We start from the raw sequence: 269,796 nt of genomic DNA, 5'->3' as shown, positions 1-269,796 counted from the left end.
ACAACGGAACCCTAATTTCCCAAGAGGAAAGAAAGAATTAAGAATGGAATCATGGAAAGCACATTGAAAGGAGTAGCTCAGTGAAAAAAGAAAAGAAAAGAAAATCGTGACTCCAGTAATAATGAAACTTCAAATAACCTGTAAGGGGAAAGAATCATCAAAATATGGCTCAATTTACTTAAAATGATACTTTCCTAGTATGACGAGACAAAATGTGACTGCATGATCTATAAAGTAAAGTGGTGAAGAGACCCTGACTTTTTACCACTAGTGGTGGACGAGCTAGTGATAGTACTAGTAGAATTATAATAATAATGCATATAACAAAGACGACAACTATAATGCAGCCTATCCAATTAAGGTCTCCAACTTGTAACCTGCAAAAAGCAGACCATACAGCCAATGGCAGAATCCAACCATAAGATGAGCAGTAGAGAATTATATAATTGGTATATAGAAGAACAGAAAGGGAAGAGAAAAGATTTACTGATCTAGCAATCTAGTAAACCAATGATGTTGCAAGCCATACAAAAGGCAACCACAAAAATAAGCAATGCAGTTTAAGAACCTTGACACAAAAGTAAAATAAGTCCAAAGAAGATGAACTTTTGAAAGTGAAATAAAATAGAAGGGGACAAAATACTTTGATTATTGAACATGAGAAATGATGAAATATATACTATACCAAGCCATTTCAGAATTGCCAAAACCAAGCTGCGGTTGAGCTACATAACCTGGAAGGGCCATACCAACAGCAGGAACACCATGATGCTGGCTACCAAACTGCATAACTATAACAGGGCAAAACAAGATAGTAAGTAGTGATTAAAACTAGGTAACCATATACATTTTTTTAACCCAAAAGAAGCATTAACAAGATAGACGACTCAGTTGGTAACAGATTAATTAAACACACCTGGCAATAGGGCTGGAGTGCCAGGAAAACCTTGATCACCATGTGCAGGGCCCACAGCTCCAGGAGCTCCACTGGAGAGAAAAGAGCCCCTTCCACTTCCTTGGTTACTAATTTTTCCCTTTCCAGCCAATGGAGTCTTCAATTTATTTGAGTCTAAAGGTGGATCGGTCTCTCCATCTTCAGCCAAACTTGTGGATGAAGGTTGAGGAGTAGATGATGTTTGATTTACACTAGCAAACTGATGACTCAATTGCTGGGAAGGAATAATTAATGCAGGTTGAGTGTTTGTTTGAACTGGTCTCTGCGGAACAACTGGGGTCTGAATTTGAGCAGGAATCCTGGAACCTTGACGAAATGACGATGGGGATTCACTATTTGGGGGCACACCAAAGTTCAAATCTCTCCCTTGAACCCTGGAATTAGAAGTAAATCCTGAAGGACGCAATGCAGAATTGGGCACATTTTTCACAGCTGATTGAATAGCATCACTATAATATCGATTGTCATGACCAATAGAATCAACATTTGCTTTCCCTCTCAGGGATGGACCAGGTTGTGCCATCAAAAAACTATCATCCATCTGCGTGGAAGATGAAAGGTTCTTATAGGTACTTCCATTTTGCAAATCCCTTCTTTGAGGCACAGAAAGGTCTTGGTTGGATGAACCGGAGGGATAAAATGGGGGAGAAGCAGAATTTAAGCTTGAAGCAAAAACATGCTTCCTAGGAATTACAGGTTCTTGCTGTACATTTGAAGTTTGAGAAGACTGCCTCCCTGTACTAGCATTTGATGTGTGTTCCTGAGGGGTTGTGGATCTAAACATAACCCAAGAAACAAAATATTAATATAGAATCTACAAAACTGAAATAGCAATTTCTTTTGAAGATCACAGGATAAAAGGTTCTTTACTAACTGCTTTGGTGGAGTTGCAGGAATCTCAGAGATTTTCTTTGCAAATTCATAACGTCTAGGTCCTCTCCCTCTCACAGACTTTGGCACAAGGCTTTGGTTGTTGCCATCATCATGATAAGTATGAGATCTGCTACCTCTCAGATAACCTCGGTCAGTGCCACGTCTTCTACCACCTCCTCGACCTCTAAAACGACCTCTTGACCTTCGCCTTTCCTGAACACACACATTGTTGATATCTTTCTCGAAGGTAATTAAGGAAAACTAAAATGAAAGAAAAAATTGCGCAAAAATGTAATAGATGAGCTCACTTCATCACGATGTGAATCTTGCAAATTCATCTCTTCAAATCTATCATGCACCCAGGCCTGTTCATCTTTAGGATCCCATATTTTTCTCTGGTCAAATGTCCTTCTGGATTAACAAATAAGGAAAAATTAGGTCATCACTGAATTGGGTGCAGAACTCTAGGTTAGTATCAAAATTGGAAACAATACAGGCATTCTGATACACTCACTCAGGAGTAGCAACAGGTAATTTAATTGCTAATAGGGATTCATTGCAGTAAATACATCCAATAGAGTACACTTATAATCTAAGAAGCAAATAAAGAAGTTGGTATATGATTGACCAATTGTCACATGTAACAAATTATCATGTGCCTTCATTATATAATTATAAACTTAGATGAAAATAAATAATCGTAAAGTTGAAAGCAATAGATGGAATAAAGATGGACACGTAAAAATGAGTATCTAGTTATATTAAGATAACTTCTTGATCATTTTACTAAAGAATATCTACAGTGCCCAAGTACCAAGGAAATTCAAACTTTTACAATACTATCAAAGTAGAGTGGGAAAGCCATCACCTTGCTGAAAAAAGAGCACACAATAAAACAAGATGCACTAAAATAAAAGAACTGCAAGAAGGCAATGATCAAATTAAAAGCTACAAAGAGAAAAGGATCTTACCTGTGGCGTCCTCTGCCATTCTCCTGAAACCGGTCATCGTGCATATAGAAAGCCCCAGCCGTCGGCACAGCATACGGCTCGTTCTCCTTCTTCTCCTCCTCCTGCACCTCATCCTTTTCCAGACCGTTCGCAGCCTCTCCGCCCGGTACCTCTTCTACGAAATCCGACCCTAACTTAACCGTGCTCTCAACCTTTCGTGCAGAAATTTGCATCCCTACTTCCACTTTTGCGTCTTCTTCCTCCAACTCTTCCTCCAAATCCTCGTCTTCCTCATCGTAATCCTCTTCGTCGTCGTACACCTCTGCTCCGCCTTGCCCGTCAGAGTCACCATCGGATCCAATCCCAGCTCTCTTATCCTTCACCGGCGCCTTCCCACCGTCCGATCCCTCCCCATCCTCGTCGTCGCTCGCCTCCCGCCGCCGCATAGCCGGAAGCAGCGAGTCCTCTGGGTCGCTCTCGTACTCCACCTCTTCTCTTGTTTCCGCCATGAATCGACTCCCAGAGCCCAAACCCTAGCCCTTCAAACCCCCAAAACACACCCAATTACTCGTATTCGTAGCCGGAACAAGAAATTTGGATCAAACAGTCCCTCGAGATGATCTAGGGTTTGCGGAGAAGGCGATCGAGGACTTCGAAAGAAGAGTGGATTAGGAGAGGACAGAAAGCGAGAGGTTTATATTGCGAAGAGAAGAAACTATATTAGGATGTTTTCGTATAACAATTTAAATCGGGATGCAATTGAACCAAAGAGACTCGAAGTTAAACTTAACCAATGAATAGAGGGCTAGCTTTGTATGACGCGGTCTAATATTCAGAAGGCAAGTCCTATAAGTTAACTTTCCGGTGCATATAGAAATACGCGCACTTAAGTACGTGTCATCATATGGTATTCGGGTTTATCAAGTCAAACACCAAACTGGTGAAGAGTTCGAAGCGAGGAGGGTACCGTCTTTCGAGTGATGAGTTGGCGAATCCCCATTGGAATTACAAATTCTTGGTGTTATATCGGAAATCTGGGATTCTATTATACGTTAGATTAGCTTTACGTGGTGTCGGAGGAGATCTATGTGGCTTGGGAGTTGAGTTACGTGTAAATTAGAAGTAAAATAGACTAGTAATTTGGTGCATTGTTTAATAAATATAAAGAAAAAAATGATAATAATATGAAGGAAAAAAAATCTGAACCTGGTAATTGTGAAAGCCCTAGGATCTTGATCAGACGGATGTGATTAAAAAGAAGTCATGTATACAAGAGCCTGTCCGCCACCGAGACGGCCGTGGGTTAAAAAGCCCCGTTCCCGTAGTGCAATGGGCTGCGAAATCTCGAGCCTCTAGTCCTCAGTCTCCTCCACGATGCTCATCTCCATCTCCATCGCTACAGCACCAGAAACCCATCTCCATTGTTATGTTAAGGTCTCTCCTCCATGCCTCCTCCACCTGCTTCGCCAGCCTATCCCTCTCCCAAACCCGAATCATCCGGTTTAGAACCATCACCTCCTTTAATCTCGCCAAACCCATCTATCGAAACAAAACTAGTTGCAGTAACGGTAGTATCGCCGACGTTTTAGAGATTTTGGGTCCCTTTCATCTCATCTTCCCGACTTCCGAGGTGCGGCTCTACGTGCGTCTTCTTCGGAAGTCCATCAGATCCAGGGATTCTTTCATGGGCAGTTTGGTTCATGCTCACGTGATCAAATCCGGTTTCGATTCGGACCTCCTGGTATCGAATGTTTTGCTGGATATGTATGCTAAAGCTGGGAATTTTGAGGGGTGTATCAAACTGTTTGATGAAATGCCTGACAGAGATTTGATATCTTGGTGCACTTTAATTTCCGGTTATGCTAGTCATGGGTTTGAAGTGGAAGCTTTCGGCTTGTTCAGAGGAATGCATAGGAGTGGTGTGAAGCCAAATCATTTCGTGATATCGGCAGTTCTGAAGGCTTGTGCGCTTTCAAGAATTTCCGAGCTGGGCCTCTTGGTTCATGGATTGGTAATTAAGTCTGGATTAGGGGTTGATAGATTTGTAGAGATTGGATTGGTTGATACGTACAGTAAATGTGGAAATGTGGATGATGCACTGAAGTTGTTCTATGAAATTCCGATGAAGAATGCAGTCTCGTGGAATGCTATGATATCGGGTTATGTTCATAATGGATTTTTCATTGAGTGCGTGGAACTTTGCCGGGATATGTGTCGTGTGGGATTCGTTATGGATGTAGTGACCTTGCGAGTAGTCGCTTATGTTGTCTCTGTTCTTGAGATGGTAGAACTTTGCAAGAATATTCATGTCTACTCTATTAAAATTGGATTAAACAGGGATAACTTTGTGGTATCTGAGATGGTCAGGTTGCTAGCGAAGCTAGGAGAGATAGAGTATGTGGGAAAGCTTTTTAGTGCCGTTAAAAGGCCCAATGCATCCTTATACTCATTAGTTATCTCAGGATATCATTTAAATGGCTACAGGGAAAGAGCTGTGAAACTTGTAGAAGAGCTTCTTGTTCGGGATTCGAATCCAAGGGAAGGAGATTTAGTTTCTGTACTTAATCTGTGTCTTTTCAAAGAGGAGGTTACACAAATCCATGCCCATGTCTTAAAAGCTGGACATATTTCTTATATCTCTGTTGGCAATGCTCTAATCTCTATGTATGCCAAACTTGGAGAAATGGTGGATGCTGATAAGATCTTTCAGAAGATGCCAAATTGTGACATTGTTTCATGGACGGCCATCATGGCAGGTTTCACTCAGAGCCTTCAATTCAAAAGAGCACTTGATACTTTTAAATCTTTCAGTAAAACTGGAATGCTGTTAGATCAATATTGTGCAGTCACATTTATGAATATATGCGCTGGACTTCAAGACATAAGCAAAGGTCAGCAGGTTCATTCGTTGATTCTTAAATCTGGGTTAATATTTTCTGATTTTACTGCTGCATCTTTGCTTCATATGTATGCAAAATGTGGGCACATCAAGGATGCTGCTAGGATATTCTCCTATTCAATGTTGCCACAAAATCTGGTATTGACCAATGTCATGCTTGCTGGATATTGCTGGAATTCTCAGCCAAAAAATGCTCTTTTTCTCTTTTCTAGGGAGTACCAGTCTGGGTTTATTCCCGATCAGTTCACCTATACCACTATACTCGGTGCTTGTACTGATTTACAGGCAGAAGAGACTGGTGTGCAGATTCACTGTTCTCTTACTAAGAGTGGTTTTGAATTTTATGATGTTATTATTGGAAATGCTATCATAAACCTTTATGTCAGATGTGGATGCATCACAAGTGCTTGTAAATATTTCTACAGCATGAAAACATGGAATACAAGTTCATATGCAATGTTAATGTTAGGTTACATGCAGAACAGATGTAGCAGCGAAGCGCTTCAACTTTTCTGTCAAATGCAACAAAGTGGTCTACATGCTAACCCAGTTACCTTTGCCAGAATCCTAAGGGGTTGTGCTGACCTATCAGCTGTCTGTCTGGGCAAACAAATACATGCTTCCATTATAAAAATGGGGTTGGTTTCAGATGTTTACATCGATAATGCACTAGTGGGTATGTATGCAAAATCAGGAGATAAGGATAGAGGAAGAGGAACTTTAGAAGATACGACAATAAGAGGTGATCTGTTGTCTGGTTCCATAAATCCTGCCTATTCACAAGATGAGAACAAGGAAAATAATCTCAAAGCTTTTGGGCTATATACACTGGAGGAAGTGAAACAAGATCACAATAATTATGCTGATGTCAAGAACTTATATGCAAGTGCTGCTTCTCAGATCTATGAGACATCTCTTCCTGTAGATGTAGTTCAAAATTCTCTCAAGTTTGGTTCCTCTGTCTTGAATTCAAGTGATGATTTGTATAAAGACTGTATGATTTTCCAGAGTTCTGTGTTTGACAGGATATTAGCTAGAGAAGTTGTTCTACGCAACTATATGAATTCTGAACATGAAGAGAATGGATGTATACCTATTGAAAATTTCGAGGTGGTGCAGGAATCCACTGTAATTCCTGATCAAGTTGTTTTAATAGTCTTCTTTGGTGATAGTTATTTGAAGATGCTGGATGAGAGTATTCAGAGCTTAAAGTTTGTCAAAACATCACCATACAGAGGTTATGGAGTAGAACTATCTATGCTTGCTTGACAGACAAGTTAGCACAGAAGACTAAAACATGCATGCATAACCAGATGCTAGGAAAGTAAATTCTGCTTTGCAATTGGAGTCTAGCCTGCTTTCCAAAATCTGTACATATAAAAGAAGGTGGCCTGATATGAAGATCAGCGTGCGGTACTGGGGCAGAAATAGATTGAGTTTGACTGTACTTCATCATGACTAAAAGTTGCCATGGTACACACTGCACATTCATGAAAGGAGAAGCAAAAGGCTGGGAGACTTTATTACTTATTCCCCTGAAATTGGCATTGTTGTACTATGGAGAAAAGATACCGTAAGATGCATCCACACGAAACTGGAAGTCTGCAGGTACATCAAGTATTGAACACTGTTGCACTCAAGTGTTCCACTACCCAATCTAAGATTCTTCAGGTCTGAATGCAATAGTAGAGCTGGAGTTTATTCATGGCTTTCCCCTAATAGTGGACCAAGCATTATTGAAAAGCAGTAGCAGCAATCAGATTTCTGCAAAGTCAAGTTATATTCAACTGAACAAACACAAATCAGGTCTATACTCAATAGCATTGTATGTTCAACATACAATTTATAGAGGGGTCACCTCTCATCTTGCATTTTCATTAAATGCAAAAATGAACTGGCCTTTTACTTGGGAGGTTCAACTGAAGCAATGTAGGAGCACCAAAAGAATCTAGAAAGGTACACTCATTAAGTATCTACCTTCTTTAGAAGTTCCTTATATTTTTATATTATAAATTCAACAAACTTGTCAATCTGCTGCTAAATTTAATAGCTCTTAGTTGGACTTGCCTATAATTGCTTTTTCACAAGCAGGATGTGCACTGCTGGCTTTCATGACGAACTATTGAGGAAAAGAAATTATATAAAGGATTGACATGGTCAAGAGGTATTATCTGGTTTCGCAGGGTGCTGGAATCATGCAGAAGTCAACATTTTAAGAGGTATTTTATTATTAATTAATTATTTCTAGCTCATGACTTAACTTGGCAGGACAAAGTATTGAAATAGATGCCTTGAAAAGATTAAAAAATTAGAATATTGCATATTTGTTGATCTTTCACATGTTCTATTTCTTAACTTATTTTGTCATCTCATGAGTTCTTTTGTCCATGTAACCAGATAGTGCAGTTAATAGCATGTAATATAATATAGGCTGTGGAGGCTCTGGTTTTTCCCTTTGTTATTGCTTCATTTGAAGTACATTTTTTATGAAACATTTTCTTTCTTGTGATGAGGACATACAGCAAACAATAAAATAACTTACAGTACATGTGGAAAAAAAAGAAGATAGGTTAAATTCACAAGTGGAATGCTGGTCCTTAAGAGCACTACTGCAAAACTAAAAACTTCTTGTTAGAATGTGAATCCGTCCAAAATACAAGTATTATTGATCGACATATCTGCTGCATCTCATGTATTTTTTAGAAAATAAATGGGTACCAAATAGGACATGTCAAGAAGAAGCTCTGACAGTGGCATCTTGAATTGATGGTTGCTCAGTATTTCTATTATCTGCTATCTAGTGCTTGTTGGGAAATAGCTTGGAAGATGTTGAGATTTAGAAATATTACATGGAATCTCAACAAATTATTCACCCATATAGTACTTTGTGTGGAAATGTTAAAATGCTGTTTCTCAATTCTCAAGTATTCTTTCAAGTAATCATGTCCAAATATGCATGATGTTTACAAACAAGAAATCCTTCTCGTGAACTCTTCCTTGCTCTCTAATCCCAGAATTTCGTAAGAAGCACATCTTGCCATTTGTTATCCCTGTGAACTCCTCTGTAAACAATTTTAGTGTAGCAGATTGAACCCACATCTACTAATACATCAGTTCATAAGATAGTAGGTTACAATTAGTAAGTTTTAATGGGCTGACCATTCTCTGAATTGCATCCCATGTGCATCCGATGTTCAGCATTAACTTATTGGAGCTACCATGAACACTGAAATAGATGGTTGGTGATGTTTGCTAGACCCACTAGTCTGTGATCACATCTCTTAAGATAACCTCGATGCCAATCTGAGACTACTATTCTTTTCTACATTTGGATGACCTGAGAACTATAACATCAGCCATGCGTTCAAGATCTGACTGTATCCAGAGAGAGAGGCTATCGTTAACTAAATTATGCCGCATGTCAACACAAACCCTTCACCAACTATAAAACAATGCTTACTGCATAGCCATTTCCCCTCTGATTAACCCCATATTTTCTTTGGTTTTAGGAAAAGAAGATGGAGACACTGCACGCAAGGGTTAGCATGCTGCTTATTTTAATACTTATTGCTCAAAGCTCTGCTATGTCCTCTCAGGAATGCTACAAAAAATGCTATCACCAATGCAAAGCTATCCCTAGTATTTGTCATTCCAAGTGCTTCCTGAAATGTAAGTTGCACCCACCACCGGTTATTGATCATGGTAGCAACATGGTAGATTTTAACCCACCAAGCAGTCATCTTAACCCTGGTGAGAACTAGTGTTTTCATGCGCCTAATTTCATTTGTTCATGCACCATGAATTATTTGCCTTTTAAGCGTCAAACAGTTCTTCTAGGGGGAAAAAATTAACTGTTTATAAACTAGTTTGCTATTATGAAAACTTGTTATTTTGCTGTGCCACAGAGGGAAATCATATCGAGGCTCAAAACCCTGCATCAAATTGAGGACATCTCCTTGAGTGCGGCCCTGCCTGAGGGAGATCCGAGCACTCCAGCTTTTTTAACCTGAAGGTCAACGATAATGACAGTACTCGTTTCCTTGTAATAAAAAGTTCTATACATTGGAGTAATAAAAAGTTCGATATATATATATATATATACAGAGAGAGTTGTTTATAATTCTTCTCTTGCGAAAAGAGTGCAAAGCCCCTGGATTGGGCTATGATTGGTTCTCTTCCATGGCCACATAGTATAGTCTGTTGTGTCTCCATAAAGGCCAACCTCAAGTAAACACATTCTCATTTGATTTCTAGCTTACATGCATGTTAAAGAGGAGACAAAGCCATGGTGGACTTAAGGGGTTCAAGACGAGCAAAAAAGCACCAGAATAAATATTATTGACAGTTTATAGTAGCACTGACAAATACACTGAGCCTTCAACATAAGAAGCAGCAGAGCACCACAAAAGGACATCTTAATTCATTCAACAGAACAAGGTTGCAATTTACTCATCTTGCTACAAGTAACAATTCCGAAACTTTCGGCTAAGATTGTCACAAAATTAGCAATAATGCTGCTCTTAAACCCAACAAAGCGGTACGCCCATCTCCTTAAATCTCTCAACATGTTAGAATAGCCATTCAGTGCGAGGTTTGAAGCTCTCAAAACGTGCCTCAACATATATGAATCTAATTTATCCCTCTTGGTGGCAACCGAAGAGAACATCATTTGGCGTCAGATGCTCCCTGCTTCACACCTTGAGTTACAGAGCTATAGTTGCTCTCCTATGTTCCTTGATTCTTGAAGTGCAAAGTGGCACGCAGTAACTGCATCCTTGATGGAGAGGAACACCCAATCCTCTCCAATTACTTGAATGTACCCAGATGCCACCAACTTGTTTGCAACATCTGTCCTGGGATTTGTCAAAGCTACCTGCATACTCACATTGAAAGTTCCTTAGCTCTAGAAGATATAATTCTAAAACTCTTTTTAGTTTCACTTGCATATATTTACCTTGATCCCTCTTCGTACAAGATTCCTGTGGACTTCGTGTAACATTCCAATGCCTGTATTGTCAATGGAGGTCACACCTATAACACCAAGTGGATAAATTTATTAATGTGTATTAAGTTACCTCCTGTAGGTGTAGATAAACTCAAAAATGAGCTAAAATCAACTTAAAACATACCACCAAAGTCAACAATTACATATTGCAAATCTTCTCCATTCTTCCTGGCAATGTTCTCTTCATCCTCTACCCATCTTGCTATCCTGGTAGTATGATATAAGGTAATCAGTCACAAAGTTTTGAGAGCAATGCAGACTATGGTGGATGAAAGATTCATTCTCATTCCATACCTTTCCCTCAAGTAGCCAGCATTCACAAAATAGATAGGGGAACCCAATTGTAAGATTAGGATGTTAGAGAAACTGGTTGCATCTGGATACTGCTCTATGTCACGGAAGACTTCAGTATTTTTCACGTTTCCAAGCTTACATGTAGTAGGTCTAGCCACATACAGCAATGCCCTGAGTATTGACAAACCTACCTGTGAAAAAAAATCAAAACATATTTACTCAAGAAGCACCACAACTTTCCAAAGTGCAACTCTTCAGATATAATCCAAAATGACAATCCCTTATCTTTTTAAGTCCACAATTCTCTATCAGCTAAAGTTCTTCTGGGAGCATGGTGAGTTCATCATTACACATAAAGCAAGTAGACAAGAAACGAAGAGTAGGCCATTACCGAGACACCGAGGCCAATAACCATGGTGAATAGCACGACACCGAGAAACGCAGCCATGCAGATGCAGAAGTCGAACTTATCCACTTTGAAGAGGTGGCGAAACTCCTTGATTTCAATAAGCCCGATCATGGCGACTATGATGATCGCAGAGAGAGCGACCAAGGGAGTGTACTTGAAGAGAGGAGCCAAGAACAGCAAAACCAGCATTATGCAAATTGACATCACCACATTAGACATTGCTGTCTTACATCCAGCATGGAAATTAACAGCCGATTTCGAGAAGGGACCTAAAGAACAATGCTATTCAGTTTATGTATATAAATTAAGACAACAAATAGGCTAGAGCAATCAGCTTGTAGAGAGAGACTAGTGATAGAAATACCTGTCGTGAGATAACATGAAGTAAAAGAACCAACTATGTTCATCACCCCAAAGGCTATCATCTCTTTATTCCCATCTATTTGTTCATTCTTCATCATAGCTAAGCTTCTACCTACTGCTATTCCTTCCTGAGAGTGGATGAACAAGATGGTATTACAAGAAGAGCTTCAACGTCTACAAGGAAATGGAAAAGGAATGAGGAGATCATCTTCTTACAGCTAGTGCTAGGAACCCAGAAAGTAGTCCAGCTTTCATGGCAGTGCTGATATATGGAGATTGGAATTTCAATTCTGAAATTGAGATTGGATTAAGCCCCTTCTTCAAATCACCAACCTGTCATGCACTTATACATTATGGCAATCACTACTAATGTAGAAAAAGTCACTTTAGAACACTGAACAGAATGACAGAATGTCCAATTGGGTCTGCCAACTTTATGGTTCAACAAGAAACAGGATAAATCGTTGTTGTAAACCAAAACGATTCAGTAACATTCTGGAGGTGTAATGTTCTCTAAGAAATTGTGCTGAATCATATAATTAAAAGACAACCTACCCAAAGTGCCTGATTGTGGTATGCATGAGGTCGAAGTTCAATATGTCTTAAGTAGCCAATCATTTTATAAGCCTACATATATACCACAATAAAAAGGAAGAGCTAGTAGCTCATCTTACTTAGGATATATTTGGTTGCTAAAAATTAAAATTATAATGAAATGCCTAATTTTACTAAAGTAACTCTTTTCTTTAAAAAAAAAAAGTCAAAGAAAAATATACCGGAGTTATTTTTGGTAGGTAAAATAGTCACTCTTTAATTTAATTTCTGCAACTAAAAATCAAAATCAGAAAAGTTCTTAAAAGTGAGTATTTTCTTTCTCTACTCTAACAAACAAACACTCTTTCAGAAAGAGATTAAAATTTAATTTCAGGAATAACATATCCTATGTTGTTCTATTGATAGAGAGACCTGCAAAATGTATTCATCCTTGACTTTCGCCTGGCCATTTAGCAATGGAGAGGCCAAAGTTAATATCAGATTCAGGAATAAAGCATTTAACTTTCACCAATCATAATCACCATATTCCATTTATTCTTAACCCCCACCATAGGCAAATAAAAAAAAAAGGAAAAGAAAACAGAGATGAGGACGCTTAACTATAGGAATGCCATGATCCTCTCCGTGTACAAGAAACGCAAAAGTACCTCCTATCACAACGACCAGAAGTGGAGAAATTGCTGACACCCAGAATAGCTTTGGCATTTTTGTTCTCTGTAATTATTCCCAACCATAAATATATTATGCAATTAAAAATCTTAAGCCACTTTATTTGCATGTTTAGATACTGCAAAAAAGAAAAAAAGAGATGCGTTATACTCGCTTCCCCACTTACCAGATGCTTGGTGAGAAGTAAGAATGAAAGGAAGCATATGCCTAGAATTGCACTCTCCCAACTCCACTGTAAATAAATAAAACAAAAAAAATTAGAGGTAACTATCTCCAATTTGAAGGAATGAAATCAAAAAAGGTTAAGTTAGTGACACCAAAGGCATCACTGTAGTAGTTGGATTTTTACCAAATCCATGATGTTTGACTCCCAATTGATATTAAATTTAATATTTAATAAAAAAATTTATCAGAGCATTATATGTACATAGTCTATGACATATTGTGTTTTGTCTTTTAGGAGGATTGCTCTAGTTGTCCAAATATATATATATATATATAAAAGATGATTACACTTAGTCTCTTTAAATGATCACTATTTTTTATATAAATCTTATGTTATTTATATAAAGAATTGTGATAGTTCATGAGGGTTAAAAGTATAATTATATCTTATATAGAGAAAAAGAAGTTATCGAGACTGTAAAAAAGTTATCTTCTGGCATTTTGTGAGACATTTAAAGAGGGTATACATACAGGGAGAAGGAAAAAGAATATATGGTAACTTTTTAAATTTTAATGTATCTTTCAAACGTGGGACTATACTTAATCAAGTTACAGAGAGAAAGAGATAAAGAACAGAGAAACTTGATGGTTAAACTCATCACCTCATCCCTATAATGGAAGATCGAACGAACAACCGATATGAGATCGGTCTTGGAGGTGAAATGCGTCAAACCAAGCATTCCCTTCAACTGCTGCAGAATTATAATGATCGCCGTCCCTCCCATGAATCCAGAGATCACCGACCTCGATAAGAAATCGACCAATATTCCTAACCTGCGATCGAACTCTTTCCAATTGATCCACCAGCACAAACAATGCAAGTTTAATCCGTAAAAATAAACGAGGAGCAAGACCTGAAGAACCCTAATGCGGTCTGAAACACTCCGGTGAAAAACGCCGCGGTGTAGAAGATCTGGAGATACAATTGCGCGTTCGCCGTGGCGTCGACTTCGCTCTGGACCACGGACGCCAGAAGCAACGACGCCGCCGCCACCGTCCCGACTGCCAAATTCTTCGAACTTCCCAACACCGCGTAGATCAGAGGCGGCACGAAGCTCGAATCTGCCGCAATATATTGAGAGAAGAGAGAGAGAGATATTAACATACATTGTTAATATGGCAATCATAATTATTCATATAATTAGTAGTCTCTCTTACATAGGCCGATGATGGGTGGAAGGTTGGCGAGGCGGGCGTAGCTGATGCCCTGCGGGATCGCGAGGCTGGCGATGGTGACGCCGGCGAGGATGTCGTACCGGAGGTCGGCGAGCGAGTACTTTGGGCCCCATTCGAGGATCGGGGCGAAGTACCTGAGCGTACTCCACGTCCTCGCCCCGGCGGATAGCTTCGCGAACCCGCGAAACGGGTCGTCGGGGAAGAATGTCTCCTTGAGTCTTGACTTGAAGGCCGAGACGAAGGTCTTATTCCCCGACAAGTTAACCTTATGGCGGTGCTCTCCCATCGTTCTCATGGCGAAGGAGAGAAGAAGAAGAGAGAGAGAGAGTAGTTCTGATTGGGTTGGTCGACAGTGCAGCGCGGAGACGTGGGTAGTTATATAGAGAGGGAAAGGCTTGGGATAAGCGTCGGGTGGACACGTGGCAGGAGGTGGCGGCCACCATATATAGACATCAACTACTTATTAGGTACGTTTTAAGTCACCCTTAGTATGAACTCTTTGAATAACTATAGATTAAGAGTTAACTTTTATATATTTTTTTTCATATTCTAACCTATAGATTAAACAACTGATTTAGAAATAAACTACATACATATATAATTTCCTGTGGTAAGATAAATTGCTCTCGTTTGAACTAGTAGCCCTTAGGAGGAATGGCCACAGAAATCTAAATGTCCTTGTCTTTTTAGTTGAATTGGCTTTCTTAACTAGTGTCATCAAAGACAAACTGAGTTGGCAGCTCTTGATAAAGATGGGGTCTGCATCAAGAAACAACATCAGGGTCTTTTGTTGTTTTGTTTTGTCTTGATCTTGATATATGAGCAGTACTAAAACTCCGACCAACGTGATGATAAACTACCAAAGTGAACGATTGAAGAAATGGTCATCTTGAGGTGTATCTGCACCTGGGGAAGAACTCTTCCAGGTGATGAGAACTGGACATCAGTTTCTGCACGGAAACTATATATATATATATATTGAGAGAAATATTACAATCTCTTCTAAGCTTCTTATTTATGTGCATACTCGTCTAAATATAAATGTGATGATATTTTATTAGGGAAGAAATAAGAGTTTTAAGGATCGCATCTATAGAAAAACCAAATCTTTTGATTGAAGTACATGCATATACAACGTAAGGTCAAAAAGACAATTGCCACTTGCAATAAAATGAAGTTTAGGTTTGCTTGATAGGAGCAAACAATTATATACGAGCAATTATATAGCTTAAATTTGTCACTTTTGTTCTTCTACGACGTACCAAATGAATGCATTTTATTATTACAAAGATCCTAGGATAGATAGTGGAATATGACAGGTCTGATTAGTTTTATACGTTAGCCAATTCGTGTTTATCGATAACGTTGAATTGATGATAACACCGCGTCTAAATTCTTCTGCAATCATTGACGATATGATACCATTGCTTCTAAACTTTTCTTCAATCATTGGTGATATGATATCATTGCTTCTAAAATCTGCTTCAAGAAAAGCACTAGTCAATGCATGCTTGTCTATTATTGTAACCTGCTTCGATCTATTGCTTTTATTACTTCAAACCTAACACAACGCTTCAGTTAGATAGTCAAGTACGCAAATTAAGAACAGGAGCTCAAATTAGACACTTAAGTTGACTACTTGCAACCCTTACTTTTATGGCAACGACTGGTGAATCTTTGCCCACCTTAGACACTCCTTTTTTACTTCAAAACAGTCGCTCTTTTTTGAGGTATGTCTCCCTTAGATTTCAATAGGAAAAAGAAGGCCAGATGTAGTCTAAATTTGTATATATAGATATATTTTTTTCTACTGTCCTACGTGTACTTTTTCTCAAGATCATGACCAGAAGACAGGAAAATGATCTAGTAGTGTTAAATTCATCAATATTCTTATTGCAAGTAGGATTAATGGCGATCTAGGTCTCTTAGCTACGGCACTATATATAGAGTTTGTATTATAATTGAGTAGTGTTTTTTTGAGTTGACAGGTGACTGCACTTGATGCTAACCACATCTACTTGTGAGAAATTTCGAATATTGGGTGTTATATATATATATATATATATATTTTTTTTTTTTTGTATCAGTTTATCATTATACTAGTACAATTGATGATTATCTTCATATATGTTTTCTTTTTTGAATTTAAGCACACCACCTCTTGTCTTTGTGATCTAGATCGATTTCTAATTCTTAACATTTTCATCCAAAACTAATAGGTTAATTGATGCTTAGCTAAATAACTAAACTATTCCTATCATTCTGGAATCATACTAATTTTTATTATAAGGGTAAGTAAATCTTTTCATGTTGCTTTAGTATAAAGTGGTAGTTAGAAATATTCCATTTGTCCTCTTGAATAAGGAACCGACAAGCATTAAATCCATGAGGTAGAAGATGAAGAGATGCAGAAAAAAAGTTATAATTTCTGTCAGAGATGAAAAGGAATCAATAGATTATAATAAAAGAAAAGGCCTTTTCTTTCCTTGCAGATTTTATTACTTGTTGAAAAGAGAAGCTATATATATATATAAAGAGGCTATCAAGAAGACAATATATCAAAGAATCCATTTCCTCTAATCATATTCCAAATTCCAATCCCTTCAGAATACAAAATATTAAGGTATCATGATGAATTACTTTAATTTCCTTTTGTAACTAATACTTTGTATTAAACAACATAGGTGTGTGAAAATGGAGAGTCAAGACATATCCATTTTCACCCAACTCCACTATAGAGAATTGAATCTAGCTAGCTGGAGGAAAAGTATGCCTAATGATCTATATTCTTCATCCTTTTATTATATATACTTTGAGACCTGCACAAAAAAAAAAAAAAAAAAACCTTTTCAAGATTGTTCGAGATTGTTCAATGTTGTCTTTTTTCTTTTTGACAAACATGACACATCCTCTACTTTATTGAAACTTCATTAGCGGCACAATCTACCCACCAAAGTTCCTCTAAAAAAGAAAATTTGTTTCAAGATTGTTTAACCGATACCGTTTGTCATCACCAAATACCACCTACATCAATAATTAAACCCCTTTAAACTCTTCTACAATTGCTGCTATGTGTAAGACTTCGACGTTAAATTATTGAAACTTAATTTTATATTTATTGAAAATTAATTAGGAGACCATATATGAAAGAAATATTTGTTTGGAGAGGTATATACATATACAAATATTAGCTTTAGAGAGATATATATACTTCGATAAAGAAATTTTTAGGGCTATCACTAAAGAACTCCTAATAAAAATATGGATACATAGAGAATTTCTATCGATCCCCTCTATTTTTATCGGAAGCGGTTATATTTATACTGAAACGGGGATAAATTATAATTATATGAAGTATTAATTTTGACCACAAAATTCTTCACACTGTCAACTTCTTTTGTACCTACCAAATTGGCCACAATGGCCATGACATGTATCCACATCATAAAGTCCAAGGTTTGGATTAAATTACATAAGCATGCCTGATTTTTTTTTGGTTTTAATATCAAAATCTACACTTTAAGTGCACTTCATGACTTAGATTACTTCATGGGATGATAGATTTAGGTGGATCTTATATGATGCAATGGGCTAATTTTTCTTTGCTCACTCTTTGGGAAGTCAATCAAGTTCTAGAAACACATGCCTTTGTTTAAAAGGAAGTGGATTAATATCCTAAGCAAACCCTACCTCATTGACTGCATTAGGTATTTTTGAGGATCGTTTGACTCTTAACTATATATTTAACAATTTATAATTGAGAGTAAAATAGTTATTAATTATTTCGTTTATGCCCTTCACCTAAAAGTTTTTTGTGGGCTTCTCAGTACCCGATATTGGGCCGGTCCGGCCCATTATTCCGGCCCTTATGCTCGTTCTTATCGGACCCGGATCCACCGGTGGTGCGCTACGTAGCTCCCGGCACGTATCGGTCGGGTAACAGGTCACCATCCCAACCGCCACCTGTCAAAAAACCGTGGCATTCGGACATCATTTGCCTTTTTGGAACTCTCTGGAAACTCCGGATAGTTTCGTCACCACCTTTTCATCCCCCCTCTTCCACTCTTTGTTTCTTGTCTCATCTCCTTGATTAGATAAATCCACTCTACGATCGAGCGAAGCGAAGGCGATTCCGATAACTCTCTTCGCTATAGGAGTTCTTCGACTTGTGTAGAAGTTCGTCTGTCTTGCAGTTTTTATCCGTCTTTTCTTAATCGATCTGAGTTATATTCTATCTTTTCTTACATCTAGCATAGGTAAACAACTTTGGGCAGTCTAGGCTTTGGTTCATCTTGTTTTGAAATGCTATATTGATGCTTGTTGAATGTACTGTGGCAGGATCGTCTGATTTTGATGGTTATTAGTTTGTGATTGGAAGCATTGAAGTGTTGATATGTGATGAAACTTGAACAGTTTGTAGTGGTTTATAGTCGTAATTATGAGTTGGGTTCTAGGATCTTGTTGTCTGTTTCTTCGTGAGTATAAATTTTGGTTTATTGTGTCTGTGAGTTTGTGTGATGAAATTTGAGTAGGATTATTTGTAGTTGGGCATGTTGTTGTTTTCTTTTCCTTGCAATTTAGTTATGCTCTGCAATTGTGCTTGTAGAATATTGCTGTTTGTCTCTTGTGGTAGAAATCTTTGATTCTCTTTTTGCATGTTGATATTTGTGCTTCTTTACTCTGGTGATGGAAGGAAAATTTATGCACATTACATGGTTGACTTGTGTGATCGTCGACTCTGTTTGATAACGTGACTTCACATCACATTGAGGCTATATGATTATGGAAGTAGTACGTCTGTGTTGTTGTATTCAGGATAATTGTTTGGAGATGTCTAAGCATGGTGCTTCCATTCAATGCCATGATAATAAGAGGTCATTTTGTGGAGATGATTAATTTTGTAACCAGAGATCGAAATGCCTATTGGGATTATCATTAGGGCCGTCTGAATTGCATTTTGTTTTAACGCTTCTTTTTCTCTAGAAAAAAAATTGTTTTAAGAAAAGCTTTTCTAGATATGGAATTGGGCCTTTGATTTTGTGATTACGTTGTCATTGCTTGAATACTCCCTGATACTTGCTAGTTTCTGAAAAGGTTGGAATGATTGCTGTTAGTATTGGAGTTGTTATTACCTAAATTTCTAAGATTTCTTTTATCACTGACACTAATACTGACTGTATTTTAACATGATTCAGAAATTTAGTTTTGAGAGTAGCTGTTGTCATCATTTCAATCCTCCGCTGTCAGCTTGAGTGTTTATTGCCCCTTTTCTTTCTTTCTAAAGCTTGCTACGTGATGACTGATTTTGCATTATATTGAGTCATTGACATTGTAGCACTTATTTTATATAGAATTATGATCAAAATAGATCCTGTATGCATGAAAAGAATCCCATTGTTGACTTCAAGCAGTGGGGACTAAAGGCTTAGTTAGTTACTGCATATGATATGTTGGGTTCTGAAGTAGTACTTACACATATTTTATTAGATGCAATTGGTCAATAAGGAAGCTAGTATAGTTTCCTTTTTTCCAAGTAGCAACTGTTAGATAGTGCACTCCTGCTGCGGTATTTCCTTGATATCTGATGTTATCTTCTATGTGTTGGGGAAGTTAGCAGCTCAGCGCATTGTTTGCCTAGTGGGATATGAGTTTGGAAATTTCTAGGACTAACAAAAATATGGGACCTAGCCGAACTGCAGGAATAAAGCAACTGATCCTTAACTCTAACCAAAATTATCTCATAATAGTTCACAAGCATCAGTTATGCAGAAATTATTGGTTGGAATGTGTTGCCTCGCTTAAATTTGGATTTTTTTTCTTATAAGAAATCTTTTAGTAAATTTCTATAAGTAGTACTAATTGGTCCTTTTTTTAATTTAGAGATCCTCTCGTATACTCTTTGCTTTCTTTATAAATATGTTTAGCATTCAAAGCTAAACCATTTTATAGGAAATTCAAATTTTATTAATGGAGGACCTTTAGATGTGTTTTCTCCTTTTTTTATACATAACATCCTTTTGAGATTACTATAACAAAAAAATATTTTGACAAGTACCAAGTCATTAGAAAAATTGCCTCCCAATCAAAATTCCTGGCTCCGTCTCTGCTTATGTGTGATGTATTGATCATCTTTTCTGGTGAGCAGCAAATTGAGGAAATCTGATGCAGGTTACTTTAGCAACCTTGTACATTTGTACTTGGTTGCGATCAGTTTGTTGATGGTGATCTGCGTATCTAGTAGGAAAAGATAGGTTGATCTTCAGGATTTTGTGTCAGTAATATGTTAGGTAGATTGGGTAACTGAAGAAACATGAAGCACCTATACATTTTGAACGAAACCAGAATGGAGAAGTGAATGAATGAACATTGTTAATGAAAGGTTTGTATGTAAAGTTCAACAGAAGTTTTGTTGAAGATGAAGCTGATGGCTACCAGAGGTAGGCTTGCTTGCACATTCTCAAACAATAAGGAATTCTTAAACTAACCATCTAAATCTCCACACCTTTTCGTCGCCCCCATATCACTGTTTTCTTTTCCTTCCCTTTTTCGCATTTGATGCTGTGCATGTTGCTGTTGCCAGAAACTGGGGCGATCTCTTGGTGATGCACGTTTTGTTCGATATGCTTTTGGACCACTTCAAGGGACAAAGTGATTGGTTAATTAATCATAAACTATTCTCAGCTCACAGCTCAAGTGCCCTTCGGTGCAGCTTATTACTGTAGCTGTGCTTGTTCTGATGACTCAGTCTATGGGAGTTGTGCTGATTGAAGCTGTTCAACATTGTTTGGGTTTTGTGCTTGATATGATTTGGTCTACACTCTACAGTACTCAAGAATCCAAGATTAGCAATCAGTGATTTCCTCGTTGATAGGATGTCTGACTGCACTCTGTACTAGGAACATATCTCTAAATGTCATCATATTTGCAGGTGTATTTGTTGTATTTCCGTTGCCATAAATACTTTTGTGGCTAAAAAGAAAATCAAGTCACATGGGACGTGTGGAAGATCAAACAGAGTCCCCTATTGGCCAGCATGTGCCGAACCTGCAGAACTCTACATCATCTGCTGGAAGATGCCCAACTGTGGAACTGACAGAAGACTTGAACTTGGTTTCTAAGGAAAAACTGGAAAAAGGGGTTATGCAGTATGGGTATGTTCTGTCTTTGGTTCATTAACTTGCTAAGCTTTTTCAGACCCCATTTTTCCTTTCTGTTATATTGTTTAACAACTTAGTTTGAACTATTTCCACCCTCAGATCTATCTGATAAGATTTTTGTGCTATATTTTTTATGTTTTAATCACCATTCCTGATTACTGCAGATGCATGCATTATCGACGAAGATGCCGGATACGGGCTCCCTGCTGCAACGAGATTTTTGATTGCAGACATTGCCACAATGAGGCAAAGGTTGGTCTAATTTTGGCTTATACCTTTCCTATATGCTATCTTGTCATTTACATTTGCATAAGAAAGTTGAGCCTCTATAGACCATGTTATCCTTTTAGGATCAAGATTATAGCCATTGTTTAAGTAACTTATTATGGACTTGAAGCTTTCACTTAAAGTAGAGGTTCATGTAAGATATAATTACTTTTCATGAAGAAAAATAAGAGGATAGAGTATAACCCACTCACGTTCTTTAAGTGTAATTACTTTTGCCACTAACGAGAGAACAAAATCGCATAGTTTCCTATTAATATAGATTGTCTATAGCAAACTACAAATCAATGGTGTTGTAGCTTCCATTTTACATGCAACAACATCAGCATTTGCCTCTTTCCTTTTCAAAAAAAGAAAGAAAAAGTGCCTGATGAACTTTTTCCTTTTTCTTTTTTGCTTTAATAGGAAAATTATTAGTGATTTAATTTCTTTACTTTTATGCTTTATTGCCTTTTTGGTTGGTGTTATCTTGGCTTATGGCTTATGAAGGAGATGTAAAATAGGTTCTGCACATATTTTTTTGGTTAATCTGCCTGAATATGAAAGTGTTTACTAACTGTTGGCATGTCTTGTAACTCTCAAAATGTTTGGCTTGTATGGAACTAGTTATAAATATATTCTTTTGGCAGAACTCAATTGATGTTGATTGGATGAAGCGACATGACCTCCCTCGTCATGATTTGCAGCAGGTGTGCTTATGTTTCATTGTATATCTTTTGTCTTTGAAAAATGTTACAAACTAAGCAGATTCACTGAATACTTTATCCTGTGTTATAACTTTTCTCAGGTCATATGCTCATTGTGTGGCACTGAACAGGAGGTAAAGATTTCAGTACTGTCTACATTTTATCTTCTCTTGGCATTATTTCTGTAGCATTTGGGATGAAAATCTTTTGAGATTCTTAAATACCTGAGGAAATATGAATTTATTTGGATATTTCCTTGCAACAAATATTTATTGAAAAGAAATTTGTGCCCGACAGTTTTTAGGTACTTGTGGAGAGAAATCTATCATCCCTCTAAAGTAATACCCTGACTTTAATTATGCGTAAGCTAAAAAATTCTTTTCAGAATCACAAACTATAACTGATGGCATGTACCCAACTTAGTTTTGTTGGTTTAACTTTCTGCAAATTGTGTGGACTATATAATCATGATATTTCATAGACATGCTCAGTCTCTACTTTCATGTAAACATGCCATATCAGTGGAAATTTTCTGACAGCTGATCAAGTTATTGGCTTGCGATAACTTGTGCTGGTAACAGGTACGGCAAGTTTGCATCAACTGTGGTGTATGCATGGGCAGATACTTTTGTGAAACTTGCAAGCTCTTTGATGATGATGTCAGTAAGAAGTTCAGATATTAGAGATCGTCCTTTCTTTTTTGTAAAATTAGGAGTATATTCATCTGTAGATAACATATCTTTTGTGTAATTGTTCAGATATTAAAACAACAGTACCACTGCAATTATTGTAAAATCTGCAGGTATGTTGTTAATGTCCTGTTAATGATTTATCCCTGAATTCTTACTTATTTTTAACATGTTGAATCAGTATTTAATCTAGTCTTTCCTTTTTGTTTTATTTGACAGAATTGGTGGGCGAGAGAACTTTTTTCATTGCTATAAATGTGGTAATGCCTTCTTCTTATGTGGTTATATTTAAGCCGAGGTTCTTTGCTTTATTATATACAATAATCTAGATAAATTATGTAGATGGGTCTGTGTTACGTCCTCTTCTGGACAATTGGAGAACCAAAGCTTTAATCGATTTTATTTGCTTTTTCTTTGCTTTCTTTTTTGGTTGAGGGTTAATATGGTTTACAGTAGCCCAGTACTATGTAATCTGACATTTGATTAATAGATATTAATTATACTTACTGTACTTTATCTTGTCAACTATCTGTATTCTTGATTCATTTCTAATGGAAGATCTAGCTGGCCGTTATTACTGCAACTTTTATAGATCATGGAATTGGGTTTTCCTTAATTCATATGTTTTTCTTTAACTTGGTCCTCTGGTACTTTTGTTTTACATTCCTTAAAATGCCTTTGATGTTTTTGCCAACTATTATGCAATCCACAAGTTTCTGTGCTATGAGTTGCTGACTATTTTTCTTAAAAACTGTAGGCTGCTGTTACTCTATTAAACTGAAAAACAGCCATGCATGTGTAGAAGGTGCAATGCATCATGATTGCCCTGTATGCTTTGAGGTGAGGTTTCGTCAGTCTTCCCTGTTCTCCATGCAACTGGGGCTAGTTTTCTGGTGTTTTTATAAAATTTTAGATGATCTTTATAAATGTATTCGAGATTGCCAACTTAAGTGCCTGACTATACCAATGGTTTGCAGTATCTTTTTGATTCCAGAACTGATGTGTCTGTCTTGCCATGCGGCCACACTATCCATGTGCACTGTTTGAAGGAAATGCAAAAACACTTGCAGTAAGTCCATAGCTCCTTGCTTCTTTTTCCCACTGTCTAGTATATAGAGCAACAAATCTTACTTTATAAGAAAAATCTTTCAGGTACGCTTGTCCTCTTTGCTCCAAGTCTGTGTGTGATATGTCAAAAGTATGGTGGAAGTTGGACATGGAGATAGCGGCCACACCTATGCCCGCATCTTCCCAAAATAAAATGGTAAGATTTTTACCCAGAGTGCAAAACTATTTCTGTTTGTTACTCTACCCTTACATCCTTTGGTTTATATGTTATTTTTGTGACTTGGGACTTCAATCTTTTCTTCTCAAGTGCCTCTCATTTGTTTCTCTAATAAGCGGGACAAGAAACTTGAATCTCTACTAGCTTGGTTTTGCTTCATAAACTTTGAAAAGCTTTGAGAATGAAGAGAGCAATTTATAGACTTGTTGCCCTGATGATCCCAGGTTCGCATCCTGTGCAACGACTGTGGAGCTAACTCGCAAGTCCAGTTTCATGTGGTTGCCCAGAAATGCAGATACTGCAAGTCATATAATACTCGTCAAATTTAAAACCTGGACGCTTGATATTTGTCGTGATGCTTGTCAAGAGCTTGTTACCTCGGGCTGAGCGAATGGGAGGATCGAATTGTTCCTTCAGCTAATATTTTGCTGTATGTCGGTGGAATCAGCATCTCACCTATTCTTGTTGTGCAATGCAATAAATTAATGCGTTTTTTCCTCGTTCTCCGCTGCTTTCCTTTTAAACCTTTCGAGGGATCACATTGCCGTGTACTTTACTTTGGCTACTGTCGCGTAGTCCGCTTCATCGAACTCGAAATTGTAAATCTTGGTGCTATTTATTTATGTCTCATTAAATCTGCAAATACACTTATCTTGTGACCGCATAGCGCAGTGGATTAGCGCGTTTGACTTCGGATCAAAAGGTCGTGGGTTCGACTCCCACTGTGGTCGATTCAGCTAACTATGCAATTGGCGAATTTATTTTACTGTTTTTGTTTTTCAATAAACAAATCATTAAATGTCTAAACAAATCGTTAATAAGTACCTAACCTAAAGCTTTCTCTAACTCGGTAGAAAATTCATATATTTGGCCCAAAGCTATGCATCTCTAGTAGTAAACTAGTAAGCCCGTGCCCAACGGCCCAAATTTCCCTGCACGAATCGTAAGGCAATCCATCACTCCCGAGCTAAAAACCTACCTAAAACCTCCTCCCTCCCTCCCTCCGTCGCCGTCTTCGCTCTTCTTCTGCCCTCCAAATGTTGCTCCGCCGCTCTCCCCAAGCCCTAAAAACCATTACCCTCCTCCTCCACCACCACCTCCGCCCTCTCTCCACCTCTGCCGCAGCCCTCCAATTAGAGGACCTCTCGCCTCCCCTCGACTACCTCGAGGGCTTCCCTCGACCCGATCCAAAACACGCGGAGACTATCCTCGCGATCCCGCGATCCGGATCGGGGAAGAACGTGTCGGCAAAGGAGAGGAAGGCGTGGCGAGTTCCGAGCATCGTGTTCGAGCAGGCCAACGGCCAGGAGGGCGGCAACAAGCGCCTCATCTCTGTCCAATCGAAGCAGATCAGAAAACTCGTCGACCACGTCGGGCGATCGTTCTTCCTCTCCCGGCTGTTCGAGCTCGAGGTGTGGTCAGAGGCCAGCGGGGAAGGGGAGCTCGTCGAGAAAGTCCGCGTCTTGCCCCGAAAGGTATGAAGTATTCCACTGCTACTTGACTTGATACTGATCGAAGCAAAATATGTACATTCCTTATGATTGTCTTTTAAGATGTGCTCTAAGTAACGTGATTTAAGATGGGAAGATTTGAACTTTTTGGCATCAAATTGTGGAGGAAGTGGAAAAGGGTTAGGATACTGATTAATAGAGATAACATTGCGCTTGCGCTTGTTCAATGTAAAGTCCAACCTTAATAACTGAATATTGATCTAATCAATAGTGAAAATTATAATGTCAATCCTTTCAAGTAAAAGTTTCACCATCCTGTTCAATTATCCATCCTCGAGAATCTCAACAGATTATTGGAAAATTGGAATAACCTCGCCTATATATGTAGGAATCAAAGTGTAAATTTGACCTGAGACAGGGTTTTTGATGCAAGTCTGTTATTAATGTTGAGTAGCTTATGCTGTTTTTAGGGTTTAATTCTGTCAATTTTCTAAAGCAGCATGAGCTACTTCAGTAAAATAGCTTCATCATTCGTCCTGCTTGACCCAGCTTAATCCTTGTTTATAGTGCAGAGCTCATTGCTAGAGTTTATTACTTTTACTATAGTGCAAATTGTGAACAATTACATCAGCTATCTTTGGTGTTCTTACCCCCCGTTCCAACTTAATTTCTATTAGCAATCTTAAAGATTATTTAGAAACAAGAAGCACAGAACAGTGACACTCTTTTGTTATTCTCTTTTGACTAGAGAACTTGTTCAGTTCATTTTACATTGCTTGATATAAACACACACTTAAATTCTGCCATTAATAGTATCTTCATTGCTATCTGACGTACACCCTCTTGAATGTGTTAGCTACATCTTGATGCGGGCACTGATGCTCCTCTCAATGTGACTTTTCTGAGAGCTCCATCCTCTGCATTGCTCAAAGTTGATGTTCCTCTTGTATACAGAGGAGAAGATGCATCCCCTGGACTTAGGAAAGGTATGTTGTACTAAGACTACATATTTGTCTGAATATAGTTGCATGCTGTGAGGTCTTTTTAGACCCTAACCAAATAATATGCAAAAGACTAATTGATCTGAATACTTGTGCACAGGCTTATCAGTAGCCTAGATAGTATGCTTTTCACATCAAGCTTATGTTTTGTTATAGTAGAGTAGTAGACAATGTAAAGTTGTAGACTACCAGTTTACCACTGAGAAATTTTAGATCTCTTACTTGTCTACCAGTAACTACAGACTAGTGATCCGTAGTCTTATTTAAATTTGCTTTCCCCCTTGTCAACACTCTTTGAATGTCTATAGGAACTTTGGAGGTTGCTTTGGATTGCATGAGCGTAAGTTGCATCCATTGATATAGATAACTCTACCTACTAGATTTTATTGGTCCCATAACGAGCACCTCCCTTGCCTGATTTTGCTGTGGACTGAAACCTTGCACCTACTTTAAAGGATTGCCATAAAATTGACAGCTGACTTAGAAGTTTCAACACTTTGTGGAGTCCTGTCAAGGTTAAGTTGAAATCTCACTGAACTCAACCCATATTGGTGGTAACTCACTGAACTCAACCCATATTGGTGGTAAGAGGCTCAGATGGGTACTTCTTTATAGTACAAGGCTATAAGCAAGGTTTTAGGATCATAGCACACCAATTCTCTCACTTACTCAACCTATGAGGAATTTAACCTGTCTGAAACAGAAGTTTTAAAAAAAAAAAGTTCTCAGCATCAACAAGAACTGCTTGCTCTTTCTTCAATTTTAGTTCTCCAAAGTTCGAGCCTCTTATTTTCATCATTGAATGTACCACTGCTGAGTCATGAATTTCTAGCATGCACAGAACAAAAAAGAAACTTTTGCTCTATTTACTCATTTATTTGTTTTGACACCTTATATTATTTGCCAAAGAAAAGCTCAACTTACAACATGCACTGCAGTACTATATATATATATATATATATATATATATATATATATATATATATACCTACATGTATATTTAGTAAATTCTCTCTTGCAGCAAATGCGATATATTCTGGAACGATTATTGGTTGTATTCCTATTTGGTTGTTCATATTATCTTATTTTTAACATTTCAATTGCCTTTCTGCCAATAATTTATTCTGTAATAAATTGACATTTGCAGGGGCTTACTTCAACACCATAAAAAGGACAGTCAAGTATCTTTGCCCTGCTGACATTGTCCCACCATACATAGATGTTGACATAAGCGAATTAGATGTTGGCCAGAAGTTGTTAATGCGTGACCTCAAAGTTCATCCTGCACTACGCTTGCTTCACTCACCAGATCAACCTGTTTGCAATATTATAGGATCGAGAGCACCAGATCAGAAGAAATCAAAATGATTCTCCTGATACACTAGTCAGATGAGTCATCATCAACATAATAAATCTTTCAATTCTCATGCTCGGAAAGAGTAGCATTATACAGGATATCCCAGTTGAAAAGAAATTCTCCTGTTGCACAAAATGCTGTCCATGGCCATCCACTATATTATTCCAAGCATGTACTCTTTAAATTGCAATTCGGTTGTACTACTTGCTGTATCATGTGGAGATACAACTGAGAAATGTAAAAGCGAAACCAAGGTGTGATGGAACAAGCTTGCCTTCCTCTGCTTGCACGTTTCTGTTCTGCTTTATATTTTATCACTTTATTTGCCTTGCTTGTTTACTCTTTGAAGAATATGGTCTATATGAGATTATAATGATATGTTACAAACTATACTTAACATGAAACTCACTGTGTGATAACTAGAAGATTAAGAGGCTGTTTATTAGTTTTAAGGCACGCAGTGAGATGTTCTGGATTTATGCTCGTCAGCCTTGATGTGTTGTCGAACCATGTCGCCTTTTCGCCCATTGTTTTCCTTGAAAGAAGCCAACTTTGGAATCTTTGGAGCATGTGTCAGGAGTTCAGGACTGCAAGGGGTCGGAGCTACAGGACAACACAAGAGTCCATCTTCACAGTTTCTTGGGTGGAAAAAGAATGGATTTCGAGGAGATTGCTATGGGTAAGCTTTTGGTACCATCCATATGTAGATATAGAGATCTGCAGAGTTTCTAAAGTTAAAAGGGTTTTGTTAGGATAGTTGAGAAAGAAATACTCTTCTTAGGTTTGAAATTTTTTAAATCACCAACATAGCCTACCAAGATCTGTAATCACAGCAAACTATTCCATTGATGTAGAAACATGAAGTTTTTGAGATGCAGAAGGTTTCTATTATGTGCACATGTACATTTGAATGTGTGGGCTTTGCTTCTAAGGGAGGTCTTGTTGTATGATAGCACAAGTTCAAGTAAAAACACACTTCACCAAACTACTCCAATTTGGAATAAAGCTGGAAATAAACAAGACATCACCAAACAAAAGGATGATATTATATTGGAGTTGTTCCATATTGAATGAGTTACATTCATTTGGTTCATCAACAACCATGAGATAAAAGGAAAATTAAGGCCATATAATGGCGATTGCCTCTTCATTCAGAATAATAAGTAGAACGAAAAGGTTTACACTAATTCATATTTTCTTCGGCCATATTAACCTAGGAAGGACTCTTAACAGACTCAATAATGGCACACACATTGCTACAAGCAAACAGCTGAATGTACACAGTGATCATTCACGGCTGCGAGAAATTAACATAAACAGCTCTTACGATATGAATGATCAAGCTGTTCACCTTGGCTTTTCTTTTTTGTGCTTAGTGATTGATAGGTTGGAAGAGACAATCTTCAGAAAAGAACGGATCAGGAGAACTAGCAGAGCCTATCATGCACTCCTCTTCCTCAGCTTCCTCAGCAATAAAATTCTCCCTGCATTCTGAGGTACAGAATGCTTTCTCACCCCTACAATGTATATGGAAGAAAGAATTTAAGAATGCCTGTCAATCGATTCAAGCATGTACTTAAAATGAGAGCCCATTAATAACCAGAAGAAAAAATAGAAACCTACAGTAATCACTTACATATAAATATAAATATCTTTTCCTTCTTTCAATTTTTTCCTGCAAGAGCAACAGAAGCTAAAAAGATCATTGCAGGGGTAGAATGGCAGATCCTCAGAGGACTTAACAACCCTAGGAAAGCTTTCCTTGCCTTCCCAATACTTGCCGCTACCTACAGTTAGTGACCTGCTTATGTGAGTCTCTAATATGAGATCTCCAAAAATATGAGTAGTTCTTGGGTTAGGACCATGAGAGATAATGCAAGTATAGTCCTCGGATTGTGGAATGCTACTCATGGACAAAGGGCTTATCAATCCATCAGAAATATAATTTGGCACTGACATTGCGACCGATGATTTCGGTACATCATTGCAGCTCTTAATTTGCATTTCAACTTTAGCAGAATCTAACTCCATCTGTTGTTGACCCAATTGAGAACAAGATCTAACAGGTGCTTGCAAGCAAGTATTATTGGCTTCAGATAAGAATTCAGGAGTTACTACTGAAGAATTACCTGGGATGACATCAAATTGGGGTTTGGAACCTGGGATATTAGCCTTCAATTCTGATCCCAAAAGCACTTTCTTATTATGAGAAGCCATGCCCTCCTCATTGAGAGTATCCACCAGGCCAAGCCCCACCCTGCTGGCATCCCAACTCTTTGGTTGCCCACCAGGGCCTGGTGATCTAGGAGATCTAACACTGCTGCTCCCAATGTTGCTGAAGAATTTGTAGTCTAGAGGAGAGGTAGGGCTCCAGACTGAATCAGAATCCAATAATCCTTTGGTGCTCAACCTCACAAGCAGAGCAGGGAACCTAAAAAGCCCACTTTTTTGTGCAAGAGATTCTGAAGAAGAGTTCAGAACTGAAGCCATTACATCATCTTTAGTTTGATCCTTCTCAAAAGCCTTTCCCATCTTCCTCAGCATTACCTCACAGTAACCCCTCCAGAAATAAAACAAAAGGTCCCTGAAAATAAACATTCAATTAGATTGTATCACAATGAAATATCTAGAAGTACTCTGACAAACAAACTTTAGGTTGTTTATTAAATTGTATCACAATGAAATATGGGGCAAAACAATAAAAAAAAACAACAACAATTAATCATATCTAGAAGTACTTTGACAAACAATCATGTTATCAGGATACAAGGCTACTTAAAAAAAAGACTAAGATAAAATTACTCCAAAGATGTTAAAAAGAAACAAAAATCAACGACAAGAGATGAAGGATACTGAGAGTGAGAGACGAAAAGGAAAACGAAAAGAAAAAGTTGTTACAAGAGCAAGGGAGCTTCATGTGGTATTGGGTCTATGAATGTAAACCGCAGACACCCCACCACCATTACATTCATGAAGATGGCATCAAAAGAGAAGACAAAAGTTAACACATTGATCAGAGTTGCAGACCATTAAATCGAAAACCTCATAGAGAAGATCCATCAAGAAAGAATCAAGAACACCATGAGTCAAAACTCGCAGAACTCAGTGAAACTCGAAGGATCAACATTTGTTTCAGCAGAACAAACCTCTAATCACAGCGCAGTAGAAAGAAAAAAAGAACATCACCTTGTCATTCACACCAAAGCCCAATACGATGTGACTCAAAGATTGCACCATAAAAGGCCTTAGTTTCAAACACATAAATAGCAACAACAAAAAATGAAGAAGATTTTATGGGGTTTCCAGTGAGAAAACAGGAAACCCAGATGACCAAAACCCACAAAATGCCCGATAAAAGATGAAATTTCTTTTTTTTTCTTTCACACAAGGATGTGGGTATGTGGAAGAATGGAAGAAACCAGACCTTGTCTTTTTCTCCTTACTTTACTACGACTTGTTAAGATGGGAACCTTTTGCACTTTGGAGGTAACCCTGCTGATACTACCACTAGAAATAGGCTTAAATTGGTGTGAAGCTTTCACTGGACTCCTCTCTCTCTCTCTCTCTCTCTCTCTCTCTCTCTCTCTCTCTCTGACAAGTTGTGAATGTCTTTGAAGCATCAATATGAGCGACATGTGTCACAAATGCAACAGCAACATTTCACACTATTTGCGAAAATATCCCTCGGTAATAATTACTTGGGTTGAATATATTTTCACTAAACTTACCTTAGCTCTCATATCATTTTTTTTTTATCTTGTAAACTATCTTCATTTGTTATCCCAGTTTGGTTTATGATATATTTTCTTCTATTCTCTAGATTAAAAAATAATACTCTAAATTATTATTTTAAAAATTATTTCTTCTGTCATTCATCTATTTTATTTCACAAACTAAAAATTCTCATTTAATTTTCCCTTCTTCTTCTTTCTCTTACCATACCCAACTATGTATTATATATCTATAAGAAATAAGAATACTTTAATTTAAATTTGTACATTAACTTAGTAAATAAAAAATTTAAGAGGTAAAGTACAAAAGTAGAATAAATTTAATCTTAATTATTTACATCATCTTATCGTTGTCGGATTGGAGCATATAGAAAGTTTGCCTAGAGAGAAGGAAGGAGTTAATTAAAAGTAGACTAAGTAGCAATTAGTGGTGGTTGTGACCCTGCATCCAGACTAATCGCCATTAATTTAACGAGACGAAATCCGTGATAACAGAGATCTCGTTGCATATCCTCCGTTCTTTTCAAAAGCGACGGCTGTGATGAGTCCGTCAGTCCATGATTGCTACCAAACAACGGTCGTCGTTCCCCACCGCTCGCTCTGTGGTGGCACGTAACGTATTAATTTTTACAAAGGAACAAAATTTAATTATGACCTAATCTTAGAATAAGATAGGGAATAATAATAATAATAATAATAATAATAATAATAATGCTTGCAATCGATGAAATTAATAAACTTTGGTCAAAACATTGAAAGCGATAGAAGAAGGTGGGTGGCCTGTCTGATAATAACGTGCAAGGGGGAGCAAGATTATAAATGTCCCATTTGTCAACAGTAAAGTTATTAATACCAGCAACTATTATCAATTACACCTCTTAAGAGATTAAATAGAGACACAAATTTATATATATATATATTAATTTATTTATATATTTAATTTTGTCGCTTTTGGGGGTGACTCAGCTTTTGATGAGCTCCGTGCTGCATAAAGCAGCGGCCATGTGGCACAAAGGAGGCTCGTATCGCAACGAAATCGGACGGCGGAGAGAGCGCGCGCTTGGTCGAGTTGTTGGGCTTTGGGCGGGCCGTATCTGCCATCACTGTGGGCTCCAAAAGCAACGCGAAGCACGTGCCAGAGGTATACACGTGTCGCCCCCGAGGTAGGTTACTTCCTTGTATATTTTTGACACTTTTTTAAAAGGCTCAAGCAATCAAGCATGTGTAGGATTTATATCTTAATTAGGATTTAGGAGGGCCAATAAGGAGACATTTACCATCTTAACTACTGGCTTCCAGCTTCCCCAGTTATTACCTCCTGTACCACTTAGAGCTAAAGCCTTAGATTAAGGAGAGAACTTAGTCTCTAAAACCGTGGGATTGGGCCCACCGTTTTAAGTTAATCCGAAAAAACAAAACATAAAAACTACCAAATGATGCAGGGTGTAAAATGCAAAGTTTTATTTTACAAATATGAACGAATTGTAAGTGGTGATTTGCAAAAATACCGAGTTAGTCCGATCCAACCCGTTCACCATGACGAGTCGGTGTGAAACGAGTCTCCTCACCAGCCCTCGCCTCCTCCTCTATCTCTTCCCACTTCCCAATCCCACCCACCGGACCGCCGATCTCCACCAATTAGAGATATACTTATACCTATTCCTCCCTCGGCTCCCCTTATCCGACCCTTTATCCGACCCCTTATCCTCTTACAGATGGACGACACCGACGACGACGCTCGATATCCTCCCAATCCCTATCCGCCCAAACACCGATATCTCCCCCAGCGAAACCCTAAGTTTCATCCTTCCCAATTCCTCCGCCCTTTCCACGATGAACACGACAACAACCCTATCGACCTCGATTCCGACGGCGAGGAAGAGGAAGAGGAGGAGGAGGAAGAGGAGGAGGAGGAGGAGGAGGAGGAGGTGGAGGAAGAAGAGGAGGAAATAGAACGCGGCGCCGATCGCAATCGCCGATACCACACAATCAACCGCGACCATGACGACGACGACGATGATGACGACGTGGAGGACGAGAACAACGGCGGTGATTCTGAGGAGAGCCGCGGGAAGAGGCGGCGGCTCGATAAGTTCGCGCTAGGGTTCGAATTCGCCCCTCGCGTGGTTCCCCCCGCCGCAACGGCAACGCCGGTGAATCTCCGTAGCTCCCCGGCCGCCGATTGGTCGGAGGAGTCGACCTTCGCGCTTCTAGAAGCGTGGGGGGACAGATTCGTCCAGAACGGGAGGAAGAATATCCGATCAGAGCAGTGGAGCGAGGTGGCACTTAGGGTTTGCCAGGGGTCGAAGGCTTCGCGATCTGAAGCCCAGTGCCGGAACCGACTCGATACGCTCAAGAAGAAGTACAAGAAGGAGAAGGCGAGGTTGATGGATCCGAATTCCATCTCGAGCGGGAGTGATTGGGTTTACTTCAAAAGGATGGATTCTTTGATGTCTTCACCATCTCGGTTGCCACAGGCCCAGGTGCAGCAGCAGATGCCGCGTCTTCCTTGTGGCGTCGATGCCGGGGAGTACGTTTTTGCCAGCTCAAACGCCTACTTTGATGGTAATGATGAGATGCGCGATAGTCCTGGGGACACCGCGTCAGATGAGGACGATGAGGAAGATGAGGATGGTGATCAGTCGGATGGGATGCCACCACCCCGAAGGGAGAAGGTGTTAGGCGGGTCGGGGTCATCCTTCGGGGTGCTGGCAGATTCGATTCGGAAATTTGGGGAGATATACGAGAAGATGGAGAGTAGTAAGAGGCAGCAGATGGCAGAGCTGGAGAGGATAAGGAAGGATTTGCAAAGGGACTTGGAGGTGCAGAAGAGGCAGATTTTGGAGAGGGCACAAGCAGAGATAGCAAAGATAAGGGAGGAGGAGGGGGAGGAAGAAGATGAGAGAACAGATGATGATGATGACGATGATGGTGATGATGGGATGGATGCTTCTGTAGAGAATTTGAGCGGGTAAGGTATGATCAGTTCAATCTTATTTGCTTTGATTTTGCACTCTTTTAGCATATAGTATCAGTGATCTTTCTGACATTTCTGTCTATTTAGGATTTTCTTGAGGTTATTGAGTAGGACTGCTGAAATAAGTTAATGTTTTCAACAGTAGTGCAAATATTGATTCTTATTGTGGCTGCTTTCCATCACCTATTTGTTACCAATAGGCAACATACATACAGGGATTAGCTTTCTGCACTATGCAATAGTTTTAATTATATTGTTGTTGTTTTTTACCACCTATGGCTTATGGGTTATCAACCTTGAGATTCACGTAGAAGGACCTAGACTTATGTACATACAATAACTTTATTTGTTATTAATAGCATAGTTTCATGATTGGCCATCTTGAAGAATTCTATTAGAAGGCTATATGTGAAGAAAGCCGTAGTACTTCTATTATAGAAATATAGACCAAAATGTCGGATATTAGAATGAATTACAATGTCATATTGGTTTATCTGTTGTGATTTTGGTCAGGGAGATCATTCTTACAACTAAGTTTAGCTTATGGAAAAAGAGTATATTTCTAAAGACTGACGATGCATTCATGGTGATTGCAGTTTCATGCTATGGGTCAGATATCTTAGTAATAGGTAGACTTGGCTTAGATCCTGGATTTCTAAAGCTGTTACAACTTACAAGTATGTGGAATGCTCCAAGGTTACTGAGATGTCATTTCATAGTTTGTATATAAAACAAAAGCTGTGATTATTGATTAGGATCTAGGATTGACTTCTTAGCTTTTCTTCCCTTAGAGTTCTATATAGCTTCAAGCTACTTGTTACAAACCTTCTATTTTTCCAGGGCTTGTGGAAAAATTATTCCTATAGATTTATGTGTATTTCATGCATATCTAATATGTTACAAATGATTTTTAAAGTCAATTGTCCATTGCTGAAATTACTCTTCCCCAGTAGGTTAAGGTGAAGTCTAGGGTCTCTCATAGAACATAGTGGATTATGCTTGGGGGTCATGTTACAGATACTCATAATGAGGGTATTCCTGACAAACATTTTTTAAATCTTGGTGCTATCCAAGTTCAACTTCCATTTTGTTTGGCCAAATGAGTAAGAAAGTTTTTAAAAAGTCAGCAATTTAAGGAAATAAAAACATGGAAAAGAAATTTTTTACAAACATTTGGTTATATTGTTTGAGGCTTTCCATACCAGTTTATCAGACTTAAATGTATTGAAACAATACAAATATGAACATCTGAAATAAAACATGTTTGCAGGCATTTTTGAGTTAAATATGTATACTACCATCAGAACTAAGGCTATGAAATTCTGCCTATTGTGGACTTCATTTATTATATGCTGTTTATGAAATTATGTCCAGTTGAAATGTTAAACTAAATTCTAATCCTCTAGGGGTTGGTTACTTGACCTATTATAAACTCAAAATAGAATTCTTTCAGGGAACTTGAGAACTTATGTGGCTCATTGGCAGTCAGTATGTTAAAGATGTTGATCTTATGGTTTACATGACCAAACCAAGTTAAATGCCTAATTCTACGATTGAGAGGAAAATCTTAAATTAATCTACATATGTCTTAGTCCTCTTGTGCATGCTTAGTGGTCCATCCTTCAGGATTGGTATGCATCCAAAAAGGAGGAGGATTGTTTGGGTTGGATCTTAACATCAGACATAAAGCTTTCTTTAACGTGAATTCTTACAGGAGAAAAAGTCTTGGGCCGAATCAGTTGATTGAGATACAAGATGATCAGTTAATTGAGATACAAGATGTTTCATCATTGTACAAATGCTTAATTACCCTTAAATTAAAAAGCTTTTAGGAAATTTAACCAAAAGTTGATACAGTAAATACACATGTTCCTTATTTATCTTATCTCATTAAGCTTTTCACCTAGGAATGACTGACTTGTTAAAGAATATTTAATCTTTGGAAGCTGTATAGCTCACCTGAGTTGGAATAACTGGATGATTTTCTACAGTATGTTTAGTAACCATTAATTAATACAATGCAATAAGTCCAATAATCTTTATCCAAAAATGTCTTCTTTACAAGGAAGGTTGCCAAGGAAGATCTCTTAGATATTACTACATCAATATTTTCTTTTCACTTCTTATATCCTTTAGTTATTTCTTGTGCTTGAGCTAGTTTATTACTATAACATTCCCATGTTCTTTACATCATTTTCCTTCGACATTTTGGAAGTAGCTTGCTATTTCGTCAAAATAGAATTGAAATTTCCTTAGGTGGCCATTGATCTTCAATGCAATCTTTTTTAAGAAAATTACGTTATATCTTAACTTAATTTTGAATAAGAATTATGTCTGAATATTCCAGAGAACTACTTTATTTTAGCCTTTTAATCAACCTCTTTCTTAAGTTTGAATCCTTTTATCTTGCTCAACATCATACTTGATGTTAGAACTTCGAATTGGTCACCCATAAATCCATAATCCACGATAATGGCTGATATTTACCATAGGAATCATACATATGATAGAGTATAGTACTTGCATATGTTTATCAATGAAAATCTAGGGTCATTGAACATTCCTGCTAGTTTAGCTTGTACTTGCATATATTTTGCAGTTATTCAGATCAGGACAAGAGTCTAAATTGAATCATATATATTTTAGCTCCAGCTTGTACTTACTTGTTCAGTATCACTTCTTGTATGATCATTGAACCAATTTTCTTCTTTTAAGTTTTACAAGCACATCTCAGAAGGCACCACACGGAGCTAGCATTTTAGCTTGATTGACAATTGCATTTGGAGCTTATCATAATCGTTCATGGCAACTCCGGTGGAAGTGTCACCATGCTCTGCATTGATATAATCTCTATGATCTGGAGTTGTTAAAAGATATTACTTATCTGCCCATTGATCTAACAGTAGAGATTATTTAGCTGTTTATTAATTTATTCCTTTTGAGAAGAGTTATTTGGCTGTTTAATTGATTTAGTGACATCATGCTCATATTCTGTCGACTAAATTCAGATTAGTAGGTGACTCTCGTTGAGGCATTGCTTTTATTCCAAATTTTGATCTGAGGATATTTGTATTGTAATGATTTTTGCAGGAACTTGATGGGGCTGACAGCTTTCACGATGATAATTGAGCCAATGTCAATTTGATTGTTGAGCCTCAACGATGCAGGCACAAATTGAACTCGACTTCTAGCACACTTGGAGATTGTAGAAGCCTTGTATTTGTCTTTAGTAGTAGGTAAACATATATAAAAACGATTTAACTTAATGTGATTTGCCTGACTTCTATGTCAATCTATGTTATTCTAAAATAGTGTTGTTTGTGGTTTTCTTTTTCTCCATGGTAGAGCTGTTTGGACTTGGAAACAGAAAGTTGACTAAAAACATCCTACAACATGAATAGCTTCTTTTATCCCCCGAAATGTGAAAATTAATGATGTATTACTTTAATCGGCACCGTTCGAATTTAAATTCAGAAAGTCTCATAGTACAACACGGACCTCTTTAACACCATCCTATATTGCTACAATACGGCTCTTGCTTCTTGCAGTTGGATCTGCGTATTTTTTTATGTTAGAACTTTGTTGCAGCCCATCCAACGCGGAAATGCTACTAGAGTTCTTGAAGGCATAGAACCTGATAGGAGGCTGCTAGCCCTAGCCTGTGCCTGTGCCTGTGCCTGTGCCTGTGCTTGTGGAGTCTGGCTTTGCAAATAAAAAATATGCTGAACTGTTCATCCAGAAAAGAGAAGAAGATAGCAACTTGTCATAATAATGACCGCATATCTAATAATATTTTTTTTTTTTTAAAAAACAAAGAATACTAGCCGAGACAGCACAAAATCCATGCACCTTGCTGGGCGGTGTTTGCCAGTCTTCGTGCAGAAAACTAACAGTAAAACTAGATGAATGAGCATTTTTATGTTTTCTTCTTTTCGTTATTCTTCTTTCTTTTAGCTTCCATCTGCAATTTCATGTTCCCAAAGAAATTTTAAACGGGTTCCAACCCACTTCCTCTCACCAAAAAAACAACGAAAATAGAGAGACAGGGAAAAGGAGAAGGATGGGTATTTGCAGCAGCAACAAGAATATTTACAAAGAACTATACATGCAAAATTTTGTTTACAATACCTCAGTTTTCCTCCTTTTCTTTCTAGAGGGAAAACTGCAAGCTACAAATAGCACCCTATAACCCACAAAACTGTAGTTCTTCAGAAAAAAGACAAGGGACTTACTAAACTGTTACCTCAGTTTACAAATGTAGATACAAATTTACATGTACTGAGCCAGCCATTGCTTGCACATGTCAAGGACAGGTAGCGCATTTGCATGTAATGCCTGCACAATTATCACAAGGATATAAGAATTACAGAGCATAAAATATAATCACTAACTTGGATGAAATAAAATCCACCATTCTATCTAGAATACTAGTGTTCAAGCTATGTATGATGATAATAACTTGCTTTTGCTTCTCATAGAAAGCAACACAACATGGAATCCCTGCAGTGTAAACTTCCTGTTTCTTCCACTCTCATGGAGAAAAGATTCTGCTTCCTGCCAGAGCAACTATAATAATTAATAAGTTCCTTTCTCCATTTCTTGGATTCCTCAAGTGGCAAGTGAATTCCTACTAATTTATTCTGGTGAAACTTCACAGTTTTGTTTAAAATGAAATGTTGGTATGGGTAGTCATCGATCAAATTCCAAATAGTAGTGGAATTGAAATATGAAGTACGCAATTAGGATGTATGTCTCAATAATGTTAACATAGTTGTAACAGAAATAACACAACCTGGTGGGCAACATATTGAACATCTGCTACACTTCCACTGCGAGATGCTATTTGAAAGGCACTTTTCAGACGACCACATACAACGCAAGCCAAAACTTTCCTTTAGACATAAAAGAATAAGAATTAGCAAGAAATGCCATCTAGAGAGAAATGTTAAATATAGCAAGCTATTACTAGCATTTACCATTCAACAGATTCTTTGGAATAACCATAGTAAATTAAAAAGCAATACTCGGTGCATCATCTTTGAACCAAACACATCCTTCTAGACAGATGTTACTTATTTCAGCAATCAAGACTAGCACTTTTGCAAGTCGACATGGGAAAAATGAGTAGTGTGGCATCTATTCTACAGTATAGGGCTAAGAGAGAAAAGGATATGCGAGTGTATGATAATAAGACCTACTATCTCACAAACTAGAACACTCATGCAATGCATAGGAGAGAAAAAAGTGAGTTCCAATTGGGATACAAGTGGCTCCAAGACAGGAGGTTTGCATGCTATAAGTCAGCTTCAAGCAACAGGAAATTTTAAAGAAGTCCAAAAAATGTGTGCAAGAAAGATAATGTCTGTGTGTGTGTTGAATTATTATGAGAAGCCTTTGCATTGAAATTCAAACTGATTAGAGCAAATTGCAGGGAGTAGATTAGTATTTACTGCGAGCAGTTATATATTAAGGTAAATAAATTCAAAAGTTAATTAAACTTTGGAGCATCTTAATGATGCTCCTTTTTGAGGTTCATATACAGTAAAAGGAAAATAAAAGCTACAAAGGAGAATAGACAAAGATCCACTTGCACTTGCTTGACAATGGCGCACCATTTTAGGCTTTACAGAACTTTTAATTGTCAATCGCGTAATCAATAAAAGGCAATATAGCAGGAGCCCAGCCAAAGAAGAAAGTGGTACACGTCTAAAGAGATAATTGGAAAATGCATATATGATGCAATTGAAATGAAACACAACAAGCATATATGCATATATGTATAAAGGAAGCTTGAGATAGTACATGCTTCAACTTAGTAGAGTATAAGAAAAGGTGCATATAAATTTGAGGGGAAGCGTATATCCTAGACAGTTAGTTAATATGCTGAGATGCAAGCTTACTAAGCAACTTTTCATTCTAAACATGTAAATAAATCTAAGTAATTGGGAGTACTGTGGCGATTCTTTTCATTCATATATGATAAAATATGTTGACTCCTTATTCACTTAAACTAACATAGACAAGAGCAATACACCATTGAACCAGATCTGTGAACTTCACTATAGATTAATCAGTATCAACAGAAAACACATTCAAAAAACCAATAATTGTTCATTAAAATATTCTAGGATTTTAATACCAGATCTACAACGTTGCTTATGCAAATGCAGTGCTGTGGTTTTATTTCACACATATCTTAGCATAACACAAATGTTCCATTAAATATCTCTATTATTCAGTAACTGCTTCATGTTAATTCTTGCAAGGAAAAGATGGAAATGCATTATGATATAAACAGCCTTGTCCATCCCGTGGTGTTGCATGCTAGTTCCTAATTGGTGTTAGTTCGGAAAGCAACAATAATTAGTACTCTCTGCAAGAAATTTATCACAGCATAACACTTAAATGTATCTCCTTTAAGAAAGCATAGTAAATTGATACCTGTGGCTGCTGATTAACATGTCTATCAGACGGTCAGGTCGTTCTTTGTGTCTATTAGCATATACATTAATTGCAGCGCCTAGCACCTATTTGAAAGTACCAATTTTAAATAATAAGCATTCATCGTATCAGATCATCATATAAGATATTATAAAAAATGAATAGCTGTATATAATTATGACAGCATCTATTTTCATTTTCATGTTGCAACAGATGAACACATTACTTACTAAAACATATTTTAGGATCTCAATTGCTGGTGCAATGAGACTCAAGGAAACAAGCTTACCAATTATTAAATGCTTAAGTTAGTGTCACTGAATTGAATTTCACAACAGCATAATCTCATCCAGAAAAAAAAATATACTAAGAAATAAGAGGCAAATTTGTGTTTCCTTTTCGATGTGAGACAATTATTACTAATTTAACGTCCAGTAATGATGATCAATGCTACTAAGAAAATTCCCATTACTATTGAGATGGGGAAAAAAGTATTGATGCAAGTACTTTCTGGTCCCAGTAGAAGTTCAATTACCATGAGAACTATCTAGTAGATGTTAGTTGAATACCAAAATTTTCCAAAATTATTATCCAATTTATTTTTTACTTTTTTGTCAGAGTCGATGTAATAACAAGAATATTTCTAGTACAACATATAAAAATCGCTGAAAAAAAAAATCTTTTACAGGCTTCTGTATCACTCCTGCAAGCACTGGTACCTAGATAACAGAAGGAGATAAATCTAAGTACCATCTGGGTCCTACAATAACCTTTCAAAGGAGAAATTTCGGAATGTTAAAAGAGAAAGAAAAGTTTAGTCATATGATTGTTATCTTTGCCATAACAAAAAGGCAAACTATAAGTGTAGGGAGAACCATATTATGGGTATCTGTATTGTTTTAATCTTTTAAGTTTTAACTTTTAAATTTCAACGGCCTTAACATCTATTCACGTTTAAGATCCAGATCCAGATTCTGTTTCTTATCTAACAGAGAAAAGCTGATTCAATATTTTGTAACAATATAGTGAATGCCTAGGTACAGTCACGAGTACCAACTTTAGAGACCAGAGGCATAGAATCAATTATGGTTTTCCACAACTCTAAATAATTGAAAACTAATAATCTCTACCTGATCCCAGTCATCAGCTTCTATTGTCCCTTTTATGTTCTTCAACAACTCTGTTAGCTGACCACCTTTTTTCCTTTCTGCAAGTGAAGCTGCTACAGCAGCATAGATATCAACAGCTGTAAAAAAATATAGAGATTTCATCCAATTAATGCCGGTACATACTGCCAGACATACTATAACTGGAAAAACATAACACAAACCATGTAGGAGCAAACATCAAAAACTAAGATTGCAATGATAGCAGATGAAGATGATGACAGCAAATACCTGGGAGGTTGAACTCATAAATAACTCGGAAAGCCAGGTCAAAATACTTTTCAGCAAGGGTTTCAGCGACCACACACCTTCTCCTGTAAATCAGTTGAAGGCATCTGTAGTTAGCAAGAAAGGAGAACAAGATTCTTGATCTTAGTTTCAAAACTATACATCCATCTAGCAGCACTGTATGCGCACTAATATGTAATAACAAAACTGAAGCATTCAGGGACTATCTGGAAGCTCTAGACAGAAAATTAATATGGAACTGTACATGCTCTAATATCTCTCAATATCACATCTGATATCTTATATAAGTATGAAAGTTTGCACCAAGGAAAAGGAAAAAAGATTCACTCCTATGAGTGACATATATTGTACCAATTATGTAATGCAAGGTAAATTTCATTATGAGCAAGTACATAGTCGATGAATCATAAGTCATAAGAGTGTTGGAAGTTGGAGCACTATTAGTGCTAAATTGCCACATCTGAATAAAAAGTAAAAGCCTTTCAGTAGAAGGAAGATCCTTGTTGATACAATAGACTACACAAAATATTAAGGGAACTTCTCTTTTACCTATACATACCTGAAAGTATCAGGATCACTTGGATTTCCAAAAAGGGAGTGTTTCCATTGAGGTCCATCTGTATTATTCAGGGATCGCACTACATCCACCTACAAAGTTTCAAATGGTTTAAGATTGATCACAAGGCCAAAGAATACAATTATCACTGTTAGTAGAGAAGACAAGATCAAAGCCATTTAGCTAAGATGTGGTAATAACACCACATATCAAATATCAATTAAAGAACATGAGTCTAGATGTCAACCATTTGTAAGGGCATCACATCTGTGATTTCCCACTAATAACATCACATGTATCAGAATCAACATATGCGATCAGTTCAGTCCTTCAGTTCAAGACTTCAAATAACCATGGCAAGCAATTGTTGTCAATTTATCTATTGAATCAGATCAATATTGTAGGTCTATTAACTAAGTTCTCTTTCTAATTTTATATTACTACAAGAGATAAAATGGTGGAGTATATAAAATCTAGATTCAATCAGATAATACTCTATTCCGCCCAACCACTTAACACAAATGGTTGAGATCCTACCTCCCCGACCAAGAGGATGGGGGTTCAAATGCAAGGACAAATTGTGCTGACTGCACTGGAGCTGGCCCTTTTCTATGAGAGTTGACCCAATTGTCCAAATTATTAGAGAATGGTGACCCCATTGTCAAAACCTATATGGCTATTCAATTATCAAAAAGAAAAAAAATAAAAGAGATAAGATATAAATAATATCTATTACTTATTACAAACTTCTTCTCTTTATAGTATAACATTAGTTGTCAAATAAAATAAATCACAGCATATATTAGTTGCTGACTTGCATATTACCTGAGGTTTATTGTTTCTCCAATAGATAAAAACTTATATATACTCCAAAATCGAAACAACCAGTTTTATAAATAAGTTTCCTGCTTCTAAATCTTTGTATAGGTAACAAATTTGTGTTCAATTAAAGAAATGTTTTGCCAAAATTGATAACAAAATAAAACAGGACAATAATAAGTAAAGCTATCAAATTTGCAAAACAGATCAGGCATAATGTGTTAGTGTAAACAAGTAAAAAAATCACTTAGAAATCCATAAGCTCCAAATGTTTTTGGGAGTTTTATGAAACTTGAAAAGAAATATTGCATTATTGTGACATGTCACCTATTGAAACACTGTCACCATTAATGATGACAGACACTCACCTGAATAGATACCCTTGCTGAGAACTTCACGATCATTTCTTCAGTTAACTTTTCCGAAGCACTTTTTCCACGAACTGTTTTTGACACCAACTTAGTGGCCTCAATTGTCTTGTGTCGTGCTGATAATGCTTCCTCAAAATGCATCTACGATGATCAAGCAGAATGGACAAAATAAAAAGCATGCATATTTGCAGGAATATACAGCATAAAACCATTAGCAAGTTGTAATGAAATTTACATAAAAATGTTTAACCTGACATAGACAATTGCTTATAAGATAATGAGATCACACAATTTAAAATTTAATTAATTTGCTGGGTGTATTACATTTTACATTATGTGTGTGCATACACTACCTCCTATACAATCACTTTTCTCATTAAAGGCAACCTGATATCTTCTTCATATTACTTACTTTTACTAATTACAATTATTACAAGATGGAAATTCAAGTTTTGTCCACAGCCTTTTTACACTGTTAACTCACGGACTGATCTACAAGCTTAAGTTGTTATAGAAAACTAATTTTTATATATTTTATATTCTAATACTCACTTTAACTTCTAGTAAACTTGACTTAAATGAGTCCAGGTCATATATTTCCAATGGCTCAAACTCAGGACTTCTGTTTTGATACTATGTTAACAATTATTAAAAGCTTCAATCCTTTTAAAAAAATATTTTTTATATTTTATATTCTAACATGCACTAAAGAATAAATTTTATATACAATTTACTGCTCCAACTATATACATAAATGTACTGACATGTATGTCATATCTGTAAGCATGGATTTATGAGCTCGGGCAGCACAGTCCTTTCTGAAAGGCACGCACTACGCCGGCACGGAAACAAGAGTCTGAACCAGATTTAATATAAAGCACACCAAGTTGTGTCAGCACCATATAGTGCCACGTAACACCAAGGTTTTAAACGATAGACGTACAAGGGATTATGTAGCCCCTAAGCACTAGGCGGATGCTTAGGCAAGTGCCCATAATTCAAGACAATAAAAAAAAAGAACAAGTAATAATTAGAAAATAAGATAAAATTAGTACGTACAATCTAAACAATATATTAATACATTCTTGTTTAGAACAATAGTTGGCTATTAAAATCCATTAGCTCATTGATATCACTGTTTTGAAAAGCGGAAAAGGCGGCCGTCATGGCGGGGCGATGCACCGGCCACCCCGCCATGTAGAAAGGTGTCGGCAAAAGGCGGCCAAGCGCCTTGGCAAGCTGCCTAGGCGCTATATAGCGCTAGGCGGGCCGCCTGGCCCGACTTGGCGGGCTAGCGCTTCAGCCCGCCAAGTCGAGATGCGGTTATTAGTGAGCGGGTCGGATTTTATAGCGGACCGGGTTTAATAAAACTAACCAATATAAAAAAACCAAACACTATGTTAATCTCTCATTCTCTCTCTCTCTCTCTTTCTCTCTCTCTCTCTCTCTCTCTCTCTCTCTCGCTGCACATCTCTCACCGACAAACCCTAGAACTAGCTCTTCCATAGCCGACGGTAGCGAAAGGCGGCGACCACAGCGAAGGCGGCAAGCGGTTGACGGCATCAGGCAACAACGTGCGATGCTCTCTCTTCCACTCTCTCTTAGTTAGTCTCTCCCACAAGGGTACTCATCTCTCCTCTCTCTCCCTCTTTCTCTCACTCTCTCAGTCTCTCTCAGTTTCTCTCACTCTCTCCCATTATGAATCAATGGGTTTACTGTTTTCTTTTCCCGAGCTTAAATATTCCCAATTTTTCCTAACTTATTTTTTCAATTACTCTTAATCTGCTATAATATATAGTTATAGGAATTAATTAGAAATTTAGAGGAGTTAATTGCTAATTGCTTTATGAATTATTGAATTAAGATTACAGAGAAGGAATTTTTTTTCAATGTCATGCATTATTAATTGGGGGAATTACTAATTGCCTGCTATTTAAGTATATAATTTCTGATTAGAGGATTTTGAAATGTGATTCATGTGAATAAACTAGAGTTAGTAAACAGATATCTCAGTTATTTAGTTATCACTAATAAGCAATTAGCCAATGTGAAAATGTTATTTAGTGTTTTGGTTTAGTGCACTATTAAAATTTCTGTATATACTATATTTATTTATTTATTTATATTAAAAATGCTAGACCGCCTTGTCATCCGCCTTGTCGCCCGCCTTCCACCTAGGCGCTAGGCGGTGGGGTGGCTGCCCGCCACCCACGGCCGCTTTTTAAAACATTGATTGATATATATGATAATTTTAATTTTTAGAGTCAATCTACATATTAAAATATAATAAAAGATGTTAAGATGGACACCTAGCAAGAACCTAAGCAGCGCCTAATTATATTCTATCTAAGCGGAAGTCTAGACGTTAAGGCGGAAGTTTTTTAAAACAATGCGCAACACATATCATGTTGACATGTTGTCCTCAGGGAATGTGCTGACAGCACATAAAACAGTCAGTAAGTTCATGTATCTTAAGCTTGTGCTTTCATATATATGGGAAAAGCCAACTACTCCCTAGAAGTAACTAGAGATATAACTAATATGATGCATAGAATAGACAGGAAACCTATTCGTAAGGAAAAAGAATTACACTTCATTGCTGTAATGGGATCATGGTGAGGAAGAACAAGAAAAGAAAGTACCAAAGCATCACTTAGATGTTCTATCAAATCAATCTGACAAAACTACAAGGATTTTGGTCTCATTTCTATAGCATAACATCAACAGTCCTAAGACATGAATCTCAAAATTACACTGATCAAGTTGGTTGTTCCTCTAGTAAGAAGATTATATTGTTGGATATCGAACTTCAGATCCACATTGTTCAAAATGCTTCGCATATCTCTAGTACTTGCATATTCAGACTCAAGTAAGTGAGAGTATCAATCATAATCAAAAGAGGTTTAAAAGTCTCTCATTTATCAATCGCTTGATAAAAGGTGGGACATCTTTGAAGTAGTTCAAAATTTTCTACTTGTCAACCTTTCATGTTTTATATGACAATGAGTGATGGGATTCTGGGATCGTCAATTCAAATGTCTAGAATAGTTTGTCCACTATGGTGGATCTCTATTCTATTCTCTCTCTGAATATGCTCCACAATAGAGGTGTAGCGATGCTCCAGTAAAAGAGATGAAATGTCAAGAAAATACTTGTCGAAAATCCAGAATGGACATAAGTACAAGATATCGCATATTTATTGACCATAATGTCCAAGAGCAGCATATATCTGCATGACGAAAAACTGAACACCACTACATTACCTCTGCAATCAAGTTCAAAACACAGGAAGCTTATGGGAAAGCAAAAGGATAAATAAATGAAGGAAGTTGACCGATGTAAAATATGAAGGTGAAAATACACCAGGTATACTAATAAACAATCAATACAACATGGATGGGTCTGCATGTGCAAAATAGGGTAAACCATTTGATGGTAAGAAGAGAAAAAGTCTTGCCATTATAGATTTAGAAGTTATACCTTTGCATGTTCCAAATGCTTTATAGCTTCCTCTTGTGAAGAAGAATTCATAAATAACTGTATACAACAAAGACCAGCAGCAACATGGTCTCCTTTGATAACCTGGACCATTGTGTTTCTATTAGACACTCGCAATTGATGCTAAAGCAGACAAGTCTCAGAACTGAATTCATGGCACTGTACAATAACTAAGAACGTTAATGTGGAAAAGATTAACTCATTCACAGGATAAACAAGGAGAGCTGAAGAAATGTTCTGATATGAGATGGTTTTAAAGGAGACAGATCATGGTCACAGAACAAAAAGAGATTCTAAATTTCCATTAACTTTTTCTCTTCATATTTGCAACATTCAAGAACATATTTAATTGAACATTTGGAAGTCCAGATTTGTTTGCCCATTTAAAAGTACTACTAAATAATATAAAGCAAATAAAAATATAAGAAGAAATGTATTATGGCTAATACCACGTATGGTGAAACTCTACATCACCCAAATCAACAGGATTTTCAGAAGAAAATAACTTGACATAAAATGTGCATTCTATTGATTACCATAAGTTGAAGCAATATAAAAAGAAATAACTCATTCCATGTGCCATGAGATGGATAAGTCCAAAAAATGAACTTTCATTTAATATTCTCTAGCGACATGAATCTCTAGTTCAAGTCAGGAGAAATCAGACAAAAGAAGGCAAAATGAAATGAGGATGAACAAAGAAAGATGCATATAAGGATTACAATAATTAAAAGATGGATACAAGGTTTGGAGAGATGATAAAGTACCAGAAATTTGTAGAGATAATTAAAATGGCGATGCGTTTCACAGTAGTTGCATATACGGGTAAGAGCAGCATTTATGAACTGGCTCACTGTCACATCTTGTGATGACAATGATGCAATTCTATTTGATATGATGTTCTCCAAAACAGCCATAGCCCCATAACCAACACACAGATCACATAAATCATCAATTGTCCCATAATCATTTGCCAAAGGATCAGACCGTTGAGGTGATGATGAAGGTGGTGCTGCCGATTCTGCAGATGGCTGAGGGGATGGGAAGAATAGTGAGCAAGCATCACCATAATGGCCATGCTTGAACATGAATACAAGCACTTGTGGACGAGCATACTGCAAATTATAAACATAGATAGTGTTAGACATTTGTTAAAAGAAAACCTAATGGCAAGTAAGATCGCATGCTAAATAACACTACCACAAACAGAAACACAAGTTATATAACAAAAACTAGAGAAGAGAAGCAAACATGTCATAGACTAGCAGAGCTCCACAAATACGTGCCAGTGGCACACAGGGGAATGCTATAAAGATGGTGTCAAAGCATGGTACGTGTCACTGGCATGGTCATCATTGCATAATAGAACTATGAGGAAAAAATTATAAGACATGCAACTATTTTATCTCTAATATTTTGGTTGTCATTCTATTCTTTTCATGTCTAAGTGACTTTAACTGCCTTAATGTGCTTGTTGTCATGTATCTGTGAATCACACTCCAAAGCAAGGGAACTTCCTCGATCCCAAGCAAAGAGGCAAAAGGATCACAAAAGCATATGGCACGATAAGCAGTGGGGTAGGATGCACTTTGGAACATTATCTCAGGATAGCAAAAGGGGGGAATTTGTAAATAAGATGATCTGAGAAAATGATTCATATAGCCAATTGCAAATAGTCGGGAGCCATGTGACAGCTTGGTTGTGGTTGTTGCCTTGCTGGCAAAGCTCAAGCAAGAAAGGGCTTGGCTTAAAATCTACAGTACTAGTTACTCAGTAGGAAGATTTGATTCATTGATGAGGCAAAAGTTGGACGCCCAATGAGGGCAACCTACCACAAGTCTAGACCACATCTTATGAATGTAAAGAAAAATCTAGAATATTTAATTATTCCCTTTCAAGAAACTAGAAATCTCGAACAATTCAATTTGCAACTTACTTCTTGTAAGTAGTGAATACATTCGGCATATCGAACATTGTCAAGGTTGCTGCAAGGACCATCTTCAAAGTCTGAACTAGATGATACGGAACGACTATCAGTAGATTCTCGAAACTGCCTGGATCTCTCAGAACGTGGGAACGTAGATGGCATATATAAAACATTAAGGTATGCATCCGCAGATAGAGAATCATCTAAAATTGTTGGTGCACTTCTTGCCAAGTGCTCATACCTGCACATGAAGTTTCAAATTGCATACGTAAATGACAAAATTTCACTTCGATAATGGAAAAGAAGGTTGAACTAGCAAATGCGGAAAGGCAATACCCTAGACATGCTTCCTCTGGAAATATCACAGTTACTTCTTCATGGGATAGACAATGTATCAAAGACGGACAGGAAAGATAATATATAATAATTATAAGTTGCTAAGAATTTAGACAGGATAATATTACTAGCTAAAGAATGGATGCAGAATTATGGATTAAACCTGCAGATATATAATAGGTTAGAGGTAAAATAGAACAATGAAAATACATATACAAATTAGTGCTGACGCTGATGATGTAACTTCCCCAAGAGTCATTATTGATCCTTGGAATGCTCGCTAGGATGTCATATCTTGTGAGAATTTCGAGCCTGAAGATTAAAATCCTAACCAGTCAATTTGAAGTTCATTTCTTTTTCCTTAGATTCAAATCCCTAAAATATCATAATGTAGTCTAATGGAAAGATACTATTTTCCATCAGCTCCAGTTGAATAATTTGGCTATCAAGATGACTTTCTTCCTCATCAGATCTAATGCTTTCGACCTTTCTGTAGATGTTTTATAATGGTGGGACGGTCTCATGATATCTAAGCTACGTTTGTTGTCAGAATCAGAAAGAAATTTTCTTGCATAGAAACAAAAGATAGTGAAAAATATCATGTGATTATTTGACAATACAGTTGTTAGATCAGAATTTATAGTTGTTTGACACATTAAATGCCAGTGGATGATGATCAACTAATCAGAACAAATCCCTGCTTCAACAGTCACAGTAGAATTTGTACAGAAAAACTGACGACCAAAATGTGATTATCCAGGACATTTTACCTTGTCTCTGAAATTCACAGTGCACTTGTTTCAGGACATAGGAAATTTCTCCCCAATTTGATTGCAGAATATATTAGCCTCAAAAGCTCAATTTCAAACAAATTAACCTACTGTTTCTTGTTATCATATTAGCATTCATACAGAAAAAAAAAATTGAAAGTAATTCACTTACAAGGAACGGACAGCTGAAACATCAACTGGGGGACCCCCTTCTACAGTATTAATAATATCGAGAATAACAGGTACAGTGTCGTCCTTAAATAACTGAAGAGCTTGCCTGCATACCATCAAAAGGCAGTTAATTTTCATTCTAAAAGTAAAAATAACCAACAGAATTTGGTTATACTGAGTTCCATTCACCTAGACTTTAACAGAAGTCATATCTAATCTACTTGGGATCAGCTTTAGCCACTACCTATCCATAGGGGTATAAATGAGCCGAGCCTGAGCAAGCCGGATCTAACTCAGGCTCGGCTCGAAATTAATTTCAAGCCTAGTTTATTGTTTAGGCTCAGCTCGACTCAAATCAAGCCAAGCCAGCCCGAGCCAGAGCTCGAGTCCAAACCTGATTAGAGGAGGAGGTTGGATGAGGAGGTCGAAGGAGTAGGAGGAAAGCAGTTGCTTTTAATAAATACTCCTTCAGTTGGTGAGATGTGCAATTGGAAAAGACAACTTATAGGGATCCAAGCATTAAATATACATTCTATTTCTACCCTCTAGCAAAAAAATAAATAAAAATCAATTGAAAGGATTGATGTGATAGCATCTGCCCCATAGTCTACTGCTGCCAGTCCCTGACACCTCTTTGAATCATTGCATCCCAAATTTAACCATGCGGCTACCAATATTAAGCCAAGAGGTCCGAGTCATCTTCCTCCTCAGTATAGTCGTTGGCTTCCAACTACCGCCAAGAGATGCAGTTTGTGATCATCAATGGCAATGAGGAGAGTCGCAAGCCCTTCTTCTCTGCCTCCGCCTCCATCGTCATGGTGCTGGTCGACGCTGTGGCGTCCCCATCGTGCCCTACCTCGTTCGCGATCCCACCGCCTAGTCCGTTGCATGGCACGCCCAGGATCCATTGAACTGGCCGTGGACCGGCCGTGCTGCGACCGGCGAGGTGTACGAGGATAGGTGGGTGGCACGTGTGTTTTGTGGGGTGGGGTTAGAGGTAGATGGGACACTAATGTAGACTTGTAGATGGAGAGAAGGGAGAGATGTTTAGACATTTTCATCTTTTTAGGAGTGTAAACGAACTTATCAAGCCAGCTTGGCTAGAAATTCAAATCGAGCCTCAATTATGTGCTCAGGCTCGGCTCAGCTTGAGCCAAGCCAAGTCGAGCCCGAGCCACTCGTTTATTTTGACACCCCTACCTATCCAAAGCCAAGGTTCACCCAAGTGTATCAAATTTGAAGGCAATCTCAAGAACCATTGAATGTCATAATCTAATTCCCGGCTCCTGTCAACATTATTTCTTCCAGAAGTTCCTAACCTGCAAGAATTTTGTGTACTTCCAATACCACCTCTATTCATCTCTGAAATCTCAATGTCAATCCTCTTTAGCCTAAGGCTCATATTTCTGACAATTCAAAACGGCATTCCCTAACTTCATCTACAAAAAGAATCTCAGTTTTCCTATGTATAAATGTTCTAATCCCGACCTCTCATTCTGTACATTAAATTAACATTGTAATCCTGGCTATTGTTATGCATTTCTTCTTTCTTTTAACCACCCAACCCAACAGTAAATTATACAAGATCAGGAATTGAATTAGACTGGAGCCGTATAAGTGTCTATGGCACAAACTTAACCTCTTTTAGGCCTTGTTTGAACGCTGATTAAGAGACTCTTATTTTCGATTAAGGAACATTACTCTAGATTTGTAACCAAACATCAAATTATCTCTACTCTAGATTAAAAATATTGTTCATACTAGTTTGAATTTTATTCCACATATAAGCCCAATGATTAGACTCAAGTTGTTTCACATGTCGTATAAAAGATTCTCTCTTCACTCCTCCCACTCACCTATCTCGTTTAAAACATATGATTAAAATTGAATGGGAACTTTTGATTTGAACAGGAAAATGGGCTAAAGTAGTTTTTCTCATCATTTAGAATGACTTAGGCCTAAAGTGACTTTACTTGTTTACACTTGACAAGACCAAACAGCAGAACCAATCATTTTGTACCTAAGAACCTGCATTAAATAATTACAGGCAAGCATTGCTTACCTATAAAGCTTACATAGAGGTAAGCATATGATCATATATACAGGCATTTTACATATACACCTTGCTGATATATATGCAAGCATTATGTACCTATAAGCAGGCATTGCATATGTATAAGTCCGCATTGTAAAACAAGGCTCATAAAATGGATATATCTTTTATGTGAAGATTAATTTTACTAATATTATTTCAGTGTACTAGATCCATCAACTCCAAAGGGTATTCTGGTTAATTTATATGAGATATCCTCAATTTTCACTCCTTAAACTAGAATAAGGAATACTTTAATTTGAATTTATATGTCAAATCAAATGTAATTCTCACTACCAAGAGTATTTGCATCAATTCAAAGACAAGCAGTTCCCACTTCTTATTTCTACTTTTATCTCAACTTTATGCCCTATCAAAAGTAATTATTAAACCACTATCTTAGTTTACAACCAAATACCATGTTTCCCTAGTCTAAATTTGAGGCACAATTTTAAGAGTGAGAAATGAGAATAACTAAACTATATTTCCGTTAACCAGCAACGAAATGCCACCTTAAGTGACAACATACTTCTACTTCTAAAGTAAAACATATTTGTTTCATTGTTGGAAGTACCTTTATTGAGTGTAAAGTAAAATATGCGGTTCACCTACTTGAATTTGACACGAGCTTGAGCGTAATGTTCCATCCGAATCAACGCATGACCCCATGCATTCCAAACAGGAAAAGCATCAATCTGAAAATTGAACATCACTAATCACATTAAATAATCGGCAAAAAGATTAAAAATCAATTTTGTGGATGCCAGGTTTTGTTCCCTGGGTATTTTTATGACTACCTTGCACTTTTTACAAGTGTAAACAGCCATGCTGTACCGTTCATCCAGAATTAGTCTGTCACGAAGACGGGCTGAAGATTCTTTATTAGCAATGTCATCAAGAGAAGCAGTAATTCCTGAACCCAGTAGACTCTGAAGAAGTTCTGCACGTCCTAGCCATACATCTACTTCTGCCAGAAGCTCAGACAGTTCATCCAAGTACTGACTACCAGTGCTACTGCCAGTGTCTGCAGATGTATCATCTGCATCTCTACTTCTCTCAGAATTGCTTAACAAGTCACTAGCACCAGCAAGTTTTCTTAACCGAGTTTTTGCATAAGTCAACGCCTGAAGATGCACATTACAATTATGTCAAGTCCCATTTAACCAAATAGTAGCAAATTTGTTGGGCATACCTGTACGTAAGTTTCTGTAGCATGATAGGCTCGGCCCATAGTTTCCATAGAAGCATCTAGAGGCAAGTGTTGAGAGCTTAGTACAATCTTCATTTGAGCAACACATAGTTCTAGAGCACCTTTGGATGCAACCAATTCATCAGAACACAATGAAAGCAGTGCCTACAGATGGATGAAAAGGTCTGAAAAGATTAGTTAAGGGAAAGTTGGAAAACAATGCAAAGTGCAAACTACTGAAATAACAAAATATATCTATTTATTTCTCCATTCATGTAGTGAACAAGAATAAAGGAACCAATACATGGGACGAAGAAAGCTAATTGTAAATGTACTTTTAGTCTTTTATAATCATTCTATGAAAGTTTATCATCATAAACATCATTGCTTCCAGCAAGTTCTTCCCAACAATATGAGGTTGGTTTGAGGCTTTGAGCGACATATAGAACTGAGGCCCCATTGAATAAATGAATATACTGGCTATGAATTGGACATCAACAAACTAGAATTGGTGATGAGTTACCAAAAACAAAATCAAACAAGAAAGGGGCTTGCCAAAAAAATATGATCAACTAACAAGTGGAATCATCCATAGTTTTACTAGCAACTTTGGCTAATGTAATCAAGGAGCTACCATCCATGAGCTACTCAATAAATTGATTTAGAGTTGTTTACTCTAATGGAAAATATGATAATCTCCTGTGTAGGCCATTGTCTTCCACCTATGAGGTATAGAGAAGCTACATAATCAAACTAGAAAATTTAGAGTTGTTTACTCTTCATGGTTGGTAAGACCCTAAAGGTACACTACAGAAACTTCCCTAAAAAGTTAAGAAATTCTAACTTGCTTTTCTCTCACTGATTATTTGGTGAAAGATGAAATTTTTTTGATCTTCCTCAAGCTAATGGCAGTTCAAAGAGGGATCCTTAGTTTGTTGGACAATAGGCAGCAAGGGTATAACAAAATGCTCCTTGACACTTTCAATTGTCCATTTCAGACCCAGTGTCATCACATGATTGGCATTTCTATGTAGAAGTTTTCAACCACTCCATTTTCCTTCTCTTATGCGGCTATGGAGTATCTGTATTATCAGTATATAATCAAGCATCTGATTAGGAGAGGAGAAACTACAACATAAAGCACATACCTTGAAGAGTGTGATATCAGGAGAAGTTTCATATCTATGAGATGAGCGAGTTGCATTATCTTTATTTGGGTCTCCAGTCAGTACCCATTCCTCAGAAACAGAGACAAAAGGAAGTCGTTCTTGCCCATCAGAAGGGAACACAGAAACATGCTCCTCCTGAATGCCAGCCATTGCTTCCAAAGAAACTCTCTCTGATGATGCCAAGCCGGAATTCTTTCTTTTACGATAAGCATCCTTGGTTGTGGTCTTGTTGCCAGTATCACGAGGAGCCCATGAGAATGCTCTTCGTGCTTCTCGCTGCAGGTTACCAATGCTCTGTGCAAAGTTTGATCTAGACGGCATTCCAGATCTAGCTTTCTGTTTTGCTCTGGACCCAGAAATTGATATCCGAGGTTCTCTTGGAGCAGAACTTACATTGACAACAATTGCTTTCTTAGCATATGATAAAACTAGATTGTCGTCTCTCAAGGAAGGAATTTCTTTTAGAATCTGCATGCAGCAATCAATTGTGGTAACAGTAAAATAAGCTATATTAGTGAGTGCAGAAAAGAGCACTAAAAGATAAATATAAACAGCATTACATTTTCATGATTTTGCACTTCATAACCTGCCTTTTCAATATTTACACATCAAGCCCTCTGTTTTAGACTTTATTCTAAAAAACGCAGTAGGCCAAGGGAAACATTCAAATGAAGAATGTTCTAACTAAAAAGGAAAACAGGAATAATTAACAAAACATGAATGAATGATATCTCATGAAAAAACAGAAAAACTAGAGGGACCGTATAGTACCAAAGATGCAGATTGCAGTTGCTTCATCATCAATAAAACCTCAAGGATCAAGTGAGGATGTTCATGCAGAGCAGAACAACGTTGCTGTGAGGGCAATGGCAACAAAGCTAGAACACGGAGACCCAAAGCCCATGAATTAAGCCGTGCAATCTCAGCATCTGAAAGATTTCCGACTGTACGTTTCAGAAAAAAATGCACCTATATGAAAAGACTAAGTAAATCAAGCAGGAAAATCAGAGATGTAAGCTCAACAAATTATTGTTAGTTGGCATTATTCCCATACAAGAAGCTGCTTTGAGCGCAAATCAGTTAACAGCTGCATTGCCCCTATTGCAACAGGAAGAGCATCATCTGAATCCCGTAATGAAGAAAGAAATCGTGAAGCCTCTGCTGGGCCCCCACCGCTAAGAGGGTCTGTTGTTAGCAACTTAACAAGCTGCCTCCCCTGAAGTTCTCTCCGCAAATCAATAGATAGAGGTGCACTTTCAGCAACTTTCAGAGCAGCAGAAACAGCCCCTTTGGCAGCAAGTTTAAGTGCCAAGCCTTCTGGGTCTGCCTTACAATGAGCTTCAACCTAAGAACCGAAATATTAGACAATGTGGAATAAAATGGCATATGTTGCAACACAGGTGTAAAATACTTTTTTTCACCTTGGAATCTGTTTCATTTCAGATGATATAAACAAACAAACAAACATATACAAATACAAATTACATATGGGGGTGGGGGAGGACCTGTTGCCAACTGCTGTAATCATCATCAGCACTTAAAATATGACTATATCTCTGCAAAGCTTGCCTCCTCTGAAAAACCTGGTTATGCCCCAAAAATTATCAGAGAAGAGCGAGAAGATAACTAGACAACTCAAAAAGAACAGGTTCAGGACGGACGAAAGATAGAGGCATCTACCCAACTACCCATTATTCACAAGTCATGATATAGTTAAACATGCCTCATTCAAAATCTATCTTTGACCAATCGTACTTATTTTATTTGTTTCAAGAAAGAGGTTTAAGGATAAAATTATATTATTAACTACTTGTCAAACACATTATACTCCGTGATTTCAGCTACCTCTTTCCGAAGTTGATCATTTTCTGGAAGGTGGCAACTACACATAGTGAGAACATCCATAGCAGCATTCAGATCCCATCGTTCCAGATACCTGAAATGATATATATTGAGTTAGTATTTCAAACATGAAAAAAGAATATAAGACAGTGAAGGGATGCTTCAGTGATTTCAAGCTAATATGCAATCTGTGCAACAAAAACAGGAAGAAAACATAATGCTGCTCATTTACTTGCGCTGTAGATGTATTATTTGTCTCCATCCCGACCTATATTAGATAGCATCTTCCATTCAAGATAGTCTGCTTTAACTTTTTTTCAGTGTTTCTAGCAAAGTCCTTTTAGGTCTTCCTCACCTCATTATTGCACAAGTTACCTGATTAAAATCATCTCCTTGTCAGTGAATACATAGTCTCCGCTGGACGTGTATTAACCATGTTAAATGGATTTCCCATATCTCACTGTCAACTGTCGACTAACACTACTCTCATCTTGTCAGGAATATAACTGTTTCTTATGCTGGCAACAAATATAACTGTTTCTTATGGTATGCTCTTGGCAACATCAATCCATCCGAGCTTCTCATGTCAGATAAACTCAAATAGTGAATATGTTGCTTTCTAAGTACTTACATCCCAACACTTGCATTGCTAAAATTTTAGGTCGCTTAAGAAAATTTCCTTTAGTTTAAAGGGTACGAAATTATGTCACAACATATTGAAGCCAGTTATCTAACAATGTATCAAGATAAGAAAAACAATTACCATTTAGTATCCCCTAATAATCAAGTTCAACTTCTTATTTATTTTGATGCAAATACCTTTACGTCTGCTGTTTACCGTAGTACATACTTAAAATTTGTCAAGTAGATAATAGCATCTAGTAATATAGACCATCAAACCACATCTTCGTTATCCCTAGCTGCTCATCCACAACCAGTGCTAAAACTAGCAAGATAGGAAACTCAAGATAGAGTATAGCTTTGCTAGGATTAAGATATAGAAAGTTGAAAAAAAAATCCCACATACTTAAGAGCAAGTCTGGCTGCAAGCTGTTTATCTCTCAGTCGTAAACAATACTGCCAACTGGTACTCCCAAAACTACAGGCTCCAAAGCCATGAAGTTGTCCACTGACTGGACTACTCTCCTCTCCGCGTTCGATTATTAACTGAAGTAATTGATCAGATGCTCCATTGCGCAAACAGCGATCAGATAGAGCAAGAGCATCCATTAGCTTTCCTTCATTGATTAACCTGCATTATAAATGCAATTCTACACATCAAATATGAAGCAACAGAACGATACTAGTATTGACTTACAATTATATGCTTGAACCTGCAGAGATATGAGCAGCAACTTTCACAAAATAGGCAATTTTAGATGGCTTTCTCCATTATTGGCCAAGGAATTATGCCAAGTTTCATATGAGCTTGAAAATAAGTTAATAAAGCTATATGATTTTCTTAATATGCTGATACCAGTCATGTCTAGGGCCATTTTGGATGCCTGCAGTCCTGCGGTGGGTAATGGAGTTATCTTTGAGAAAAGCTACCATGATCTATTAAAGAAAAATACAAGCTTCTAATTGATGCAAGTTAGCTGCAACATCACTCGAACAGAATTACTGTTTTAAGTTTAATAAATTCTTTGATGAAATAGATCCCATTTAATTTATTATGCCATAAATGGTATTGCACGATGCAGATGTCAAAGAGGACCTTTGTGCCCTACCAATTTTAAGTGAGATGACATATTTACTAACTTTCCTTACTAATTATGATAATAGTCTTTGCAGTGTTTGCCAGAGTAATATAATAATTATGATTTGCATAACAGATAAACCTAAGGCAGCTTGTAGCGCATCTTAATACAAGAATAGGGCAACCACAAGAAAAATGGAAAAGAAAAATCTCAGAATACTCTGTTCCTTGCAAGTTCCACATGAAAGATATAAATGTTTGATTATGAATAAATTAACATAATAAAACCTTTCCACGGCTTTTTGATATGGCCCTTCATTTTCCCAGTCAAATGAAACATAAACTGTAGGATCAACTTTGACATCCTCGAGTACTGACGAGTCTAGCCAGGAATCAGAAACTTGATAACCTTCCATTATAGTTTCAGACAAAGTTGAAGTAACATGTCCACTGGAATCATCAACTTCCGAATCAGCGTCACTTTCTGGTTCTCGAGTCCGTTTCACAGAAACTTTCCCTTCATGTTCAGATACAGCAATGTCATCAGCACTTTTAGCTGCTATTGCAGACTCAGATACTCTATGGAGATTAGATTGCATCTGGATCCAGCGGTTCAGTGTTGGAAACCTGGTATAAGCATTGGAGGTCAATAAAAAGTAAATCATTAAAAGCTGGAAAATCAACTTTAACATTGGCCATCATTACCTCTCTGATTGATCAAGAGCAAATTCGTAGAATAACCTTTCAGTATCAGGTGCTTGCACCAATGTCTCATTTAGGGAACTTGAAAGAGACTCACTATCAGTAGACAATATGCTACTTCCAAAAACACAAGCCAAAACTGCCCTCACTGGAGAGAGTTTAGCCAAATGTTTCACTATATTCAGCTGAAGAGGATAAAGTGAGTTTAGATGAGTTGTTTCTGATGAACAGGACAAATTGCTCTTTGCCAAAGGTACTTTGTTTTGTAAACTCATCCTAGAAAGAGAAGGTAAATCTGGAATGCAAGCCCAACCATGACCAGATTGTGGAGGAAAAACTGGTGGTACACAAGCTGATATAACTTCATGCACAAAATCTACGCCCATAACATCAGCTACCTTTCCAGCAGCATCAGAGCTTCCGCGCTCAAAGACTAGACGAGTCAGTAGCTACAAGTTTGAAAAATACGAACGTGTCAAGGAACATACAATTTACATAAGGAAATGTTGTAACACAATAGTTGTTAGGATGTGCTTTTCTACTGATTGCTTCAAAGAAAAACATTTGAATCTTCTAAGATGAAACTAAAGGTAACTTCTTGACAACTGTAGTATGGAACAAGAATGAATGAATGTAAAAGTTTCCTGTTTCAATGACTCCCTTGGAACTTTTTTCATCATTACATGACTTGGCTTTCATTTGCTTCTCCCCATGGAAATGGGGCAAGGAAGAAAGAAAGGATAAATCAGTGATGACATGCAATTCAAAATGAGTTATTTAAAGTTTTAAACATATTATATGAAGGCTAGAACACTATTAACAACATATTCTGCAATGAGAACACTCTCGGCTATTTCCTTGCTCAGAATATACAATATTTCTACATAAGCAGGTCGGTGGTTTAATAGTAGGAGGCCTCTAAAAGAAAATGTTGATGCCAAATTGCACATAATATATGAACTAAGACAGACAAGATTGAGACTAGCAGGAAAAATATCAAACATGTATATGTGGTCTTACATCTTTCGGCCATTCGTATACTAGTGAGAAAAAGTTGAAATCATGAGTAGTGTCGATTCCATCAACTATATCACCAATCGTCGCAATGTATATTACAAAGTTTGAAAGATATGTAGATGACTTGGCAGTAACAGGACTGAAAAACCTTCTCCCAGAATCTTTCATGTCGTATCCAGAAATAACAGCACTATTTTCAGAGGATGCAGGGTCAGTTGATGATGGTTTAGGTGCTCGTCTGCTTGCTGGTTTGACAACTCGAAGTCCAAGTCCCATAACTACTCCCTTCTCAGAACTCAAAGAAGATCTCTTGTCATAGTTGAACCCTTCTTTTGTATCTGCATCTTCATCAGCAACAGCTCTTGCAAGATTGTGAAGCTTACCTGAAATTATGAAAGATTTCAACTGGAGGCAAGTAACACCACAAATATTTGACAATATGACAGGTAACATTGGAGTCTAGGAAGGGCAAGCCATAGAAGAACCCCCTTTCTGGACAGGCGATATCTATGAAGGTAACACAATATCTAGATTGTGCAGACAGGTTTAACTCAATGTGTCCTATTTAGTTACCACTCAAGAACTGCCGTTTCCCTTTATGAGCATCATCAATCATCTGATGTAAAATCACAAGAGCACGTTGCCTTTGTCCTACTCTGATAGGTTCCTTTGATGTCGAAGCACCAACTCCTTGAACAAAAGCTTGCTGAAGGTATGGTGCTTTTTCCTAATTAGACATCCAGAAGCCATCAATAAAGCACAGATTGACAAGAAAGGGCACAGTAAATTATATAATATACTTCAGCAAAGAAGCTGGCAACAATTTTTTACTTCATAGTCATTCCAAAAATTTGTGAAAAGAAACGAAATGAATAATTAGAAGGACATCACATGATCAATTTTACTTATAGGATAGATAAATAATAGAGTCTGGAAAGAGGTGATTTGGATGAAATTTAGAGCTATGACATCAGTGTAAGAGGACATTCATGACTATTCATTCTCTCAGTTCCAAAATATGGAATTTCCTTTTAATAGATGAAGGATTTTCAAGACTCAATGAAATAGTATAATGGTTTATATAAGCAAACACCACGAAGATCACAACAAATATTTTTCTAGATTCATTATGGACAAATTGTAAAGACAGATGAAAACAGAAGAATAACCTATGAACAAGTAGGGTGCACAAAACAATCTTAACAGAGAAAATAATACAAAATAAACAAACAAAAAATACCACGAACATTACTTATCTACCAGATGATCAAGAAAGCTAACCTCTTCCAAGAGATCATGAAGGCATTGAAGGGTGCGCCTTGTTACAGATATTACAGCAACTTCTTGAATTTGATCCCAGTAGGTGGTACCCATCTTTGGTGAGCTTCCTGGAAATATCTCAGATAACATACTCCTTGCCTGAAAATGACAAATCAATTGTGTGTGATAAAAGATCTGCTTATATTAATGCCAGCATAAGGCCCATCGGGTTGCCTTGAATTTGTTGATTTCCATTTCCATGAGAAAAACAGAATCAGAACCCAAAATGTTTCTAGGGTAAAGAATTAACAGCATACAGCACTAATAAAAGTCGGTGTTTAAAAATTCTAAGTTCAAGATAGTATAAATTAGTCATCTCGAATGGACAGATAGTTAGCACATGAACGGACAAAAACATGCAATAAGTAGTGTCTTCTGTAATCTGTATTCATAAGCTGAAAAGAAAATCATTGCAAAAAATGGAAGATAAGACAAGAAAAGTTTAAGCCAGAAATTGAAAGCACAACAAAATGAACAAGCAAAGCTTAGTGAATAGTAAAATCCAGGCTCTAAAAGTTGCTGACCAGAGGGAATATCTCTTTTGAGAAATTACTAGGCTTGATTATCATTTAATCAACTTGATGAAAAGCAATCATTGATACTTGCCTGATCAAGAAGTAATCTGCACATATCCACAGATCTAGCAGAGGTGGCAGCAACATCAATGTAAAGAAGAATCTGCACAAACAATTCTATCAGCTGGGAATGAAATTATCGTGGGACTACTAGAAATAGATAGGAAAGGCCAAAAACTCACAGTAGCTAAAGGTCCAAGCTGAGCACGGAAGGATGAAATATCTAACTCCTGCAGAGCATTTGGAGTCCCTTCTGCAACATGGGAAACAGCATCCTCAACCTAAAAGGAAGCTGCTAGACAAGTCACTTGAAATAGTAATCAAAAAAATATTACTGTCACTCCATTGCAATATCAGGTAATCAACATGTCATGAAACAATTCAAGGACATGGGAAGAATGAAGAATAGAAGCTTAGACCTAAGAAGTGGGAATCTATTCAGTTCATGACAAAGATGATCTCTAGCCAAAAGGTACTTAAGAGCAGAGATGAACTTGCATAAATCCCAACTTATTGTCATGCAACCTGACCTTATATTGGGAAAAAAGAAACTCCAGAATTTTAACCTGACATACAAATTGTGAACGAATAAGGAAGAAAGTAAAGTTTACTGGCAGACTTCATAAGAGGTTCCAGATTTCTTCAACAAGGTGTATATATGTAATGTATGTGTTAAACTTATAATGAAACTATACAGATGATTTGTCATATACAAGTTTACTCGCACTGGATCTTCCAAAAGAGGCAACCAGGATCACAAGTAACACTTCTGAAGGAAAGTGTTATACTGTTAGCATGCGAAGAAGTATAAGATAGATATCCCCCAAAAGTCAAAATGATATTGCATAAGGTCTAGTCATAATCAAAAAACAAACAATTGGTGCTGTAGATATTGTTGCAACATTGAATGGTTGCAAATTTTGCTTCTTGTACAAATTGGACTAATATATTGCAGTCCAAAATATTGATCATAGATACTAACAAGAAAATGAAAATGCATTTGATGTAAGCCTTGACTAGAAACGGCACTCATTGACAAACATCAAATTAAAACTAGTTCAGAATTTAAGAAAATGTACCGATGCTCTTCTAAAAGCACCAGCTACCCATTCAGCAAGCTCAAGAGCTGCTTTATCTTCAGGAGGTAAAGAAAACCGCCGGACAGCTTCTTCTCCAATATCATACTTCGCCTTTTGCATGCACCTGTTCACAGCACAATATTGTTAAGATTATTGTAGGAAAAACAACGTGAACTATTTATCCTTGGTGTCCTCTCCAAAATGTATAGAGGGCCAAAATACCTCAGGACTTGAGAAGGTTGACAGTAAGTTAAACAAAAAAAAGGTGTGCATTTTGGGGCTCAGAATGGAAAGAAATCATTGAATGGCTCTCTTTGAGTGCTCAAATAAATGCTTACTTTTCAAATTTTCATATATCCATGTTAGTTGATTACTACTAAATATAAAACACCAAAATTAATCTATAGGATCTGGAAGACACTTTGGATGAGTGGAAGATTGATTTTAGGGACTTTGATGACACGGTCCCCATCCTCATCAAAGGATACTAAAATTTTACAACTGATTACGCAGGGTCCCAGTGGAAAAGAGAAAGCAGATTAAGGTACAAGTAGTTGCACACAAAATAAGATATATGCTACCAGACATGAGACAAATAAAGTCAAGGTCTGGTTTGTGATATCGAATGATGATACAATAGTGCCTCATCAGAAGAAGGTATTAAATTTGGTTTTTCTCTTCTTCATACATTCAGTAATGTTAGTTCAGTTAATCCCTGGTGTACCATTTTGCTCCTTTAAGCAATTTCGCTAACCTCTGTCAAGTGCCAACTGAATTCAACATTATTGGTGGTTTGGTGATCTGTACCCTCCTAAATATTTAAGGACCACTCAAGCATACGAAGAACAGTCCTGTTGAGTGTTAATCTCCTAATGATAGCATATTTTCCCCACCACAATAGTATGACTAATGACCTGGAAATTCTGATATTATAATTGCAAGGAATGAAAACTATAAAATAATCATATCAGCAACCAAGATAATAATGCCACAAGTTCAAACTGATATGAATATCAGTTCTCACTAATCAGGTTTTGACTACACAGAATTAAAGAGAATCTAGATGGTAGAGTTAGAAAGATGTAATTAAGTAATTAACAACATGAAAGTATGAAACTAAGCTGAGAATGCATGTTTAAGAAAAACTCACAAATTCAACAACTTGGAAGGAGCTGCACGTAAAATAACTAAAGCCTCCTTCCAACTCCATTGGCGTTCAGATAAGGGCCGAAGGCGTTGCAAAATGGATAAACGCCAATCCCAGTCCTCAATAAAATGTCTAGCATTTGAAAGTCTCCATTCTAAGGCCTGTCTTCCAGCATTTTCCAGACCAGTGTTTAACATGTGCTCTGTTTCAGGGCCTGTTGCTGGGAGATTATGACGCAGTATGTCAAGTAGAAGCCCAGCAAAAGAGATCACCATCTTATTACCCCCTTCAGAAGAACTAGTGTGATCTATCCGTATGGTCGCTTGATCCATAGTAACAGATATTTCATCCATATGTAACATTGACAATACAATACTCACCATGAACAACTGGAAAAAGGAGGTACACAATGAAATTAATATGTTAAAAAAAATTAAGTAAGATTGAAAGTCGATATGTTTCTAGCAAATCATGATACTACAACAACTTCCAAATTGTTGAAAAGATTAAATCATTAAAGCAGCAGAAGCATTATTGAAGCTTGAATATAAATAAAATGAAGTGGCATCTTAATTCTTAACAATGCATAACAAATTTTCAGCAAACTCCATCATTAGTGGACAGCATAATCTATGTAAGATTTTAAGGCCATGCCAATCTTAAATTTGGTTTAAATTATTATGCAGATATTCCATGACCAAGCAAGAAACAAAGAAATATTTCTCATTTTCATCCATCATCAATAAAATGGGACTAATTTGGATAAATCATCCATAAAAGGCTAGTGCAGAACTTCATCCAGAATACTGTTTCTTTTGCAAGCAAACACAACATGATAGGCATATTGTAAACAGAGGATCAAATTGTAAAAAGTAGAAAATAAGGACTACCAACCTTCCGTGAGGAATTTTTGATAGCCTCCATGTGATTTTGCATCTCTCTCAAATATGATACAGCAACACGAAATTGGTAATCATTTTCATCACCAAGACATTGTTCAATTGCTCCCAAGGCAAAAACAGCTGACTCGAGAACATATCGCATGTGCATTAGTTCAATGTCTTGCATCCTGTCATAGACATCTAAGAACATCAGTAACTGAAAAAAAAGGATAAATTTTCAGGACAGTGAAATTGTGAAGGATATCTTAAACAAGTAAATATTTGAATGACTTCACTTGCATATTTTATTGTTGGAAACATCTCCTATATATGATCATCATGTTAATAAGATCATAAAATATTTGTACTGCATGTTGAGGATACATGATGCAACTCATGCAACAAAGGATGACCAATGGTGATCCCAAGCTCATTCCATGGAGTACTTGCAAGTAGCAATAGGGAGCACAAAAAAGAAAGAGGTCATGTGTATTGTTGAACTCCAAAAGCCCAATGGTCCAATGCTCCAATTGCCTTAAGTTGGCACTCAAATGATCATACTCTTCCATTCCGGAAAGAGAACCAAGTTATTATTTTGCATAATTTACTAAACAAGGTCGAGTTCTATTGAAAACCTAATGGCAGGAGTTCTTTTGCCTGTTCTATGGGAAAGCAAGGGTCTTACTAAACTTCTTGGACCACCAAGAAATATTCGAATTTACTAGCTCTACTTACAAGACTTCAGTGCTAACTTGGACAACTAGAAGTCAACAACAAAGCCACCAGTGCTCGTAGATTTATGGAGCAACCAAATTCTGTTAGACTTCCCTAATTAGATACAGAAAATGTGAAACCCAAATATTGTTGTAGCTTCCTTGTAGTTTGTGGTACTGTGATGAACCATCATGCCCCATAAAAAATTTCTTTGTTCCTTACATGCAAGGTTTAGGCAAATACTGCCTTCAGTATACAACTACACTAAAAGTTGAATCTCCAAGTGTCCATGAAGTCATTCATCAATATTAACCTGAGAATCTTGCCAAGCAATGCTCACATATCTATTACAAGCTATAGATGCATAATAGATTAAAGTTTGAAATTTAATGCAGACATAGAAAAGTGGTGCTTCTTCCACTCGAAATTTATAATTCATAGGGGTGAACTACCCATATATAGGTACTGAACCCCACTGGTCTAAAACTTGGGTTCTTGGAGTTCAATCAACTTAAACAAGATTGAAAGCAAGCACTATACTAAGGATTGCAGGTCAATTCATTTCAGTAATTCCAACCTAAATTGCAGAAGGGATTCAAAGAGTTCTGTAAATGTCGAAACCAAGGTTTCCAACAACTTACAGTAATGAATACTGTTTCCACCAAATACATAGTCCAATCTTGGTGAAACAAAGATTTCCACCTCAATTAGGGTTCAATCTTTGCAGAGTAGAGATTCTTTCCTTTTCGAGGTAATATTTAGGGTGAATAGGAGTATAGGACTTCCTGCCAAATTTATAGTCAAGCCTGAGTATAACAGATGTTTCTGCCTGTCATATGGTTTCAAAATATAAGTCTTTTGACAACTTTCTGCCAATAATTCAATTGGGATGTAGGTTCCAGCACAGGGTCATTCCTGGATATTTAAATCCTTGCCTCAGTACAAGTACATCATGTGACCTTTCAAGCAAAAAGATTGTCCAATTCTTTGTTTTTGACACAGCAGATATCAATAATCAAAAAGTTGGCACCTCAGATGGGTGCTCTGTTGGTTGGGCCCAAGATATAGAGGTAGAATTCCGCCACAATAAGAAAAGAAGGAAAATAATTATAATTTAGCATCCATATTGATTTAATAAAAATGTAGAATAGCAAAGAACAGTATTATCAACATATCCAGATGCGCACCTCTTCCAAGCGGCTGATGTCGAAGCTATTGGTTGCATGCTAATAATCTCAATAGCATCTTGAAATTTAATTCCCGGAACTACATCAAACAAGACCTAGAAGAAGATTTCTCATGTCAAAATCAATTGGAATCCGCTATCTGTAAACCACTTCATGTTCTATATAATGGAAACAAGATGGCAGGTGAAGCTTGCTTTGATCTGGAAAGTAATCATCAGTTCCATAATGAAGAACAATTGAGCAATTAATAGAACTTCTTAAATTATATTGATGACCACAGAGTTATATTATAGGACTATAGCGTAGAACACAAACTCACCCTCATAGGAGTTTGAACAGCTAAACGTTCAAGTATAAAGTTTTCTACAAAAGGGTCAAGAAGACCAGCATCACTTTCATCCTCAATATGCGCTTTTCGGGAAAAAAGCAATGAACTTTTCGAATTCCATGGCCGCCCAGAATTCACACTGGCAACATAGTAGGCAAGATCCAGGTGAAAGCATAAGAGATCACAAAGATACTCCACGCATGATATCTGTCAAGGGACACTGTGAAATTTATTCATGTGATCTTGCCATGTAGAAATGGGAAGGTGATAAGAGTAAAATATAATATTGCCAAAATAGAAAAAGAATTACCTCATCTGTTTGCTTCCCATAATGAGAATATTCTTCTAGTTGCAAAACCTGTGATTTACTTGTCCATAAGAGACGCATTAATTTTCTTCGCAATGCTGTCTTACCAGATAACAGATCCCACCCTAAGACAGCTACCAGAGGATGAAGAAGGGGAAAGAGTGAAAGAACCTGCACAACCACATGCTTCCGGTTACCAGAAAATGGAAATATTTAACACATTAAAATCGTAGAATGCTAAAGAAAGATATAAGGACAAAAATGATAGCTTTCAAATGCACACAAGCAGTAAAATACACCACATACATCACTAGCCTCTTGAAGTTCTTCCCTCTGAATAGCAGACAGAGAAGAATCCATAATAGATTCGAGCACATGTGTTCCAGATGTTCGTGCATAATGGTAGAGATCTTTCATGCAAGATTTGATTGCCACACTTGAAGACATTTTTCCATCTGAGCTAGTGGCCTTTACCAAGGCTAATGTCTCCAGAAATCTTTTGAGTGGGAGAGGAATAGAGTTGATGTCAGAAATTCTTTGTTGTTCGATTTCCTCAACAAGCACTTCATCCTGAATGAGCTAGAGAAGAACAGAATCAAAGTATTAGATAGCACTAGAGCACTTCATGTACTGACTATCTCTAAATCTCAGCTGTCGAAAAGGCTATGTGAAGGAACAACATAAATCTTTGTAGTTAAGACTGTAAAATGAGTTTCTTTGTATAGACTGCTACTGTGCAATACCACCACCAACGAGAACAACTAAGCATTTAGTCCCAGCTATACAGGGTTGGTTATTTGATGCTTTCCCTCTATTCCACCACTAGTGTACATTATAATTTATGAGAAGCAAGGTTTTAAAAGACTGTAGGTGGTAGGTGGTAGCTGGTAGACGGGGTGGATACAAGAACATGTAATGCTTAGAAGCTAGGCGGGTGCTTAGGCGGGCGTCCAGAATTTAGGACGGTTAAAAAATAAATAAAAATAATAGTTAGAAAAGAGATTAAAATTAATACCTATAATCTAAATAATATACTAATGTATTCTTGTTAAGAAATATAGCAAGCTATTCGAACCCACTATTCATCAACATGTACAATAATTTTGAATTTTAAAATCAATCTGCATATTAAAATATGATATGAAATGCTAAGACGATCACCTAGACAAGACCTAAGCGGCGCCTAATTATATTCTATCTAAGGCGAAAGCCTAGGGATTAAGGTAAAAGTTTTAAAACAATGATGAGAAGCAACCAAAAATCAAGAAAAGCTTGTGAATCTAAATTTGTATCAGTGTAAAATAATCCTGAATACTGGTACTAGTAGTCCAGTAAAAGACATGCAGGTCATGTTTTGAGATAGCACAAGAGAATACCACTATACCAGGTGCGTCATAACAAAGAAAGAAGTAAAATGAAAAAAAGCAATAAGTACTTAGCACAATCTTCATACCTGAATCATCTGTGCAAGCTGCTTGCAGTTGGACATTAGCACTTGAGCATACATCAAAATCATTTTATTTTGTGCATCAGCCCATGCCTCTCCATAAAGAGAAGTTCCCGACCAAATTTTCTTGATGACTTTTCTCAGGACAGTCCTACAAGAAAAACTTTTTTCCTGAAGAAATACTTATTCAACTAAAATGCATTGTGCCTCAATAGAACCACCCATAGCCCAATTGCATTACTTTCTCAAAAATGATACTGTTACTTTGTTAATCATGATAATATACAGAAGAGGTTATTATTTTCATAAATATCTCCTAATGCAAATTGGGTGGGTGTTTGGTTGCTAGAAAGTGAGGGAAAAAAATAATCATCTACATAAACTTCTCTACTTGTGATGTTTGGTTTAAAAAATAAACTAAAGAAGTGATTTCTCTACTTACCAAAAGTAGCTAAGCTTCTTCATTGTGACTTCCTGCTCTGAAAGCAGAGAGTCACTTTGAAGTTAGTTAATTTATTGAATTCCACTTTCTAGCTACCAAATACACCCTAAGGATCATCATCTCTATTATCATTTTGTTATTAATATTATTCAATTTACTAATCTATCTATTAATTTGTTCATTTATTTATTTATTTATGGAACTGCAAGATAGACATTTGGAGGAACAGCTTAATCTAGACCACTTGAGGAACAGCTTATGTATGTCAATTTTCAAAGATATAGGTAAACCACCAGAAGAACAGCTTATGTATATGAAATAGGTAAGCAGACTAAATTGAGGGACAATTAGGTAATAATGGATCAAGAACCTTATGTTGCAAAAATCAAACAGCTACAACAAAATATTTTCAGTAAGTAAAGAAGAGGCAAAAGGCCTTTATTTGAACAACCTTTATACATGAAAATGGACTAAGGTTATCCCAGCTGATCTAGTGTCACTATTAGTTCTTATCAACCAAACCAAACAAAGTCCAGATTCTAGATTGTGAACTTCAGTGAAATCTTATCTGTATTAAGCGTTTATAGAACTGAAACTTTTTATCATGACCATGGACTTCAGGTACTCTAGGAAAATATTTTCTGGATACGGGTAATTATTCCTAAAAGACATACCTCTAAAAGACATTAACAGAAAAAATGAAATAGCGGCAAAAAGAAATACAAGTTGCACGAATGATACTTTCGCAAATAACTTACTTGTACTCGGTCTGTTCTACTCCATAATCAAGATGAAGATGCCGAAGATGAGAAAAAGCTCCCTCGAAATCATCATCCTCCAAACATTTCTTTATAGCATCCAAGTGTGCCAACTGAAAGCTCCTCTGTATTCGACCAAGAACCTTGACACCCTGATGAGACGAACGCAACCCCTCCTCCACTTCATTCCCCACACTGGCCGCGACATCGGAACCAAACGAATCCGACAACCGCACCTGCTTTTGAACATTCTCACACAACGCATCAAAAACCTCCGCGTGATCAAGAAAAATCCTCCGCAGATGCTTCAACTCCTCCTCGGACACCAAAGGAACGTCATCACCCTTTAATCTTCTCAAACCTAAATCTAAGATCCTATTCAAAACCTTAAAAGAATCGCTATCTACAGAAGTAATTTCCGACGATTTAGACAAGACGATCTGTATCAACAAAAGAAACTCGGCCTTCAAGCGAAGGATCTCCGAATCGGAGTTCCCGATCGAGGAGGTGGATTCGTAATCTGTGAGCTCGAGGGCGGAGAGCCATGCGAGATGGGAAGGAGAGGAGCAGGTGGGTGACCAGAGAACGCCGTCGATTCGACCGCCTTCGAGGACGATGGTTCGTAGGAACGCGAGGGCGAGGTCAGGGTTCCTCCTCCGGAGACTGAGGAGGGAAGCCCTTAGGCCTTCGAATTGGCCAAGGAAGAGGTGGTTCCCGGCGACTCTGGAGAGCAACGCAATCTCCTTCTCCATGGATGGGTGACACAGGATGGCTAGGATTAGGGCTCTTCAGGCGGGGGAGGAGGTCGGAGCCATGATTCGTGCAAGCTCTCTCTTGTTCTCGGTTCGTAGAAGCACGGGTTTGGACGTTACTCGTCAAGGAGAGGAGGGAGAAGCCAAGGACTCGGGAGAGATGGGAGGGAAGGAATCTCGAGGCACTCCCAGCTTTTGGATCGGACCCTTAACCCGGTTTCGTATTGGATCGGATACTGGATCCGGTAACCATTTGGGCCTCCACTCGAGTTTAGCGTTTAAGATGTAGGTTAGTTTTCAGATCATTTATTTGTCTCTTGCTGCAAAGAACCAGCAATGTCCTCTCTAGAAACGAAAAGCTGTCGAATTTGGTTAGAATTATGTTGTTTAAAGGACCTCTTATTCCATTAATCTTTGAATGGTCAACGGGTTAGTGTTTCGATGTCGATTGGTCAATCAGTTGAGCTCCTCGAAAGTCACCCTGCCGTTCGTTGGATCGCGTGCTTAAGCCGTTCTTTAAAAACTAGATCCATTTGCTACGTAGACTGACTCAATAATGGAGCATGCACAGAGCTACAATCTTTGTAAGAAATGCTCATAAATAATTAGAGTCGATCAAACCCATTTTATAGTAATAGATTTGAAGCATCTACGTCTACCAATTCAAAGGTAAAATTTTTGTTTAAAATAAAAATAAAAATTAATACATAATATTACTCGTATCGTATATTATATAATTACCATATCTACAACTGGAAAATAAGCTTGTGGGGCCTCCGGAACCACCAACCGACGCTTTCCACGTCAGTCTACGCCGGGAAATGACGTCAAGTTGAGACCGCCGCCACCTCCTCCTCTCCTTCTCTCTCCACCTTCTTCAGCTCCTTCTTCCGGCTCGGATTATTCTCTCTCCTCCCTTCAAAACTAACACTCAAATCCACGAACGCCCGCAGAATAAATTTATGCACGCGTTTGTCATTAAGCTCCAAGTAGCAGAACAGCAGCTCCTCCATGAAATCCCAATCCAATGGACAGTATTTATCAACGTGGCGCGCATCGACCATCTCCTGCATGGATCGCCGGAAATCCTCGTAGGGCTCCTTCGATAAGGTCATCACCGCCACCCCGTCCCCCGTCGACGACGACGAAGACGAGGACAGCGACAGAGATTCTTCGACGACGGAGCTCGACGCGCTTTTCGACACGAAGAAGCGATCGGAAGGCCGGATCGGGCGGTCGGTGTCGTACCGCGGGGGCGACGAGCTATCCGACGTGGCGTCGTCTGTCGGCGAGTTATAATCCCCGTCGTTGACGTAGAGCGAGCGGAAGTTGTCGAAGAGGAAGCGGTCGACGTCGGAGAGCGTGGCGGCGTGATCGCCGGCGGCGTCGCGGCTCTCGGCGAAGGATGGGGTTTTAGGGTACTTGCATGCGGAGAGGAACCAACTGGTGGTGGAAGTGGTGGTGGTTGGGTTATTCGGGAGGTGAATAGTTGGAATCTTCTTGAGTTTCTTGGAGAAGTAGAGTTGGAGTGATCTGTGGAGCTTCTTCTTCTTCTTCCCCATTTGAAGATCTCCTTCTTAATTCTCTTAGCCGAGAGAGATCTAGTAGGTGGATCTTTTGGCTTCTTATTTATGTGTAAGGATGACTTGTACTAAACGTTTTAGGTTTTGGTGGGGGTAATTAAATTCTAGTTTTCTTTAGTTTATGATACCAGAATGTTACATTAGTTAATTTTGAATGAGAGGTTTTCATAATTTTATGAGACTGGAAACGTTACATTTTGATTACTAATTAATCACTCTGTGGTCAATGATCTATATCTGACTTTGCTATCCTTTGGGCTTTGCATGTGGATGTAATATATTTTGGAGTAATAACAATAAAATGAAAAAGATTAGTTTTACTTATTTTTAATCTAGGAGGAAGCTTTGCTTGATTAATATGAGAGGACTTTAAAGAGTCAAAAACTAACAGGAGGAATCCTATGGGCTTTAGCTCATAACATGGAGCAAACTATGGAAATGGAGATTTAAATGACAGACTCCATGTGCCAAATCTTTAAATAACTCAACCAATTTTGACTCACAGAGCTGGCCTATTGAATCCTTGCATGTGCAATTAGCTCAAATCTAGAATAATTTTAACAATTCTTTTATTAAAAAAAGAAAAAAGAAAAAGTAACAAGTAATAACCCACATTTAACTGCTACTAATTACTACACAATTATGACAACCAATGGGAAGATTATATATGTACTTCTCTGTGGCATCCAAACCCACTCATCTTGTATCCCACCAAAAGGTGAGTCAGGATCAAAGGCATGCAAAGTAACAAGTGATCCAAATTGTTCCACTCTGTTAGCTATGTTCAAGTCCCTTGTCACAACCCCAGGATCAAAGGCTATGTTCAAGTCCTACATTTCCTGGTTGACTTCACACCCAAGTCAACGTCGTCTTTGTCCCCCTCAGCAACGTTGGCTAGCTATCACCTTTCGTCGATACCTCGTCTCAAACGTTCTCCCTGTAGATTAATTCCAACCATTGATTACTATAGCTTGGGTAATGCAACACTGGCATATTTCTATCTCAGTACAAGACTAACACAAGTGCGAACAGAGACATGCATATGAGATCTAGAAAGCGGATAAAGTTCAGGATAGGATGTCACCTGAGACGGGAATCCACGAATTGGTCATTGATGAATAGCTTAATGCGAACTTTATCTCCGGTATCTTGTAGATATTAAGTTTCTTCTTATTCTCAAAGATATCCCTTCTTCTGTGTTGTGGGAGAGAAGATTTGCCTCTTTATATAGTTTGTTTTGAAGTTGATAACTGTAAACTATGTCGTCAAAGGAGAAGGGTGATGCATCTAGATGAACAAACTGGCAGAATACAAGTTGGTGGTCTTTTAATAATTTGCCTAATGATTTTTCTCTTTCCAAGTTCGAACAAGATGGGGTATAAGAGAATGTCTCTTCTTGACAAAGTCGCGTCTTGTTCAAACGAACTACGGCACTTAACTGGGAACTACGAAGTGATGGGGAAAAGTATTAAGAAACGGACTTCAGATCATAAAATAGTCGATAATTGAATGTTACATGAAGTAGCCAAAGTAGCATAAAGTTCCATAAGTTCTCAGCAGAGTTTATAAGCCAACTTTATTCTCTGGAGGAATAAATTACAGCCATGGTGAATCATAAAGGGGAGTGACGACGGATTTAACGTGAAGATACTTGTTGAGTGCATCCAATCCCATGTCTCTCCCAAATCCACTCATCTTGAAACCGCCAAAGGGACAATCCGCGTCGAAGGCAAAGTAGCAGTTTATCCAAATTATCCCTGCACGAATAGATCTGGATACCCTGTTAGCTGTGTTCAAGTCCTTGGTCACTATTCCAGCAGCCAGCCCATACTTTGTATTGTTGGCTTTCTCTATTGCCTCCTCAATGGTCCTGCATAAAAGGCAAGTTAAAGAGAATAAGCTCTCAGAAACAAATGTTTGGCAATATAACTTCTTTAGAATTGGATAGATTCTTTGGCAATTTGTTCCTCCGCCAGAGATGTGGCGGAAATGTCTGTGATTGAGTAAATAGTTTTGTAAATAAATGTAACATAAGAATTTATCTTGTATCACTAGATCTTGACTTTTTGTTTTTGTTTTTCTTAGTGATAGTATTTCTTACTAGTTTCAGAACCAGTTCAAGTTGCCACCAGGAATTCGAGTTATACTTACTTGAACTTCATGAGAGACATTACAGGTCCAAAGATTTCATCTTGTGCTATCAGCATATGATCCTGGCAAGAAAAAGATGTATTTAATGTGTGTCAAAATCTTCTTGCATTTATCTAAGTGGAAATTTTTCAGCAATTCAATGTGATATTGTACCTTGACGTCAGTAAAGATTGTGGGTTCAATATAGTACCCTTGATCACCACAGGGCTTTCCTCCAGTAAGCAATGTGGCTCCCTCTCTCTTGCCATCCTCAATATACCGAAGAACTTTCTCAAATTGTGCCTTATCAACCTTCAACCAGAGGATAACAGAGTGTTTGAGATTGAATAACATGGCCACTTCATAAAAGCAGAGGCTGATTGAAACAAAACGTTCAAGGCAATCTCATTTAAGAGTTAATCGATTCAAATAGAAGAGTTAAGTAATTGTTTGTATTAGGCAGTATTCCAGGGAACATTCTTACATTTATAACACAAGGGAATATATCACAAGCAAGAATAAAGCAGAAAAGAGGTATCTCACAAGCATACTTGCATTGTCTACTTGGGGGTAGAAAAAATAATGCCGATCATTTTTCTATGGAGAAATAAATGTTTCCTATGCTTTGAATTTACCACTAGGTAATCATTTAGTTATACATAATTACATACCTGAGGACCTTGATTAACATGGGGATCAAATGGGTCTCCGACCACCCATGTTTTCGCACTTTCTGCTGCCTTCTTCACAAACTCATCGTAAATTCCTTCTTGAACATAGATACGAGATCCAGCAACGCAAACTTCTCCCTACAACATATCACCAAAATATTTTCTTTACGTGCCTTCTCCATTGATTATCTTTTTGTCTCTTGAGAGAAATTTATGAGTAAATTTTGAGAAGTGGATCAAAACCTTGTTCAAGAAGCTGGCAACGCGCGCTAGATTAACCGCCATATCCACATCAGCATCATCAAAGATAATGAGAGGGCACTTGCCACCCAATTCAAGTGAAACAGACTTCAAGTTGCTTCTTGCTGCTGCCTCCATCACTGCGCGCCCTACTTCAGTTGAGCCTGTGAAACTCACCTGAAAGGTATGACACTCAATTCTTGAGATCAATGAATAGTCTCCAAATTTAAGAAACAAAGAGATTAAAATAAAAGAACCACCTTGTCAATTTCCATATGAGAGGCAATGGCAGCACCTGCCGTCGGACCAAACCCCGTAACGACATTGAGCACCCCATCAGGGATGCCAGCCTGCAGTTAGTTAAGTCAAAAGTAATACCTAAAAATGGCATGAGTTGATTGCTATATAACATTTAGGAGTCTCATACTCTATATCAAGTATAGAATTCTCTCAGCATCATTCAATTCATCTTATTTAGCTCCTTGGAATGAAACTTCACACAAGAAAAGAAACAGTATACCTGCTTAGCCAGATGGGCATAATAGAGGGCAGAGAGTGGAGTTTGCTCAGCCGGCTTGACGACCATAGTGCAACCAGCAGCCAAGGCTGGACTAACCTTAAAGAAGAGTATAGTTGAAGGGTAATTCCACGGTACGATGTGCCCCACGACTCCGATCGGCTCTTTGAGCGTGTACCCCTGGCATTGCTGCAAACACTTAAGCGTCTCGCCGTGGATCTTATCGGCGGCGCCCGCGTAATACCGGAGCAAGCGCGAGACACCGGGAATGTCCATGAGCTTGCCATGGCTGAACAACTTTCCGGCGTCCAAGCTATCCAATGCTGCCAGTTCTTCTACGTTTTCGTCGATCAAGTCGGCGAATTTTGACATGATTCTTCCCCTCTCCTGATGAAATGTGCACGAGGAAGGGGAAAAAATAAATTAAAAAGAAGCAAAATTTAAACCAGAATGTGAACTCTCAGTGTTAGAGAGAGATGGGAGAAAGAGAGAGAGCGAGTCATACATAGCCCGACATGCGCGGCCAGACGCCATGGTCGAAAGCTTCTCTTGCCGCCTTCACGGCCAAGTCGACGTCTGCCTTATCGCCTTCAGCGATCCGAGCGGTCACCTCGCCCGTGCGAGGATCCCTCGACTCGAACGTCTTCCCTGCGGAGGCAAACCAAAAGTAGAAAACCACCGTTTGAAGTCGTCACCGTCTAAATACTCACCGCCGACATAGGCTGACCGATCGATTACAAATTATGAGAAATTTTTATAATCTACACCCTAAATTTGACCTTTATTATCAATTAACACATATCACTCCAACTCTCTATTCTACTTTAATTTAACTCATCTATACCGTAACTATTAGTTAAGCATACTAAATTACTAACGTCATCTTCTTTAGACAATACTGCGATTAACATATGGTGCCTTAAATTAGTTTACTTACTGCAATTAAGCTTGTCTAAATAAGATATAATAAATCTAGATACTGTAATTAGGTTGACAACTAGTGATTAGATATAAAAATTTAACACACAGTGATTAGCCCTCTGCAATCATGCAAGGCATGCGTCAACGTGGGGGCAATAAGATGCCGACCCGACTTTACCTAAGATACTCAATCTGACAAAAGAGATCTGTTCGAGTTATTAAATTAAATTGAATTAGACTCTCATTCCATTATTTACTTTAGTATATAAAAAGGCATGAGTTTTTTTATTATTATTTTCAATTTGTCTCTATTTTTTATATTTAGATTTTAAGAATTTTTATAGAATTATATCTATTTTATAATTTATACTTCAATTTTTTTTAATTTTATAATCTAACCGCTCATTTTTCACTATAATTCTTATTTAATAACTAACTAATATCATCAACTTATTAAAATACTCTTAACATTTTCTCTCAATTTTTTGTTCTTTATTATTATTATTAGTTTTTTCTTCCTTCCGAAGATAAAAGGAGGACTAAGAAGATAAGAATAATTTAAGTATTATATAAATTAGTTTATATATTATAACAAAACTTTTTTTCTAATATTATTTAAATTAATTTAAAATTTTAGAAAAAAAAGAGAGATAAATGAAATATAAGATGTGATTCATAGAAAATACTAAATTTTAAAATGCACTCGACAAAAAGAAAAGAATTGTCAGCCAAAAGAAAAGATGGTCAGCAAAGAGATGTCCTTCCCAATGAGAACCTCTCAGTACGGCAATAGTAATAGAGTAATCTACTTAGTGCTGTTGCTTACATCGACTCTTCTATTTAATTTTATAAAATTATCTTAGCCTCTCTCTACTATAGCTGTAAATTAGTATCAGAGGATCTAAAATTAATTGTACGAATAACTTTTAGTTAAAATAATCTAAGGGTAACTATTGGAATGAGACATTTCAAGAATATTGTATAATTAAAAGAGGCAATACATCACGAGAAATAAAAGAGAAAATTCATATAAAAATAAGCAATAATTTAGGAGGTCCCAGCTGGTGTAGTGATTGAAAAGAAAGGAATACAATACAAGATGCAGAATCTCTGTTTCAAGAAGAATGGCAGAGGATATGAACACTAAATTGAGAAGAAACGATAGCAACGAAGTAGAGGAAAGAGTGAGTACCAGAGATGGAGTCCACGAACTGTCCATTGATGAAGAGCTTTGTGAACTTTATCTTTATGTCCGGCATCTTGAAGCTCCCGTTAGAGTTTCCATTTGACTCACTCGACATAGCTCTGAAGCAGAGAGGGGGAAGAGAGAGAGAGAGAGGGATTTGGAGTGGGGCGATTAAGAGAAAGGTGAGAGAGAAAGAGAGGGATTTAGAGTGGGGCGATTAAGAGAAAGTGAGAGAGAGAGAGAGAGAGAGAGAGAGAGAGAGAGAGAGAGAGAGAGAGGACTTGGAGGGAGGGCGATTAAGAGAAGATAGGTGTTTGTTAAGAATTTGGTTGCAAATTCTAAAGTGGGTTTCCAAAGAAGTGGGTGGATTTTATTTTATTTGGTTTGGTTTTGTTTTGTTCTGTTTCTAATCCCGTGAAGAGGACGTGCAACATACGGACCTACTAAAGGAAAAGATGATAAAAATAGATTCAAAAGCAAGACAAGAACAGGAGAAGTATGCCAAACGAAGAGAGACGATAGCCAAGAATCATGATGTCCCTGCGAATTTTCTCCCCATTCAAATCAATTTTTATTAAAAAGAAAAGGAGCCAATTTTCTTGGCATTCATTATCTAAAAAATAAGTACAAATTAATAGATATCTCACAATGTCTCTGCAGTCTGCACCCACCCAAGAATGAGAAGGACCAGCTTCTCTCCAGTAGCAAAATGGATAGTAAGAGAGCTAGTGGAGAAGGGCCTGAAAGGGGAAGATCCAATCCTCCCTCTCATTGCCAGTTAAGCAGAGAGCAGTTTAAATTTTACTCTCAGGGCCACTAAAATGGTTCTATGTTCTACTAAGAGTTTGGTAGTCCCAGTTATCCTTCTTCCCCTAAACCCTAAACACTAGTTTAAGATAAATTGGTGTACAACCAAACACCATCTTTTCCTCAACCGGCTTAACAACCTTATTCAAGGTTAAGAAAATAAGAATAGCTAACCAAATTTAGGGAGTTAAACTACATCCAAACGCCACCTAAACTCTTATATGTCACACCTTTCACTGATGAAGCCAGAAAGGAGATGAGCTAACAAGAGAGAAAGAAGAGGTCACCTAGAATGAATGACCATCATGCTTCATGCACCACTCAGAGGAAACTGACTAGACAAATAAGCACAAGGCTTACATGCCTATATCCATGTCATGCATATCAACAATACTAGCATTCAAGTTAAGGCCAAATCAGGAATTCATTACATGCAGGTTCCAAATGCTCTGTCTAACCTCATTTGCACCATAAAAGATTTTCTGTAAGACGACAAGTGAACAAAGTTGAGTGTAAAGCCTTGATACTTAGAAAGATCAAGTGCAGACTAAAACTGAGAAACCGGCGACCTTGTCGCTTGTATTCAATCAAGATGGCAATTATATCATCCACAAGTAACCATCTATCTATAGGTAGAGTGCTGGTACAAATTCAAATGGTATGAATAGCCTTGAGAAGAATGACCTACTGAAAACATGACTTACACATCCTTCCAAGCAAGTATGAAACCCTAAAGGATGCAATGGAGCAGATAATCAGCATTTGATCACATAATTGGTAAACCAAACTTAACCGCAACGAGAAAAACTAAACAAAACCATTTCCATATTCTAGTCATTCATAATATCACTCGCTTCAGATTAATATGATTGGAGAAATACTTGATATAAAAGAGGGGAAAATCAAACTTTACATCCATATAAGATAAACATATTGAGTAACACAAAAGTACGACTTTGCAAGAGCCTCAGTAAACGAAGATTCTTTGTCAGTCAGGTTGATTGAACTGGAAGGGAAGCACATTGTATTTGACAACTAATGGGAATTTGATACTGGAGATATACAATCAATCCAAGTCCACAATTCCAAAATTGGATAGGAGGATTTTCACTTGTTGAACAAAATCTGACCCTGTTGCATATTCCGTAAGCAAACCAACTGCGAACCCGAACATTGCCCATCTGTTTGAATATCAAAGTCAAGTCAGTCTTCAGGTAATTCTTATCTCAACTTATCAACTTTACAAGCAAACAACAAGCTAATCTTTCAATGCCAGCCAAAAAGAAAGCTAATGATCTACTGAATCCAGTTTATGAAAAGCTCATAATTCTTTCAGTTATGATGCTATCATGCTATCCTTCTTATGGAGTCATAACTCATATAAGAGAACAATCAAATGGAAATTTCAGCAGACAGACAATTTAGATTTGTACATTCAGAACAGAAAAGATAACCACAGAATTGAAATCTGTAGATAATACGGAGATAGGAGTAATAATATTTGTAGAGAGAGATGAATAAAATTTGTAAACATTCATAAAGAGTACTAAATCAACTTAAGAATTCCATATTCATATTATCTTACTATGAAATTTTACTGTAAAACCAACTTAAGCTCCCAGAAAAGAAACAGAACATTCAATATATATAGATATATACAAATTTTAGTTCAATATATGAACAGAGGCTTGGAATTCAACAAAAAGGAACCTTTTTCTTTCTGGATACATAAAATCAAACTCTAGATTACCTGCCATTGGCTATCTCGTTCTTCCCCAAGAAGCCAAAGAAGGGCCCTTGGCTCGCCTCCTCAAGCTTCTTCTGCCTGAAGTACTCCTGCAGCTCCTTCGCCACCTTCCTCTGATACTCCAACGTCACTACTGCCTCCTTCATTGCCGCAGGCGCCAGCGCCTCCACCGGCTTCGGAGGCGAAGGAGAAAGGGATGGAGGAGGAGTCAGAGGAGGTGGAGAGAGAGAAGGGGCCGCGGGCCTCCTCAGAGGACCTTCCGCCTTCGAATTCCTAATAATTGTAAGTGGCTTGGAGTATAGCTTGAGTGGCGAACCAAAAGGAGTAATCTTGATTTTGATAGGATAAATTGATGGAGCTATAGACATTTCTTTGTTGGTCCTTTTCTAATTCTGCTATTGTTTTGGTTTAGGGTTTCTTTGGAATGGAAGAGAGGAGAAGATGTTGAGAAGAAGGACGAAGAGAGAGAGAGAGAGAGAGAGAGAGAGAGAGAGAGAGAGAGAAACAAAAAGGATTACATCTAGAAGGTGTGGAGGAGATATAGCCAAGTTTTTGATGGAGAGATCACTGAAACTCAGCTGTGGTGTTGTAGTAGAGACTACTCATTTTACTCATTCTTCTTTGTCGATTTTAAGCTCTAAGAGAGAATAGCATTAAATCAATTTTACAAATTCTATTTTGAAATTATTGTCATTTTTGTCATAAAGCTTGTATTTTAATGGTGTTTTATTAATTTAGTAGGAAGTAATTCTAAAAAGTGGTAGGAATAAAATTATATGAAATAATTCTATAAGGTTAATTATTTTTCTCTAACTTCAACTACTAGAAAGGATAAAAACTTTAATTCTATATCTGTCATCTGAGCATCGCCCATTATTTCTATTAAAAAAAAAAGAAAAAAAATGATTGGACGCCGCCAAATACACAAATTGGATAGTCTCTTCATTCAAAGCTTCATCCTGGAATAGCTCCATGGTGTAATAATCCAAAAGTAAAAAAGAAATTAGCTTGCAAGAGAAATAAGCTCGTAAATATTCCAGTATCCTTCATTGCACTGTATTTTGCCCTTCTCAGGTATTAAGTGGTGGTGAGAGTACTTCCATTTGCCCTTCTCAGATAAGTATTTCCACTCGGGGCTCACTATCTATTAAGTCAACCATTAAATTAAAAGTCCAAAACATATCCAGATTTCACTTTAAATGTAAGTGAATTAGAAGTAGGCAGCCAACAAGATCAGTATTCGCAGAAACAAAGATCGAATTTCTGAAAGCAAAAGAAGAGCACATGGCCAAAAAATAATGGATAAAGGCGTAGATTGATGAAAGTAATTTTTATAGCACAATGGAAGGTAATACACCAAAGGAACAAAAAAGAGAGCACAATAAAGTAAAAGAGCCAAGATCAACAAAATTGAAAATTATGGAAAAGATGCTATGGGGAACCAACAAAAGAGCAGACAAAATTTATCCTAATTGTAGCATGTTTATCTGTCGGAGCAATCAGCTTGAGGAATGTAGCTGCTCAACAATGTAGACAATTCAACTGGATGAAGTGATAGAGATTTGATTAATTCCAGTGCTTCTCAGAGCCATACCACGCTTTCCTAATGCATCCCATATCTATTCTACTGAATAACACACTCACATCTTCTGAAACCTTCGTGTTCAGATTCCTCATCGGATATGCCATCATTACTGTAAAGTACGAGTTATCCGTTAGTAATCAGATTTCAACAACAGTTTTATCAAAATCAGACGCACCCGATGTTACATGTATAATCAGTCAAGATTAAAGCATTTCTGAAAGCTAATAGAGAAGGAACAAATTTTGTCTACTTGGAAGTGATTTCAAGTAGACTTCAGCAAGTCAAATTTAAGGAGCCAAAACAAGCTTGTTCCCCTATATGGGGAGATACAAGTTGAGGCAACAAATTTCCACTTCTCAGGCTAATGGATACTAATTTTTTCCACATGCAATTGTTGCGGAATGAGCTGGAATTTGTGGCAAGGAAAGATCCAAGGAACGGATTTTCTAGGGAGAGTGGCCAAAGTAGACAGATTATGTGTCTTGCTGTTCATGATTACCATCATTCAAGGTATTGTAAATATGCTGTTCCCTGGTTCTTCTGCTACAAAACCTTGCTTCCTCCTACAAAACTTTGGACATTTGGTTAATGTAGTAACAGCAAGGATTCAATCTTTTGGCAGAATTATGGGAGGTAGGTGAGATGAATAGATACATGAAAGATACATGTAAAAGATGAAAACTTTAGGAAAATGATATAGTATACTTAACCTAATAAAAACATAATGTTTGAATAAGTTAGAGCTTTCAAATTAATCATCTTACAAATGAAATGCCATAAATATTTATGGAATGAAGTATTGAAGCTTTGTCAACTAAATAACATACTCTTCTCAATGACAAGAATATGAAGAAAAGGAGGCATCAGTGTTATTATAGAGGACATATAGCAAGTCAGCATGTATAATATGGTGAGACATGATAAAAGAGCTAGATAACTAGACTCATGTGCATCTCTGAACAATAAGAGACAGACATATAAAAGGAGAGCATGTAATCTAAAAGTTTTTAAGATTGCCCAAGTTAGATACCTGACTTCGAATTCCCTTATCTCAGCAAGCTCTTTCCCGCATGTATCAGTCCACTGAACTGTCCTCCTCTCAATACAACAAGCTATGCTACTTTGCACCTCTAATGATTCACGTGCATCCTCATCTTCACTAACTACCATAGAGCAGTCAGAAGAATGCCTTTTTCGGTTGCTCTTAAGACAACTCTTCCTCTCATTCGCAATGATAGCATCAGTAATTGATGCCTTGCTCCTGTTGGAAGTAGATGAGAAACCTGAATAACTCTCTGACTGGTGAGTGGAAACCACTTTACGAGGAGATGGTCCATCAAGTCCAGCAGGTGTGCACCCAAAGCAGATGAAGGAAGCACAACTACACGAGACATGGTCTTTTCTGGAAGCCAGCTGATATTCTGGCTCAACTTCTTGCTCAACTAGTCGGTATTGATTCCATGGTCGATTTCTAGTTGGCTTCTCTTCACTTCTCCGGCCAAGGAGCAGGAGAGCGAGACCATTGCTATACCCTGAAGCTGAAGAAGAAAAGAAGCCTCCTCCTTCCACAGACAGCAGCATTCCTTCTGTTCATCCAGTCAACATAACCTAAAATCTTCTAGCCAAGTAGTAGTATAAATGCGGACTGTTTGATAGTCGATACATCCACAGGAGCACCAGTCCCTTCTCTTCTTCTACATCATCTGCCTGCAAACTGTACACAGAAAAGGGTGGAAGAATGAAAAAGAATTAAAAAGGAGAAAAAGGAACAGCGTTCAGCTTGTTTGTTGATTGGATTCATCCATAAGGTTCTAATGTAAGTGTGACCTTTTATGCTATGATTTTGGTGTAGTCCAGTCATTCCTTACTTAGCAAGACTGGATTTCATTTTTCTTCCGGAAATCAAAGCATATCAGGATAAGGTTATAAAAGTTTGATTGACTGAAAAATGTCAGAAACTAAGATTTTTCTCATGTTTTTTCCATGATTAATACAGAAAACAGAAATCAGAAGATGACGTACTACAGTAAGATTTTAACACAGATTGCTACAATCATATGCACCTGTTTATATTCCCTTCAATAGTATCTCCTTACAAACACAAGGGTTCCTGAACCTTTATGATTGGTAACTCTAGTTCCTAGTCCACACTAACATCTGCTGCAAAGAAAAAAAAAATACAAAAGATGCAACCAATGAACTCGTACATTACTACTACTTGGAGTAAGCAGTTAAAAAAGATCCGACCAACATGTCTACAGAGCTATGGCCTTTATTTTCTTCATTTGCGGATTTTTATCCAAAAATAAAGCCTCCAAGACGCAAAGATTTTGCACAAAAATCACAAAAAGTACGGATAACAAAATTCAAATGGATTCTGCTGTACATTTACAAGAAATACAACTAAATACCTCCACAAAGCTGCAATTTTTTTTTCTCCAATAATATCTGAAGACGCAACATACCATCTAAAAGTATACACAACACGGAACTAATTGATAGATCTAAAAGATAGTAGACGAAGGCTTCGCCAAACGAGAGATCAATCGGATAAAAAGAGGCAAAACAAACATCTCATCACAAAAACCGAACTGCATTTGCTCTCAATCCAGCAGCAAGCTAGCTTTTCTCATTCCGAGACCTAGATAGCCTCGTATGCTGAACTAGTTACCTAAAAAGAACAAGGAAATGGATCGTTCGAACCTGAAAGGAGCTAGATCGATCAATCTACGCGAAGACGATGGTCGCACCGACTATTCGACTCATGGGTCGGAGATCTCAGAGTGTCTGGATCCTGGAAGCGAGCGAGGGCGGAGAGAAAAAGAAGGCAACTTGCAGAGGCCCGCTTTTTAAAGCGCCATTCCTGTAGTCGGCGAGGAATTGGGAATATGGTAATCCGCTTGCTTCCTAATTCGCCGATTAGTTGCTAATGACCCAAAAATAAATAATAAATAATAAATAATAAACCAATCTTATGTTGCCTCGTACTCGGGTGCAGGAAGTTTCTCCAGTCGCAGCTGCACAGCATCCGAACGAGTCTTCGCCACACTCTATCATTCTGTGTTGGTATTTATTCGGCTTTAGCGTCAGTATATCGGGTTGGGGATTGCCGAAGAGACTTCTCTCCCCCTTCTCTAGGGTTTCCTTCGATCGATCGGTCGGTCCATTCCCCTTCCTTCTTCGAAATCGTCGACGGATACATGGGGAGGAAGAGGAAGTCGGATGCGACACGTCTCGACGAGGTGGATCGGACGCTGTACTCCACGTTCTGTAGCGCAGCGAACTCGTTGTCGCAGCTCCACACTCATGCCATGAACCAGCAAAAGATCTCTTTTCAAGCTGGAGAACGTCACGCCTTAGTTCGTCTCCTTAACCTATCTATCCTTTTTCTAGGAATCTATGATCTCGCAGTAGTCGATTACTAGATAGATGGATGCTATGCTTCAGTTATATTAATGATGTTGTTGTTTGATGATCGATTCTGAGGTTTGCTGGATTCTTGAATCAATATGATTGGTCAAAGATTACATCTTTTGGTTGTTCGGATGGAATTTTGTTTCACCCCACTAGAAACAGGGGATTCAGTACAGTTGTGGTGAAATTATTATCTGTTATGAGTTTGGGGGCATTTAATAATCTATACTAGAAATTAAGCAAACTTTGATTACGTGATTGCTCTTTAAAGGCTGAATTTTACTTTTTAGAGAGACTATTTGCATATAAATTGCAGCGTGTAGAGACAGTTGTACTGTCTGAAGTATGTTTTCCTATTTGTCACTTTAGTCTTCTGCCAATTCAGTGAGATGTTTGGTTTGGTGGTTATCAAGTTACCTGCTGGTAATTGGTTTATGCAGGAGAAGCTTTACCAATGGATTTTGAGACAGCATGAAGAAGGTTCAAGGGTAGCCACAGCTGATGTAGTTGCTCATATTCAGGTTCTGTCATGCTTGATTTTCTTCCATTTTCTAGTATCTTCTTACTCTGGCTTTATGCTGTGGTATGCAATGTCAATGCCAATGTCAATGTGCCTCATTTCCTTGGTCAGCGACTTTATCCTTAATACAGTGTCCAGCTTTCCATGCTTCAATTGGTACATGTATTTTGCATAACTTATCTTGTCCTTAAATGTTAATGATAGAACTGTTTGTACTGATGTTATTATGTTTATCCATTCTTGAATGTTTCCTCTTGGTGAAAAGTGTATAATTCCTTATGGCATGATACCTTAAAACTTTTGAAAAGTAACACCCTTTTTAGGGTATGGTGCAAGTTTGCTTCCTCAACTTTATTGCAGGATAGCCCCTCTTGGCAACTGAACATTAAGATATGAGTGCCTGAGGAGAAACCGTTGCAATTAGTGAAAAAGTTCAGGTTACAATATATCTGCTTATAGCCATTGGTGTTCAGATATAGATGCAGGAAGCCCCTATTAACTGTAGCACCCCATGAATCAGGGCTAGATTAAGGGGGCATGTCCACCAGGAGTTTGGATTCCTCCACATGCCATGTTTGCTGCCCAGATCAGGACATGCTGCATCTTGGTGGGTGTACAAATGTAAAATGCAAAATAATGGAAGGATCTAGCTGATTATAGCATGCACTTCAACAGTTCAACCTAGCAGTTATTCATGTTTTTTCTTAACAAAACTTCTCTAGGTGATCTTAAACATTAAACACCGTTAACCTGGATTTATGATACTGCTGTATTCACACCAGCTTCTTTTCAATTTATTAATGCCCCTCTAAATGCCACATTAGCATCTGAATCCAATTTACGTTTTTCTTGTTCTGAATGTCAGAAGCATCACTACTTTCTCTGGAACAGTGAGCCTTACAGCTCTAGGAAATTTGAGTACTGACTGTCTAAGTCTAAAAGCATTTTGGACCTCTCTCTCTCTTCATTTTCCTCGTTTGATCCGTGTGGCAACTATTCTTGTATGCAGAATGAGATTGATTATGGAGGAGAGGATGCATCAATTTCCCCAAGATCGCCTTTTCCTACCCAGCATTCACAGAGCACAACACTCTTTACAAACTCGAGCATTCAACCCACATCTGGTTCATTTGTGCAGACTACTACGGGATTGGTGCCAAGAAGCAGTCTTCTTTCTGATCAGTCAAAAAATTCGGTTTTCTCAAATGCTCTATCTAGTCCTGTTCGGCGGAGCCTTCAACCTTATCATCTAGCACAGGGAGGTGGATATTGTGCAAATGGTGTTATGCACACTGGAAATGGTGGTAGGGACCATGAATTAAGCTCTCCAAGCAACAATAGGGAGACCAATTCTGCCAGCTCCAATGATTCATCTATGGATATGCATTCAGATAGCCCTACTCGTGGATCTTATTGATTGCACTACCAACGGACAAGCTTACTCCTGGTTGGTTCAGTATTGTATCTTTTATCCAGTCCAAGAGCCTCTCTAGTCCTGCTCCCTGTCGTGCAACCTGGAGTGAGATGTGAGGCAAGGGAAGGAGAGCTGTGAAATGTATCTTCATCTCAATCGGCCTCTCTAATTTGACCTTCTCTGCTGTTTTGTCTCATCCTATGGTGTTTCTTATCCTTCCTTCATCTTGGATAACTGCTTGTATTTACTTTTGTTGTGTTGGAAGCTAACTTATACAAGTGGTTGTGTTGGATATATTGCATTTGTTTACAGATAGCGAGCAGCATCTGGTGCAAGGAATATTTACTGAAAGTTGATAATACTACTTTTACAAAGAGAAATTGGAAGCCTGCATTTCTGATAGAACTTTGAACGCTCTATTCTGTCTTTTTTTTTCCTTTGGTTAATTTAACTATCTTGCTTTTATCTTCACTGAGGCACATGTGTGAATTGTTACTATTCTGCTACTGGATATATATATATATATATATATATAGCTAAGGGGAAATAATGCTGCCTAGTTCATAATTTTTCTCCCAAACTTTTGCTTTTAAAGAGCTAGGTGTTAGTCCTCTGAGTTCACAGGGATATCAGCCCATATGATCATATAGCCTGCGGCCTGTTAAATGACCTTCTTAAAGAGACGCACATCCACTATGATATTGGTGGTCAAATAACCCTCTCATTTTTGTAGCCAGTCCTAGCATTTAATTCTCAACTGCAGGTGCTCTTACTGATGCTTCCTCTTCTGAGCAAGCCTATAATCTCTTTACGATTTACAGAGGAAAGTGGACAAGGACACGGAATTTGATGATGGCCAAAACCCAAAGCTAAAGGGGTAAATACTTTGATTCAACAATCACTTCTTCCACATAGACAACTGTGTGTCCACAGTCTACACCAATACTAGTGTGTAGTGGGGGGACCTTCAATCGTTGGATAGTCACTTTCAGTTCCCATGCCGTGCCAGTCCTGAGTTCCTCCATTGCATTGGAGCCATCATTCCACAAAGGCAATGGAGAGCTGAGGAGAGAACCAAAAAAGAAAAAAAGAAAGTAATTATCCATAGTGTTTGATCGTAAAATAAGTTTAAAATCTAGTGTTAACTATACTAATTTCGTAATTAACATACATACACACGTATGCTCAGGGGTTGGTCCCTGTTACCTGTTACAGTTGGAATGAATGCTGGGCCATAATTACGTCCAGTACCTAGTAGATGCTTAAGTGGACCATCAATTAGATCATCAATAAGATCACAGGCCCAGCTTAAGCTTAATGGTTGGGAAATCGGAACCACCTCGAGTTCCTTCATTCCACGGTTTCCTTTTTGCATATCACCACCTACATTCTTGCCTTATTACGAAAAACACTTTTTCTAAGATTTTTTTTTTCTCTCTCTCTCATTCATTAATAATAATAATAATAATAATAATAATAATAATACAATGAATAGCAATCCATTCCCCTCCTCATAATTCTCTCTCTCTCTCTCTCTCTTTTCCACTTGTATCACTCAGCAGTGACCACCTTCACCTCAGTCTCAATAAAAGGGATGGGACCCAAGAAGGCCCCCACTTTGTCTTCTCCTCCCAATTATTGACTCCCAAGTCCTATCACCCTCGCACGTGCGGCACTACTACACCTCCCTCCCCGTCACCCTGTGATCCCAAAAGGAGGTACACCCAATCCAACGGCCAATAACAATCCTAAAGTTGTGTACTGTCTCGTCCAATCAGGTGCACCACATGAGTTGGATCACAGATACGTGGTCCCGCCCTTCCAATATTGACGTCCTCATCTCGCGCTGCGCCGTCCGATCCAAACATATCGACCGACTGAGATCACCCCAGAGGAAATCCACGGTTGCCACGTCCCTGTCAGAGGACAGTCCCACGTGGCAAGGTCGCAAATGTGGGCCCCCCCCTCCGTCTCTTCGCGGGTTTCAGTGCCGGAGTCTGGCTAATAATTATTATAACTCGCGCAAAATCTCTGGCCCACCCACATGCCCACAGCGTAGGCCTAATTTGGGTTCTGTTTCGGGGTCAAACAAATCCGGTGCGGATAAGGGAGAGGTTAGTGAGGGACACGTCGGCAGCTATTATTAAACGCACGGGTGTGTGTGTGTGTGATGCGTAACACCCCATGGTTACTTTTCTTTTTCTTTTTTCCTTCACCTTTTCCGAGCTATGGATAAAATTTCTTTTTAGATATTTTTATCCTCCCTCTGTTTGTCCTCTTCCTCTTTTCCCTTTGCCCTTTTAAGCCCCTACTAGATTCGGCGAATACCGCCCGTTGGATGCCTGACCGATGAGATGGACGGACGAGATACATTGTTTCTCGTCTAATCCTGAGAACTGCGACACGACGCCGACAACTCATTCGATGTCCCAAATGGCCTAACGTCTTGCCATAGATTCACGCGATCTCAGATTACGAAGAAGCCCTCGGATAACTTATCGAGGCTAGTGAATAGTAGTGTAGAACCTCGTCTTTTAATCAGAAAGGCAGGGGTACATCAGGAATTATGGAAAGTACTGTGAGGACGACCTCAACCGCACGCTTCAGATCGGATCTAAAGATTTTAAAGACAAAACCCTTCTCGAAGTAACGAAAGCCTCTGGATTCCGCACGCTTGGACCGTGACGCTATTTTTGTTCCCTACCTTTCTGACTAAACTACCCTTCACTATTCAGATAACCTATCCCGTTTTGCAAGGGCATTTTAGGGATATCAACCCCTATCACGTGATCCGGCCTTGATCGTAGCACTCATCAGCCCGTTCCGTAGACTGGGACGGGGCTGCTTCGGTAATTTAAACTAGGTTAAAATAATAATAATAATAAGAGCATCTTAATAATAAATTGTTACGTTGATTATAAAACGAAGTTAAATTAGCTGGTCACATGCCATGTCACTGAAACTAGATAAATAAATAACTCGTCCTCTTCCTCACACCCAAACTTTTTGACTCCCTTCTCCCTCCTTTTCCTCCCTTCTCCAACTCCTCCGAGGTCTCTAATGGCGGAAACTAAATCCTAAACCCGGAAAGCCCATGAGAAGAGATCGAAGGCAACTCGACCATTCTATGGCATTTCTCTTATTTCTACTCCTGCTCTTCCTTGGGGTTGAATCGAGCTTAGCTGGGGATTTGGAGCTACTTATCTCGTTCAAGAACTCTCTTCCGAACCCTGCAGTACTCCAAAGTTGGAACACTAACCAAGGGGCTTGCTCCTTCTCCGGTGTAGCCTGTAAAGCCGGCAGAGTCTCCTCCGTCGAGTTCCAAGACGTCCACCTCAGCGCCGACTTCCGGGCTGTAGTTGGTTCCCTCTTGGCACTCCCCAGCCTCGAGAATCTGTCGCTCCGCACCGGTAACATCACCGGGGCCCTAGCCTCCGCCGCCGGAGCTCGGTGTGCCCCCCAGCTCGTGCAGCTCGACCTCGCCGGAAACGGCCTCCGCGGCTCCGTAGCCGACGTCGCCTCCCTTGCCGGAGCTTGCCCTGGTCTCCGGTCGCTCAACCTCTCGGGCAACTCCGTCGGAGTCTCCCCCGTGGGAAAGGGGAGCTCCGGCTCTGGATTCGCCGTCGAAACCTTAGATCTCTCCTTCAATAAGATATCCTCCGAGGGGGACTTAACCTGGCTCTTCTCCAACCTCGGCGTCCTCCGGAGACTCGACCTCGACGAGAACCGGATCTCGGGCGGGGTCCCGGTGATCGCCAACTGCTCCTCGCTCCAGCACCTGGATCTCTCCTCGAACCTCCTCACTGGCGAGATCGGCGTCGGAGTCTTCGGCGGCTGCCAGAGTCTGCTCTACCTCAACCTTTCCGGCAACCACTTCGCCGGAGCCCCTCCCGCCGACCTCGCCACTTGCTCTTCCCTAACCACCCTCAGCCTTGCCAACAACAACTTCTCCGGCCCCATTGAAATCCTTACCGCTATGCCCAACCTCAAAACCCTCGAGCTCGCCTTCAATGACTTCAATGGCAGCCTCCCCGACTCCATCTCAGGGCTCTCTTCCTTGGAACTACTCGATCTCAGCTCGAATAGCTTATCCGGTTCTATTCCATCAACCCTTTGCACAAACCCCGGATTTGAGCTGCGAGAGCTTTACCTCCAGAATAACCTATTCACCGGTCCTATTCCCGAGTCTATCAGCAACTGTTCTGGCTTGGTATCCATCGATCTCAGCTTAAACTACCTCACCGGAGCAATCCCGGCCTCCATCGGGAAGTTGTCTTCCCTCCGAGATTTGATCATGTGGCAGAATCAGCTCCAAGGAGAGATCCCGGCCGATCTTTCCAACATCAAAACCCTAGAAAACCTCATCCTTGACTACAATGGGCTTACAGGAAACATCCCACCGGGACTCCTCAACTGTACCAGCTTGAACTGGATCTCCTTGGCCAGCAACCGGCTGAGCGGCCCGATACCCTCGTGGCTCGGGCAGCTCGGGAACCTCGTCATCCTCAAGCTCGGTAACAATTCATTCACCGGGCAAATCCCACCGGAGCTGGGCGACTGCAAGAGCTTGATTTGGCTTGATTTAAACAATAACCAGCTGAATGGGTCGATACCCCCGACCTTGGCGAAGCAATCGGGCGACATTGCTGTTGGATTGGTCACCGGGAAGCGGTATGTCTATCTCAGGAACGACGAAAGCAGCGAGTGCCGCGGGACCGGGAGTTTGCTGGAGTTTGGTGGGATCCGGCCGGAGGATTTGAACCGGCTGCCGAGCAAGCGGCTGTGCAACTTCACCCGTGTTTACATGGGCAGCACCCAGTACACCTTCAACAACAATGGCTCTATGATCTTTCTTGATCTCTCTTTCAATCAGCTGGAGGGGGAGATACCCAAGGAGATAGGCACCATGTACTACTTGATGATCTTGAACCTTGGGCACAATTTGCTATCTGGTTTGATCCCTCTGGATTTGGGAAATCTCCAACATGTTGCTGTCCTCAATCTGTCGCACAATGCTCTTGAGGGTCCGATCCCACCGTCGTTCTCGGCGCTCTCCTTGTCAGAGATCGATCTCTCAAACAACAAGCTGAATGGGTCAATCCCGGAGTTGGGTTCTCTGGCAACATTTCCGCCCTACCGGTACGAGAACAATTCGGGGCTTTGCGGCTTTCCTCTCCCTCCTTGTTCGGGGAACTCAGCTGGCAATGCAAACAGCGATCATCAAAAGTCCCACCGTCGGCAAGCTTCCCTTGCAGGGAGTGTGGCAATGGGGCTGCTGTTCTCCCTCTTCTGCATTGTTGGCCTGATCATCATTGCTGTGGAGAGCAGAAAGAGGCAGAAGAAGGATAATAGTAACAATTCGCGGGATATCTATATTGATAGCCGATCGCACTCCGGGACTGCCAACTCCATCTGGAAGCTCACCGGCACGAATGCCCTAAGTATAAACCTTGCCACTTTTGAAAAGCCTCTTCAGAAGCTAACCTTGGCTGACCTGCTTGAGGCCACCAATGGCTTCCACAATGACTACCTAATCGGTTCGGGCGGGTTTGGGGATGTCTACAGAGCCCAGCTCAAAGATGGCAGTGTCGTTGCTGTAAAGAAACTGATACATGTGAGCGGCCAAGGAGACCGGGAGTTCACCGCAGAGATGGAAACTATCGGAAAGATCAAGCAACGAAACCTGGTCTCTTTACTAGGATACTGCAAGGTTGGTGAGGAGCGACTTTTAGTCTATGAGTACATGAAGTATGGTAGCTTGGAGGACGTTTTGCATCGCCGGAAGAAGGGTGGGGTCAAGCTCAATTGGGCAGCACGGAGAAATATCGCTGTAGGGGCGGCCAAAGGTTTAGCATTCCTCCACCACAGTTGCATACCTCACATAATTCACAGAGATATGAAGTCCAGCAATGTTCTTCTTGATGAGAACTTGGAAGCAAGGGTCTCAGATTTTGGTATGGCGAGGATGATGAATGCAATGGATACACATTTGAGTGTGTCCACTCTTGCAGGCACACCTGGCTACGTCCCGCCAGAGTACTATCAGAGCTTTCGGTGCACCACTAAAGGCGATGTCTATAGCTACGGCGTAGTCTTGCTCGAGTTACTCACAGGGAGACCACCCACAGACTCATCGGACTTTGGGGATAACAATTTAGTTGGCTGGGTCAAGCAGCACTCGAAGCTTAAAATTATCGACGTATTTGATCCAGAGCTTTTGCGGGAGGATCCAACTCTAGAATTGGAGCTCTTAGAGCACCTTAAGATTGCATGTGCCTGCTTGGATGATAGACCATTGAGGCGACCGACGATAATGAAGGTGCTGGCAATGTTCAAGCAGATACAAGCGGGATCGACGGTGGATTCCTTCGCCTCTGCCCCTGCGGCCTCCGTTGATGGGTGTTATGGGATGGTGGAGATGAGCCTCAAGGAATGCAAAGAGGAGAAAGATTGATTAGCGGTCCTCCAAACCATTTGGCTTCCACACCTGACCATTTAAATGGTATGAGCAAATTTTCCCTGTAGTTTTATCAGTAAACCCTTTTATGTATCTACTGAAGCAGTATTTTCTTCTTAATTTTCTTCCTCCTCAGACATACGTTATTAGTAACAGTTGATATGTTGTACATATATAATGAATTTTCTTTAAAAATCGAAATCCATCTTCCAGTTGAATGTTTCTTTTGCATTGAAGTTTCCAAGCAAATCTCTTAGTTGACTAATATAGCTCTTCTTTGTTGATTGCCTGAGTTTGAATAATATCCAATTGAGGTGCTTGTACTTTGATTTAGTAGAAGAGAGATTTGATTGCTTTAATGATAAGAGCCTTCTTTTCTCTTCTTCCCAATATTGAAGTGTTCGATAGCTTTGATGATAGATCACCTGAGTCTACTTAGAACTTTATAATTTTAAAATGAGTGGTGTGCTGACCATCTCATGGCACATACTCTCTTTTAGGGTGCATATCCTGTATCAAGTTGTTCCTCTGTCCATTTTACTACCATCCATGTGCCTTCTCTTTACATAACAAGCTTCTAGCTTTTGTTTCAGCAATTTCTTTTTAGAGTGCATGCATGACTTTATGGATCATGTGGGTCCTCCTCCTCCTCAATGGTCATGCATAAAACTACATTTTCTCTTTCTCCTAGCTATCTAATTAGCCGGTCAAAGGTTATCTAAATCTTCCATCTTTCCATTTACATCCTTTCTTCATATCTTCCATGAAGCTCATCTCTCAGTTGGAAGTAGTTAGTCAGTCAGGTGGGTGGTTGTTGTTGTTGTTGTTGAAGCTGTAGGTCATAATGTGGAGAGAGCTACAAAAAGATGGTGTTCATGTGCAGTTGTGCCGCTGGTTTGAGGAAGGCATTTATTAGAAATGAAAGATGGGTAGCTTGAATATGCAAGAGATATGAATGAAATTAATATAAAAAAAAAAAAAAAGATCAGATGAACAGGAGTTATCAGGCAAAGGACTGGAGCCAGAATTTATCACCAGGGCCACTTAGGCTTTCAATTTTATAGCCTACCAATGACTTTAACTTTGCAGTCTCTCTGATGAACTCCCTGGGGGACCGTGGATCTATAACCTCTATTTGGCTCCCTTTTTTCAAACTTCCAACTTATTTTTCGACTCACAAAATCACTACCTTCTATAATATTGAAAGAGTTTATAAAAAATAAAAAATAAAAAATAAAAAAAATTCAGAGTGAGAGGTGATTGAGTGCATTATTATTCTTTTGGGAACAGTTGCATGAGTGGCATCTTATGAGCCATTATGTTGAATAACTTTGCTGTTCAAAAGGAATACCATCATGTGGTGGACCATGAAATGCATGTTGATACTCTGACCTCCATCCTTATCTATCTACTGGGAGGAAAGAAAAGACATGTAGGCCATTCAACTCCATAGTTTCTCATGCCCCCACTGAAATGGCTGAAAACAACTGCTCGCTCCCCTCCCCCCCAAAAATAATTCTCTATAATTACAATTTTAATTATCTCTAAGTTCTTCCTAATCTTTTTTCCTAAATCATTACGGGCAAGTACAATGGATCTACTGGGCAACAGTTGGAACGCACCCATCGATCATAGTTTTCTCCCTGCTGGTGATGGGAGGCACATGGATGCCTCGATAACTGTGCTTGCCCCCCCCCCCATGCTAACCCATGCAAACGTTTACTTCTTCCGCGTCGTCTTCTTCCTTCTTCCCTCTTTCTTAATCCTACTTAATTAATACCCCTAATAACCGGTTATCTAGTAATAAGGCCAGTGCTCTTTTAATGACCCACTGAGGGGTTTTGAAACGTGCGGGTCACGAGCGGCCACGTGTCAATCACGTTAACGTAACGGTGTCGCCATTTTAGTTATTTAATTTATTTTTTTGTTTTGTTTTGTTTATTATTCTCGTCACGTTGTCGTTGTTTGCCTCTTCATCTCACGTGGGCGCGGTCGTAATCCTAAAGGGCTGTTCCCACAGGAGACAAAAACACCCCTCTTTCTAAATTCAGGCGCACATACCTACACCGTTCTCCACTGTATTGCCTATTCGACGGCTCTGATCTCGCGTTGGCTGACCTCCACTCGATCGATTTCTTTGAACCAGTCGGGTGATTGAGATGTGACATTAATTTACTGGGGTCCACACTGTGGGCGATTTAATTATTTGCTTGGGTTTCTTTTGCGGGTCAAATTAGCTCTGCTCTAAATTTTTTTTACCAAAATAAGTACTCTTCGAACTTATTCTAATTTACTGTAGTTCTAAAATATATATTTATAAATTATATAGAAAATTTCAAGGCAGATAGAAAATGTGATAAAACTATACACGTTTTATAATACTTATTCACAGTTAATAAAATATGAGTAAAATTATAAATGTATCTAAAAGGGATATTATTAAGCTGTTATCAAATAGTTTAAATTTTTGAGTCAACTAATTTATGTGACATAATATCGGGTTATCTTGACAGGTAAAAAAGCATCTAAAGCTTTAATATAATGTACAAATTGTGTAACGTTAGCTAGGGTGGATCATATATTATGTTTTCTTGCTTACATCCTGAGCATAATTTAGGACCAGCAATTGTTTGTTGTCAGTCTGCTGAGTTGCATCTTTTCTCTTGGAGGCAACGTTGGAATGGGTGAAAAGGAAACAATGGGAATCCTCTAAATTGGGCATTTTGAGAATGAGAACAAATGCAATATGCTAAGCTCCGTGGGACTCAAAAGTATACTTGGAAAGTGATGTTCCTAAATCCTAATGCATGTGAATGACTTTACAAAACTTGACCAACTTAAAAGAACATTATAAATAAATATATACCCATTCTTTGGAATAGATCCTTTTATTTTTTTAAGCTATTATTTCTGGGAACTTTTTGGGCAGCATAAAGTAAGGTTTATGATGTATATACTTTTGGATTTATTATTAATGCCTGAAAGAAAAGAAAGTGACACAAGAACAACACTTGTGTGGTAACTTTTTTTGACTCACATAAGAGCATCTTTGCGTCGAGCCCAACGCCTGTTTCTATTCATTAGGTCTTAATTAGTTTGATTAATAAATATTAATCGATAGAGAGGAACATACCCATGAATAATAATAAGCTCTTCATATCTTTGAATAAGACCTCCCCTGAGTAGAGCCTTCTTGAGAAAAGGCTTGATGATAGAAATAAAAAATCATCATGGATGAATCTTATAATATATTCATATAAAAATACCTACATATATGACAAAGTAATGCCTAGATGTTAAGAGTTCCACATGGTGTGTTCCTTAGATACCAATTTCCAAACCTTCTTAGGTGGTTGGAGTATTCTTTTAATTTTCTCCCCCAAGTCCTCCTAGGGAAGTAGAATCTCAAACTTTGGGTATATTGGCATTCACATGAGAGACCCAACACCCTTTGTCACTTGCACCAACAATTATAATAGCTATATATATGTACTAAGAAAACAGAGTACCATTACTATAGCATTCTTTATTACTGCCATCTCAAGAATGAAGTGATTAAGACCTTATCGAGTGATTAAAATGCATCAAAAGAATATAGGACTTCAACTTCAATAACATCATCTACCAGCATTTCTTATCTTCATTCAGCTGAAGAAGTAGCAACCATATGTTATATCTACAGACAATGAGGAGAAAAAAGAAAAGAAAGAACAAGTCTATGGTGTCAAAAATTCTCTAAATTGATGAACTAATAGTATCAAACTAACATCTACACATCATAAGAGACACAGATGACAGATAACTACTAAATAAGATGTCAGGAAAATTGACACCTATGTTCACTGATCCATCATTTGCAAGCAAGACTGAGTTTCTTTTTTTTTTTCAAGGTGGCAGCCCGGTCCAACCATATATTCAATATGAATTAGAACACCTTAGACCAAACAAGCACGTCACGCGTGGTGCCATTACCAACCAGGAACAAACTTCTCATCTTCCCTTAGCTCCTCCATTCTAAGCCCAAGCACATGCTATTACATTGTCAAATCCAAGAAAAGAAAGCAGTCTCAAGATGGCAAAGCCAGTACACCATCAGAGCACCGATGACTTAATCATGGGAAGATGTCTCATATCCTTTTCTTATCAGACATTAAGTAGCATTGAAGTCCCTCTGTGTGCCTGTATCCGACTCATATATTCTTCATATCTCTTCAATGCATGCAGCTGCTTCCTAGAAGCCTCCCAGTCTGTTGACAGCTCCACAATGAACTGCATTAATTTAGCTTATATCTTACGCTTTGCATTAAAATCTAATGGCATCTTCTATTCTTTGAAGTAGCTTGCAAAATTTAAAGGATTAAACATGTTACTTGTGCGACATCTCGATCTCAGAATAAGCACCAACAACTCCATCAGCAAGTTGGTTGATATGTACTCCCACGTGCAACAAGCTTTGATCTTTGTGAATGCTTATCAGCAATGTACTTCAGTAAGTTGCATGCTGCTTGATATTTTTTTTTTATAGACAAAGCAGCATGATCTACATACCATTAGCTGGATGTTAGAAACTGTCAAAGTGTTGTACTAACAATAGCAAATACATTAATACCTTGGTACAGACCTCCACGGGCACTATTACTGTGTAAGCATGTGTGGTGAGTAATCTGGCTCCGTACATTCGTAATACTGCACGGAGTTAAACAATGTAAGTTATCAAGTACGTAGTTGACTGATTCAACTTAAGTTTCTTAAACATGATTCGGGATGTGCATCACTAAAGCCATTAGATATAAAATTAATAAGCAAGAAAGATACACTTCCAATTTCCAAAGAAAAACTTAATCTTTTGATTAAGGGAACAACAATACTTGGACATGACTAGCAGATTTGCCGACTAGCAAGATAGTTTCAATTATACTGCATTCTTGCAGAAACGGGCCATTGCACATGTTAGGACAATGACTTTTTTTTTCACCATCTAAAAACTCATTGTTTCATGATTTCTACGTAATATGTTCTTCCCAGAGAAGGAATAAATATCTTCTATAAGATCAAGCACAAGAAGCGATAAGTTTCGGTAGTTGCATTATTTAGCCAAGAGACCTATATAAAACAATAGCTTTTGCCTTTCGTAGCTTGATTCGACTGGCCTCGAAGATCCATGAGACATCAAAGAGAAGAAAGAGAAGAGAAAAATGGCTCATTTGTAAGAATCTAGTGAAAATGAAGAAAGGGCGTTGAAAAGCTGCACAGGTAAAGAAATACTGCAGTTTCATAGCAAATTCGTAGAATTGCTTGCATATTATTCCCATAAGGACATATCTGCATAATCTTCCATACTACAATTTTTTCTCAAAATTTGAACCAAACATATGAAACACATCATCTAATGAATACTGAGTAAAATGTGACCTCTAAAGTATCTCTATCAAAACTGAAAACTCTGATGACACTCATAACTCTTCCACTGATGGCCATGAACACCTCCACACTTCAAAGGATAACATAGTAAGAGAGAGAAAAGACGATAAATATAGAGAAACCTACAATACAGCAAATTTTGATTACAATTGCATTTTTAGCTTCCTTACTTTTGTTTATATAGAAGCCATCAGAATCATGGCCATGCATGCGGAGGAGTTAGAATAACACGGATAACTTTAATTGAACATCTGCATCATCAAGAATGTGTGGTTTGGATGATGTTCAATTTAACCTTAAAAGAGTAATGTTTTCTATGTTCAGTTTAACTAAAATTGATCGTTTGCCAACAGAATCTAGCTATAGCACCATAATGTAATAACATTTGACACATAATTTTAACTACTTGAAGTTGAAAGTAATGCCTAGACAGCACTTCTAGAAATGCTCTAACCATTTATAAATGATTAGGAATGGTGTTATTCACAGTAACACTATCTAAATTTTGACAGCGAATTCAATTGATCATAAGCGCAGCATGAAGGAAGCCCTATCTCTTGCCCTAGTCCAATTCAAGCTCAAATGGAACATAAACAACAAAAGAACAAACATCGAATCGAGATACCTACACCTACAAGCAAGAAATTAGAAATACCAGTAGTTATACAAATAAGTCTCACCGTTAGAGAAGATCAAAGAAGGGAATTTCGAGCGGCGAACTTTGGAAGACTGAATCGAACGAGAAGAGATCGAATCCCTTCGCTTTGAGGAGGGAGAGCTCGAGTCTCGAGAAAGCCCGAAGTCGGAATTGGAATGGGCCTAGAGGCTAGAGGCCCTGGACCCGGTTGGATTAATAGTTATAGATTACGCGATAAATCTAGTTGTTTTGGGCCTATTAAGCCCAAGTCCAGCACAATGGTGCGTATATAAATGTTTTCGTACGTTCACCGATGCTAAGAGAGAAGCCGAGGCGACGGAGTTCCAATTGCGCCACCAACTGCCGCTTCTTCGGAAGCTTTCTGCGCCAAATGCTACAAAGATTACTTCTTGAGCAAACCCGAGGCCTCCATCGAGGCGAAGGAAATCAACAGGGATGCCGCGGGAAGTGAGGAGTGTCAAAGTCGTCACCTTTGAAGCTTCTCCCTCCGAGGAATCGATGCAGCTTTTGCAACAAGAATGTGGGCTTGATGGCATTCAATTGCCGGTGTGGAGAGCTCTTCTGCTCGGTTCATCGCTTCTCCGATAAGCACGATTGCGCACGTTCGATTACAGGGGATCATGGCAAGATGCTGTCGGGAATGCGAACCCGATCGTGAAGAAGGATAAGATTGACAAGATCTGATGGAGTATTGGTATGGGTTTTCGAGAAATCAATATTCTATATAATGATTGTAAACATGGTGGTAAATCTAGAATATTGCATGAAATCATATGCAAAGTGATTACAAATCTTGTAGTGCTCCACAACAATACTGTGCCTGACGATATCTACCACGGCAGTCTTCTTCTTTCTTATTTATTCAATCATTACATATTATGGTAAGCATGAAGATGCTGCTGACTAATGCATCTATAGTAATGCATTTGCGTCTGACTTGTAAATCATATGGAGGCAATGCCGCTCTCTGAGACGAGAGCCGCCATCCTCTGCAGTAGCAATTCAAAGTCATCCTGTGTCTTGATGAGGCTTAGTCGCGAATATTGACTGCTGGCTTCGAAGACGGTACCGCCTCTCGATATGATCCTCCCTTTCTTAAGCACATCGGAGCAATCTTTGTCTTCCTCTAGCTCACACTTCAACCAAGCATAAGCTGTCCATTGATGAGATAAGAATCGAGTATGTCAAAGTAATAACATCACAGATACTTGTTTCACAGTAGAAGTTGATCACCTGGAGAAGGGTCTCTGATCCTTTTGAAGTAGGTGCAGTACTGAGGTGAGATTTTTTGCAGGGAGAAGCGATTGGACGAGGAGATTACATCGTTCAATTTGCGCCATCTTTCTGTGAGTGTTCTGAATCCAAATTTGAAGATATCTTCTCCTCCTTCCTTCTCAGCTAGTATTACTTTCATAAGCTTCAGGATTCTTAGCTGTGTGTCCCTGGAAACACCCATAGTGTTCATTTGCATGTATTCTCTGACTTTGTTGTACACTTTCTGGTCCCTTATCAATGCCCACCTTCACATTTACACATGTTGTGGTGTTATGATATTGTTTCATCTCCACTGTAAGTATCAACTAGACTACTAATCATTGCAGAAAACTAACCCGAATCTACTACTGGCATGGCCGGATGTTTTGGAACCAGAGAAGAGCATAATGTCTTCATCAGCTGGGGCAGGAATAGCTGTGAAATGAGGCCAGTAATAAGCATGATCATGGATCACAGATGAGCCTCCGAGAACCGATTCAAGCAGCATCCCGTCGGGATTATTCGGCGACGTTACAAACTCGATGAAGTCCTTTGTCGCCGTCGTCGTCGAATTCGACCATTTTGAGGTAGTTCCTAACCATTCGTAATCTCGAGCGTCGAAAAGTTCGGTTTGTAATTTGTACAACTACAAGGTATATACGAGTAACATAAACTATATAACAATTCGTTGCTCAATTAATTTGTATATATATATATATATGTCACTAACCGCGTAATACGGAGATGTGGCAACGACGGCGGCCGGCAAGGTGGCGTTATCCGGAGATAGGGCGTGGACCAACGCGTTGACCAGTTGCGTGGATCCAGATCCGAAGACGATAAACTTGTCGTCTGCGATGGCGTTTCCGACGGCCTTGTGCAGGCGGCGGATGTGCTTTTCGAGCTCGGCGGAGATGAAGATGTCGGTGGTCCGGTAGCTCATGCGATGCCATCCGGATATTAAGACCGCGCTGCTTGCTGCATGCCGCTGCCAGTATGGCTCCAAGAATAAGGGATCTCCACTGCAGGGATAAAGAAAACCAAGGCAAATAATTTCCAGATTAAGTGAAGGATACTAAATACGACGAGAAAAATTCAGTGGGCCCCTGTTCCTTTGGAATCAACGATGATATTTCTCAAGATTCTCCTAGCTATCTGACAATCTTGCATCTTGCCTTGCCGTAATGAAACGCTCTTCCTATTGGCTTCAGGAGGAATCTCCCTTGTGTGCTTATCTTTAATGACGTTAATTATCTTAACATATTAGGACAAAAAGAGTGATAATTAGCAGATATTCCATTTAGGTCTGTCTACCGAGCTCCGTGTTAGCTAACAACTCGTACGTACGTACGTCTTCCATCTTTATCTGGTTCATTTAATAAATTAGTCGACCATGAGGTAGGTTGGGTCTGAGCTTAAAATATAGACGAGGTGAATCATAGCACAAATATCCAAACAAAGAGAAAAGGGAATTGGAGATTTGAAATCTATTTCAATTTATATTAATCTTTTTTGGAGTTGTAATCTACTTTGTTTAGGAGGACAGAAAGAAAAAAAAAGGTGCCAATTATGGGAGGGCGAATTTAAGAGTTTGTTTTTGAATCCAGATGAAATCATTCACGTGACAAAACTTCTTCGCTTATAAGAAAAAGATACCCCACCGGGAAGCGGCCGGCTCACCTGTCGGCGTCGGCGTCGCAGTCGGCCACCAGCTCGGAGCAATCACTACCAGCATAGCACGTGTTGCACTCGCACGTGGGGAATCCATCAACTAGGACGCCGTCGAGGAAGGCTCGCCCGTGCCCGGAGCACGTGAGGGCGGCGACGGCCTCCGCCTCTTCCGCCGCGGTTCGGCTCCAGCCGAGCCGTGCCGGTGGCCCAACGGAGCGGAAGATGTTGGTGAGGGTGGAGGATAAGAAGAGGAAGAAGAAGAGAAATTTTGATCTCCGGAGCCTCCTCACCTCCTCCGTTTCCATTTCTTTTAAAAAATAATTTTGGGGTAAAGGAAAAGGCAGAGGAGAGGGAGAGAGAATAAAATTATAGCGTCCAATAATTCATGTACGGTCTGTGTGTTGCTAATCAGTAAAGGACCGATAAATTTCTTTGATAGCGATTTTATTATTTATTTATCTTATCGCTAGCTAAAATAATCGAGGCTTCAAATATTTTTGGGTAGTGATGAATATATTAAGAGTGCCAAATAGTTTACCTATCATTTCTCTGGTGAAACGTAGCCATCGTTAGAGACTAATAATCTACAAGTGCTATTGGTTTGATTAGAATCCATTCCGTATACGAAAGTATTTACTGAAGCCTTGACACAATCATATCAAAATCACATCAGACAGAAACAATCAAACTGTGTAAGGCTGCGTTACATAAATTGACTTTTTTTTTTTACCTCTTATAATAGTATTTAATTAATTATTTTCAATTTAGAGAAATCTCTTTTTATAAATTTATAATTTAAAGTAATGTTTATTTACAAAAGTAGGATAGAAATAAAGAAATTATTTCTTCTTTTTTTTAAAAAAAAAAAAGAGTATGGATTGCTCTGGTTGGCAGTAATTAGTGGCGATAGAGATATTACAACTGCGTAACTGTCACTAGTTTGTTTGCTTTGTAATTAAGCCTCCCACTAGCTTGGAACGAAAGTTCTAACCACCTTAGATTAAATATATATATATATATATATATAGGTAATTATTGCTCATTTTTTTTTTATTGTACCTTTAAATTATAAAAAGATCTCCTATCGATTGACAGCATTAATAAAAAAATTTAAATAAATAAGAGTAAAATGTTGGCCACACGTGACTTACCAACTTAACGTAAGCGATATTTTTCGTAGTTAAAATGATTAATTTATTAGGAAAAAAAAATAAAGGGTCTATGTTGGGCAATCTAAGTACAAGTATCCATTAAATATAATTCAAAATTAAAAGTTGGAATGATCAACTCCAGGATCGAGTCTCAGCCACTTGATTAATTTACAATGCCACGTGGATCAACAGATGACCGTCTGCTTCCCGCCGCCCTCAGAAACCCGAAACCAAAGTGCCTTCACGCGCCATTAATATCCTCGTCCTCTATTATGCATTTCATCGGACATCTTTGCTTCATTTCTCCGTCACTCTTTCCCTCTCTCTCTCTCCCCCACCCCCCTCTCCGGAAAAACCAATCTGAATCGAGAAGCATCAATGGCCGGAGTCCCGATGGCTCCGGCCCGGGTCCTGGCATGGACCACATTTGCTTTATTGGTCTCGGTGGACGTCAACGCAGACGGCGTCGGCATCAATTGGGGGACCATGATGTCCCACCCGATGCTGCCGACGACGGTGGTGGGGATGCTCAAGGCCAACGGAGTCACAAAGGTGAAGCTGTTCGACGCTGATCCATGGACGGTCGGTGCGTTGGCCGGGACGGGGATCGAGACCATGCTCGCCATTCCAAACGACCAGCTCGGCCGGATGAGTAGTAAATTCAAGCATGCGAAGAAGTGGGTCGAGAACAATGTCACGAAGTATGACAACAATGGCGGTGTAAACATCAAGTAAGATTCATTCTTCCCTCTTCAAGATAGATTTGTCTGCTAGTTCTTATATATTCATATGTGGATGTGCAATTAAGTTAGAATGATGAGTAGTCTTTTGCAGCACACGTTATGTTTGAGTCAATGGCTAGCTAGCTTTACTGCAAACGATGCCATCTTAGTAATAACTCTTCAACAAATTGATCAATTACTTTTCCATTAAACTATGTCTGTTCTATAATCTTGATTATTTGTCATGTTGATTCAGGTATGTTGCAGTTGGCAATGAACCCTTTCTCAAGAGCTACAATGGCAGCTTCATGAACACTACATTCCCTGCACTCAAGAATGTTCAGAGAGCTCTGAACAAGGCTGGTGTTGGCAATCGGATCAAGGCGGTCGTCCCCCTCAATGCCGATGTCTACAACTCCCCCGGTAACAACCCACTGCCATCTGGGGGGAGCTTTCGCAGTGACATCCGCACCCTCATGTTCGAAATAGTCCATTACCTAAACTCCAACGGTGCACCCTTTGTTGTTAACATCTACCCTTTCATCAGCCTGTACCAGAGTGCCAGCTTTCCGATAGATTACGCCTTCTTTGACGGCGGAAGCATGCCGGTCAATGACAAAGGAGTCAAATACACCAATGTGTTTGATGCGAACTATGACACGCTTGTGTGGTCCTTAAGGAAGGCCGGTGTGCCCAACATGAAAATCATTGTTGGGGAGGTGGGTTGGCCGACCGACGGTGATAAGAATGCCAATGTCACAAATGCTAAAAGATTTTACGACGGGCTCTTGAAGAAGGTGGCGAAGAAGGAGGGCACGCCGCTAAGGCCTGGTCCAACGGAGATGTATATATTTGGATTGATTGATGAGGATCAGAAGAGTGTGCAACCAGGGAATTTCGAGCGGCATTGGGGGATTTTTACCTATGATGGAAAACCCAAATTTCCAATGGATCTAACAGGGAGGGGGAAGGATAGGCACTTGGTTAGTGCAGTGGGGGTCAAGCACTTGCCATCCCAGTGGTGTGTACTCAATGAAGATGCAAAGGATAAATATAAGCAGCTACCGATTAGCGTTAATTATGCATGTTCAAATGCAGATTGCACTCCATTAGGATACGGATCATCATGCTACGGGCTGAACCAAAATGAGAATATATCATATTCATTTAACATCTACTTCCAAACAATGGACCAGGATGTTAGGGCCTGCGATTTCGGTGGCCTGGCTAAGATCACGATGAAGAATGCATCGCAAGGGAGTTGCCTGTTTCCTGTGCAGATTGTGAGCACAGGAGACAAGGCAGCAGTAGCACGAATTTTGGTTTTGGCTGTTTCTGTGCTGATGATTGGAGCAATGGTGTTTGTGTAGAAAGAGAGAGGAAGGAAGATAAGATGAAAATAACAGCGCCAAGAAGCTTGTTTTAAATCTGAAGCTGACCGGCGGAGACACATTGTTTTCGTTTGTTCATACAAAATGGACATGCATTTTTCAACAACCACTAGTTCTTGATATCTGATAGGAATTTGTTCACTCATTATTCATATTGAATTGTTGTGATCCTGAGAGGATTGTAAACTCTTTGAGAAGGGAAAATATCTGCTGTCAGAAGTATCAATAGATTCCACAATATCCTATTTGTTGTCTGTCAATGGTTTTCTGTATGTTTCCTATATGTAGCTCTACTGTTGGTATTCTGCATATTTGCTATATGGTAGACCGAGGAGGTTCTCAGGTGAATGTTCCTCTGTATTGCATCATTCCTAGTGTTATTTATGTTACAGCTATTCATCGAATTATTCATTGTTTGCTATAACTGCTTCTGCAACTTTGAATTTCTTCATGTCTTTCAAAGTTAAAAACGATGCCATACAACAATTGTGGAGAAAAAAAAGAAAAGAAAGTTATTCCTCAACTCCGGTTGTCATTAAGAGAAGCACATGTACAGGATGATTTACATGTCTGAAAGAACAATACCACCAGCATCAGCTCCACAACTTGCCTATCAAAGCATAACTTCCATCATATTGTTCTGATCTAGATATTCACTGCATGAATACAAGGTAAGGATGTAACGTCAATTAACACTTCTTTTTTAAGGAATATCCACATTGAAACCAATGTGAAGTTATATATGAAGTCAAGGACTGCTATTTGAATTGGATAGACACCTTATGGATAGATATGTGGCAAATCTCTTGCATGCAACACAACATTTTTTTTATTTATAAATGATGAATAGTAATTCCATATGTTGGGCTAATAATCCAACTGTCATGAATTAGTCAATTATCTGATTTTAACTAGTAGGTGAAGTTTCAAATGTCGATTGTTCATTATGTGTTTTTCCAGTCTAAAAGGAACTGACCTCTTCTAGCCTCAAATTGTCTGCCTCTAACATGAGTTCATCTTCTATCTCCGCATCAGTGAAAGTCAGTGCCCTCTGCAGCTTTCTAGGAGAAAAAACCTCAACCTCAGCCATGAAAACAGCAGTAACAGGACGGTGATCAGAAGTATTCAGCCCGACTCTTTTGTACGACATTAGCCTCAGGCCCTTGCCAAATGAAAGAATGCGGTCGCACCTAAAGAAACATACATAAGAAGAATGACTATAATATAATGGAAACTATGACCAGTTCTTTGTCAGGATGTGAATACTGGATACACTTGCAGAAAAGAATTAGAAAGAAAAAGAAGAAGAATTAGACAGAAATGACAGCAGTGGATCATTTGATACCATTTTGTTGTTGTTGTTGAAGTCAGTGGGTTTGAAAGTAATTTTATGTCATATAATGGAATGGGAATATGAATATCATATCCAAAATGGGTTTTGAAACTCATACCATGCAGGTGTTCTCCTTCCAGATTTTGAGTCTTCTCCTACATACTTCTCTGAGTTAATCTCGTATTTATATGTTGGAGGAAAACTGATAACTCCTTCTGTCCACCCATCAAAGGCTCGTCCTTTCTTTAATTCCAGTTTTAACTGTTACAGCATAAGGTACACTAGAAGATGTTGAATCACCATTAATTTTTGAGTTCAACTGAAAAAGTTTTCGTTGCAACTCAAATGTTATATTCCTATTAAAAGAAAGAAGAGAAGTGAACTTACCTGATCGTTTTCAATTAATTTATCCCATTCCTTGTTCGAGATGAGTTCGTGTGTTTTTTCATATGATAAGTTGATCCGGTAATTTAGATCCCCTAACCAGATAATCCTTCTGAAAAGTTGAGCATAAATAGGTCAAATATTAGATACTCTCAGGAAATTAAACAGGTGGTAGAATATACAGGAAAAGTAAAAGAAAAATGTTGACATGTAAGATACACTTCATGATTGTCATTTTTCATCAAATTGTAGAATCTTCACTAAAGCCTGGTTATGTTCAAAAATCAGTAAGTGCAGAAAGGTATATGCTTAAAACTGAGTTGATTTATTTAATGGTCACATCATCAAGGGACAGATTGTGCATGGCCTTATCTTAATTTCTCTCTTCAAAATCACACACAAACACACATGATTTTACTAAAATATGTTCTACAATTCTTACTTGGAGCATGAAAGAAAACCATTGCTTTCATACAGTGTATATGCTTAGTTATGCACGAAGGAAGTTGGTTTACTTACTCATGATCGTAGATGGTTCTAGGCATGCCAACACCAGGAACTGAATTAAATTGTGTTCTCCGATGAATTTCTTGCACATCAGCATTCCTTCGAAGTCGTTCTCCATCCCTCTCTCCCGATGTCAGATGACTACATATAAAGCAAAAAAGTGTCTGATATATAGACATGCTGACTGATATTGATCCCTGGAGCATATATGAGAAATCAAAGTTGGAATATCGTTGCACCCATGATATTTCTCACAGGCAAGTACATACTGATAATGTGTAATAAGAAGACAAATAAAGGCATAATGCCATCGGTTAGTTGTATTTAAAATTGAAGGCAACACCCTACGCATAGAGAAATTTATTTCCAGAATAAGCAATTAAAAGACTTGTTACTTCCGAAGATCATGTATTGAAGGAATGAAGTCTAATAATCAAATTCTTTTGGAACTATAGATAAGTTCAGAAGCAATGAGCAGTGGTTAAATTCAGACAGAAAACTTGCCTTGTTACCAATGTAGCCCATCACACCCACACCGACAGTTGATACTCTCAAATTTTGAATATGCTTCCGCAGGCTTCTTCGGACCCATATTGAAATATAAATTCCAACCATTTGCTTACTTATTATTCTTACAAAGGATGATCTGTTCTTTCGGGAAAACACACTGTCTAGCCTAAAATCAGGAATCAATCTGTCCTCTGGAGAATCCTTGAAATCCCCGTGTACTGACTTGAAAGACTCAGAACTCATCAAAGATTTGACCAAAGTGGATGGTTTTGAAGTGTCCTGACCATGTTGACCCAGCATATCTAATTGTTGTTCTGGCCAAATCATCCCAATCCTTTCTGAGTTACTAAGTGTTTTGGCTAATTTCCTTTGTGGATTATTTAAAACTTCTGAACATGGTTCATAGTTTTTGAAACTTAGATTATATGATCTTTCAAATTTCTTCACTGAATGCTGTCTCTGAAAATCCACATGTTGGTGTCTGCTCTCATTAGCATCAGAATAGGATGCCACATAGTTGTTTGTACCATGTCTATTACCATTAAGTCCATCTTCACTGGAATGAAAACTGAAATCCTTTTCATCCAATGGATGAACTTCCTCATCACTCTCACTATCAGACTCAAGAAGTATTTCATCTTCAATGGCAAGAGTATCATCTGATGGCCTGAACCTTGATGGGGAAGGAGGATCACTGTAACATTTGCACTTTGCTTTCACTGGATGAATCTTATTCAAGGTATCACGAATAAGAGACTCCCATCGTGGAACTGGACTGTTATCCTCAGCTCCAAAAATATTTCCAGCATTCAACGGCACAATTTCTTGAAAACTGAAAAGACATATCATAATCAAGATGATCATTAAAAACAAGAAAAGGCAAGGAAGAATGACAAGTATATCAGGTGAGAGGACATAGTATGCAACCGTTTGTCCTAATAGGCTGATACATATAAAATATGAAGGAGAGTTCATTGGCAGTTTACCCAAGCACATAGATATCAGCAAGCTCCTCCGTTTCCAGCCACTCCTGGATGTCTAGGTCATCAGTTGGACGTCTTCCTCCAACATTCCATGTGCCGACACACACCCTGCATGAAAGTAAAGTTGCAGATTAGGTGCAAGAGTAGAAGCATTCTAAACATTGCTAGTAGTTACCTGGCTCTCTTATTAGGAGTCTATATTATTTTCTTATATGATTTAGTTGGTTCTTCGCCTTCTACAATTACTTATGGGATAAGTGTTGAAGGGCATAAAGAATATATTTACCCAAGGTTTGGCATGTGCCTATCAACAAACACATAATTAAACATATGAAGAAAAGATAAAAGAGAGAGAATAGCTGTGCCTGAGTTCTTCAGTGTTTATGTATTGTGCACGGAGAGTCTCTGACTTTCGTCGTCTTCTTAGCCCGTATGGAATGCCTTCCATGCGGCTACCTACAATATTAAGCAGTTCTATCAAGTATGCAGAAAATAATCACCCATTAGGCTACACGGTTAATGAGAAACATACTCCAACATGTTCTAGGTAAAATGGTAGATAACCAAGGTACGGCAAATGACTTCAGACTCAGAGATATTGAAAGAAGGCCTACTAAACTCTAGCAAGTGTTCAAAGTAGACCTATTCTCTCATCAAATAGTTGTTCCTTTTTCTTCAACCGTAAATAGCCTCTCTAATCCATGGCCTATTCCCTTATAACTGGATACAAACCAAATATATACCTCGAGTAGAACAAAAATTCCAAGTTTCTGCTGAAATAAGAGAAAACTTCTTTTTCAACAAACATTCACCTTAAATTTCCTCAAGAACAGATAGGAGGAAACTCATTAAACAAACTATAGAATCAATATCACCAATTCAATAACCAAAAGAAAAAACCATTAAATACTCAGCAAATTACCATTTGATTCCGCCCCGAGTCCAGCCAACCTCCTTTCCTCGCCATGCAATTGACGCTCCCAACCACACATCTCTGCATGATTTCATTACAAACCCAAGAGCCAAAGGGTAAGGCGAGAATCAAAACCTAATTCCGTATCAATAAACAGCACAATTAAAGGGAAAAAATCGGGAAAAAAAACCCAAATTATCAATTAGAGAGGAAAAAAGAGGAAGAGACTTTCTTGCTTACCTTCGTACTCGCACTCGCTCTCGGTGGTGTCTGCTTCATCGGCACTGAAATCCGAGTCCTTGGAGCTAATATTTAGCCATTTCCGGAGAACAACCTTGGGCCAGAGCTGCAGGCAGGTGCAACCGAAACAATAGAGTTCAACCCAACTCCTCTGCAGTTTGCCCAACGCAATATAAACCAAGAATAATGAAAAAAAAAAAAAAAACCAAACCGATCACCGAGCCAGAGCACCCCAAATGGAGCTCTTATCCACAATCAAAGATTTGGTTCTTGGGAGTTAAAGCTTCAAGCTTCATACCTCTCTCTGCTTCCTTGTTCTTTGCTTCATTTTCCTCTCCTCTCTTCCTCCGCTTTGCCTTCTCCCTTTTGAGACGAAAGAAAAAGGGTGGGCTTTTATTGCAGCTGACATACATAGACCCTTTTAAGTATGAGACTTAGCCTAGGGTTGCTGGAAACTAACAACAAACTTTGAGGCATATGGGTCACCGCCACGTGGAAAGAGGATAATGGAAGCCGATGCAGACCAACTGCTTGATGTTTTGTCAGACTTTTTTGGACATAGTGGCAAAGGTGAGACCGTAAAAATGTAGCTTACGCTGGATTGGATTTGTGAGGGGGTGGCTGCGAAGGGATAGCGCTGCCTCCATCCATCTTGCTCCCCTTTTTCTCTTTTGTCGAGATCCAACACGTTAGTGCTAAAACCTCGGTAAGTGCAGAAGCACTCACTGCCTTTAAAGATGCCTTGTACTATATTCTGCTACTAAGCAGGTTCCAGAAATTATTTGCACCAGTGATTCTAAAATTAATGATCACAGTTATCAACAAATCATAAGATTCCTCTTCAGGTATTCAGAATATAGTGTTTTTTTCCTCCCGTGAACCGTTCTCTTTGTAAGTGTAATTACAAAATAGAGTAGAAAGTTGCCACCTTTGCGAAGAGGACAACTCTGGATTGCGAAATCTAAGAGTGGGAATGGAGGAGAGTCTATCGACTGCTAATCGATCATTGTCAATCTTTAATAATGTTTCATTTTGTCTGCATACAACTAAGCTTTCAGCTGCCCCTCTCATAAAAAATTCTTTATCAAATGACAAGGTATGGTATCCTCTCAATATATATATATTCTTTTCGAACAACTACAGGTGTTGGCTTAGGGAGACATCTTTGAATCATGATGACAAGGATTTGAACCTACCACATTTGTCTCATCTTCGGCCGATCTTGATAAGAAATCTATGCCAAGAGTACAAGCTAACAGAGTATATATAAGACTGTTAGCACCTAAGGAAAAACTCTTACTATGAACCTGTGCAAAGAGTACAGACTGTTTAGCACTTAACAATCAAAATCTTAGCCTCTAAGGAATAAAAAAGAGTGCCCAGCTTTGAAATTTGGTTGCAAGTGATGTCATGCCAGTGTGATATACAATGGAGCAACTTTTGCCCCATTCTGGACAACCACACTGGCTATGGCTTTGGAATCGAAGAAGCTCCACTCAAATACTCAATGCCATGGGTGGTGGGCTTCAATTGCTTGAAGACAAAGGGCACATGGCAGTGACCAACTTTCCCTTTTCTTTCTTAATTCTTTTTTGGGGGTCAAAAATCCATTGTGTACTTTAATGTGTATAGCTGTGTTAAGGACTCTCTGCTGCTCTGCACATGGAGTCAAGAGTATATACATGTATGACCCGTAAATACTGCTAAAATTATAGGTCTCGGATATACATTGGAAAATACTTTTAAAAGTGACACTTGTAAATATCTTAGCAATGCAATTGTTTTTGCTAAGTTACAAGTAGTGGTTTGTATGCTCAGTTGCTGCAATGGTGGGGTTCCCAGGAAATTAATGGTGGCCAGACATAGAGGTTGCATAGATAATATAATATATATTGTTCAAAAGGGTTTAGTGAATGGTCTCAGTGCATTGATGTTTGGGGATTTGTCATCTTGTTGATGGATGAAGTGTAGCTTTCAGAATTTGTTCCAAAAGAAGGCAAATGCTATATTGCTATGCAGTGTTAGTCTTGAAATCCATGGGGTTTTAAATTTAGCGAACTGCAGCATCACAGTCAACATCAAATCTATTACACAAGAAAGCATCTAAAGATGCTGATGTGGTGCCTGCCCAGGTCTTTTGGGCCTGAAGAGTAATGGGCCAAGTAGCAGAACTATGTTTGGATCGACTCAATTGGGCCTTCATTAATTTCTGAAGGCATAGTTTGGATAACATTTAGAGAGCAAGAACCTGAGGCATGCCAGGGTTTGATGTCAGCGATGTCGTCGTCTTTTTTGAATAAAGAATGCAACAACTAGTAGGAGAAGGGGCTTCGTCAATATCTTATAAGGGCATAGTTTGGACTTTGGATAACCTAGCACGGCAAGAAACCCGGGTTCATGAGAACCGGGAAGTCGCCAAAAGTAATAACAGTTAGCTCCGGAGTAGAGGGTTTTTGTCCTCTCCTCGAGCATAAAAGTATGAAGTTTAGCAAAACAAGTAGCTCAATCGGCTGCCCTATTATAAATTTTATAGTCATGGATAAAAGAAAAGAAAATCAAAGATCGACATGTCAACTTGTATTAATAGATGTTGTTATAAATGCGCTATGGAACATCTTCAGCACTGTTGATTGTTGTGACGACAACAGTAGAGTTTCCTTCAAAAATAATGTGTTTAAGGTTAGTGACGAGTAGCAGCAGCACCAGCTTTAAAGAGCGCTTCGATATCAATTTTAAGGACTAGGCCCATTTTAGCTGGTTGAACCGCTAGTAAATAATCTCTCTTCGGTGGTTTTGATCTATAAGACCCACCACCACCACCACTATTGTTGTAAGGGTCCTAGGATTCATCAAAGTTGATTTGATTAAACCATTTGCTGGGGGAGTCTAGCTCTCCAATCTTACCCTGGTAGTTAATATTTTGACCCCACTCTTGTCAATATATTCCATGGCCATGTAAAAATCCAACCATGCAAAATGGTTAGCCTTTGTTTTTACTGGGTCAAAGCAAAGTTTGTTCCTAACCTTTCAAATCATCTAGATAGTAGAGGCTATAATAGCCTTAAATTTTTCCTAGTCAAACTAGTCAAAATGCAACTAGTTGTAGGTCTAAGTTAAAAGAATTCGTTGAGATTATGGTCAATAACCTTCCAAACCTCAAGAGCATACTTATAACGATAAAACAAAGGTGATCCACACTCTCTTGCCATTGGCCATACACATATCGGTCTACCCCATGTGTAGACTATAGAAGAGAGTTTTAGTAGGAATTCTTTGATTTGGTCTTAGTTTATGTAGGGGTATCCATTCAGGCTCAAACTAATTAGTTTTGGTACAAAGGAAAGAGTAGATGGCCTTAGCTCTAGCTTTTTTCTTGTTGTTAAGCTACCAAATTCACTTATCCTCCAGCGAACTCACTCTTAGGTCTCAAATAGAGATGATCATTAGGTTCGACCAACCCAGCTTGAATCCACCCAATTTTAATTGGGCTAAGTTTGACCCAAGTCCGATTTGTGTCATGTTCAATCTGAGCTCAAGATGGTAGTGAACGATATGGGCTAAGCTTTTGCCCGCCAGACCCGGCTCGAAAGCCCGATGCATAGCCCAACTCATTATCCATGTCTATTTTTATTATTTTATAATTCTACATCAGTAAACTATATATCAATATATAGAAATGCTCATAAAAAATATAATTAAAATATCTCTCTAGTAACCTATTATGCTTGGCTTGATAAAAATATAATATTTTTAATTAGGCTCATTATGCTAGGCCCATTAGGCCTTACTCAAGTCCAATATTCAATAGGCTAATGGGCTAATGATAGAAGTGCATATATTGGTACCAAAATTTTCCGTGAGTTAGGTTTCATTCCACTCCACTGGGCCACTGGCGGCCTGCAAGAAAGCGAGGCATGCCAAAGAGGGTTTGGTGTCAGCGATGTCGTCATTATTCTCGAATAGAGAAATACAACAACTAGTACAAATATTAAGCGCAGGAGCTCTCAGACGAATGAATACGAACAGGAAGGAATACTAGGAAGGGGGGAAATAGGAATAGGATGGCCGGGCTATTCGTAAACCAGGCTGCAGTTTATGCCGACGCGAGGCCGACTTATCCAAAGGAATGGTTCGCCAAGCTCGCTTCGCTCACTGACCATCACGATCTGGCGTGGGACGTCGGCACCGGCAACGGCCAGTCCGCTATCGGCGTACGCCTCTCTAATCTCTTTTCTTTTCTTTTCTATTTTCCCCCAAGAACAAGTGCTCATAGTACAAAATAATTCTGGGTTAAATTGTTAATTAGAAAACCTAACCGATTGAACTCAATTTTTATAATGTTTAAAGAGATCTATAAATTTATCTCTCAGGTGGCGGAGCACTATGGGAAAGTAGTAGCCACGGACGTGAGCGAAGCGCAGCTGAGACTAGCAATCCCCAACCCCAAGGTTCAGTACGTCCACACTCCCCTCTCTATGCCGGACGAACAGCTCATCTCCGCCATGGGCGGTGAGAACTCTGTCGACCTCATTACTGTAGCTCAAGCCGTCCACTGGTTCGACCTCCCAACCTTCTACTCCCTCGCCAACCGACTCCTCCGTAAGCCGGGAGGCGTCATCGCAGTCTGGAGCTACAACTACAAGATCTCTCCCATAGAGCACTCCATGACGCGTTTCTTCGAGACCACCCTTCCTTACTGGGACCCTCGTACCCAGCACGCGTTCGACGGTTACCGCGCCCTCCCGTTCCCCTTCGAGGATGTCGGCCTGGGCACCGAGGGTGATCCGGCTACGTTGGAGATGGAGCAGGAGTTGTCATTTGATAGGCTTCTTGGAGTGCTGAGGTCGTGGTCGGCGGTGGCGACGGCGAAGGAGAGAGGAGTGGATTTACTGTCGGAGAGGGTGGTGAAGGAGTTGGAGGAGGAGTGGGGTGGTAAGGAGGTTGTCAGGACGGTGACTTATAAGACTTTCATGCTTGCAGGCAAGCCGAAGATGGAATAAAATTTTGTCCCTGCTGACTCTCTTATCACTATATCTATTTAAAGATGGAATAAAATTTTCTCTCTGTCGACTATCTTATCATTATATCTATCTAAAGATGGAATAGAATTTTATCTCTGTTGACTCTCTTATCACTATATCTATCTATCTCTAATCTCTAAATGTAACTATGAGTACTCTATTTTATACAAGAGGCTAATGCCATCTTAAACTAGATGATATGTAGATCCAGTGGGCAATTGAGAGCATAATTTAAGATTGAAACAAACAGCTCCGAGCTTAAACTAGATGGATCACTATTCATTGAGCCAAGGTAACAAACAAGATGGAGCTAAAAGAAAACAAGAGTAACTCCTACCATAACTTGTATGATAGAAGAGGACTGTTGAGATTGGACGCAAAAAAAGAGTTGCCAGATTATTTAATCATCCACCAGACTCCTACATGCAGGAAACCTTCTGTGAATGTCGCTAAATTAAGAATTACATCGTTTCATTTCAAAGTGGCTTGTGATTAACACTCTGAATCTCATCAATGTATCCATGCTTAGTAACCTGCACTGATTGGAACAATCATTCGGGAAGCAAACCTCAATCAAAAGCAATCTATATCTATTCAGATGCCTCAGCAGGTGCAGCAACTTCTACTTTTTTCAGATTTTCCAGCGCCGTGATTCGTCCATTCAGAGCTTCATAGCGTTCATCAAGAGTTACATTCAGACCCTTCACCTGAAAATAAGCATTCAAGCACTTTGCGGTTCAGTAGGCATACTATATATATGTGAGCATTGAAAAACTTCTATCAGCTTTAAAATGCAAACTAAAATGTAGACCTGTACTACAAGTGTTGTCGATTCGATCAAACTGAAATCCAGATAATAAAATGAAGGTACAATTATTTCCCTAGCTGTCAAACAATTCCATTCATTATGTCTTGCAAGTCTCTACACAAATTTTCATATCAAAGTTGGATTGACCGGGGTAAACCTGACAGCTGATGTTCACAAATAATCATTATTATATTATCTTCCTGCATTAAACTAGCTTGCACGACATTCCCATCTACAATATTTACCCAGCTCTCCTGCAAAAGTGGGCCGAAAATTTTTCAGTCAAGAGATACCCCATCACATACCATATTTAAGTTATTACTCCCCCAAGCCACATCATAGTAGACTCTTGAAGGAAACCCCACCATGCTAGGAACTCCCTTTAGTGTTAAAGAAGCAAATGTACCATAGAACCCATGTCAAAACACAATCAAGTGACCTTAGTTCTTGCACTAGAATGAATCTGACGATGAATTCACTTTCTGGGTAAAACAGTTGGTTCTGGCCATTTCAAAAGATGAGCAAAACTAAAATAATCGTGTGTCTTCTCCTGTTGTATCATGTGCCCATGATTATTGTTGGTGGATCTACTGGACCATAAGTATTATCAGCCAGAAAAGGATTGAAGAGAACTAGCTTGTGAAAACATGCATACGTTGAAAACATGTTTCCTCAATATAATCTTCATTAATACCAACAGTTAAAATAAAGGTTCCTCCTCTCTACCTAAGATCCATGAAGTGCTCCGAATCCTCCATATTAGACCAATTAGATGCTTTAACATCTCGAAGATGGTTTCATCAAGTCAACTGTCCTTGTGCTTTTGCAACTAACACTTATAATAAATCTATGGTTCGATTCTTCTGGTTGCTGCAACTTACTATGGTTGGTTTCATCTTCTCTTTCCAAAAGCCATCCTTTACTTTCTGAGATCTAAATCTCACCTTTTTTTTGTTCAGCAAATGTTTCTACACATTGCATAGAACCCATACATATGACATGTTGCTTACTAATAGAATGTCATAATACCAGAATTTTTTAAGAGCAATTGCCAATTAAGAATGGCACCAACATAGTGTAATCATTCTTTTCTTTCTTCCAAAGCTTATTATACTTTTTCAAAGTCCAAACCATCACGAACAAAGGTAATTTCAAGTCAAGCAAATTACTAAGCTTTATTAGAAACATAAGGAAATTAAGAGGAAACGTGATGAGAATTGTACCAACATAACCTGTAACAAATAAAACCAGGGAATAATTCTGAAATAGAGATACTTAAATCTATGTAAAAGGTTTCTAGAAAAACAAGAGAATAAAAGGTAGTATGAGTGAAGGTTCTTTCATAGTTTGGAAACATTGCTACAAATTACAATAGCAAGACTCTAATAACAGGTATTGGCCATAAAATGAAAATGAATAGTTAAAAAACTATGAAACCAACAATGTTGGGCAAAGGCTTGATTCTTGTAGTCATCACCCAAAGAATCTGACATTCTTCTAAGTCCTGTACTCCACCAAGTGTAACTAATTTGTTGAATTTACTCCCAGATCAACTGAATCATCATAGGTTTAGAAACTCTTATTTTATCATTCATATCCATTACTTCAGGAATCTGACTCTATATTCAGGTCACCACCCAGAATTTCAAGCATAATCCAAATTACTTTCTCTAAGGCAAAGAAGTGTTAGAAAAGGAGGTTGTATGGTGCGCACCATCCATAATATTTCATGGATTTTTGTGTATCACAAGAACATTGGCAAATTACTTTGATCCTGAGCCACAGTTCTATAAAATATATAAGAATTTTACACAAACAAGTAGTCTAATATAAACACTAAAGATACACAATTTATTCGTTTTCCTTTCCTTCTTTTTAAGACACCAAGCAAGGAATAAGAGAACTCCAGTTGGAGCAAATAATGTAGTGACAAAGACGACGAGTAAGAGGAACGGGAAGGAAGGAAGAAAGAACCTATTGGGAGATGACTTCATGAGGAATCATGCAATCCATCATCTATGTACAGGAGATAAAAGCACACAATTACTGTCATCACTGCCGCAATGAAGCAGGATGGTAATTTCAAAAATAACATATTTTTAATATGTTGCAATACCCAATAATTCCAGCATCCTACCGCTTGTCCAATCCATGGTTGGGCTCCCAATCTAATGATTCCCTACATTCCAGTCAATTCCTTAAACCATTCACGATAATCCATAAGAATGGGCTTAGCTTATTCTATTATCCATTGTAATTTTCCCCAAATAACGAAGAATCCAAAAGCTAGTTCGACCCTCCTGTTCTTTCTTCTAAGATCCCAGAGATACAGGAGGAAATTAAGAAAAGTAAAAGTGAGATTAGAGAAGATCGGCACCTGACGAGAGATGGCTTCTTGGGCGACCATGTAATCCTTGTAGAGGAGATAAAATCCCGCCACCGATGCTGCGGCCGCGCCGGCGAAGAAGGACGCCAGCCTCACCCGAAACATGAACCCCATCTCGCGACGCTTTCTCCTTCCTCCGAATCACCTCTCTTTGCCTTCGCCTTCGCTTCCTTCCGAGTGTTCGTTTCTTTTGCTACCGCCGCAAGGTGTTCGACCTTTTGTCTGGCGCTTATAGAGTCGCACCGCGAGGCACATGAACTTAGACCCGTCTCTGGGACTCAGGGTCTGGGTGCGCCAAGTAAAGTCCAGGTGGATTCTAGTGATCTTCTGCAGCCACGGGTGCAATTTGAGGTATTTCAGCTAGAGAAAATATTATCCATTTTTCAATTAGAAGATGCCAAGTACCTGTATGTCAAATTTCCTCCATTGAAGGATGTAGATAATCCTCTTACATAATACTTTGGTTAAAGATAAGCCACGAAATTGTACCATCTCGAGTCTCGATAGAGGGAGAAATGCGAGCTTATTCCCTCCCCCCTCTGTCCGGCCCAAATCTATCCTTCTCCGCCCTCCCATGGCTTCGAACCAAAGCCTTTCCAAGAACGAAGCCTTCTTCCAACTCCCATCTCTTCCTCTCGCCTAAAAGTCCAATTCTGAGACGAATCCATGTCGCCAAATCCTCTCCAGTCCATGATTCCGGTGGATCCGAGAACGCCCATGTCAAAGAAACTGAGCTCGAATTGCTCGAGAAGCCATCTCCGATACCAATCAACGAGGAGGAGGAAGAGGAGTCCTCCACTACTCGGAAACCACCGGAATTGGAAGAGGCATTAGCTCCATTCCTTAGATTCTTCAAGGTGAGGGACTCGGCGGATGAAGCTAAGGTTAACGAAGAGAGCGATGTGGAAGTCGAGGTTGAGGAGAAGGAAAAGATTGAGAGTAAAAAGGAAGTCCCTTTTGAGTACTACGACCCAAAGCCTGGCGATTTCGTGGTAGGTGTAGTCGTGTCGGGAAATGAGAACAAGTTCGATATTAACATTGGCGCGGATGAGTTGGGAATGATGTTGACAAAGGAAGTGCTTCCTTTGTATGATGAGGAGCTGCCTTACCTGCTATGTGATCTTGGAAAAGATACGGATGAGTTCATGGTTCCAGGGAAGGTTGGAGTTGTGAAAGATGAGGAGGGATTGAATAGAGGGAGGGTGCCCGGAGGAGCTGTCGTCGAGCCGGGAACGGTTCTCTTCGCAGAGGTGCTTGGCCGGACTTTGAGCGGGAGGCCACTTCTGTCTGCAAGAAGGATGTTTCGGCGCGTCGCCTGGCACAGAGTTAGGCAGGTTCTCTTCTCTTCTCTTCTCTCTTTCTGGCACTGCATATAGCCAGCCTTTTTTTAGATATACGTGCATTCTAATTTATTCTTTTTAACAACAATTAGATAGTAATGCTCTCCTAGATATTGTAGTACTTGTGCACGTTTGTTATATTAAATTGATATGAAACATTTGTGGTGAGTAGGAGTAGCATTGATATCTTAAAGATTATTGGTTTTGAGGATGTTTTAATGTACCACTCGTATATTATGCAGATAATGCAACTAAATGAGCCTATTGAGGTTAAAATCTTTGAATGGAATACTGGCGGCCTTCTTACTCGGATTGAGGTGTGAATTTGCCATGCTAACTGCTATCTCTCTTCTGATCTTGCATATATGCTGTTACATGTTTTGCTCGTTAGGTTTTCAGGGACTCCGAGCATTCCTTCCTAAAGCTGAGTTGATGAACAAAGTAAATAATTTCACAGACTTGAAGAGCAATGTGAGTGTTAGAACATATGAACTATTTCCTTTGCTTTCTTATTTCCCAGAATACTTCTTTGTGTCTCTCAATTTTCTTTGAATCTGACTTTTCACCATCAAAAATAAATTTTGGTTTCTAGGCATAGATACATGCTTATTACATATTGGTTGTTTCCTCTGCAGGTTGGTCGCCAGATACGTGTATGCATTACCAGGATAGATGAAGCAACTAATGACTTGATTATTAGTGAAAAAGAAGCCTGGGTTAGTTCAATTAATTGAGCATTATCAATTGGTTACACGAAGTAGATTCCAAATAGTTAAATACTCCTGAAAATTAGGGAGCAATAGCGATATATATGACTTTTTCTCAGACATCTATATGACTACTTAGTTCTATTTTTGGATGGTTTACTTTAATTTGTATATGATACACTGGTGTGTGTGGGTCTATGTATATGCGCATATAAGATGATCTGGGTTTCCCACCGGAACAAGATGAACTGAACTTATCATGAAATTCAGTTTTCGTGTTGTGATTGTTTGGCAACCAATCATATGATTCTTCTTCATAGTGAAGTCGATCAGAATTCAGCAATTAATATCCTATAAATCCATTGGGCAATCTGAGATGGAATTTGCTGGGAAACTGTTTTGGTGTATTAGTGTGCTTAAAGAAATTGGGTTCTTTTAGCACCTTCCTATGTGAAGAAACCTTTAAGTGGTAGTACTGCTTTCAAAATGTGATATTAGCGCCTAGAGATTATCGTATAATAGTCTTTTCTGAATCTGCGGCCTATCTGTTTACTCTTTACAGGATATGATGCACCTTAAAGAAGGAACACTTTTACAAGGGACAGTTCGCAAAATATTTCCATATGGTGCTCAAGTAAGGATTGGCGAGAGTAATAGAAGGTAAGTTTTTAAACCCTACTGTTGTATTTATTTACTCAATTTCTTGAGCTAGAAATTTGTAATTCCACTTGAAATTCCTCCTTAACTTTTTCTATATTTGCTGCCCTTACTTGTTTACATAGTTAACCCAAACGATGATGGCAATGCCTGAGTTTCTATTTTTATTTTTTATTGCAGTCAATTTCAAGAGTCAGTTACATAGATAGCAAAGCTCTCAAACTTTGGGAACTTATTCATAATAAATGAGTATATGAATTTGCAAATTTTATTAAACGAGAAGATCTTTTTTTGTAAATGTTAGTCCACAAGACAAATTTGACAGACTTATAATACTACAAAAATCCTTGTATTCATTTTTGTCCTGACTAGTGAATGTACATACTCCCACAGTCTGTTGTTGTGATGTTCTTTTTTTTTTCTTGCAGTGGTTTGCTGCATATCTCAAACATAACCAGTTCCCGTGTCACATCTGTAAATGACATACTAAAAGTGGGTGAAGAAGTGAAAGTTCTTGTGGTAAAGTCAATGTTTCCAGACAAAATTGCCCTTAGGTAAGAATTGAGGAAATTTGATATTTTTGGGGCTTTAATATATGAGTTATTATTTCAGTAGCATATAACTCACAAGATTGTGCTTATTCTTGTTCCTGTACTAGAAAGTGCACCTAATTTTCAAAAATAACACAAGTTTAGTTCGAATACCATTCTCAAAAAGTTTAATATCTTGTGAACTCTACTAGTCCACTCAAAGTGACCTAATTACTCGAACAGCATTGCAGACCTTGAAAGTGAGCCTGGATTATTTCTTTTGGACAAAGAGGTGAGAGTTCCTTTGTCCATTTCTAAAAATGGTACTCCATTGAGAAATTTTTGCAGTTCTAATTTTTTCTACATATACTTGTTCTTTGATATTATCTTTTCCCTCTAATTCATTCCAGAAAGTATTTACTGAGGCTGAGAAGATGGCAAAAATGTACAGGCAAAAGCTTCCAGTTATTTCTGCGACACGTAATTCAGATCCCCTTCTGAAGGATGCACTTCCCTTTGATGATGAAGCTAAATACTCAAATTGGAAATGGTTTAAATTTGAGCAGCTTAATGAGGTCGACAGTAAGGAAAATACTGGATCATGATTGTATAACAAGAAATTTTGTAGAGTTTTGTTATACATCTTAATAGAAGCTTACCAGTAAGTGGGGCTTGCGATCCTCAGCGAATGCAATACAAGATAATCTTTCGTCGTGCAACAACTATTTGTGTTTGCTAAGTGATTATGCAAACCCTTTGAAAATTCATGGCAGTGAGGAACTGGGTGTATGCCTAAAGTTTAATTTCAGTTCAAGAACATAAGTTGTACAAGGGTTTTGTTCTTTGTTCTAGGTATTGTTGTCTGGTTGGTTGGTATAGATCTATCTGCCTTTCTTCTGCTATAGCTTTGTTCTCTGTACATATGGCATATTAAACTAGAGCTGCAGTTATACATCAATTGGTACATTTATTGCATAGTTTGAAATTTTAACTTTTGGTAGTTCTATCTCCATCAAAGCTTCTTCATTGTCGAACTTTCTAGGTTAACATAAAGCTCTGGAACCAGTTGGATTTTGGCAAGGGAAAGAAGTTATAGCACATGGTTGGATGGATATGAGTTCCAGATGTCCCAGTACAGGTAATTAGCCACCAATAATATAGTCTTGACTCCAATAGTCCTATTCTAGTCAAACAAGTTTGACCCAATATTTAATAAGAAAAATCCTAAATAGACTTACTTCTAAATCAAATGGATACTATCTACGAGTTCCAAGAAAAATAAACATAAAAAATTCCTAATATCTTCCCAAGCCAATGATGACCTTCACGACTTCACTTATCTTGGGAAGCATCACCCCACCAGAATTAAATGCGACAAGACTCGTGCTTATACTCGCTATTCCACATGTGCAAACTTATTCACTTTTCTTAGGCTAAGTTGTCTGCGTCTTTATAAACTACAATCCGTTCTAGGAGTGATTTGTTAGTTAATTTCATATCAATTTCCTACGTAATATCTTCTATTTAATTTTTAGGATATGACGGACGTATACAAATCAATGCACTCGTGAGGATAATAAAATTGGAATTTGGAAGCGTCTCTCACTGTTTACCGTAAGGAAGCCATATCTTCTCATTAAATGCCAAATCCATCCGCTAATCCGAGCTTAAATATAGTCATTAATTTAGAGCAAATCGTATATAAGCCATCAGGGCCGTCGATTCGATGATCCCTCACCGTTAGATCGAGGAGCGTGAGGTCGCGTATCTCACTATATCTCTCCTGGTCATGGGCCCAGAACCCAAGGCACCAAAAGTAACGGGGCCCATCTAATTGTATCGTGCCTCCCCTCTATAAATAGAAGCCTATAGGAGCCCCTCAAGTGGTCCTCGAGCGCCATTGGAGAGCAGTGGGGAGCAATGGAGGGAGAGAAGGAGACGGGGTTTGCGGTGGAGGAGATCGAAGAGAGGAGTAGATCGAGGTTTCGGAGGATTTGCGTCTATTGCGGAAGCCAATCTGGGAGGAAGCCGGGCTATCGAGATGCTGCGGTGGAGTTGGGGAAGGAATTGGTATTACAAAGAACTAGTAGTTTTTTTCTCTCTCTCTCTCTTTGGTCTTTTATAAGTGATTGAATTTTCGTCTTGTTGGGCTTCCAGAAGATCCGCTAAAGTTATACGAGAGTAGAACAATGAGGAGATGTAGATTTAAGGATTTGTTATCATCTTCTCTCTTAATAACTCTCGAGGCCTTGGTCTTTTTGTTGGTTTGTAGTGTTATTTGCGACTATCAGATACTTATATTTAATCTGGAAGGAGAATCCGATTTTAGTTTCAATTAACCTTTTTTGTTTTGGTGGAGAAATTTATATGGAGTAAGAGAGGGAGAAGGAGAGGTTTGGTTGAGTGGGCTTCCTGTATGCTTAATGATTGTCTTAATCTAGAAAAGAATGGAAAAAAGTTAGGTGCTTGTTGATTTGGATGAATTGCTTATCTGTTGTTTGACACCTGTCCTTGATGCTTGTTGTGATGCAGGTGGAGAGGGGCATAGACTTGGTGTATGGAGGAGGAAGCATTGGATTGATGGGCCTTGTCTCCCATGCAGTTTATGATGGAGGGCGACATGTCATTGGGTACCTTGTCTCTCTCTCCCCCTCTCTCCCTCTCTCTCCCTCTCTCTCCCTCTCTCTCCCTCTCTCTCCTTTATCCTTCTCAGTTTTGTCTGGCTTGGTTCTATGATTCATACTTTTGTACTGTTATGGTACATGCCTCATGTTCAATATGGCAACTTCCAACTTTTGGTCTAGCCGTCGTCTGAATTGCTTTGTCACCATTTGCTTAACGAGGGAGGAGCATGTGAAATGCTGCAGTTGTTATCATGGCATTTCACTCGAGTGGAAATGCTTTTTGGTAGTCTCTCAAAGAGGGTGTAAAATTGGTTCCACCAAATGGGATTGCTCTAGCTTTTGCTTCATCTAGCAGTCATGCATTCATTCTTGTACATAGACGTTGGAGTACCAGTACTGTTGTTCTATATAGATATATATTTTTACTTGTCTTAACTTGTCAAAGTTAGGCTTTTGCTATTTACTTTTTTCATGTCTTTTGAGAGAAAGAGGTAGTCACTCTAGTCTGACTTATGGGTTTGTCCTGGAACTTGGTACTTATTTGTTTTATCTCATTGTCTTTTGCAGAGTTATTCCAAAGTCCTTGATGCCAAGGGAGGTGAGTCTCAAAAGTGGAAACTATCCTTGCTACCTATTTTTACCATATGCTTTTGTTGTTCTATCTCCTTTTCATGGATATTGGTAATTTTAAGAATACAAGAAATTCTATGCAACATATACGGAACTGGTAAGGCTATCATGATATTTGCCAATCAGCAACTCAGGGTTCAAATTATGATCTAGGGGATTTCTTTGAGAGTATACAGATTTAGGATTTGAAATAACAACCCATAAAGTGAATCAGGCGTCTGGATTTCAGGTGAATTTATATATGCTTATACAAAATGTTAAAAAAGGTCAATGCACAGTGGATTGTTGATAAAGCAAAAGATGAAATGATGCTTCTTTCTCTAAATAATATATGCCGAAGCCTGTTTACATGCAGGAATTAGTGATGGGTCAGAAAATCTTAACTGCTTTTAGGAGCCTAAAAATTATCACTTTTGCATGTATTAATTTTGGGAACTATTTCCTCTGAACTTTCGACAGTATTATCTGCTGTGCGATTCATTATTAGTTTATTTCACCAGGAAGTCTTATTTATACTGGTCATTTAACATTAAGATCTGTTATACTGAGATAACTATATAACATTGTCCACTAAATAATTTTTCACACTTCATGGTTTAGCAACCTATATTCTTATTAGCTTTTCTGGATTCTGTCTTATGGTCGTAACTTTTTGTCAGAAAAAAGAACCTTTTGATTTAAAGGTTTAGGATAGCTCAGCGTTGTTTGCAGCATGTGTTTATATGATGATTTTGCAGTTAACTGGAGATCCGGTAGGAGAAGTTAAAGCTGTATCTGGGATGCATGAGAGGAAGGCTGAGATGGCTCGCTACGCAGATGCTTTCATTGCTTTGCCTGGTATGACTTCGTAGATCTATATCTGGAGACATTTACTTCAAGGGAGTTGGCATGTCTGTAACATTTCATCTAATGCTAATTCACATGTCAGGTGGATATGGAACGCTCGAGGAATTGCTAGAGGTCATAACTTGGGTTCAGCTAGGAATCCATAAGAAACCGGTATCTCATCTAAGTTATCATAGTTCACTTACATCTATCTTCTGTATCTGCCTATAAATATTCGTTCTTAAGTCAATACACTTGTAGCTGCCAACTTATACTTCCATAAACAATCTTGTCAAAGACCTTTGTAAATATTCGTTCATAGTTCACTTACATCTATCTACGACGTTTTTGCTCCACCAATAGAACACAATTTTACTGACTGAAGTGAATGTCTATTATTAATATTTTAGCCTTAGTAATTTGTTATACTGCTAACCACGGTTATGCAGGTAGAACCAATAAATATTATCACTAGCTTATAAACAATGTAAATGATATTAGAACCATAAAAGACTAGAAATAGAATTATTTTTGAAGTATAATCCATGTCATCTATATTTAACCTGTGAATTATCGCATACTACAATTTACTTGCAGTCAAATGCCTGACCAGCTGACATTCTAGTCAGCTGAGATCTTTCATCACAAAGTTGGGTCTTCAAAATATGAAAGTACAGAACCCATAACTGCAAAGTGTCCAGAATAAAGAGCTCGTGTTTTCCTAAAGCAAAACATTTCATTATCTTTGCAGGTTGGTCTTTTGAATGTTGATGGATACTATGATTCACTATTGTCATTCATCGACATGGCAGTCGAGGAGGGGTTTATCAGCCAAGCGGCGCGACGAATTATCATTTCTGCCCGGACTGCTAAGGAATTAGTTCACAAGTTAGAGGTAACTTAGGCAAAACCTCACAACCTTATCACAAGAACAAACTACAACAAATTCTATTCTGTGGAATATCTTGTAGGAGTACGTGCCGGAGTACGAGACGGCACTAGTATGGGATTCAGAGCAGAAATCTCTCAATTTTGTGCCTGAACCAGAGTCTGGTGTTGCTTCTTAAATCTTCTCTCGGCTCTTAAAAAAACAAAAAAAGAAGTCAATAGTATGCTCCTTACAAGCAGCACCATGGTCTCAAATCAGAGCCTTTGCGGTCGACCATTTGTTCTTGCTGCAATATTTTTGTCTGTTAATTAGTATTTGATGTGCGATGCTTAAGTGTTGGTATATGCTTTGGATGTCCTTCGAATGCAATACAAAGTGTAGTACATCAATATATAGTGAAATGCAGTAATTGCTCAATATGGTTACCCCTTTATTTCTTTTGGTGATTTTTTTGTTCTTGCATAAAGATATTTATTCATAAATTATAATTTTTTAAAATATATTTTATAACTCACTTAACAAGTTATATACAAAATCTAATAAAATTATGCACGTTTTTTAAGTAAATTTTTTCTAATAATTATGTTTTATAATTAAATAATAAAATGCGAGTAAATTTATATATATATTTTTATTTATATGGAAGTGGTGGGCATAAAATTATATTTAAAACATTCTATATACAAATCAAACAAAGGCCTTTGTTTCTTGGGGAAAGGTACATATAAATTGTAGCATCGTAGTCTACTTACGAGACGTCCAATCTGTTTCATATCACTGGGCTTAGAAGCTTGCAATTGAGGCCCGAACAAGTTTTTACAACGCTGTCTCCGATTTGAATTCAAAACTTTCTAGAAACTTCGGGCCGCTATTTTCCTCCCGCTAAATGTTCACATAAAATGATCACTCCTTCGACCAATTCAAACAATCTCTCTCTCTCTCTCTCTCTCTCTATTCTGGAAATGTCTACGCTGTTCGTCGCTCTCCAGTGCTTCCAATGCTCCACCTTGCAGGTAATCTTCAAGAAAACTTCTCCTCGTGTCCCTCTCTGTTCTTTTGGAGGATAACGTTCTCCCCGGGGGAGCAGGTTAAGCAGCAGAGTAAGAAGAGCAGCAGCAAGTGGGTGTGCGCCGTGTGCAACCAAAGGCAGCCGGTGCGCAGGATACACGCACGCGGCCCCCTCGCCAGCGATCTCCGCCGCTACGTCCAGTCCTTCAACATGTCCCGCGGATCCGATGGCCCCGATCCGATCCCCCCGCCGTATGACGGATCTCGTGAATCCGGTGATGCTTGGGAGCGCGATCGCACCATCAGAGGTGAGGATCGCTTCAAGAAGAGGATGGATTGGTCGGAGTATTTGGATCCCAAAGAAGAGGACGGAGAAGACGGAGACGGGAAGGGGAACGAAGGTGCGTGTTTATTTTCCGAAAGACTCCCTTACTCTTTCTAAAATTACGAGAACGCTTCTACATTCTATACCTTCTCGTTCTAGTTGAAGTGCATGCGGTGACAGAATGGCCCCAAGAAATGTTCAAAATCTCGTCACAGGAATGCCCTGCTCGGGCCTCCAAGCCGGAATTGTCCAAGAGAAAGAGGGACGAGGAAAGCACCAGTTCTCAAGGCAATGATGCATTCTACATCACTCAAAATCACAGTTTACTCTCGGCCGTCGTAGATCAAAATCTGTTGATTTCTCTTGTGATTTTTCTAGCAGGTGGAATGGGATCAAACAAGACCGTCGTGGCAAAGGGACGGTCTAGATGGAGCGAGTACTTGGAAGATGGGGATGCAGAGGAAGGCTTAGGTGAGCAGGCAGACGCTAGATCCGACGGTCACGATCGATGGATTGGTATGGAGAAGCAGATGAGCGATCTGCCAGTGGAGGAGGAAGTTCACCCGGATTTCAGGTGACTCTTTTGCTATTTTCCTTATCTTGCGTAATTTTTGTATGACGAACTTGTTGGGTTGAAATAAAATGAAATTTTGTCTTCAAGAAGATACCAATAAATATGAATAAATAAATCGTAAGCCAATCTAACCTCTATCCAAATGGATATGGGCCTGGCCTATTGGCAATTCTAAAACAAAAACATGGACCCTATTTGAATAGTACTCTCCTGGTGAGTATTAATTAAAAGGATTAATTACACTTACGAATCTCACAAACTTTTTTATTATAATATTCCACGTAAACTTTAAATCTAAGTGGGACAACAATGACAAGGAATCTGTTTAATGACTATTATAATAAGTAATAAATATACCACCCATCAACTTAGCTATTAAAATAAAATGAAATTGTGTCAGACCGCAATTTGATCAATTTGCATATAAGATAACTTGATACGAGTGACACTTAAGTAAAATTTATCAATAAGGTAGATGAAAGATTGTGAAATAGGGCCATATATTATAACTAAAAAGGTATATAAAAGATTTTAACAAAAATTGAGTATAGTTTACAATATGTAAATATAATTAATCCTGATTAAAATCACGTTGTAAGTTACTACAAATAAAATTCATTTACAAAAGGTCTCAGAAAAGGCTTTTGTGCCCAGATTGCACCGGCTCAAATTCTCCAACAGTGCATCTAGATCTGGCCGATCTAGTATGATGAATTGCATTTAGAGTGCGTCATAGAAGACCTATGACTTATTTGAAGTGCTGCTACCTCTGAAACCTTCCACTACTGTAGTTTCTTCTTATCCATAATTTACAAGCTTAGCTTGGTTCAATTCGGGCCTGAGCTTTTGGTATATGAAGTGACCACGAACTAGTTAGTCCGTACGTTCGGGATTTGACACTTTATATAACTATCCATTAAGGCACATTTATTGCGTCCATAAGTGATCCATTTGACCACTCTTGCTGCTACTTTGCTGTACAATTATTTTTTAAATTGAATAATTACATATAAGATTCAGCATGGTATATGCAGCCTAGCATGAAACAGTACTTTATGGGAATCTCAAGCTTTGGCTCATTTAAACGGAATGAGATCAAACTCCTCTGTGTAATGTTTTAGGAAAACTGAAGACAGTAAGTTCGCAACTTAGTGGGACCCATCATTAAGAGGACTAATGTATTTCGAACATTTTGAGGTCCCAAATTTGCCGTTTTGCAGTAATACAAATTTTGGGGAGAAAATTGCCTTACAACTTTATGACTTGCTATAAACAGTGTAGATGTGATATATATAATTGTAAGTTGAATAGAGATTGATTGTAAGATGAAGAGAGATATTATTATCTCTTTATTTGTTTATAAAATATTATCTTTTAATGATTTCGAGACTAGACAAGAAAATTATTTTTATATGATATATCAGTTGGATAATTAATTTTTTTTTTCATATATATGGGTTAAAAATAGTCTAAATTCTATGCATATAATATTTTTAATAAAAATTAACTAAATATTAATTCTAATATTTATAAACAATTAAATTTATAATTTTCGTCGTAGGTTCGTATCACTTAATACATCATCGAACTATTTGCATAATAATCTTTAGTATTACTTTTCTTTTTCTTTTTCTTTTTAAACTATTACTTACTTTTGTCTTGTACCTACTCACCTGGCGGGATAGATGAGGCACAAATTATCTGGATCTTTAATGCGTTCGAAATTTACTGTTTGAAGATGGATTCGGTAGCAATAGCTTTCTTTTACATCATCTGCCATTAATATTGACCAGTCGATTGTACTAGTCTTCTTTTACCTTCCATTTTTCCGCCCGTAAATAGTGCCCAACGGGACATTATTAGCGCGTACTATAATGGACGCTAGCGGTTCTTTTTTTTTTTTCTTCATAATATCTTCTTTTTTCTTTCTGATAAGAAAACTTTAACCCCTTGGAAATTGCGATAATTCCTATCATAAATTGATACCTAGCATCATTTTTGGGCAGACTGGATCTTCTAGTTTTCTTTAAACTTGTTATCAATTTACTATAGCTTTGAAAATATCTATTATTAGCTTTTGTATTAGTTTAGGATAGCAATGCTTTGACAATTATATTTTGAGACGATAATATAACTTGATAACAGTAATTGCATTACTTTAATAAATAGTTTAAAAATTAAATAATAATAATAATTTTTTATTCAAGATAGTAGATTGGCAAAATCTCTTTTTATATACGATCCACGTGGAGATGCTGCAAGATTAGCTACACTTACTCTAATGTAGGGCCAATCCACTGGATCAACTAAGGCCCGTCGTATCTGCACCTCAATAAAGAAGCTTTAATCCGGTCTTTATATTCTCCTCGCAAGTGGAGGAAAATCCCTGCAAGTAGACACGCAGCACCTAAAATCTCTCTTCCATAAGGAGCTTCAGTAGGACATATGAGTATATGACGGATAAAATGTGTTAAATATTAATCATAATGTCTAAATGTGAGAAATTGGACCATCTCAGTTATGGTTTAGATGCCATTGATTTTTTATATTGTTGTTTTGGTATCTCAACTTGTGAAATAGATACTGTTTTGTAAAGATTAAAGAGCAGGAAAGACAGCTCACATTAGCCCGGCAATGTGGCACTAAACTGATCAAAATTTATATTACTCTTTTAGTTGTCAAATAAGCATAATTAATTCTGATATAATGACTTGTTTTAGAGTAGTAATCAAATAATAGCTTATGATAATTTGGATGAGAATATTTTTAGTATAATTAATTTAACTTAGATGTTTTATGATAAAACATATGTTTTGTTTAAAAGGCATGGTGTCGGGGTAGTAAACTCTATCACATTGGTCACCAAGTGGAATAGATAGAATAATTGGGCACAACCGTCAAATCAAAGCACATATATAAAAGAATGCATAAATGGTAAGCAACTATGCTGCTGGCTCAAACATTTCACGTGCACTCATTGATACCTATGCATGGCTTATTTTCTCTCCCACGGGCACAGGATGCCGAAACCCTAGTTAGCTAACTACACTGGATACCTATGGATGCATCCCTTCCATGGGTTATCTGAATCTATCATTGAATCCCTTGACGCCTTCCATACCACACTGCAAGCCTTAAACCCTGTCCCAAATGCCAGCATCCAAACCCTATCCCCTTTCTTTATCCTCCCTTTCGCCTCAAAGTAAGCTAACTCGTAAAACACCAAGCTGCTCGACGTATTGCCAAACCGATGCAGACACATTCTCGCCGGCTCCGTGACGTCTGCATCGAGCCGCATCAGCTTCCCTACGGCGTCGATCACCGCCTTCCCTCCCGCGTGGATGCACATGTGCTCGAATGCCTTCGTGAAGTTCGGCACATGCATCGCCTTCTTCTCGCCGGCCATAAACGACCTTGCCACGTTGTACGCAAAGCGTAGCATCTCGGAGATCGGAAGCACGGCCGGAGCCAGCTTGGTTATGTGACTGCGAAGCCCGGCGCCGGCCACACGGACTAGGTCTTTAGTTAGGGCGACGCCGACGTTGCCGTCGTCATCCTCCATCTGGATCGCCGCGTTGTAGGCGGCGTCATCGGCGCCGTGGTGGGTTCGCAGAGTTCTTACGAGCTCCATCTTTGCGGCACTGCGACGAGCCGGATCGCTGGTTACGAGCATGGCGGCGGTGCCGACGCGGAAGATACAGTTGGTGACGAGCATGTGACGGTTGTCACCGAAGTACCAATTGAGAGAGGTGCTCTCCGTGACGACGATCAGGGCGTTGCCGGGCTTGTGGCGGAGGATACTAGCAGCGAGGTCGGTGCTCAACATGCCTGCGCTGCACCCCATGCCTGAGAGGTTGTAGGTTTTGATCGAAGGCGGCAGCTTGAAATGGTTAACGATGAGAGACGCGTGGGAGGGGGAAGGTGAGAACATGCTGCACGCGACGATGAGGACGGAGATCTCGGATGGCAGGACTCCGGTTTTGGACAGGAGAGAGGAAACGGAGGTGAACAACCCTTCTTGGGCTTCTTGGATGGCGTACTTAAGCTTGGCCTCGTAGTCTTCTTGGAAGATGAACGGCGGCGCGTAGGTCTCGTCGCCGAGGCCGGACTTGCGGTAGATGGCGCGCATGAAGTCGGCGCTGGTGGGGGAGAAGCGGCGGCTGCGGTTGCCGAAGAACTCGCACAACTCGAGGCTGCACCGACGGTCGGCGTCCGGCAGGTGGCACGTGTAGTCGAGGAGGTAGACGGCGAGAGGCCGGGTCGAGAAGTAGGCGATTAGGGTTACTAAACCGCAACACAAGAAGGAGAAGAAGAGGAGCAGTTGGTGGTGGGAGAGGAAGGGGAGGAGGGAGGATGGTAGTGAGGGGACGAACGCATGGAGTAGGAGGAGGACTGATAGAAGTGATATAGAGGAAAACTTGAGGAGGGTGGTAGTAGGAGTTGCCATTTGTATCAAGTGTTGCAGTGCACTGTGCTCTAGCTAATGAGAGCTGTGCATATATTTATAGCAAGTGAGGAGGAGTGGGAAGTGGGAAGTAGGAAGTGGGAAGTGGGATTGGCATTGAAGTGGGGGAAGACAAGGTGGGGTTCCTCTTCTAGTGGTGAGTGAGCATTGAGAGGAATGAATGGTAGAACAGTGTGGTGAGACAAGTTGTAAGATGTTTGGTGGAGTTAGTTGGAATCTTAAATAGAACACTTCACTTCTGTTTCCACACAGACGATGCTAGCTAGGTCTAATTAAGCCACCAAAATTTATTTTCTGTTTAGCGTTATAATTCATAGATATAAACCTAAGTAATCTCACCATATTCATATACGAATATCTATGAATTATAACGCTAAACAGATAGGAATTCTCGGTGGCTATATAATTAGACCTACGAATTTAATTAAAATTGGCAGTGGAAATGGTACCAATTCTTGGCATAATGTGCCAAATATTGAGACACATTTTGAGGGACATCTCAAATTTTATTCCTCAATGCTAATGCGACGTTCAAAAATATATTATTAACAAAACGATGAGGAAAATTCTTTGTCTTTAATAATTTTTTCTCTCTACCTCAACAAATTAACATCATCATTTTCTTTTCTTAAATAGTATTATAAATAAAAGTTGGCGGCAGATGGTGGAGGTATTTGTACCAAAAATTAATAAAGAGTAAGATTGGGCTTTTGTACATTTACTATATAAATCATGGGCATGTTATGATAGCAAGTATGTATCTCATGCAGAAAATATACGTACGCATTGGTTTTCAAGATTCTAATCTTGTTATTGTAAACGTTATAATTTCTTTGGTATAAATTCCCCCGGGTGGAGGTGGTGTTGCTGTCTTACTGAAAATAAAATCTATCTTATTTAATTTATAAGCCATACTTTGATCTTTTCTTCTGGTAAACTAAGGGAAGTGGGTGGGGGCTTGCATTTGATTTCCTATTGACCACTAATTTCCAATACTCACTATTATTCACACAATCATTCACTACTTTTCTTATATTCTAATTTGGATAACTGATCAAATCTTGTTTTAAAAAAAATATCATAACCGGTTCAAATTATATTCATATGATCATCCTCTAGTAAAACCTTTAGCAAATATTAACCCTTTGAAGATCCTTATAATGAAGAAGATAGAAATCATCCATTGAACTATAGTGGCTTGCAAAACTAAATTTGCCGTTCAAATTTTTTGGATGAAAAATATGCATTCTAGGCATGTTGGCAACTAGTATTATTCGGTGAATTCGTTTATTAAGAATTCCTAGGCTTGTCCATTGCTACTCCTTTTTCTTTTTTTCTTTTGTTTTCCAGGGAAAATTTGTAGGCAAGAAATTTGATAATATTAAGCTTCACATATACAAAACGAAGAGAAATTTTGAACTGCATGAGTCTTACAACTTGGCAGAGATTAATAGCACGATAAAGAAAGAAAATATTATATTAACCTTAAACAGTGTGGCAAGATGTTAGAATAGCACAGCCTAGCAGCGAGACAGGCACTTGGACATAGCATGACTTGGTGGAGCTCCGAAGGCGGCTGGAGATATAGTGAGAACCAAGGACACGAGCAGTGATAGTCACCCTTGATAACTCGGAGAAGAAGAACACGACCAAGATGAGCAGCGAGTAGATATGCGTGTCGGAGAAAGACGATCAGAATAAGCCCTAAAGAGAACAAGAAACCTTCACTCTCTGGATCCAAAGGCGACCCAATGGCATAGAGAGGAAGGCACAAGAAAACCTTGATACCCTTGAACCATCCTGCGTTGCCTGTCGCCCCCTCTAGATCTCACCTCTTTTAGGCTGAAACTAACGAGAAAGATCGATGAGGGCGGTGTTCAAGTTTCTCTCCTTGGGCTCCAGAGATAAGGAGCAAGCAAGGAGGATGAATAAGGAGGAAAAGGGGAGAGGGAGTAGAAAGCCTTAGTAAGGGAGGAGGGTGGTGGTGAGAGAATCACATGGGTAAGGTTGCTTTATTATTATTATTTTTTGTTCTTTAATGTTTTGTTTCCTTGAAGCGCATGCAGCAGTAGATTATTAATAAAAGTAAGCAAATTAAGTATATATATGTATACGTTCCTATACAGTATCCCAAAGCTTGCAGGATGCCTCCTGCTGCGTTCCTCGCGCTTGAGCCCTCATTTGGGGACACCCCCCCCCCCCCAAAAAAAAAAAAAATTCCCCACAGCCAGAGGTCATAGATGATAGCAACCAAAAGGACCGGACATTCAAGTGAAATAGATAGGATAGTTAGAGGCAGGCACAAACCTTCACATCAAAATCAGCATAAATAGGAGGCAACTATGTTGCTGTCTCAAACGATAGGCATGCATTTCATTGGCAACCTATGGCTAGGCATGCATGGCTTATGTTCCCTCCCATAGCCCATAGGATGCCAAAACCCTAGATAGAAAGCTAGCTAGCTAACTACACGGGATACCTATGGATGCATCCCTTCCATGGGTTATCTGAATCTATCATTGAATCCCTTGACGCCTTCCAGACCACACTGCAAGCCTTAAACCCTGTCCCAAATGCCAGCATCCAAACCCTATCACCTTTCTTTATCCTCCCTTTCGCCTCAAAGTAAGCTAACTCGTAGAATACCAAACTGCTCGACGTATTGCCAAACCGATGCAGACACATTCTCGCCGGCTCCGTGACGTCCGCGTTGAGCCGCATCAGCTTCCCGACGGCGTCGATCACCGCCTTCCCTCCCGCATGGATGCACATGTGCTCGAATGCCTTCGTGAAGTCCGGCACATGCATCGCCTTCTTCTCGCCGGCCTTGAACGACCTTGCCACGTTGTACGCAAAGCGTAGCATCTCGGAGATCGGAAGCACGGTCGGAGCCAGCTTGGTGATGTGGCTGCGAAGCCCAGTGCCGGCCACACGGACTAGGTCTTTAGTTAGGGCGACGCCGACGTTGCCGTCGTCATCCTCCATCTGGATCGCCGCGTTGTAGGCGGCGTCATCGGCGCCGTGGTGGGTTCGCATAGTTCTTACGAGCTCCATCTTTGCCGCGCCGCGACGAGCCGGATCGCTGGTTAGGAGCATAGCGGCGGTGCCGACGCGGAAGATGCAGTTGGTGACGAGCATGTGACGGTTGTCACCGAAGTACCAGTTGAGAGAAGTGCTCTCCGTGACGACGATCAGGGCGTTCCCGGAGTTGCTGCCGAGGATCCTAGCGGCGAGGTCGATGCTCAACGCTCCCGCGCTGCACCCCATGCCGGACAGGTTGTAGGTTTTGATCGAAGGCGGGAGCTTGAAATGGTTAACGATGAGAGACGCGAGGGAGGGGGACGGTGAGTACATGCTGCACGCGAGGATGAGGACGGAGATCTCGGATGGCAGGACTCCGGTTTTGGATAAGAGAGAGGAAACGGAGGTGAACAACCCTTCTTGGGCTTCTTGGACCGCGCACTTGAGCTTGGCCTCGTAGTCTTCTTGGAAGATGAACGGCGGCGCGTAGGTCTCGTCGCCGAGGCCGGACTTGCGGTAGATGGCGCGCATAAAGTCGGCGCTGGTGGGTGAGAATCGTCGGCTGCGGTTGCCGAAGTACTCGCACACCTCGAGGCTGCATCGCCGGTCGGGGTCCGGAAGGTGGCACGTGTAGTCGAGGAGGTGAACGGCGAGCGGCCGGGTCGAGAAGTAGGCGATTAGGGTTACTAAACCGCAACACAAGAAGGAGAAGAAGAGGAGCAGCTGATGGTGGGAGTGGAATGGGAGGAGGGAGGATGGTAGTGAGGGGAGGAATGCATGGAGAAGGAGTAGCAGAGATAGAAGTAAGACAGAAGAGAACTTGAGGAGGAGAGTGGTAGGAATTGCCATTGTATCGATCCCCAGTGGTGCGCGCAGTGCAGTGCTCTCTTAACGAATGAGTGCTAGATGGGTATTTATAGCTAGTGAGGAGGAGGAGGAGAAGAAATTAAGTTGGATTTGCATTGAAGTGAAGGAAGACAAGTTGGGATTTCTCCTGTATGCATGCATGGGCATAGTGAGTGAACAGCGAGAGGAATGAATGCGAGAAGAGCATGAGACAAGCTGTAAGATGTTAGATGGAGTTAGTTGGGGACTTAATGGATAACTTCTGTTTCGACACAGACCCTATAATATTTTCTTTAGATTTGTTAGATTATATTTATGAATCATAACGCTAAACAGATAGAAACTTTTTGGTTGACTAATGCATGAGACCTACGAAATCCTAACCTTCGTTTTTCTTTTAGCTGCAAGAAATGGTTGGAATATTGAAGCTGGCTGCGATAATGGTGGTGGCGAGACAATGGAACTGGCCGTAGTTGCGTTTATAAGAATCAAATCGCCATAAAACCTTCGACATAAATTGATGAACGGAAATGGAGGGTTGCTTTGTTGGCTTTTGTTTTCAATTGGACTAATAATTCATTATAAAAAATTAAAGCTCATTTTATAGAAAAGCTCAATTAGTAATTTTTTCTTGATATCTATCTTATTATTTTATTTTTATATCAAATTAAAGAGTATTATTTATCATAATTTTATACATTTTCCTATTTTTTTTAATATCATATCAAAACTAATTATTACACACTTTTTTTTAAAATACTAATAGATATAATAATAATAAAGAATAAATTATTACTTCTATTTGAATCCTATTTTACATTATGAATAATTTCTCATTGATTCTCTCGCCCCCACAAGAAAATAGAGAATCTTAATAATTGAGACATAATTTTTAAGGACATTGCTAACTCTATTCCTCAATAGTACTGCTATGTTTTAAAAGCAACTATAAATCAAATGACATGTCAAGTTGTCAAGGTTTTAGTCTTTCATAATTTTTCTCTATTCGAGACATTAAAATATCATTATTTCCTTTTCTTAAATAGTATAATAAATAAAAGTTGGTGGCCGATGGAGGAGGTGGTGGCGGTGTCTTCCTGAAGTAGATTCCATCTTATTCATAAGCCATACTTTGATAAAATCTTTTTTAGTCAACTAAGGGAAGGGGATGGGGGCTTAGTGGCTTCCATATTGGTCATTAATTTCCAACACCCACCATTTCGTAGTGATTTAATACAAGATAATTATTTTTTAAAATTTTTTTTAAATAAAACTTCTTATTGTAAATATACATTCTATTTCTATTTTATTTAGATGATCTAATCGATATATGGATCAATGATTCCAATGTCTCATTTCTTGTTAAAATTTTGGGATATCACACCCTATATTTTGCCTATTTTGTGATTCGCACATCGTCTTTGAGGATTTTATAACACGACCACTCATTTTTTTTAATAATATTTATGTAACACCCCAAAAGAAAAAAAAAATAAAAATTTCCCCGACGCTCGCGTGCGTCACGGAAGCCTGCGCACCCCATCCTCCCTTCTCCTTCTTCTTCCCTTTCCCTTGCCGTGCACGCCACCTTCCCCATCTCCCTTATCTCTTCCCTCTCACCGCAGCCATCTAGCAGCCCCCTCCATTCTCTTCTCCACCTCACTACCCCCTCTTCCTCTTCTTCTTCTCTTTCTTGGGTTGTCGACGCCAGTGCTAACAGAGCCCAGATCGAGAGCCTTCAAGCTTGCCGACCCCCCTCTCTCCGGTAAGCCCTCCTCCCCTCTTTCCTTTCTCCCATTTTTCTTCCCCTCCTCGGCCTCGTGCTATGCCGCCGGCACCGTCTGCCTCATGCCGCGCCGCCAGCGTCGCAGCCCCTCGAGCTTTCCGCCCTCCGTTCTGTCTCCCTCCCCCGAAAGAAATAGGGGTAGGAGATGGGTGTTGGTGGGCTGCAAGCCGCAGCCCACCTGGACGTGGTCTCGAGTGAGCTGTAGGCCACAACCCACCTAGAGTGGTCTCAGGTGGGCTGCAGGCCGCAGCCCACCTAGTCTTGGACTCGGGTGGGCTGCAGGCTGCAGCCCACTAACCCAAATGTTGGGTGGGCTGCAGGCTGTAGCCCACTAATCCAACCTTGGTGGGCTGTGGTTGAGCCCCCAGCCCACCAAGGCTCTTTTGCTTTTTGGGTTGGGTTTGAGCCTACCCATTACCTCTAACCTAGCCCATTTGGGGCCATTTGAATCCTATAGCCTTGTTTATCCTTTTCACCTGATTTAATTAGCCTGATCCGTCGTAATGACAATTTAGTATAATGTGAATCTAGAATTTACCATACTGTGGAGACCCCTCAAGCGAGTAGAGTTATACAAATCTAGAATAATATAATTACAGTCATTATACTTGTAATGACACTGTAGAAAATGTCGGTATTAATGCATGTATTTAGTATACCATGTTATATCTTTACATATGCAGTTATTGATAACTTACTCATCATGATATTATGAGATTGTTAATGTAGTATAAGTATTAGCGTGATATGCTTTGCTTTTATCCTGTATGATATACCCTTGCATATGTATCCATTGTAAATATAGAATGTAACGATCAGGATGACTATGATATGCTTTATACACCCATAGACACTGCACCACTTCCACCTATCATTAGTAGTCGAATTCTGACTAGGCAGTACCCTTACTCACTCAGCCCAGGGTTAAGGATAGAGTGTATCTTATATGACTATACTATTAGCGGCCTATATCTGAGGTCGGGAAGTCTGTGTAGCATTCAGGTAGTTATACTGCATAGTTAGGACTAGATTATGATGATAGAAGAACATGATTGTGAGGCGGGGATATAACTAGCGGTACCCGACGACGCAGGGTTAGGACGTATGTGGATGAGCCGAGGGCTCCCGATTCTCCCGCCGAGGACGGTGATGATTTAGAGAGAGTGAGATATGGGCTTACGACTGGGGTCCTTAGTTTGATGGCCACAGACAACCGGTCACATGTAGTGTCGCCATACACGTGTAGGTGATATTACCGTTAGATGTATATATATCCCCCCTCGATGTATGAGATGATGGATGATTATTTTTTGAGAGTATTTACCATGTGCGGTGAATAGTTCGGTGAGTGATGATAAGTATGATTAATGCTTTGGTAGGCATGAGATGACTAAACTGCTATTTTATTGCTATGTATAACATGTAAAACCTATGATTGAGATGTGTACGAATAACATGTAAAACCTATGATTGAGATGTGTACGAATAAGAGATTGTATCATGCTTTATATCTGTGTGAACTTATCGTGATACGTTTAGGAACTAGCATGTTCCAGGATAGTAAGTGGTAATCTTTATCAATTGTATTGATTTAGTAATTTGTGGTAAGTCATTTCAACAAGCATATCGTTATTGTTAGCAAATATAAGTATACATTGGATATACACTTATGATTTTATTATTTTAGATTGTATGGATACTTAGTTGTATTAAGCTCCTGCGAGGGCGTTATGATGATGTCGTATTTTGGACTTTAGCATTGTATTTTGGATGTATATTTGGAAGGCTTGTTGTGGCTTGTGGAATTTGTACCCGGACTCTTATAGTGGAGTTTATTTATTTATGGTGAAATTGTGTGTCTTGTAAAATCCTTGTACTGAGATGCACCGTGTGGGGGATTTACTTACGCGGTTTATACGTGTATTTGGAGGTTTGGGTGTTTCAATTTATTTAACACTCTGATATTACTTTAGTTAACTGACATTAATCATGTTATATAGTTTATGTGACTCTAGTTTAAAGATTACTAAAATACCCTTAAAAATTTCTGACTTAACCTAAATCCCCACAAAATCCTTCTTCCCTAAACTAAACCCTAACCCCACAAAATCTAAATCATTTTATCTATAATTAAACCCTACCTTACAAAATTATATCAAAACCCACAACTCATAAGAATCCCCCAAAATCCCTATCACATACAAGCTTTAGAAGCTTCCCCTAACTTTACCTAATTTTCTCAATCTCTCCCGTTCAAATCCTTTTTTTCTCTATCTTTCTCCAAATTTTCTTCATCTCCTTCTCCCTCTTTGAGGTTGCAAGCAATAAAATCAGCTTGACGTTTGGGGAGCTCTAAGATCTCCATGGCTTGGATTTTGGAAACTCTAAGATTAACTTAGCATTTAGGTGATGTTCTCCATGGTTTGAGAAAAAACAAGCATGGAGGTTCAAGTTATGAATAAAATTAGAGATAAGTACAAGCGTAATTTAGGAATGTTATAAATTATATAGTGGATTATAATATAATATTCTCTTTCTGGTATCATTCAGTTAGATTATGGTTAGATTAAGTTAACTAAAGTGTTAAATGAACATTATAGGGAAAAGGAGGGGTCGGGTTATAAAATCTCCAAAGACGAAGTGCGAATTATAAAATAGGCAAAATGTAAGGTGTGATTTATAAAAATCCTTAAATTTTTTAACAACTTTAGCCGTTATATCTAATTCGGCTTCCATTGGTGCAGTTGGGCCAACTTTAGCCCATCTCGATTAAATTTAAAATTGCAATTTTGGGCCGTACTAGGTCCATGTTGTTAAGACCCAAGCCCAAAGTAATAAACCAAACCTACATAGATACATACATACATTGGGATCCTAGTAGTCATAATTCTCCGTGTGAAAGCCCGTATGGCACTCATGATGCATCCGCAGCAACATACAAGTGATCTACACCGTCGGATGATGATTGATGCCCATGCCACATCATTCGGCCACGCGGCTCATCATGACCCATCGTACTCTACAACATGATGTGGCCATCTATATCCGTTATATCTTGTCGATTAACGTATGTAATCAACGATTAATCCAATGTGGGCCGTCCGATGGGTGTCCTACCCATAGAATTCTAATCGAACGTAAATTACACTTTCGGCCCTAATTTTCCTTGGATAGAGAGGGTTAGTTCTGGAAAATCCACATGGCATTTCCAAATGTGGGACAACGAGAGTGCCTGATCCGGAGTTTGAAAAGGAGTCAAAATATATGTTGTATTTAAGTATTAAGAACCACGAAAGGCCATAATATTGGGCTAAGAATAGTGCCAGCTGGGATGGGTTATTTTCTGAGCTTATATTTATCGGGTCCATCAGAGGGCTCACTCATCGAAATTGGTATCGGTTGGGGGATGGGCCCCACACTGTCTCGCTCTACATAGCTTCGTTTGCTTTCTTCAGCTCGCCGTCTCCTCTGCTCTTCTCTCTCTCTCTCTCTCTCTCCACCTACTTAAGCTTTTCTCTTTCTTATCTTTATTCTATTCTTTTGCCACTTTTGTACCGCGGACGGAGGAGTAGAACGCTAGGGTTTCGACGCCGGCGTGTTTCTTTAATCGGGTAGGTGATTGCAGATCTACGAGGTTTCGATGTTTCAATGGTCGAAATCTACCTTCCCGGCTGCTGCATTCGGTTTCCGTTCGACTGTTAAGTTGTTCGGTTTTTTTTTTTTGTTTCTAGTGCGATTTCGTTGCTTTTTCTTGGTCGGATCTGCGGTTTTACATGGGTGTCGGATGTGGATTTTTTTTAATGTTTCACCGGATCGATCCCGAGCTTTTTGTTTTTCTTTTATTTTTTTTTATTTTTTGTTACTCTAAGGCCATTTGGTTTGGACTTGATAATGCCGTGATGTTCAGATAATTATTCTAATTCTGTACCATGGGATTCTAGCTTAGGGATTTGATGAATGTTATGGGGATTTTTGGATGCAATGTGAGAATAGCGGATGTCTTCAATATATGTTCCTGCCGAGGAAATTCACTTGATACGATTATTGTACTAGATCTTCTTCTTCTTTTTCTTTTTTTATTTAAAAAGATCTCATCCATGTCTGGATAAGGGTGAAATTATTTGATTGGAGCAGTTTGGGCTGGAGTAGTTGCTGTTTCGTTTTGCATTTTATTAGTTGTTTGGTCACAATTTTATCATAACTTACTGCAATTTAATGTTAGAGACTGTTTCACGGTACATTAATATAGTTCTTTGCAGACTCTGGTTTCTGATATTAGAGGATTAAGTTAGCGGGCTCTGCTAATGGGGAAATCTCCAGCGAAATGGTTGAAGACATTGCTTTCTGGCAAGAAATCTGGGAGATCTCATTCAACAAAAGGAAGGGATGCTTCGGTATGTAGCTGGCTTTATGTCATTTTTAGCTCGCATCTATCTCTGTTCCTCATTTTGTCACATAAGAGATCAGAAAGACTGTTCTTTTGTATTAATGAATGATGAGTATCGCTAGCATACAGGCTGAGACTCTTCTCACGTTAGTTCATATATTTGTTTATTTTTCCTGCTCTTATTGCAATGAAGTCCTTCTAGTGAAGTTTGTTGAATCTGCCACTTGTCTAATTTATGCGTGCACCAAAATGAAGCCTCTGATGGACCAACTAACCAATGAATTATTGGTAATTTTAGCTTAAATACTTGCTATATTACCTTTATGCTCTATCAATGCTTATTTATGCCAATCTTTCTACAAGCCATGCTATCAGATTTTTCAAGGAGGCCTTCCACAAGCTACAAATAGAAAACCTAATTTTTTCCATTCTCTCTGTACTCTGTTATATTGTCTCTCTTGACTATCGAACTGATTAAATTTCATTCAATCATGTCAACCACAGATTTACATTTTATAAGTTTATTCAACATATCTTGCATGTTAGCTGAATGTGGTCTTTCATTTCTCAACTGCAGAAGGCTGCAAGTGATAAAGGTAATGTTAAGGGAAAAGACCCTGCTTCTACTGAGAATTCCCCTGTGATCTCTGAGCCAGTCCTTGTGAGCTCTCATAGCAATGAAACAGTTGCAGCACTAGTACAGGGGACACCTTCCAGTTTAGGTGGTGATGGAGTCTTGCCCGTCATAAATCAAGATGTAGATAAACAAGGGATTGCTGGATCTGATGCGCTGAACTGTCATGAAAAATTGAGAGAAGAGCAGGCTGCTACAAAGGCACAAGCTGCCTTTCGAGGTTATCTGGTAATTTTGTCTGCTTCTAATTGCAGTATGCAGATTTTTGTCATGCCAAATTGCTGTAGCATATGTACCATTTCTTGGTGGCTAACATACCCATGATTAAGTACTACACATCTAACATGCTGTTACTTCTCAATTTCAAGTCTTTTGTAAGAATTTGTAGGTCTCTCTCCAACCCCCTACTCTCTATCTTCTGCAGACACATGGACCCACACACACATTACAGCTTTATTGTATTGCTTCATGCTAAAATGTAATTGATGTTGAATCCTCTTCTAATTTTATGCAAAGGGATAGAAACCTGAACTGCTAGTTACTAAAAAATGGTCTGGTTGACACTCTTATTTTGTTTTTATCTCATCTCTGTTGTTTCATGTCCAGTTCTTGATCTCAGATATCAGTTTCACATTAATTGTACAGTGTGTCTTTGAGTAGTTTGCTGATTTCAGCATGCGCTGGATGCAGGCACGACGGGCATTTCATGCATTGAAAGGAATTATAAGGTTGCAAGCCTTAATCCGTGGACATCTTGTGAGGAGGCAAGCTGTTTCAACTCTTCATACTATGCGAGCAATCGTCAGGTTACAAGCATTAGTTCGTGGCACAATTGTCAGACGATCTGGTTTTTCTCTTGACGTCAGCGCAAAGTTTTGCCAACAAAAGGTCATGGTAACTATTTAGAAGAGTTGTACTTTATATTAAATATTCTTTTCCTGTTCTTTTTTTTTTAATTTTTGGTAAAAGTTTCTTAGCTGATGTTTCATTGCTTCATTTCAGGATTCTAATACCTTGGATGCCTGGAAGGAGAAATTGTCCAAAAAATCTTTTATTTATAAGGTAGGTTTAAATTGCCTTTTGCACTAAACAAAAGGCTATCCAATGTTTCTTATAAAGTTAACTACAAATGCAATCTTTTCCACCTATGATTCTTTGGCTTTCCTCGAGGTTGACTCCAAAAGTATGAATGAACCTACTTGAGTAGAGTGCTCATACTCATTGGTGCTTCTTTTGGTCTCTTTACTCTTCAATAGATTCTGCTTCCTCGTACTTATTCCTTCTTTTATCTTTCCTAGCTTTTATCTCGCCCGACTGTCTTAAAGCCTCTACTTATCCAGTATGATCGAGGGGATCCAAATTCAGTCTTCATGTGGTTGGAGAGATGGACAGTATCTCACTTCTGGAAGCCAATTTCCCAACCAAGGAAGATTGATGCAAAATCACAGGCAAGGAGGGGGAATTATGCCATGGAAACTGAATCAGGCAAATCAAAGCGCAGTGTTAGAAGGAATCCTGCTGCGATTGTTGACCCTGGTCAAACAAACATAAATTCTGAACCTGAAAAGCCAAAACGCAGCCTGAGAAAGGTCTCTAGCTCTCCTGCTGATACTACACAAGAACATCCACAAACTGAGCTTGAAAAGGTAAAACGTAGTCTGAGAAAGGTAGCTAAGTCCACTGTGGAAGCATCTGACCATCCAGAGGTGGAAAGTGAGAAGCCGTCCAACTTTGTGCAAACTGTGCCAGGCTCCATATCTGTTTCTCCAGAAGAGAGCAAAGATGATAACTTGAAGGCAAAGAAAGATGCAACCCTGACACCTGACAAGTCTGACTTGGAAGCTTCGTTGGAATATGCAGTAGGTGAGGGGCAGAGTGATGCACCAACAAACATAAGTCCTGCAGTAGGGGAGAGGCAGATTGACGCACTGACCAATGCAAGTTCTGCAGTACCTGAGGTGCCGATTGATGCGCCGACCGATGTGAGCTCTGCAATTGAGGTACAACCGCTGCAGAGCATTGACAACAAAGAGAATGCCTTGGTAATAAATGGCAATTTATGCTCCAAGGAAGAACAACCTTCTGGTGAAGGCCACAAAACCAGCAAGAGGAGGTCTTCTTTCTCAGCAAAATTGGAAAACGGAGAAAATGGTTTACCGAACAGTCCATCTTTACCTAGCTATATGGCTACAACAGAATCTGCAAAAGCAAAACTAAGAGGACAAATTTCACCTAGGTTAGGCTCAGATTCAGCAGAGAAAAATGGCTTCACACGTCGCCATTCTCTTCCATCCTCTACCAGTGGAAAGTTAAATTCACATTCTCCACGCACACAGAGACATGTTCAAGTTAGTGGCAGAAGTGGATTTAAAGGTGACAGGTCGCTCTCTTCTTCAAGAGATGGGACTGGTAAGCACTTTCTTTTGCATTCTCTTTCCTTTCATGACATTGTTGGAATCAACTGCAGACTCTAAGTGTACTTTCATGCCAGCAGATAGAGCAATCCAAGTTGAATGGAAACGTTGATTCTCAAGACGGGGAACTCTCTGAGCACTTCAAGTGGTCAGCGTTGGGATTTGCCTCTATTTGTTTGATTTGTGATGTGAAGATGTGTTGGCAACCATTACTAGGTTTATGAACTGGTTTGTGGTGTGTCTGATGCTGTTTAAATATTACCATATGGTTTTTAATGTTTGTTTTGTATAGCTACAGTACTTCTGGTGGTTTGTTTTGATTTCGTCAGAGCTTGGCAAGGGAAGAACCTGAATACCCTAAGCATGTGAGTTGATCACTCTCATCCGATATGTAACTTTCTTTATACTTTTGCTTTTAAGTTCGTCGCGACCAGTCATGTGATGATGTCGTTGTAAATCAATGTGCTAGACTCTTCTTCTCTCTCTCTCTTTCACTTTTTTATTGTAACTGTAACTCTCCTAAGATCGTTGTCTCAGTGATTCCTCTGATTTGGAAACACATTTGTTCGTCGATGTTATTGTAAATCAATAGACTACATTCTAATGCAGCTGGAATTGAAGAATTCTTGCATTCCTTTTAGGATTAATTATTTCCTGTCCCATGTAACTATCACCATTTTATATACACATTTCCTTTTAAAAAATAAAAAAAAAACTACAGAGACTCTTTACCTAATCAAATTATTAGTTTAAAAAGTCCATATGTAAAAAACTATGATAGTTAATAAAATTAATGATGTAAAAAAAAAAAAAGGCAAACCATCGCATCGAGATTTTTTTATTTATTTTTTGGTCACATTCAACGCGCCAAACCAAGCCACCGTTAACAAATAAATGTAGCTTTTTCCACAATCCACGCCCCACGGCGTTCTATGGTGGAGGTGGTATCAACCCATCTGATGGTTAACCACTTCAATCAGTGAGGTGGTACCAACCCATCTTATGGTTGGTTAACAGTAGGAATTTTAGGATGTCTGACTTCAACCATTATTTGTTGATACCCGAGTAATTTGATTTTTATATAAGAAAGAGCCGTATAAGTCGTTCTGACAATATTTTTCCTTTCTCGTAACCCACGCAAACCACCTCCCTTTCTGATTTGGTCCTCACCTAACTCGGATCTTTTTACGAGAGTAGTAGAACGCTTTGCAAGGTTTACTATGTATTCAAACATCTCCCGCCATGTAGACATTGTCGTAAGCTTGAGGAGATGAATAGAAACGTCTCCTTCGAACTTCCCTCTTTGCCTACGTCTAAATGGAGCGTCGAGTCCTGTCTCTCCTGCAATCCTCTCCGCTCCCCAACCAACTGGAGCAGATCCATGCTGTAATCCTCAAGTCCTACCTCGACCTCACCCCTCTCCTCGTCAACCTTCTATCAAAACCTTCGACTTTACGTTACGCACGTCAACTGTTCGACACAATTCCTCAACCTGATCCCTGGCTCTGTAGCTCAGTCATTTCTGCCTGTTCCAAGCTCTCTTTACACAGAGAAGCCCTCGAAACCTTCTTTTCAGCTCATCGTAAGAACACCCAGATCCCGTTTGTCTCGATTCCACTAATTCTCAAGTCGTGCGCACTTTTAGCCGCACCCTGTGAGGGTAGGCAAGTCCATTCTCATGTTTTGGTTCGTGGGCTTTGCTCGAATGTATTTATCCAAACTGCTTTGATAGACTTTTACTCAAAGACTAATGACATGGAGTCAGCTAGAGGGGTCTTCGATGAGATCCCCTGTAAGGATCCTGTTCCTGTAAACTGTTTGATTACTGGGTATTCAAAATCTGGCAATTTTTCAGCTGCCCGCCAGCTTTTTGATGAGATGCCACAAAGGACATCCTCATCGTGGAATTCGATGATTGCAAGCTATGCTCATAGAGGTGATTTTCATGAAGCTTTGAGATTGTTTGAGATGATGCGAACTGAAAATGCTCAACCAAATGCAATCACTGTTGTGACAGTTTTGTCGATTTGCGCCAAGATGGGCAATCTGGAAACTGGGTTGGAAGTTCGGAAGTTAATTGGTGACAGTAACTTGCGAGCAGACTTGTTCGTATGCACTGCTCTGTTGGAAATGTATGTGAAATGTGGAGCTGTTGATGAGGCACGTTCTGAGTTTGATCAAATGGAACAAAGAGATGTTGTGGCATGGAGTGCCATGATTGCCGGTTATGCACAAAATGGGAGATCAGAAGAAGCGCTCAATCTTTTTGAGAGAATGAAGGCGGAAAACTGTAAGCCGAATGAAGTCACTATTGTCAGTGTTTTATCAGCTTGTGCACAACTTGGATCTGTTGAAATTGGAGAGCAAATTGGAAACTACATTGAGAGCCAAGGATTCACTGTGGGTGTCTATGTGGGTTCTGCACTGGTTGACATGTATTCAAAATGTGGAAATATAGGAAGAGCTCGTGCAATATTTGATAAGATGCATGAAAGAGATGTTGTCACTTGGAACTCAATGATCGGAGGACTAGCATTCAATGGCTTTGCTAAAGATGCAATTGATTTATATGAGAAGATGAGAGAAGAAAATTTCAAGCCAAGTGACATAACGTTTGTGGGGTTGTTAACTGCTTGTACCCATGCTGGCTTAGTTGACTTTGGGCTTAGAGTCTTCAAAAGTATGAAAGAAGATAACAATGTTGTCCCAAAAGTCGAGCACTGTGCCTGTATAGTTGACCTTCTTTGCAGATCTGGCAGATTAAAAGATGCTTACGAGTTCATTTGTGAGATGGAAGTTGAACCTAACGTAGTTATTTGGGGTACTCTTCTGAGTGCTTGTAGAGTACACTCCAATGTTGACCTCGCCGAGCATGCAGTGAAGAAGCTACTAGTGCTGGAGCCAGATAACTCTTCTAATTATGTCCTCCTTTCCAATATTTATGCTAACAAATGTAGATGGGATTCAGCAAGAGAAGTAAGAGATTTGATGAGGAACAGAAGTGTGCAGAAGCTTGCTGCATATAGTTGGATAGAATTGGATGGTATTGTACATAAATTTCTAGTGGAAGATGCATCTCATCCTGAATCAGATGAGATTTATGATGTCGTAAAGGGTTTGGGCTTACATTCAAAGTGGTTTGAATTGGCACCTAAATTTGATTTGGACATTTTCTGATTTTTGAGTGGCTAAACAGCGCACACCAACAGCGAAAGCTTTATTAAGGCAATGCTAACTGTTACTTAATTATCCAAGATAGGGAAGTAATGAATTTGGGATGATTTCTTGCTCTGGTGGAGATGAATTTGGCTCAGCATCAAGGTCAAAAAGAACCTCAGAATTCCCACTAAATGCAGATTCAAGTTGTAAATATTTTATCTTGCCTTCTTTGGTACTATTTTTGAACACCTGTGAATGTAAGGCAAGCGCCGTGATAATCCTAGACCTTCATAACCAAATGCCACAAAGGTCAGAGACAAAATTAACACTTTCAACTACTTTGTGGAAAAAGATTAGTGCATTTTCTTGTCAGGCTACATCACAAGAGTCATATTCCATGCCAAAAGCTCTTTTTCCTCTTATAAAATGAGCATAAAGGAGTCTAAATTTGAGTGAGATGTACTGCGTCCTTGGTTTAAAGATTCCGCTTGACTAAGTTCCAGAGGAAGCAATTATTCTTTGTCTGTTTTCACTTCTATGCACCTTATGTCATTATATACACTTCAAGTTGTACTATCTGTTCTAATTATCCCTATCATTGCAAGTCAAATCTCACACCAACCTTTGATTTAGCCTATTCACATGTGTTGCAGGTACACGACTTCGGCGAATTAACCATGGAGATTTAGCTGGCAGTAAATTCAAATCAAGAAGAGTTGGTAGACAGCTAAGTTTTATGACTTTCTCCAAGTGCAAGAAATGCTTGAACTGCCAAAGGAAGAAGAGACTGGGATAGGTTATGCTTTTTGAAGTAGTCAAAGATGCAAAGAGCAAGTTGATATGTGCCTGACTGCCTACATCTTCACTAGTATTGCCAAAGAAACCCCAATCAGTTAATTTTGCTTTCATGATTGCCAAAATATCCACAATTCTATATGTCTAACTTTCTTAAGAGCTGATATCTCAAACAGTTTCAGATTCAGAAAGAAGTTTATTTTCCTATCTCTGTGGCTTTTACAACTTTCTTGTAGTCATAGTATTCAAATTTTGTGATGGTGAACTATGGTTTGTGGTTGTTGACAGACTTTATAGCTTTATTCTTAATCATTTCTCAATTCAACTAGTATATCATATCTGATGTGCAGTATCTATATCTAGTGCAAACTATATTATGCATGTTTGGTGATTGAGCATTTTTATAGGCTTAACAAACACATTAAATACAAGGCATTAAGTGACAACATGGGGTCCATGAGGCCATGACTGAGCCATGCATGTGGTGATTAAACTCAACTTGCATGCATGAATTTATGTCTCTTATATATATATATTTATATTATTGCCTTTAGGATTCAAGATGGTCTTGCTATTTTTTTTAAAAAAAAAAATTAAGATAAGGGAACAGAAGAAACTTTGAGACTCATCTTGTTGTTAAGGTTTAAATTATTATTATTTTTTGAATTTTATGATAATTATGAATAGCTTATTAGAATTTTAGAAAAGAAATAAAAAAAGGTATTTCCACATGGGCATACTTGTTTGGATAAAATGGTACAACATTAAGGCATGCGCATCTAAGACATACACCCCATACTCATTACAAACATAACCGACAGTCCTCCTTCCTACAGTTATACCCATATACGTATTTATGCGTGTCTAAAGATGAATACCACCCGTTACTAATATGGACCGTAGATTAGAATTGTCGTATAGAATACTGTATGCGGGTGTTCGCATATTATTACTGCCAATAAACAGTCCTCTCCCTCGGTCTTTGCTATATTCCCACTCCCTGCCCGTCCTGCCCGAATTTTCCGCTCTCTCGGCTGCCCGTCCTGCCCGTGCCTTTTTCCTCCTCTATTCTCTCTCCCTCACTCTTGTTGCTCTTCTTACATCTCTCTCCCTCTCTCTCTCTCTCTCTCTCTCTCTCTCTCTCTCTCTGTTATTCTCACCCCCCACCCCCTCCCATTTTTGGCCGGTCCCAATGGTCGGAGACGCCGAACTTTCGGGCAGCTGCCCGCCGCCTCCTTTCTTTGCCTGAAGCCCAAACGGGCAGCTCCATCGGGTAGCGGCGACTCCTTCTAATTCCCTTTTTCCTGGGAACTAGTTCGTTTCCATTAGCCTCGAGTGTCATTCTCGAAGAACCCTAATTAGGATTTCGTAGGCTTTGAGGAAGAACTCAAAGCCGCGGCTTCGTTCTGTTTTGCTGGATTCTTCGACCGGAGTTTTTCTCATTTGTTTTCCTCGAAAATTTCGTAATTTTTGATATAGAGCGGTTTTGGTGCGAGAAAAGTGGTGGGATCTTTTCTCTTCCTGTTTTTTTTTGTGAAATCTTGGTGGGATTAGTGGGGATCTTTAAGATCTTTGATAGCTTGATGATGATTTGAAGTGCTACTGGGGATTTTTGAGTATGGGATTGGAGCCGGAGGAAGTGAAGTTGGAGCGATGGGGAAATGTGGAGAAATTGAAGGGGAAGGGGAAGGGGAAGAAGAAGAAGAATAAGGATGAGGAAAAGGTGGAAATGGGGTGTTGGATTAAGTTCCGACTGATGAGTAGTTGCATATCTTCAAGATCCAAAGTAGATACATCGATCAGTAGTGCCAGTACTCATTGCGGTAATTTGCTGCTGCCGTTTGCTTTATAGATTCATATTAGCTTTGTTTAATTTGGTCAGTTAAATTTTTCATAAATAGTTTTCTTGTCTGAGATGCATATTTGTCGTTTGAGGTGGTGGATCAGTAGTTTTTTTTAGCTATTTCTAGATAATGTGCAATTTTACTTGCTCCATCTTTGCAGTAGTGAATGCCCATTCTGGGCTCAAGCAAATTAAGATAGCTAATTCAGGAATTCTTATTGGCTATTACATTTCAAAGGTTCAGTATCTGGCAATTCTAGTTGCGTGTTTGCTCAGTACTTATTGCCTAGTAACTTGTTTCTACATTTTGTTTGATGCGGTCGTTGTCGTTTCTGGATCTTCGCTCGTTACAATTGTAATTGCTTCATAATTGCAGTAATGGCCATTCTTGGCTATAAAAATTTAGTCTGCTCTTTCCAAATTCTTAATGGATGCTTACTTTGGGACGCTCACTATACCTGGCCATTCTAGTTGCCTTCTTTTGAGTCTGCAATTGATGTTGGCATGTTTTTGCATGCCTTGTAAATATTAGTATCTAAGAAAGAGGCAAGGCAATTTAAGAAGGGGCCCAATGATATTTAGACTCTAGAAGAGATTTAAGTTAGAGAAATGACCTTCAACAAATTGTCAATTGAAAGAAGAGAAACAGTAACAAAGCAATATATTAGACGAACATTTTCTCTAGAAAGCTGGAATAGTTTCTCCTAATGCATGTTTCTATTTTAGGTATATGACTTTTTAATGTTCAGGCAATTTTTTTCTGCCCTACACAAGCATGCTTATCTGTTTGAGTGTCTTTTATGCTAATGATCTGGAGTCTGGACATGAAATACATAGAGTACTTTTTACCTGTTTCCTATTGTACGATGAGCAAAATCTGTTTTGCCTCTGCTTCATGGTTTTTCTTGATCTGTACCTTTAATATTTGCTAGTTCTGTAGCTGGAAAGTTCTTGCTATAGCATTTTAGTTCTTCTAAAACCCATTAGTGACTTCTATTTTATGTATGAATTAGCAGAAAGTAAATCAACAAATGATGGCAGCAGGGATCAACCGGTAGCTCCAGTAGTCTCTGGTTCTACAACTACTAGTAATGCTGAAAGTATTTCATCTACATCTAAAGTAGGCGAGGAACTAAAACTGTCATCTCAGTTACGTAAATTCACTTTCAATGATCTTAAGTGCGCCACCAGAAACTTTAGACCGGAGTCTCTTCTTGGAGAGGGAGGCTTTGGCTGTGTCTTTAAGGGTTGGATTGAGGAGAATGGAACTGCTCCTGTGAAACCTGGTACAGGGCTTACTGTTGCTGTCAAAACACTCAACCATGATGGGCTGCAAGGGCACAAAGAGTGGGTGGTGCGTGGCTTCTTAAATCTTATTTTAAGTTATTGACAGCTAAAGAAGAGCATATACCCTTGCTGTGTTGTTAATCTGGATTACAATATGTGTCCTTAAATCTATTACTTTTTTTGCAGGCTGAGGTTAATTTTCTTGGTAACCTTCGACATCCAAATTTGGTCAAATTGATTGGGTATTGCATTGAAGATGACCAAAGGTTGCTAGTGTATGAGTTTATGCCTCGTGGAAGCCTAGAGAACCATCTCTTTAGAAGTATGTGTGTGACGATCTCTTGGGCTTCCTTTAACTGTTTCACGTATCTTTCCCATTTTTAAGCAAAAGCTTTTCACTCTTTTGTTGAAGCCCTGTACTGTTTTCTCTCGGTGCTATTATTACCTACAAGTAGATAGTAGTCTACCACTGATGTCTTTTTATTATTATTATGGACTGGCTTTTCTTCTTTTACAGATTGAGTTAATTATATTACATAAATGGATGCCTTGGCCCCTTGGTTTTTATAGCATATATGTGTTTTCAAGGTTGGCACCAAATTTTAGACAGAACTGCTTGGTGCCTTAAGAGGACTCATGCTCTATTCGTATACATGTATTGTTAAGGAAAGAAGAAATTAAAAGGATCTCTCTGGTCTTTGCAATACGTTAAAATAAAAGGGGCTCCTTAACCTTTTAATCTTTGATTGCTGTATACTACCCACTCTTTTTATAACATCTCCACTTGTTTATTCTCATGGAAATTCATGATGGCATATGCTCTTGTATTATTATTTAACTCTTTTAGTTGTTCCATCTGGAATGTTGATTTCTCTGTCTTTTGACTTAGTTGTAATAATTGCTATTGATCTTGATATATGCATTAGGATCACTCCCTCTCCCATGGTCCACCAGAATGAGAGTTGCACTTGGTGCTGCAAAGGGCCTTGCTTTTCTTCATGAAGAAGCAGAAAGACCAGTTATTTATCGAGATTTTAAAACATCTAATATTTTGTTAGATGCGGTATGCAAAAGATTCATCTATCCTTTTTTTTTTCTCTCTCTTTGACCTATGTGGTTGATCATCCTAAAAATGTGCTCTTCCAGGATTATAATGCTAAGCTTTCGGATTTTGGTCTTGCAAAAGATGGTCCTGAGGGTGATAAAACTCATGTTTCTACTCGCGTTATGGGAACATACGGATATGCAGCTCCAGAGTATGTAATGACTGGTAAGCATTCAATTAGGCTGTAACTGTCTTCTCTAGTTTGGAACTCAATCTTGTTTGTCCTGTATGTCCTATAAATCTTTTCAAAACATCAGAACTAGGCAACTTCTATACACTACCATACACCAACCTTTTCGATTTCATTCAATCTTTATTCTGTGCATATAAACTTTTGCACAATTTTCTCGTTAACTTCTTTAAATAAATGAGACTAGGCTATGATTTTAAATTTTTAATAAATTTTGTAAGTTATGCCATGTGTATCACACTAGTAGTGCTTCTATTTCATTTGATTCTAAATAGGTTATTTATCACTTTGAAGATTCAATTTACTACTTTACTTTTTGCAGCACATACTACGTAGATTATTTGGAATGCTAGCAGTAAATTGTATTTTGCACATCATACAAATCTGGATGTCAGAACTTCCGTTGGACGTCAATATGCATGTATACAACATACCCTATTTTCCATCATCATGTTCAGTGAATAATGATTTCTTCTGCCAGGATTGTTGTCATTTGAGTTTTTGTTCCTTATGTTGCTTGTTGTTGACTTTTAGCTTATATTAAATTTTGGAGAAATCAATAAATCAGTGCAATTGGGCATGCTTGTAAGTGCCGGACAGAATGAATATATTTAACTGGTATGTCTGATATTTATATCTTCTTAGAGGGGCATTATCCTGTTTCTCTATCTGGGAAACGTGCTTATTATGTTGGACAAAATTTTGCCAAATTAAGTAATTAGTTCCTTTGGGTTGTTAGTCATACAAAAGAAATCTAAGTCATGGAGATCTCTACCTTTTTGTTAGTCAAAGATGCTTATTGTGGTCGTGTTACAGGCATAATGCAGCAAATTAATCTTTCTAATGAAGAAAATGTTCAGACTACTCTAGTTTGGGAACTGTTACAGGCATAATGCAGCAAATTGCTTATAAATGTTAAGTATCTTTAATTAATCTTTCTGATGAAGAAAATGTTTTGGTCACGCCTCCTGTTTTCTGATACTTTGAAGAATGAACTTCCATCATGTTGTTTGTGAAGTTCTCATCTCTTTCAGTTTATTGGTTCCTGGTAAGTGAAGTGATCTGCAAATTTGCTGTGGATTTATGTAGTTCTTTGGATGGCACAGGTCACTGCTTCTTTTGTAGCATTGTTTGATATATTGCCTTCTTATTTCTGCTCATCTTTCTTTTCATTTCCAGGGCATCTGACATCAAAGAGTGATGTCTACAGTTTTGGTGTTGTGCTACTGGAAATGATGACAGGCCGGCGGTCCATGGATAAGAATCGGCCTAATGGGGAGCACAACCTGGTTGAATGGGCACGCCCATATCTAGGCGAAAGACGGAGTTTCTACAGGCTTATAGATCCTCGCCTGGAAGGGAACTTTTCCATCAAAGGTGCCCAAAAGGCAGCGCAACTGGCACGTGCCTGCCTTAATCGAGATTCCAAGGCCAGGCCTCTCATGAGCGAAGTAGTTGAAGTTCTCAAACCGCTGCTTAACCTTAAAGACATGGCAAGCTCTTCATATTTCTTCCAGACTATGCAAGCAGAACGCATTGCTCATACTAGCAGTTCAAATGGAAGAAATGGTCTGAAATCACATAATTCATTTCCAAGGAACGGGCAACAGCCCATGAGGAGCCTCTCAAATGGTCCTCAGGCTTCACCATATCGCCAATCGCCAAAGCCCAATGCAAGACAGCCATAAGAACATTGTTCTCCGTATCTTGAGGAATTAAAAAGGGAAAGATGTAGGCATGTTATGATTTGGTTATCTGGTGATATAACTCATGGATTCTTGTGGATATGAGGGTACTTTGCTACCTTTTTAACGCAGATAAGTTATGGGAAACTTTACTCCGGAGTATTTGGGATGGATGCTTCCTTTTCCTTTACTTATTCAAGGTAATTTCAGATATTTTATACATAACCAGATTGACTTGAGATTTCATAGCCTTATCAGGTTTTATTTGCAAAAAATTGAACAGTAAATTAGCATGCTTGGAGAGATTATGCGGGGTGAGTGGTGTCTACTTTTTCTTTATCCTTCTCTTGCCTCCTGCATTTGTATAATAAACCGAGCTTAAGTAATAGATCAACCATTCTATTCTGCAAATTCTGAACAAATTGTATCATATGATAATTGTAGGAATTGCTGATCATATTTCTTTGTTACTTACCCTCGTTGTGCTTCTAATGCAGCTTTCAAATTCTTGTTGGAAGTTTGAGACGTGTACCATTTTCTTTCACGGAAAGATTAAAAATCCTATTTAGTTGGGGATGATATTAACCTAGCTTTTATTTGATACGTACTAAGAAAACCAAGCGACGTTCTACCATCAAATGGAAACCCATTGCAGATCGATATTAAACTAGCTTTATTTGCTGCATTGTATTACATGATTTCAGTTCCCTGCAGAGGAACTCCATTGTTAGTGTCTGATTGTTTGCACAAAAAGAAATTCGATTCAGCACAAGATTTATACATAATACAATGACATGCAAAGATATCTCAGAGCACTTCCATTTCTACACTTGTAGTAGTAGATAATTAATTATTTACTCCTCCAACCTATCAATTTTATTTATCTTTTATTCTCACCTAGCTTTTGGACATCAAGCAGCCCCTCCTGCTGGAGCATTCGCAGTTCCTTCCAATTCATAGAGTCGTTTTATGATCTCTTCCTTCTTCGATTTCAGAGCATCAATTTTTGCATCAAGCTTCTCTAACTTCATCCTTAGCTTGTTTGTATCTTTAATCTCCCCAACCATTTCCTTCTTCTTCTTCTCTTTCTTTTCTGGGTCTTTTTTCTCTTTCTTTTCTGGGTCTTTTTTCTCTTTCTTTGCTGACTCTGCAACATGGGCTTCCATCTACATGTACAAAGAACAAATGAGATCTTTCAAATCTTCTTCAACTTTATCCATGAACTCTTACAACGATATTATATAACATAAAGAGATTCGCAATTATATGCCTACGATGTTAAGAACAAGCTAAAAAGAAGAAATAGGCAATCAGATCTGACCTTATCTCTCTGTCTTCTCAAGAGTCTAATCTCTTCTTTGCAATTGAGATTTGAAAGCAAAGGTTTTATAGGCAAAGAGCAAAAGGAGGGTCTAACTAAGGGCTTATAGTCCAAAGGTTTTATAACTGGATTGCCTTTTTTACGTTGGATTGTGGGGAGAGGAATGGAGAGTGGACTTGCTCAAGATCCTCAGTTTTTGCCGAAATTAAAGGGAAATGGCTAAGCCAAGCCAAGCCAAGCCAAGCCAACTAGGTGGTATTTTTATATTTTGCGAAATGGTACCTTTTGACAATAAAGTCCAAAATATTTAATTCCATAGAAAGTTAGGGTGTGAAATACAATTTTCTCAAAGTTAGGCCAGTCTCTATGTTTAACTTCTAATTAGTTAGACTCTCTATTTATTTGGATTCTTTTTAATTGGAGGGAATCGAACGGTTGCCAAACTACCAACTGGAGTATCGTACGGCTAGTATCCTCTTATTCGTGCAACTACCATCGCTTAAGACAACGAGGCACAGCTCAGAATAAACTAATAAGAAATTAACAACAGGCAAACGATCTTAGCCGTCCAATGCTGGGAATAAACCAATCGAACGGATTATAAATTGTCTCTGGCCCAGCAACAGCTCATCTCTGACACGCTAAGCGATGGAAATTAGGGTTTAATATTATGGTCCCTAGAGTCCGTATATAAAAATAAAATAAAAATCGTTCTTCCCATTTATCTCCTCCGCCGCCTTTCTCTTCCACTCGATCGATCTCTCGTTAGCTCTTTGGTCTCGATCGAGCGGAGATGGGTCCAGGTCTCTACTCCGAGATTGGAAAGAAAGCTAGAGGTACTCTTCTTTGGAAAAATTTCGCGAAATATTTTTGATGATTTACTACGGTTTTAACCATTATAACACGCACTGTTTTGGTTTGTTTTCGTTTTTCTTATAGATCTTCTCTACAAGGACTACCAGACGGATCAGAAGTTTACAGTGACGACCTACACATCGAATGGAGTTGTGAGTGCTTCATTTTGTTTTGTTTTTTTTTGGCCATTTTGTAGTTTCAGAATGCTAGGGCCTCGGTGTATTTACTGTGATTTAATAGTTTAATTCAAGGGGTTATTTTAAATCTTATCTTTTCGAGCTGCGGGAAATCTTTAGTGTAGTTATTTGGCGTGGATTTATCAGTTCTATGATCGTATTCTAGTTAGGATCAAGTCGTTGATTATATCATCTCCTGTTGGGGTTGACTCTATATCTGACAATAGATGGTGAAAAAGCATCAGAAAAATGTTGAGATGAGAAGGAAATTATCTTTTGTTCTTTATATATAGTCTACATATTAGTTCCAGGTGTTATATATTCCACTGGTTATCATATAAATATGGGATTGCTACATGCACGACTCTTTGTTTCGAAAAGATATTACAAATCTCAGGTCAGCAGACAGAGAATATCTGTATGTTTGTGCTATATTAACTCATCTCTTGCATCAGAAAAATGAAGAATAACTTGACTTATCATGCGCGATGCGGAGTTAATTTTTCATTAGTCAGTGAAACTCTAGCATGATATAGGATAAGTTGACTTTTATACAAACTTATATTATCCAGAGACAAGCTTTATGTTTCCTTTTTCTTCCTGATCTTATTTAGTTTTTTTTAATCTTTCCTAGATCTTTTTATCTCTAGCTTCTTTGGACTGAAACATGTAAACTTTGCCTGAAAGTGCACCCCATTCACTGTATATGTACTGAGCATTACCTTGGTGACATGCTACTGTGGTCACATTTTATAACGTTCAGTTTGCTCTAACGGGTCAAAAAGTGCTTCTAGTTGGCAGGGGATTGGTTGGAGAGTGCTCAGAATGGTGTTAGTATGTGGGAATAAAATTTCAATACCTTGGGATATTTTGCACTATAATTAATTAAGGCTTTTAGCAGCATCATTTTCTATCAGTTGATACTGATAACCTTCCTCGATAAATGTATGTTTATCCAGTCTTGAAGTTATAAGCTGAAGTGTTGTTTGCATCCCTGGTTTTAATTTTGAGAATGTTTTACAGGATTATAAATTTACCTTAAACTTGGCTTTTTTGCAGATTTCTATTCAGAAATTATGGCTTCTAAATTTCTTTTGGCCTTTCTCAGGCTTTTACTATTTGATTTTCCACATTTTAAGTTCAAATCTTTACTTCTTGATTCAGGCAGTTACAGCTTCAGGCACAAAGAAAAATGATTTAATTTTCGGAGAGATTCAGTCTCAGTTGAAGAACAAGAATATTACAGTTGATGTGAAAGCAAACTCAGACTCCAATGTAAGTCTCTCTTGTGCATCCTTTGTCTCTATCTCTCGTAAGATTACTTTCGTATGCATTCTTATCATGTCTACTTACTTTATATAGGTCTGCAATACTTCTACACATCATTATGTTATTTATAAAGGAACATATAGTTGGACTACAAGCAGTTGGCATTAATTTAGTTGCAAATACTAATTCTCTTATGCTGATTAACTCAAACACAAGTGCTTGTTGGGTAGTCTATAGGCACGATTCTTGAGTACATACATGCATAAGGCACTATTCTATTCTGACTTTTATCTTTTGACATCTTTTGCCAGCTTTTAACGACAGTTACGATTGATGAGCTTGCCACACCAGGACTGAAGACAATTTTCAGCTTTGTTGTTCCTGATCAGAAGTCTGGGAAGGTACGTTAAGTTACTCATGTTGCTTGTTTAGGTTACAGTAGTTTGATTCAATAATTTTATGGAGACTTGAAGATTTTAGCTTTTCCTGTTTTCCTCTTCTTGTGCTTGCAGGTTGAACTTCAATACTTACACGAGTATGCAGGCGTTAATGCAAGTATTGGATTGACAGCAAACCCAATTGTTAACATTTCCAGTGTAATAGGAAGTAAAGCTCTTGCACTTGGTGCTGATGTCTCATTTGACACTGCAAGTGGGAACTTCACCAAGTACAATGCTGGATTGAGCATCACCAATGCAGATCTTATTGCAGCGTTGACCCTGTGAGTGATTGCTTAAAAGTGAACTAAAATCTACATAGGCAAGAAACATTCTGTATTAGACTGTTTGTAAGTAAGATAAATCTATACTAGGTAAGTTTCATGTGCTTCGGAAATGCCAAGTTCCTGAATCTAGGCATGCATTAGATTTTTTTTTTTCTTTAAATGATTCCCAAACAACTTTCTCTCAGGAACAACAAAGGAGATAGCCTCAGCGCTTCCTACTACCACTTGGTGAGCCCTTTGTCAAGCACCGCTGTAGGAGCAGAGTTGACCCACAGCTTTTCGAGCAATGAGAACACCCTTACTTTTGGGACCCAGCACGCATTGGATCCTCTTACTTCAGTGAAGGCACGGTTCAACAACTATGGGAAGGCCAGTGCACTTATTCAGCATGAGTGGAGGCCCAAATCATTGTTGACCATCTCTGCAGAGGTTGACACTAAGGCCATCGAGAAGAGCTCCAAGGTTGGCTTGGCTTTGGTGTTGAAGCCTTGATGTGCATTTTTTGGACGCTGGCAATGTATTCCCATTTCAGTTTGTGGTGGAATGGAATAACTTGCAAAAAAGGAACTCCGCCCCAACTTGTATTTGGCGGCATTATTTGCATTTTACGACTCCTGGTTCTGCTAGGCATCTATTGTCAATTGAATGTTAACTTTGTTTCCTTTTGATACTCAAACTATGAGAATAATCCTAGTTTGGCGATTTGGACCTTTATCCTGGCCTGATATTTTACATTCTATTATTCTTCCTTTTCTGAATAAATAAAACGATGAACATAAACGGGTGTTCAAATATGATTTCGTGCAATCATGTGTGGGGTTTGCTTAGCTCTTGTGTGGATTTGCTACTGCGATTATAGTGGCACATTGATCAGTAGTAGAATAATTTTTTTCATGCCAGGCTAATTTTGTTTTCTTTTGTGTGTTTTTTTTTTAAAATTTTATTGTGTGGATGTGATCCGCTGAAGTAATGTTAGTGAGTCATGATCAGGATGAAACAGGTGAGTTTACTCTGCGGTCTAATACTATGGAGGAGCATAGTTGATAGTAGTAAAGGATTATTTATATATAACACACTTCAAACATTTAGCAAATTACACAGCGAATTGAAATGTTTATAAGAAAGATAACTGAGCTTCCACATCAGAGACATAAATATAGTACCAGAAAAGACAAATAAGCCTCCACAAATTATTAACTCCTTGGATAGTGACACTAAGTAGAATTATTGATGAGAACCTTGAAGCAATCCATCCCGGATCTGAGAAGCGACATCCCTAACAGCACCAGGTCCATGAGGAATGAAAACAGCTGAAGATTTCGAGGCAGCACCAATCTCCTTCATGGTGTCAAAGTACTGGGTCACTAAGACCATGTCCATCACATCCTTGGCAGTAGTTCCTGGAACATTGACCGAGAAGCCAAGAACACTGTCCCTCAGTCCATCGACAATTGCTTGCCGTTGGCGTGCAATACCTAGACCAGACAGATACTTGGATTCAGCTTCACCCTCAGCTCGCTTGATTTGAATGATCTTCTCGGCTTCTGCCTTCTCATTGGCTGCCATCCTTAGCCTCGCAGCTGAGCAACAGAAAGGCATACATTGAGAACAAAATCATACGCTCAGAGTATTGTTTACAGCAACTTGCAGAGGACAAATGCTGTAGTGTCAACAGTGTAACATATATCAGCTTACTACATGAATATTATGGGCATCAGGCAGAGAGAAAATATGCCAAAAAAATGCAAGTCATGCATGCAAAAGGAAAATGGAAATCTTTATGAATGTGAGATGACAATTTAGTTGATGAAAGAGAACGAATTTGCTGGTTTTGTTGACACTGAATTTGCCAGAACTTGATTATTACCTGCATTAATTTCATTCATTGCTCGCTTAACATGTTCGTCTGGTTCAATATCAACAATAAGTGTCTGCACAATCTCATAGCCATAAGCTGACATAGCCTTCTCAAGTTCCTCTTCCACAGCTTTTGCTATCTCATTCTTCTGTTCAAAAGCAGCATCCAGATTGAGCTTTGGAACACTTGCTCTGATCACTGTGACAGACAATTCATCAGTTCCTTCCCACAACTGAGAAGTGATCTAAAGTTGCACATAATAGCAGAATTGGAAATATGAGCTAATACTTGGCCTGAAGAATCATTAGGCTAGAAGTAATATAGCTATGATAGTTTGCATGCATGATCTAACATTTCTGGAACTCAATACTTGATGTTCAATTTTCATACCGTCAAACACATAAGCCTGGATTTGGGATCTTGTATTGCTCAGCTTGTAAAATGCATCACTTGCCTTGTCTGAGAGGGCCCGATACTGAATAGATGCAACAACATTGACAAAAACATTGTCCTGCAAGAGATGGACATGATGGCTCAATTAAAACTCAGAGCATTTGGCAGCATGAAATTTGGGAAAACACTTTATCTATGCCTCACCAAGAATAGACAAAACACTGGATCAGAAATAACATTATGCCATGTGAGAACTTCGCAGTATCAATTCCAAGAATACCAAATTGATTGCTCATCAAATTTCCAAGAATGCCAAATTGATTGCTCATCAAATATCTACTTAGGTAAGGTAGATACCCACTAATAAAATCCACCAAATTGAGAACTAAGAAAATTCTCTCATGGCACAAAATGAGAAAGTTACACACCACAGACTCAGAGACTCGAGGCATATTTGAAATCTCTCTTTAATTTATATGTCAAGCAAGATCATACATAAACACAGTAAACAAACCTTTGTCTTTGTCTCACACCGCACATCCAGTTGCTGCAAGCGCAGTGTGAGATGGCCAGCAATCTGACTACCAAAAATCCAAGGAAGACAATGGCACCCTGGCTGAAGCACGTCATCAAACTTTCCAAATCTTTCCTTGATTGCTACAGTAGATTGATCTACTTGTATGCAGCACAGTGCCTGGCCCATGGTCTTCTTCTAGTTATCGAGTTAAGCACCAGCTGAATACATAGAACATCATATAGCCATGCAACACTCACAGAGAAAGATTTATCATAGAAGACGCAATATGATTAAAAACTATAAATGGAAGACCTCATAGCAGCATGTTTTAGCAAGATTCAAATAACTCCCAACATCCACAGACACAAAATAGAAGAAACCAAAAACTTCAGAGTTCATAAAACAAACTCATAGGATAGCAAGAAGGCAAATAATGCAATAGAACCGTATACTATACCGGAGCAAAACAATGTGAGAACACACAGTAACTATCAGAAGAATGAGATATTTATAGACAGGTGGGCCAGAATAACACTGCTGGCACCAATATCCTTTAATAACTCTTTGATTGAAGAAAAGTCAAGACATATTTCTTATTGCCAATTTGCCACAACAAGATAGAATATCCGGCAAAACATTTAAAATTTGCATCCATATGCATGTAGCTTAAAGTATACTCAATGGCAATACATTTTATACAGGGAAGACCAATTATCATTTGTGAATTCTTCTCCATCATGCTAAGATACCTCAAGAAGTAAAAAATGTTGACCATCCTCGATTCAATTATTATTCTAAATACTCGGAATTATAACTCAAGGTAGGTAGCATCTATCGACCCCTGCTTGTAGATAAGCATGAGACCAACCATTCGAGTCAATAAGGAGAAATCAAGGCGTGTGAATGCAATCTAGCCAGGAAGAACCAAGAAAATATCAAGATAATTTCTATACACCCACCTAAATTATTCTTAATATCTATGTAGCATCACTTGATAGTTACAACATGTAACAGAAAACCACCGAATTATCAATCAGAAACAATTTGTGGTCGTTGGACGCGAAAGAACCAAAACAAGGCCAAAAGATTTCAGGGTTTCTAATTGTCCTCTAGCTCTCTAAATTTTTCTCTATAAACAAGACAACAAGAACAAGAGAGTTCAATTATCCCCCAGGAGCAGTACATCATAAGAACCAAGAAGAAGTCGTCCAAAAACTAGGTCGCAATCGATTTTCCAATGAGGAATCGCATGTCGAAATCATCTTACCTTCGTTTCTCGAAATTTTCTCTACCTCTCTTTGGTGTGTAGCGAAGAGAAATGGGGACAAAAAAATAAATAAATAAAATACTCAGCTTTATGTTGCTTTTGTCTTCCAGCGTTAGAGATGGGAGATGGAGATGGAGATGGAGATGGGAGACAGAGACGGGTATGAGATTCTTATTTGAGTTGTTCCGGAGGAACATTAGATGAGGAGGAGGAATTTAATATTTTTTTCGGAAAAAGAAAATAAGATAAATCTTGATTTGCTGCTTGTAAGATTGTATCAAATTTGGCTTCAGGATACTCCTCCTATCGGGCACGGATAGGGTTACCAGCCCAAGAGATCACGACCGCGATCGCCGACCGCCTCCATGGTGGTATGCATCAATTGGATTGATGCAAAGTTTAATCGCTGACGTGGTTGAGCTCTAAATGGTTGCACTGGATTCTCTGCTACGATCATCTGAGCGAACCCTCGTCTTATCCGATTAAAACTTGGTAATGCAGATAGGAGTTGGTGTTATTTTCTTTAATAAAGAAAAATTATTTCATTAATCGCCACTGTTATAAAGCATAATTACTATCGTAGCCTATATTTCTATCATAGTTAGCATGATAAGAGGACAACAAGTGTGTTACTTATTGGCTTGCACTTTTTTTTTTTTTTTTTTGAAATTGAGCTATAATTAGCTATTAATAAATGACAGCCGTGGGCTCTACCCCACAGCGCCCAAGTCATACAACTCTTGAGGGATTGGTTCCCCGGCTCGCAACATGCCGGGCCGGGTTGAGGCCAATCCTCTCACTGCGGCCCAATCGGCCATCCTGTTACCGCTCCTCCTAACATGGCTCACAGTAAACTCCACTAACCCATTCATATGGGTTTTACAATCGCGAATAAGACTACTAATCTGCCAAGGACATGCCCTCATCTCCTTCACTATCATCACCAGCAGCTCGGAGTCTAATTCCATCTCCACTGGCTGCTCCGCCTCCAGCAGCCTCAGACCCATACGGAGGGCCCAGGCTTCAGCGAACAGGGCCGACACCGCCGGTGCTGGTTCCCATCTGGCTGTTACTATCTGTCCCCTATCATCTCTGATGACTGCCCCCGCTCCGGCTTGGCACGCTCCCGCCCGGAATGCACCGTCAGTATTCAGTTTCACCCAGCCCTGTCTTGGTCTGCGCCACTCAACTTGTGTTGGTCTTCCCACCAGAGTCTTTGCTGTCTTCACCGTCGCGTACTCGTTAGTCATGACCAGGCATCGTCTCGCCACACCGGCTGCACCCTCCACGCTCTCACCAAACGCTACTCTATTTCACTGCTTCCAAATACCCCAGCACGTGGTCGCTATTAGCGCCCTGACATAATCGTCGCCAACATTCCTCTTCCCCCACGCGGTTACTATCCAGTCCGGGTTCACTGAGGCACATATCTCCTCAGCCTCCGGAATTGCCGTGCCCACCTCGGCCCACACCTCTTTGCTGTATCGGCAACCGTAGAACAAGTGGTCGCTGGTCTCACTAAACAATCCACATAAACTACATCTATCCTCTCCACCTACCCGAATAGCATGCATCATCTCTTTTGTAGGTAGTCTGCCCCATAGAAGTTTCCAAACGAAAGTTTGTATTCTTGGCGCCACCTTTAGCTTCCACAGTTCCCACCATCTAGGCCACACTTCACCCTCAGTAGGCTTAAGAAAACGATAAATAGATGAAGCCTTCGGAATCCCCAGTGTGTGAGGCCACCAGATCCACGTGTCCTTGACTCCCGCGGTAGCCATGGCTGTGCTAGCGATCTCAAAGGCCAACTCCACCTCAGCCACAGCCACGAGGTTGTGCCCGCTGTTCACTCTGCTCCTAAGCACCTCCACCACTAGAAGATCCGTGCGCAGTAGGTCCTGGTGCATGATACGCGGTTGCCACCTCCATGGCACCGCTGATGTCCACGGATCGTCCGCAGCAGCCGACTCGTTCCCATCACCAATCAGCTTCCTGCAGCCCATTCTGATATCTCGCGCAGTCTTATATAGGACATTCCAGATCCCCGACGCCCTTCTCCAGAAACCCTGCTGCCAAGGGTGCAAGCCACCGTACTTTTCCTTCATAACTCTGATCCATATTGCGTTCTCCCCATTAAGCAGGCGGAACACCTGCTTACCGAGCAGACTGGTTCTGGATAGTTTCAACCTGCGTATACCCAGGCCTCCCTCCCGCTTAGGCATTGTCACCTTTTCCCAGCTAACCAGGTGCATTCCTCGGCTACTACCTTTGCCCCATAGAAAAGCTCTCGCCACCTTGTTGATCGACTCCAGTACCGTCTCTGGCACCCATGAACAGCTTATTGGCTTGCACTTATATACAAACATACATACATAAATGGGGGGGAATTTATACCTGTCCAAAGTTAAAACAATGGTGTTGTCTGTTTGTTTTGAGTTTAGGATCCTTGAGCTGGGTATAGACTAACGGAAAGCAGAGGCAAAGCATGATAAGAATGAATAGCTAGCTAGCACACTATACACTATCTATCATGCTAATGAATGTAGCCTTAATTGGTGAAGGCCTAGGAGAACTCTTCTCGCAGGTCAATGCCTTCTAACAATTTTAGAGACTATACAAATTTCTTTTTGTCACCAGAGACTTAGTGGCGTGGCGCTTGAGTTTTTGGTCGCCTTCCTCTTGGTCACCGTCGTTCTCTCCTTCTTTCTTCTTGGAGAGGGAGAGGGAGAGGGAGAGGGAGAGGGAGAGGGAGAGGGAGAGGCTACTACTACTCACCACCATCCTCAAAATAATTACCCTCGCTGCTCTTCGAATCTTTTGTCATTGTCGTCGTGAACTGGCTCGACAAGGTCACGCCCGCTCGTCGGCGAGATAGAGACGATAACAGAACCATTGATTTAGTGTCTGCGGAGTGCGATACGAACCACGCGTTGTTCGAGCGAGGAGAGTAGCAAAAATATAGAACTTTGATGGTGGAGGAGAGCAGATGCAGATTGCCGATTTGATGTAAATTTTGAGTTACGAAGCATTAATGATATTTTTGATCAACTTTAAATTGGACATCAAATTAAGCTGCTCTCTCTTTTGGTCAAATGTCTTGCAATCTAATTCTAGCCAGTCAAGTATGTGACTATAATCGTCTAGTATCAAATATGATTATATTTACCATAATTTAGACGATTCTGGTAAAATTTTAACATTATGATGATACTTATTATAGATGATTATAGTGGATTTTCACCATATATTCTATGGGAGCAAATTGAAATGTAAATTATATTGAGATCCACGCAGCAGATCATTCAGGATCTCAAATAAAGAACTTTTGACAAAGGAACAGTAAGAAGTTTGAGGCACTCTAGGAAATCACAAAGTAACTTCGCTTGAGGCTTGGATTTGGAATAGCAAGGAATCCAACCTCGGAGAAAAAAGAAGCACCATTGAAGAGTTAAAAACAAAAAGCTCCTATATATTATATATGATGCAGCCTTATGTTTTACTTTTGTTCTTTTGTTTTTGGTTTAGAAAAAACCAACGTAATTTGATCAACTATATGCACCATCCTTCAGATGTTGAATGAAAAGTGATCAATGTGGAAATCTTTGGCTAGTTGTAATGATTCTAATGCATATATGATCCAAAAGGAAAATAACAAAAATCTGATGAAAGTTTCAAGGGAGACATGGGAATCCAATTTCTTGGCAACCCAGGGATACTATCACAGTAACAGTCAAAGAGGCAAAACCACCTAGTCAAGGAAAATACATGCATCTGAAAATGATGTTCCAACGTCCTTCAGATCCATGTATTGATAAGCTAAGCGGTAATTAGAAAAGGAGCATCTCTCTCTGATCATTCCAAGAAAAGCATTTCATCCAAAGGGAAGAAAAAAAATGATAGATCTGGAAATGAATAACATCAACAAAAAAAAAAAAAAAAATCAGTCTTAGCTGCGTTGCAGTTTACTGTATTGGGTGCTGTGTGTCCCACAAGCAAGGTCATCAGGGGTATAACTCAAGCTTTTGCTTGTAAACTGCCTACTAATTCCTTGAAAAGCGTGGAGATACTATTGATTTGTACAGAATACTTCAGACTTATAATTGCATATGTACTTAGCATGCATAGAATACAATGTAAGCCAAAAAAATAAGTTTGCTTATGATACATTGGTAGTACTGAAATACTGAGAATACATACGCACACCTTTCAGCACTCTCAATGGCTGACTCCAGAAATTTGGAAGGCTTTATTGGTGCTCCAGATTATACTCCAGCTGGTGTCCGTGTCTATTTTCATGTTAATAGCTATATTTGAATGTTCTTCTACAGCATGAGCATTATGTTTCGCACTTTCCATAAATGAAAAACTAAATAATTCTGTCAGGGATAATGCAACATACAGTTCATGATGCCTCCCAGACCTTGTAGTCTTTTCCTTCAGCAGCTGGAACCCATTTTCTGGGGCCACTTGGTGGTTCGTAATATCCTGGTCCAATTTTTACAGCTATTTTCTCATCAATCTCAGCTGCATATACATCTCTCTCTGCCTTGGTTATCTTGATCTGAGCAATGCAATAAACAACCAGAAGTCCATTTGGAAAGAAGTGGGAATTGCAGACAATAAGAGGACATTTGAAAATAATATGCTAAATTTTATGATGGTAAGGCTACAACAAGCAACTTATATTGTCTTGAAGTAAAAGTAGTAAATGAATTTATCTAAAAGATTAGTTCTTTCTGACAGATTATAAGGATCGTGCTAATTGAGTTGTTTTTAGCTATTAGATATATTTTACCTAAACTTAATATCTTTTCCACAGTTGTTTTATCGGCCATTCTTATCTTCAACAATGGTACCCTGATCTCAAATTGATTAATCCTCGTAGGTGCAGCATAAACTCTACTAGACATAACTACATGAGTGATGCATCTTGAATGATTTAAAGTAATTCTGTTCAATTTATTCTCCTTAGTACATCTCCCAAATTCAATAATCTGTTGTAGTACCTTCTTTCATGGACAATCATCCATCCCAACATTCTGTCCCCAAATGTATTTTGCAACTTACCGCACATTCCAAACTAAACCAGTTTTACAGCCATTTTATACAGCTTCCCCTCAAATTCCATGGTAGATGACTACAGACAACCGCACCTAAAACTTGACTTCTGCCACCCGCTTTATTCAAGTTCCATCATGTAAGCTTCTCAACTTCCAGAACCCAAATTTCATTCCCATCAACTTCGAGGCCACTGTATGACTCAATTTCCTCATTTCATCTGTATCTAGTGGAAGGGTTTGCTCCAAACCAAATTTATCATGTCTTCTATTAATAATACTAAGTTAGTCTGATCTTTACTTTCTTAAGGAACCTTATGGACAAAATCACTTCATATTACTGCACTACATGGTCTCTGCTGGACATATCCAAAGTACAGATCATCTAAATCCCTTCGCACATAACTTCCATTTGTTTCCATTGATTTCAGAATAATCAAGGACATTTGACATGATTAGGATGGGGGGCCAAAAAAAATCTAGACAGTTTATTTGGGTGGTGCATCCATACCGTACTCCTGCAGTGAATCTTATGTTGATGTCTGAGAGAAATTAATCTAGAAATCTCCTGTTGATAGTGAGAGAAGATGTGGTCGAAGAAAACTGCTGGAGTGCCAGGATGGGTCAGGATGTAAGCATATCCTTGCATCTCCTTACCAGGTGGAAATCTCCAGTGACCCTGAAGAATTATTAGGTAAGCATTAGCACACTTTTTAGGTCAATGAAAAATATCTTCTATAATAGATTTTTTTAAAATATTTTTGCGTTGCAGGGCTAATTCAAAAGACTGAGAAATAATAAGAGAGAAATAAAATCAACAAGCTACATATGATATATATTAGAGAAGGAAATTCATCTTTTGAACAATCATTGATTTGTGAAGGTTCAGAAATGCATCTTTCAAAAGAATATGTTCTAAGCATGTTATCGAGGATGGATAGTTAACTGTTCCTTTTAATATTATCAAGTCTGCATATAACATGTTAATGAAAAAAAACCTGATTATTAAAAATCTAATCAAGCTGCATAAGGTGCCTCAGTGTCTGACCTCAATAATTTCTAACTGTGATAGCAAAAATTTGGCCATTCACAAAAAAAGGATTTATGACTTTAATTAAAGAGAATATTTTCAGAAGAGGCATATTTCGTTAGGACAACCTCAAGAAAATGTTGTTTCAAATGTGCATTGTCATAACATGTAAAAGTGTTACCTTTTAGATAGCCAGAGAAGAAAAATGTTGGTACCTGAGTGGAACCAGTGTCATGATTTTCAATAAATGTAACAGCACGTGACGGCCACCAACCGACAACTCCAGGTGGTTTTCCCTTTTGGTCAGATAACCGCCAATATTCACATTTGTCCAAAGCCTACAAGAAAGATAAACCAAATACTTACAATTGATATAAACAAAAAAAAACTGGCCCAGTCAGCAGGTCCTAGGTTTCAAATGGTTCAATCACGGAGATTAAGGGTAGAGAGCCTTAAAATCTTACTGATCAAGACCCTTTATAATTGATATTAATGCGTTTAATTGATGAATGAAAACAGTAACAGTAATTGTCTAATACTCAGGAAATCATCATTCTGAACTCCATCGCTGAAGTTTATTATTGTCAGCAATCAATCCTTAAGTTAGTTGTGTAATAGTGGAGAACTATAGTCATGCTTCTGAAATTCTAAGGTAGCTTTTAGCTGCATAAAGTTATTCTAAATTTGCCATTTAATTTGCTGATATAAAGTTGGAAAATGATGAGACAATAAGATCAAGTTCTACGCAAACAAATCAAAGAATAGTTGCAAATAAACAGCATTTTGCAGTCACAACAATTATGTGCTATACATGAGTCAATGAATGATGCCAAATATTAAAGACTGATCAAGGTCCAAGGCTTTTAACTTTTAGTTTTTAAGTATTGTTAGTCAAATGGGAACTTAAATAAACTAATCTACCATACTGCTACCTTTTTTTTTTTCTTGGAGGAGACAAATTTCTACCTTTACACCTTTCAAGTTTTCAACATGCATACCCAACAGGATAAATATTAAATCAAAAGCAATTTTATGCACTGGTTCTGTTACCAACATCATCAATTAGTTAATGCTTAATACTGAGCTTGAAAAGGGGTAATCAAAATCTTACCGTGTGAAGTATTCCTTTAGTAGTGACATCAAAAGCACCAGCAGTCCCACTTGTAGCATTTATCCAATCAATGATTCTTTGCCTGTGGGCATCTTGATTGTGGTCCATTTCACCATATGTATAACTGAGAGAGTCCCAATACTCCCCTACCGCAAAGTAGGGTTCACTTGCTTCCAGGTAGTCTTTGACATAACCACCCCAAAACCCACGAACAAAATCTAATCTCCACCCATCATATCCAACTTCTTTTCTGAAAGGAAAAAATGTCTAATAAACAGGATGAGCAAATTTTTAGGATTAAGGCATAGAGTCTGATTAGGCTCCCAACGTGTATGCTGTAAACCATATGTTAAGATACTACAGAAAAGTATTGAGTAATCAAAACTCCAAAGAAATAATTACTTTCTTGTCTCACTAACATTGACCAGAACACAGAACAGCATAATAATCGATAAAGTTGAGGTAGACCACATGGTTATCATTTACTTTATTTTCCAAATCCACACCTAATTCATTTCTACTTCCAATTCAGACATCATAAATTCAAGATCCATTTTCCTTAAAATCATGAATCATCAAAGCATACTGAGCCAGCTAATTTTCATCGTCCTAAACATGGGAAAAGGATAACAAGACTTATAAGAAGAATATAACTCAGAGACATCAAACCAACAGTTGTAGCTGCCGAAACATCATCTAAATACAAATAATGATGTTCCAATATGTAGATTTATGCTGCATTCTTAACTAGATATTATATTATTCTGCTCATACTTAAAACAAGTGGCACGATCCAAGGTAAGATAATTCAGTAAAGCAGCATTATCCCTTATGAGATTTCCTTTTATCACCATCTTAACATAACTTTTTCCTGGATAACTTGTCTACCCAGGTTCTAATATTTTCACTTTTGGGGGAAAATAACACCAATAAGAGAGTTAATTATCAAATAAGCACATGCTAATAGATATGGCCCATGAAAAGATGTCAGTCTAACAAAAGCATGAGTCATCATGAAAAAATTGTAAATAAAGCTATCAGTTTTTGTACTCGTTATTGGCTTTCCACAACCAACTCATATTATGCTGGTTTAAGATGACATAATTCTTATCAGTAGAATAAGTTTGTAAGTTTGCATCATCAATTCAATTAAATTTTGTATCATGAGCTACCAAACGAGAAAGATTATTTCCAGTAACAAAAGCAATAGCAAATTCATAGTTCAGCTTGACTACAGAAAACAAGTAGCAGAAGAATTTTCGGCAGTTGCTGATAAGCTAACTTGTGAACCTGAGGCACGACCATACATGACAGATATATCACATGTAAAGGGATGACAATTACTTAAAGCAGTAGGTGTTATAGTGAAACTGATTGCAAAAGAGGGTAAATGGGCCGCATTAAGATAGCCAATAAGATTTATAAGAGAGACACTAGACCTCAACCACTGTAGCCACTCTTTTATGTCCTTCCTTACAAAATCTTGTGAGTGGTCAATGTTTGGTGCAGCATGGAAATTATCTCCACTGCTCTTGTTGCCCCTTCCCTACATAGAAGAATATAAAAGAGATGTAACCCACTGAAAGTATAAAAATGGCACAGGAGCATCTTCTATCAAAGAAAATTAGATGTCCAGAATCCGGATATCAGATAAATAATAGAAAGCTTAACTGAGCTAGTGTATGAATAAGATATAAAATCAACATGTTTTTGCACTTTTATGTTATAATTGTTAACGTGACCAATAGTTCTGATAGTATATCTTATACAAAGGATATAACTACATAAAATTACATGATACAGAAAAAAGCAAACTACTTAAGAAAGGCAAGTTAAAACTATACAAAGTTATGCATAATTGCATATATAGGATACAGCAATACATAGGCAATGGAAATTAATAATGGCATTTACTAGAGTTATTCATTTGAAACTGGTGAAATATGATTATGCTTTGAGAAAAAGGCTGCGGCCAGAACTTAATGGATAGTAATAACTAATAACTAATAAGGCATATAAATAATAAAAAGAAGAAGAATGGGATTGAGAAAGGTCAGAGGAAAGAGCTGAAGGAGGTAAATCCAGAGATAACTCTTCATTATAATCCATTGTCCAAAGTTTCAAAAGATCCTTAATGCTTGTCCAAATTATATTGGCTTTTGCTATGAAACTCCTATTCATTTCCTTTGTGATGAGATCTTCACAAGTAGAGCACAAGAAAAGCTACTGTCAGCAAGACAAATCCTACCTGGAAATGTGGATCATCAGCCACAATAGCTCGGTCATCCCAATTCAGTCGGCCACCAAATATGTTCCATATGCCATTTTGATTCTTGAAGTGTGCACATCGATGATTCAAAACAGCATCACCAAGAACCTTAATACCAACTTCGTGGAACTTCTTCACAAGTTCCCTCAATTCTTCCATGCTTCCATATCTGATGTATTTCAAAATATGGTGTCAATAATGGTGGACAGAGATATGGATAATAAAAAATTCTGAGAATTGGAAATAGAAACTTGCATATCTCAGGATTCCCGTAGCAACTTGAATTTCAATATGAAAATTGAAAGCACGTGTGAAACAGAACTTAACTAATATATAGCAACTCAAAGAAAATGATAGCATAACATCTCCTACTTGGTCTTTAAAACCTTGATGATATAAGGGGTACTCACATGACTACCTCCATATAGATTAGATATCCTAGTGCATAAATTACATTCATTAAACACAGTCAATGAGAAAAAACCAAAAGAATTGCACCTGGAATTCAAATTATATAAATCCTTTGGCATGTAATCTTCAGGTGATACAGATTCAGTATGCAGTGCCATACAACAGTAAAACCAAGTGTAACTACCACTATTTAAAAAAGGAGCTCCTAGTGCATTAATTATATCCGTAAACACTGTCAATGAGAAAACATCAAAAGAAAAGCACCTGGAATTCAAATTATATAAATCCTTTGGCATGTAACCTTCAGGTGATACAGATTCAGTAGGCGGTGGCAACCATAAAATGGTAAAACCAAGTGATGCTAACTCCTTGGCCTTTGCACCAAGCTCAAGATACCATCTTCCAGATTTATGTGATTCCCAATTAAATCCTTGGCAAACTATTTCATGACCAGAGCCAGTCCCTGACGATATTTGTATAGTTGGCTTCAATAGCTCAGCAGTAGAAACTGGTTCCTCCACAAAACTTGGAGCAGCGCTTCTGAAGATTCTATAAGCTTCTGCAGCCAACTTTTCAATTTCTTGTAGGATGTTCTCTTGTGCTTCTTTATTTTTTGCTACACTACCTTGTTCAGAGGATATATCAGTTACTAAGTTTCTTATTTCGTTAATGACTTCGTCAGTATATGAAATATTATCGACAAATTTTTTTGCCTCCTCAGTACTAAAAGACTCTTCAGGTAAGGCTAATTTTGTTTTAGGATCAATTGCCTCAGAAGGTTCATTTGTTGGTAAGACTGTCACAGCCTGCTCCTGGCCATTTTCCTTGTCTTGAGGCAGCTTGTTTTGGATTTGATCGGTGCTAATTGGGATGGAAGAGCTATTCGCACTTGTCAGAGGGACATAGAAATCAGTTCCCATATTATTCAACCATGTATACTCGTTGAGCTTGAGCACAAAAAGTAGACCTGAAATCTGTTTATCCAATGTGAACAATCCCTGACTGCCAAATCCATCTGCTTTTGGCTGCAATAAAATGAACTCATAGTGAGCAATAATTTAAAAAGGTCGCATAATCTTCCCAGTTACTACATCCTCAGGCAGAAAAAACTGAGGGCACATAATAGGTCATCACCTCAAGTAGTGGAAATCCACCATCAGATGCCAGAAGATATATATTGCAAAAGAAAGAAGATTTATCTTAGATAAAGCATGAGACAAACATTACTATATAACAGATATCTTTTCTTTTTCTTTTAATTTGTAACATGGAATTAGAAAATTACATAAATTTTCTTCTTTCATACCTCTAACAGAGTTCGAAGAGCTTTGTTTCGAAAAATCTTGGTCCCTGGTGGATGTGGAGTGGATGGGATTTCCCATGTTTTACTGTCATCCTTACAAACACCCCAATGAACAATTACTTGACCAGGTATATCCGTGTCGAATTGCACAAGCTTTTTATCTAGCTCATTGCTTTCCCTCACAGTGACGGTCATAACATGCTGAACAAACTCTTCTTTTAAGATAGAGTATTCTTCATAAAACCCAGAAATCTGCCGGTTCTGTTTAGCATCTCCTTCTTGACCAACAGTCTCCTGGGGAGCAGAACCAGATCCTTCTGCCTTCAATAGTAGGCTAGATATCTGCTCAAAAGCCCCTGAAGAAATACCACATTAATTATCTTCTTTAATAAACTGATCTGCTGTAAATAGTTGAAGCAACATAATAAAGTTGATGTCTTTCATATAGAAAGAAGAAACAAAGAAAAATTAAACCTGTAGCATAATATAGTCCAGAGAAAGATAATTGTTAAGTTAATAGTGGACAGCATCACAGAACCTAGCGGATCCAATTTACATGTGATCACCTGTTCTAAAGATAGCAAACCTAATGACTAGAATTTCACCTAATAGTTTCAGTTGAGGAACATGGATTATACATTGGAATTCACATCTAAAAATAATTTTGACTCTAGTTTTGCTTAACCATAACTCTCATTCTCACAATAGCATGTCTTGCCTACTTCTACCACTTTCAATTCACACATGGTTCTCTATGAGACTTTCATACAGGCTTTGGAAAACAAACCTTTGAGCACTAGAATGGTAAATTCAGTTCTGATTAAATATTTCTTAAAATCATATATTCTCTTAAGACCTAAATCTCATACTTCAATTTCTCACTGACATTTCAAAAGAAAATTAACTAATACATCTCATTTGCACAAGAGTTTATTCATATTAACTACATTTAGGGATTCGCTAAGACGCTAACCACATTTTAGAAATCCTTAATTTTATTTTGAGTATAAACTTTCTAATGACCTAAAGTAACCTTTCATCTAAGCATTCAAAATAAACAAAAAGTATAGATAAATTATATTAATAAAACAAAAAATTGTGTACAGGCAAGAATACAATCTCGTAGAAAATATTTCAACCTGGCCAGATGCTGAAACCTTGAGTTTCACCTATGGAGTTTTCATTTTCAAGAGAATCTCTCAAAGATATTCTGAAATCCCTCCCCTTGTGTTGAAACCATGCTCCTGTTTTCTCTTCCTAACAAATTAGAAATTAAGTTTCAGATAAGAATCCCAAAGTAGCAATTATGTGATGTTAGATCAACTATTTAACAATTAAAAGAAGATAGAACATTAGCAGCTGTCCAAATTAATATGGACTTCATGATTGCAACTAATAAAGATCAAATATTGGTAAGGCTCGAATGATGTGCTTATACCTTTAGGACAAAATTTATAGCTGCAATTGAAGTGTTGCTATCCAAATTAATATGGACTTCATGATTTATCTGCCCTTTTGAAACAGATGAAGATGTCTTCAAGGGCGTTTCTACTGCATAGTCCTGAGAGTAGTCACAATTACAATAACAAGAAAAGTTAACCAAATCCAAATAAGAGGAGAAAGTAGATATGTATTCAACAGCACTAGAGAACAAAAAATAAAAATTAGAGGAAAGACTACCTTGATTGGATAAGATCCTGGAGGCCTCATTTCTGAAGGAGGTTGGTCCCATTCGCTGCATATACAAACTAAAAGTGACAAACGTAACAAGTCAAGAGAAACAACTGTTAAACACAAAAGTCCTGACTCCTAAACTTGATTATACTGCCTTTTCTTGCTAACAATACATTGTTTCTTCTATTTTTTTGAAAAATATGCTATGTATTTAATTTCATGATTGAGGTATGTTCCTTTCTTTCATTAAAAAAAATTCCTGAACTTCAATTCAGAATTAGTAAAGCAAGTCAACAACCGTTTAGTTTGGATGGAATATGTGTGCTATTTTGGAATAAGCTCCCTTTATACCAAAAAATTCATGCTAAATGTGGGACAAGGTTTTAGAATAGGAAAATAGAATAAACCCTCTTACTCTGGATATCTTTATTTCTAGTTATAATTGGGATCAAAATTTTGGAATAACTCACCCATTTATTCCAAAATGCAAATAACCAATTTATCCTCTTCAATACTAGGCTCACCACAATGTAATGTGACCATAACATACATAGTAATATTTAGAATATATTTGTAGTGAAGAATATTTTAATATGGAATATCCATTTGTGATGCTAATTTTGATGGTTTTTATATTGCGTAAATTATGAATTAAGTTAATTTATTTTTTAGCCAATAATAGTAAAATTAATCATGATAAGATAACATAACAGTTGTCAAACAAATTTACAATTTAAATTTAATTTTAAACCTGTTTCCTACCATTTCAAAAAAATAAAAATAATATATATCTATTTATAAAAAATGTAATAAGATCAATTTGACCAATTTTATCTCTTATTTCAACTATGACAAGCAAACAACAACTTATTCCATTTTTTATATTTCAACATTTATCATTCTTTTTGCAACCAAACACTGAGTTAAAAATAGAATAAAGATTTTCTTTTCCGAAATAAATCCTCATTTTATGCAAATCTAATCTATTCTTATTTCGCATCCAAACGGGGACGTACGAATGTATAAAGTTGTGTACATCCAAAAGATAAAGGAGAGAATCTATTATTTCAAAAGTAATTTAAAAAAGACTCTTCTTTCCTTTCAATCTTCTAGATGAAAATAAGATGCCTTTTCCTTTTCTTTTCTTATCGACCACTAAGAAAAGAAGACTTTAAAAAACCAGATCAGTATTACCTCCCAAGATCATCACAATACGTAACTCCCCAGTGCAAAACCCACTTTCCTTCCATGTTACAACCAATCACCAACCGCCATTTCGATCCGTCCTTCTCCGCCGGGTCCAATCTCACCGATACCTTTCCCTCCACCTACCGTTCTCACCATTGCCACACCATCAAAAGAATTAATTTAAACTCGATCAAATCTTCAAAGAGACAAAAAAACATACCGTCTTGGTCCGCTTGAGAGGAAACGTCTCCGAGTAGGTGACCTCGGTCCCCTCGGTGTCGGCGAGGGATGGGCTCTGAGCCACTCCAGCCTTAACGATCGGTCCGATTCGAAGGGAGTCCGTCCGTCCCAATACCCTCGAGATCGAGAAGACGGGTTTCGAGCAACATCGGATCGATCGAGTGAGATTGGATCGTGTCCTCAGCTCTCGAGTAGAGAGCCTAGGATTTTCTATCGGAGGAGTATGGTGGAGCACCGGCTTCCACCGCGCTATCGACATCGTTATGGGAGAAGAAGAAGAAGAAGGGAAAGAAAAAGTAAATAAAAACGAGGATATTCTGGCGTCTTAATACGTGGAGTAGATTTAAAGAGCACAGCAAATAGCAAATTATCTCGTGAGGCTTTGCTACTTATTAGTGTACACTAATGCTAATCAAGCTAGTTAGCGAATGCCACGTGGCTAAGAGGAGAGAGAGAGAGAAAAAAGACAAGTGGCAGCTCCTTAGGGCTGTCTCTGCTGTTGGTCGTCCAGATGATGGACAAATCTTTGGCAAGTACTGCCGCATAGTTGATCGGCTTCTCTTAAAGGGACCCAACACGCTGTATGCTGTTCGCCACATTACAGGTGACGTGATTTACCTGAAGATATAGAACTTTCCTTTCGTCGCACGATCACGACTACAAATTCTTTCCTACACGCATTTTTTTTTTTTTTTGATCCGAGAAATGTGGCGGATTCTGGATCCGCTGGAATTCTTCGTGCACTCCAACCACTCCGAATTCGCCACGTGCTAAAGAAAGCAAGAATTAGGGAAATTAGTTAGGTTTTGCACTAAACTAGGACATTAACCAATCTACGGATACGGTTGCCCGAGGATTGAAAGGCTGACATGCATAATAACTTTGCTCTGCCTGGTCCACAGAGGAGACTAATGGGAGGGCCATCTCCTTTTTTTGATCCTATTTTTATGTCACTATTCGAACACGATCTATGAACAATGAATCCTACTGACAAAGTTACTTATTGCACTAATCGTGACATTAGATATTCCTTCACGTAAGTTTTTGATGGCTTCTTTCAAGAGGCAGGAACATTGTCCCCCCCCCCCCACAATGTCTTTTTCGCTTAAAAGCTAATGGTTCTTGACTGATGACTAATTGCTTAAAAGCAATTGGATCTCTTGCTTAATTTGTTATTGCGAACTATAGCAATCATTTAATGAATAGATAACTATGTCATGGTTCAACAAATAGCTATGGCAAGTTGACAAGATACAGTATATGATAAGAATTAAGATATACAATGATAATTTTATGGATAGGGCTGGCTGAGGGCAGAGATGACGATAAGCTTGAAGGTCTGTATAATTATTTATAAGTGATGTATATAATGTGCATGAACACATACAAATAAAAGAGTCGAGAATATCATCATCAAGAATCTGACATTTGGACTGATGTATGTATTTAAGGTGGACTAGTAGCTGAAAGAGAAGGGTATCAAAAGTCAGCATCATCATCAAGACAGTCCCATGGCAAGGCATTAGTGACCCCTTGGTTGGCAGAGTAGCTGAGAAACCCTCGTCCTATTCCTTGGTTCAACTCACTCGAATCCACAACCTGTGGGCCATCATATGAAAGATGTTGTAAGAAGTATGATTACTTACGAAATGAGAGAGAGCCTTACCATTTATTATCAGTAGTAGTTATAATCAAACAGTTGTGGAGAAGAGATCGGAAGCAACCTGTGGATGTTGTTCCAGAGGTGGAGAACCAGCTTGAGGAAGTATACAAGTGACATAACATCAACGTTTATATCTCGGTCTACACCAGCAAACCACTTAAACAAGCCAGTTCTGGAATTAACCTGCAGCTTATACTCTTGATGACCAATTCTGTTCCTCTTGATTTGGTTTACAAGCTAAGATACAAGATGTTTGAAATCACATGAATCTCAGATCATCAAAGCTCCATTTGACATTAGAATAAACTCGCAGGCAGTAAAATAAAGAATGACATTGTCTGATCTTGCAACAAGGTCTAGCAAAATAGGTTAAGGATCATATCTAAATTAATTTTCACAAGTTTGATCATTATGAGTAATAATAACAAATTCTTCAAGCTTTCATACACCTTTGAACAGATGATTACTTGAATACATTCTTCAACATATTATACTCCTATGCCGCACTGTGAACCATACTTCACGAACTGCTGGATCTGCAGTAAAGTATTTTTAAGGAGAGAAATGCATGATTTTCTAAGACCTCTTGTTCATCTGGCGCCAACTTCATCATACTTCATTATATTGCTTCACATAGTATCTGTTTCCAGGTTCACCGAAACCCAGACGGAGCTGCCTGTGGACCAGCCCCAGCTCCTCTTCTCATGGCTTTTGACTGGGCCAGCATCTCATCATAGTTCTGGTAGAAATTTTAGTTAGAAGAAACCACACAAGATAATAACCCTTGTTAGACTATCATGCAAAAATTACCCTTTTCTCAAATGCAGCATCTCGCGCGTCTATGATCTTATCAGCTATCCCATATGCAATGGCTTCTTGTGCTTGGAAATACTTTGGGCGTTGGACATCTTTGGCAATCTCTTCCTTAGGCTTACCAATTCCTTTAGCTAAAAGTTCGATGTAGTAGTCAGTGTTTGCATCTAGCTCTTTTGCCTGGATTGAATAATAGAAGACAAAATGTCAGTGAGAAGATAGATTGGTCAACAGGTAGGTATGTGTGGCAATGACCTTGATCCACATATCAATCACTGCTCCACTAGATTTGTTGACTTTAGGCAGGTATAGTTTGGCTGCAATGGAGCAACACATAATATAAGAAACCCAGTATACAAGTATGCAATCATCAATGTCAAGAGTCACATACTGGAGGCATTTGGTTGCAGAGCACGGAAACCCTTGGCACCCAGTGACAAGAGCATTGCCGCCTGACCATATGCCATGCCGCAATTAACTGTGTATACTTTGGATTTGCAGTACTGTTGGAAAAACAAATGATGCACTGTCAGTTAGTCATTACATACTTCAATGTTTACACTTAATTTTTGAGAGAAAAGATACATTCTACTGTTGTCCAGTGATTAGAAACAGATGCAACAAAATTGTCATCCAGCAATCACTAGGGAGGTGCAACTCATCAAGTTGATCTAATGTATGTCGAACATCCTGTAGGGTTACCACTAGTGGGAAAGTGGAAAGTACTTCTTCACATCAATCATTAGAAACTTACAAAATGTTCTTTCTTGCCAAGAAAATAAAGTGCCTTTCATTTATGCTGCAGATGAATTGAGGATACAGTAAAAACTATCAATCAGCACCAACCATACATAAGGCTGCAAGATGTCCATATTCATTTACCTCATTTACTGACAACGACATACAGAAACTTACATCAATCCTATACATCATGTTGCAATGGTTGCACAAGCCAGCCTACTAGAAAATAGAAACAGCATCACAGATATTACCCAGTTTTTACAAGAGAATGTAGAACTTGGATGTTATATGGAATAATGGAACACAAATCAACAAGAAATTGCACTTTCGTAACACTACCAATATAGAGAAGTTTCATGTGTAATAAAATTAGAAGAGGGGTTTAGATGAACAGCATGCATAACTTCTTAACAACCAAGGATGTTGAACAAATGATGGTTGAATAATTTGAATCCTATCATAAAAGATACATGAACTTACAGCTATCATATCAGCAATGGCATATGCTTCAGTTTCAGATCCAACAGTCTCCATCTTTTCGTTCTAGAGGATGACATGAACCATGACACCAACAATCAGTACATATATAGAAAGATAGTGTTAAAAGTTGTAGCAAACAAGGAATATTCAGAAAGATTAACATTCCCCAAGGAATGGATGAAGCACATCTTTCAGTATAAACAGCTAAAACCAGCATTCACCTGAGTCCCAGGTGAATTTATATACAGGTATATAGGTTTGGAGGGGTTATCATAGTCTAACCACATAAACTGGGCAACAAGAAGCTCAGTCACTGCTGGAACAATCTGCAATAAAATGAGACAGGCATATAGATCAAACTATAAATAAATGGTACTATATATATATATATATAAATAATAATGCTGATGAACTTTTATACATATAGAATTTAGTCTTACAGGCATTCCAAGGTAGACGATTCGAGCATCTAACAGCAGAGAAGGTAAATCTGGAGGAGCAGTTCGTGGTCTTCCATATCCTCGAGCTCCTCCACGGTACATGCTCACACTCATACTATACTTTGAGAAACCATCCTTCATGCCTGTTAGGCTGTACATTCCACCATTGTCCAGGTAATTTTTAGCAGACGAAACACTTTCCTGAAGTCATAGACAAAATCACGACATCAATTCCTTTTGCATTGTGCAAACATTAAGATAAATCAGTCATAACTGTTGAATATTTACGAACCTCTGTAACTTTCTCAGCTTGACGCCTTACAGGGTTGTCTTCTGTCATAAACATGTTCATCTGTGAAGCACTAAGTCCATAAAGGTGTCTGGGAGCTGTACTGTAATTTTCCATCACTGCCAAAGAAAATTGTATGATGTTTACAATAAATAAAAAGGGCAATAAGTTTGGACAGCAGGTAGATGTAAAGAACCGGAATGCTATTACAAAGCAACTAATCCACAAAAGGAAATTTAAAATGCATGCATGAAACAATTATCACAAGAAATCCCTCGAAATATTACATTTTCTTGATTGGCAATCTTCCTTAAAGCAATGGATTTGCTAAAACAGTTTTTCAGATGGGTCCCACTATTACCATCATTACCAAGGTTTTCCTTTTCCCAAATTATCCTCTTTCAAGGCTAAGAAGCTCATCAAAGAAGATCTTAATAGTAACCTCTTAACCACGCATATGTTCCTCCAGGTTAAAATGAATTAAGTCAAGTAGAGGCATGCTGTTGTGAAATCTAGCAAGGAAAATTCGCAACAATTAAAATTCCTAACTCTACTTTAAGAGAAGTAGCCACAAGAAATAAGACAAGGTTTGCACTTATGAGAACTTCATGATCTTCTTCTCCTTCTCCATATTACAAATTCTTACATTTCATGAAGATTGGGATCTTACAGTTACCCAGTGGTGCAATCTGAAAAGCTAAAGTATTGAGAGGCTTACAGGCTTCAATGTCCCTGCTCATTCCAGCTGATTTGAATTATTATTACTTATTAGTTAGATCCACAAAGATTCCTTTAAAAATGATATGACTAGATATACTATGTTTGTCTGCTAGAGCATAAACTAGTCTTAACAGTGATGTTAGCAAAGAGAGCAGTATCAATCAATACTTCAAAAATATTACTGAAAAAACAACAAAGAAGAGAGAAGTAAACAAGAGTTTGGCTTCACAAGCCATATTTAGGCATAATGAGTGAGAGGATGTAATCATTCTTGTTACTTAATGATCACTTAATCTTTCATGCAAATGTTGGAAAGCAACAAACTTAAAAGATCCTTTATTATCTTGAGAAAAAAAATAGTTCTGAAAGTATTCTTCTTTCTCCTCCATTCAAAGTTAAGAATTCAAAATGGACTCGATTTCTAATGTTAGGATGGTACCAAATCCTTCAATTACAATCAACAAAAGTAACAGACTCAATAATGGCTGCAGAAAAACTTCAAAGCCAAAAATTTTAGAATTCATAGCCAACAAACAGCCATTATCATGAATCGCAACCCTAGAAACGATGAAAAAAAAAACCCAAAATTCCATCTTTTTTCGTTCCTCTCAAGGCCCAACAAAATCAGATTTCCAAACGACAGCGAACCTATTCCTAATTAATCGAACACAAATAATCAAAAAATAGTTAAATTACTAGTGACAATATAACATGGTTATAGATGGACGGATCACTCACATCCGTCTTTGAGATTTTCCTCCCGAAACTGCTTCGGTATGTGGTCGTAGCTGTTGGAAGCCTGCGATGCGCATCTCCAACTCGGTCTTCGTCTCGAAGTAGTCGGCGAAGGATTTGCCGCAGCCGGGAGTAACAGCTTAGAGGATGGAAGCAAGGAGGTACTGGATGATGAGAGTTTGTCTAGGGAAGAAGAGGAAGCGAGGGAGGCGAAAGAGAACGAGGGGCAAGAGAGCGAGAGCGCCATGGGAGTTTCCACTCAGAACCGGAAGGAAAAGGTAGGAGGTTGAAGAAGAGAGAAGATACCGAACCGAAACAGGGATATCAACTCGCCGCCTAGTGTTGCGCGTGCGAGAGATTAGCTTCTATCAATCTTACCTGGGATTAATTTCACAAGAGCCCTCTCCTTTTCTAGAAAATCTCTTTTAGTGTTGCACATAGGGGAAAATACCTTTTATAAAATATATAAGAAAGTTAAGGGGCCATTCGTAAGTACACCAAAGAGAAGAAAGTAAAACCTTGCTAATAAGTGGGTTCAACTGCAAAATGGTTCTCGTTTCGAAATTGGATGGTTCGGAGCTTTGGCACGTGTGATCAGTTCGCCTTCTCATCCTCTTCTATAGCAGCACCGTCTTCTTCCTCGCGACTAAAACCTTTGGCTACTCTCTCTCTCTCTCTCTCTCTCTCTCTCTCTCTCTCTACAGTGAGCAATCTCGATAGATGTTGTCGATCTGCTTCTCCTTGGGACGCTCACTCCCTGTGTGGAGATGGAATGCTGGCAAATCTCGAATTGCTCTTAGTCCCATGCTAAGAATCCGCCTCGCTTCTTCGCGAACTCCAATGTCTGCGAACGGTGACTCGGGTCCGGTACGATCCCCACTTCTTCGCATTCCAGCAATTGTAAAGGTTGTATTCTCGATTCTTTCACTTCTGACTCTATTTCTCTTCTCTGCCAGCTCGATTACGATTCTTCGACGGAGCTTTTGGGCTTTGATGTGGATACGCACTCAAGGTATAGCTTCCGTATCCTTGTCACTAAGTGATTTCCCCTATCCTTCTGTTCCTTTTTTTTTTTCCTTTTTTGAATTTTTGTAGTAGAGGAGTTGGAACGGAAGACAAATTAGAAAGCAACTATTCTTGGATGTTTCTAAGATTAGAGTGATTGGAAAGCTTGACTTTAAGTTTGTTTTAGTCTAGAAAAAAGCTGCTAAGGAGTTAAAATGATTTGATTTTCCGGAATGTATTTATTCATGAAATATGTTTGTAGGATGATCTCAGTATGAATATTACTTTTGGTCGAGAGTACATTAATGTTGCCTGCATTCTATATCTTTTTTTTTTCCTCCTAGCAATCCAAGTCCTGCCGCGACAAATTTGAGATCATGGTTTGGTCCAAATGGTCAATACATCAGAGAGCTTCCGTGCCCAAGCTGCAGAGGCAGAGGTTATACACCTTGTACAGAGTGCGGAATTGAGAGATCAAGATCGGACTGCTCTCAGTGCAATGGGAAGGTGCGAATATGAGTGTGTTAATTGATGTTAAGATATGATGCACTGTAAAGTTACTTAACTCTGAAAATGTTTTTCTCTTAATTACACCATTAGATGTGGTGAATGGTTCATTTCCTTTAGATGACTAATGCCGTGCTTATTTAGAAAATGTGTTAAGTTTGATCTAATACCTTCACTGGTCTGAAAAGTTTTACTTTTTAACTAGAAGACTTTTGATAATGATTATCCAAGAACATACCTTCTCTGCAGTTGAAATCTCATGTTGTTCTTTTACTGCACATGACATAACAACATAATGATGGCTAGTAAGCTTATGAATATAGATTGTGACCATTCACTAAGGATTTAGATAATCTTTGGTATTGGTTACCAAACATCAGTTATTATTGTCACATGTAATATCTATTCTTGATGCTCTCTATTTAAAACCATGATACTTTACATATACTCTTTGTATACTACTTGTCATTTCTACCTAGTTGGATTCATTAACCAATTGAAATCTTTTACTGCTTATAAAATCCCAATGTTGTGTCTAAATATGATAAACTTGAGTATATTAACTTGATTATCAGTGACTGCAGGGCATTAGAACTTGTCGGCAATGTTTAGGGGATTGTGTAATATGGGAAGAATCAATTGATGAACGGCCATGGGAGAAAGCTCGATCTAGGTATTTGTCTTTCTAAAATCTAAACTTCTAATTTTCTAAATGCATGCTGTGACGGAGCTTACTCTGCCTTTATGTCCAGTTTGTACTTTGTACATCTTAACTAACTAATGTATAATGGGTTGACCTTTCAAAGCCCAAGAACATCTCATGTTGCTACTATTTTTGCAGGTCTCCTCTAAAAGTGAAGGAAGATGATGAAGTTGACAAGCTAGATATAAAGGTTGACATTTCTAGAAGATCAAAGCGTATCTACCAATCCCCATCTCCTGAAGTTAGCTTAAAGATTAGCAGATCACTGAGAGTAAGTTTCTCTTTCTTGTATTACCAAATACTCATATCTTCAATATCAGTGGAAGCATTTAGAATTACGTTCCATTTGTATTCAGGATGACACCATCAATTAGATGTCCTTCCACAGCTATGGCACAGTTGCTTTGAATTCAATAGAATCACTAACAATTAACCAGCCTTTACTTTCCTGGCTGGATTTTATGTACTGTGTTATGATTCTTCAAAGTTTGAGAATGTCTATGACTTCCTATCAACTATCTCTATGATTTCTCACTTTGTGTTAACTTTTTTATCACTAATTCATTGTCTCCTTTATCCTAATCCTGAACCTGAAAATTGTCTTTTAGCATCTGATACTGTTACATATCCATGTATAGAATCTGATATCAGCAAAGGTTGGGAAAAATATTGTTTTAGATTCACCATGATCCTATGCTTCAGACATGTTTTTGTGTCTTGTTGTTGTCCCAATCAACTAATCTGCTGAAATGTTTTTAAGCTAATACTTCTTCAGTTTGTACTTGCATTCCAAATTCTTCCCAATAATTTTTAGGTTCTTATTAGTTTTGTTGGCATTCTCTAATATGATAATATCATTTGTTTGTATGTTTGTACAAGTGATCGCTAATTTCACTTCACATTTGAGTTGGATGTTGACAATCAAGTCAGTTTCTCTCTAACACATATACATGCACAGATGCAGACACTACATTACACAATGACAGACAGGCATGGCCTATATGTGACTATACATCTTATATATATTTCTCAACGTGAAGGATAAAATAGGTCCTTTTTCTAATGATATTAAAGCAGGACTTATGTTGACCAATAATTGAAATTGTTGCTTATTGCCTTTAGATAGTTTAATAATTGCAGAGTCTCAATGCTAAAACAGGATTGTTTAGCAAGCATATGAAGATTATACATCGTGACCCAAAGTTACATGCTCAAAGGGTAGCTGCAATTAAGGTAACAATCTAAGAACTTTGTGAAGCTTGTTTTCTCTTATTTCAATAAATGGTTCTGTACTGAGTACCATATATATGTTCTTAATTTACGTGTCCTTTTTTGTCTTAAAGAAAGCAAAAGGCACTGCTGAAGCAAGAAAGCAAGCTTCTGAAGCTCTGAAAGCCTTTTTCCGTAATCCAGAGAATCGTCTGAAGAGAAGCATAGCAATGAAAGGTCCCTCCCTCAATCACAGACACAAAGAAGATTTGTGGTTCCTTACCAATTGCTTATATTTGACCCAATCATGTGTTCTTGATTTTGTTCTCCATCAACATAGTCCGTACTCTGTAGTGGCTTCAACCATTGATGGTTTTGGGTCTGATATCATGTAACCTATAATGGGAGAGTGAGAAGGAAAAGTTAGCGGACTTTCTTCTTATCTTGATAGTTATGCTCCTGAATTAGTTAGCTACACCTTACATGTTTGTTTAGTTTCAAATGTATTCAAGATACATTTGACTACGGAAACAATGTGTTTTAAAATGGAGTAAGGTTGGACAGTGAATTTTAAGTGAAATAAAAGAGAAAAGTAGGGTGATAACAGTTCGTCTGGAACCAGCTCTCAATTTGCATAATACTATAATAGTAGAAGATATCAACAATACTATCCCTCTTGAAGTTTACTTTTGAATGTTGGTATTCTTTACCGAGAAGCTCCACAATGCCTTGCAGGGGTAAAATTTTACTGCAGCAACTGTGGGCAAGAAGGGCACAGAAGACATTATTGCCCAACCCTTAGGCAAACTGCAGGTGTGATGCAGTTCAAATGTCATTTATGTGGTGAAAGAGGGCACAATCGTCGGACCTGTGGTAAGTTGACAGTGGAGGGAAAAACAAAGAAGAATCAAATGAAGATCCGCCATTGTAGTCTATGCGGACAAAGTGGGCATAACCGTCGCACATGTTCGAATTCAACCCAGCTAGGAGGAGGCAGTGCAGACTCTCACCAAATCCAGCTGATACCTGGTAGCATAGGAACTTATGTATGTAGTTTGTGCTCTGCAAAGGGGCATAATAGACGAACATGTCCTACAAAAAATGCTAACTGAGACAGATGAGTACTGGGAATTTATCCAGTTTCAAAAGGTTTTTCCCAAGAGGGACATGTCCTAGCTTCAGAACAGGAAATCATTTTTCCAAAGAATATTGAATGTCTTAAGGTTTGGTTTGGTTCTCTCTCTCTCTCTCTCCCTCTCTCACTGTGCCTTGCATGTTTATTTCTTCTGACATTCATCATGTGTTCCACCTGGAAATATTGTTTACACATTTATTTAAACACTATAACATCTTCATTCAGTCAAATGCAAACATATTTGATAGCTCCTGGAATCTCTTCTTCATTCGCTTGATAGTAAAAGATTGACTTGGGATGCACTTTGCTCAACCATATTCTAACTAGAGAGTGTCCCTTGTGAAATTGTTCTTAGACAGAAATATGATAATGCATTATGAAGTATGCAAGATCTCATTTACTACGTTTTAAAGTTTAATTAGATCATGCATTTATATCAATAGAAAGATTTATGTAGAACTGCCATGCCTTCACAAAATTTACCTCCTTGATATTAGAAAGAAACCTTTTGTGCTGCAATGTATTCCTTAATGAAAATATCTTGCTGTTATCCATTTAACAAAGGACCAATTATCACCATTGTTTAACAAATAATATTTTGATTACATATGTATACATGCATATAGAGTAGACAATCTGTTACATCTGAGTGCTTTTCTTGTCCACATTCAACATATTCAAGGGCCACTGATTTGTGATTTGCCTGATCAATGAACTCATAAACTATTGATAAGGTTGTAAAGGATCCACAAATGAGGAAAACTGGAAAGAATGGAACTTATCTATAAATGAATATAAAAGCTTTAAGATGATCAAATTGCATTTGCCGCATAAGGCTGATTACGTAGACTACATGATAAGAGAGGGAACTTTGTAACAGCAAAGATGTACCTTCTTCTGGAATATCCTCAGATGTTAGTATGCAAGGAATGACACCCATGAACTGACATGTGTGAGGTTCCATAAGATACTGATGCTACATACAAGCGTATGGACAATTCCTTCAGAAGGTATCTCCTTGGATTCAAATCTCCAGAAACTTCTCTCTGAGCTAACAAAATGGATTCTTGAACACGAAACAAGAATAAGATATCTTGGGCAAGTAAATAGGCGATTGCAGTGGATACATATGATACAGAACAGAGAATGAACTTATTACTACTGCAGAGTGGACATGCTCACAATACCATTCCATAGCAACTGTTCTCTGCTGTCATAGTAGGAATCACTCTCCTGCAGTTTAATGTTCTGAGCACTATGTCCAGTTGATGAACAAACATATGGCACACAAGGAATTCCTTCATAAGAGATGCAGCCTTCTTCAACAACAGATCCTAGATGCGCTCTCTGATCATTTATGTTCTCGTGCTCTTCACTATCAGCTGCAGCAGAGTTCCTCTCCACAAGTTGCCTGAACATTGTTGACTTCAGTAGGAGGCTGAGTGCAGTAGGGGAGGACTTGATGCTGAAGCCACTGCCAGAGAGCTGATGAGGTACGAATTCCTGTTTACACGGTGAGATAATTCCATCCAGGAGCAATGGGTTGCGGTTCAAGAGTGTTTCGTGTTCAGTGGTTGGAAAGTTGTCAGTAAGGGCTTGCACGACTTGATATTCAGCATTGGCATGATGATCTTGGATGCTATTTGTGACAGTGGAAGCACCTGGTTTTAGCCATCTTATGTATGTGCTTAAATCAAAATTTGTCACAGCATTTATCCCTCTGTATTCAATTGCTGCAATGTCATAAGCATGGGCAGCCTCCTCTTGGGTGCCTGCAATAATTGTGTTAGCTCATTTTATCTCATTTGAGATCATTAAGTAGGGAAATTTGGGGCTTTTGTTTGTTTAACTACTTACTGTAAGTCCCAAGATATAGGTACTTATTCCCAAAAACTCTGCCAATCCTTGCTTCCCACCTTCCATTATGATGATGCCTGCAACTTATGCAAATTCAGTATTATGCCTTTTATTGGGTTATTTGGTGGACGTTTATTGAAGAACTTGTACCTTGCAACTCCCCGGTACTTTGACACGCCTCTTGAGAAGCCACTGCTTTTCCTGTCATAGAAAAGAAATAATTTACAAGCACTAAGGTGGTGATTTCTTATATGAAGGATCTCAAGCATTCTTAAATAAAATGAAGGTCTCAATACCTCCTCAATGATGCAAGGTACTCTTCTTTTGTAAGACTCTGCATTATTTGTAGTTCCTTTTCGTATTCAGATACCTGATATGATTTCCAGTCATTTATAAGTTAAGTTAATATGCCAATTTTCATTATACACAAGCTTAATGCTCTCCTATACTCTGCAATGCAGGGACTTATTTTCTTCACGTATCTCTGTGCATATTCAAGTGGATGAGTATCACGCTTTGCGATAAGCTGGCATGTAGGTGACAGGTGGTTTTTCAACTTTTCGAGTAATTGAACATATTCTGATCTTCATTCGGATTTCAAATGATTTTTTTTTCAAGTAACAAGAGTAATCATGCATGAAATTTTTGTGCTGGTTTGTCCTACTTTCACAGGATGAACAGCTTTTATATATATTATAGTTGACAAAAACAAAGCTAAAGTAAGCAATTATTTTATCATCCTCCTGGAGAGTGCAAAGGTGAATTTCTTTTTGCATTTTAAGTGAACAAATGACTCATAATTTGCTTGATACTTGATGGATTAATATACAGAAGTTGATCTCCTAAGGGTGAAATAATTCTCTAGTTGATTTATGCTGCCCATTGGTACAACAGAAAATAACTCAGTCAAAATTGAACTGCTTCACGTGCCTGGTTAGTGTGGACAAAGAATAAATCCTTATCTCTAGTGGTGTAGGTTTTATCTCATAAAGTATTGTAATCTAAATTGGATCTTTCAGATAATGATAAGATGAAATCGATAGAAGAACTGTTAGAGTGGATTTTCTCTGATACATACCGGGAAGTTTGTGTTTGTGGTGGGTCCCCAGTACTTGAGTGCAGCAAGGTCATATGCTCTTGCTGCTGCTTCTTCCTCATCATATGCTCCCAGATAAACTGCTCAATTGACGGGCAAATTTGACATTGGTTAATTCAATCCTATGTACCCTATAGGCCCAAGTAGACAAACAAGATATAAGACATTAAGGTGATGCCTTGTTTTCCCTTCTTCCTCTGTGTTTCATTCCAGGAGCTTTTGTCCCAGAGATGCGCTTCAAAGCGTCCTGTCCATCGATGCCTGTTAAATAACTGCTGTTGTCAACTCTTGCAGCATAATGATGAAACAATAAATACAAAGATATAATAAAACATTTCACCCATGAAATTTGGTATGTTGCTTGAACAGTATAGCTCATTATGGATGATTTCATGGATAACCTTCCCTATCTTGTCTAGCATCTTCGGTGAGAGCAATTAAGTGGTTACAAGTTCCCGACGACTAGTGTATGAATTATGTGTGATTGTCTAGTACTCTAGTGCCTGGTTTTCCACAGTTCATTAGTTTGATTTCCCATGCAGGTAACTCTGATGTTGGAAGAATAAATCAAAAAGTTTCATCTGCTGATTTTTTTACCGGTGTGTTTTCTCTACATATCTGAGTAATTTTATTTCTTGAGATGAGGATTACTTGATGAGGAAAACCTTTTATACCGTACAATTACTTATGTGAGATGAAAGATGCATAATTTTTCTTACTTGCTAACTCCACGGAATCTTGAACTCCGTTTAGTGGTGCTGCCAGCAGAAGATTGATCAATGACCTCCGCATTGATATTCTTAACTGTGGCTGGCAAAGGTGGCTCCCTCCGCCTCCTCTTGATGCATTTGATGGCCCTGATGCCATCTGATGGGTTCTTTGGGACACTGCGAGGTCGCCTTCCATTGCTATTAAACTCATTCTTCACTAACATCATGTCCATTTTCTTTTCTCCTAAACTTGCTTCTGTGTTGCTGGAAGAAAGATGCTGCATAGGCTAAGAGACAGTATAAGGTATACACACAATCATGTGTTTATATAGTTGTAAGTATCTCGTTGTAATATTATTTCTGAAAGGATTAGACGATGATACCAGGGCCATTTCAAGCCAAAAATCATTTGTCCTAACTGTGCTCTCCAATTATCTACATTTTTGTTTCCTCTAATACTGCCATGGACATCCAGTAGCCAGCTGGGGAAGCAGGATGGATTTTTCACTTTGAACAAAAGATGATTAATAATGTATGTAAGGAATACTTATCCATACTTCTAACCTAAGATTTGCCTATAAAACGAGTCAACAGAATGCTACTATGAACAAACAGTGAACTGATTTCCCCTGTACACGAGTAAGCTGCAGAATTATTTATTTCAGATTGTAGCATGCAGACAGGATGTTTGATGTTTGGATTGTTGCAGATAATGCAGTATCTTTTTAAATTAGTAATGGGTATGGATCCTGGTTGAACTCAAAGGCTGTAAATAATACAAGAAAATTGTTTCTGATATGCTTCTGTATATTTCTAAACTGCTTTCATCTGATTGAGTCATAAATAACGTTCTTTTTTGTCCATCTAATTCTGTAGTGCTTAGGCCCTTCCTACCAACAGGGAAGCGAGGAAAAGGGAAGGCCGACTCTTAGCTAGACAAAGAAATGCCACGCCGACTCCTGGCATCTCCATTGATTCCTCTCATTGCCACCACGAAGATATGGCAAAGTCACCCAAATATGAGTCCAAGCAAATTCGGCTCTCATGGCAATACAAGACAAAGCTGGAAGGAGCTGCGAAACCCTCATTTAGTTGTCTCGTTGATGTGGATTTGTCCTCTGCAATGCGGACTAATGCCGAGTGTTTGATGTACTTGAGGAATATTTTAGCTCAAAGACAAGAATAAGCAAAGTTGCTGATCCTTTGTAAACTTCACCCTTTTAACTCTTTATTACTGGGTGCCTCCTCTGTGGCGACTTAGTTTAAATTCTTTTGTCTTGACTTATGAATTAATTGGTCGTTGTTTCCTAAGACAATGTGTTAGATTGAAGGCATCAATTTAGTGTGATGTGAAAAAGAGAAGTATCGAGGCTGTGAAATGAGTTGCCTTTCTATAATGCAGCATTCATTATTATGTGATCAGAATTATATGCATCCAATCCAATCAGAATCATTTTATTTCTCATAATAATGCTTTGAAAGCTAGAAATGTGAGCGCTTAATTATAACCAAAGAAGTCAGTTGATGTTCTTCTTTCCTCTAATTTATATCTCTTTTTCCAGCCGCACTTTTATTCTACTACTCTCCATCCTTTCCATTTGATATAATCTACTTTTATCCTATTATCTCTCTTAAATCTATCATATCCTTATAAACCAATAGATCCACTTCCTTGAGCCAAAGAGAAAAAGAAAAAAGAATGAAGAACAAGTCATCCTGATGTCTATGCTGATTAAGAAACTAAAATTTGATCAATAACGCGTTCCACTTGTAATAGATACTTCCTTTCCCCATCCCAATTAATTCTGCGTACTATGTTTCTTGCTATGTGGACTACTTGTTGATCATTAATTGACATTATTTAGCTAATTAATTCAAAATCACGCTTCAATCTATTAGACTTATCAATAATTTATTATAGATTATGATGAAGAACAACATAGGGATGATATTAGAGACAACTCGATCACTAATATGTCAAGCCACGCAAAAAATGTTGATCTGGGCCTTAGTAATAATTAGTTATCTATCTCACCAAAATAATAATATTATTATAATAATTTCAAAACTCCCATAAGTTGTGATATATTTCTATATTGCCCTAGCAATATTTTTAGATTGTTTATTTCATAAGTTAAGTTTTAAATGTATAAAATTATATAAAAATAAATATAATTTTTTTGAAAAGTGTGTACGCTTTTGCGCGCTCCAGCTACAACTTCTAGTATCCTCTAGAACTAAATTCCATACAAACATTGAGATAGATGATGATAGATGCCTCCACCCACTAGCCCACAGTTTACCTCCCTAAATTATCTCTATTCTAATTTATATTTATTGAAATAGATTGTTCCTTAAATTTATTACTAGATAAAATTTATTTTATTTTAGTCTTAATAAAAATATTAAATTAAAAAATACTTCAGCGTTTTTATTAGGGCTACGCTTAATAAATTTGAGTGACAGCGAATTGCAATAAAAAAAATAAAAAAAGGGGCTAATTTGTTTTCATTCGAAGATATTAACGTGGATTCCTTTTTTTTAAAAAAAAAAGAAAAAAAAATCTGAGAATGATAATAAATATTCATAGTCAACTGTACGTTGCAAAACAAGTATCCAGTCATAGATTGTAGGCGGGAATAAGACAAAAGACAAGCAAAAAATATTGTATGTTTAGTCCTATAAATTTAAGGGTTTATCTTAATAAAATATAGAAAAATCTGAGGTTTAAAATAGAATTTCATGGAGTTAAAAGTATAGTGGAGTTTTCATAGTCCAATCCCCATGCATATAAAGATTAGTAGGTTCCTTCAATGAGAGAGAGAGAGAGAGAGAGAGAGAGAGAGAAGAAAAATCTAAAGGCAGTTTAGAGTAGCCCACGGGAAGGAGAAAGAGTCTCGTCTCCCATGGCCCCTGGTTTTTGGTCCGAAGAAATGGTATCCCACCCAAATCCTTTCCCCTCTTATACCCCCAAATCTAAACCTCGTATCCACTTCAACAGGGAATCTTCCCCATCCCAATCTCAATCCCAATCCCAATCCCAATCCCAATTGCTATCCACCCTCCTCTCCGCTAGGAATATCTACCAAAAGCATCGATTTTTGTGGCCTAAATCACATGGACAGAACAATCATTGCATCTATAAAGACTTGTTAGTCTTATCTCCTCCTCTCTTCAAGTCCTTTCCCTTCGCGGGGAAAGGAGTAGGTTCTGACCCTGGAGGCTTGCTCAGAATTCAATAAGTGATTCCAATCTAGTATTTATCGGATTGCGCGTCAGAGTTTTTGTTGGGTGGGTTCAACTACCGAGGCAATCGCTTTATGAGGCTTGACGGCAAATTGGCGGACCGGAGAGGAGGAATCGAGTCGGCGACGGAGAAGGGGAAGTCGTCATCGAAGAAGAGCAAGCGGCGGCAGAAGAAGCCACTGAAAGCCGTACAGACGTTGTTTAATACATGCAAGGAGGTGTTTGCGGATGGAGGGGCTGGAACGATTCCGTCCCAAGAGGATGTGCGGCGCCTCTCATCCATTCTAGGTATACCTGAATAGCTCTCTCTTCTCTGATATCAAAGTTTTGATTTTTATTTTTTTTCTAAATTTTAAAATCATTGACAGCATTGTGATTTGGGTAATTGTGTTGGTTATTGATTGGTTTTTATATCATTGGGTTGAAATGTGATAACGACAACTTCAAGTTCCTATCAGTTTAACTTAAAAGAGTGGCTGTTAGGTAGAGAACAAAGCACAAAATATTTTTGATTTTGATATTGTTATCAGGGATATGTTTGCATGGAAATAGTTTTGCCATCTAAGTAGCCTCTTCATGTGAGCTATGAGCTATGACTAAGTGAGCACATCACTTGTGACTTGCTTTGATAGTTCTAATCATGCCTCTTTGATACAGATACTTTGGGACCAGAAAATGTTGGCCTAAATCCAAACCTGCCATTTTTCCGATGTATCGAGTCTGAAAGACCTCCTTCAATAACATATTTACACCTTTACGAGGATTCCAAGTTTTCGGTACCTGCAATTTTTCAAACTACCATCTATTTTGCATTTGATTGTGATTGTTGGTAGCTTGTAAACTTTCTTAAGATACTTACTTCATCTTGCAGATTGGTATCTTCTGTTTGCCAAAATCAGCTGTCATTCCACTTCATAATCACCCAGGCATGACTGTCTTTGGCAAGCTTCTCTTTGGTTCCATGCACATAAAGTCGTATGATTGGGTTGACAGTGAGAGTTCAGAGATAGTGCCACCAACAGAGGGTGCGTTTTTGTTTGAACTTCTCTAATTTTCACAATATGCTGACAAGATATCTAGTCTTCTATTATACCTGATGAAGTCCTGCATTTTGCAAACCTCAGGTTTGTGTTTGGCAAAGGTGAAGATGGATGCCGTCCTTAAGGCTCCATGTCAGACATCCATACTTTATCCTGCATCTGGGGGTAACATGCATCGTTTTACTGCAGTGACCCCTTGTGCAGTGCTTGATGTGCTTGGCCCGCCTTACTCTACTCCTGAAGGCAGGGTCTGCACCTATTATGACGATTTTCCATACACTAATTCTCCTGGTACGCAGTTCATCTCCTACTTATTAATTAACTTCCAGTAGATTCTTTTTATCAGTTATACCTAGATTTGGACATCAACGATAAGATGGCCTCTTGAAACAAATCGTAAGAACCCTTAGTGTGTATCTTTTGTTATCAATGAACGAGAGCAACTTAATTTTTCTTGAATCGATGATGAAAAATGAGAGAACAAGTAGTAAAGACAAATAATTCAGATTATCGTTGCAAAATCTCTTTAAGTATTATCTTTCTGTGTCATTGGTTTGTCTTGTTTAACTCCTGCTCTTAGTTGGTATCTGTACTGCTATATGAGATCATGGAACGTAAGTGTAATTCTATGTTTATGAATGCCAAGTATATACTCATGCAAGTTATACAGACCTTTGGTTGGAGGTGTTGGACCCTACTACCTTTGGGAGTTATACGGATCTGATCTTAAAAAGGATGAATTTTTTTTTACCTACTTTTCATGGCAGAATCCAAGGACGTCATGTTTTAGTGAGTGAGTGAGATAGTTCCATACCGGCTAAGTCTTACTAATTTTAGGCAAAGAAGATGAACTTTGGGATAGTCAGAACTCAGAACTGAGAGTAACTGTATATTTCGGTAGCATAATCTTGAATTTGTGACAAAATTGTACTTGTCCTTTATCTATTTCAGGTGACACTGTGTTGCATGGGGAGGTTGATGGATATGCTTGGTTGAAAGCAAGGGCAGAAAAGCCTGAAGATTTCACGGTAGGGTCTGCTGAATACAGAGGCCCAAAAATTGTCAACAAGTGATTTTGGTGGGCGATGATGCTGAAACCTCGTGCTAAGCGCACACAATACTCTGCTGTTCAGATGCATGTACATAAAAAGGAAGGATAAAATGAAGGAAGAATCTAATCTTTTATGCCACTTGTAGAGCGAAAAATCTATGGTGGTTTTGAACATTTCTTTTTGTTGTAATGTGGTCTAATAGATTGTTCAGTTCTAAATTACAGTGTGTGTCAGAAGTGATCATAAAAGGTGCAGCCTTAGAATTGTTTACATAATAAAGTCTTACTCCATATAGTAAACAAATAATTGCTTCCCTTCTGGTTATTTTCTGATCGCTTTACCTGGGCTCCTTTAATTATATCTTATCAGCAACAATGAGCTGGTTATTGCAAATCCTCCTTGCTGCAACGAGTGAAGTACATGCATTTACATTTAATCTTTCTCATTAAAAAGCTATCTGGAGAGAGAAGCATGTTACCTAAAAGAAAAGTTCCTTACGGTAATATGAGATCTGATGCAGAACTACTCAAAGATGAGAGATCTATCACCGGTTGGAAAAGATAGAGAAGATAACCATTGAAGTTATAAGATTAGTTTGGTTAGTTTCTGCACAAAATTTACCCTCCAGTAGAAACATAGAACTCATAAAATCAGGTTACGATTTTGAGACTATTTTATTTACCAAAATATGAGTCTCAATACAAGGTTTTTATAATTTAGTTACATTCGATTTAACATAATATAAAATTAAATGCATATATTTTCTATACTTGATACGTATTTTATTATTATAAATCAAAAAATCAAATACAATTAAACTGCAAAAATTCCATCTTAGTACGCATCAGGCTTCTTGATTTCAATTTGGTGTCCAACTCTAACGGCATATCTCGGAAGACAGCTTACTGTACATTTATTAGTACATCAGGCTTCTTTTATTTTCTTCAAAGAAAAAAAAAGAGTTAAACTGTACTTTATATAACATGCAATGCATCCTCTTGGACGTCTGCATTATGGCTCTCTTTTTTTCTCCTGCACCACCAAAAGTACTAGCAAAATGAAATGACTAACTAGGCAGTGACTTGTCTTCAGGCACCACTGTAAGCCATTTATTATTTAGGTGCCCAGAATTGTCTTTCCTTCGGGTTCACTTCCTTCTATGTAGGAGGAGGGACTTCCCAATGCTTGGGCAAGGGTCCAATGTCATATATAAGCTCTCTGTGGCAAGACCAGACAAGTTTAATGGCTTCCGGTGTTCCAATGCCTGCACCCCTTGGGTCACCAGCTGGACCAAACCTGCGATTATTAAACAGTATGGTGTTTATGTTCATCAAGATGTAACTGATCATACTGCTTAACAGTGTCTCTTTACTAACCAGTGGTTCTGTGGAGCGCCTGTCGTCCTTGCTCTTATTCCAGCATATGTTGTTCCATTGACCGATCTCCCGAGAACATCCTGCGAAGAGAAATATGACCACCTTTTATTTCACAGAAGTGAGCAGTAACTAATCACATACCTTAGAAGTAAAGCTTTCTATTACGTGATTGACCTAAAGTGAAGGCTGAAAATGTTTCCTATGGACAAATTTACAGATACCTGACTTGCACTGGCATATAGGACAATTTTCTGAAGAATAGGGTCTTTGATGAATGAATATGATAACCACCATCCACTAACGATCTTAGGATTAGATCTCACAACACACTAACCCTCGTAGTTAAGCTCTCCTTCCTTTTCCTTGGTTGTTTATCAGAAGCAGGAAATGTGTTGAACAAAAGATAAAGTGTATCGCAGAAGAAAAAGAACTCTCTAGGTCTCGCATGAGAAGTGCAGCAGCAGTATTGGCTTCAATAGCGTACAGAGAAGACAGAAGTGAACATTTTCATTTACCACCAGTCAATTTATACAGGGAGTCTTCAGCACAGGTTTTGATGGATTAAATTAGTACAAAATCCATAACTGATATAGACATGAGTATCAATGCAGCATGGAGTTTATTAATTGGCATCTGATGAACAACTATTACATCGACAAAGTAATATGTAACTTACTACCCCAAGAAAAATTCTATTCATAATACTCCATATAAAATCTAAAGCATTTAGGTTATAACTAGCGGAAGAATCTACCTTAGTATCCCACTGGAGATCAAGAATTTCGATATCCCTCACTAACCAGAGAATGCTGGTCAATGATCTAATTCACTTGTGAAATAATTAATCCTAGAATATGTTCCAAAAGGATTTACGAGAAAGGGACGATGTAACTAATAATTAATTAAAGATAGTGAGAAGAATGACCAGTTAAAAGGAAAAGACATGTTTAAATTTGATGTCAGTCTTGCCTGCAGGAATAATGGGTCATTTGAAACCACTGCAGCCGTCAAATGTGCATGCATCCTCTCACAAGCATCCAGAACTAAGTCAAGCTGATCATGCTTGTACTCAGTAACAATCTGGGAACAGAGGTTAGTGTCAGTCAATAAACTCAGTTAGAATTCCACCAAAGATGGTTGCAAAGAATAAGAGAGTATTATTCAGTATATTCAGTAACAATATACATCCAAATAGAATTATAAAACTACCTACAGTATATTTACTAATTATTAACAACTTCAACATGATTATGCTCCCTCTTGTTAGGTTAGAGAAGCAATTTGATAGATTGCCAAGGCTACAATAGATTTTTTTTTTTTCCTTATGATTCATAAGTTGTTATCTAAGCTATGGCCAAACAACATTCTGAAACTCCTTTGGCTTATTATTCACTTTTAATTATGAAGCCCCTCTCCCAACAGAATAAACCATCCATGAAATTCACTGGCACGCTTGGATGCTTCTCTGAAGACAGAATTAATGTTTGACTGAAATATTAATTATATGTTTCTGATAAAGAAATCATGAATTTGAATTTCCAACACTGAAGATGCCATCAAGAACTTGATATCAATCTTTTGAGTAATTTGAATACATGAGTAGAATATATGTGAAACTTAAAACACATGGGACATCTTTAATCCAAATATATAATGACTAACTAATGCAACTTATTTTTGTCTTTTGGATAATATAAAGATGTGACAAATATGCAGAGTATTTTCCAAAGAATTATAACTTAAACCTTACCTGGAAAGGACCAAAAATCTCTCTTGTGACAAGCTCAAAGTTGTTACTGTCAAGTATTTCCACTAAAGGAACAAAAAGAGCAGTAGGTTTCAATGCACCATAGATCTCTGGTATAGAATGATTCTCCAAAGCTTCACCACCAAAAAGTATCTTTGACCCCGGAATTTTAAGCAACTTGTGAATGTGTTCTAGCATGGTTGCTGTTGTAACCTGGGGCAACAGAGTAGCAAATCATCACATGGAGGTGTGTACAGATTTAAAACAGCTTATTAAATTTTTTTAATATTTGATGCATTTTTAACAGATGTGTAATGCAGAATATAACTTCTATCTCAAAAATTTAGCTTTGCCAGTTTTTCCGATAAGAATAGGAAAAGTTATAAGTTGGGAGTAACTCACTTACAGTAAGAACTGGACCAATAGTTAAATCTTCAAGCTTCCTTCTCTCAGCAAGATGTTGCATTTTACTAAGCAGCTCAGTTGAAGCCCAGTTCTGCAAGTTATGCAAAGTTACTCCACATATTCACTTATTTAAAGAAAATTGAGTGGATATTTAATGAAAGCATTAAATTGTGACAACCTAGCACCTAAGACACATAAGGATCATCCCTACATTGTGAGAGCTAAAGAATGATTTCTAGCATGAGTAAAACATTTCAGTTTCACTAAGACATCCCAAGTAGGAAATTTTTAGAGTAGTAAATCTAACTTTCATGAGTCCCTCCGCCAGGTCAAATCTTTGAACTTCAACCCTTCCAAATGTATGGTCAATTTCCTAACCACAATTTATTGTTCCTCAATAAAGTAACTTTTGCTTGCCATAGATAAACTTTGTCTTTCACCATCCATGCACATGCAGGGGCCCAGGCACACACACACAGACTTGACCACGCATACAGAGAGGGTAAAGGAGATTCTCAGGCTCTTGCCCCATTCTGGGACACAGCACACATACTTGTCCCTAGTACATTTACTATTATGTGGGATACCATGTTTCATATATCCAAAAAACACAATGGCAGAGGAGGGCACCTCATGCATGAAGAGAATTGACTGAGCAGAGCACTTTTGACCACTACAAGCATAGGCATCCTGATCGCACATCCATGCGACGTAATCAACCTGCACTATCAACAAAAGGTGAAAAGGAGGAAAATCAATTTGGTAATGGTAAGTGTGAAGACAATGTGAAATGGCATAATTTAATGCTTGGATAAGGCTGGTGAAACCTCTTGAACATCTGGACCGAGGATTTTCCAGTCAAAACCAGCATCTTCCAATTTAATACGACCCTTTAAGTCAGTGGCCAATTTCTCAGCTACACGTGAGCTCCCAGTAAAAAGAGTCATTTGTGGATTTGCCTATGTAAGCAAGATACAGAAAATACATTGATTGTCATCTTATATATGAAGAATAACATCCAACAAGGAATTAATGCCATCAACCTGAAAGAACTTTTGGTTTCCTGCAGTCTATGACTAATAATACCACATCGCTAAGTCCATAGATGTCATAATCCTTAGTAGATGAGAATAGACTATAAGCAATGGCATTCTCCTAGAAAGATGCATTGCAATAGTTTAACAAATAACTTATGCCTATTTTGAATGATGAAATGATACCCTCTACACATTACAATTTAGGTGAAAAGTTACAAGCACACTTGTATATATAATAGCTCTTTCCTAAGCAATACAATGAACAAATTCAAACAAGCACCAAGGCATTCGGAAAGCAAATGAAACTTTAAATTATTTAGAAAACGTTGGACCCTATAGAGATCAACCACTTAGGATAAATAGACAATCATGTTAGCTAGAATTTGTCTTCCTTCAAAATGTCCTTGAATGGCGACCAAAAAAAGCATCAGCAGATGACAGTGTTATAGGAAGGCCACAGGTGCAAATGTCCCTAGTAGCTTAGGGGTGTTTGCAACACATGGACACTGTCCACTTTAAGTCTAAACTTGTGGAAAGGAATCAAAATGTAATAATGCCCAAGACCAAGTTAGCTAACAAATAACCAAAATCAAAGTTTATCTTCTTGTTCCAAACATACCTCTAACAAGAACTTGTTCATTGCTATACCATCAGAATTGATGAAATCAACATCCTCCTTAGGCAGCCCACAGTTATGAAGCAACCGAAGCATCTGCTCCATCACAATGCTTACCTATTGCAAACATGGTGACTATAAATGTGCACAACATATAGTAAAAATAAAATAAAATAAAAATCAAGACAGAAAGTTAAACAGCATAGTAAGAGATGAAGAAATTGAATGCTTGGAATTCCTATGTCATCTGCATGATTAGAGATTATCATGGAAAAATATGTCTTGTCCCGGGTCCATAGATTTGGAAAATTATATTTTAAACCAACAGATCCCTTGGAATTCCTCTGTCATCTGCATAATTAGAGATTATCATGATTATCATGGAGAAATGTCTTGTCCTGGTCCACAGAATTTGGGGAGTAATGTTTTAAACCTCAGATCCCTTGGAAATTCTATGTCATCTGCTGAAACAATTGATCATCTAGACAACCTATCATACTTTCAGGGAGAAATATGTCTTGCACTTGGTCCACAGAATTCGAACATAATATTTTGGAGGCAATATCTTCCTTTCTTTCGCAATACATATATATCAAATAGACATACCGCAGGTATCAAGTTGCCCTGTGATGAAGAGATTCCTCAGCAATGTTTAATAATGGAAACAACGCACAAGGAAGTAGCACAGGTGCAAGGGTTCTGCTGAGGTTCAAGCAGTTCGTGAATTTGTTTGGATCTCAACAAATATCTAAATATGAAGGAAATGCAAAGAAACACACAGATACTGAAAGAATTTAAGACTCAATACATGTGCCTTATGACTGGCATGACAACCCATGATTGCAAATTTGTGAAATACTTTGTTTTCTTAACTGTCAAATCATAGACCATATTTTTTAGTCTTTGCCAGCAATAACTCCCAATGGTCATTGATTTGCATCATGGTCGGAAATAGACATAATTTAAACCTTAAGAACCTGGTTGTTATTTAACCAACAATATAAACAAGTAGTAAAATTTAATGTATTCAAATGCAGTAAACTCTATTATCAAACCTTGCTATCAACTTTGAGCACTGGTTTATTTCCCATATATAGTGCACCCATCAGTTGCAGTAAGGGTATCTCCAAAGGGAAATTGAATGGTGTGATTATAGCAACCTGTTGAAGCCACACACAAAAAAAATGAAAGTAACAATTTATTTTATTTTTGAGCGCTTGCTGAAAGTAATTGAATTGAAAAATAAAAATAAAAATAAAAACATAGTCTTGTGTAGCTCAAAATGATTAGGAGTAGAAATGTATCTGCTAATGCTAAAATCATTCCTGGGTTATAGTGGAGCTACAATATCATCATTACATCGAAACTTTTCAGTTTTCTCAACAATATGGATTGGCTAAAGCACAATAAAAAGTTGAGAAATCTCTAACTCTAGTCAACTGGCTTGTAGGTGGTACTCAATCATCTTTCTCACCTTGCCTTGCTCTGTCAAGGAACTTGGCTCCAACTTTTAGAGGGTTTGAAGAGTAACAACAAAAATAACAACATAACAAAGATATAGCAGTAACATCGATGAAAGCAAGGATCAGTAACTTTATTTGCCAAACACATGTGAAATATGACCCGCTTCCTTCACATTCTTCAAATGAATACTTCAATTATTAAACCATGGAATATTCCCTTCACATTCACATATACAAAAGAAACACATATTGCCATATAAAAATTGAAGGCCAAAATTAAGTAGCATGTGCTTCCTGTTATTTTGCTTAATTTATAATATGGTAAGTGCAAGTCTTACAGGACCATATGGCCAACGATAACCATGACTCTGTTGTCCGAGATGGTTGCCAGGTACCGAAAATGATCGTGCTAGAAAGCGAACCTATCAGAATAAAGGGGTTAAGTGATTATTATCATAAAATTTAATTTATATCACAAATATGGAGACAGAATTAAGTCAATCTTCTAAATGGAGAATTTGCAAGATTCAAAACAACAGTAGTATCTTAAACAGAAGAAAGACTCTCGAACTCAGAGGTAAAACTTGTTCTTTTCATTAGTGCTTGTACCCATCATTTACAATAGTAACTGAATACCTTATGCTCCCATGCGTACCTGATCTCCAGAGAAATTTTCCAAGAACTTCTGGGAAACTTGAACTTCAGCAAGAGCTTGGTTATAACTCTTTGGTGAGACTCTTTGTATAAGTCTGGTAAAGAAATCTGAGACCTATCGTCAAGCATGAAAACATTAAATTTATATAATGTTGTTTCAGTCTAAAGCACAGAACTTTCATAAACAAAAAGAGCAAACCTTTTCCTTCAAAAGAATGTTACCTCAGGTTGAGCAAGAAGCTTTGCAGCTTTGGCAGATACGTCTCCAAGCATCACATACCTATGACATATGATTTCCAAATTCAGATCTGCATTTAACAAAGGTTGTACAGATGCAGAAAAAAAATGACCTAGGCTGGCTAACTCCCTAGAGATCAGCTGCCTCTGGTCACAGGGATATGTGATCATCACAGGTAATTGGATATGAAATTGCAAAGCAGCAGAAGTGCAATGGAAATTTAAAAAAAATATCAGTTAATTACAATAATGAATAAACAAATTAAGAAACCTTCCCAAAAGAACATGAAATTATCCCTGAATAAAAGAAAAATGCATAGGGCATACGATATCTACTGATAGCTTAAATTAAGAGTATAATAGCAAAATATTAATCAAGTCATGATCAACATGAATATATTCTCGGAGGACAACATGTTGAATAATTTTTTTTATAGATTATTGTAAAGAGCTAAAGCCGACCTCTCTTGGCCACGAAGTGGGTTGTGAAGTCCATATTTTGGACAATTGGATAAACTCTCCACAAATGGCTGCAAGTTAGAAAAAGAAAAGGAAAGGAAAACAATTAGATTACCAATGAGTTAACTTAATACAGCTTTTAATCACAGTGAACGATAGCTACATCTCTACATAGAGGTATGTAAAGTGGGACAGTAAGGAGAAATTTTGACCAATTCTGATGTTTTGCAGCCCACCAAGTGAAGAGATAAAGGTATAACAAGATAATACTTATCGGAAAATTAATGCCAAATCCTGAAAGAGGCATGCCTTAATTTCTTTCTCTTGAACCTCAGCAACTTTGATAAACTGCTCACCATTTAGTGGATCAAGTAACCAACTCCAGTGAATAGATGCCTTCCAGTTGCCCTGAACTAAACGAATCATCACAATATTATCTCATGCTCATTGTATCTTGTCTGTCTTCCTGCCCTTAAGATGAATTATTTTAAAAAAAAAGAAACATTTCCAAAATACAACTGTTCTTTTATCCACATAAAGAGCTTCTTTGACTAGTAAAGGTTATAATTGATAGGAAAATAAGTTAAGAAAGCTGAAACATGTGATATTCTATCTTTCCAATTCTGAGATATCCCATGGAAATAGCATAGGCTTTCAAAATCATAGTTCCAATAGTTAAAGTGCTTGAGAGATAGTTCTGTGCTACAACATAAGCATAGCACAGAACCAACAGTCCTTTCTTAATTGACAATATCAAACTTTTCGTCAGTAATTGTATTATGTAGTCGAAGCCTTTCTGCAAGTTTAGTGACTAGTAAGATTATGATTGCAATATAGATTCTTGTTACTATGTGGTTCAAATTCAAACCTTTTTGCAACTTTATATTCACTACTAGTAGTATTAGTAACTTACCCAAGTTCTGTACTTCTCCAGGATGTGAACCAGAAATATCTTCAATATCTATCGTCGCAAAAGATGGCGAGTGCAGAGACCTACTAAAATTTCAAATCGTAAATAACGTAACAAAATAAATAATCCAATACGCGATACAACAATTGATAGCAGTTGTTCTACGGAACGCAACTTATTGAATCAAAACGGAACCCTATATATTGAGAAACCGAGATATAAACATATTGAGGACAAACGGAATCCAAAATGGAGGCATAAATCTGTATCAAAGTCTTTGCAGAGCGAAAGAAATCAAAGAATAGTTCGAAAGGCGAATCAAAGCAAACAATACCTAGAAGCGTCGGCGAGGGCAGGAGAGAACCAAGCGGAAGCCGCTCGTCGAGCTCCGGCGCGGAGTTCTCCGGAGGAGATAACGCGATGCATAGTGACGTCTGGCAGAGATGAACGACGCTATCCCTTCTGCAATTCGAAGGATCGGACGGAGAAACGAACCGCTTCGAACTCTGTGCCCGAAGTGATGATGGCACTACGATCCCATTTCACTGTTCAGCCCGTCGATTCTTATATTTGTCTTGGGCCAACTTTCGGCCCAAATCCTGAATAATTTTTTTAAAATCTTTTGTCCTTTTCAATCTAAACTATTCTGTGCTATTGTCGGTTAGTTCCACCCACCACATCAGGCCTCAGGCCTCAGGACTCAGGCCTCAGGTCAGCTTATAAAAGTACCATTAACCTCATTTCCAACTATAATCTTCAGACTACCCTCACTGATGACCTTTGGGTCTGGACTTTAGAAGAGTCCAGTGAGTCACGTCTTCTACGTCTTCTGGGAACGCTTTCCTTTCCGAGTCTAGGTCGATTAGGACACTTTTGGGGGGTCGACTGCCCGTTGATGTCAGGTTGCATATGCTATCCCTCACTCTTAATTCAATCTGCACTATGTGCTAAGCTGAGGAAGTCAAAAGGACTAAGAGATTCTTGGACATCCAAAGGAAGTTGCTACTATGAGCGCCAGATGTTTTGTTATGTATTTTGAGGTAATAGAATTATTATTTTTAAATAAATAATTGATGAAACTCGACAATTAATCCACAATATGAAATTAACTCCAATTGTAAACCGAAATAAAGAATCAATTCATCTTAGTGCATCTTGGAGATTTGAACTGAGAAGAGCAAGAGTTTCAAACTTGGATTTTGAAACACCCGAGTACTGCTATTTAGTAATAATGTACAGTACTCTGCACATTTATTCGTAGCATGTACTAAAGTACTAGAAAGTAGTAATAGATATTGTTTCGTAGTAAGAATCCGTTTCCATCCGTTTCCAACTCGGCAATGCTTAATCCGTTGGCCGCCGTCTTCTCTCAAGTCGCCAGGCTTTCGTCATCGCTTCCGTAATTCCGTTTCTCGCCCTAGCACATAGACTTTTTTTTTTATATAAACCGGAAACCCCGAAAATAGCCCTAGCGACCGAGCCCTTTCTGGTAATTTTACGTCGTGACCAGTTCATCACTATAAGAAGACACACTGACTCACGCGACCGTCCCCCCTCACTCCCCCGAAACGAACGCAAAGGGTATGGAAACCGGTGGTAACTCTTTGCCGTCACCTTCTTGCGGCGATGCCGCCAAGCGTCGCGTGTGCTACTTTTACGAGCCGGAGGTGGGAAACTACTACTACGGGCAGGGTCACCCGATGAAGCCCCACCGGATCCGGATGACCCACGCGCTCCTCTCCAACTACGGGTTATTGGATTCTCTCGAGGTGATCCGACCCGTGCCCGCGCGCGAGCGCGACCTGTGCCGCTTCCACTCCGACGACTACGTCGCCTTCCTCCGCGGCGTGACGCCGGAGACGCAGCACGACCACCCGAAAGCCCTCCGCCGGTATAACGTCTGCGACGACTGCCCGGTCTTCGAGGGCCTTTATGCGTTCTGCCAGACCTACGCCGGCGCCTCCGTCGGCGCCGCCGTCAAGCTCAACCATGGGGCCCACGACATTGCTATCAATTGGGCGGGTGGGCTCCATCATGCGAAGAGATCAGGGGCCTCGGGGTTCTGCTATGTTAACGACATCGTGCTCGCCATCTTAGAGCTGCTCAAGTGGCACGAGGTATGGCGTTAGCTTTTCCTCTTGCTTCTGTTCTGGATCTCGTCTATGTCGCGTAAAAATTGAGATTTTCAAGCGAATAATCTTGATCGTCTTCTGCTGGAATCTACCGCTCGTATTCTTGTATGATTTTGATAGATCGTCCGTTACTTCGCCCTTGTTGAGTGTTTTCCTATATCTGGATTCTTATTGACAAAGTAAAGTCTTTGGGTGAATAATGTTGATCCTTGGAGAGGGTGGCATTAGGATTTATGGAATTTCTTGTTAATCGGTTTAGTTTCAGTAGATTTTGGTTTGAGCAAGATTGGCTTTGCTTATCTTTTCTTCAGATGAAGAACAGTTCGGTAAATTTTACTCTTTCAATGATGTTTTGTTTTCTCTCCTGATTTGTAGATCTAGATACTTAAAAATTCATCTTCTATTTAGAGAGAGTTTTTATGAAACTAATTTTGGTGGGGTTTGACGGAGCTAAATGATTGAAAGAATTATAATAGTTGGCCTAATTAATATTCTTTTTTCGAGAAAAGAAAAAGCATTGGCATACGAATTTTTAACAGCTTTGAAGCTTTGTGAGTTTTCTTTCCTTGGAGTAATATATATGTATGTATATATTATAATTTTGGTTTGGCTAACATGTTAGAAATAAATCACTTTGTAGGTTAATATTGTATTGATTTAGTCTGCTGATAATTAAGTTCCATTACTATCTTTGGCAGCGTGTTCTGTATGTGGACATTGATATACACCATGGAGATGGTGTCGAGGAGGCTTTCTACACAACTGATCGAGTAATGACTGCATCATTCCATAAATTTGGAGATTACTTTCCTGGGACAGGGCACAGGCACGATATTGGGTATGGAAAGGGAAAATATTATGCTGTAAATGTTCCTTTACAGGAGGGTATTGACGATGAGAGCTATCACTCTTTGTTCAAACCTATCGTTGGGAAAGTTATGGAAGTTTTCAGGCCTGGTGCTGTCGTGCTTCAGTGTGGTGCTGACTCCTTATCTGGAGATCGATTGGGTTGTTTCAATCTCTCCATCAAAGGCCATGCAGAGTGTGTGAGATACATGAGATCGTTTAATGTGCCACTCATGGTACTCGGTGGTGGCGGTTATACGCTTCGTAATGTGGCTCGCTGCTGGTGCTACGAGGTAAAATGACCATATGTTACAATTGATGCCTCTCTATACCATCATTAATGCATGCTTCCTCGATTAGGTATACAGCATATAGGCTTCTGTCTTCTTTATTTCATGGTACCTAAGTTTCTTATCCTTTTGTTTAGGTAATTCAATATGTGCAGAAAACATAGGCAATTTATTTGTGTTACATCTTAGATAATATATTTGAGAGCTAGATGTTAAAGTTCACATTTTTTTTATAAAGAAAGTGCTATATCTATTCACTGGTAGGCAGTGAGTCACATTTGATTGCTAACTAATTCTGGATAGAAGTGTGTCTGGTATTATTTTTTTGTTACATTTGCAGATAAGCTTCTTTTGGTTCATTATATTTACCATTTTGAACCTTCCTTGACCTTGTTTGACTAGAAATCTAATATATACATGATTAAGCATTTGCTACGTTTTCAGTTAACACAACGGGGAGCTTTTGTGTCTCTTATCTATTGGCTTGGTTACATTTCTCCTTACGTTGCTTCTTCCTTTAATGATTCTAATTCCTTCTGATGCCTTTAACCATATTTTGTCGTTTTAAGTAGACAGGAGTTGCTCTCGGTGTAGAAGTTGATGACAAGGTCCCAGAACATGACTATTCTGGATACTTTGCTCCTGATTATACTCTTCACGTGGCACCTAGTAATATGGAGAACAAGAATTCCCGCCAGTCCTTGGATGATATTAGAACAGAAATTCTAGAAAATCTTTCGAGGCTCCAGCATGCTCCAAGTGTCCAATTTCAAGAACGCCCACCTGATTTAATGCTTGATGAGGTACTTTTTTGTGTCAAATGTCGTTATCAACTTTAAGAGTCCTCTATTTTAGCATTTTTCATTATCAATTGTCGGTTCCTGCATTTTGCTCATCTCACGGAATCAGTGTCATTATTGTAGCTTCCATCAAGTTAACTCTCAACAGGGCACTGCTGTTTTGCTCGTAGTGTCATCAAGAAGACAGGCTAATACATGCATAACGTTTAACAGAGCTATTACTATGGTCAGCAAAAGCATGCACCCAGTTAATTTTAAAGCATGAGGAAAATAAATTACACACGCCAGGGAAAAGCTTGAAATATTTTGATGGATAAAATAGTAATATCGCAAAACAAGTTTGGGGCAGATAAATTAATGCCGCAAAGGGACAGACAGGAAGTGTACAGACATAAATAAAACAAGTTCCTGTATGAGGATTCATTATTTGCATGGATAGAAAGAGTAGCTATACCCATATATTTGGCATTTCTTCTCTCCAGCGGCGACGAGCTGTGATGAGTGGTTAATGGAACATTTTGAGATCATAACAGCATTGGCATACTTAATTGATTTAATTGATTTGTGATCTTCAACTGATGTCCAGGTAGATGAGAATCAAGAGGATGGAGATGAAAGGTACAGTCCTAATTCAGATGAAGAAATGGACGGTCCCTCACCATCCAGCTAAGAAATCATGGTATCCTTATTCTTTCTGTTACATTTATCTCCTTTCCTCAAGTACACATCTTTGTTTAAGTGACATATTTGCTCAAGTGGGTCATTGAACAATATAGAAAGCATAAGAACTGACAGATAAAGGAGTTTTGTGACTACCAGGGATTATCTTCCTCCACCATTCTTTCACAATTATACACTTAATTACTTGAATTTCTATAGTAAGTTTAGTTTGATTCAGATATTGTTTGATCATATGATTAATACTTTTTGAATTATAGGATCTTCTTTTCATTTCCTTTAATAATGCACCATTCCTTTCAGCATTTGTGGTGTTGGTTATTAATAATTCTTTTAAAACTGTCTTCTTGTTAAAATGCATGTCAAAGAGAACGCTTGATACTTAAATATTCAGCAAATTGCTTAAAATTTGTAACCGATCTTGACTATATCAATATACAATCACTGTTGCACATATTTTTGGGTTCTTGAACATCTGAATCTGATGTTCCAACAAACCTCTTTCTAATACATAAAATTCTGGACATGTGTTAAACAATTAGTTCACTTAAATTAGGAATTATATATTTTAGAGGGAATGAGAAGGCATTCGAGAGTAGTAGGGAAATAGGTGCAGATTCTAGATTGGATGCAAATATTTAAGGTAGTAAGTGTAAATTTGCAACTGAGGTCTAAACAATGACGTTTACCTTTCAGTTTATCATGATAGTAGTAAAATGCAGATTAGGAGAATGTCTGTTGAACATGTTTCACTTATCCTACTATAGAATTTCTTGCTTGTCAAACAACTCCTACCACCATTGATTGTTCATGAAGGCTCATGATCGTCTAGCATGCATTTCCATACTTCCTTTGCATGTTGAATTCCACATTTAGTTTGTTTCATAGTATACTTGCCGGTTTACTGAGACTCTTCTATTTCCTAATCTTTCAGGGATGCCCCAAAGTAGCTGCACAAAAGTAGAAGGTGTGCCATTCACAGCAAAGTCATACAAGGCGTAATTTACAAACAAGAACAAACATGTGCATGCTTACTTGCAACATTGAATAGGTTGAACATGACACCTTGAGCAAAATGCTCGGTGCCTTTATATTTACATTTATGTTCCATACCTTGTACATGTGCAACAAGTCCAACTGTTTGACAAACTTTCATATAATTAGCCAACTGTTCTGAACTAAATCGTATACCTGATCCGAAGTGATCATATTTATATATGCTCGTTTCGTTTGCTAATTCTGTGTGTTAACGTAAGAGTCTATGCTATGAGCACATCATTGAATGATTCCTTATCATTTTGTTCAACTTAAGAATTGGTATCGAGTATACCATAGAGTTATTGATCTTCTTTTTGATCATATCTACAGTCATAACTATTTTGACAGGCAACTCTATGTTTCTTATTTTTTTGGGAAAGGACAGTATTGGTATTTTCAGAAAAGAAAAGAAAAACTAAAGTTGAAAGGTGGGTTTGTTCTTTATCTTTAACGTACGTATGACTAGTCAAAGAAGATGCTAGGAATAAATCACCAGTGGACAGGCAGGCGATAAACTCGTGCTGCTTGTAACCTGCACTATTTCGCAAGGGTTATCGTGGTTTGTTACTTGGTCAAAAGATAAGCTAGGGATAACTCACCAGTTGACAGGCAATAAACTCTTGCTGCTAGTAATTCCCCTTATTTGTTATAGTACGATCTGACTACGTCTTCATACTCGGATACTATTGATGGATTTTGCTTCGGAGTTCTCGTCAAATCTAGTAGTCGAATTCTATCAATTGTATAGGATCATATATAATTTGATCACTCGTTTTTATTTTTTGTCTATATAAGGTGTCTGCAATAAATATAAGATGAGGTGGTCGATCTATTTGGGGGCCACATTTCTATCACTGTTCACATTCTATGCCCTGCTACATCTGGATAGATATGCCCTTACATCAGGATAGATATCATGAACATCTTGCATCACGGGCATTAATTAATAAGACAGTTTTAAAGAGATTGGATAATAATGATAAACAAACCAAAAGGTGAGAAACACGTGATTTCTCCCTCCAGTTTCAATCAGTATTACTACCTGAAAAGCATCCCCTGTTCTAGCAATCCTCCGCCGTCCAAATTTCCAAATCAATAACTACCCACTCCAACGACCGGTATCTGATATAGCCACGGCAGCAAGATCCCACATCGTCCATCGAGCAAAAGCCCGTCGCCAACGGCTCTGATCTCCCGCAATGGTTTCAACGCCCCCACCCCCTGCCTTAGTGCTTTCCCGTAATTTATATTTATATTTTTATTTTTCAAAAAAAAAAAAAGGCCTCGCTGGCGGGTATGCGCTTCTTTTATTTAGTCAGTATATCTCACGTCGTGTGATGTGCCGGGCGGATCCATTCGAAGAGTCGAGACGACAGCGGCTCCCAGATCGATCCCTCCCTCTCTCTCTCTTTAAAAGAAAGGGTGTAATAGTTTCAATCTCTTTCTCTTTCTTGTGATCTTTGGTTCACCATGGCGTCGAGGAGACGAACCTTGCTTAAGGTGATCGTCCTCGGGGATAGCGGGTGAGATTTTTTTAGCTCTGTTTGTTGTTTCCGTTCCAATTCGTACTTTATTCTCCGGATCTCGCTTTAGATCTTGCTGATTCCTGCCGACCGGATGTGCTTATTGGATTATTAGTTCGATATATCTTTCTGATTTGCCCCTATTTGACAAATTTTTCGTTTTGATTTGATCTGCAGAGTGGGGAAGACGTCGTTGATGAATCAGTATCCTCTGCGATTTATATTTCTATTATTTGTTTGTTATTTTTAGCTTCGATTCTTTTATAGAGGTCGATGCGGGATGTTTGGGGGCCTAATGTAGGTTATCTTAGGGTTTTTGTTTTCTTCTTTGTTGATTCACTCGTGAATCGTGGAATGGGAGGTTTGAATAGTCCCGTTGTTCTTTGTAGCCTTTATGGTTTAGTAGTTCATGAGGCCAGACTATGGAGCTTCCATATCGTTGTATATAGTTTGGTTAATTTATAAAAATATGCACGTGCGGTCGTAACACCTTTTAGAGTATAGAGATGAGGCGTTTCGGGTTTGTGCTTGTGATATAGACTATTAGGCTGAGGATATATGAGATTTAACTTCCTTTGATGGCACCTGTCATTTATTTATTGGTCATAGTCTTTGAGGAGGCTCCATATTCTCGAATTTCATAGCGCTACCTTGACCATTCAAATAGATATGTACATAAGAAATTTAGTCAACAGTACAAAGCTACGATAGGTGCTGATTTTCTTACGAAGGAAATTCTGGTTGATGATAGACTCGTAACGTTGCAAGTGAGCTTTCTAGATTTATATTTAAGTTTGAAGTTGTTGAATTCCTTCTCTTTTTGAAAGATGGAATCTTTGCTTTCATTTCTTGTAAATAATATTTGTTTTAACACTTCTTTTGCTGTAGATCTGGGATACAGCAGGACAGGAAAGGTTTCAAAGTCTTGGTGTTGCATTCTACAGAGGGGCTGATTGCTGTGTGCTTGTCTATGATGTTAATGTTCTCAGATCATTTGAAACTCTTGAAAACTGGCATGATGAGTTTCTTAAACAGGTCTTGTCTAAAATACTTTTGATTTTCTTCTTTTTAATATCAGTTTCCATACTATGGTCTGGTTAGATTTTAAATTCACAGCATGAAATTGCTGCACCTAATATATATATATATATATATATATATATATATATATATATATATATATATATTTTCTTTCTTTCTTTCTTTCTTTCTTTCTTTCTTTCTTTCTTTCTTTCTTTCTTTCTTTCAACTAATAGGGCATCCCAGTTCATACAGTTGATCCTATCTATTCAGTTCAGCATTTTGTACTAGTCAAAACTTAGTCTGATCTTTAGGTTTTTGCTCGTCTACCTATGAAAGAGAAGAAAGATGGTGTTAATTTAGTTTGGAAATCTTTCATTAGACAAATGTGCAGCATGTTCATATAATAGTGCGGAATGCCATAACACAGTTTCTTTTCCATGACATATAGCTGCCTGCTGTTTTCTGTTACTGGATACTGTAAGAGTTGCGTACCATAATAGTGTCTTCATTGCTTATTTGCTGAATTTTTTTTTCTGATAGTGTCTCAAGTTTTTTCTCCACCAAGATATGGTTTCTATTCTAATCATGATGGCATTATGCTGGATTACAGATAAAACTCGACTCTTTTATTAGGTTTTTAATATTTAATTTTGCATTGACTCAGTTGTTGAGTGAACAAATTCATGCTCCAGGATTTGTTCATTGACTGTTTATTGTTGTAGTAGCTGCTTTCTAGTTTTTTTATTTTTTATTTATTTGCATAGCTGTCTAGCACTGTGCTTCTTTCTTGTTGTGGCTCCTCGCCGCACATCTCTTTAATTAATTGCATTTGGAAACTCCAACGTTGCAGGCTAGTGTGTCGGATCCTAAAACTTTTCCATTTATCTTACTTGGAAACAAGGTTGATGTAGATGGTGGGAACAGCAGAGTAGTGAGTATTGAGTATTGACAATATTAGACTGTTCATTCTTATCTACTGTTTAATTGTTTATTTCTTTTTCTTTTCCACTCATGTAGGTTTCTGAAAAGAAGGCAAAAGAGTGGTGTGCTTCTAAGGGAAATATTCCTTATCTTGAGACTTCTGCTAAAGAGGATTACAACATTGATGCTGCCTTTCTTCGTGTTGCCAAACTCGCACTAGAGCATGATCGTGACCTGGACATGTAAGCACAGCATGGATCCTTGTCTTTTCTGTTGCTCTCTCTTATTCTATTGTTGCATATGTTTAATTTACTGTAAAATATGACTACTGAACTCTGGACTTTGATTATGTTCACATAAGTCATCCTTTTGGTATAGAATGAGGTATCCAATAATTGGTAGTGATCTTCATTTTTTGTTCCTAAATCACACCATGAGCTAGTACTGGTACATCTGATATATGAAAGAGGCACATATGGTGTTTGGTTGGTGGATTGCTTACACCCTTACTTTAGTGCTATAGTAGCTCATATTGGTTATGCAGAAATCACATGTTCATCATACACTTATACTAGCTACAATGATGCGCTTCTTAAATCATTTGCCCTCTGCTTGATGTGAGACGGTCTTTTAGTACTCTTTCCTCCTGAATACTGTGACTCTTCTTGTTGGAGTTACTCTCTCTTATGGCACTTGAAATTGTTTATACATGAATAATATCTTGTCAGATCGTCCAGTATTAACAGCTGCTCTTTTCCCTTCCATTTGCCTACTTTTATTGATAAAATAGATCAGTTTACCTGTACTGCAAGACTAAACTGCAGAATCTTAATTTTTCAATGCCAAGTAGTGTTGAAGTTGTTCCGCACACATCTTTTGTGTTTTTCAACAGCATGTTTCTGTTCCACCTTTTAAATGCACTCTTATGGTGCCTCAGACATAATTTGACTTTTTTCTTCGTACCCTCCCAGATACTTCCAGACTGTGCCAGAACCTGTCACAGAGACGGAGCAGAGAAGTGGATGTGCTTGCTAGCGGTCAACCTCCTTTATTCTTGTTGATTGCTGGAATTATTATATTTAGTGATGCTGAACAATTCTTTTTTCTGTTGTCACCATATATTACACTAGTTGCCTTTATCTTATTCCTTTCTGTAACCATTGTACTATAATAGCTACTTTGCTGAAGTGGGACTTGTAGAGATTGAGAGGTGACGAATCCCTAGAACGACTAAACCAGCATGCTTGGAATAGAGCAGCATTAGGATCCTTGGTTTGTCTGATAATAAGGCAACAGCTGTTGGTGTTGTGGATTATTCATGGCAGGCCAATTTCTGGTCGAGCAATTGAAAAGAGTATGTTCATGTTCACTATTACTTGTTCAATTCAGTATCATTTGTTCTGTATGCAGTTACTATTCACAGGTGCTCATGGTTGTACAGCTTATTGCAACTTTCCTGCTGTTCTCATTCTTTCTACTTATCATCACATTGATGCTTGCATGAATTTTTTGCTGAATATGCTTGAAGATATGTTATAGTAAATTAAAATTTTTGATGAAAGTTTGATACTTCTAGTGGAATACTGCGACCATGATATCCAGAAAATTCATTGCCTCATCTTTCAAGGGAAGTGAGGAGGAAAAAGCACTGCCAAGGATGAAGCATCTCAAATGTGATTACAATAAGAATTATTCTTGAATTGAAGTCAGGAAATTTCTCCACATTTTACTTATTGATATAAATGCAAGTAAATTATTCTATGCTGCTTATCTTCTTTGTCATGCTGATTATACTTGCAATAATTTGGAAAACAACATTTCAGGATTGTTTGCCATCTGAACTAAACTTGTATTCCAAAGTTAATGAGTGAGCATATCTTCTTCTTCTCCTCCTTTCCTCTAGGAAACTTGACAGCATGAGATTGAGGAAGGTTCTCACCTTTCATTTATGCGATTCCTGAATCTTTCTGAATCTTCCAAGATCTCCACAATTCGCCCCACTCTAGATGCATTTTTCTGATGGAATTATTGGCATACTGCTTGTTCTTGTGACCTCAGAGCCATGGATATGGTAAGAAGAGGAACAGAGCAGGAGCACGAACAGGATTCGAGAGGCCTTATATTGTCCCGGTTGTTAACAACCGAGTGACCTTCGTGCCTAGGTGAGGAGAAGCTGCGATGATGGTGCTAACGTCCATTGAGATAGCAACTTATCTATCTATCTATCTATCTATCTAGATAGATAGATAGATAGATAAATAGATAGCTTATTCTCAATGACTAGACACTGGGCGTAAAAGAAACGCCCACCCAAAACTAGAAACAAGAAAAGAAAAATTTAACACCAAGTGCTTATAGTCATCCAGAAGCCTAACAACTGGGACAACAGAAGTCAATTCTTTACGGGCTTCCTCGAAGAGGGGAATATATTTTCGAACGTAGATAACCATTGTCTTGTACTTTAGCATCCATACTACATAAGTCCATGAGGGCCCACCCCCATCATTGTGTCATATCTTTTCAAACTAGGAAGTTGCTGAGTTAGAGCGTAGAAAAGTGGCTCATCTATGGTAAAAGAATTAATCTAACAAGGATAGTTTCTTTAATACTGAGATGAAGAGATGTGACATGGATACATATAAATTTGATACCTATTAATGAATAGATTTTGATGTGGGTAGCTTCCGGGATCCACCGGGTAATATACTGCCACTAGAAGGTGGCATGATGGCCAACTTAAATGGATAGATAGATTCTCTAAGAAAGAAAATAATTTTGACATTCAAATTAAATAGACGTCACTTTTTAACGTAAGCTCCATGGAATCCACTGGGAGTTTTTCTCATCTCTCTCGGAATGGCAGTTGGATGACAGAGGAACTCTTTTGGCCATTATATAACATATCAAAGTTTCATGGTTCGATTTATCAGCCACAATTTATACTATATATAATTTTATAATTTGTGAGGTTACTATTCCACTATGTTTGTATGTAGGTTAGATTACCCACTTTTTGTAATAAATATCAAAACTAAACTATTCTTGGTGGAAAAAGATATTGAGGAAAGGGACCTATCAAGAAATAAGGGGATCTTTTGGTCCCTTCTGAGCCACTTCACCTTAGGCCACTTCTTAGCCACTTGCACTTTATCTCCTCCACATACAACCTACTTATGTCATAAATCCTCCACTTTCACTCAAATCAGTTAGCACAAATAGTTTCTACAGTCAATACATTTAATTATAATAAATTAAATAGAATTTACATATACAAATACACATTAATATTTATTTAATTAAAAAAGTTGGAATAACAGCCTTCACACAAGTGGGAAAAATGGGCTTTTATAATTTAATTGCATTTAGTTTTTTGATTTAGTATCTTAATTTCTATAGTTAATATTATCTTAAAAGGCATAAAATTTCTTATAATAATAATAATAAGTGTTTAGGCCACTTGGACGACTTTAAACAGACCCAGCATAGCATCCCAAAACACACGCGTCAAGCGTTCAGACATGTTGTGTACTAGTTTGATACTGCTTGGGATCGGGTCCCACGTGGGACGAATCTTAAATGCCCGAAATGCAGCAAGTTGCGGCGATGCACGGCGGCGGCGGCAGCAGCATCAGAGAAGCTTCCAATTTAGTGTAAGGAACCTCAGTGGGAAGCCAACACCGTTACACAACAACTCAATCCCCATCTCCAACCTCTAGTTCACAATCTAAGTATATTAAACATTCCATTACTCTAATTAAACCTCCCACTATAAATACCACAGCCAAAGTAGTACCACGTCTCATGGCGTTGGTCGGATTTCCACTGCGTTACACCACCACCATGGCCTACTCCTCCTCCTCCTCCATCAATCCCCAACCGGACGATTCCAACCCCGACCAACCTGCGCCGTTCGATCTCTCCGAATACATCGTGTTCGATGAAACCTCAGCTCCGCCGCTCACTCCGCCGGTAGAAAGTAATCAGATTGGGCATAACAGTGGAAGCAATCCACCAAGTAGCAGTAGTAGTAGTAGAAGGTAGACTCATTACACTACTTAACGCACTAGTTATTGTCCTATTTATGTTTCTAAAAGTTTGGTATATCATATGTTTGTAGGAATGAGGTAGAGAGGCCGAGGACAGAGAGGATTGCATTTAGGATGAAGTCGGAGGTTGAGATAGTAGATGATGGATTCAAGTGGAGGAAGTATGGGAAGAAGTCAGTCAAGGATAGCCCAAATCCGAGGTAACTCAAACATGCATGCAGCTACTTAAATTACAACCATGCATATATGAACTCAGATTGAATAGAAGAACTCAGATGTAAACATTTGGTCGATCCTTCTTAAGTTTCTTGTGCTCTTATTTATGCTTATACGAATGGATGGCCAAGTGCAGGAATTACTACCGCTGCTCGACGGAGGGATGCTATGTGAAGAAGAGGGTGGAGAGAGACAAGGAGGATCCAAGCTATGTGATAACAACTTACGAAGGAGTTCATAATCATATGAGTCCTGGGGTTGTCTACTACGCTAGCCAAGATGCCACCTCGGGTCGATACTTCGTTGCTGGATGCCAAATCCATCCAGGTTCTTGATGATCAGTAGTACGTACGTCGTCTGTGCTTCAGTAGTAAGCCACCGAGATGAAGGGCGATGCGATCGATATTTTGGGATCGAATAAATTTCATCATCTTTAGTTTAAAATCTAGAATGACTAGATCTATTTTTGCGTGGAATTGAGAGACAGATTCACCCCTTGGTTTTGTGCATAGATGGGTGAGATCGTCTCTTTTGTTTGCGACTTTGTAATGCGCCAGTTTTAACTATGCCAATTGCTAAGCGATGCTTTTTGGTTGCCTCTATTTGTCCAGTAGTCTACAATTGCAACAAAAACAACCACTAGAGCTTACTAACTGTCGTCTATGTACTGCACTATGTTATCACGTATGAGTTCTTTGAGAGAGAGAGAGAGAGAGAGGATTGGGCTTCCGTACCGGCCAAGTTCTCAAGGATCGGTCCGGAGGCTTATAATAGGTTTTTTTTTTAACATAATTAGAATCGTTGTTAGATAGGATGGTGCGATTAATAAATTAGTGCACAATCTAACAATAAGCTCCGATCGATCTGCTGGACTGCTGCAGATCGGTATAAACGGAAATGGTGGGGAGAGAGAAGTAGAAAAGCTCAAAGCAGAAGTCAACGTCTTGCCAAAATTAAGTGCGAGTGTTCTTCGCAAACGTGCAGAATTCACTTCATTTGATGGGTGTGTGATTGTGACAATCGAAACCATGCGGAAGGTGATAGCATTTCTGACGTCTCGAGTTGATGATGGATAGACTTGTCACACTTGAAGAAGAGAGAAGAAGGTCAAGGCGAAATTCTAATAGGTTGAAAAGTTTCGTAAAAGGGAGACTCAATGAAGTCAACGAACATCATGGTGCATTTAGTAGAATAGATTCGACATCGGTGGGAGCCATCATCTCCGCAATAGTAGATTTCGTCTTTTTGTTCGTATCTCCTCTTCCATACCCAAATAGATTTCTTCAAGATCCTCTATGGCCATGGCTCCTCGACCGAAGGTACTTTTTTTAATTTCCTTGCTCTCTAATTTCCCAACTCTTGATACCGCTGACCTTTTTGCAAACTCGATCTGTTATTCCAACTTATTTCAAAACTTTCTGGAGAAATAGGGCATCTGTGGAAGATTCATTTGCGTTCGCCGTCTGATCCTACTCAGCGCAAGACAGCAAATGATGCACCTAGGCTGAAAACCCACCAGATCTATTCCTTCCGGCACCGGCGAGCTCTCTAATCTGAGAAAACTCTTCTTCTTGCTGACCAACGGATTCGATAGGAAGACACCCGAGGGGCTTATCAATTGCGAAGAGCTAGTTTTTCTTGTGGCGATCTCAGCAAAACGATTAATTTGGCGGGGAGATTCAGGGCTTAATTCTTTGGAAGAGAAGTACTACAGTAAACTTGCTCTGGCTCAACCTCGTCCCGCCGGAGATCACGTGGATAGGAAGAGATCCGGCGAGTGCCTGCCGTTGAAGCGCTGGATCCCGGCGAATCCCCACGCCGTTGACACCGAAAAGCTGTATCTCGAAGGGATATGCTATCATCCCCATCTGCGCGAGTGCCGCCTCGCAGATCGCAACCCTAACTTTCTCCGGCTACCTCAAGCTTATTAAGGTGTATAATGCTATGCTTCAGCTGTCTTGGGTGACTCTTGTTCCTATCCTGGTTGATAACCTTCTCCTTTTGTAGCGTATTCTTCTCCTTAACTCTAGGATTAATTTCTTCTCTTTTACTAATATATATCATAAATGATGAATAAGGAGAGATCATAGAAGATCTCAAAGCTTTATCTTTTTCCTCTCTCTCTCTCTCTCTCTCTCCTCTACAAATTCTAAATCTATTTTCTGAAGTTTAACTAGGTATCATCAGAGCATCCAAGTGCCTCGTTTTTTTTTCTTTCAAAAGATTGATAATCTAGCTTGAATCAAGTACGGTGATGTTACTATGATTTGATATATTCTTTTCCCCATGTCCGGTGCCAAGATCTAGTTGTTGTTTGTTTGCTCTGGTGAGTGAAGAATCGTCTACTGGAAAAACTATTGTTACACCTACACGACATGGGCAAGATCTTGGAAGCTCTATATTTCTGGATGAGGAATATAGGATATATTACAGGTGCAGTTAAGACACCGAATTCATCAGACATGAGGGATGGGAATCGAATAATTCAATTGTTATGTCTACGAAGCCAGAGATTGGGAGTACTTATATATGTTTGTACAGACGTCAAAACAGATCTGGGATCTTGTGCAGCTACGAGAGAAAGGAAGGTTTGTCACCCAGGATTTAAACAAGTATCATCACCCAAGACAAGACAGAGAGAGACTGAGAGCATAGCTGCACACCTTAATAACTTCAATACTCACATTTGAGGAAGCATCTCAAAAGTGAGTACCAGAGTTATTCACCTGAACCAGCGGGATTTCCAGCAATATAATTAATCAGAACAGGGGAACATTAAGGATCCTTAACATAGTTTCTTTATATTATATAGACATGCCAAGTATACTGTGAAAACCATCAGAATCGTTACAAGGTAATATGCTATTTAGGTAAATGCAATCTCTTGGTATGGAAGCATAGCACGCAAAAACACCAGAATCATGAACATACACAGAGGAAAGCAAAGGCCTCTAATTTAATTAACCACGGCGGCTAGCCACGCCGCCAACCTCGCCTCGTTCCGGGGCATCATCGGCGGCAGCACCGGTAACAGGGCGAGTACAAGGCCGAGGATGAACGTCAGGAACATCACGAAGGCACCCTCAAAGGAGACGAGGGGCCCGGCGCGGGCAAGGACGCTTACGGCGGCTGTTAGGATAAGGAAACCGATGCCGGAAATGACTCGGTCGACGTGGACGTCGTCGCGGCGCAACACCGGCACACCTTCAACTCTCTGGACCTCCTCCTGCCCAACTCCCCTGTCTTCCATCGTCTTTGGTTTCCCCCTCGAAACTTAATTACAGACGAAGGAGATCGTAAGGCCTTTTATAAGCAACGGCGATCGAATAACTTTGATGATTTTGCTTTACGAGAGAAGTGAAGGCTATAGGGATGGGAAAACTTTGGACTTTGGACTTTGGATCATTTGAGGCAGCATTCTGATTCTCTTGGTATGGGGTCCATTGTTCCTACAGAGGTATGACACTCTCCCCGACGGATGCCGTGGCAGGTAACACAAAAGTACAGTTATAAATTAAAATATTTATAAAGAATAATGACTTGGAAAATTCTTCTCAACTATTTGAGTATACGATTTATAAAATTATTTAATGGAATAATAACACAAGGGTTCAAAGTCAAGCCTTGTGTTAGGATAGAATCATAGAAGAACGGGATAAATGGAGTTTTTTGGGGGTTAATTTTATTTTAGATTTTAGTTGAGATAAAAAAAAAAAAACAACTATCTTATTCTTTTATCCCAAAGGTAAAATAACTAATTTTTCCTTAATGATATATTATGATGATTAATCTTTATTCTTATTTAGATTCAGATAATCACATTGTAATATGACTAATTGACTATATTACTAAACATATATATAGATATATATATAATAAAAACTATCTTTATTTTGAGATAAGTTATCTTATTATCTCTATTCCAATTTTTTCTTTATCTAGTTGTAAGTTGAAAACCCGGTGGCACCTCACGGTTTAACCTGGTGCGGTGATATTTGGACAATAACAGAGCACGGCAAAAAGTCTTTCTTTTTAGCTATAAGGTCATCATTTTCATATAATATATGCGTGACTCGGAAGATAAGGTAGAGAGTGGACTTATTGGTGATCTCCTTTTCCTCTACTGGCTCTTGCCTCAGATCCCCTTCCTTTCCCAAATTGAATTCTTCCAGATCTTCGATCGACATGGCTCCTCCTAGGAAGGTACTTGTTATTTCCTCTCCCCTTCTCCCTGTCTCTTTCTAACTTCAATACGATTTGGGTCCTCCTTCAATTTCCCAACTCTTCTCTTCACAGGGCTCATCGATTCGTTACAATTAGTACTGCCATAGCTCTAGATTAATTATCCGATCTATAGGATTAAGCTCGGATCAAAGGGACATGCCAAGATCTTGGTTATCCAATAGAGCTCGATATATTTTCGACATAAGGTAAGGATGTGCAATATTCATGCGAATTATTTAGATCACTAGATTAAACCTTTTAATTACTCTTATCTAACAAATATCGATATGATATGGTCCATGGTATGCTTGCTATAGAAGCAATACAATCAGTGACAACGGGGAAGATAAGGATAAAAAAACTAGATCTCTCTCCTCTTTTTTTTTTCCTTCGTCTTGAATACACCAGAGTTTCCTAGAAATTAGTGTGTATGATTGACTAGAATCAGTATATTACAATATAATTCCAAATTAATATAATACTATGTTATAGATTAGAGACTTGGAGATCACGAATACCTTATCGGAATGCAAGGGAACTACGTTTGCATAGGCGTCATTTGAGTCGGTCTGGGAGAGTTGTATATATAGATAGCAAGGCGTGTTGGGACGTAGACGAACTATTGCATGTAAACTAAGAAAAGCTAATTAACTAGTTAAATGGATAACGTACCTGGCCTCTCTTCCTTCATCGCCATGTTTATCGTCGCCAGCTCCGTCGCCGCCGTCCATTTCGCGCGTGACGACCCCTCCGCCGTCGCCTTTGCGTTGTTCAGCTTTGGCCTCCTCTTCGCCCTCTTCGCCTGCCTTCGAGCCTACGAGGGGCTGCGGGACGACGACCGCCACCTCGAAGCAAAGAGGGAGAAGTTAAAAGCTGCCATTTGGGTCGTGGCCACAACTCTTAGCTTCACATTCTCATTTCGTATCGCTGCCTTGATGCCCTTCGCCATGGCCGCCGTCGTCTGGGTTATGACCGTCTCCGCGGCTTCTGTTGGATTCTATGCGTTGTTCTTGTGATAAGACGCTCCTGCAATATATATTCGTATGTAAATCAATTGTAAGAGCTTGAATTTGTATGTATAGTTGTTTCTATATAAGATGGTACATTTGTACGCCAGTATAAAACATTTGTGAAGTTTACAAGTTTAAATTACTCTCCCTTTCCTATAATTGCAAGCTTTGCAATTTTTTTTTAGCTGGTCCTAGCAAAGTGCTAGCTCTTCTAGGATTCGAATTTTATCTCCCTCGTCAAGAGGGTTTCCATGCTGTCTCATAGGGCTCATCTTCTCTCCCCTCCCACTAAAAGGTGTTTTCTTATTTCATGTTCCCTCTCTATGTCCTCATTCTTTGTTATTATCGTCCGCCTCATGTCTCCTCTCTTGTTACCGTTGTTGTCATCCAACTCGCCTTGGTCCTATTCTCGACCTTTCATGTCACCGTTGTCTGCCCTAAGTGTTGTAAATTTTGCCTGCTTTAGCTTCGTCCTTGTCCTCGCCTAACCCATCTCCGCCTCACCTATCTTCCAACTCTGCCTAGGTCGCGGGACTCTTCCTCTGCCATGGCCTTGCCTCTTTTTTTTTTTTTAATTCTTTTCATCTATGTCCGAGCATATATTTTTCTCTATTCGTGGATGTAAATAACAAACTTGTAAATTTTTTCCATTCCTATTGTATCTTTCATATTTCTTTTATCGATTCTTGATTCTAGCATTTTAGAATTCACATGTCTATATAAAAATGAGTCTTCATGTGGTTTTGTTATAATCACTGGACTTTGTCACTAGCGTGCATGTATTTCTGTTTGGGCTTGCTACATTTTTTAAGCGAGAAGCTTGTTTTTAGAACGACTGCTCTATCTCTTTTTGTTTTATTGTGCTTGAATGTAATCATTTGATTAAAATTAATAATATGATATGTCTATGAGGGCTCTCTCTCAAGATAAAAGAAAAAAAGGTTTAAGTTTAAATAAACATGAAAATACATTGTATCAATCCCTCACTAAGTTGGACCAAATTTCATACTACATATTCTTTAAATTTTTATGTGTCAATTAACCTCTTAGCATGGTCGCCTGGGTTATCATGAAACATGTAGTTGTATGTAATTGTGGGAGTTTGATTTTTTTATGCACCTATGCTTTCATAATTGTAACATTTTAAAAGTTTCAAGTTAATTTTGAATAGCAACGATAGCAAAAGTTGGTTAATTGGTATTTAATTAAAATTGTAATTGGCTGTGACTGACTTAAATCATATTAATTATTAGCTCCATCTCATTGGGCTAAAAATTAATTATAGGGTCCAACATCATCTAGCTTGAACCAGCCCAGTAAAAGAGAAGCCCAACTAAATCCCGGGGCTTGCTTAGCGAGACGGCAGTGGCCTTAATATAATATAATATATACGTGCGTTCTTTTAACGCAGTCTATTATTATAACGTAGTAATTAGAACAATGAATTATCGAGGGCAAAGCGCAAGGAGGTGGCGGCCATAGAGGCGATCTGTGTCTCAGACTGTATTGGATTTGGTAATCCTTACGATCACTTCGATCCTTTGGTTCTTCGATTCAATCGGCAAAAGAGGTAGTTAGTTTTAGGTTATCTCATCATTTCGGTCTAGAATCTTCTCTGGTTTATGCAAGTTTAGGTTTCGATTCATATGGATTAGCTTTGGAAAGAGTAGATATTTGGGTTATGATCTGGAGAAACATATAATATTAACTCTTGTTGCACTGGTATGATTGAATCTTGCTTATCTAAGTTGTTGCTTGTTGTTTATCGTTAGAAGGAAATATGATGTCGTGTGAATAGATGTATATGCAGCTCAATTCAACCAGAGATTATGAGCCTATAATTTTTTAACTTCCTTATGTCAAGTGGAATAGTTGTATGCGGAATAGATCTATACTTTTTGACTTTAATGAGCCTTTGTTCACCTTTGCTCCTCATGCTCAGCTTCAAGCACAACCAATTTATGTAACATGTTTCCTCTGGCAAATTTTCTTGCTATTGTTTTATTTAGAGATGGGACCAAAAACCCAACACTAATGATTAATCTGTGTGGAGAGAAGATGAAAGTAGTTTCTGACTTGGACTTTTTTTTTGGATTGCTAAACTAAATGACAGGAAGATCCTCCGTCATCTGGTAAATAGATCAAGCCACTTTACTTGCCAATTGATGGTGGATTCAAGTACTCAATGTATCATTGTCCATCAATTATCAAGATCCAATTATTAGATATGAGATGAGGAGCCAAACTTAGTTGTATTGGCACTGATCAAATGAGTTTGCAGTACTCTGAAGCCTTCAGATTGTTAGATTTAGGCATGTAGCTCAGGATCGTCCAGTGAAATATCCCCTTTCATGGTTGGAATTGGAATAACATTTAGTTTGGGAAGGCATCTTGTTGTTTTTGATCTTTTGATAGCTCAAATATTTGTGAGCGAAGAGCTTAATGATAAAACATTGCATGCTACAATATTTGTAGGGTTACTCTCTTCAAAGGTGTGATTTCTGTTGCCTAAAGCAGGCAGATTTATTGCATAACAGCAGGTGACTTCTTAGTACAACAGTATATTCTGACTCTAGACATTGCTTCATGTACAGAAGCAAGGATCTCCCAACATTCAGATGATGAGAGAATTGGAATAATTCTTTTATGCTCAAGGGTGATGTGAGCTATGGAATATATGATTTGATATTCCCTCTCCATTTCTCCTTCCAGTAGAACAAACAATGATAGTAGAGTATTTTGCTGTGCTGAGATGTGAAAAGAACTCTCTGCTTTTGTGCAAATTATATCTCTGTTGAGTATGTTCCAGCCAAACTGAATTGTTGGAATTGTTCTCGTACATTATCTTTTCTGATGCAAATTGAATCCTATTTTTCTTCCACTTCAATTGTTGGAAGGGAAATGCAGATTGGCAGGTCTTGTGGATTGTCTAAATGATCTGGTAAACCTTGATAGCTTTTAATGCTTTATATTGCAGGGAAGAGTTACTCTCCAAAGCCTTTCCATTTGTGTATAGAGAATGATATGGTTCATTTTGATTTAAAAGGATTCCTTGCATGAAATAGTATGCATGTCATTAGGGCTTTATAAATGGATTGTCACTTGTGCACATTTCAGTCCGAGGAGACTCAGAAGACAAGTGACAAGCTCTCAAAATGGTAAATATATCTCTTCACATTCCAGAATAAAATAATTCTTTCTTCTTTCTATTGTAGGTGGAGATAAAATTATAAATTCTTTACTGTTAGTAAACAATGGTAGCACATGATATTGCTAGTTTTATTTAGTAGTGGACCTGGAAAGTCTATTGGGCTTTTGTTGTTATTTCATCTATGTTAGCTGGATTGTTGGGTTTGGTATCTTACAATTTCGATTTGTTTTTCATCTCTGTTGAAATTTTCTGATATTCAGGTTACTGGTTGATCAGTAACTGAAAGTGTGAAACAAAGAAAAGCTTAAAAATACTCAAGTTTTTAAGTGTTAGAATACAAAACTCATGAATTCCTTTTAGAACGATTCTGTTTATGTTGGTTAAGCATCTCAATGCATTCATTTTAGAAACTTCTAAACCCTTTACTTTGATGTAGATAATTTGATATTTATTGATGCATCCCTATTGGTTTTTTCTAATTAGAAGATTTCCTGTATAAAAATTTGTCTCTTTCATTGTTTTACTTCTCTATTATAACTTGAGGCTGCACAAAAAAGTTATTTATCTTCAACTCATCCCTTAATAAATGCTCACCGTCAATGTATCTTTCTTGCCAAGGGTGACACATTTTGACCCGACATGAAGATTTTAACATCCTACCCTGTGGATGGACAGTAGGTGAGAAGAGGAGAAAATTAATAGAGACATATTTTCCAGATATTTTAACGCAGGATCTTGATAAAAATACACGTGCATCTTGCATCTGATAAGCATGCTTACTAATTAATCTAAACAAATATATTAGTTTTGATTAATGATTTTTTTTCTAGATTAAGATAAGAATACAGGTGACATTGACGAGCATGAAAATTATTTCCTAACTCATCAACTTTGAGTAACTCTGATTAATTGCCTGGTTTAGCTGTAGAATAAAAATAAGTTTATTATGTTATAAACTTCCTTATACTAGTATAGTAAGTAAATAACTATTTAAGCCTATATTATATATAGTAATAATTACTTCTATCTCCTTCCTTTTTTTATTTAATATTTTTATATTTACTCATTATTATTTACTCTTACAAATATATTGTTTTAGTTAATTATCATTTTAATCACTCTCTCTTTCCTCTTCTCATTTTTCTTCTCATCCATTCATTATAGAGTGTATTTCAGTTATTTGCTAAACTGTCATTTCAATTTTCTGGTATGTCAATTGTTGTATATAATTCAATAGTAGAATAGATTATACAGGTATACATTCTCTTGTGCTAGTATAAGAAATTAGAATAAGTAGTATTGGCCTTCTTTTACGAATGAATGGGACTTGAAGAATAAGAAAATCCACGAGGCCTAAAAAATGTAATATTATATACATGCCTTGTGTTCGTTCAATGAAGATAATCTTCTCTGATCATTAAAACAGAGTAATTATATTCGCAAATAGTTTTGTGTCATTATAAAGCAGCAAATTTTAGACCATTTCTTTATTTCAATCTTGAATTGGTCACTGGTTTATGCAATTTTATTACGTTTCTCTTAGATAGCGTCTTTAATACTTGAGGATGGTCTATTCAGATGAGTTAGCTTGGGAAGAATTTTGAATTATGATCTGGAGTAACATATATACTATGTTGTTATTTTTGAATCTTGCTTGACTAAGTTATTGTGTCACAATAATACAATATATTAATCCGATTTATAGCGGTTGAAATTTAGATTTGCATGGGATTTTGAGATCCGTGGGTGGAGGTATGGATTTCTAGGTATAAGATAGAGATGATGATGGAGTGGAGGCCAAGTAGTTAATGTGGTGATGGTTTGCGGATGCGATAGATGGTTGAAAGCTATGATTGGTCTACAACTGTGGTAAAAATTATATGAGAGATAGAGATGGTTAAGATAGGGAGCGAAAGAGAGAAGTAGGCCTATCTTACGGGACTAGAGGAGTCGACGAAAGAGGGAGATTAGAAGCTAGGGAAGAACGTGGCAACGGCTGGTTAGTAAAGGAGGAGGAGAGAGATGTAGAGACCGATGACTTAGTTGAGAGAGATGACTTAGTTGAGAGAGATGTAGAGGCCAATGACTTAGTTGAGAGAGATGCCAGGGTAAAAACCAATTAATCTCTTATTCCAAGCATATCTAAGATACAAGCTATAAGATCCTATTTACATATATTAAGTTAAAAAGTCTAAAACAAATTTAATTAAACTAGTCTTCCTTATCTTCTCGGATTAATTCTTTGTTTTGCTGTAAATAAATTCGAAGTTGGAGGAGTCGTAAATATCAAAATTGTAGATATAGAGGTCGGTGATCTTATCTAACTGATTTAATATTATTCAGATATCTGTATAATATTCTGTGAATATTTTTTCAAAATTACAGGGTTGAATTTAGCTAATTAAATAAAATTCTAATCTACTAAAATTTTAACTAAATTAAATAATTAAGTAAGATAATTAAATTCAATTAAATCTAAGTTGACTTGATCCGATCTGGGTCGCTTCGCAATACCCATAGAATAATGTCCTTTTCTTTTTCTATTTGTTACGTGATTATTTTGCTGTCAAGGTTCAACCATGTATCGAATTGGCTAGTTCGCCGAACTGTTTTGAAATATTATTACAGCCAGATGCACTATTTTAATTCATCTGATAAAAAACACGCTAATACCAACCATGGGATTATATATATATATATATTAAGAAATATTATATAATATAAGTAAAAGTTGTTTAATATTTATATTGTATGGTTATAAAGCTGTAAGCCAATTACAAGAAAATCAAATTATTGACGCGGTCAACAGCCGCGTGTCATCGACTTTGACTTCATCAAACACGAATTAATAGATTAGCAACCGGTTTTCACAATTCTCATATTCGGTTAAATACAGATGGGACAACAATAAAACAAGGGATTAAGCAAAAGCAGCAGTGATTCAATACTAACCAATTACCAAGGTATTTTCATTTGTTGATAAATTAAGGGTGGTATATAAGGCATTTTATATGTGTGACTAGATTAATTGGTAATTAAACTAGAATTTAAATAGTCTTTTATTACTTACTGTTGTAACTGTTTTCTTAATAATAGTATAATACTATAGAAATTTATACGTCACTTTTGAATATTTAAAATTCATCTCAAACTTGTACCATTATTTTTAATCTTTTTATAAAAAGATGGATGGACACTGAAAAGCTAATCACTGAATTTATTTGTCATTAAGCAAAATTCTTGTAAGTAAAGGTACAAGTTGTTGATCTGGATAGGATACAGACGTAGGGACACAAATTCGTCACGGCAAGACAAGAAGTAGGATGTATTAGATTTCTCTACGGTTGTATGCATGTAGCTACTGATGGGAATTTCTTCAATATGATGGAGGAGCTATTTCACAGGAAAAGTAGTTGCCTGCGTGCCGATCTGCTAGTCTTCGTGCTTCTTGCTTGTCTGACCTTTGATTTCGAGATGGTGGTCGCAGTCTTCGTGGAAGAAGAACAAGTAAGTGATGGCACAGATGGTGGCGGTAGACATGCACCAGATGATAACTTTCGCCGGGAGCGGCATGATGGTGGCGATGCGATCGGAAAAGACGAAGATCAAGTGGATGGAGACGGAGAGCACCGCGTTCTTGAGGCCTTTGATCTTGGAGGTATCCCGCGGGTTCCGGTCGAAGTGGCGGAGAGCGTAGAATAGGATCAGCAAGTCCATCCCGGAGGCGGCGGCGAAGGCAACCGAATCTCCCCGCCAATTTATGATTATGGCCGTGGTCAACGCTAGGATGGCAAGGACGCGGAATAGATCTGGTGGATTCTCTGTCTTTCGCTGCTCGCCGGTATTTCGCCTTGCTGCTGCCTCATTTGCTGTTGTCTTTGCCATGCTTGTTTTGGCTGGTGTTGTGTGGGAAACAATCCCTCCGCCAATTTGCTGAAATATTGTTCTAAGTCAACCTCTCGTCTATTTTAAAAAAAAAAAAGACGATTTTTGATAATATTTAATTCAAAATAATCATTCAACGAACGATACATATTACATATTGCATATCAAAAATGAAATCTCTCTCATTCTGTCAACTTGTCAGCGAGGAGGGGGTTCTTTCAATCGTCCTTTCGTAGAAATGAACTGATTTGTTTTCCGAAGAGAAACTTAACCTTATAACGCGTCGAGAGACTTTTGAACCTTAAATTGTATTTTGTAAACAACTACAATTATATCGTAAAATCTCTCCTCGTTAAACCGCAGGAACAGACTCCGGACTAGAGCCGTTGGAATTTATACTCATTTAATTAATTATAATATGAGATTTTAATCATATTCATTTTAACCATCTGAGAATTATCTTATTAGCCCTTACTCCTCAAGTTTGCTTTCAAAAGCAATGGGCAAATAGTCTTAATATCATGGGCGAATTTTCTTTTTAAAAGAGAAGTAAAAGAAAAAGAAAATAAAATTTAATGAGGTAATTTTTTTTTAAAGTAATGGAAATTCTCTATTTAGTTAGCTATTGTTAGATAAAAATTAATTCAAAGTATTAACAAGCCTCTTTGTACTATCTACTTTTCTTGCTATCAAATTTTGTACCTAATAATTTATACATATTAATTACTATTTATTATTTTAATTATTCTCTCATTGCTTGTTGAATTTTCTCTTAAAATATCTCTACTTTTATTTCACATCTATTGTAAATCTATAATATTACACCCTATAATAGTTTAGAATGAAACGAGTAATTTAGTACTTTTTTTTATTTGTCTAGTTTACGTCTAGTTTTTAAGCTCTCGAGTAATAATAATAATAATAATAATAATAATAATAATAATAATAATAATAAACTTTGAATGAGTAGCTAATTACACAAATTATTCCATAAGTAAGCAATTAATAAATTTAAGTTTGTAGCGTAGCCATCGGGAAGATGTTAGGTCGAAGGTTTGATTATGAAATGTAATGTCTTTCTTGGCAACTTGTCAATTGGAGTAGTTCAAACGTCCATTCTTTAAAATAGATGGCCTACCTTTTGAAACTTATATAAATTATTTAGAATTGTCTGTCATATTTTTAAAATATTGAAGCTTATCATATATATATATATCTCTCTCTCTGTGTGTAGTTTATTTCAACAGCTCAAGAATAATATAATGTTTATAATTTTAATCTAAGGCTATTTTTATAAAAGTAACACGAAAACTAAGGATATTTCAGGTTTTTATTTTTTAAATAATAAAATACTTTCTATTCTATTTACGTTAGTTGCTATGTATAAATTAACTCGAGTGTTAGTAAAGTAATAAAACTAAAATAATAAATATTTATTCGGTGGACTGTGACTGATTAAAATGATATATTCTATCTTCCACTCTTAAAATAAGTATGACTAATAGAAAATAATTTAATAATATAATATTTAATTGGATATATCAAATTATAATCTTTAATTTTTTTTAAAAAAAATTGAAAAGTTGATTTATCTTAAATTATATAATTATAATCCAGTTGTACTTTCTCTTCCTTATAACAAATAATTATAGTTGAACGCATTCCCTAGAAAGCCCTTCACTGGACTTTCCCGCACGGCCCATTTAAATTAGATGAGGAATTTAATCAAACAGTAGATACGCAGAGTGCCTGTGTCTCCAAACCACATGCATCGCGCGCGCGTCTCGCCGCCGTCTTTCTCTTCCCATATTCCACGATCTATGCCGCAAAGTGTCGAACACCTTATAAGCGGCATGATCGTTTCACGTCAAACGAGTCTCGCCTCCATTTTAAAGAAGGGAAGCACAGGGAGTGAGAGTTGGAGCAAGGAGTCGAAAGACCGCCTTGGACTTTGTCGTACCGGGGGCTGTTCATGCCTCCACAGTGGGAGGAGACGGCGGAAGTCATCGCCTACGACTCCGCCACTTGGCTTCCGCCGATCGTCTTAGTCTGTGGCCCTGGCAATAGCGGCAACTCCACCTTCTCGCGCCTCCTCCTTAATACCCTCTTGAAGAGGTCTGATGTCAGTAATTCTTATTCTACTCGTTTATTCAGTTAGGTTTCGATTTAGATTACAAGGCCTTGGCCTTTGTCAAAAAAAAAAAAAAAAAGGTTTTGATTTAGATTGGTATTTGGATGGATATGGATAGGTATAAGAAGGTGGGTTATTTGGATACTGATGTGGGGCAACCGGAGTTCACTCCTCCTGTTTGTGTTTCTCTTCACATTGTTGATGGTCAAACTGCAGGCATGATTCTTTCGCTATTTCATTCTCTCTCTCTCTCTCTCTCTCTCTCTCTCTTTTCCTTATGATCATTTCCTCTTTGCTAGTCTATATTGGGTTTTCATCTTTTTTTCAAAAATTTTAAGAGAAAAGAGAAGAGAGCATGATTGTTATGAGATTGCTTGCCTTCGGTTTGCAGATTTGACGATTCTCTGCTGGAAAGACACCGGAGAGGTACGCAACTTATACCAGATATTATTTTCTTACCAGTTTCTGGTGTAATATATCCAATTACTCTGCTTCAACAATGTAAATTTATGATCCATTGAATGATAGACTTGATCTACGGTTTTAAATAGAAGATTGCTGCATTTTGGCGCTTTTTGCTAACATGATCCATTTCTTATTGCGTTTATCTCGACTGACTTGCTTGTTGGAATTACTATAGTATGAGCTCGGGTTCCTTATGGAAGCCTCATTGTATTTTTCTTTAGATTCTTCTTTTTTGGTGATGTCTGAGAGGAATCCAGAAGCTCACTTGAACTATATATTCCGCATCTATGATTACTTTCTTAGTGAGTACAGTCAATTTTGCAAACCTGATAGTCCTGGCAAACCAATGCTGCCTCTTATTATTAATACTTCAGGATGGGTGAAAGGTATGTGTTAGTAGTGATCATGCCAATGGCAGTTTCTTAGCTTATTTCTAATAGAATAGTTGCCCTGAGAGTTGTTTGCAGTATCTACTTAGTGGCAGTTTTCTGTGCTTATTTTCTTGGTGAAGCTCTAATTTTTGTAGTTTCGTTATAAATTCAAGTGGCTTAGTTTCACCTTGCTATCATAGGTATTGGATATGATATGTTGGTTGAGGTGCTGCAGAATATGTATCCCACTAATGTGGTATCAGTAAGGACATCTCTAGAGAGTAAGAATTTACCATGTGGAATGTTCTGGTTAGATGGAAAGGAAAAAGCACCAGTTAATTTGATTGAAATTTGTGGCAACTCTTCTATATAAGTCGCCTGTTTTAACTAGAGATGCCATATACATAAGAAATCCCGGTTTGAAAAAACCTTATCGTATGATACTTGAGAAGAAGTATCAAACTATGTGGCTGTGGAAAAGTTCGATAACTTTAGTTTTAACAATGCTTTACTTGCTTGCTTTGCTGCCTCTGCATGATCTTAGTATGTTCCCTGATTTTTTTTTATTTCTGTCCTATATTTCAAACCACTGGGAAGCTTAATAATGTGAAAGGTAAGCAACACCTTAATATTCTTGGTAGTCTAAACTTTCTAATCAAAGGCACCAATTGTCTTATAAGTGAAAAATGAAACTGTTTTATAACATAAATTTTCTTGTGGAGTTGGTCTAGTTTTCATGCATCTGAGTATCAAGAAAAACATACTTATGGTTGGATTTATCAGGAACTGTATCTTACACATGACATGATCATTAAGTACCATATATTCACTCTTTATCTCTTCCTATACCCATGTCAAGAATCATCAGAGCTGTAGACTTTTCAAGACGTCGGCTCTATGTGATCACTCCTGTTCCTCATCATCGCCAACTAGGAGAAATCAATATTCTTCTACCAGGTTCTGTTGTGCTTCCTGGTCTCTTGCAGGTAACTGTGCGTCACAAGGCCCTCATATTGCTAAAATAAGATGTCCTGAGAACTATTATACTGGGTTCTACATTTATGATTGCTGTTCTGGTATGTTCATTCTGTGATATCCATTTTGGGTAATTCAGTTAATTTTATCTGTTCACATTAGGAATGTATAGAAACTAATTTGTTTCGGGTTTGTGCGTTTGTAATATACTAGTTGGTTGTTATAGTTGTTTCTCTGTATCTTTCGTGGATGCCCTAAAAATGTGGAATACTAACTTCAATCATTCTACAGGTACTAGAACCGAAAGATAGACCACATTGAAGAAACCTTTAGTTAGAATCTCAAATGGCAAATGCATGCGGTTCATATGGATAAGCAGGTTTCCAGTAGGCAGTAGCATACCTTTTCCAAATTATTTGCGTTTTTGTCCTTAGAGAAATGTGCTGTATATCTAGATACTGTTACACATGACTGAGACTGAGATCTTGAGAAAAGTAATATTCTAGTAGATTATGCGTTTGCAACAAGATGTTGGATGATTTGGGATGATATGTTGATAAAGTGGGATAAAGATGGGCCATATCTAAACCCGAGGTGTTGCCTGGCTGAAGTTGGAAATAATGGCATATCATTTGTCAGCCAAATGCAAATAATTTACGACGCCTGGAAAAGTTCAACTGGATAAACACATTATGGTACCAACGATTCTCCCCCTTAGAATAACAAGAATGGGAATGAGCGTACACACTTAAAACAGGGATATGCTATGTACTTGATATCATAGCAGGAAGCACGAGAAGCTTGTCAAGCAAATTATATACAATCCTTCAACTGCCGGTCTTCAATGCAACTAATAAACAAGCAAAATTGAACTAGCGAGATATCATACTAGAACGAAATAGAGCAGCAATCCGTAGTCTTTGTTCTGAAGCCAACAAAGCAGTAATGGAGAGAAAAAAAAAACAAAAATAGGGTTAGGAAACCCTCAAATATCAGAAATAATTGACTTGCAGCTGTTTAAAATCTTCTAGTGCTGTAATTAAGCATAACAGGATAAATTACACCAAAATCAATTGACATCCTAAGCCTGGAGAATGGTAACAGGCAGTAGTGCTTTTGCTTATCTTCAACCGGGAGAGTTGTATAAGACAATAGACATCATGCTTGTTATTGCTGCTTCCCTCTTCCTTTGGGCAAAGGATAATGCAGGAGATACTCTTTGAGATAGAATGACAGTATAGAAGCAGCACACATAAACTTCAAATAAAAGAATGATGATGATGTCTCCCTCCACAGACAAAACACCTTGTTCTCTTTTTTTTTCAGTACACATCTACAGAACAAACAGTGGAATAGACTGACATCATTACCAGCCAATTTGAAGGTTGTCGAGATTACAGAAAATAGTCAGGAGTCTTGCGAGTGGTATCCGGCTCAATCTGCCGTGGTGCTGGATCAAATTGAAGGAAATTCTGAACCATGTTTTCCCCAATCTCCATTATTGCTGCCATGTTACCACAACGGTAACAGTAGTTTGGGGCACTAAATACTGTGACGACATTTTTATCCTGCATGCATACCAGATAATAAGATCATGCTGAAATCAACTAAGCAAATGCGTGAGTTCCCATGACTACAGAAAGTGATGTGGTTTGGTACATAAATCACATTATTTTATAAAATCTCCTGGAAAAATACAAATAAAGGATTAATGATTTTTTTTGCAAATGAAGTTCTGATTGATTACTTTTCTCTATCAACCATAATACCTAACAATTATCAGATTTTCGCTTGCTCAATTCCTGAGAACTGAAAAAAGAGGACTGACGTTTGGACTAACCACAGCAGTCTATCCAAAGAAAAATCATTATAAAGGCAATCAAAATGATACCCTACAGCCTCTAGTGAAGCCAAGCATCTTTTTTTCTTTCTTTCATTTCTTTGAGGCTAGGACAAGGGCAAAGTCAATCCATCAAAGACTTTTACTTTCAGTTTGACAGGTAGAAGTCATCCTCCATTCTTGTGTCTTCTATCTATCTAGTGAAGATAATTCTCAGAGACAAAAAAAAAGAAGAAGAGTTTAATATTTTTTATGAACTGTACATAGTTAAATATCTCAATCATCCATCAGAATCATATAACATAGCTAATCTGAAGAAATAGGATTTAACTGAGGGGCATTTAACATACACAGCTATTTAGCAGTAAACAATAGGTTGCCATAATTTGAGTACACAATCTTGATATTATATTACTCATACTTATAGAAGCTGAAATGGAGTATAAAAATACAGACAGCAATTATAATAAACTCACCTGACACCAATTGAAACCTTCCATGACAAGTTGGTGGGCTCTAGCAACAAGACTAAGCCCATTGGTGTGATTGAATTGTTGAGCAATGTCCTGACCAAATGTGTATCCTGCTCCCCTCGGTGATATTCCCCAGCCACATCTATCATCAGGATCAGACCATAGAAGATCACACATAGGACCTTCATGAGGGACCTACAAACCATATAGCAGGATTAAATGTATGAACAAGTTTATAGATGGCTGGAGGAGAAAGCATTTTATAGGGCGATAGAAATGTTTTTCTCATCTAAAGCCCTGGATATTCATTCAAACTAGTGAAATAGTTCAATGAGAGTCTCGCTTTGGAAAGACGAAGACATCTTATAAAAAAGCAACTAAGATGAGACTGATGGCAACAGTATTAGCCAAACTATGACAAAAAGCAAAGTCTCTATCATTGCAGTGCATAAAAAGGTTCGTGATTTCAACGAGTATATATAAGAGGAAATCTATTATATAATCATTTAATATTATAGCAGTAAAAGAATGTAAAAAGAAGGTTGCATAACTAATCAGCAATCCAAAACATTCACCTTAATCTACATTGATCAGACAACTTGAAAATTTAATCAGCACTCCATCATTAAATAATACTGGGAACGAGAAAGAGACTTAAGATAGAAAAATAACAATACCAGAACATTCATAGAAATCCAATCACTAGTCAAACTTTAAAAAGTAGGACATCAAGATACACTGAATTGTATGAAATATTTGTGATTCACCAAGTTTAGAGTACCTTAAATGCACACAACATGAAGAAACACAAGGTAAAAAGTAACAATGTGACAAGAACATAAGTTAAACTCTTAAAGCAAAAAGGTAATTTCATGAACCTCTGTCCCAAAACATTCTCAGGACAGTTCCTTGTGCAGCAGTTTGAGTACATGGTCTAATAAGTCTTGGTACTACTTTTATTTTGCAAGTGAAAGCAAGTAAAGATAAGTCTACTTTTTTTTTTAAAAAAAAAGCTGCCTTGATTAAAAGAAATAGGACAAACAATTTTGCATACCTCTTGTATACGGTCAAGAGCACGGATGTTATCCAATGTATCTAAGGATGGGGAAAGACCTCCATGCAAGCAGAATACCTATAAAATACAGTACGTACATAAGAGATCGATAATGCTACACAACTGATATGCAGACAAAAAGAACAAAGAAGACCTGATTCTCAATAAGAGCTGTAAGAGGTAGGTAGTCAAAGAGATCAGTGAAGTACTTCCAGACATTTGCATTCCCATATTTTCTCAAGCACTCATCATAAAACCCATATCTGAAAGCAAAACTCAAAAGTTCATCAGGAATTGTGCAAATCTATAACAATAAATACTATAAAAAGTGATAGTTCAACGAACAATCAAAAGGGAATCCTAATATCCAAGTGCATGCAGTCTAGAGAGCAACATTTTCTGCAGCCTTAGCCCATAGATGGAGAGGCTTTCTGTGGTTGAATGCGCTACTACATGATACATGGCTAAAAGACTTACCTCATCCAAAATCAAAGGCTTAACAACATTATCATACATTCTCTAGTCACCAAGATCAAGGAATAAAACAGGATAGATGGCCTAGAGGACATCTTGTAGCCTTTCAAAAAGACTTAATGCAAAATACCATTCCAAAAAATGGCCTAGAGGACAACCTTCACAAAATGGTTGGCAGTTGTTTGACCAAAAGTGTTAAAATCATAAATGGAAGATGATATTGACATTTGACAAACTATTATAAGTTATAGACTTAAATTACTATCAGGTAAAATAACAGGAACTGGGGGGAGAAAACAAGATAGCACGAACAAATTCCAATAGCTTCAAACAACCTACTAAAATGTTGTTTCATATTCTTCAATTTTATAATCTCACAACTGGAAGGTTGAAGAAAGAATTAAGTTATGACCTCAACATACCAAAGACTGTACAACCAGAGGGGAACAGTCATTATAATACTCTACAAATTTATTCCACAGAACTTGACAGGAAAACCGCAATATTCATAATATTGAAATTTTAACACTCAGTTATCATATATACTTCATAGCATGCAGCATATAACTGTTCAATGACATGCATGGATAGGAGTTAAAGAATAAAGGAAACATACACTTGTGTTATTTGCCTGCTCTCATGGTTCCCTCTAAGAATTGTAATTCTATCTCTGTAACGAACTTTCAGGGCAACTAATAGTGTGACCGTCTCCACAGAGTAATAACCACGATCTGTACAAGAGGGATAAAAATATGAAAACATAATCATATCAAATGTAAAGTAAATCACAATCCGATTCATTCACACATAAATACAAAGACGACAGAGCTCCATCTTATTCATCTAATTGACATAGCATACAAAGAAAGGTTTCTATATAAGAGTGAACATCACCCAACATCATAACAAATTTCAAGAAACCTTCGACTGTTTTCACTTTGTTAAAAGTCTTGACTTCAGTAAACATTGGAATAAAACACAACCATTTTTTTTTGGTGAATTTAACAAAAAAAGAAAAGGTACACGTGCACGAGAAATTAGCAATAGAAAGGAGAAGCTTAATCCTGATGGACATGATAATTTTAGATCCTAATCATGCCAAAAGCATCGGCCATCTCAAATTAAAGAAATAGCCCCACACACCTAAAAGATCGGAACCGATTAAGACCGACAGGAACACCATCAAAACCCTCCGATCAAATCAGCTTGTTAGGATCGTTACCGATTGGGACAATCGAAGTCTTAAATCTAAGACGCTCCAAAATTATCGCAGATCCCTACTTTCCAAAAGGAATCCTCAAAAGACACTGACCTACGTAGTCGCCCATGAAGAGGTAATTAGTATCCGGCACGTCGCCACCGATCTTGAACAGCTCGATGAGATCGTGGAACTGACCATGGATATCTCCACACACGGTCACGGGGCACTTCACGGGCTGCACGTTCCACTCCTCCATTAGAATCGCCTTCGCCTGCTCGCAGAGAGCCTTTACCTCCATCTCCGGCAAGAACTTGCATTCCCTCAGGTGCTCGATCTGGCGATCCAGATCCGCGTGCGACGGCATCGCTCCGGCTCACCAGATCTCCGACGAGAACCGATCGGACGGCGTGAATCGTCCGGAGATGCAATCGGATGGCGCCGGGTATGGGGATTCAGACTAATCAAAGCATCCAGGAGGGAGATCGGAAGGGAATTAGGTTTAGGGTTAGGGTCGAAGAGCAGGAGCGGAAACGAGGAGAAAGAGGTGGCCTCATCGCTCGCTCGCAGGAGTTTGTTTTCTTTTTTCTTTTGTCATTTCTTTAATTCTTTTTTTTTTTTTAATTTGCACCATTATGCCGCGGTAGGCGGTAAGTTAAAAAAAGAAGAAGGAGAGTAACCGATCTGGACCGTTGGAAGGTAGATCAATGAATTGGACGGTGATGGGACGGAAAGATTCAGCAAGTGTGATGCTCCGCGCGTGACCGTTGTTTGAGGTCGAACGGAAATCGACAAACAAGAGGCCAAGTCAAATGCTTCAGCTCGGCGACCATGTATCCCAAATCCCAACTGGAATTCTCTACCGCCTTTTAACGACAATTGGGCTCGGCCCATGAATAATACTAATAAATACTATTGGGCTTAGTCCTTGACTAACTTGAAATTATATATATATATATATATATATATATATATATTATCTTCCAATTTTTTCTTTTTTAATAAATAGATTAGTTTTTTTTGTTACGGTGAGTCCGAAAGTTAGATATAGGATAGATTAGTTTTTTTATTTTTATCGTGAGCTCGAAAATTAGATATGGACCTGATAAAAAACTAACCCTCCTTAGATATAAGTATAGAGGCACTTAAGCCTCACCAAACTTTTAGTTGCTTAATTTAGGCTTTAAACCATATCCGTTGTCAAATAATTACTATAAATCAAACGCTACCGAAACTTGCTATAAACGGTAACTACTCCTCTAAATTAACTATTAATTGAATTAAACTAAACTATTAAACTATTAAATAATTTTGTCGTTTAACTATTAATTGAATTAAACTAAACTATTAAACTATTAAATAATTTTGTCGTAATATTATTTGAACTTAGATTATGAAGAACGTACGTACAACTCTAGTCGGTATCTTCCAATTTTTTCTTGGGCGATGTATTATGGAGAATAATTTTATACGCATCGCGGTGAAATTGTCGTCGAAGTTTCTCATTGGTTTATGTTGTTGGGCCATCATGGTGCACCAATCATTCTGCCAGCCCACTCGGAACACGTGAAACGCCACATAGCATGGGATCAGAAGAAGACAATACGATTGGCCATGGGTCATGGGCCCCTCATTAGAGTTTAAATTCAAATTCCAGATGTGTCTACATTTCTCTGAGAGAGGGAAACCGGAATCACATCACAATCCCTTCCAAACTTCAACAGTGACAGTTAAAACATAATGAACATTATGATGCCGTGTTATATAATATGCCCCAAAAGATTATTTTGATTAAATGATCCCAGATTACTGAAGAGGCAAATGTTTCTTCCATGAGTTGGACTTGGATAGCCGGACAAGTTGAGGATAATTATGACTATTTTTTATCCTATGATTAAGATAATAATGGGCTATAATTTGATATGATATGATTTGATTTGGTTACAGAAGACCTATATAGATGATAAATTGTACTAGATTTAAAATTTAATATTTAATAATAATAATAATAATAATAAGCTTACGGAAAAAAAAGAAGAAGAAAAGAAATGTGCTACGAAATAAAATTATCTCTTTACCAGATCAGAAGGCAAAGCATTCGGCGCTGTCCATTCCACGCTGGTCCCGTTTGGTTTGCCTTCGAATCGAAGGCCCCCCTCGATTCCGCTCCTCCGCCTCCCGCCTCCGCTTCTCCTCCATCTCCCACGAGAACAATATCGCAGCGCAAAACGAGACGGTGACCGTAGGCTTATTCTCCTCCGCTTCACCTCGGGTGCTCCGCCTTCCATGTTGGGGAAACCGCTCTCCGGCAAGGGCAACGCCCCCGGTGGTGGCGGCGGCGGCAGCGACCATGGAGATGCCCGTTTCCTCCATGACATCGAAACCCTGAGTAAAGCCCTTTCCCTCGACCCCAAGAACCGCCGCCGCCGGGCCCTTCCCTCCTCTTCCTCCGGCGATCGCGTACTCTCCGCTGGCCGATCTCGCCTCGTCCCTGATCCGAAGCTCAAATCGAAGAAAAGCTCGTCTTCATCGTCTTCCTCGTCATCCTTTTGGAAGTCTCTCAAGTCCCTCTCCCACATCGGTCAACGCCGCCACGACTGCCTCTTCTCCCTCCACGTCCACTCCATCGAGGGCCTCCCCCCCGCACTCGCCAGCGCCGCCTTGACCGTCCACTGGCGGCGCTCCGCCGACCCCGCCGCCGCCGCATCGGCCACCTGTGCCGTCCACGCCTTCCACGGCGTTGTTAAGTTCGATGAGACCCTCACCTACCGCTCCTCCGTCTACACCCGCGGCGGCGGGTCCCACCAGACCGGTGGCGCTGTCAAGTACGAGCCCAGGCAGTTCACGATCTACGCCACGGTAGCCAGCTCCCCTACCCTCGACCTCGGGAAGCATCACGTGGACCTCTCCCGGCTTCTGCCGCTCTCCATCGCTGATCTCGAGGCAGACGGGGATGAGCAGGAAATCGGGAAGTGGAGCACCAGCTTCCGGCTCTCCGGGAAGGCAAGGGGCGCGAAGCTCAGTGTAAGCTTCGGGTTCTCCTTGGTGAAGGAGAAGAAGATTTCCGAGATTTTGAACGTTAAGCCGGCCGGACGGGTGGATAGACAGGGATCTTTGTCGCGAATTCTCGATCGCACTCGCTCCGTGGAGGATGTGAAGGTGCTTCATGAAGTCTTGCCAAGCTCGAAATCAGATGCTTCCGTTTTGGCGAACATAGACAGGAAATCAGAGTGTGATGATAAGGAAGATGACTCGAAGGCTGAATTGAAAGCTTGCAAATCGCAGGAACAGGTTGAAGCAAATGTGGAGTCCCCTGAATCAAAGCACTGCACATCGTCGGTGCCTGTCAAAGGTGGAAATTTAGAGAATGATTGTGCCGAAGCAGAATTTAGCGTCATTGAGCAGGGAATTGAGATTGCATCGAAGGATCAAGAAGAGGTCAACCCTGGAACGGTGGATAATGTGGTTGTTAACAAGGAGGAAGTTGGCGTCAAGATTGATGAGCCAGTGAAAGAGGATTCTTGTGCTGACCCTGAGTTGGAAAAGAGAAGCTTGTTAGCTGCAGAACCAGTGATTGAGGATTTAGATTCTGTGTTTCATAGCCTATCTGTTCTTGAACCAGAGGAGTTTGAGTCTCCAAAGATTGAAGATAATCTGTCTAAGTTTGTGAGTTATGCTGATACCAAATCTAGTTATAAGTCTGCAAGTTCGAAGAGCAAGTCTTGTAGCTTGGATGCCGAGAATGTTGCCAGTGAATTCTTGAACATGCTTGGTATAGAGCATAGCCCATTTGGCGTAAGCTCTGAAAGTGATCCAGAGTCACCTAGGGAGCGGTTATGGAAACAATTCGAGAAGGAATCTTTAGCCTCTGGTAGTGGTATCTTTGGTCTGGACTATGGAGGCGAAATGGAAGAACCTAATTTTGGGGACTTTGCAGAGGATTTTGATCTCTCATCGATTGTTCATGAAGTTGAGGCGGAGCTTCAGAAAGAAAGTCAGGAATTGAACAGCATGACAAGGGCTAAATTGCTGGAAGATGCAGAGACGGAAGCTCTGATGCGTGAATGGGGTCTAAATGAGAAGGCCTTCCAATGCTCCCCACCTGGGAGCAGGAGTGGATTTGGTAGTCCAATTAATCTTCCACCTGAGGAACCACTGGAGTTGCCCCCTCTTGGTGAGGGCTTGGGTCCATTTGTTCAGACAAAGGATGGGGGATTCCTGCGGTCGATGAATCCATCTCTCTTTAGGAACACAAAGAACGACGGAAGTTTGGTCATGCAGGTTTCTAGTCCCATTGTAGTTCCTGCAGAAATGGGTTCTGGGATCATGGATATATTGCAGCGTTTGGCTTCAGTTGGAATTGAAAAGCTATCAATGCAAGCAAGCAAACTTATGCCCTTGGAAGAGATCACTGGGAAAACAGTGCAGCAGATAGCCTGGGATGCTGCACCAGCTCTGGAGTCATGTGAGAGGTCTGAGAATTTTCTTCTCTAGTTCCCTTTATTAAATTTTACTATATTCCTCTCTGAAATTCACTTCCTATTTTCTTTTGTTAAAATTTCTCTTCTTTCATTTATGCAGGCTGGACTTATTGCAACATCATATTTCGGACACACTAGCGGAGTTTAATCACAATGGTTCTGGTAAGAGGAGGAAAGGTAAAGGTTTGGATTTAGCTTCTTCAAGTGGTAGGGAGCCTGCATCAGAGTATGTCTCACTAGATGATCTTGCTCCATTAGCTATGGACAAGATTGAAGCCCTTTCCATTGAGGGGCTGAGAATACAATCTGGTATGTCCAATGAAGAGGCACCTTCGAACATCACTGCTCAATCCATTGGGGAAATCTCAGCTCTGGAAGGCAAAGGGGCCAAGAATAACTGGTCTCTAGGTTTAGAGGGAACTGCAGGGTTGCAGCTCTTGGATGTTAAAGACAATGGAGATGATGTTGATGGGTTGATGGGCTTGTCTATAACTCTGGATGAGTGGATGAGGCTTGATTCTGGAATAGTCGATGAAGAAGATCAGTTCAGTGATCGAACTTCAAAGATTCTTGCAGCCCATCATGCTAATTCTATGGACTTAAACAGTGAGAGTTGGAAGGGAGAGAAAAGGGGAGGTAAGAAGTCTGGTAGAAGGTGGGGTATGTTGGGTAATAACTTTACAGTTGCTCTAATGGTCCAGCTACGAGATCCTCTACGCAACTATGAGCCAGTTGGAACACCAATGCTTTCTCTAATTCAAGTAGAGCGTGTTTTCATTCCCCCTAAACCCAAGATATATGGTACTGTTTCAGAAAAAGGAAACAGTGAACAAAATGAAGAGTCTGAGACTGAAACTAAGCCATTGGTAAAGGAAGAGAAGAATGAGGAAGAAGATGCAATTCCTCAGTTTAAAATTACAGAAGTGCATGTTGCTGGTTTAAAGAGTGAACCTGGCAAGAAAAAGCTCTGGGGTAATCCTGTGCAGCAACAATCTGGTTCTAGGTGGTTGCTTGCTAGTGGAATGGGTAAAAGTAATAAACATCCTTTTATGAAATCAAAAGCAGTCACGAAATCTTCTCAAGCAACGACAACAACAACAGTGCAGCCAGGAGAGACTCTGTGGAGCATCTCATCGCGTGTTCATGGCACAGGCTCCAAATGGAAAGACCTAGCAGCTCTCAACCCTCATATACGGAATCCAAATGTCATTTTCCCAAATGAAACTATTAGGTTGCGTTGAGGCGGTTTGAGTATATAATCTAGCATTGTGATATATACTTCACTCTGGTGAAAAGTTTGGATTCAGAAACATAGAATATATCAAAATGAGTTGTGGAGCTCATCATAGTTACTATGGTGGGGGAAATTTCTTTCATTGTAAGGAGAAGGTGAATGGAACTCATAGTGTGGTTTTTTTTCCTTTATTACTTCGACTGCTTCTCTAAGATCTCAAATTAAAAGTAGTTGGTGGATGTTTTTGTCTTTATAGAAAAGAAGTGTGTATTTTTCTCTGCATTTTGGGCTGTCTCAAGTATAATAGTCCATTTCTGTACTTCCAGTATTTTTTTTTTTGGAACCCTGTATACTTATTTTTACTCAGATGTGGAAGTTCTGCTGTGGAAAAATAGTTTTCTCCAGCTGCCCTATAAGTGGATTCTTTCATCTCACCATTTTCTATGGTAGGGACTACCCTCTGTGTTTATCAAGAACATCAGAAACTGATTGTTGTAACTGTTGCTGTTCACTTGTTCTAGTTATTTCTTGTTGATGACACTTGAGGATTTTGCTAGAACAGGAATGATCTAGTTTGGTGCTCTTGATCAGTTTGGTTTTCTGATTAATGTTGGGGGGAGCCCATTTGCCACATTGGGCGTGAATCCTGATGCTCCATAACTTGTATCATGTTTGTGCATTCCTTAGTTCCAAGGCAGCTCCATCTGTAGTGATAAACAAGGCAGCTCCATCTGTAGTGATAATTGCTCTCTCTTGCTAATTTCTGTTTGTTTTTTTCTGCACATTTAAAGCGGTTCTAGTTTGTAACAACTAATAAAGACAGAAGTCTTCATCTTCGGCCATGGATCTATTCAAACATTAGGAAAGGAATCATTTGGGAAAAAATTTAATAATAATGCTGATTGTCAGATGTGATAGCAGAAAAATTTTAGGAAAAGAGAAACCAGAATAGCAATAGGATCAATACTATAACAGCTGCAGATTCAACACGATAGCGATATTTACAACTCGTTTTTAACAGGTACATATATGGTAGAAGCTAGTGACACACAAATGTTTGACTTGATAATCTCTCCTGGTAGATCTATTTACACCGGTCTATTACAGCAAACATACTCGAAATCAATGCTTTGATCAAACATTGATGATATTGAAGGAGAACTTTGATAGCAGATGCGGAATTCCAGATATAATTGGACCATATACCTACAAAGTGTAATAGCTAAATGAATTAGCATGATCAGCCATGAATCTGGTAGCAAAAGAGTTAGTAGCTTTTATCAACATTTTACACCTCTGCATTGTCATGAATCTGGCACAAGGGCACAGCAAGCATCTTCAAGTTTTTTGGCACAACAAATTGCCTGGACATTGGCAGCCTAACCAAGAAAAGTTTTACGCATTCCTGAAAAGAAAAGAAAAAAAGAAGAAAAATTAAAAACTTGAATTACAAATATTAATTACTAAGAAAGATATTTGCTGATATGCCGATGTACCTTTGGTCTGCGCGTATTAGGTGGCAGATATGGAAATGGTAATGTTTCAAACTCCGACTTCCACCACATTCCGATGCACTGCCCTATCTAAATATCATGAAAGAAATATCCCCAAGTGATTTTAACATACTGGCAGTGAGAAAAAGCTAAAATTCTGTTGAACTTACACACAAATGCTACACATGTTCATAGCAGTTGGAATTTCCATTGGATTGAAGATAGATATGGACACTCTTCCTAAAGTATATCTCAAGCCTACCTGCCAGTCATCATGGACTCCATTGTCATCAAGGGATAGCTTTCTTGAAAGCTTGCGTCTCAATCCATCAATATCTAAAAAGAATTCCACATTGATCTTTCCTTAGTTTGAAATGCCCATAATTCAAATATGGCTTCTTCATTTTTCACTTTTATCAGCGCAGGAAATCCTTAATAGCTTTTCAATCTCACAGGCTTGGTTATTAATCTTAAATACATTCAATGTACTAGATGCAAATATAAGTAAGACAAATATCAATTTTAATAGATAAACAAAATATGAAGAAGTACAGAAGATCAGACTGGGTTTGATGGAGAAATAAGCTGAACAAGTTACGATAATTGCTTGACCTATTGAAAGCCTTCAGGGTGCTTTAGACCTAATGAAGATATCGACACAATGTTCTGATTATGGACAAGATATACAATTGGAAACACAGATTAAAGGATCAAGGCCACTTGCTAGTGTGTTATTCGATCAAATCATCGCATAGGTTATTGCAAAACATTGTTATATGACATGAAATATCCTGAAATTCTAGCATTCCTGAATCTAAAGTCTAACTTTAAACAATAGTCTACTCAGGATTCTTAGATAAAGCAGTCGCAAACACCTCATTAGAAGTTGAGATAACATGTTACTTCCTTCTAATCATATTATGTTATATAACAAAAAAAAAAAAAATCATCACAAACCTCGTTCACCAGGTCTTAAACGGCCTCCTGGGAGCTTAAAGTACGAGTTCTTTACTTGCAACAATAGCACATGTGGTTGCTGAAACAATTCAACCTGTTTCAAGAAACTATTATATTTATATCTGGCATCCCATAATTCAGCCATATCGAGACTTCAATAGAACATGTTTCATAAAATTTGAATAGCATTAGTCTGGTAACCACAGAAAGGAATTACAAACATTAAGAAAGAGATGCTTTAAAGGTATATTCTAAAAGGCTGCAATGAATATCAAATCATGAAGAAAACATAAAATTGAGAACCAACAAGATGCACATGTAGGTGGTAAAACGATGATATCTAAAGATTAATAATGTGGAGGTAGTTTTGACCGTATCCCGCTACTAATAGTATCACATTTCTATTTCATCAGAAAATACAAACTCATGACTATAGTAATCAGAATTTTCTTCTAAAAGAATCATATGTTATAGCACTCTTGAGATCCCTATCAGATTCATCACTGGTGTTTGATCTTAACAACAATCATTTCAGGATTAATCAAACTAAATCCTTAAACTTCAAAACTTCTAAAAGCTTCAGTTACATAGATCATGCCATTTGCACCTATTACTTCCCCAATACAAAACTGTGCAACCTCTAGCATGATGTACTCTTGATATTTGAAAAAAGACACAGATGAACACTTAAAAACGCTACCCACCACCATCAAACCGAGTAAAATAATCAATGGTAAAACCTAATTAAGCAAAGTCACGGAGACCTCTATTTAAGGGACCAATTTCGAAAAGTATATCATTTCCTTACGAATTACCCAAATTATGATCTTACATGAGAAAGAAATATGAAAAAAAAACGTAACCTTTACTATAAAGAGAAGAGCACATGAGTGCAGAATAAAAGAACAACGAAGAGAAGAACGAACCAGGAGAACGCCCTCGACGCAAGTCCTCAACCCATGTGCCGCAAAGCTGGTCAACCCAGCCGACGAGCCAGAAAATCAAAATACGCAATGTAAATGTTTGAAGAAATGCCCCAAAGAAAAGATCAAAGATCAAAAGAGAGAGCAAGAGAGCGGCACACAACAGAGAAGATGGTATACTTGGATTTGAAGCGCTGAATTCTTTCCGCCAACGTCTCATCCTTGTCCGGGACCGCATCTTTGGAGCCGAAGTAGTAGCAACTAAGTGGGTATATGTCGACCACGCTGGATTCATCGTTCTCGATCTCCATCTCACTCAGAATTATTACTACCAACAGCAGCAGCAAGCAGCAGAGTTTGGGATTAGGAAGAGGGATTGTTTTTGATAATTTCTTCTTCCCTGTGAGTCGGCGGATATGTGATGGCGTGGCGAATTCTAAAAAAAAGAAAAGAAAAGCTAAATTATATATTTATCCAATTTCTGCAGAAAGAATAACCGAATCTTATTAGCTTTGTGATAGGATATGGTATACGAACAAAAAAGGGGTAAGCAAATAACAACCGTCTACAATCATCGATGATGGAAGATATGGACTATAGTGAAGCATGCACACCATTAATAATATTGATCAGGAGCTGAGAGTCTATCTCGATCAATCCGTAAGTGAGCGAATACAAACCAAAGCCTCATGAAGTCCCACAACTTGAGCGACAATCGAGGAAGAATAATCTCCGCAATACTATCTGCTATAATCAAGGAGCCTAGTGGAGAGCGTAAGATGAAGCCCGCCCTACTAGACTCATTGGGACCTGAATATGAACAGTTAGTGTTAAGTTTGAGGAAGCTTGATGGGTGGGCTCCTAATAAAATTTTAAAAAAAAAAAACGGAGGCTAGAGGGGGTTTGTTAGCTTCAGTGGTGCTAATTGCTCAAAATACTCATAGGCTAATAACATGCTTCTCTCCCGTATGATCTTCAGCTTTTTTTTCTTTCTTTCCTTCTTTTGCAGAGTTAAAAGGGAAGGTTATTTAGATAGTTCCATATTTTCCACAGTAAATCAAAAATTACCGTAAGAACAAGATTTTGATTTTGGGCTGACAGCAAAGCTTTCTCAGTGAGCTAAGACTCCTCAACCCAATTAGGATTTAGTTGCCTAATAGGCTAGAGGTCATCGAGAGCACTCCGTAAGGTCTGAGCGAATGAGCACGTGAAAAACAAATATAGCTGAACTCGATCTCTCTCCCACATATGGGGCAATCCTTATTGGAACTCAATCCCATTCGACTCAACATGAGTCTAGTTGGGAGTATGTTCCAACAGAATTTCTAGAGAAATTTTTTAATTTTCATGAGAACACTCTGGCTTTCAAAGAGCCTTCCAACCCTTCCATGGTGGCAGAGGGGGTTACTCTATGCACATGATAATAAGCCGATTTGGCTGTAGCTTGGCCCAGGGGCTTTTTTTTTTTTTTTTTCAAATATGCTATTTAGAATATTTAATTAGTAGAAAAGGATAAAAAAAAAGAAGAAGAAGAATATTGTAGTCAAGTATACCGCCTATAGTAAATTCCTGCATCCGGGATGCAGGCGATCCCCTTCGCCCCCAAATCAACGAATTAGAAGGTTAGGAAAACGTCGTTCTCTTCTCCAAAGAAAGAACGCATCCGCACCCAGAAAGCTCTCTTCCTCCTCTGCTGCCATCCTTGAACGCACGTTTCCTCTCTACTGCATAAAATATCTCCCGAGATTTCTAAATCCATCTATAATATCTCGTGGGTAAGTTTTTCCGACCAATCTTTGGGTTTAGGCTGCGAATTTTGCGGATTTTGGAAGCTTAATTTGATTTATTCGGTAAGAAAAGTAGCCCAATTTTAAATCCATATTTATAAGGTGTTATTGCATATTGTGTAGTCAAATTATTGTTGGTTTTTTTTTTCCTGAATTGATATGATGTAGTCTTTCGCAGTGTAATTGTTGTTTTTCCTGGCCTAGTTGTATTGAATCATGGTAATTTGATGATCAATGACCAAATTGAGTTTGATTTTATTTTGGTACCTGGTTTTTAACTTTTTTTTTTTATTCGTCATTCAGAAAAAGAATAGGTGTACCTGGATGTAATGGTTATTCCTGCAATGTTGTCTCCAATGTCAAGTGACCTTCATATTTTGTATCTGAGAGTATATGATGTGAGAAGATATCTTCATCTAGTTAAACCCTGATTTATTGCAAATTAGAGTGTGTTGCTTTTGAAGAATAAATTTGGCAGGAAAATGATGCATTAGAAGATAAATCAAGTGACCTTGGTAAGCTGTGATGGATAATATCTTGCTTCATACTATCTGTTATGTGAAGATTTTTATGGCTTCCTTTATAAGGGTATTACATGCATTAAGTCTGGAGAATAGCTTATGGTTGATCCTCTACTGAAGCCACTGACAATGGCCATGTTGTATAGTCAGATTTCTGGAGGCTGCTGGTGGATCAAGGACTTCAATATAATCAGCTATACTATACATGGAGCAAGGTAGCTTCTTTTTTCTCATCTTTATTTTCCTTTCTTTCTCTTAACTGTTGTAACTATAATTGCAAACTTTTTAACTTTATTTGCCTATTATTTTTCATTTTTAACATGCGTAAGTTGGCTGTTGCACCTTACTTGATGATCTGACTTTGGATATTACTTTTGAATGTAACTTCAAGCATCAGATATTGGTTCTCAACCTTCAAATCTTGGTTTATGTAGGACATAGTAACCTTCTCATTTTGACTCAAATCAGAGACAGACAGCTATAATTGTTCTTATAAGTAAACTCAAAGATTGTTTAAGAATTTGAGAAAGAGTGGTTCTTCTTTTAGTCATTACCTGTCTTATCATAAACTATCATTTAAAAGAGCTAAGTTAAAGAAACATGTGGAATGAGTAGAGGAGATTTTGGCTTTGTGGATGGTGGAAAATCTTTGATGAGTGCAATGCCCATGATCATTTTATGAATTCAGTTCGCCAGATTTTTCATGAATGGCTCACTGATTTTCATACTAGAACCTGTCAAGCAACTGAGGAGTTGACTCCTAATATATATCCTCCCATTAAACCTATCTACCAAAACAAACCAAGTTTAGACAAGAAGGATATTCCTGTAATGCAGTCACAGCTCGAATGTATTCTGCTTTTTTCAAAAGAGTGAGGGACCTCTTCTTCCACTCCTCGTGGAATAAAATTTCATCCGTTTCTTTAATGGATCTTTTCTCTGATAGATGCTCATGATTAGATGCGACAGCATTTTCTTTTCCCTTTCTTTGTTTCTTCAAAGAGACCAAAACCGCTTTGATTTCATCTGGGAAATCCTATGGTGTCTCTCAATAAATGTTTGCATGTAAATTGTCTGTCTTACATGCCTCGACACATTCAGGGAACTCTCTTGGGGTTAAGGGTGGTAACGGAAGGTATACGCTGTTAAGAGATGATGCCGCGGTGAGTCACGGGATGTATGACAAGCGCCTCCCTTGTTTTGGTTGTGGAGTAGGATGGTTTTGGTGAGTATGCCACTGCTCCTTTTTCTTCCCTCTCCCCTTTTGCACTGTAATATGCTAATGTCATTTTTTTTTCCAGTTTCCTTGTAGGATTTTTGTGCCCTTTGTTTTGGTTTTATGCTACAGTTTTGTACTTCTGCAATTACTATCGCAAGGATCCTAGAGAACGGGCTGGTCTTGCAGCATCTGCAATAGCAGTAAATCATAACAACTTCTGATGCACTTCTTAATTGGTATACCTTTCCATGAAGTTAAAGTAATCTTAATTTTCCTTTTCTTTTTTTTGCAGGCGTTGACATGTGCAGTTGCTGCCTTCATTATAATGATTGCCCTCTTGGTTTAGTTCGAGATAAAGTCTCATCAAAGGCAAAGTCTGATGCCGGATTCAAATACTTACAGAACCCATAGTCAATTATCAGTAGAAGTATATGCTGTGTTCCTTTGATATATTGCAAGTTTTCTTTTTAAAACTATCACCAATCAGTTCATAATGGTTGGTACTTTCTTGTGTAACAATCTGTTCATAATGGTTACGAGTATAAGCATCTGTTCATGCTTTACGGAGTTTACTTATATTGCAGTCGTTGGTATGTCTCATCTTCCTGGCTTGGCTGCATCCGTGGTTACAATAGAAATGCAGGAAGCGTCACAGAAAGGACAGTTTGAGATCTACACATCCAATTCGATGTGAAAAGGATAAAATTATATTTTCATTCAAAACTGCAAATAGGATTGTATCCAAACAAATGCAAGCGCCACTATTGAGACGATGGCAAGGGAAAATGACATTAATAGCCGCTTGCTGTTCTTTACCACATTCCATACACAAAAACAAAGAAGAGGAAAAAAAATGCTCTCCTCTTCTACCAATCCTCGAGATTTTCTCAGGCACGACGCCTCCTGCTGGATTATATCGCCTCCTGCAAGCCAAAAAAGAAAAAAAAAAAAACGCCCCCTCAATAAAATAATTCGCTTAAGCTCGAGTGCATGGAGCAGCATATAGTCCTTTTATAATATTATAATAATCTCAGTTAGCTTTCTAAGCTGATTCGGATTAAGTAGAGAACCGTAAGAAAACAAGAAAACTTTCCAATGTGAAGCTAGCAAGTTTAATTGAGATATTACTATGATTCAAAACAATAAATTTGATGAATGACTGCATGGAGTAAAAATCCAACATTTGTCGAGCGTCTCAGGTGCTACAGATATCAGGATTCTTCACCCTTGGCCACCAACGTAATGCGCTTGTTATCAATAGCAAACTGAGAACTCGAATTTATCTGCAACAAGTAGTTAATCAACTTCTAACAATTAACAAGGAAAGAAAATACTACATGAATGTCCTTTGATTACCAATACCTTGTCCATCAACTTGGCAAGAAGCTGATCTTCATTTTCAATTACACCAGAATCCTTTAGTGCCTTGATAACAAGTTTCTGCAACTTTTTTAACTTCATAACTCTATCTGGATTCTGCCAATAACAATAATTGAACAAATAACCATCTAGAAATAATTAAAATGCAGTAGATGTAACTACTCTATAGCATAGAGCCTATGATTCTTAAAATGTAGTTCTTCTACAAAGCATGCTTACCGATTTCAAGGGTCGAACTGATAACTTTCTTCCATCTAGATTAAATTAAAATGCAGTAGATGTAACTACTCTATAGTATAGAGCCTAGATTCTTAAAATGAAGTTCTTCTACAGAGCATGCTTACCGACTTCAAGGTCGAACTGATAACTTTCTTCCACTTGATTTTCTGCTTCGAAGCTTCCTTACCATCAGGATCTACATTTCCTAAATCTTCACAACCTACAAGCTTCTTTTTCTTCGGTTTACACTGTGGTCCTTCTGGTTTTCCTGCTTGTATCACTTCCCCATTCACTATTTCAGACGTATAAGTTTCCTGCATATTTCTCTGGAGCTCCTTAACAGGTGCATTATCTTCTCTCTTTCTTTTTGTCAAACTGTCTTTTTTAGCAGTGTCATTTGTTGTATCTCTCTCATCAGATTCAGCACCTTTCTTAAAACCATTTGCTTCAACTGATTCAGGCATTGGGACATCACCAGATATTCCTTTCTCACTTGTAGTTACTTCTCCCACATTAGATTGTTTCTGAGCAGCATGGAAAGCCCGTGCTTTTGCTCTGTGCTTCTTACCATCAGCATGAAGCAGCAAAGTTTGCTTGCTAGTAGTGTTTGTATTACAAAGACTGTAAGGACAAATTAAACAGCAGAAAAAATTGGTTAGGGAGGAACCTTTGGCATAAAGGATCTAAATAAGAACAGATATAGAAATATACAGTAAATTGACAGGTAGGAAGACTATATGACCACAAGAGATTTACAAAGTCAAGGATGTTATAATATGTCGAAGAACACTTCTTTTCCCTGATTCAAGGCTAACAAAGTTACAATTGACAGCGACAATCCAAACTATGACGATGAAGGCACTTGAACATATTAACTCTTTATCAAAATCAGCATAATTGATCATCTAATCTCTTTATCTTCATCATAAATAATTGTAAGAGATAATATCCATCTTACCTACAGAACCAGGGAGGATGTGAAGATAAACCGACATATACATCGACATCTGCATTATGTTTAGGCTTATCAGGCTTAGCTTGTGCAGTACTTGGAGCTCTACCTTGACCCTTGGGACCATATTTTTCCTGAATATACACAATGTAATAGAACAACTGAGATAGAAAAGGCAACAAACACTGCAGAAGAAGATAATGTACAAAAGGGAAAAATGAAAAGAAAGAAGAAAGCATCCTGAATTCCAGATTCATTCCAAAACACTTCAAAAGTACATCAGATAAGAGGAATACTGCAGACTCAAAAGATACACAAGATAGTGAAGAATACACCATAAGTTCCCGACTCTCTCTAGTCCAATCACTGGAAACACGACAAATAATTTGCAAGCAGCTTCATTAACAGCCATACTACAGAACATTGAAATGTATGGAAGCTGACGCAAGACCTAACAAGAGAGGATGTGGTGACTCTAGAAGACTGATGCTGCTGTCATTGTGCCGTCTCTATGTTCAGTATAGAAAACCTATTTTGGCTGTTGCTATATGAATTGTTTGGGCGTGTGCTCTGTTGTTAGTAGTTGATATTATGTTACTGTTTGATAGATCCTTTGGTTATCTTGTTATGGTGGTGAACTGATGTTGGACATTAGGGTGTTTGTTTTTGTTAGAAGTCGGTAGCAGGGCCTGATGGATAGTCCATTTTTTGTAACAGGTTTTCTTGTTTCAGATTTTGTGGTGTATCTAGGCGGCTGATCACCACTAATTAAGTTTCAATAAAACAGGGGCTGTTGCCTGATTTGTCAAAAAAAAAAAATATATGTACAATTTTGATTAACTTTGACAGTGTCTGTATATAGATATAAAAGTACATTTCAAAATCAAAGAAAGATGAGACAAGATTGTAAATGTAATTTGCCCTCCAATCACAACTCATTGTGCAGAAACACACTCCAAAATACGAACCTACAACCTCACCTAGAGGATTAGGTTCCATAAATCCATTTCCAATCATCGGGTAAGACCCGCCAAATTCTCTAATACCTGCGCCAACTGGCCAATGATCTCCAAGGAGACAGCTTTCTTAGCTTTCTCTCTACAACTACTAGATATGAACCAAAACAAAGTCAATCACTAGTTAACGCAACTCAGAACAAAGAAGCCAAAATGAACGAGTTACTCGTACGTATTCACATCCCGCAAAATTGAGGTGGAATAGATTAAAGATATAGAAATAGAGAAGAGGATATGATCACTAACCGCTTCCGAGATGCACTGCGTGTGGCTCTGGACGCTCTCTTGATTGAACATCTCCCCGCAGTCGATGCATGAGAGCTGTAGAAGAAGAATAGAATGAGGATTAGTTTCCAAACAGAGGAATCGAGATCAGGATTGGCCAACAGTATTTGAACTCAAAAGGAGAGACCTTGTAAGCGGAGCAGACTCGGAAATGGTTGGGGAGCTTAGGCTTCCTTAAGTTCTCGCCACAGTCTTCGCACTGGAACCACACCATTCTCTCTCTCTCTCTCTCTCTCTCTCTCTCTCTCTCTCTCCAGGAGACGAGTGAAGCGGCGGTGATTGGGAGAAAGTTTAGGGTTTTGAAACGAAAGAGACGACTTGGGACTCAGGCTTAAGTCGGAGTTCAGGTGTTCTCGCGTAAGAAGCTTCTGGATTTGTAACTCCAAATTGGTCTCCAATTTTTTTTATAAATAAATTAAAAAGATTAACAATGAATTATTATTATTTTTTTAATCAAGATACACCATTCTCATAAAATCCAGACAGGTACCCGAGATTGGATTATTAACACTTGTTTTTGTGCATTTTTAAGATAAAATTAACTCAGTAGCTTGTTGGGGCTTTTACAATTTAATTATATACACTCCATTAAAATAGAAAAATATATATTTATTTAACTTTATATGTTAAATTGAAAAACTAAATATAATTAAATTGCAAACCCTCAGTTACATGCTCATACTTCTCTTTTGAATTCATTTTAACACCTAGAGAAAACATAAAGGCTGCAGAAATGAAATGCCATAATATTTTCTTGATTCTAAACTTTAAGAAGAAGCTACCACAGAAATAAAAGGAGTATTGAAGATGGCATTACATTAATTCTTCCCTCCAGTTCTGCAAAGTACAAGCTGAAATATACAATTTCAGTACATGACCCCAATGAAATTATAAGATTATGGCCTACTGCAATAGAAACATAAGCCCTAGTATGAACTAGAATGTATAGTATAAACTTAGTAGAACCCTTCTAAGACTCTTAAGACTCAAATGACGAGAAGGGAAAAAACAAAGAAAAAAAAGATGAAGGTATAAAACTACTATTAAATTTGAGTCCATACATTATATGGCTTTCCTAAACCAGATAATAATCAAATGAAGTCCAAACCGCCCAGTTAGGATTTGGTCTTGAACTTTCTTTGCGCTTTCAGGTCAACCACAATGACGGTGATATTGTCCTTGCTACCCTTCTGGATAGCAAGCTTTGACAGGTATTCTGCAGCTGCTTGAGCAGCAGGATCAGTGAATTCACCTCTTTGGGTGGAGGAAGATGTAATGCCATTCTTTTTGTGCCATAGTAGGATCCGTTTGCGGGCCGCATCACAGACCTCTTCATTCGACATGACATCCCACAGGCCGTCGCTTGCTAGAATTAGGCATTCATCTTCTTTCGCACGAGAAACTATTGTTACTTCTGGTACTGGGATAATCCATGGTTTTAAGTACTTGTCCCCTGCAAGTAAATCACTTAGAATAAAGCTGCATATCTATAGGGTAAGAATCAATATATATATATATATATATTGGGAAAAAAAAAGAAGAAACAACAAAATATATGCTTCTTACCCATAGAAGTTTCAGATATAACTATATAAGCCAGTAGCATCTTTCATACATATACATGGCATGTTAGAACTTAAAAGTACAAGTGTTCTAAGTAGAATTTTGATAATTAGAAGTTCAGCAGATAATTATGATAATGTTGTATCACATATAACATAACAACCTGATGCAAATATTAACAAATAAATTATCTACATGAATGCTAACAATAAAATCAGACAATATAATCATTACAATAGGAGTTTGGCAGCCAGACACCACCTCTTTTCTGTAACATTTTATTGTGCATGCGTCCTAGCACAATATGAAATTTGTTGATTCAATTTCAAATCTAGTTAATATAGCTAATCGAAGCATAAATATCCAGGTAACTGACCAAGAAAATAATCTTGAATTACTGAAGACGATACCCTTAGTAGTCCCCCTAATGTGATGCAACTGACAGAGTAAACAGATGCAAGCAAATTTGAAAGCGGCGCAGTCTCAGCGATTCGGGAATGAGTTTTACTGATAGAACTATCTCTATAGATATATCAAATATCAGTCTATGTATAGATCAGTACCCGATCATTCTTTTGTTCCAGGAATAACTTTCCAATCCTCTTGCAATCTGGCACTAAATGTATAGCGAAGAGCTGAGCAGATGTGGAAGAATATCGAAGTAGAAATCACGGCTTGCACAAAAACACCATCCTAGAATTTCATGACATGGAGGGCAGAGAACAAACAGAGTGAGGTTGGGAATCATTAGGAACACATAAGCTAGTTCCAAAGAAATGATTACCACTGCATCAAGGCAAATTTGGATCCAATCTTGTTGAGTGTTGACATGTTGCTGAAAGACGAGGAAGACAATACCTATATTGTAGGCTAAATTGAGATACTAGCCTACATATACTTCTTCATTTAACTGTTATTAACAAGTTGAAGATGGACCAGCTTCAACTAATAAAAGACCAAAGGGACAAGCTTCCTATGCAACGCGATTCCCTTCATTTCCCAGATACAAGAACACATTAGAGCTTAAGAAGTGCAATAGGTCACTCATATATGAAATTACATCTTTAATGTCTCAGCTCATGAACCAACAGCTTCTCTGCATGACAACGTCATCAACTAAACCATTTGTCAAAATGTTAGCGAGGACTTCTTTTGCAAAACCTGAACCTAAACCTGAGAAAGGAGGTTAAGTAGCTTGAAAGCTTAGCATAAATCGTTTGTCTACCATTCACATTATCTTTAAAAAAATAACTGATTACTTCAATTTATGATGGTTGATTCAAATCTGATGCAGACTCGAAGGAAAAGAATGGGTGAAACAGAGATGTGGAAGAGCCTGCAAAGTAGATAGTTGTAAACAAAGGAAGAAATTCCTGATGGCCTAAAGGATCTCCCTGTGCCATTAAGGTGCTGATGTTGACCCACACTATAAGTTTGGCTCAAATTCACTAATGATAATAAATCCTACTCCTAATAGGATTTGTGTTATTGAATCCCAATACCAGGTTTGCTATCCAATTGAAAAGTGGACATATGAAGTACAGTAGACCTCAGAAAAATGAAAGGCTCACAACATTTAATTGCAGAAATACTAAATACTCAAAAGGGATATCTGCTGTTTTATTGACAAAAAGATTGTATCATGAATCGTTATAATTACTTAATTAGTAGATCAAGTTTATGAGTTCTGGTAATAGTGCAGTGTTTATACAAGCACCTTAAGCGCACCGCTGCACTAGTAAAGATTATGGTCCAAATTTCAGGAAACTAGAAGGGTAAATGTACTATGTTGTTGAGTTGGAAAAAGTACTTCTCAGGAAAGATTTCAGACTTGTAGATCAAAATAACAGCCTAACAACCATGAGACACCAGTAGCAAGACAAGACTGTCTAGGTACACTTGTCGGTGAAACTATGGTAGAGCACATCAGGAAGCATAAGAGGCCTGATTCTTCGCAGGTAAAGAACAGACTGGGAGAACATCCATATGCAAGAGATTGGTCAGTAGGAAATGTACATGGCTTAGAACACATACAACTTCCCTCAGATCTATAGTATCTAATTCGAAAAAATTAAAGTTCCTTCAGAGTTCAAACAAAACTAGCAGGCAGATATTGCCGATGGAATCTTAAATCACACAAGCTCTTCCCTTTTCATTGAGGATGTTTTCTATATCATGTTACTGTATCAATTCAGTTCAAACTATAAACTAATGATTCTGAAAGGGGTATTTTAGTATCATATTGCATTGTTAACTGGTTGGATTTGGAAGACATTCTTAAGACAGAAATTAGGTGGAAATTACCACATAATACGGCACCAACGAATTTCCTTGAAATTTTGCTGGATTCATATATGGAAAACTCCAGTGAATGAACATAGTCTGCTTTTCAAGAATTCAACATACCCAATGCAAATCCTGAACATAAATGCAAATGATGATATACTCTGCTTTCCTTACAAGGGACCTATCACAACCAGCATCTACTATCGCTAGTACTTTGTTTGAATTTCTTCAGAGTTTTATATGTAGATCTACACTTCAGGAAATAGCAGAAGACCTGAAATGTTAAATGGAGCTATTCAAGAAGGTGACTTCATACACATTAGCTGCCTGTGGGTAGTATCTATTTCTTTTCTTTTTTTTAAAAAAAAATATGTAGAACGTGGAAGCAATATGAGACAAGACCAAATGCAAATAAAAGAAATATGCATACCAATTGCACGTGACATAGCAAGAACACCAAATACACGGTATCCATTCCATTGTATGACCTTGCCACCTTCAGCTTCAATCCTTGAATATTCATCCTCCCTATTTGGCTGAAGCAAAACAAGAGAAATTGATTAACAATTTCCTATTTCTTCACCTATAAGATGCTACTATTATTAGAAATGCAGGCAGCCTTACTTTATGATCTACAGATAGAGGAACTGGTTGTTTGCCACGACAAAGTACTGCCCGTGAATCTCCACAGTTTGCAATTATGATGTGTGAAGAACAAATGACAGCAACAACAGCTGTTGATCCCACAGTCTCTGGGGCAACTGGTTCTACTGGTGCCTCTTTAATAACTTCAGAGGTTTCACCAGTGCTTTCAGCATTCACTCTGCTTGCTTTCCCTCCAATCTCATTGTCGACCTTCTGAAAGCAATCAATAAAAGCTCTTTCCCACTGCTTATCTAGATCAACAACTTTTGTCCCTCCAAAACCTTCAGTTATGTTAGTTAACTCTTCAATCAGTGCCAGATGAACTCTATCACGGCAGTAGTTAGCCACCTGAAATTATGAAAGAAGAAATATGTATCAGACAATCATCATAAGAGAAGAACAAATATATCTGAGCATCCAGGCTTAGGCAAAAGAAGGTACCTGTGCACCACCATGGCCATCATAGACCCCAAAGAAATGGGCAGGCACCTGAAATGAACTCGGTTCCACCCCATCAATGCATTCATTAGTAAGCATTCGAAGTGGGATACCAGAAAACCAAGGCACCGCGACAACTGCATCTTCCATCTCTGGCCTTCGACCACAAATGGAATTGTAACCCCAAAGGGGCACGTAATCCGTCAAGAATACACTCCGCCCTCCACCACCCTGACTCTCTTTAATTGTCCGCCCAGCCACAGAAGGTACCATGATACCAGAATCAAGCACGTCATCAGTCAGCGGATGAACATCCAACCCGACAAAAGTAGGCGCAGCCACAATCTTAACACTAATACTACCAGAAGAATCTACAGCGCTGAACTCGTACGCCATATCGGAATTTAAGAACTCCTCAACAGCGCTGCTGATGCTGCTGCAATCACTGACGACTGAGCAAAGACTCCCTGCAGACAATTCAGGTCTAATGGAGATTGTGTCCTCATTATCACTTTCAGGTATCACCCGGACTTCGATTTCACCTCCATCCCGCACCCCATTTCCTCCCTCCATGGCTACCACCACCACTTCAACTTCCTCGAGTGCAGAGGACAAATTCGCACTAGAAGCAGCAGTCATCGCCATCGGATCAGGCAAAAAGGTCATGGTATCCGTTAGGAGCTTAAGGCAAGTGATCTCCATCGATTCGTCGCAGAGCAAATTGCCAACCCTAAACGGCAAAGCAACTGAAGGTGCCATGGCCATATCCTCCATCAGTTTCCCCTCAGGAGGGGTCATCACAGCCAAAACAATTGCTTACCCTAAATGGCAAACCAGCTGTCACAGTAGCCGTCGACCCAACTAAGTCACATATCCTAATCGCCGCCGCCAATTCCAGCCTCCTTCACGGCCCTTAGTCGCTCCCAAAGGGTTGATGAGCTCTGCAGATGACTTTGGCAGAAGTACACCACTGATCCAGATCTGAAAGCTTTCCCTTTATAGAAGAAGAAAATTTTGAAAATCTTTGGTGGGTTAGTCCGCAAGTAGCAATCCTACACTAACTCTAATTACTTGCCCTCCCTCAACATGGCAGCAAACAGGGAGGAAGGAGAGATTGAGAGAAATACCGATTGATCTAATTACGTCATGCAAACAATATTACCAAACTTATTGTCTAAAGATTGAGCCAAAAAAAAAAAAAAATTATTTAGGCATAGTGGCATAGTATCAGGGTCAAAAGACAAAAAAGAGGAAACCTTTATCTTATAAACTCCTAAGGAGAAGAAGAAGAAGAAAAGAGACGGTTTCAGGGAATCATAGTTAAAAACCACCAAAGAAATGGGAGAGGCCTTTTCCCCATCAAGGTTCCCTGGAACGAAAGGAAACCATGAGAGCCTCTATATTAATCTATTAACAGGAAAATGAAAATAATAATAAAGATAGAAGGGGAATTTGGTTAAGGTTTTCTGAAGCTTTCCTTTACATGCTTATCAGCTGTCACAGCGAATAGTAGGAGAAGGGAGAGACTGGAGAAGAAGAGAGAAGAAAGGAAGAGAAAGGCGACTCCTGTTTAGTCCTCTCCCTTTCACATAGTTGTGTGTTGTTGTTTGTATTTTTCTAGTATCCTAGAGAAAAAGGAGAGGGGGGAAGGGAAGGAGAAGGAAAAAAGTAACTCCCACTCGAAGGTATTGGTACTGGGAATAGGAGATGGTAGTACAAAGCGCAGAGAGAGAGGGAGGGAGAGAGGAGCACTCTTCTATTTCACTTTTGGTGGGGACTGGCGAACTGATGGGAAGATCGGAGGAGAGGGAGGAGAGAGAAGAGCAGGGGACAGGTGTCGTCCGTGGATAGCACCAGAGCGGCTAAGGATTAGCTGTCTCCTTCCAAATACGTCCTTGGCTGCTTGTTGAACACGTTTCGCTCGTAGTGGGACCGACAAAGACACTAGGAATGATCCGTCGACACGTAGCGAGAAGGCGATGTACGATGCGGAGAGGCGCCATTACGTCGATTGAGGACCGTCTCGCCAATAGATAAGAGAGAAGGCGTTGGCGTAGACGTAGGCGTGTCGAATTGACGAGGAAGAGAGAATATTGAATATTGAGACGGTTACGTGGACTCTCCACTGGGTTGGACAATGGACCGCCCTCCACCCGTGGGCCCTCGGCCCACGAACTATGCCTCGGAAGGCGCGATCGACTCTCCTGATGTCATGTTAGCCGTCCACGACTACCATTGTGGGCCCAGCTAGATGCGAGATTTCGCACATCACGATATGCCAAACACGAGGTCAGCCTATGGAGCACGTGGCCCATTCCATCTACACTTCTTTTTCTTTTGTCAGATGGATCCACTTTTGAACCTAATTGTGAGCCCCTAGTTTTTCGATCATGTCCATATGGAATTCCCTAATCTGGAACTAAACGATGGCCAAGAAAACCAGGGTCAATCTGGAACTAAACGATGGTAAGTTGAAAGTTGTGATGAAGGAGGGAGTGAAACAAAAACTAAGTTTGTGAAAGTGTGTACCCACCAATAGCAATAGCAATAGCAATAGCAATAGCAATAGCAAGAGGTCACATAGTCAAGCATTTATGAATGCAAACTCCTTTCACATAAGAAATTACATTGAATTACATGTGTGTGCACTTTCTTTGGCTATTTGTGACCCCATAATCTGGCCTATTTGTAATCAGTTTATTAAGAGAAAAATTGGCTTGTTGGCTTATATGCCCAATGATTAGGCTACATCAATAAAAAAATATATATATCAAAAGAGGGATACATGTCGGATGACCCGTGGTACAATTTTTATAAGATATAAAATAATACTGATTAAATTTTAAATAATAAATATGTTAAAAGTTTATCTTCAGGTCATACTATATAGGAGTAAAGTATTTAAAATTGAAATCACAAGAAGGTTTCATACAATTGAGCTAAAAATTCAGGTCCAATGGAAACCATCAGTGGACAGCCTTAAAGAAAATCTAAGATAACATTTTATGTAGATGAATCTAAGAGCTGCGACAGAAGAGAGCGAACTCAACAACTCAAAAAATACAGATAAGGACATTATCCACAGAACTAAAGAAAGATGATAAAATTGGTGAAGATTTCATTCATACATAAATCAGAAGGAAAGAAAATATGCGTAGAAGTAGATATTCACAAAATGAAGATGTATGTATATAAATGAAAAATGTAGCTAAAGATAAGAGCATAAGAGGAAGTACATAGTTGGTTGGATGTAAAAAATAGCGATTTGATGCTAGTTTCTTTTCAGATAGCAATCTCAACTATCTAAACTTTTTGGTGAACATACAATGTCATCTTGATTTCTTACTCCATCCTGTTCAAATGGAAAGAAGAAAAAAGAGTATATAAGAATGGGTGAAGGAAAAAAAAAAATGAGCAGCTAGCAAACTGAAATTCTTAAGTAAGAGTGTAAACAAGCGGATCCCTTTACACTAGCTTCGCACATTCTCAACAGTGATAACACGGAATACATGTAAATGATAACAATGACCCTAAATTGCAATTACAAGCCTAAGGGCCTCAATCAATTGGAAAGCAATGAGTTTGTGAAATCTGTACCTTGCAGCAAAATCGTTGGTGTTGGTCAGCTAGTCCATTGAATGAATGGCTTTCGCATCGCCTTATCAATGTTTCCTATATCATAAAGACATATCAACAACACAAATGCACCCAAAATTAGAGCTGCCTGACATCAATAGTACAGCAAGAGAGTGACTGAAAGCACTACAATTAGTCTTTGCTTGGCACGTCTAAATAGCCACTGCTACTTTGAAAGCAATTGGCCAGCAAAACAGCAATAATTGGTGTATGCTGAAAGATTCATAAATAATTTCATGTGTTATGGAACCTGCTATGCGGATGTATCACCTTTGTAATTGTCATTGTCCACACTGTGAGGACATTTCAACAGAGGTATGCATCTAATTGAAGAGATGAAACAGCAGGAGAGGGAAAAACCAAGAGAAAATGTGAAAGCACTACGACTCCAGTTGCTGCCCTGTGCATTCAAGTGACCACTGGTACTTGCACATAACTTAAATTTCAGATAAAAGCAGATGCATTGAATAGAGCACAGTCAATTACCTGGATCTTGACACATTTTATTCGTTTCAAATTCAAAAGCAAAATTGGAAATATTCTCAACCACAATCTCAGTAAAAGCACAATAAGGAGACGCAAAAAAATATGTCAAACCCTAGCTTTTAGTTGGTTGGAAACAAAAGAATACATAGATATGCTATCACAAAAATTATGAACTTTATAAGAACTTTTCCATAGCTTTCCAAGTTTGATCTGTATTAATTGGTGAGAAAGCTTTGGAGTCTTCAAGATTTCTTATAATTGTTTTAGAACAGTGTTGAGGAGAAAACTA

General features: G+C 38.4%; 46 protein-coding genes, 3 long non-coding RNA genes and 1 other non-coding gene across 88 annotated transcripts in view; 26 read left to right on the top strand and 24 right to left on the bottom strand.

The window, feature by feature from the left end:
* The window catches only part of LOC140769681 (protein MLN51 homolog), a 6,086-nt gene extending 2,600 nt beyond the window's left edge, over positions 1–3,486 (bottom strand). Inside the window, exons 1-6 of the mRNA XM_073110492.1 lie at positions 2,800–3,486; positions 2,137–2,239; positions 1,830–2,041; positions 917–1,731; positions 686–791; positions 1–11 (exon numbers count right to left, since the gene is read on the bottom strand). The exon at positions 1–11 is cut by the window's left edge and continues 112 nt beyond it. Coding sequence (XP_072966593.1) covers positions 1–11; positions 686–791; positions 917–1,731; positions 1,830–2,041; positions 2,137–2,239; positions 2,800–3,287 — 1,735 coding nt within the window. The 5' untranslated portion in view covers positions 3,288–3,486. The remainder of the gene's footprint in view (positions 12–685; positions 792–916; positions 1,732–1,829; positions 2,042–2,136; positions 2,240–2,799) is intronic.
* A 526-nt stretch (positions 3,487–4,012) lies between these two features.
* On the top strand, positions 4,013–9,816 carry LOC140770429 (pentatricopeptide repeat-containing protein At4g18520, chloroplastic-like). 3 transcript variants are annotated; one of them, XM_073111628.1, is made up of 4 exons: positions 4,013–7,633; positions 7,769–7,896; positions 9,187–9,427; positions 9,583–9,815. In XM_073111628.1, the coding sequence occupies exon 1, from the start codon at positions 4,205–4,207 to the stop codon at positions 6,944–6,946; it is 2,742 nt and encodes a 913-aa protein (XP_072967729.1). In that variant the 5' UTR covers positions 4,013–4,204; the 3' UTR covers positions 6,947–7,633; positions 7,769–7,896; positions 9,187–9,427; positions 9,583–9,815. The 3 variants fall into 3 exon arrangements, with proteins under 3 accessions (XP_072967729.1, XP_072967727.1, XP_072967728.1); XM_073111626.1 differs by having other exon boundaries at positions 4,057–7,633; positions 9,187–9,346; positions 9,583–9,816; XM_073111627.1 differs by lacking the exons at positions 9,187–9,427; positions 9,583–9,815 and having other exon boundaries at positions 4,057–7,633; positions 7,769–7,897.
* Positions 9,817–9,990: 174 nt separating this feature from the next.
* LOC140769682 (probable sulfate transporter 3.5) lies at positions 9,991–14,711 on the bottom strand. Its single transcript, XM_073110493.1, has 12 exons — positions 14,356–14,711; positions 14,052–14,259; positions 13,800–13,971; positions 13,139–13,204; positions 12,904–13,017; positions 11,965–12,081; positions 11,750–11,876; positions 11,368–11,654; positions 10,977–11,167; positions 10,807–10,889; positions 10,632–10,708; positions 9,991–10,550 (listed from the first exon to the last, which is right to left on the bottom strand). The coding sequence occupies exons 1-12, from the start codon at positions 14,666–14,668 to the stop codon at positions 10,389–10,391; spliced, it is 1,917 nt and encodes a 638-aa protein (XP_072966594.1). The 5' UTR covers positions 14,669–14,711; the 3' UTR covers positions 9,991–10,388.
* A 3,694-nt stretch (positions 14,712–18,405) lies between these two features.
* On the top strand, positions 18,406–24,978 carry LOC140769718 (probable E3 ubiquitin-protein ligase RZFP34). 3 transcript variants are annotated; one of them, XM_073110564.1, is made up of 12 exons: positions 18,406–18,549; positions 21,302–21,524; positions 21,695–21,782; positions 22,445–22,504; positions 22,603–22,635; positions 23,083–23,160; positions 23,260–23,303; positions 23,410–23,450; positions 23,948–24,030; positions 24,168–24,259; positions 24,343–24,454; positions 24,700–24,978. In XM_073110564.1, the coding sequence occupies exons 2-12, from the start codon at positions 21,364–21,366 to the stop codon at positions 24,802–24,804; spliced, it is 897 nt and encodes a 298-aa protein (XP_072966665.1). In that variant the 5' UTR covers positions 18,406–18,549; positions 21,302–21,363; the 3' UTR covers positions 24,805–24,978. The 3 variants fall into 3 exon arrangements, with proteins under 3 accessions (XP_072966665.1, XP_072966663.1, XP_072966664.1); XM_073110562.1 differs by having other exon boundaries at positions 18,425–20,810; positions 20,954–21,524; XM_073110563.1 differs by having other exon boundaries at positions 18,439–18,549; positions 20,954–21,524.
* Positions 24,979–25,132: 154 nt separating this feature from the next.
* TRNAR-UCG (transfer RNA arginine (anticodon UCG)) lies at positions 25,133–25,206 on the top strand. Its single transcript has one exon. It is a non-coding gene; the product is annotated as a tRNA-Arg (tRNA).
* A 184-nt stretch (positions 25,207–25,390) lies between these two features.
* Positions 25,391–28,561, top strand: LOC140771136 (uncharacterized). The gene is made up of 3 exons (XM_073112553.1): positions 25,391–25,950; positions 26,783–26,912; positions 28,075–28,561. The coding sequence occupies exons 1-3, from the start codon at positions 25,513–25,515 to the stop codon at positions 28,293–28,295; spliced, it is 789 nt and encodes a 262-aa protein (XP_072968654.1). The 5' UTR covers positions 25,391–25,512; the 3' UTR covers positions 28,296–28,561.
* Positions 28,562–28,670: 109 nt separating this feature from the next.
* On the bottom strand, positions 28,671–31,844 carry LOC140771135 (FCS-Like Zinc finger 10-like). Of its 7 annotated transcripts, none has more exons than XR_012106109.1 (4): positions 31,471–31,685; positions 30,414–30,868; positions 29,636–29,801; positions 28,671–29,012 (listed from the first exon to the last, which is right to left on the bottom strand). XR_012106109.1 is itself a non-coding variant. In XM_073112547.1 (4 exons), exons 1-3 carry the CDS (start codon positions 31,476–31,478, stop codon positions 29,657–29,659), a joined length of 1,101 nt encoding a protein of 366 aa, XP_072968648.1. In that variant the 5' UTR covers positions 31,479–31,685; the 3' UTR covers positions 28,671–29,012; positions 29,636–29,656. The 7 variants fall into 7 exon arrangements, 6 of the variants coding, with proteins under 6 accessions (XP_072968648.1, XP_072968649.1, XP_072968652.1 ...); XM_073112547.1 differs by having other exon boundaries at positions 29,921–30,868; XM_073112548.1 differs by having other exon boundaries at positions 28,671–29,001; positions 29,921–30,868.
* Positions 31,845–33,582: 1,738 nt separating this feature from the next.
* On the top strand, positions 33,583–38,301 carry LOC140769913 (uncharacterized). Of its 2 annotated transcripts, none has more exons than XM_073110810.1 (2): positions 33,583–34,986; positions 38,083–38,301. In XM_073110810.1, the coding sequence occupies exons 1-2, from the start codon at positions 33,731–33,733 to the stop codon at positions 38,135–38,137; spliced, it is 1,311 nt and encodes a 436-aa protein (XP_072966911.1). In that variant the 5' UTR covers positions 33,583–33,730; the 3' UTR covers positions 38,138–38,301. The 2 variants fall into 2 exon arrangements, with proteins under 2 accessions (XP_072966911.1, XP_072966912.1); XM_073110811.1 differs by having other exon boundaries at positions 33,585–34,991.
* A 728-nt stretch (positions 38,302–39,029) lies between these two features.
* On the bottom strand, positions 39,030–72,114 carry LOC140769912 (uncharacterized). The gene is made up of 36 exons (XM_073110809.1): positions 71,192–72,114; positions 69,998–70,142; positions 68,851–69,123; positions 68,548–68,715; positions 68,229–68,444; positions 67,910–68,004; positions 66,022–66,196; positions 65,131–65,516; positions 63,981–64,104; positions 63,084–63,182; positions 62,933–63,004; positions 62,288–62,425; positions 61,580–61,733; positions 61,010–61,389; positions 59,993–60,438; positions 59,576–59,914; positions 58,616–58,840; positions 57,592–57,682; positions 57,252–57,329; positions 56,801–57,091; positions 56,518–56,715; positions 55,726–56,214; positions 54,581–54,742; positions 54,186–54,512; positions 54,001–54,083; positions 51,298–51,402; positions 50,029–50,260; positions 48,860–49,207; positions 48,075–48,176; positions 44,592–44,735; positions 43,408–43,496; positions 42,831–42,913; positions 42,564–42,679; positions 41,434–41,519; positions 39,785–39,884; positions 39,030–39,327 (listed from the first exon to the last, which is right to left on the bottom strand). The coding sequence occupies exons 1-36, from the start codon at positions 71,941–71,943 to the stop codon at positions 39,262–39,264; spliced, it is 7,377 nt and encodes a 2,458-aa protein (XP_072966910.1). The 5' UTR covers positions 71,944–72,114; the 3' UTR covers positions 39,030–39,261.
* Positions 72,115–72,770: 656 nt separating this feature from the next.
* On the bottom strand, positions 72,771–73,505 carry LOC140769755 (transcription repressor OFP14-like). Its single transcript, XM_073110616.1, has one exon. It carries the CDS (start codon positions 73,503–73,505, stop codon positions 72,771–72,773), a length of 735 nt encoding a protein of 244 aa, XP_072966717.1.
* A 1,493-nt stretch (positions 73,506–74,998) lies between these two features.
* On the bottom strand, positions 74,999–79,520 carry LOC140771128 (aldehyde dehydrogenase family 2 member C4-like). The gene is made up of 9 exons (XM_073112537.1): positions 79,198–79,520; positions 77,590–77,732; positions 77,088–77,471; positions 76,828–76,917; positions 76,571–76,744; positions 76,328–76,465; positions 75,831–75,968; positions 75,678–75,739; positions 74,999–75,396 (listed from the first exon to the last, which is right to left on the bottom strand). Exons 1-9 carry the CDS (start codon positions 79,304–79,306, stop codon positions 75,123–75,125), a joined length of 1,512 nt encoding a protein of 503 aa, XP_072968638.1. The 5' UTR covers positions 79,307–79,520; the 3' UTR covers positions 74,999–75,122.
* Positions 79,521–80,852: 1,332 nt separating this feature from the next.
* LOC140770443 (light-harvesting complex-like protein OHP2, chloroplastic) lies at positions 80,853–82,303 on the bottom strand. The gene is made up of 2 exons (XM_073111642.1): positions 81,749–82,303; positions 80,853–81,179 (listed from the first exon to the last, which is right to left on the bottom strand). Exons 1-2 carry the CDS (start codon positions 82,111–82,113, stop codon positions 81,065–81,067), a joined length of 480 nt encoding a protein of 159 aa, XP_072967743.1. The 5' UTR covers positions 82,114–82,303; the 3' UTR covers positions 80,853–81,064.
* A 722-nt stretch (positions 82,304–83,025) lies between these two features.
* On the bottom strand, positions 83,026–86,226 carry LOC140769972 (uncharacterized). 3 transcript variants are annotated; one of them, XM_073110901.1, is made up of 3 exons: positions 86,034–86,223; positions 84,361–85,044; positions 83,026–83,439 (listed from the first exon to the last, which is right to left on the bottom strand). In XM_073110901.1, exons 2-3 carry the CDS (start codon positions 84,909–84,911, stop codon positions 83,370–83,372), a joined length of 621 nt encoding a protein of 206 aa, XP_072967002.1. In that variant the 5' UTR covers positions 84,912–85,044; positions 86,034–86,223; the 3' UTR covers positions 83,026–83,369. The 3 variants fall into 3 exon arrangements, with proteins under 3 accessions (XP_072967002.1, XP_072967003.1, XP_072967004.1); XM_073110902.1 differs by lacking the exon at positions 86,034–86,223 and adding an exon at positions 85,394–85,970; XM_073110903.1 differs by lacking the exon at positions 83,026–83,439 and adding an exon at positions 83,454–83,893 and having other exon boundaries at positions 86,034–86,226.
* Positions 86,227–86,415: 189 nt separating this feature from the next.
* LOC140769971 (uncharacterized) lies at positions 86,416–89,071 on the top strand. Its single transcript, XM_073110900.1, has 3 exons — positions 86,416–86,689; positions 87,185–87,265; positions 88,274–89,071. Exons 1-3 carry the CDS (start codon positions 86,531–86,533, stop codon positions 88,679–88,681), a joined length of 648 nt encoding a protein of 215 aa, XP_072967001.1. The 5' UTR covers positions 86,416–86,530; the 3' UTR covers positions 88,682–89,071.
* A 2,590-nt stretch (positions 89,072–91,661) lies between these two features.
* Positions 91,662–95,336, top strand: LOC140770142 (brassinosteroid LRR receptor kinase BRI1-like). The gene has a single exon (XM_073111165.1). It carries the CDS (start codon positions 91,773–91,775, stop codon positions 95,130–95,132), a length of 3,360 nt encoding a protein of 1,119 aa, XP_072967266.1. The 5' UTR covers positions 91,662–91,772; the 3' UTR covers positions 95,133–95,336.
* A 6,609-nt stretch (positions 95,337–101,945) lies between these two features.
* LOC140770820 (alliin lyase) lies at positions 101,946–104,491 on the bottom strand. Its single transcript, XM_073112106.1, has 5 exons — positions 104,149–104,491; positions 103,199–103,490; positions 102,825–103,114; positions 102,448–102,734; positions 101,946–102,367 (listed from the first exon to the last, which is right to left on the bottom strand). Exons 1-5 carry the CDS (start codon positions 104,442–104,444, stop codon positions 102,159–102,161), a joined length of 1,374 nt encoding a protein of 457 aa, XP_072968207.1. The 5' UTR covers positions 104,445–104,491; the 3' UTR covers positions 101,946–102,158.
* Positions 104,492–105,602: 1,111 nt separating this feature from the next.
* On the top strand, positions 105,603–107,693 carry LOC140770823 (glucan endo-1,3-beta-glucosidase 8-like). Its single transcript, XM_073112112.1, has 2 exons — positions 105,603–106,021; positions 106,269–107,693. The coding sequence occupies exons 1-2, from the start codon at positions 105,669–105,671 to the stop codon at positions 107,380–107,382; spliced, it is 1,467 nt and encodes a 488-aa protein (XP_072968213.1). The 5' UTR covers positions 105,603–105,668; the 3' UTR covers positions 107,383–107,693.
* A 153-nt stretch (positions 107,694–107,846) lies between these two features.
* LOC140770822 (type IV inositol polyphosphate 5-phosphatase 3-like) lies at positions 107,847–112,722 on the bottom strand. 3 transcript variants are annotated; one of them, XM_073112109.1, is made up of 11 exons: positions 112,572–112,720; positions 112,274–112,424; positions 112,043–112,114; positions 111,486–111,576; positions 111,124–111,228; positions 110,132–110,969; positions 109,640–109,824; positions 109,124–109,232; positions 108,855–108,997; positions 108,380–108,593; positions 107,847–108,059 (listed from the first exon to the last, which is right to left on the bottom strand). In XM_073112109.1, the coding sequence occupies exons 1-11, from the start codon at positions 112,680–112,682 to the stop codon at positions 108,057–108,059; spliced, it is 2,022 nt and encodes a 673-aa protein (XP_072968210.1). In that variant the 5' UTR covers positions 112,683–112,720; the 3' UTR covers positions 107,847–108,056. The 3 variants fall into 3 exon arrangements, with proteins under 3 accessions (XP_072968210.1, XP_072968211.1, XP_072968212.1); XM_073112110.1 differs by having other exon boundaries at positions 107,848–108,059; positions 112,274–112,379; XM_073112111.1 differs by lacking the exons at positions 107,847–108,059; positions 108,380–108,593 and having other exon boundaries at positions 108,878–109,017; positions 112,572–112,722.
* A 3,553-nt stretch (positions 112,723–116,275) lies between these two features.
* LOC140770464 (uncharacterized) lies at positions 116,276–117,404 on the top strand. Its single transcript, XM_073111670.1, has 2 exons — positions 116,276–116,484; positions 116,644–117,404. The coding sequence occupies exons 1-2, from the start codon at positions 116,335–116,337 to the stop codon at positions 117,271–117,273; spliced, it is 780 nt and encodes a 259-aa protein (XP_072967771.1). The 5' UTR covers positions 116,276–116,334; the 3' UTR covers positions 117,274–117,404.
* A 145-nt stretch (positions 117,405–117,549) lies between these two features.
* LOC140770581 (uncharacterized) lies at positions 117,550–120,726 on the bottom strand. Its single transcript, XM_073111834.1, has 2 exons — positions 120,480–120,726; positions 117,550–118,001 (listed from the first exon to the last, which is right to left on the bottom strand). Exons 1-2 carry the CDS (start codon positions 120,600–120,602, stop codon positions 117,885–117,887), a joined length of 240 nt encoding a protein of 79 aa, XP_072967935.1. The 5' UTR covers positions 120,603–120,726; the 3' UTR covers positions 117,550–117,884.
* A 243-nt stretch (positions 120,727–120,969) lies between these two features.
* LOC140770580 (protein PIGMENT DEFECTIVE 338, chloroplastic-like) lies at positions 120,970–124,600 on the top strand. The gene is made up of 8 exons (XM_073111833.1): positions 120,970–121,822; positions 122,071–122,145; positions 122,228–122,299; positions 122,464–122,544; positions 123,098–123,195; positions 123,621–123,746; positions 123,966–124,014; positions 124,133–124,600. The coding sequence occupies exons 1-8, from the start codon at positions 121,004–121,006 to the stop codon at positions 124,325–124,327; spliced, it is 1,515 nt and encodes a 504-aa protein (XP_072967934.1). The 5' UTR covers positions 120,970–121,003; the 3' UTR covers positions 124,328–124,600.
* A 1,023-nt stretch (positions 124,601–125,623) lies between these two features.
* LOC140770702 (cytokinin riboside 5'-monophosphate phosphoribohydrolase LOG-like) lies at positions 125,624–129,111 on the top strand. The gene is made up of 7 exons (XM_073111960.1): positions 125,624–125,792; positions 126,255–126,352; positions 126,914–126,944; positions 127,714–127,813; positions 127,905–127,975; positions 128,553–128,696; positions 128,773–129,111. Exons 1-7 carry the CDS (start codon positions 125,643–125,645, stop codon positions 128,866–128,868), a joined length of 690 nt encoding a protein of 229 aa, XP_072968061.1. The 5' UTR covers positions 125,624–125,642; the 3' UTR covers positions 128,869–129,111.
* A 541-nt stretch (positions 129,112–129,652) lies between these two features.
* On the top strand, positions 129,653–130,637 carry LOC140771139 (uncharacterized). Its single transcript, XM_073112556.1, has 4 exons — positions 129,653–129,703; positions 129,778–130,099; positions 130,183–130,311; positions 130,405–130,637. Exons 1-4 carry the CDS (start codon positions 129,653–129,655, stop codon positions 130,599–130,601), a joined length of 699 nt encoding a protein of 232 aa, XP_072968657.1. The 3' UTR covers positions 130,602–130,637.
* Positions 130,638–133,640: 3,003 nt separating this feature from the next.
* On the bottom strand, positions 133,641–135,044 carry LOC140769754 (3-ketoacyl-CoA synthase 17-like). Its single transcript, XM_073110615.1, has one exon. The coding sequence runs from the start codon at positions 135,042–135,044 to the stop codon at positions 133,641–133,643; it is 1,404 nt and encodes a 467-aa protein (XP_072966716.1).
* Positions 135,045–137,528: 2,484 nt separating this feature from the next.
* On the bottom strand, positions 137,529–138,932 carry LOC140769753 (3-ketoacyl-CoA synthase 17-like). Its single transcript, XM_073110614.1, has one exon. The coding sequence runs from the start codon at positions 138,930–138,932 to the stop codon at positions 137,529–137,531; it is 1,404 nt and encodes a 467-aa protein (XP_072966715.1).
* Positions 138,933–144,167: 5,235 nt separating this feature from the next.
* On the top strand, positions 144,168–148,758 carry LOC140771127 (protein IQ-DOMAIN 31-like). Of its 4 annotated transcripts, none has more exons than XM_073112535.1 (7): positions 144,168–144,326; positions 144,975–145,109; positions 145,680–145,964; positions 146,427–146,624; positions 146,739–146,798; positions 147,035–148,145; positions 148,228–148,758. In XM_073112535.1, the coding sequence occupies exons 2-7, from the start codon at positions 145,020–145,022 to the stop codon at positions 148,260–148,262; spliced, it is 1,779 nt and encodes a 592-aa protein (XP_072968636.1). In that variant the 5' UTR covers positions 144,168–144,326; positions 144,975–145,019; the 3' UTR covers positions 148,263–148,758. The 4 variants fall into 4 exon arrangements, with proteins under 4 accessions (XP_072968636.1, XP_072968635.1, XP_072968633.1 ...); XM_073112534.1 differs by having other exon boundaries at positions 146,427–146,630; positions 148,231–148,758; XM_073112532.1 differs by having other exon boundaries at positions 146,427–146,630.
* A 342-nt stretch (positions 148,759–149,100) lies between these two features.
* On the top strand, positions 149,101–152,404 carry LOC140769527 (pentatricopeptide repeat-containing protein At1g08070, chloroplastic-like). Of its 5 annotated transcripts, none has more exons than XM_073110251.1 (2): positions 149,101–150,086; positions 150,168–152,404. In XM_073110251.1, the coding sequence occupies exons 1-2, from the start codon at positions 149,468–149,470 to the stop codon at positions 151,325–151,327; spliced, it is 1,779 nt and encodes a 592-aa protein (XP_072966352.1). In that variant the 5' UTR covers positions 149,101–149,467; the 3' UTR covers positions 151,328–152,404. The 5 variants fall into 5 exon arrangements, with proteins under 5 accessions (XP_072966352.1, XP_072966351.1, XP_072966350.1 ...); XM_073110250.1 differs by having other exon boundaries at positions 149,101–151,471; positions 151,963–152,402; XM_073110249.1 differs by having other exon boundaries at positions 149,101–151,515; positions 151,963–152,402.
* An 832-nt stretch (positions 152,405–153,236) lies between these two features.
* LOC140769539 (serine/threonine-protein kinase PBL34-like) lies at positions 153,237–158,727 on the top strand. 2 transcript variants are annotated; one of them, XR_012105923.1, is made up of 7 exons: positions 153,237–153,927; positions 154,964–155,301; positions 155,421–155,556; positions 156,161–156,297; positions 156,381–156,504; positions 157,709–158,414; positions 158,712–158,727. XR_012105923.1 is itself a non-coding variant. In XM_073110263.1 (6 exons), exons 1-6 carry the CDS (start codon positions 153,723–153,725, stop codon positions 158,215–158,217), a joined length of 1,449 nt encoding a protein of 482 aa, XP_072966364.1. In that variant the 5' UTR covers positions 153,237–153,722; the 3' UTR covers positions 158,218–158,642. The 2 variants fall into 2 exon arrangements, 1 of the variants encoding a protein (XP_072966364.1); XM_073110263.1 differs by lacking the exon at positions 158,712–158,727 and having other exon boundaries at positions 157,709–158,642.
* A 145-nt stretch (positions 158,728–158,872) lies between these two features.
* LOC140769541 (uncharacterized) lies at positions 158,873–159,732 on the bottom strand. The gene is made up of 2 exons (XR_012105924.1): positions 159,536–159,732; positions 158,873–159,380 (listed from the first exon to the last, which is right to left on the bottom strand). It is a non-coding gene; the product is annotated as an uncharacterized lncRNA (long non-coding RNA).
* Positions 159,733–160,213: 481 nt separating this feature from the next.
* LOC140769540 (mitochondrial outer membrane protein porin 1) lies at positions 160,214–163,271 on the top strand. The gene is made up of 6 exons (XM_073110264.1): positions 160,214–160,371; positions 160,475–160,542; positions 161,731–161,841; positions 162,147–162,236; positions 162,348–162,556; positions 162,745–163,271. Exons 1-6 carry the CDS (start codon positions 160,329–160,331, stop codon positions 163,049–163,051), a joined length of 828 nt encoding a protein of 275 aa, XP_072966365.1. The 5' UTR covers positions 160,214–160,328; the 3' UTR covers positions 163,052–163,271.
* A 332-nt stretch (positions 163,272–163,603) lies between these two features.
* LOC140771034 (hypersensitive-induced response protein-like protein 1) lies at positions 163,604–166,722 on the bottom strand. 3 transcript variants are annotated; one of them, XM_073112391.1, is made up of 5 exons: positions 166,595–166,722; positions 165,325–165,545; positions 164,808–164,928; positions 164,427–164,615; positions 163,604–164,139 (listed from the first exon to the last, which is right to left on the bottom strand). In XM_073112391.1, exons 2-5 carry the CDS (start codon positions 165,511–165,513, stop codon positions 163,784–163,786), a joined length of 855 nt encoding a protein of 284 aa, XP_072968492.1. In that variant the 5' UTR covers positions 165,514–165,545; positions 166,595–166,722; the 3' UTR covers positions 163,604–163,783. The 3 variants fall into 3 exon arrangements, with proteins under 3 accessions (XP_072968492.1, XP_072968493.1, XP_072968491.1); XM_073112392.1 differs by lacking the exon at positions 166,595–166,722 and adding an exon at positions 165,785–165,805; XM_073112390.1 differs by lacking the exon at positions 166,595–166,722 and adding an exon at positions 165,640–165,778.
* A 3,966-nt stretch (positions 166,723–170,688) lies between these two features.
* On the bottom strand, positions 170,689–181,245 carry LOC140769692 (alpha-amylase 3, chloroplastic). The gene is made up of 13 exons (XM_073110512.1): positions 180,858–181,245; positions 180,644–180,777; positions 179,456–179,510; positions 179,214–179,336; positions 178,915–179,032; positions 177,779–178,131; positions 176,737–177,497; positions 176,041–176,230; positions 175,232–175,338; positions 173,793–174,042; positions 172,897–173,019; positions 172,163–172,330; positions 170,689–171,155 (listed from the first exon to the last, which is right to left on the bottom strand). Exons 1-13 carry the CDS (start codon positions 181,134–181,136, stop codon positions 170,997–170,999), a joined length of 2,820 nt encoding a protein of 939 aa, XP_072966613.1. The 5' UTR covers positions 181,137–181,245; the 3' UTR covers positions 170,689–170,996.
* Positions 181,246–182,897: 1,652 nt separating this feature from the next.
* Positions 182,898–187,113, bottom strand: LOC140771199 (ATP-dependent Clp protease proteolytic subunit-related protein 1, chloroplastic). Its single transcript, XM_073112644.1, has 9 exons — positions 186,762–187,113; positions 185,307–185,422; positions 185,015–185,215; positions 184,796–184,900; positions 184,575–184,637; positions 183,745–183,856; positions 183,609–183,670; positions 183,351–183,533; positions 182,898–183,279 (listed from the first exon to the last, which is right to left on the bottom strand). Exons 1-9 carry the CDS (start codon positions 187,003–187,005, stop codon positions 183,193–183,195), a joined length of 1,173 nt encoding a protein of 390 aa, XP_072968745.1. The 5' UTR covers positions 187,006–187,113; the 3' UTR covers positions 182,898–183,192.
* A 233-nt stretch (positions 187,114–187,346) lies between these two features.
* On the top strand, positions 187,347–191,389 carry LOC140769931 (uncharacterized). Its single transcript, XM_073110843.1, has 8 exons — positions 187,347–187,625; positions 187,715–187,770; positions 188,108–188,270; positions 188,855–188,943; positions 189,112–189,244; positions 190,114–190,206; positions 190,317–190,419; positions 190,918–191,389. The coding sequence occupies exons 1-8, from the start codon at positions 187,479–187,481 to the stop codon at positions 191,292–191,294; spliced, it is 1,161 nt and encodes a 386-aa protein (XP_072966944.1). The 5' UTR covers positions 187,347–187,478; the 3' UTR covers positions 191,295–191,389.
* Positions 191,390–191,541: 152 nt separating this feature from the next.
* LOC140769752 (AP2-like ethylene-responsive transcription factor At1g16060) lies at positions 191,542–193,564 on the bottom strand. The gene is made up of 4 exons (XM_073110612.1): positions 193,545–193,564; positions 193,325–193,375; positions 193,175–193,251; positions 191,542–193,089 (listed from the first exon to the last, which is right to left on the bottom strand). Exons 1-4 carry the CDS (start codon positions 193,562–193,564, stop codon positions 192,476–192,478), a joined length of 762 nt encoding a protein of 253 aa, XP_072966713.1. The 3' UTR covers positions 191,542–192,475.
* A 4,270-nt stretch (positions 193,565–197,834) lies between these two features.
* LOC140771149 (plant cysteine oxidase 2-like) lies at positions 197,835–200,564 on the top strand. Its single transcript, XM_073112570.1, has 5 exons — positions 197,835–198,514; positions 198,884–199,002; positions 199,098–199,251; positions 199,351–199,557; positions 200,218–200,564. Exons 1-5 carry the CDS (start codon positions 198,301–198,303, stop codon positions 200,337–200,339), a joined length of 816 nt encoding a protein of 271 aa, XP_072968671.1. The 5' UTR covers positions 197,835–198,300; the 3' UTR covers positions 200,340–200,564.
* Positions 200,565–201,145: 581 nt separating this feature from the next.
* On the bottom strand, positions 201,146–209,766 carry LOC140770164 (probable aldehyde dehydrogenase). Of its 4 annotated transcripts, none has more exons than XM_073111197.1 (16): positions 209,557–209,766; positions 209,226–209,308; positions 208,622–208,725; positions 208,316–208,383; positions 207,839–207,896; positions 207,618–207,731; positions 207,301–207,384; positions 206,555–206,659; positions 205,503–205,616; positions 204,674–204,805; positions 204,477–204,566; positions 203,848–203,937; positions 203,445–203,654; positions 202,664–202,774; positions 201,695–201,774; positions 201,146–201,614 (listed from the first exon to the last, which is right to left on the bottom strand). In XM_073111197.1, the coding sequence occupies exons 1-16, from the start codon at positions 209,646–209,648 to the stop codon at positions 201,476–201,478; spliced, it is 1,674 nt and encodes a 557-aa protein (XP_072967298.1). In that variant the 5' UTR covers positions 209,649–209,766; the 3' UTR covers positions 201,146–201,475. The 4 variants fall into 4 exon arrangements, with proteins under 4 accessions (XP_072967298.1, XP_072967300.1, XP_072967302.1 ...); XM_073111199.1 differs by having other exon boundaries at positions 209,226–209,305; XM_073111201.1 differs by lacking the exon at positions 209,557–209,766 and having other exon boundaries at positions 208,669–208,720; positions 209,226–209,288.
* Positions 209,767–210,782: 1,016 nt separating this feature from the next.
* LOC140769524 (histone deacetylase 19-like) lies at positions 210,783–215,205 on the top strand. Its single transcript, XM_073110240.1, has 5 exons — positions 210,783–211,339; positions 212,053–212,493; positions 213,063–213,293; positions 213,877–213,969; positions 214,903–215,205. The coding sequence occupies exons 1-4, from the start codon at positions 210,806–210,808 to the stop codon at positions 213,958–213,960; spliced, it is 1,290 nt and encodes a 429-aa protein (XP_072966341.1). The 5' UTR covers positions 210,783–210,805; the 3' UTR covers positions 213,961–213,969; positions 214,903–215,205.
* A 1,133-nt stretch (positions 215,206–216,338) lies between these two features.
* Positions 216,339–219,842, top strand: LOC140771268 (ras-related protein Rab7-like). The gene is made up of 7 exons (XM_073112740.1): positions 216,339–216,529; positions 216,707–216,733; positions 217,197–217,296; positions 217,418–217,564; positions 218,403–218,483; positions 218,570–218,715; positions 219,445–219,842. Exons 1-7 carry the CDS (start codon positions 216,477–216,479, stop codon positions 219,506–219,508), a joined length of 618 nt encoding a protein of 205 aa, XP_072968841.1. The 5' UTR covers positions 216,339–216,476; the 3' UTR covers positions 219,509–219,842.
* Positions 219,843–222,120: 2,278 nt separating this feature from the next.
* LOC140770329 (probable WRKY transcription factor 24) lies at positions 222,121–223,337 on the top strand. Its single transcript, XM_073111478.1, has 3 exons — positions 222,121–222,510; positions 222,591–222,719; positions 222,872–223,337. The coding sequence occupies exons 1-3, from the start codon at positions 222,275–222,277 to the stop codon at positions 223,068–223,070; spliced, it is 564 nt and encodes a 187-aa protein (XP_072967579.1). The 5' UTR covers positions 222,121–222,274; the 3' UTR covers positions 223,071–223,337.
* Positions 223,338–226,784: 3,447 nt separating this feature from the next.
* LOC140771094 (uncharacterized) lies at positions 226,785–228,128 on the top strand. Of its 2 annotated transcripts, XM_073112487.1 has the most exons (3): positions 226,785–226,938; positions 227,032–227,165; positions 227,672–228,128. In XM_073112487.1, exons 2-3 carry the CDS (start codon positions 227,116–227,118, stop codon positions 227,973–227,975), a joined length of 354 nt encoding a protein of 117 aa, XP_072968588.1. In that variant the 5' UTR covers positions 226,785–226,938; positions 227,032–227,115; the 3' UTR covers positions 227,976–228,128. The 2 variants fall into 2 exon arrangements, with proteins under 2 accessions (XP_072968588.1, XP_072968587.1); XM_073112486.1 differs by having other exon boundaries at positions 226,786–226,938; positions 227,032–228,128.
* An 824-nt stretch (positions 228,129–228,952) lies between these two features.
* On the top strand, positions 228,953–230,837 carry LOC140770744 (uncharacterized). The gene is made up of 2 exons (XR_012106049.1): positions 228,953–229,539; positions 230,564–230,837. It is a non-coding gene; the product is annotated as an uncharacterized lncRNA (long non-coding RNA).
* A 3,480-nt stretch (positions 230,838–234,317) lies between these two features.
* LOC140770745 (uncharacterized) lies at positions 234,318–235,341 on the bottom strand. The gene is made up of 2 exons (XR_012106050.1): positions 235,160–235,341; positions 234,318–235,053 (listed from the first exon to the last, which is right to left on the bottom strand). It is a non-coding gene; the product is annotated as an uncharacterized lncRNA (long non-coding RNA).
* Positions 235,342–236,691: 1,350 nt separating this feature from the next.
* On the top strand, positions 236,692–240,277 carry LOC140769751 (polynucleotide 5'-hydroxyl-kinase NOL9-like). The gene is made up of 6 exons (XM_073110611.1): positions 236,692–237,120; positions 237,255–237,352; positions 237,528–237,604; positions 237,777–237,987; positions 238,173–238,343; positions 238,789–240,277. The coding sequence occupies exons 1-6, from the start codon at positions 236,978–236,980 to the stop codon at positions 238,995–238,997; spliced, it is 909 nt and encodes a 302-aa protein (XP_072966712.1). The 5' UTR covers positions 236,692–236,977; the 3' UTR covers positions 238,998–240,277.
* On the bottom strand, positions 239,898–244,576 carry LOC140770743 (serine/threonine-protein phosphatase PP2A-1 catalytic subunit-like). The gene is made up of 6 exons (XM_073112004.1): positions 244,101–244,576; positions 243,405–243,519; positions 242,469–242,577; positions 242,315–242,392; positions 241,264–241,455; positions 239,898–240,515 (listed from the first exon to the last, which is right to left on the bottom strand). The coding sequence occupies exons 1-6, from the start codon at positions 244,351–244,353 to the stop codon at positions 240,342–240,344; spliced, it is 921 nt and encodes a 306-aa protein (XP_072968105.1). The 5' UTR covers positions 244,354–244,576; the 3' UTR covers positions 239,898–240,341.
* A 1,488-nt stretch (positions 244,577–246,064) lies between these two features.
* On the top strand, positions 246,065–249,983 carry LOC140770742 (protein PLASTID MOVEMENT IMPAIRED 1-RELATED 1). The gene is made up of 2 exons (XM_073112002.1): positions 246,065–248,458; positions 248,568–249,983. Exons 1-2 carry the CDS (start codon positions 246,273–246,275, stop codon positions 249,706–249,708), a joined length of 3,327 nt encoding a protein of 1,108 aa, XP_072968103.1. The 5' UTR covers positions 246,065–246,272; the 3' UTR covers positions 249,709–249,983.
* Positions 249,984–250,647: 664 nt separating this feature from the next.
* LOC140770278 (pre-mRNA cleavage factor Im 25 kDa subunit 1-like) lies at positions 250,648–253,828 on the bottom strand. Its single transcript, XM_073111376.1, has 8 exons — positions 253,637–253,828; positions 253,255–253,510; positions 253,078–253,123; positions 252,152–252,245; positions 251,457–251,530; positions 251,198–251,284; positions 250,996–251,106; positions 250,648–250,907 (listed from the first exon to the last, which is right to left on the bottom strand). Exons 1-8 carry the CDS (start codon positions 253,689–253,691, stop codon positions 250,836–250,838), a joined length of 795 nt encoding a protein of 264 aa, XP_072967477.1. The 5' UTR covers positions 253,692–253,828; the 3' UTR covers positions 250,648–250,835.
* An 866-nt stretch (positions 253,829–254,694) lies between these two features.
* LOC140770303 (uncharacterized) lies at positions 254,695–257,157 on the top strand. Of its 4 annotated transcripts, none has more exons than XM_073111430.1 (5): positions 254,695–254,849; positions 255,533–255,597; positions 256,484–256,607; positions 256,684–256,801; positions 256,894–257,157. In XM_073111430.1, exons 2-5 carry the CDS (start codon positions 255,588–255,590, stop codon positions 256,945–256,947), a joined length of 306 nt encoding a protein of 101 aa, XP_072967531.1. In that variant the 5' UTR covers positions 254,695–254,849; positions 255,533–255,587; the 3' UTR covers positions 256,948–257,157. The 4 variants fall into 4 exon arrangements, with proteins under 4 accessions (XP_072967531.1, XP_072967532.1, XP_072967535.1 ...); XM_073111431.1 differs by having other exon boundaries at positions 254,696–254,849; positions 255,529–255,597; XM_073111434.1 differs by having other exon boundaries at positions 254,743–254,924; positions 255,529–255,597.
* Positions 257,158–257,296: 139 nt separating this feature from the next.
* On the bottom strand, positions 257,297–260,801 carry LOC140771379 (uncharacterized). Of its 3 annotated transcripts, none has more exons than XR_012106154.1 (7): positions 260,581–260,801; positions 260,415–260,489; positions 259,159–259,286; positions 258,326–258,821; positions 257,964–258,077; positions 257,730–257,884; positions 257,297–257,524 (listed from the first exon to the last, which is right to left on the bottom strand). XR_012106154.1 is itself a non-coding variant. In XM_073112895.1 (7 exons), the coding sequence occupies exons 1-6, from the start codon at positions 260,665–260,667 to the stop codon at positions 257,813–257,815; spliced, it is 972 nt and encodes a 323-aa protein (XP_072968996.1). In that variant the 5' UTR covers positions 260,668–260,801; the 3' UTR covers positions 257,297–257,524; positions 257,783–257,812. The 3 variants fall into 3 exon arrangements, 2 of the variants coding, with proteins under 2 accessions (XP_072968996.1, XP_072968995.1); XM_073112895.1 differs by having other exon boundaries at positions 257,783–257,884; XM_073112894.1 differs by lacking the exon at positions 257,297–257,524 and having other exon boundaries at positions 257,573–257,884; positions 260,581–260,800.
* Positions 260,802–261,252: 451 nt separating this feature from the next.
* LOC140771337 (probable protein phosphatase 2C 6) lies at positions 261,253–267,161 on the bottom strand. 5 transcript variants are annotated; one of them, XR_012106150.1, is made up of 5 exons: positions 265,389–267,161; positions 264,927–265,295; positions 264,733–264,838; positions 262,580–262,709; positions 261,766–261,906 (listed from the first exon to the last, which is right to left on the bottom strand). XR_012106150.1 is itself a non-coding variant. In XM_073112830.1 (4 exons), the coding sequence occupies exons 1-4, from the start codon at positions 266,181–266,183 to the stop codon at positions 261,569–261,571; spliced, it is 1,608 nt and encodes a 535-aa protein (XP_072968931.1). In that variant the 5' UTR covers positions 266,184–267,156; the 3' UTR covers positions 261,253–261,568. The 5 variants fall into 5 exon arrangements, 3 of the variants coding, with proteins under 3 accessions (XP_072968931.1, XP_072968933.1, XP_072968932.1); XR_012106151.1 differs by lacking the exon at positions 261,766–261,906 and adding an exon at positions 262,801–263,006 and having other exon boundaries at positions 265,389–267,160; XM_073112830.1 differs by lacking the exon at positions 262,580–262,709 and having other exon boundaries at positions 261,253–261,906; positions 265,389–267,156.
* Positions 267,162–269,796: the final 2,635 nt, after the last annotated feature.

This window comes from Typha angustifolia, chromosome 11, assembly GCF_048772165.1.
Source record: "Typha angustifolia cultivar Huaian chromosome 11, ASM4877216v1, whole genome shotgun sequence".
Classification (NCBI taxonomy): domain Eukaryota; kingdom Viridiplantae; phylum Streptophyta; class Magnoliopsida; order Poales; family Typhaceae; genus Typha; species Typha angustifolia.
This window is presented reverse-complemented; position numbering and strand designations above follow the sequence as displayed.

Coding starts and splice junctions, on each gene's coding strand:
- LOC140771034 (XM_073112391.1), bottom strand. CDS start 165,513: ATGGGCCAGGCACTGTGCTGCATACAAGTAGATCAATCTACTGTAGCA. Junction 164,929..165,324: donor GGTGTGAGACAAAGACAAAG/GTTTGTTTACTG, acceptor CATCTCTTGCAG/GACAATGTTTTTGTCAATGT. Junction 164,616..164,807: donor CCAGGCTTATGTGTTTGACG/GTATGAAAATTG, acceptor TGTCTGTCACAG/TGATCAGAGCAAGTGTTCCA.
- LOC140769912 (XM_073110809.1), bottom strand. CDS start 71,943: ATGGAGAAGGAGATTGCGTTGCTCTCCAGAGTCGCCGGGAACCACCTC. Junction 62,426..62,932: donor GCAGATTACTTCTTGATCAG/GCAAGTATCAAT, acceptor TGTCATTTTCAG/GCAAGGAGTATGTTATCTGA. Junction 58,841..59,575: donor TATCAAAAAGCCGTGGAAAG/GTTTTATTATGT, acceptor TTTATAATGCAG/GTTAATCAATGAAGGAAAGC.
- LOC140770329 (XM_073111478.1), top strand. CDS start 222,275: ATGGCGTTGGTCGGATTTCCACTGCGTTACACCACCACCATGGCCTAC. Junction 222,511..222,590: donor AGCAGTAGTAGTAGTAGAAG/GTAGACTCATTA, acceptor ATATGTTTGTAG/GAATGAGGTAGAGAGGCCGA. Junction 222,720..222,871: donor AAGGATAGCCCAAATCCGAG/GTAACTCAAACA, acceptor GGCCAAGTGCAG/GAATTACTACCGCTGCTCGA.
- LOC140769718 (XM_073110564.1), top strand. CDS start 21,364: ATGGGACGTGTGGAAGATCAAACAGAGTCCCCTATTGGCCAGCATGTG. Junction 22,636..23,082: donor TGTGTGGCACTGAACAGGAG/GTAAAGATTTCA, acceptor TGCTGGTAACAG/GTACGGCAAGTTTGCATCAA. Junction 24,455..24,699: donor CATCTTCCCAAAATAAAATG/GTAAGATTTTTA, acceptor TGATGATCCCAG/GTTCGCATCCTGTGCAACGA.
- LOC140771135 (XM_073112547.1), bottom strand. Junction 29,802..29,920: donor AAAGATATTTATATTTATAT/GTAAGTGATTAC, acceptor TATACATTGTAG/GGGTGAGAAAGCATTCTGTA.
- LOC140769540 (XM_073110264.1), top strand. CDS start 160,329: ATGGGTCCAGGTCTCTACTCCGAGATTGGAAAGAAAGCTAGAG. Junction 160,372..160,474: donor GATTGGAAAGAAAGCTAGAG/GTACTCTTCTTT, acceptor TTTTTCTTATAG/ATCTTCTCTACAAGGACTAC. Junction 162,237..162,347: donor CTGATCAGAAGTCTGGGAAG/GTACGTTAAGTT, acceptor TTGTGCTTGCAG/GTTGAACTTCAATACTTACA.
- LOC140769692 (XM_073110512.1), bottom strand. CDS start 181,136: ATGTCGATAGCGCGGTGGAAGCCGGTGCTCCACCATACTCCTCCGATA. Junction 179,511..180,643: donor TATTGTGATGATCTTGGGAG/GTAATACTGATC, acceptor TTGTATATGCAG/CGAATGGGACCAACCTCCTT. Junction 178,132..178,914: donor AGGTTTCAGCATCTGGCCAG/GTTGAAATATTT, acceptor GTATTTCTTCAG/GGGCTTTTGAGCAGATATCT.
- LOC140771128 (XM_073112537.1), bottom strand. CDS start 79,306: ATGTCGAGTGAGTCAAATGGAAACTCTAACGGGAGCTTCAAGATGCCG. Junction 77,472..77,589: donor GGCCGCGCATGTCGGGCTAT/GTATGACTCGCT, acceptor ACATTTCATCAG/GAGAGGGGAAGAATCATGTC. Junction 76,745..76,827: donor CTCATATGGAAATTGACAAG/GTGGTTCTTTTA, acceptor CATACCTTTCAG/GTGAGTTTCACAGGCTCAAC.
- LOC140770702 (XM_073111960.1), top strand. CDS start 125,643: ATGGAGGGAGAGAAGGAGACGGGGTTTGCGGTGGAGGAGATCGAAGAG. Junction 126,945..127,713: donor AGTCCTTGATGCCAAGGGAG/GTGAGTCTCAAA, acceptor ATGATTTTGCAG/TTAACTGGAGATCCGGTAGG. Junction 127,814..127,904: donor TGCTTTCATTGCTTTGCCTG/GTATGACTTCGT, acceptor TTCACATGTCAG/GTGGATATGGAACGCTCGAG.
- LOC140769754 (XM_073110615.1), bottom strand. CDS start 135,044: ATGGCAACTCCTACTACCACCCTCCTCAAGTTTTCCTCTATATCACTT.
- LOC140769753 (XM_073110614.1), bottom strand. CDS start 138,932: ATGGCAATTCCTACCACTCTCCTCCTCAAGTTCTCTTCTGTCTTACTT.
- LOC140770581 (XM_073111834.1), bottom strand. CDS start 120,602: ATGGGGTTCATGTTTCGGGTGAGGCTGGCGTCCTTCTTCGCCGGCGCG. Junction 118,002..120,479: donor AAGAAGCCATCTCTCGTCAG/GTGCCGATCTTC, acceptor GCTTATTTTCAG/GTGAAGGGTCTGAATGTAAC.
- LOC140769931 (XM_073110843.1), top strand. CDS start 187,479: ATGTTGTCGATCTGCTTCTCCTTGGGACGCTCACTCCCTGTGTGGAGA. Junction 187,771..188,107: donor GATGTGGATACGCACTCAAG/GTATAGCTTCCG, acceptor TTTTCCTCCTAG/CAATCCAAGTCCTGCCGCGA. Junction 189,245..190,113: donor AGATTAGCAGATCACTGAGA/GTAAGTTTCTCT, acceptor TAATAATTGCAG/AGTCTCAATGCTAAAACAGG.
- LOC140770429 (XM_073111626.1), top strand. CDS start 4,205: ATGTTAAGGTCTCTCCTCCATGCCTCCTCCACCTGCTTCGCCAGCCTA.
- LOC140769539 (XM_073110263.1), top strand. CDS start 153,723: ATGGGATTGGAGCCGGAGGAAGTGAAGTTGGAGCGATGGGGAAATGTG. Junction 155,557..156,160: donor AGAGAACCATCTCTTTAGAA/GTATGTGTGTGA, acceptor TATATGCATTAG/GATCACTCCCTCTCCCATGG. Junction 156,505..157,708: donor TCCAGAGTATGTAATGACTG/GTAAGCATTCAA, acceptor TTTCATTTCCAG/GGCATCTGACATCAAAGAGT.
- LOC140770742 (XM_073112002.1), top strand. CDS start 246,273: ATGTTGGGGAAACCGCTCTCCGGCAAGGGCAACGCCCCCGGTGGTGGC. Junction 248,459..248,567: donor GCTCTGGAGTCATGTGAGAG/GTCTGAGAATTT, acceptor TCATTTATGCAG/GCTGGACTTATTGCAACATC.
- LOC140769751 (XM_073110611.1), top strand. CDS start 236,978: ATGCCTCCACAGTGGGAGGAGACGGCGGAAGTCATCGCCTACGACTCC. Junction 237,353..237,527: donor TGTTGATGGTCAAACTGCAG/GCATGATTCTTT, acceptor TTCGGTTTGCAG/ATTTGACGATTCTCTGCTGG. Junction 237,988..238,172: donor TACTTCAGGATGGGTGAAAG/GTATGTGTTAGT, acceptor TTGCTATCATAG/GTATTGGATATGATATGTTG.
- LOC140769682 (XM_073110493.1), bottom strand. CDS start 14,668: ATGAGAACGATGGGAGAGCACCGCCATAAGGTTAACTTGTCGGGGAAT. Junction 13,018..13,138: donor TACTTCTCACCAAGCATCTG/GTAAGTGGGGAA, acceptor GAATAATTACAG/AGAACAAAAATGCCAAAGCT. Junction 10,709..10,806: donor TGTAATTGTTGACTTTGGTG/GTATGTTTTAAG, acceptor TTGGTGTTATAG/GTGTGACCTCCATTGACAAT.
- LOC140771094 (XM_073112486.1), top strand. CDS start 227,619: ATGGATAACGTACCTGGCCTCTCTTCCTTCATCGCCATGTTTATCGTC.
- LOC140771139 (XM_073112556.1), top strand. CDS start 129,653: ATGTCTACGCTGTTCGTCGCTCTCCAGTGCTTCCAATGCTCCACCTTG. Junction 129,704..129,777: donor TCCAATGCTCCACCTTGCAG/GTAATCTTCAAG, acceptor CCGGGGGAGCAG/GTTAAGCAGCAGAGTAAGAA. Junction 130,312..130,404: donor GGAAAGCACCAGTTCTCAAG/GCAATGATGCAT, acceptor TTTTTCTAGCAG/GTGGAATGGGATCAAACAAG.
- LOC140769524 (XM_073110240.1), top strand. CDS start 210,806: ATGGAAACCGGTGGTAACTCTTTGCCGTCACCTTCTTGCGGCGATGCC. Junction 211,340..212,052: donor AGCTGCTCAAGTGGCACGAG/GTATGGCGTTAG, acceptor TATCTTTGGCAG/CGTGTTCTGTATGTGGACAT. Junction 212,494..213,062: donor CTCGCTGCTGGTGCTACGAG/GTAAAATGACCA, acceptor CGTTTTAAGTAG/ACAGGAGTTGCTCTCGGTGT.
- LOC140769972 (XM_073110901.1), bottom strand. CDS start 84,911: ATGCTGCTGTCTGTGGAAGGAGGAGGCTTCTTTTCTTCTTCAGCTTCA. Junction 83,440..84,360: donor ATAAGGGAATTCGAAGTCAG/GTATCTAACTTG, acceptor CGTACTTTACAG/TAATGATGGCATATCCGATG.
- LOC140770820 (XM_073112106.1), bottom strand. CDS start 104,444: ATGGAAACGGAGGAGGTGAGGAGGCTCCGGAGATCAAAATTTCTCTTC. Junction 103,115..103,198: donor CCACATCTCCGTATTACGCG/GTTAGTGACATA, acceptor TATACCTTGTAG/TTGTACAAATTACAAACCGA. Junction 102,368..102,447: donor GATCAGAGACCCTTCTCCAG/GTGATCAACTTC, acceptor ATCAATGGACAG/CTTATGCTTGGTTGAAGTGT.
- LOC140769971 (XM_073110900.1), top strand. CDS start 86,531: ATGGGGAGGAAGAGGAAGTCGGATGCGACACGTCTCGACGAGGTGGAT. Junction 86,690..87,184: donor CTGGAGAACGTCACGCCTTA/GTTCGTCTCCTT, acceptor TGGTTTATGCAG/GAGAAGCTTTACCAATGGAT. Junction 87,266..88,273: donor ATGTAGTTGCTCATATTCAG/GTTCTGTCATGC, acceptor TCTTGTATGCAG/AATGAGATTGATTATGGAGG.
- LOC140771268 (XM_073112740.1), top strand. CDS start 216,477: ATGGCGTCGAGGAGACGAACCTTGCTTAAGGTGATCGTCCTCGGGGAT. Junction 218,484..218,569: donor ATGGTGGGAACAGCAGAGTA/GTGAGTATTGAG, acceptor CCACTCATGTAG/GTTTCTGAAAAGAAGGCAAA. Junction 218,716..219,444: donor CATGATCGTGACCTGGACAT/GTAAGCACAGCA, acceptor GTACCCTCCCAG/ATACTTCCAGACTGTGCCAG.
- LOC140770443 (XM_073111642.1), bottom strand. CDS start 82,113: ATGTCTATAGCTCCATCAATTTATCCTATCAAAATCAAGATTACTCCT. Junction 81,180..81,748: donor AACGAGATAGCCAATGGCAG/GTAATCTAGAGT, acceptor ATATTCAAACAG/ATGGGCAATGTTCGGGTTCG.
- LOC140771199 (XM_073112644.1), bottom strand. CDS start 187,005: ATGGCGCTCTCGCTCTCTTGCCCCTCGTTCTCTTTCGCCTCCCTCGCT. Junction 183,857..184,574: donor CCATTGCTGATATGATAGCT/GTAAGTTCATGT, acceptor TTTTTCCAACAG/TACTGCAAATCCAAAGTATA. Junction 183,534..183,608: donor TGATTGATATGTGGATCAAG/GTCATTGCCACA, acceptor TATTCAATCCAG/GCAAAAGAGCTAGATGCAAA.
- LOC140770464 (XM_073111670.1), top strand. CDS start 116,335: ATGGCCGGGCTATTCGTAAACCAGGCTGCAGTTTATGCCGACGCGAGG. Junction 116,485..116,643: donor ACGGCCAGTCCGCTATCGGC/GTACGCCTCTCT, acceptor TTTATCTCTCAG/GTGGCGGAGCACTATGGGAA.
- LOC140770278 (XM_073111376.1), bottom strand. CDS start 253,691: ATGGTGTGCATGCTTCACTATAGTCCATATCTTCCATCATCGATGATT. Junction 253,511..253,636: donor ATCATCGATGATTGTAGACG/GTTGTTATTTGC, acceptor TCTTTTTTTTAG/AATTCGCCACGCCATCACAT. Junction 253,124..253,254: donor ATTCAGCGCTTCAAATCCAA/GTATACCATCTT, acceptor TGGGTTGACCAG/CTTTGCGGCACATGGGTTGA.
- LOC140770823 (XM_073112112.1), top strand. CDS start 105,669: ATGGCCGGAGTCCCGATGGCTCCGGCCCGGGTCCTGGCATGGACCACA. Junction 106,022..106,268: donor AATGGCGGTGTAAACATCAA/GTAAGATTCATT, acceptor ATGTTGATTCAG/GTATGTTGCAGTTGGCAATG.
- LOC140771149 (XM_073112570.1), top strand. CDS start 198,301: ATGAGGCTTGACGGCAAATTGGCGGACCGGAGAGGAGGAATCGAGTCG. Junction 198,515..198,883: donor GCGCCTCTCATCCATTCTAG/GTATACCTGAAT, acceptor TCTTTGATACAG/ATACTTTGGGACCAGAAAAT. Junction 199,558..200,217: donor TCCATACACTAATTCTCCTG/GTACGCAGTTCA, acceptor TATCTATTTCAG/GTGACACTGTGTTGCATGGG.
- LOC140770743 (XM_073112004.1), bottom strand. CDS start 244,353: ATGCCGTCGCACGCGGATCTGGATCGCCAGATCGAGCACCTGAGGGAA. Junction 242,393..242,468: donor CAGCTCTTATTGAGAATCAG/GTCTTCTTTGTT, acceptor TGTATTTTATAG/GTATTCTGCTTGCATGGAGG. Junction 240,516..241,263: donor AAGGTTTCAATTGGTGTCAG/GTGAGTTTATTA, acceptor GTATGCATGCAG/GATAAAAATGTCGTCACAGT.
- LOC140770822 (XM_073112109.1), bottom strand. CDS start 112,682: ATGTCAGCTGCAATAAAAGCCCACCCTTTTTCTTTCGTCTCAAAAGGG. Junction 110,970..111,123: donor GCTGATATCTATGTGCTTGG/GTAAACTGCCAA, acceptor ATGTCTTTTCAG/TTTTCAAGAAATTGTGCCGT. Junction 109,825..110,131: donor TGGGCTACATTGGTAACAAG/GCAAGTTTTCTG, acceptor TATATGCTCCAG/GGATCAATATCAGTCAGCAT.
- LOC140769755 (XM_073110616.1), bottom strand. CDS start 73,505: ATGGGGAAGAAGAAGAAGAAGCTCCACAGATCACTCCAACTCTACTTC.
- LOC140771337 (XM_073112830.1), bottom strand. CDS start 266,183: ATGACCCCTCCTGAGGGGAAACTGATGGAGGATATGGCCATGGCACCT. Junction 265,296..265,388: donor ATGGCCATGGTGGTGCACAG/GTACCTTCTTTT, acceptor TCATAATTTCAG/GTGGCTAACTACTGCCGTGA. Junction 261,907..264,732: donor TGCTATGTCACGTGCAATTG/GTATGCATATTT, acceptor ATTTACTTGCAG/GGGACAAGTACTTAAAACCA.
- LOC140771379 (XM_073112895.1), bottom strand. CDS start 260,667: ATGGTGTGGTTCCAGTGCGAAGACTGTGGCGAGAACTTAAGGAAGCCT. Junction 260,490..260,580: donor GAGTCTGCTCCGCTTACAAG/GTCTCTCCTTTT, acceptor CTTCTTCTACAG/CTCTCATGCATCGACTGCGG. Junction 257,885..257,963: donor TTGCCAAGTTGATGGACAAG/GTATTGGTAATC, acceptor TACTTGTTGCAG/ATAAATTCGAGTTCTCAGTT.
- LOC140771136 (XM_073112553.1), top strand. CDS start 25,513: ATGTTGCTCCGCCGCTCTCCCCAAGCCCTAAAAACCATTACCCTCCTC. Junction 25,951..26,782: donor TCCGCGTCTTGCCCCGAAAG/GTATGAAGTATT, acceptor TGAATGTGTTAG/CTACATCTTGATGCGGGCAC. Junction 26,913..28,074: donor ATCCCCTGGACTTAGGAAAG/GTATGTTGTACT, acceptor TGACATTTGCAG/GGGCTTACTTCAACACCATA.
- LOC140770303 (XM_073111430.1), top strand. Junction 256,608..256,683: donor TGTGGAGTAGGATGGTTTTG/GTGAGTATGCCA, acceptor TTTTTTTTCCAG/TTTCCTTGTAGGATTTTTGT. Junction 256,802..256,893: donor TTGCAGCATCTGCAATAGCA/GTAAATCATAAC, acceptor TTTTTTTTGCAG/GCGTTGACATGTGCAGTTGC.
- LOC140771127 (XM_073112532.1), top strand. CDS start 145,020: ATGGGGAAATCTCCAGCGAAATGGTTGAAGACATTGCTTTCTGGCAAG. Junction 145,110..145,679: donor CAAAAGGAAGGGATGCTTCG/GTATGTAGCTGG, acceptor TCTCAACTGCAG/AAGGCTGCAAGTGATAAAGG. Junction 148,146..148,227: donor TTCTTCAAGAGATGGGACTG/GTAAGCACTTTC, acceptor CTTTCATGCCAG/CAGATAGAGCAATCCAAGTT.
- LOC140769913 (XM_073110810.1), top strand. CDS start 33,731: ATGGACGACACCGACGACGACGCTCGATATCCTCCCAATCCCTATCCG. Junction 34,987..38,082: donor TCTGTAGAGAATTTGAGCGG/GTAAGGTATGAT, acceptor TGATTTTTGCAG/GAACTTGATGGGGCTGACAG.
- LOC140769752 (XM_073110612.1), bottom strand. CDS start 193,564: ATGACTGGAAATCATATCAG. Junction 193,376..193,544: donor ATGACTGGAAATCATATCAG/GTATCTGAATAC, acceptor TTTCTATGACAG/GAAAAGCAGTGGCTTCTCAA. Junction 193,090..193,174: donor CCTATATCTTGGGACTTACA/GTAAGTAGTTAA, acceptor CAATTATTGCAG/GCACCCAAGAGGAGGCTGCC.
- LOC140770164 (XM_073111197.1), bottom strand. CDS start 209,648: ATGCATCGCGTTATCTCCTCCGGAGAACTCCGCGCCGGAGCTCGACGA. Junction 203,655..203,847: donor CTATTGGTCCAGTTCTTACT/GTAAGTGAGTTA, acceptor CTGTTGCCCCAG/GTTACAACAGCAACCATGCT. Junction 201,615..201,694: donor GGCGCTCCACAGAACCACTG/GTTAGTAAAGAG, acceptor TAATAATCGCAG/GTTTGGTCCAGCTGGTGACC.
- LOC140770580 (XM_073111833.1), top strand. CDS start 121,004: ATGCGAGCTTATTCCCTCCCCCCTCTGTCCGGCCCAAATCTATCCTTC. Junction 122,146..122,227: donor GCCTTCTTACTCGGATTGAG/GTGTGAATTTGC, acceptor TTAGGTTTTCAG/GGACTCCGAGCATTCCTTCC. Junction 123,747..123,965: donor CCAGACAAAATTGCCCTTAG/GTAAGAATTGAG, acceptor TTACTCGAACAG/CATTGCAGACCTTGAAAGTG.
- LOC140769527 (XM_073110250.1), top strand. CDS start 149,468: ATGGAGCGTCGAGTCCTGTCTCTCCTGCAATCCTCTCCGCTCCCCAAC.
- LOC140770142 (XM_073111165.1), top strand. CDS start 91,773: ATGAGAAGAGATCGAAGGCAACTCGACCATTCTATGGCATTTCTCTTA.